At 45.7% G+C, this 288,358-nt stretch overlaps 1 protein-coding gene across 2 annotated transcripts; it reads left to right on the top strand.

Moving 5' to 3' along the window:
- Positions 1 to 5,413: 5,413 nt before the first annotated feature.
- On the top strand, positions 5,414 to 147,195 carry SETD9 (SET domain containing 9). Of its 2 annotated transcripts, none has more exons than XM_069222329.1 (6): positions 5,414 to 5,568; positions 74,359 to 74,714; positions 98,879 to 99,002; positions 115,641 to 115,756; positions 131,043 to 131,148; positions 146,397 to 147,195. In XM_069222329.1, the coding sequence occupies exons 1-6, from the start codon at positions 5,465 to 5,467 to the stop codon at positions 146,482 to 146,484; spliced, it is 894 nt and encodes a 297-aa protein (XP_069078430.1). In that variant the 5' UTR covers positions 5,414 to 5,464; the 3' UTR covers positions 146,485 to 147,195. The 2 variants fall into 2 exon arrangements, with proteins under 2 accessions (XP_069078430.1, XP_069078438.1); XM_069222337.1 differs by lacking the exon at positions 5,414 to 5,568 and adding an exon at positions 5,589 to 5,744 and having other exon boundaries at positions 146,397 to 146,558.
- Positions 147,196 to 288,358: the final 141,163 nt, after the last annotated feature.

Below are 288,358 nucleotides of genomic sequence, written 5' to 3' on the forward strand. Positions count from 1 at the left end.
CACTACCCACCCTTCTGTGGATGAAGATCCGAGTCAACGAGGGTAGATGAAGATCAGCTGTGGAGCCCAGGAGCTTCAGGGAGGTCCTTGGATTTGTGCAGATAATGTCCCACGCCGGTCGCAGATGGTCAGTGGTCAGGAGGACCACTAACAAGCCTTAGCAAATGCAAATCTGGACAGAAGAGGATTTGCAGCGAAGAAGAGGACCAGCAAGGTCCATGGGACTCGACTCTTGAGGGGGGAGTCCAGGCTGACTCTCAGCCATCAGGAGAGCCAGCAGATGCAGTCCCAGCAGCAAACCACTGGCAGCAGGCACAATAAGTTGCAGTGAGGCCCAGTCAGCCCACCTGGAGAGGAGTTCAACGCCGTTGGCGCAGCAGTGGAGACTGTCCTTGTAAGGATAAAATGCTGGAGGCCAGGGCTACTTGGAGCCTGAAGATCCCTTGCAGCAGGAATAAACAAGCCTTGGTTGCTGCATGAGTCGCGATGCACAGGGGTACTGTCCTGCAAGGAGAAACAAGGGCTCATCAGCTCCCAAGATGGACAGAGGCAGAGAGGACCAAGAGGACCACTCCGGACCCCCACCTGTGTTGAAGGATCCATGCAGTTCCTGTGGAGAGCAGATCTCAGCAGCCGGACGTCGTTGCATTAGGTGCCTGCCGATGCAGGGGAGTGACTCCTTTACTCCAAGGGAGATTCCTTCTTACTTCTTTTGTGCAGCTGAAGTCTTGCCGAGCCCAGAGGATGCACAGCTGTGGAAATGTTGCAATTACTGGAAGGAGCCGAAGAAACAATGTTGCAAGGGGAGGTCATCTCGGGAGTTGCAGGCTAGTTTGGTTCCTGTGAAGTCCAGCTGCAGTTCCGGTGGCCAGGAGCAGAAGAGGTAGATGCAGAAGAGTTCTGGTGGAGTCTTGCATGCGAATCTGGGGACTCACCCGCAAGGGAGTCCCTAAATAGCTCTTACAGGGGGCTTGGTCACTCTGCAGGGTAACCACCTATCAGAGAGGGTCACTGACATCACTCACCTGTCCTGACCAACCAGGTGCTCTCAGGGGCCTCTGCACATCTTGTTTTCAAGATGGCAGGATCAAGTGGCCACCTGGAGGAGCTCTGGGCACCAGCCCTAGGGTGGTGATAGACAGGGGAGTGGTCACTCCCCTTTCCTTTGTGTGCTTTCCTTCCAAAGCAGAGACCAGGGGTCCCTGGACTGGAGCAAACTAGATTATGAAAGGAGGGCACCAAATGTTCCCTTCAAAGCAAGCCGGTGGCGTGGGGAGGCTACTCATCCCCAGTCTTATAACACCTATTTCCAAGGGAGAGGGTGTTGCATTCCCTGTCCCACAGGAAATCCTTTGTTCTGCCTTCCCCTGCTTGAGCTGGTCAAGCAGCAGGAGGGCAGAAACCTGTCTGAGGGGCTGGAGCAGCATGAGCTGCCCACAAACCCTGAAAGACTGGTAGGAGCAATACTGGGGGGTCATTTAAGGAGCACCCAGAGTGCATGTAATCATGCCACCAATACTGGCATTAGTATTGGGGTATGATTCTGACATGTTTGATACCAAACATGCCTTGGTTCCGAGTTACCACCATGTAGCTGGACCACAGCTAGTGTGACCTGTGCCCAGTACATGGGTAAAATGGCTTTCCCACACTTACGAAGTCCAGTGCATTGGAACTAGAGTTCGTAGGGGCACTTCTGCTCATGCAGGGGTGCCCTCACACAAAGGAACCTGCACCCTGCCCTCTGGGCTAGGCGGGCCTACCATACAGGTGACTTGCAGTGACCAGCAGTGAAAGAGTGCATGCACCTTTTCACGCATACTGCAATGGCAGGCCTGCAGACACAATTTGCATGGTCTTCCATGGGTGGCATAATACATGCTGCAGCCCCTGGGGACCCCCGGTGTACAAATGCCCTGGGTACCCAAGTACCATATATTAGGGACTTACAGGGGTAAACCAGTGTGCCAATTGTTGGGTGTAAAGGGTACCAAAGCAACCAAATTTAGAGGAGATAGCACAATCACTGGGGTTCTGGTGAGCAGAGTCCAGTGAAAACAGTCTAAACACACTGATAAACAGGCAGAAAGTGGGGGTAACCATGCCAAAAAGGGTGACTTCCCTACAGCTCTACTGAACTCCTCTGTGCTGAGAGAGCCGGTAAGACATGAATAGGGCCAGTTGGGTCCCCGGGGATTCACTGCCAAGGCTGCTCTTGCAAAATAGACACTTTTGACTAAAACCCTGAAGTCAAAGGGGAACTCTTGCATATGGCCAAGTGTGTATTCCCAGGATGTGGCCACTAGACAATGGGGAATAACCTCAAATTTGTTACACAAAAGAGGGTGGGACAGGGATCTGCCTGACAACTACTAGCGCCTCAACCTCAAAGGAGATTTTTTTTTTGTTTCTGAATGTTGTATACCTTTGCGTGGGTTAAGTTAGAAATAAAATACTTCTCTTTGTGATGTAAAAGCAAGTATTTAACTGGACATTTACTGAATGTATTGTTTGCACTTTGGGGCGTATACACAGACCTGTACCTACATTTCCCCTGGTGGGAGCCTTGACTGTTCAACCACAGCTACCACTGCGAGTCAAGTGCAAAAGGGTTACTTGGCCCAGTTGTTCAGGATCCATTGTAGGTTGGGCCCTGTGACATTAGGAGGCCGCAACACCCAGTCTTAGGCCAAGTAGATCCTCCCTGCCCCATGGCTCTCTGCAAAGGGTTCTCACACAATGTTTATTTTAAGTATATTTAGGTGACGTGGTACAGCCAAGATTAGAAAAGTCTTCCACAAACTCAACACTAACATACTTAGGTTGGCACAGGTTAGTCCAACACTGAGGGCAGATTTTGTTTTGTAACCCTCACCCCAGGAATGTTTTTCCCTAGAAAAAAAGCATACACCACATATCGGATTGATGCTTTTCCACTGCATTATAACTCATTAAGAAATGATCTTATAACACTTCTATTTTTTTTACTTTGCCATTCTGCTTCCCAAGTGCAGTGGAACAGGTAACTGCAGATTTAAGCTTCCTAAGACTTTATTAATGAGGAAGGGTTTTTGTATTCTGCTTGAAAGTGAGGTTTCTGAATAGGTACCTGTTTACTCTCCCTCTTTGTGTGCAAAGTTAAATGGTTTCAGGGTTGAACAGAATGACTCTAATAATATTTATAATACCAAATCCTTAGCCTCATGTAGATAAGCCTTGAAGATAAGGAGTTATCCAATTAGGAATATGCACTCTCTAACAAGTCACATGGTAATATGTTTATGTCTGACCTACCATGCCTAAGATACCCCTCAAATGAGTTTTTGTTAATCTAATTTGCCACTGCATTGTTATCAATTAAGTCACTCTAGTGCTGTATTAGAAATCTATCTATAGCCTGTGTGTTAGTTGTCTCATTTCAGGTGTTTTGCAGCGATTTTAAGGCCTTTTTGAGAGTATATATGTCATTGCTCTAAAAGGGGTAATTATTGATATTTATCGCTTTACATGGATTTAATTGCTTGGTGGTACTCGCAAGAAAGTGTAAAAATGTCACCCATACAATAACATCATAAAACTGTCACACAAGCAATCTCAAAACGTGGCAGCTATGTTAGATGTGTAGTATTACAGTTCCATGGCTAAAATATACTAACTGCTCCACATTCAGTTCTGTTGTCTGCCCACCTGGTTATGGCTTGCACTACCTGTATTGAGCCTATTAATAAAGCTCCCACTATTTTCATGAAAGATGCATTTCATCAATAGATCGTAAAACATTTTCCTTGGGGCAGTAGGTGGTTACTGGACAGTGGGGCACCCATTTACAAGTAATGAATGTAATTATCTGCCTATAAACAAGAAGCACTTCTATACAAAGGAACCGAAAAAATATGCAGAAAGGTGTAATTTCAGTTTTTTGTGAACCTACACGTTTTATATTCTATGTCATGCAGTATAGGAAATTAAGGGGATCCAGACAGATCCTAGATCTGGCGGCTGGGATCTGCTGACCCCAGTGAAATATGCTGAATTTGTCACGTTGTAGTTTGCCAAAACTGGGACACATTCAGTAGCGCCTGGAGGCTTTCTTATTTTTCCTTCAGGCTGGGCCCAAAACAAAGGCCTGATTTAAGGAGCCATCAGAACTTCATTTTTCAGAGTATCATCCTGGATGGAAGCTATTTGGGGCCCTAGATTCCATGCAGTGGTGGAAAAAACGGAGCACAGCTTGTTATCCCTTCACAAGTACTTAAGAGAAACTATGATTTGGAGGCAGATTTTAGACTTTGTTCAACCCCTGGAGATTAGAGATACATGTGCTGTATAAGAATGCCAGAAGTGTCTGCCTGCATGGTTAATTATACATATAACGATCTGATCAGTACTAATTAACATTTTACTTTTTTTAAGTGCTACTAGTCCTCCAGTATGATTTACATATACACAAACAAACATTATACTAAGACAATACATCAGACAAGTGTGTAACTCAATATACAGGAAAGGTTACATAAGACAATGACGGTTAAAAGGTGTAGGGGTTGCATACCATTGTTACTGGTCGGCATTATATGTAAAAAGTACATGGTCGGGAAAAACAAAGTCAGGATTTAAAACGCAACATAGTGGTTCAAATGGACTGCATGAATTATTACCACCCACAGAAACCTTTTTTAGCAACCATAAAATAATGCCAAATGTTGGAAAAAATTATTCTAAATTATGCCGTGCAGATTGCCTGCAATGCCTTCATATCAGTCCATATGCCACTGCACTACATTAGAAGGCTTACACTTATGAACTGCAAGTAACAAAAGGATCTGTCTCATAAGCAGTAACCCACACACCTTTCTACGTAAAATACAAATCTGTGATCTGCAGGTAACGCACTGTGCTTTGTGGCAGACACGTTAACACTTAATGTGTCTTGAGAGTTAAAACTGTGACTAGACAAAACAAAGATCTTTCCAGTAAGTGCATTAACCACCAGAGTTATCTTGCCATTATTATTATCCCATGAAAAGCGCTGGGCACACAAAGATCGCAGGTGTAGCACTTCCTAGGATATTTATAAAGGGGGTGGGAAGTTCTTGAAACTCATTAAGTAAGCCGGAAAAAATGTACAGGCACTTTTCTGTTGTTGTTACCAATTTCTTTGCGGTAGGCTTTTTAAAAAACAAGATCGTGTGGACTGTCAGTGGTGTGACGCCACTCCTTTCCTGCCACACCCTAAGCCCCAATGTATGGGTTCCAGGACTAATTTACTTCCAATTCTTGCACAGATGTCAAGGCATTCATGTCTACTATCCGAGTTACTGCTCAAAGCTCTTCCCTTTTTCGCCTTTCTCCGTCCTATTTATAATTTCCCGTCCCCTCCTCTTTCGCAGCTCCTCCTCTTTCCCCTCCCATCCTTCTTCTGATTCCACCTCCCCCAGTTCCTTCTGCGCTATGTCTGACAAGCATGGTGCTTCTTCGCTCCTTTTTCCGGGACCTGCTTCGGAAGTGGAAGTCGTACAGACACCGCTTCGTGCCCTGGATCGCGTTCAATGTGTCTAAGAACCGCAGGTGAGGAGGACTGTGACGTAAGGGGCGTGCGTCTCTTTTAATGCCTTTGTCACGCGCTACGTCTGTACCGGAAAGGAGTGAAGCCAATGGCGCAAAGTACACCGGGAAAGACTCTGGTGACTTGGGAGCGCGAAGAAAATGGGAACCTTCTCCGCACGTACTAGAGGACCAAACAAGTACGAGCGAACAGCTTAGGTTGCTGCATCCCAGTGTCGAATTGTGAACTAAAAACATTCACCCTTGTATACTTTGTTACGTTAACAATATAATACGTTTGTAGGGTGGCATGTGGCTCCATGTCACCGGGGCACCTCTCTTCCATTCCTAACGTTTGCTTGTGCATTTTACAAGTTGTCGTTTTGGTTCATTTTAATCAAGACTTTAAGGGGGATGAAAAATGTGTGTTTGTGGAGCGTTCTAAAAGGGTGGCTTAAGTGATTAAAGATGTAGTTTAAATAAACTACATTTCTGTGATTCCCGCAATGTGCCACCCTCCAACCCCCTTGAGCTTTCTGTTATTGCATCCAGATATATAACACAGCAACTGACATAACACTTGAAACCTGCAGAGAGGCCTACGATCGGATAACCGTGTATTGCAAACATAATATTGATCTATTAAAAGGCACTGGGAGAAACTTTCAATGCTGTTCCCCTCAACTATAGCCTTCACAAATGTGCCCATTATAAACACCTGGAGGTCATTCAGTTCAAAGATTGCACTATACAATAGTAACATGTTACACATAAATAATACAAAAAACACATCCTGGAAACAGCTAACACTCCCCGGGAATGCAAGATTAAGCAAAACGTGAAATGTAAACCAGAATTCAATCGCTGACATGGACAACCTTAATGTTATTCACATGGATAACCTTAATGTTTTCCACATTCATTGTTCAAAAATCAGTGTTTTTGCCCTTAAAGTTAAGTACATGAATGTAGGGCGCCATTTCTATATATATACTTTTGATTACTTCCGAGCCTGAGACCTGGAGGCACCCGGCCCACAAAAAGCCCTGATTTTAATTAAGCTAATTGGATCAACAGATGATATGTGAAATCAAACTCCGGGAATAAAAAATGGTGCCTAGTAAGTAATGTGAAATCATAAGGTCGCCCTACATCTGTGTTGTTATGCAAACTAATGGGTGCCCTGTGCAGGTGGTGATGAGGAGCCCCCGAGACTCCCACATCTTGCCACTACCCATTGACTTGAGACTGAATGCTTCCCCGCCGCCCGAACTGCAGGGACTGCAGACGCCTTCCTGTCGCCGTAAAGCTACACGTGTGGTGGCACTGATAATCTGCTTGCAGCTGTCGCAAAACTGTATAGAATAGCAGTTTGGTTTTAGATGTCTTAATACTTTTTAAATTGTGATGGTGAGCTTTAATTGCATCAGGTTAAATAATTTCTATAAAAAAAAAATCTTTTTTGGTAATGAGTTTAATTTCATCTAAATGAAACAAGCAATGACAAAGCAAGTAAGGCTGACTTGTTTTAGTGCTGAAAAGCTTTTGTGCTAGTTGAACATGGCAAACATTTTAAATGTGGAAAGTGGGAGATTTTGAAAAAAAACAGGGGAATGTATTTCCCCCTTGACTTGTATCGAAGCAAAAGCAACATCATTTTCGGCTTAAAAAATCATTAGTCTCCTGCCCAAATCAGGTCTTTTGGCATGTACGGAGCATGGTCATTTGTTTTCTGTATAATTTTGAAAAACTGAGATGGTATGTAGAAAGAGGCATAATGGCTATATCCTATGAAAGGTTTGGTGTCAGTGGAGTTTGAAAGTCTGAAATGCATAGACCTGTCTTGTCAACAGTTAGGTGAATTTGAATTTGTTGGTGGTAAAGTTGTTTGCAGTATTTTGTCAACTGTATATTTTACGGTTCAAAGTTGGCCCTATATTTCACTGCATCATGTGTTTTCCATTGCTGCCAGTCATATTTCAGTAAAGACCATTTTGTAGCGCAAAATAGAAGTTGTTAGGCCAGATGTATCAAAGGGAAAATGTGTTCATACATATGGCCCGTAGTTTTTACCGGTGATGGATTCAAAAGTAGCAGACACCATTTGTATGATACAGCCAATATCACCAGCAAATTCCATTATTGCCAATACAAATCTGTAATGTGATCTAGCCCATACCGCGTTTAGCAGGAGTCTTACATTTGTTTGGTGAATAGTCACTGTGCATTTGTAACATGTGTAATATTAGTGGTAGCAACAGTTTTGTGAATGAGCGTTTCTTTACTGTTTGTAAGTGCGTGGTTTTTTTGGGGGGGTCTCACACCAGTTGGAAGAAGCCCAAAGGCATTCTGAGGGAGACCAGGTACCTAAAAATTAGACACATTAACGAAGATGTTCCGCAACCCTCGTACTAGATGGACCTCATGGAAGCAAACCAAAGTAGACCTTAAAGTATCCTAATATCATACTTTAGTATCCTGGACCAAAACTTTCCTTAATGAGGATTGGGTAGAAAATGTAGTTCGAAGTAAAATATACTTCGTTATCACTGTCTGGTTAACATATTAAAGAATGTTAACTTCTAACAATGTTTATTTAAAAAAAAGTAAACATTAATTGTCTCCAAGTATCACAAAAATCGGAAAATATGCAATAAAAGCAACATGGACAGAAACTTAAGTCAAGGGAGTGAACTGTTAATATGAACGCCTGTAAGCGGTCAAATTATACCATGTGGATTTTGGCATGAGTCCGAAAACATAGTACTTTGTAAATGTAAAAGTGGGAATTGGACTTGATTGTTAAAGTTACCTTTACAGAGGTATAATTTGAGCTCATTTCCACCTGCTATTGTCAGTTGAATGCAGAACGTAGGGGTCTCTCCGTGAAATCAGATAGCCTGAGATTGGAGTCATGATGGAGAGTAATGGTACACATTGATGAAAAAAACGTCTGTAGAGTTGGTATCTCTCAAGTATGACTTTTGCCTAGTTTACATTTCAAACTTAAGAAGGATGCATACAAAGTGTCCCATGCTCCTCCTCTACATAGCCTAACACTGAGTTTAAGAGGAGGTAGATTTCAGCTAAATTAAGTATCTGTAGTAGAACACTAGATCATATATTCTCCATGTACTTGTACAATTTCCCCCACTGTACTTGTTTCTAGATTGGGACAGACAGGCAGCACAGCAGCAGTAGGCAGATAAGTCATAGGAAATAAGCTTCAGCAAGTCTGGTAGGTAATTGTAGTCCAGAAAAGACACTGAGTGAAGGGAAGCACAACTATTTTCTGTGTTTTGGCCAACGAGGCTGCAAAGTATCACCTTAAGCCAGCATGCTACTACAAGGATTATGGACCCAACTTGGCATTTTACAAGGAAAAACTCTCACTGTATTGTTTCAAAATTATGACACAAAGGCAGCACTTGTAATTCTTCCCCGAGTTGCCTTCTGGCCTCTTTTACTCCACTGTGATGCGATTCATTAGGGGAGACCAGAGATACACATCACGTTGTATTTCAATTCGAAGATGGAAGGGGTATTTGATTTCTAGCAAAAGTTCCATGCCCCTCGTTTCCCCCTCCAATCGGTCTTCAAAAGTGTGGTTTGTTTATGTATCAAAGGGTTTTCCCCTTTCAACACAAGCCTGATAGTGGCAGTGGCACAAATACAGCCAGGCCTTACCAAGTTAAGGATGTCTCTTACCATTCTCATGCCCCCACCTGATTCTTGATAAAAGTCCTGAATGGCTGCTAAATTCTTTCTAATCTAAGCATTTTGTCAGCTAACATCACAGTCACCTTTTACATAGAATAAATGTGTCCAATCTTTGGCCAATATAAACATAGTTTAGGGAGGGGCATTGGGCTAACTGCATTCTGGCAGCTAACAGAAAATGTGTCCCTATTTTCCCCATGTGAATGCGTGGAATGTACCCTGTCTTCCCCAGATGGTCCAGTAATTACAACTAGTTCTTGCAGTATATCTGTACCCATTATATCCTTTATGAGATGTATTAAGGACTCCTCTTAAGGCGAGATCTTAGAACTGGACTATCAGGTGTGAAGTAATTACTCATCCATCACAAACTTAGTTGAAGCATTTATTGGGGCGCATGTTAATAACCTCACAGTTCCAGCAACTCCATTCCTAACTGACAAGTTTTTCAGTATAATTTCCAGGATTACATAATCCTTGACTTCCAGGTCTTCTAAACTTGCTATAGTTAGGTTCCAACCTAAACGGACAGTAACTAGTCACCACACCACCTCTCCTTTTACAAAACAAGTTATTCAGTGTTAATCAAGATCTAAACATCGAATACAAAGCTATATACAAAGTGAACTACTGCTTTAAGTGAAAACAGTTAGTCCATTTATAAATAAAAAAAAACACATTTTAGAAAGGCAATTAATGTAACTTTCTGAAATGGAGGCAAACAATGCAAGACTATATACCAAAAGTTTAGAAGGTACCTTTCCTTTCCTCGCAGTGAGCTATGGGGTAGACGCATAGAGGTATGGTCATGAGACAGTTATCCATATTTTATGGCCCATTCCGAGTAGCCCATATTAGTCCTTTGTAATGTAGCTCAACAATCTACATGCCACCACTGCCGCCCTTCAACAAAAACAGCATTCTGACGCACTACTAGCACTCTTACAGGGTGCCAGTACTTGGACAGTCTCTTTTTAGGTTGAGCATAGCAGCGCACAAGCACTGTTTTTCCAACCTGCTGTAGTCTATTTGTGGCTTTTAGCCACGCCCATGTCACGCCCATCACTTTCACTGTTCATGGGCCTGCCTTTCAAAAATCCCTCAATGTCGTTGGTAAATGCTTTACAGTTGTCCCTCCTTGGAGAGATTTTGTTACCGCCTTGCAGACCGCCCCGTTACATGACTTAATATACGACCGGCCATAAAGTTGACTTTGTGTGCACTCCTTTTTAGGTTGAGCGCGCTCCATGGCAGCCATGGTTTGTGCTGTGCTGTGTAAGATGATTTGTAGATGGCCGATGGGAAGAGAAAAGAGCCTTTTGCCACAATTGTTTGTTTCGCCTCATTCTCGCGCTTAGTAAAGGGATTCACACAAGTTGCCTGGAGAGTAAAAGGCAGTTCACTGAAGCCTTTGTTATTTAAGGCACACGAAAATTATTAACCCAACCTGAAAATCGAAGGCAGCTTCCTGCTGTAGCTTTGGATCAACATAGCGCCTTCAGTTCCCTGCTCTATTTGATTGTATGTATCAGACTTCTTTGCTTGTAATTGTTCAATGCCAACTGTGCTTTCCTCCGTCAACCGTTGGTTGCGAGAGTTCTCTCGAGAGAAAGTTGAGCTTTGTATTGATGCTCGTATATCACAGAGTGAGGGGGCATGTCACTCTCCCCTTGGCAGGTAGGGGAATACCAGAGAACAACACAAGTGTAATTGGCTCCGGTCCCTCCTAGTGTGTCATCAGAAATTACTTCAATTGTACCCCGCCTGACCAATCTGCAAGGACATATTTTAAGCCAGACTGGCTTAAATCACTGCTTTAAGGGTTTATGGGAGAACCAAGCTTAAACTGTCTGCTCAGTACTCGCCACTGCTTCTTAAACTGATGAGTGCTTACAGTTCCGTTAAAGACAATCTCGCCGCTCCCAGTAACGTTAATTAAATTTCTTTGGGGAAAAGGGGGCATTACCGACACTGACACTTGTGTGTGGAAAAGGCCACTTTATTGATAAACAGGTACACTTACAATTTAAAAACCTGGCCTTTGCCTTACAAAACTATATGCCTCACTATACAGCCAGTCACTTAACAAAAACTCACCACCCTTCTCACCCCTCCCTCTGCTCTTTAAACTTAGCCTTGCCATCTAGTACTCCTTAAACTGTTTACTCCCAGTTAAATGTGTTACCTAACATTAACAGCCTTCTGATGCAACATAACAAATTAACTTGCAACTAGCATAACTTGTAAGGCAACCTTTTACTTCCTGTCGTGTCCTGGCCTGCTGTTGTCCACCTCCCTTTTGTTCTCGATGTGTACTGCCAAGTTCACTATCCGTACCTAGTTGTATACCATGTGAACTCACCCTGCCTCTGCCTGCACCTGCTCCAAGCGACAACCTTACGTCACCTCTGTGCACCCATAACCCAACGAAACCGGCCTCAACAAAGACCCTTCTTCCTACTGCCCCATGACAAGCCACTTCTTTTTAGGGTGGGAGGGAGGGGGAAAATTCAGTAGCTACCTGCCAACCACCGTGTCACCTGCCTCAAAATTGTGCCACGCACCTAAAATGGCTCCCTAATGTACCGGGTTGTTCATAGCCCCAAAATAGCCCAGCCAACCCAATGCAGTCTTGGACTGCACCACCGTCCCCAATCTTCCCGGGGGGAAGACCTCCCTCCAGTCCCCCCCCCCCTCCCCCACCCCCCCCAAAACCCCATTCTGTTCTGTTTGCTTGAAAGAAAGACCAGCACACTCTTCAACCTTTAAAGCCCCTCAACAGAAGAACAAGATGAGCCTAAATGGCATGCTACTGCTAAAATGCGAGTTTCTCTACATTGAGTCAAGATTAACAATTTTTTTGTATTTATCTTGCTTATAGGGTGGGAAGATAAAAACAGTTCTGGTTGCCTTATTATCTCGGACTTTTAAAACTGCATATAACAGCACGGCCAATATTTCACACCATTAGGTGCTCATCTTAATGGAAGTCTAAAGATGAGAATTGTAATGTTTCCTCTCATCCGGCAGTTGAACGAGCATACATGGTAGTCGCATGAAAGATTGAAAAACACTCATGCATAGATGCTTCAAAGCCTGATGTCCATTTTCCCTTTTAACAAAAGTAAAAAAAGAAGAAACTATTTTTTTAAATATTGATTGCAGTTTGCTGCCATGGAGCTCCTATGCAAATATTAAAAGCAAATAAAACTGTAAGCCTAAATCCTGATTAGGGAGCTACAACAATACTGTATGTAACAACATTACGTATACTGCATGGCATGGAGGGGCTTTTTTAAACAGAAAATTTCCACTTAGGTGCTACTTAGTACCACATCACGTAGGTACAAGGAATGTTCTGGTTTCCCCTGTTTTAGCTTAGCATGGATTCTTGTTATGCAAAAAAGCACTGTGTGTCGCAGTAAAAATATATTTTGGAGAATTGCAAACCAATTAAAAAAAAATGTAATACCCCTGAAATAACACTTCAGCACAGATTAGCACAGTCTCCAAACATTTCGGTGCCTGACTGCAGTTAATGAAGTCAGGTGTCTGATCAACCAACGATCTGTCTCAAAAAGTGTTGAAAACTATTTGATAAATCCACCATTTAAGATGTGCAAAACTCTAGAGAAATACAAGCGAAGGAGCTAACATGACTTTTTTTTAACACCATGCCTGTTGGGAATATTTCTGGAACAAGCATTTTATCTCTTTGTTATTTAAAAATCTCCAGAAATTATATTACTGTTATTGTTTTACCTCTCTGATGCAGTCAGAAAGCTCACTTTTGAATAAATACGTTATTGATATATTTTGCCTCCAAACTGTGAGAGACGTGGCACCAGCCATCTGTGTCAATGCCATCGCAGAATGGGGAATGTGCAGTGAGTCATCGTCTGGAAGAAGAGAGCGGTCAATAAAATGCGTTCCATGAAATCAGCGTTATAGAAACTTCAAATGTGTCCTAAGTTTCTCTCATTAGCTTGTGTGCGTGGAGTCTTAGACTGCCAGGGCACACAGGATCGTGTTTGTAACTCTGTGAACGAAATTCGCAGAGCATTCAATATTTCATCGTTATCACAAGTTCTGCTTTCAGGGTGATGATAGGTGAGGAAGCATTGTGTGGAGAGAGACCCAGGCAGTCAAACATGTATTTGGAATAGTTTCACTATCCAAGAATTCCTAACATTGTAAACCAGTTTTACTAGGTAGGTTTCTGAGGTAAATGTTGAAAATCTTCCAAATGGAGATTAGTAAATGTTAGGAAATCCAGCTGTCAAGCTTGAGCATGGAATGCTTTCAGCATGCGACAGGCACGTTGTTTCTTTGTTTACCTGGTAGGGCATTGCTGATAATCATGAATGGCACACAATCTGATGTCCCACTGGAGAGATGAGAGGTGATCTGATTTTTAGGGTGAGCGTAAACGATTTGACCTGTTGTAAGTAGCGTGGGCTTTTAACCACGCCCACCTCACTCCCATCACTTTCACAGGTTCGTGGGCTTGCCTTTCAAAAATCCACTTATTCATTGGTAATTGCTCTACGTTTGTCCCGCCTTGGGGCGCTTTTGTTACCGCCTAGCAGACTGACCCTGCTACATGGATAATTGCACAATTGCTGATATACTTCAGCGTAGGTGAACTATTTTTTTCTTTTGTCTTCCACTTTGTGCTCCATGGCAGCCATGGCCCTCACAGTGCTCAGAACGCAAACAGCGCCAACAGCACAAGCTCCATCAGCAGTATTGGAGCACTAGTCACATTGTTCACACTGTTACCTAATCAGAGTCATTTCTTTTGTCTCTCCCCTTCACACTCCATAGCATTCCCAAAAACACATAATTGATAAAGGCTTTACTGAAAAACACAGAAATTCCCAACGGCTCTCCCAGCACAACAGGAGAGCCGATACTACAATATTCACTCTACTTGGCAAAAGGCGCCCCATAATGCTTTGCAAGCATTTTTTTTCAAAACATTTTTGCCCATAACTCAGCCTGTGGTGGTCCTAGGACGATGGGACCACCAGCAAAACGTTCAGCATGACGACTCTTTCTGTTTAGGTCACTACACTAGGTTATTGGTGACCCCAAAATAATAACCCCTCCCAGCATTCAGTCACTTTTTAAGCTCTCTTATGTCTGGAACTTTTATTTTACAGCTTGAAGTAGTTTGTGTTTTAAGGGCCTTGTTTGTAATATCATTGCAGGCCTGTTACCCTGAAAATGTGTAATACACTACGCTCTTTATGTGTTAAATATATGGTATAATTGCAATACTTTTAGTTATTTTCTTTTCATGTGGTTATGTTTCTTACAAATGCTATTTTCATTGTGGTGTTCTCTATGGGCTGTTCTGAACACTAAAGTCTAATGCCAAACTTAGTTCTGATAAAGATTTTTATTGGGTTTATATGCTAATTGTATATGTTTTATTAATCTTGCGTTATTGCAATTATGACCATGACTCAGGCCATCTTAACATCCTTATTACACTATGACTGTTTGAACACTTTTGATATGTTTGGGTGACCCTTCTAGTTTATTTCTCTCGTTATTCCTCTGTGGCTGTCTTGTTTTGGGAATTGTGTTAGCCAGTAACTCTGATGGTGGGGTGGTGAAAGTGGTATCCTTTTGGAATTAACATGGCAGATTTAAATTGTGATGCTAATGGCAACATTTTCATTTTTGGCTGTAGATGAAGGAATAAGGTAAATGGAAGTGCTTTAGTTATATGCAGGGCCACTGAAATTATGTGGCAGGAAAAGACCAAATTATGAGGCAGGGTTGACCAATTTATGAGGCAAAAAAGTCCAATTATGAATTTACAATGCCAACAGCTCTAACTCAATTAAATGCGAGACCGATTGCATTGCAAATGCTTGTTTTAAAGAATAGGTTGATTTTAGCAAGTTCTCCAGCTGCAATCTGTGACACTCTGACGTTGTAGGACTAATTTTTTTTAACATATTTGACTGGGTTTTACAAAACTGATTCCGTATACACTGTGCATCCAGTTGAATCATCTCCAAACGCCACTGTAATATTTGTAAAACAGTTGTGCAGAAGAAACCTCCCCCTCAACAGCATCAAGTTCCATCCCCACCCCCCCAAGAGTTGCAATTAAAATATAATTTCTATGTTCTGTGGCCTGCCTAGTGTCTCTAGATCAGCATGGAGATTAGTCTAGTTTAATGTATTCTTATGCCTCAAGGGTGGGTAGGGATCGGGAGTAAGCAGGGGGCCCAGGAGAGTGATTCAGACATTTGTCTACGCAGAGGCGTCCCCGTGAGTTGCTACTAATGGGTTGGTGTCTTGATCCTTAAGGCCATCCACTAAAGCCTCCCAGGCTCAAGCCATATCTATGGTGCCAATCCCTCGTCCTGCTTCTCTCATTAATATTTTCATCCCACCCACTTCTCCAGCTCTCTATGCCATGTGAGTAATTGGGGGCCTCTAGGGGACTTCCAGTTCCTCGTGATTTCACCCGTAGCCAATATAAAAGCCAAGTCTTGGAATCTACTAGTGCCATTACTTTAAGGGGTGTGGGGGAACCACATCAGGAGACAATGGCCCGTGGTGCAGGGGATCTCTTTTTCTAGGATTGTCAATAGTGTCTCTGTGATCCCTTCCCAGTATTTCCGCAGTTGCGAGCAAGACCAGAGCATATGGATAAGGTCTGCCCCATCACCCCACATCTCAGGCAGGCTACATCAACCACCTGGAAATATTTGTGTATGCGTGCTGGTGTGAAGTAAGTCCTATGAAGGATGTAAAAGTTTATTAGTTTAAAACTAGCATTTCTTGATATCTTAGGGATTCTGCCCATTATGTCATGCCAATCTTTCTCACTGATCGGGACCCACAGATCTTCCCATTTACCTCTTAGTTGCATCAACATATGATGTATGTGTTTCCCCGTGGCTCTATACAGACACAATGGCTTTACAAGTACCCAAAGATAGAACCATGTAATGAGAGCTATTATGCATTTGGGGTTCAGTGGTGCCAGACTGCCAGTGTTTCCAGAGTGCTGTTGTCCCTGCAGAAGGTCAAATTCCACACGGAAGTCCTCAAAGGGGAATAATTCAGCTGACCTGTAGAGGTCTCCTACAGTGGTCGCCCCGCGGCCGCCATTCCTCCAAGCACCTCTAATCCCATCCATGTGGGAGTTCCACCAACATATTAAGAGGCAAATCCAGAGGGTATGGGATGTTGGTGTGTGCTTACCAAGGGCATCAACCCCAGCACTTTGAGGTCATGTGGAACTCTGCGGTCAGGGTCCGTCTTGTTCTTAATAACACACATGTGATGTCTGGGAGCCTTGGCACGAAGGGGCCTATAGTTTTGTCTGGGTTACATTTGTCCACCAGCCAGATCACAAACCACTGGAACCGTGCCTTTGGGTAATATGCCTCATAATCAGGCGCTCTCAGGCCCCCTTCCACCATCGGATGCTCAAATGTGGAGAGGGCAACCCTCCTGCGGGTTGATCCCCAGATAAAAGCAGTGATCAGCGAGTCAAGGTCCCCAAACACTGCTCTGGGGATCCAAATAGGGAGCATCCCAAAGAAATGCAGAAGGTGAGGCAAAGCAATAATTTTCAGTAAGGCTATTCTGCCCATTACCGACAGCGGTAGAGTTGTCTTGAAGTCCATACATGCTCTAAGAGACCTGACTGGTGATCCCACGTTCCCCTCTAATATGGTGGACCGGGTGTGATCGTTTTTCACTCCCAGGTAAGACGGGCACCTGGGTTCTCACTGCAGTGAGTGCAACCCCCTCCGGGGGGCGGCCACTTACAGCTGTCCGGAATAGTCTAGATTTCTGCCAGTTTACCCAAAGGCCCGATGGAGGGCCAAAGTGTTCAAACATGGCTTTGGCTCATCCAGATCTCCCTGTGTGTCCCAGAGAAAGACCAGCAAGTCATCCGCATACTGCACTATCCTCGGGCAATGCCTGCCAATGTGCAGCCTTTAGAAATGTGATCCTGCTCTCTCATATTAGCTGCCAGGGTTTCCATAGCCAGGGCAAAGAGCAGGGATGACAAGGGGCAGCCCTGTCATGCTCTCTGTCCCACATTGTAGCTACTTGAGATGGTTCTGCCTGTTCGAACGTGAGCAGTCGGGTCCATATAATGCAGCCTGGTCCATGTCAAGAAGTGGTGTCCCAGCTGCACGTGGGACATCACCTCATACAAATAATCACATTCTAGGCTCTCAAAGGCCTTTTCGATGGTGAAAATCGCTGCTGCTGTTGCATCATAATCATCCGCCTCCAATATGGACAGCAAACCCCTAATGTTAAGTGCAGTATTGCGCCAAGGGATAAAACCCACCTGGTCGGGATAGAAGAGCTTTGTCATAAAGGGAAGGAGTCTGGTCGCCAATATTTTACTTAAGATCTTGTAGTAGACATTTTACATTAAAAGCGGTCTATAAGTACTGCAGTCATGGCCCAGCTTCCTGGACTTTAATAGCAGGGCAATCACCGGCTCTCTGTTGGTGTTCGGCAGGCAACCTGATTCCCTAGCTGCATTATATACTGCATCGAACTTGGGAGCCAGCACATCCGAGTAGATGGTATAAAATTCAGCTGGAAACCCATACGTCCCTGTGTCTTGCCGCGTGCCAGAGACTTGATATCTACCTTTATCTCATGCCAGGTGATGTCCCCACTAATTCCCTTGGCCTCCTCCGCTGTAAGGCGAGGCAATGGCAACTGGGTCAGGTAAGCTGTGACCTCTATCCCATCATGCCGTGTGGTGCTCATGTATAGCTCCGAGTAATATTAGTGGAAACAATTGTTTATTCCCACCTGACTAAACACCTAGCCCTCCTCCACCGTTTCTAATTTCAATATGGGCGAACCTCGTTATGCAGGGTTAACCAAACAGGCTAATAATGAGCCAGTTCGTTGTCGCTCTGTATAATCCTGATAATCAAAGCAGCACAACCTCTCTTGACTGAAACTTCCTCCCTCTTATCTAGGAGGATCTAATGCAAGTCTAGGTGTTCAGGTCGCTTCACTTCTAGTTTGCAGAGATCTTTCTCTGCCTCCGATGTCTCCCGCAGTAAGGTGCCCCCAACCCCTATAGATGTCGCCTTGGATTGCCCCCTGACCACTGCTTTAAAAGGGCCCCATTCCATCTAAAGGGAGGAGGCCAACCCATTGTGGTCAGCAGAATATTGTACTTTTTTCGTTTGTATGTCCTCCTGGAATGCCTGATTTTCTAGTGATTCTGGCCTTAACCACCATGTAGGGAAACGGGCACGAGGGCACTCCAAGTTCAGGTTTAGGAGAGCTGCGTTGTGGTCAGAAATTGTGCGCCCAGGTACTTCGCATTGGAGACTAGACTGTGTACGTCAGGGGTGCAAAGAAATTTATGACGCTGTACCTGCAGCTTGTGGAGCCCAGTAAAAAAAGGAGTAGTCATGTGTTTGTGTATGAGTTTGCCTCCAAGAGTCTATCAATCCCAACCTCGACTGTCACTCTGAAAAGGCATGAGCCACCCTGAATGTTAGGGAGTCTGGTAGTGGGGGGGAGGGGTTGGTGTATTGCTGTATGGGTCTGCCAAGCTGTTAAAGGCCCTTTCTATTATCGTCAGCTGTGTTAGGTACAGAGCCAAAGGGCATGAAATGCTTGCCGAAAAAGGCCCCTGGTTTGAGTTAGCTGCATATATTTTACTTATAGTTATCTCTTGTCCCTTCAGTCTGTTAGCCGCTACCACATAACAGCCTTCCGGATCCACTAGGTGTCTAGTTGGTTGGAGTGGTACTCCATCCCTAACCCATATCAGGACTTCCCTGGCAAAGACTGGATAGGTAGTGTGGAATAACTGGCCTCTCTAGCTTCGTTGGAGGGCCTGCCCCTCTTTGGCTGTCAGATGGATTTCCTGCAAGAGTGACACCTGTACACCCCGTCTGTGTAAATATGACAATACTTTATACCTCATAGCCATTGTACGCATTCCCCGAATGATCCATGAAAGGAAGTTGTAAGTCATAGGGGTTGTCATTAGTGATGTTCAGTATTAGGGATTTCCTCTCCACTCCCCCACCCCTGCTCGCTGAGGAGGCCTGCATGTCAGAGAATCCAAATGTTGCGACTCTTATTACTCCAACAGAAAAACCTATAACTCAACCCAACTCCCATTCCCCAGACAAGCATGGCTAAACCCCATATCCAAACAGTCAACATAACTCACTAAAGCAGGAGTTCCCACAAATTATATAATGAGGGCTGAATTCAGGCATACACTTGCCGCACCCAGGCCTCCCATCCAGCATCCTTAAAGAGTGTAAGGTCCCAACACCCAGGGGGGCAAACAAATGTTCAACTCTCTCATATCCCCAGAACAGCAAAGATCATTAGATCTGCCAACCAAGTCAGTGCAAATTAGAGTTACCAATGTGTTTAGACCATTTAGATGATGTCATTCGATGTACCTGGCGTGACGTGCGGCATCTGCAAACTGGAGCCACCGGATTCACTGGAGGCGCATTAAAATTCAGAGACCTCCAAAACTCTGTCAGCCACCACAGACAGGGACCCCAAGCCAAAACCTGCTCAGGGAAGCCACTGCCTGCACCACCCTCCGCCTTTCCAGCTGAGCTTCATCTTGGGTTGGGACAACAGAGATACGGGGTCCACTCCTGGGACCTCTGTTAACCCCGCGGTGTTGTTGGAGGTGGGGCCCGGCACTGACCATGGATGGTGGTCGAGACAGACCCACACTTCTAGTGGCGATTGGAACAATCTGGTGCCTTCAGGAGTAACCACCCTAAGCCTCGCCGGGTATAACATGGACTATGGAAGGCCCAGTTATCTGAGCTTCTTCTTAGCCTCTTGGACTGCAGCATGACGTTGCTGTACCTCATAAGAGAAGTCTGGTAAGATCTGCACTTTACTGTTATTACAACGATGTCCCCTTCGGCGTACCTGGCCCAGGATAAAGCCTTGATCCTTATAAAACATCAGTTTTGCCACCACGGGGTGCTGCAGTGCCCCTGTGACAGGCTCCAGCATTGGTACCCCATGGTCTCTCTCCAGGGCAAAGAATGGAGACTGTCCCTCCTTTGGTAATTCTGTGCGGCTCAATTTCTCTAAGTAGTCCAACATACTGTTCTCTTCGGTCCATTCCGGTAGCCTCACTACCAGGATATTGTTCTGGTGAGACCGATTTTCCGCATCTTCTGCACTGAGCTCAAGTGTGCGTACTTTGGATTTCATGGTAGCGAGCCTTTGATTCATCATGGTCACAGCCAAAGGTATTTGAGCAAGTTCTCTTTCTGTCATGGCGACTCTCTCTGCAAGGCGGCAATGGTCATATCTAAGTAGGCCCAAGTCCGCCCCCAGTGAGTCTATCTTGATTTCCAACACCTCATGGGAGGTTGTGATGGCCTGCAGTATGTCCTGAAGCATGGGGCTCCCCAGCTGCCCGGGGTGAGGGTCGAAGGGGTGTCATGGCCGATCAGGGAGGCTGCAGGGTCATCCGCCACTTGGTCTGCTGCCTCTCGCTCTCACTTTTTCCCTGCTTTGCCTATGGCGTGTGATATCTCAAAAATTGTAGCCGGGACAGGGATCAGAATAGGCAATATAGTTTAGTGTTCTCCCCAGGTTAAGTACTCAAAGGGGGCTGTCTCTTGTCAACTCAAACTCCAGTTCGCAGTGCAAGGTGTTTACAGAGGCTGTTTGGCAAGCTGTGAAATGGTGCAGGCGGCGTCAGGAGATCGATGGGCTTCCTTCTCTTGTGCTAGTCCCAATAAAAAGATATCAATATTCCTGACCTGTTATTTGCCACCTCTCATGGAGCTCTTCAGTGTCCCAGGCTAGGTCTCACCTGACTGCTGTGTTGCCTTGTCAGCAGGGCCTTTCTTGTCCGGACCCTAGGAGGCCCATGCTCCTCTCCCGGGCTAAGTCTGGGCCGCGTCAGCTGAGATGACACCAGTCCATCGGCCCCTTGTAGCCAGCTAAGTTACTTTTTGTCATTGATTACAGTCTGATCTCGGACCGGCAACCCTCTGCCAGGCAGCCCAGATCCAGGAACATCCCCCTTTCACCTCTTGCGAGTGGCAAAAGCCAGACGGGCCTCTGGGTTCCAGAGGCAACTCTCAGAGCCCCACCTATGCGTTTTCTTCGGATTTCGTCCGCTCAGAGTCCTCCGTCTGTCGTGCTCGTTCAGCAGTGCTCTGGGGCAGCGACAAGGACAGTCTCTGAATGCAGTTAGTAGGCCCGCCAGTTGCCACCGCTGGCTTTGCCAATTTGAATCCCCTGGGCGCTCCACTGCACCACAATCTTAAATCGCTGCACTGCTACACTATGTTGACCCAGTGATTACCACTTCCCCTGCTCCCTTTTGCTTTTTAGCAGTCTCATTGTGTGCCCATTTCCTCAGCGGGCAATGCATTACTCCATGGTGCCCCCCTGGTTAGGGCTGGTCAGTCAGGATGGAACTTGATGGAGCCCAGGTTTGCAGAGTGCCCGTTCCCTGCTGCCTACTCAATCGGTGGCAGGCCACTCCACATCCTCGAGGTTGTAGCACTCATGACCTAAACTTCTCTCGTCATTTCTACCTTTTAACCTCCATTCTGGCATCATGAAAAGAAACGGCACATGATTTGAAAGCAAAAAAACAAGTTGGAAACTGGTCAAAAGAATCTTTCTTAACTCATTATTTCATAAGGAGCTCGACCTAACCAGAGTTATTCGGGAGGCCAATAACAATTCCTGTATAGCCTCCTCAACATTTCTCTTCATTCTTACTACTCTCTGAACACAACCAAGACTAGATTGAAGTGTTCAATCATACCATTACTCTGGGATTGATACAAAGGTATCCTAAGGTGCTTTACAGCCCTCTTTTCTAAAAGTCCATGTATGACTGTGGATGTGAATTCTACACCCTTATCAGTGAGTACACAAACAAAGAACTCTTCCTTAATGAAGACTTCACCTAGGCAGTCAATCACAGCAGAGGTTGAAGGCTCATGTAGGAACCTGACTTCACCCATCGAGTAGGATGTTCAACCAACACTATCATGTAATGACAACAAGCTGATAAAATGCAAAGTTGTCTCAAGAAATCCAGCCTGATTTATTTTCCCAGAGTCATAGATGGCCCAGATACAGGAGTTTCTGATAGGAAATAAGTTATTTGCTTATCTGACATAAAACAATGAGGACATTCGTTGAAAAAAATCTGTGGACCCCTCTTCATGTCTTAGAAAAACAAATGTGGGTCTTGTTAGACTGCTAGAAAGTCTGTAGAAAACGTTAGGGAGTGTAGGAAAGTGGATTATTTGGGATGGGTATGTGTCCACCTCAAGGAATAAGGCTGCCAACTGCTAAAAGTAACACAAATCACAAATGAAAAAAAAAAAAAACCTATGCTCAATCCCTGATAACATGACACAATACAGAGAAACATTTTATGGGTAAAATAAGACTAAAACAAAAAAAATCCAATAAGGGGAACTGGAGATATGAATTTTTAAAGATCAAATTAAACTAGATCCAAAAATCACAAAGCATCATTAATAGTCTATGAAAACAATAGACCAGGACCTAAGTGCCATATGTGGCCGACCATGATGGATGCCTGGTTGAATACAAGAAGTGGATTTGTCCTGATGAATGTCTGGAAGTCAATAGTTTAAAAACGTTTCTAAGTCCCAGTGCAGAAAGTAACATTTTCACTTTGGTCCCTTAGCAGGCTGCCTCTGAGACTGTAGCCATCTCTGTAGAATCGAAGGCCGCAAACCTGAAGCAGTTTGGTCCCGCTGGAGCTTTGGAGACTTCTTGCTAATCTATTATTTTAAGTCCCAGTAGGAAATGGGGGATGCTGGGAACCTTGAGTAGGATAAAGCTGAAATTGAGCCTGAAGCAATGTAACTGGCACTCTGGTACCTTTTCCAGCAGATCCCTCTCAAGAGCTAGAGCTCAGGAATACTTTTTTTCAAAGATTCCTAACACTGGTGGCTACAAAACCACAGGAGTACATATTTAAGGCCCTCAGAACCCCAGGAGGAGGGCACTAAAAGATTCTCAAGGTAGCAGGAGGAGGCTAACAACCAATCCAGTCCATTTGTCCCTGGTCAGCTGGACATTTCCAGGAAAAGGCCTCTTACATCTTGTGTCCCTGTAGCCACACTGTAGGTCAGTCAGCTGACCATTGAAGTCCACTTCATTGCCCAGGGTCTAAGAAAGAGCAGGTCCAGTGCTTCTCTCAGGTCACAAACAGCAGATCCAGTCCTCTTCCGATCTTTCGCAGGTCCAGTAAGTGTTTTAAGGATGTCATCATTGGATACCATTTTTGTTTGTTACCAGCTAGTGCATGGAGTAACTCTTGAGCACTCCCTAACCAATAGGGTAAAAGTTCCCAAAGGCAACCCTACCCAGTTTTTCAGCAGTTACTGTTTGCCCTACTGAACGTAATCCCACAGTGTCCTTCACTCAAAATCCAAGATTGGAAAACCTTTCTCCCCTTGCACAGAGCCTGTGTGCCCACCCATAGGTGTGGCCAGTGTAATTCCCTTCCTATGTGGTCACCCAAAACAGGTGTAGGGTGTAGCTTTCCTCTACTACGTTGGGTGCAGCCGGACAGATTTTGAGGACAAGGGCTGGGGTTGTCCAATAGTCACCTAACTTTTACATGTGACATGGCAGTCCCCTTTCAAGCTAATTACATTCTTGGACCCACCCCAACTGGTCTTACATACAGGGAAAGAAAAACATCTCCCCTCACCAAAGCCAAAGACATTGGTGGTCATTACAACCCTGACGGACGGTGATAAAGCGGTGGTAAGACCACAAACAGGCCAGCGGTAAAGAATTTGCTATTACAACCGTGGCGGAAACCGCCAACAAAGACAGCCACTTTAACACACCGACCGCCACGGCGGTACAAACAAACAGCGCGGCGGTCACTGCCAACAGACAGGCGGAGGACAATGTACCGCCCACACTATTATGACAGGCCAATCCGCCACCTTTTCCGGGGCGGATTCACGGCGGATGAAAACACGGCGGGAACAGGAATCCCGAAGTAAAAACGCTCACCTCTACACACCCCACGAAGAACGAGGACGCCATGGATCCGGAACTCCAAATTCTACCTGCAGTAGTCTTCCTGCTCCTCTACCAGGAGCACGAACGCCGGCGGCGAAGACCACGGTGAGTACTGCACCTACGACACAAGGGAGGGGGGAGGGAAAAAACAGGGGCATACACACGCAACACCCCCACCCTCACCCACTACAACACACACACTAATGCATATCAATACATCACAGTTACGCCCCCTATACCCCCCGGAAGAATGCAAAGACAATAGAAAATGAGTGTAACCATTGTAATATATTAAAAGCAAGTAGGCAGAAATATATGTATATATATATATATATATATATATATATATATATATATATATATATATATATATACACCATGTACAAAATATATACCAAGCATAGTAGTCCAGGTAGTGCTCTAATAAAGTCCGTGGAACACTGGGACCACACGGTATGGGCGAGGCCCACACAAGATCCCCGACCATGACGGAGAGAACCCTGCAGGGGCATCAGAGAGCAACTAAACAGGCACCTCAGGGGGAGGGAAAGGGGGGGCACCTCAGCTGCTTGAGTGCACGACGCCAAATCCACGAGGGGGCCACATGCCCACTGTTCCATCCTGGGGAGTGCAAAGCCACAGTCTCTCAAGTCTCTACAGTGGGTGGGTTGCCCACTGTTCCATCCTGGGGAGTGCAAAGCCACAGTCTCACAAGTCTCTACAGTGAGTGGTTTGCCCACTGTTCAATCCTGGGGAGTGCAAAGCCACAATCTCACAAGTCTCTACAGTGGGTGGGTTGCCCACTGCTTTATCCTGGGGAGTGCAAAGCCACAGTCGCTCAAGTGGATGACAGTCTCCACTGGTTCTGGAGGGGGCATGGTGCCCAGAGTGCTTTATCCTGCTAAGGACAGAGGTAGTGGATGGATCTCTCCACTGGTTCTGGAGGGCGACTGGTGCCCAGAGTGCTTCATCCTGCTAAGGACAGAGGTAGTGTATGGATCTCTCCACTGGTTCTGGAGGGGGCATGGTGCCCAGAGTGCTTCATCCTGCTAAGGACAGAGGTAGTGGATGACAGTCTCCACTGGTTCTGGAGGGGGCTTTGTGCCCAGAGTGCATCATTCACCCCGTGACGGACTCAGTTGTGTCAGTGCCCTTGCCGCTCATGGGCCAGCGTTGCCCTGTTCAGCGGTGTTTGAGATGGCGTTGCCCTGTTCAGCGGTGCTTGAGATGGCAGTGCCCTGTTCAGTGGTGCTTGAGACGGCGGTGCCCTGTTTGGCGGTGCTTGAGGCAGCGGTGCCCTGTTCAGCGGTGCCTGAGACGGCGGTGCCCTGTTCAGCGGTGCCTGAGACGGCGGTGCCCTGTTCAGCGGTGCCTGAGACGGCGGTGCCCTGTTCAGCGGTGCCTGAGACGGCGGTGCCCTGTTCAGCGGTGCCTGAGACTGTCAAATGCACATATTTGCAGATACTTACAAATGCATTTACAAAGGAGTTTTTGACACGGAGAGCCGGAGTGAAAAATCAATGACCAAAGGTCTGTTTATTTTTGCTGCAGCAAAGAGGACAGGTTTACCACTGGCATCCCAGGCCCGAAGTAAAGTGTGCTAGCATAAAGCGTTTAACAGTGATATTTATACTCATACATCAAAGGATACATAAAATGTGTAAATAATGATATACGTCATACAGATATTTTAAGGAGTTAATCAGTTTCCACACACCGGTTCCGTTCCCAGCTTTGTCCTTGCCTCCCCTCTGCAGCTGCCTGACTCCCCACATTCTTGAGACCCTTCAAAGGATTACGTGGTTCAAAGGTGTAGATATCAGCCTTTCCCTCCCCAAAATACCACAGCCGAGGTCAGTTAGTTATTTTGAACACACAATTATAATGAGTACAGTGCCCCAGAGAGGGAAAGAAACCAGCTGCAAGCCTATGGCGTGGAACCAGGCTTATTTTACTTAAACAAATATACATAAGATAACATATGTGATAGACAGTGCGTTCAGAGACAACAAAAGCTCAAACTTACACGTGTAAAAGAAACGAAGCAATTCAAAATGGATTCTAACAATCGACCCTTTTTGAGTTTTTTTTTCTTCTGAACATAATCAACGTTTGAATAGTTCTAAATTTCCTCATATATGTTGAATTTTACTCCTACTTCCTTGAAATTTGCATTCATGGGGACATAAACAACCGATGGGTATGAGCAACCAGTATCTGTAGTGAAGATAGTGGGGTCAATAGACATTAGGGAATTTATCTCTTCTCTCTGCATCATAGCTCGATTGGTTTCTAGTATTTTCACTGGCGGAAGTTTACACAATTTTAAACAGGAACAGAGAGCAGGTAAGCACTGTACTAACAAACAACTTAATACAATAGCTATTATTATAAAAAGTATGTCTTTAAACAACCAGCCCCACCCCCCAAACCAAGACCATAACCATGATAAACTCAAATCGCCTCCTTCATATTGGCCCCCCTTTTCAAATACCTGTACTGCTTCTTTTATTTTCCCAATATCCAATTCTATCTCTGATGACTTGTTGACAAAATAACAGCACTTTTGCTGGTACTGATGTTGGATTAAAACACATACTCCTCCTTGTTGTACTGTAATCAAGTCTAGGGCAAGCCGATTTTGTATCGCCAATTGGGCTGCAGAGTTTATCTCTATCTGTACACTTCCTATGGCCTCCCTGGTGGCATTAAATGCAATGGCTAATTCAGCTGACATATTCATCATTGCCAGTTGTAAATCGAAAATTCCAAATCCTGGAATAAGAACATGTAGCACTTGAAATACCCAGTTCTTTCGCTCCTCCAGTATGGGTGTCCCTCGTTTGTACCTATGTGCAAAACTCCCCATGTTAAGGGGCTGGGAAGATGATATATTTGATATCACAGTAATGTTGGGTGCCAAATATGCCAGTGAACATATCCCTTCCCAGTTTAGAGGTAGTACTTTATATGCAGTTCTTCCACATACGAAGTACATGCCTCCCTGGATTTGTGAATTTATAATGCTGTATTTTATTCGGGGCAATCCTACACCCTCTGGGGTGTCATGCTCAGAATTATTGCAATACTTGTAATCCTCCCAGATTGTATTTAGCAATGATACATTTGCCCAGGGTGCAACATATGAACATCTAGCCGTCCATAGGGGGCCAAGGAAAACCCGGGATAATATTACAGGTGAATTTTTCCCATTTCTATCTTGTTCTCTGGAGGGATCATATAACAATCCTTCTGGATCTACCAGAATCTCATTTTCTCCCACAGTCAGGTTCCAATAATTTACAGTGTAATTTTGATGAGTCCCATTAATTAACGCTGTCCAATTTCTGTCTATTTTCTCCTCTCCTTCAAGATCCCAATTCCCTGTTTTTATATCAAATAACAAAGTGTAAACACACTGTTCAGGAGGGATCTTTCCCATGTATTTTGCCTCTGGGTTTTGCCCATAAAAATAGGTACCAAAACATATGGGAAACATTTTAAGTGTGGCATTCTCTCCAGGCATCGGGGAGAGCTTGTATTCTGCCTGGGTATTAGGGAGCACCGCACACCTAGGGTACCATTGATATTCTTGTTGGTCACATCTCCAAGTGGTATTTGGTACAAGACACACTTCCCCTCTTTCATATTCGCTTGGTGATACTGGTACTTCATAAAGGCCTATAGGATCCTCAGGGTGTCTAGACAAGTGCCGGCAAATCCAGCAGTCAGTGAGACTTAATGTCTCCGCTAATTTTCCATGAACCTTTATCAATGGATGTAAGGTAGGATTTTGCAACAATGATGCAACACCACTGGACATTATACATATTAACATAAGGGTCACTAGGTACTTCATTGTTGTTTTGTAGAAATAGTTATAAGGCCACTCTTCCCTATTCTCTAGAGGGATATTTGTCCTGCCAAATGGATATATTTTCATAATTTTATTGTGCTCTCCTCCTTGGTCCTACAACCTTTCTATGATACCGTTTTACTCGTCTCAACCGCCTATGTGTGTTCAAAAATATACCCACACAATTACCAAATATGTAAATGCAAAATATTGATATCACTATACTAATAATCATATGCGTATAGATACAGATAAGTAAATTTTCCTTCAATGTTCACACCCACTAGGGTTCAGCACCGCCGTGCTTTCCACTCTAGCAGTTAGGCTGCACTGGTTGGTCCATGAGCAAGTTTTTCAAATACAGGACAATAGATGTTGGCTTGATCCTAGGTCCCTTATCTTCTCCTTTTCGAGTTTTAACTCCTGGTGAGTCTCAACTCCCAGTGAGTAAGTCGCGATACTTCAAAGTTCGTCTTCAGTATAGTTTGTCAGTTTCGTTCAGTGTCTCAGCAACAATGAGGGCGGAGGCCAGCAATTTTCAACCAGATCAGTGATGTGCTTGGGTATTAAACAGAAAAGGGCACCTTTTTTTTTACCGCTGGGACTACAAACCGCACCAACCCTAATGGCTGGCCGCTTCCGTAGAACTGGTACTTGGTTTTTCTCGCCAGTCACAGAACTGTTAACTCCATTTACCCACTGCTTTTAACACAGATAATAGCGTTGCACAAGCTGCATCCCACTATGCTTGTGTTCTCGTTGAGACAATTGTTCTAACCAATGTTCTGGTGTCGTTGCACAGGCTAGTCACCCGTGTTCCTGTTCATGCTGAAAATTTAGTCATCACAGTCATTTACAACCTCGTCGCCCAAAGTGTGCGTAACAACAGTGAGGATAGCTCGTTTTAATGCTGGTACATCAATGGCATCGGAAATGCCGGTGGCGGTGAAAGCGGGGAACTGTATTTCATGAAGGCAGGCGTGCCGTATTCTGCTGAGCAAAGGATTCCTTGGCCATTCAGAAGAGACCTCAGTTTGCAATTCCAAGCTAGGAGCTATCAGGGTGATGTAAATGTAGCTTTTCGTAGGGGTCACCACCTTACGCACCTTCAAAATTCTGTTCATTTGGATGGGCGAGGACGCAGGTTGTATCGATGAGTTTGTTGATCTTCAAACAGTAACTCTTCGTCACTGGGCTGCTGTGTCACCTCAGGAGCAGAAGTAGCACTTGAAACCTGTGGGGGTGTTTCCTGTCTCCCTACTTCTCTGTAATCAGGAGACAATGGTAATTCTGCTGTTAGAGTACTTTGTAGTGGAATTGGTGCACGCTTACAGTGGCTAGCATGTATCCAGTTTTTCCTTCCTTCCACTTTCACCGCTGTCTGTGTTGCAAGCAGTACATGGGCTGGCCCCCGCCACCTGGGCTGAAGACTGTTGGTTCTTTGAAAATTCTTTGTCATAAGCCAATCCCCTGGCTTAAAAGGGTGACCAGGGCCTTCAAGAGGAGTCGTAGGCTGGCCTTGACCTGTTGGTGGATCAAACGCAAATCTTTAGTCAATTGTTTACAGTAATCTACAAACAAATAATATTGCACTTCAGAAAGCTTCTTTGGTCGTGGTACCCCCCAGATATTGGCTGGCCTCCCCATGACAACTTCATAGGGGGATAATCTTGACTTGCTACTGGCAGTCATCCTGATGGACATTAATGCTAGGGGCAAAGCATCTGGCCATTTTAAGTTGGTCTCAGCACAAATCTTAGCTATTTTGCTCTTCAAGGTGTAATTATACCTTTCTACAAGGCCCGCTGATTGTGGGTGATTTGCAGCATGAAATCGATGTTTGATGTTAAGGGCGGTACAGACCCTCTCCATTATCTCATTAGCAAAATGACTGCCATTGTCACTCCAGACTAATCGTGGCATTGCGTATCTAGGAAAATATTCTTTTAGTAATATTTTAGCGGTAGAGAGGGCACCATTGTCTTTTAATGGGTAGGCCTCTATCCATTTTGAAAACATGCATACTACCACTAACACGTTTTTCAGTTTGTTACACGGTTCCATGTGGATAAAATCCATCTGTATTGCTTCAAAGGGGAGATCAGGAGGGGCAAAGTGGCCAGGGGGCGTAGGGGTCCCTTTTCCTGCATTGTGCACTGCACACACCATACAACTTTTAACCAGATTATTAGCAGCTTTGGATATCAAAGGATTACTCCAAACATGGTCCAAAGTTGTCTTGATGCCTTGGGCACTGATGTGTGCAGGACTGTGGGCCATAGTAACCATAGCGTGTACATAACAATTAGGTAACATCCATCTTCTTCTGTCTGTGTCATCTGTGTAACAACCCTCACTGTCTAGTCTACCGTTCTTCTCCCACTGTTCCCTTTCCTCTGCTGTTGCTTCTGCTTGAATATCTCTCACACACTGCATGGTATTTTCTAATACTTCGTTCTGGGGCTCTCCCTTGATGCTACTCTCAACATATGCATTGTCAAATGGTGCTCGTGCTGTTGCTTTCGCTGTAGCATCTGCAAAAGCATTTCCTCGTCCTATATCATCAGTAATTTTTTTGTGGGCACTACACTTAATGATTGCGACCTGACGGGGCAGGCTGAGAGCATTCAAAAGTGTCACAATCAAGTTGCCATGCTGAATGGTAGTGCCATGTGACGTGATAAAGCCTCTATTCGCCCAGAGTCGCCCAAAATTATGAGCTACTCCAAACGCATATTGGCTATCAGTGTAGATGTTAACACTAAGATGTTCACTTATTTCACAAGCTCTGGTGAGGGCAATTAATTCTGCAGCCTGTGCCGAATTTTGCGGGATTCTATGAGATTCAACCACTGTTTTGACTGTGGTGACGGCATAGGCTGCAGTGGTCGTACCATCTGGTAACTTGAAGCAAGACCCATCTACAAACAGCTCTCCCTGTGGGTCAGATAGGGGAGTGTCTGTTAAGTCTACCCGTCCCTTGGTTTCTTCCTCAGTGGCAAAAATGCAATTATGATCAAATTCCACATTGTCCTGAGGGAGGGGTAGTAACGTAGCTGGGTTCAAGACATTGCACCGCTTCAAAGTAATATTTGGACTGAACAATGTTAATTCGTAACCCGTTAGACGAGCACTGGTGAGGTGCTGCGTCTGTGTCTTGTTTAACAAAATATCAACGGCATGAGGAACCATCACAGTGAGCGGATTGCCACCAACAAACCCTTCACTTTGTTTCACCGCAGCTGCTGCAGAAGCCACTCCTCTAAGACAAGTAGGCAAAGCTTGCGCCACAGTGTCCAAGGTGGAAGAGAAGTATGCACAAGGGCGTTGTCTCCCACCTTGATCCTGTGTCAAAACAGACAATGTACAGCCATGCTTTTCATGCACAAATAAAACAAATGGTTTGCTGTAATCCGGATTACCCAATACAGGAGCAGAGCACATCGCCTTTTTTAAATCTTGAAAAGCCTCCTCACATTTGTCAGTCCAAGGTACAGGAGAGGGCACATCTGAAAGTGTCAGAGCAGTCAATGGTTTTGCTATAAGTGAAAAATTTGGAATCCACTGTCTGCAAAAGGATGTAAATCCCAAAAATGCTCGGACTTCAGAAGGGGTGCGTGGTGCAGTCATTGTATGAACCAGTTTAATTCTGTCTGGATGTAATCTCCTTCCCTCCTTAGAGAGGAGGTGTCCTAGATAGGTGACCTCCTCTCTACAATACTGCAATTTTGGAAGGGACACCTTATGGCCCAGAGGCGCTAAATGATGTAATAATGCAACAGTATCAGTCTTACATTGTGTCATGGAATCTGAGGCAATTAAAATATCATCAATGTACTGCAACAATGCAGAGCCTGAAGGTGGATTGAATTGGTCTAATTGACGTTTAAGACATTGACTATATATGCTCGGGGACTCAACAAACCCCTGAGGAATTCTTGTCATCGCGAATGATCTACCAAAAATCGCGAAGCTAAACAAATATTGAGATTCTTCGGCAATTGGAATGCTGAAGAAAGCATTCTTCAAATCGATTACGGTGAAAAAACACGCAGAGGGTGGAATCATGGTAAAAAGACTATTCATGTCTGGGACCACGGGAAACTGGGGAATTACTATTTTATTTATTTCTCGGAGATCAATAACTAATCGATATACTGTGTTATCAGTAACTGATTGCTCACCATCTAATCTATTTGCATCATTTTGTTTCTTTACAACAGGAAGGATTGGACTGTTACATGGGCTGCTCACTATTTCCTTTATGACACCTGCATGCACAAGATCAGATATGACTGCCTTGAGCCCTTTTTCGCTTGATTTAGGTAATTTGTATTGAGGAACACGAGGTAACCGGGCACCTGGTTTGATTTTTATTACAATAGGGTCGATATCCATAATGCCTACATCATTCTTGCCTTTGGCCCATAAGCGAGGGTCTATTTCCTTTAGCTCTGGGGGTAAGTCGTATTCCTGTGAGAACATGCACCGAGTAGGGGAAACACTATCCATAGTTACATAGACACCATCCATTGAACAGTGAATAACTGCATTTAATTTCTTTAACAAATCTAATGCAAACAAGTTTTCATTGCAACCTGATGTTAAAGAGAGTGGCGTGTGTACTGTAAATGGGCCTACAGTTACTCTCATAGGTGTTGAGATGGGGCTCACCACGGGGATCCCAGAAATCCCAATTGATGTGGTATGAAGCCCAGACAGGGGAGCCCCGGGGACTGCAGAATGTGCAATAGATGTTCTGGTGGACCCAGTATCTAGAAGAAACTTATGGCCCTCTCCTTCGATTTTTACATCAATGTAGGGACCATTCTGATCTACAGGAATACTTACTCGCCCCTGGCCCTGTCTGTGGCTGTCCTAATAATTGTAGGATTCAGAAAAGAAATCATCAGCATAATATTGTCGTTCAAATGCATTGTCAAAAATATTAGTGTTACGCGGGACCTGATTCTCATTCTGCGAATTCTGATCAGTTCTACCTCTTCCTCGTCCTCGTGCATTACCTGCTGCGTTCCCTCTATGAAGTGACATACTTTGTCTTCCTTCCAGTAATGGGCAAGTATCGCGCCAATGTCCATCCTGCTTACAGTAGGCACATTGATTGATATTTAATCGGTGGTCTTGGGGTGGTGCAGATGCACCTCGGCCTCGACCCCTTCCCCGTCCCCTTGGTGGGCAACCCCTTTGCTGAGGGGTTGTATCCCGCTGGGGGTATGCCTGCTGTAATAATACCTTTTTCTTCAATTCTTTTACTGACTTCTCATTCTTTTCTAATTCTTCCTTGTACCTGCTCTCATAATATTGTGCCATCTGTAAAATCTCTGCCTGTCCCTTCGTCATCCACGAACTCTCTGTTGCTTTTAATTTTTGTGATATTTCAGGTAGAAGGCCATTAACAAAGCGTTCTACAAATAGTGTGACACCTGTTACGGTGGCGAGGTCTTGACCGCTAAAATCTATGAAAGCTTGTTCAATTCTAGTAAAATAATCTGGGACATCTTCACCTATTTTCTGTTTATAAGTGGCAAGTTTTCCCCAATCCACAGTCTGAAGAGGTATAACAGTTTCTAACTTAGTCAATATCCGGTTAGGTAAATTTAAAATATCCTGATGCGGCAGGGTTCCTGGTGCCCTTTGTGCTTCCCGTGCTTCTAAACCCCCCCATGTATTTCCCAAAGTAGGTGCATCATCTACTCTTCTAATTTTATGCCAAACTTCAGGACCCAATAAAACACCAAAAAAATAGTCAATGTCTTTGAGTGTCATGGTTGTGGTGGAAATGGCAGTTCTAAGGTCCCGATAGAATCCAGCTGGATTCTTTCGAGGGTCTGGCAAGTCTTTCTTTATAGCCATTACCTCCTCCCTTTTCCATGGTATATGGACAAATTGGGCCACCGGCACGGGAGCTGGTCGTCCGGCGGCAGCTGCTGCTGCAACTGCAGCTGCAGTGGGCATATCAGGGTGCACTTCCCTCATTGGGTACCCCTTGTCATATATATTGAGAACATCTTCCCTGGCTATGACACAAATGCGTACTCCCTCATTTATGCTGTTACTATCAAGAATACAAGCCACACTGTCCCGCCATAATTGGTATAATTCTTGTTCATGAGGGAGAGGGGTAGAATCTGTAATACAAGACTTCCAATCCCTCTCCAATTTTTCAATCATATACTGTAGTGCTAATTGCTGTCCAAAATGTGACATCTGTTGTATTGTGTCCATAATATCGGTGTGGGTGTAAATAGTATGTGACATCCAGTTCTCTGACTGATTCTTGATAACCCGTTTTTCCCCATCCCCAATAGTGGAGCGGGTACTAGGGGGCGAAATCAACTTAATAGGTGTGCTCCATATGGGTGAAAGTGAGTGTGTGGCTGTGCACTGTCGGCGTTGTCCATTTGGGGTATTAGGGGCAGGGGACATTATTTGTAACCTTGCAGTGCTGGCTGGTAGTGGTGGGGCAGGTGGCGGAGGGATTAGGACTTGGGCTATTGGGGTAGCTTGGGCTAGAGGCTGTGGTGGTTGTGGCACATGCTGCTGTAGTGGTGCACCTGGATTTCCCAAATTGTGCCCTTGCCCTTGCTGCTGTTGCTGTGCCCCCATGATAGGTTGGGCTACTGCAGGGGGTGTGTAAGGTGGAGGTGCAGTAGGGCTATTATCTAATAGCTGTAGCATTACCTCATCTTTCTCTAATGCATGTTTGGTTTCTGTTGGCTTTGATACATAACTTCCCTCCACCTGGGCCCTATGGACTCTATCTTCAGATTCAATCCCTTTCTGGGTTTGGGACTGGTGATAAAGGGCGGCCTTCTGCATGATGGTTCTCCTGTTTTCCCTCTCTATCAGTTTATCTGATTTAATTTTTCTTTTATTGGCCTCCATTTCCCATTTTCTGTATACCTCAAACATATGTTGTCTAGCCTTTTTATGAAACAAACATTCCTGTAGGTAGGTTAGTTTCTTTAAATCAAAAGACCCATCCTCTGGCCACTGGAGGTCAGGACAATGTCTAGTATACCTGCGCCATATACTATTATACAAATTATTCTCTAAACCATAATCCTTTAACATGTCCCACCCTGGTGTTCCCTCTTTTGGGATCGGTTGCTTTTTATCTAAACGTGGCACATGATTTCGGCGAAAACAAAGACATAACCCTTGCCAACATTTCTTATTTCCCATATCTAACCTTTTAAATTTTCAAAAGACAACACACACCAAATTTCAAAATGCAACATGCACCAAAGAAACCCTTTTTCAAATGTGCACCAAAGAAAACCTTTTTCAAATGTGTACCAAAGAAGAAAAAAAAAAAACATTTTTCAAATATTTACCAACTTACAAATTGCTCCAGGCCTGGGCAAATTACTCAAACAAGAAAAACACGTGTAATACAAATTGTCAAACGGTACCTTGTACAAATGCAAATTTACCAAGAACTAATCATTCCCAAAAGTGATAAGTTATCCAAAAACAATTATTCTCTCAAATGCAAGTTAAAGCAGACAAGTAGCCAGCGAGGAACAGTCTTACCTGACTATCTGCTTTTTCCTGGATTTCTCTCCGGCCGCCCGTGTCAGACTAATCAGTCAAGATAAAAACCGATGTTTTCAGGGACTTCGCTGGGACATCATGAGAAAGCGGGGAGAGGCCTGCCCGGTGGATAAGATGCAGCTGCTTTTGAAACTAAGTCTTTGTGCAGGGGCCCCTGGAATCTACACCTCCGGAACGGCGTCCCCCCACTGGCAGCACGTCTCTTGACAGAGCTACTGAAGATATCCACTGGAAGGACCCTGTTCGGGCGCCAAATTGTCAAATGCACATATTTGCAGATACTTACAAATGCATTTACAAAGGAGTTTTTGACACGGAGAGCCGGAGTGAAAAATCAATGACCAAAGGTCTGTTTATTTTTGCTGCAGCAAAGAGGACAGGTTTACCACTGGCATCCCAGGCCCGAAGTAAAGTGTGCTAGCATAAAGCGTTTAACAGTGATATTTATACTCATACATCAAAGGATACATAAAATGTGTAAATAATGATATACGTCATACAGATATTTTAAGGAGTTAATCAGTTTCCACACACCGGTTCCATTCCCAGCTTTGTCCTTGCCTCCCCTCTGCAGCTGCCTGACTCCCCACATTCTTGAGACCCTTCAAAGGATTACGTGGTTCAAAGGTGTAGATATCAGCCTTTCCCTCCCCAAAATACCACAGCCGAGGTCAGTTAGTTATTTTGAACACACAATTATAATGAGTACAGTGCCCCAGAGAGGGAAAGAAACCAGCTGCAAGCCTATGGCGTGGAACCAGGCTTATTTTACTTAAACAAATATACATAAGATAACATATGTGATAGACAGTGCGTTCAGAGACAACAAAAGCTCAAACTTACACGTGTAAAAGAAACGAAGCAATTCAAAATGGATTCTAACAAGACGGCGGTGCCCTGTTCAGCGTTGCTTGAGACGGCGGTGCCCTGTTCAGCGTTGCTTGAGACGGCGGTGCCCTGTTCAGCGTTGCTTGAGACGGCGGTGCCCTGTTCAGCGTTGCTTGAGACGGCGGTGCCCTGTTCAGCGGTGCTTGAGACGGCGTTGCCCTGTTCAGCGGTGCTTGAGGCGGCGGTCTCCATTGCAGGGACTCAGCTGCTGGCGGTCCTTCATGGCCCAGCGGGGCTTGTGCTGGCAGTGGCCTCCTGGGCAAGTGGGCTGGTGCTTGCGGGCCCCTCCTGGGCAGCTGGGCTTGTGCTGGCGGTCCTGTCCTGGGCAGCTGGGCTTGTGCTGGCGGTCCTGTCCTGGGCAGTTGAGCTTGTGCTTGCGGTCCTGTCCTGGGCAGCTGGGCTTGTGCTGGCGGTCCTGTCCTGGCCAGCTGGGCTTGTGCTGGTGGTCCTGTCCTGGGCAGCTGGGCTGGTGCTGGCGGTCCTGTCCTGGGCAGCTGGGCTGGTGCTGGCGGTCCTGTCCTGGGCAGCTGGGCTGGTGCTGGCGGTCCTGGTCTGGGCAGCTGGGCTGGTGCTGGAGGTGGCCTCCTGGGCAGCAGGGATGATGGCGGTCTTCTCCGCCAGGCTGCTCTTCCCAGACTTGCCGGGTTTCTTGTGGCCCTTCCCCACCTTGGAAGGTGTCACAGCTGACTCCACACTCCTACCGGGACCCCTGGGAGGGGCTTTGGTGGCTGGAGTCTTCCCCCTCTCCCGCCGGGCACTGGCCAACTTCTGATGCTTCACAGGTGGGGGACTGTCTGTGCTGTGGCTCCGTGCCACACTGGCTGCCCTGGTGGCCGGTGCACTCCAGATTCCGGTGACTACAGGCACCACTGGTCCCGGAGATGTTGTGACGGAGGTGCTAGTTCGGGACCTAGGAGACGGACTGGGTGGGGGAGGTGTGGGAAAGAGGTCAAGGTTGGACAGGAAAAGTTTTTAGGAGACACTGGGACGGGTAGCTGGAGGGGGTTTGGGAGTAGAGGAAGAGGTGGTGGTTGAAGGATGTGTTCGTTTGCTGCCTTTGGGTGAAGGTGCATGCGCTGGAGGCTGTCGTGAGGTGAATGGCTGTTGGGTGGGTGTGTGCCTGCGTTTGTGTATCTTGGGAGGGGGTGTCACAGACACTGGGAGAAGACACAGGGGACGTGTGAATGGTAGTGGGAGTGGTGACTGCACTTGAGTGAGGTGTGGTGGTGGGTGTGCTGGAGAGGGACGTAGTGGCTGTAGAGGTAGTGCATGCAGGTGTGAGTGTAGACGAGACTGGGAGGGACGAGGGAGACGAGGAGGAGGGGGACACAGTGGAGGCAGTGGATGTTGGTGTGTCTGCATGTGTGTGATGCTTGCGTGAGTGCCTGTGGGATGTGTGGTGCTTATGTTTGCCTGAGCTTCCCTTGTGTGTTGACGTGTGTGCATGCTGGTCTGTAGGTGTGCTTGGGATAGGCTGAGGTACAGGGGATTGGGTCGGGGTGGAGCAAGTTGGAGGGGGGAGGCTAGACACAGGGACAATGGCTGCCATCAGTGCTGAAGCCAGAGTCTGAAAAGCTCGCTGAAGGGCCGCCTGACCAGAATGAATGCCCTCCAGGAATGCATTTGTTTGTTGCAACTGCCTTTCTACACCCTGGATGGCATTCAAAATGGTAGACTGCCCAACAGTGAGGGACCTGAGGGCAGCAGGGGTGACCGGGGCAGGGCCTGAGGTGCCTGGGGCGAAGGTGATGCCCACCCTCCCGGGTGAGCAGGCACGGGGCAAAGGCTGAGGGGCTGCTGGGAGGGCGGTGCTGGAAGGGGGGGTGGCGGCTGTACCTGTAGATGGGGGTGGCACAGATGTTGCCGCCACCACAAGGGAGCTCCCATCAGAGGACGAGTCCGTGTCACTGGTGTCAGCTCCTGTCCCCGCTGTGGAGCTCCCCTCGCCCTCCGTCCCACTGGTGAACTCCGAGTCCGTAGTGTGGCCCTCCATGGCCATGTGGGATGCATCCCCCTGGTGCTCCGGTACCACTGCTCCTCCGCCTGATGATGCTAATGCACACGATAACAGGGAGACCACAAAAAGGGGGAGGGGGACGACAGAAGAAAAACATGTTGAGTGCATGCATTACCGCTACCGGTGGCGGACACGACAGACAGAGAAGCCCCCTGCACTACGCCGCGCTCTTGGGCTCCACTGTTCAATTCCTGGGAAATGGCCTACAAGGCTATGTCCGATATCGGCACACATGGATGACACAGGGGCATGACTAGGTGTACTTGGCACGCTACAGAGGTGCGGTAGGGTGCCACATGGCCTGCCTTACGGAGGGACCTTGCCTACGAAACTCACCCTAGCCTATGGAAACCCACAGCCCACCTCCCCACCCAGACCACTCCACTGCACGCAAAGTCAGCAGAATGAGAGTGCACTCACCCCCTTGTGGCTGCTGGGATGCCCTCAAGCGCCCATCCAACTCCGGGTAGGCCACCGCCAGGATCCTGAACATCAGGGGGGTCATGGTGCGACGGGCCATCCCCAGCTGAGCCTCTGCCATCTTCTTGCTCCAGCGGCGAATGTCCTCCCATCTTTTCCGGCAGTGGGTGCTCCGTCTATGGTAGACCCCCAGGATCCGGACGTCCTTGGCGATGGCACGCCAAATATGTTTTTTCTGGTGGGCGCTGATCTATATGAAATGTACAGGGTGAAGAGTAAGTAATTACCAACTGCACAGTCAAAGTGATTGGCCCCCATCCCTACCCATGCCATGTGGCACATGCATTCACCGTCGTTTCATGCACGCCGCACTCTCCCCCCTTCCTTCTTACATCCAGCCCTCTCCACACAGGCCTAGCCCATACAACATGCTCCCTGTGTACTTAACTGTTTGTCTGGAGGACCGTAGAGTAGCGTGTACTGGGGGAGGACCCCATCCATGAGTTTCTCCAACTCCTCCGATGTGAAGGCAGAGGCCCTTTCCCCAGACACTCGAGCCATTGTCTCTTCCAGAACGAGGTTACAGCAGCACTTGCAGTGTAGGTCCTCTCCTGTCGAAGATCAGGTATCGAGTGATTGAACAGATAGAAAATGGCGGTCACATCCGCGGTGGTGCGTACCGTCACCACCGGCGTACATCGTCATTGGCTCCTGGGACCCATAGGGTCCAATGTTAACCAATGCAGCATTGCGCCGCGGTCTTCGACCGCCTACCGCGACGGGGTACAACGCCAGCACAGTTACCTCACATCTCATTGTCCCACTTTAGAGGTCAGACAGCCGCCATTTCAGGGGCCCACATGGCTTAATTTTTAACTGCGTCACACATACTTAGACCTAGACTCAACACACATACAGGCCACCGTTGGTGTATGAATGGTGTTCTGGGTAAACTGTGGGTACGTACCTCTGAGTTGTTTGACTCTGTGCTCGCTGTTGTTCTTCATAGGCACCGTCCGCTGGGACATGTGAGGAGATGGCGGCATCCTCCGGTGTACCGACCGTTGGTGGACCTGTCGACAATGGAGGAGCGACATGTGATTATCACATACAGGCTTGACCGTGCCACAATCCAGGAACTGGGTACCCAGTTGTAGCCAGACCTGATGTCAGCAATCCGCCATCCCACAGGAATCCCCCCTCAAGTGCAGGTGCTGTCAGTGCTCCATTTCCTTGCAGTGGGTCTTTTCAAACAACAGTGGCCATACCATCAGGGATGGTCCAGCTTATGTTTTCCAACGTATTGTCCAGAGTGTTGTCTGCCCTTCTGAAACACATGCGGAGCTACATTGTTTTCCCTCAGGTGGAGGATTTGCCTACAGTGAAAGGTGATTTCTATGCCCTGGGACACATCCCCAACATCATAGGTGCCATTGATGGGACCCATGTGGCTTTGGTACCCCCCCCACAGGAGTGAACAGGTGTACAGAAACCGGAAGAGTTATCATTCAATGAATGTACAGAAGGTATGTTTGGCAGACCAGTACATCTCCCATGTGAATGCCATGTTCCCTGGCTCAGTGCATGACGCCTATATCCTGCGGAATAGCAGCATCCTTTATGTGATTGGTCAACTCCAGAGGCACCGTGTGTGGCTATTAGGTGAGCACCTGGAAGCAAGACAGTGGGAATGGTTGTCTGGGGATATCCCTACAGGTTAGTGCGTGTCTAACAGTTGTCCCTCGCCATTTGCAGGTGACTATGGTTACCCCAACCTGTTATGGCTACTGACCCCAGTGAGGAATCCCAGGACAAGGGCAGAGGAACGCTACAATGAGGCCCATGGGCGAACTAGGAGAGTGATCGAGCGGACCTTCGGCCTCCTGAAGGCCAGGTTCCAGTGCCTCCATATGACAGGTGGATCCCTATTCTACTCACCAAAGAAGGTGTGCCAAATCATCGTGGCCTGCTGTATGCTTCACAACTTGGCTTTGCGACAACAGGTGCCTTTTCTGCCGGAGGATGGTCCAGATGGTGGCGTTGTGGCAGCTGTGGAGACTGTGGACAGTGAAGACGAGGAAGCAGAGGAAGAAGACATGAACAGCAGGGACTCAGTGATCCAGCAATATTTCCATTGAGACACAGGTAAGAGTACAGACCTGACTACTACATGTACTTTAACACTACTACCTCTCTACTGTCTGTTGTTTTCACCCAGTGTATGGTCACTGAGTTGTCACTTTCCCTTACGATTTCACAGATGTGGGTCCCACTGTGTGACATCTGCTTAGATTCCTCATGGACTAGAGCTGTGTGACATTACAATTGAAAGAGCATTTTGTCACTGTAATTGCTAATACACTATTTCGAAATCACAGACAGACTCCAGATTGTTTTGTGCTTTAGGTGTGTTTATTTAAGTGCTCAATATTGGAGGGGGTAGTAAAATGGTGAGGGGTGATGGCGGAGGAATGTCCATGGCAGAGTCCAGTCTATTAGTCTCACAGGTGCATTGCCCATATGGGCATAGGAAGTGGAGCTGGGGCAGTTTAAGTATGGACAGGGTGACAAAGTGGGACAGTAGGATGACAATCAGGGTGGTCTCATTTCTTGGCGGAGGTCTTCGGTTCGTGCTCTGTCTTGTTCCTGGATCTCAGCGACCGTTTGCGGGGTGGTTCTCCCTCTGGGGTGCTGGTGTGGTGGTCCTGTGGCGGGGCGTCCTGTCCACTAGCGCCGGCGGAGGTGGTGGGCAGTTCATTGTCCATGCTAGTGTCAGGGGCCCCTTGTAGTGCCACAGTGTCCCTCCTGGTGTTCACAAGTTCCTAGAGCACCCCTACAATGGTGCCCAGGGTGGAGCTGATGGTTCTGAGTTCCTCCCTGAAGCCCATATACTGTTCCTCCTGCAGGCGCTGGGTCTCCTGAAACTTGGCCAGTACCATTGCCATCGTCTCCTGGGAGTGGTGGTAGGCTCCCATGATGGAGGAGAGGGCCTCGTGGAGAATGGGTTCCCTTGGCCTGACTGCCCCCTGTCGCACAGCAGCCCTCCCAGTTCCCCTGTGTTCCTGGGCCTCCGTCCCCTGGACCGTGTGCCCACTGCCATTGCCCCCAGGTCCCTGTTGTTGTTGGGGTGGTGGGCTAGCCTGGGTTCCCTGTAGTGGTGGACACACAGCTGATTGATGTGTCCTGGGGACGGAGGTATGGGCCTGCTGGGTGGGTGCTGTGCTGGTGTTTCCAGAGGGGGGAAGGTCTGTAGTGGCCTGTGACTGTGTGAGGGGAACCGACTGACCCGAGGTCTCCGATGGGCCGGGCTGGTCATCTAGATCCAGTTGGACAGAGCTGCTGTCATCACTGTGGGCCTCTTCTGTTGGTGGTGTGGACATGTGTGGACCCTCCTGTCCGGTGACGTTGGGTAGGGGTCCTGCAGGGGTATAAAAGTATGGTTATTACATCTGTGGGTGTCATGGTGTGCAATGGGTGGGTGACCGTGTACCCCCGTGCTTGCATTCCTGTGTGGGACCTTGTGTGATGATGGTTTAGGGGGTTGTATGGGTATGTGCAGTGGGCATGCTTTAGTGATGGGTGTCCATGCTTTTTTGTTGCATGCAGGGCTTGGTGTTGGGATGGGTGGTTTTTGATGTTGGGACATATGTGAGGAGTTGGAGTGATGGGGGTGAGGGTGGGGGTATGTGCTGGCATGCAGGTAGGGTGGGGGATGTAATAGTTAAGATTTGTCTTACCAGAGTCCATTCCTCCACCTACTCCTGCGAGGCCCTCAGGATGCAGAATCGCCAAGACCTGCTCCTCCCATGTTGTTAGTTGTGGGGGAGGAGGTGAGGGTCCGCCGCCAGTCCGCTGAACCGCCAGGTGGTGTCTTGAGACCACGGAACACACCTTCCCCTGTAGGTCGCTCCACCTCTTCCTGATGTCATCCCGATTTCTTGGGTGCTGTCCCACTGCGTTGACCCTGTCCACTATTCTGCACCATAGCTCCATCTTCCTTGCAATTGAGGTGTGCTGCACCTGTGATCCGAATAGCTGTGGCTCTACCCGGACAATTTCCTCCACCATGACCCTGAGCTCCTTCTCCGAGAACCTGGGGTGTCTTTGCCGTGCCATTGGGTGGTGTAGGTGATGTGTGGGGTGGAGTATGTGGTGATAAGTGTGCTGATATTTAGTGGGGTGTTGTGTGAGGTGCGTGGAAGTTCTGTGGGTGATGGTGTTGTGTGCCTGTGGATGCTGTTGTTCTTGCTGGTGGTGTCTCCCTCTGGCCTTCTTTCGGAATTTTTGGTAGTAGGGGTTTGTGGGTGATGTGGGTGTGTGTTTTATATTGTAATGGGTGTGTGGGAGTGGTGTGTGTATGTGTATCAGGTGTGTGTATTTCGAATTGTCCAATGTGATTGTGTTTTGTAAATGTGTGTGTATTTTGAGCGCGGCGGTGTGTACCGCCAATGGAATACCGTGGTTGAAAGACCGCCGCGTGGATTCGTGTGTTGTGATAGTGTGGGCGTATTTCTGTTGGTGTGACGGTGGAGGTTTTGTTTTCACCAGTTTACCACTGACCTTTGGTGTGGCGGACTTGTGTGGGTGTCTAGATTTTGGCGGATTCCGAACTGTGGGTCATAATAGCTGTGGTGGTGTTCGGCGGCGGTGTGTTGGCGGTCTTCTGCACGGCGGTAAGCGGCGTTTACCGCCAATGTTGTAATGAGGGCCATTGTCTCTGCTCTGGGAAAGTTTTCATACCTCTTTCACACCTAATTCAGGCCAAGTTTAAGCTTTGCAGTTGCTGGAAAGTTAATGCAAAGTAGCCTCCAGCAGCCCCAAAGAGGATACTTGTAACGTTCTAAAAGTTACCTTTCCCATATATTTAATAGAAAGTAAATTTTAACATTAGATTGGATTTTTATTAAATGAAAAGTACGTCTTGAAGTGGATTCTGTAGCAGGTGCAGGTCAAAGGTTTTAGATTAAAGCATATAATATATACTTTGACGTTTTTTTATGTACCAGTCACAGCCTGGCCAGTGACAACATGGTTTTGGCCTAGTCCCTGAGGGAACATGTCATTTCTAATGTCACACATGTTCCCTCTTAAATGTTATGCTCCCTACCTTGTGGCATAAGTGGGTGACTTATATAATATTTAAAATCCTTTTTTAGGGTTCAAGCTGCTGCTGCCAAGTTAGCCAGCGTAGTTTTGAAGTCTTGCTTTCAGTGCCACTTTATTGTACAGTGCAATAAGTGCTGCAGTCCGCCAGTAGTATGTAACTTTCCATGACACTGATGTATTTCTGCACCATGTATTATGGCCTTTTTAGAATGTTAAATGAGACAATAAGGTTTTAAACCAATTTTATCATATTGTAGGGGGTCATAGCACTTACACTGGGCACTGGATAGCAGTGTCCGAGTGTTGGAGGTCATGATTACCAGCAATTAAGTCCCAAAGAACATGAAAAACTGAAGCTGACTACCCAAAAAGGAGTCACTATGCAACAGGGAAGCTAGAAGAGACTGTAACATACCTGCTTAGAACCAGGACCTTCCAGTAATCTAGTAATATGATAATGGTATGTGGGAGTGTACTTCAATGTGGTCTGTGATGTATAGAAGGGAGTCATAGAAGGTGCTGCAGTGGGGTGTGGAGTGAGCAGCTTATATAAAGAGCCAGAGGTTTATCCTAACTGGTCTCATCAATTCAAGTGCAAGTCAAGTCTGGCCTGTCCTTATAGATTATGAGCGAGCAGGGAGATAGAGGACTCCTTTCTTCTGACTTTTAAAGAGAATTGCTTTAGCGATCCTATGAGACCAACCCTCTTATATAAAGTGCAGTGGGTGAGGTTGAATCTCCCTCAATATTTATCTAGTTAATGCTAAGGTAAAGGTCTGTGTTACATACAGCAGACAAGGGATGAAGTTCATCTTGATGCTGTTAATCTGACTGATCCAACCAGGGCAGAACCAGGATACTCCATCAGTGTAGATCATTAGAAAGCTTATCCAGCTCGGCATACACACTGCTGGTGTGGAATTTGTCTCAATTTGATAGTGTAAGGACCTCTCTGTCAATGCAAAGTTTTTGTTTTGCAAGTATTGCCTTGGGTTCTGAATTAGATCTGCTACACCCATCCCAGCTGACTTATTATAGTTAATTTGAAAACAAGACACTCTTGAGAAGGCTTCCAATTCCTCCTTAAGGACTTAGCGTGGTCCTTTCGGAAACCAAAGATGTTATCTGCAAAGAGAAAAAGTTTAATTGTTTTCCCTTTAATGCTCTTACCGTGTATATATTGTTTTTTATCGTTAAGATGAGGGCTCCATTGAAGGGCAAAAAATGAGAGGCGTAGCGTGGCATCCCTGCCTCGTTCTCCTTGTAAGCTGGATGCATAAGACTGTTCAACAATTTTTTATTCGGGCTGGAGGGTGCATATTATTTCCCATGATAAGTGAGGGCATGACTGTGCAATGGGAGTTTTAAATAAAAGGGTGAGTCTCCAGTACTCTTGTTGAAGGTCTTCTCTGCGTCAAGCAAGAGTAAAAAAAGAAGAACCATGAGGGTCTTGTTTTTGGTGGCCAAGTCGATAAACAGCCACCCTTGTGTTGTCATATGTATGTTGCTCCCGAACAATCCCTGATTGAAAAGGAGATATCGCTTCAGCCAGATCAGATTTAACCTTGTAAAAAAGAATCATTGTGAATATCTTTGCCACAGCATTGTCCCAACAGTGCAGTTTTCAGGTTTCCCCTGCACAGCGCTTGCGATGTGCTTGTGTTATTAAAATAAATCTTTAAAGGGAGTAAGAACCCACCGCTACTTTGCCCCTTACTTACCTGAACTTCCCATTGGTTCATTCAAACGTCACTCCAACGTTGCTTGAATTTACTTGCTGTTTATTGGTTAGCAAGTTACTTCCTGCTCTTCTGCTCTTCTCTTCTGCTTTCTGTTCTGCTGTCGCATGGAGCGAACCCGAGGTAAACCTTCCGGTTTTTGGTGATTGGTTACTTGCTAGTGTTTGTATGTGCAAAGATGAATGGAATGCAAGTCAATTTGCTTTGAAATGTGTGTAAACATGTCTGCCATCTTTCAATGGAGTATTGAGTGCAGATGTAAAGCATGCAGCGAGTATGCTCATTTTGTTGTGTTTTTCATTACTTTATAATTACATTTCTGTTGAATAACAGTTGTAAATACTGAAAATATTTGTCTGTTGGTTTCTTAAATTACCTGTGACTCATTTTTAAAGAAAAGTCATGCATAATTGGGCAACATTTTATTTCGATTGTTATTCTCCCAGTGACTTATTAACAGGCAGTCACAAGTGTAGTTATCTTGCAGGCACTAGAGTCATGATTTGAATGGTGCAGCAGGTGCAGTGGCACCAGGGCCAAACGTTGGCAGAACTCCTTTAACACCAGGTATTGCTATATTTTACTACTAAACAGGCAGTCACAAGTGCAGTTACCTTGCATGCATTAGGGTCATGATTTGAATGGTGCAGCAAGTGCAATGGCATCAGGGCCACAGGGTGTCAGAAGCCATCGAGACACAGATTATTGCTGAATTTTACTACTAAACACGCAGTCACAAGCGCAGACAATAGATTCATGATTTTGGTGGTACAGCAGGTGCACTGAGACTGGGGCCAAAAGCTCTAGACACCAAATATTGCTATATTTTACTACTAAACAGTCACAAGTGCAGTTACCTTGTAGTCAGTAGGCTCATGATTTGAATGGTGCAGGAGGTGCAGTGGCACTAGAGCCAAAAGTTATCAAAACTCTAAGAACCAAATATTGTAATATTTTACTACTAACCAGGCATTCAGAAGTGCAGTTATCTTGCAGGCACTATGGTGTTGATTTGAATGGTGCAGTGGTTAAATGATATTTGTGTTTTGACCACTGATCCACGTTGCACTTAGCCTAGCAGCACACCGTCACATTAGTGCCCACCAACTTAATTTTGCCTATTGACTTTATTTTAGCATTAGCCACCTCCACGTTAACAGCTGCAAGTATTTTTCCATGCTCACGTTCATGTTTTCATTCTGAGTGTTTGCGTGTTCTTTCTCATCAAGGGCATAGGCTGATAAGAATGTACTAGACTGATGTTTATGGTACAGCAGGGAACGGTTTTGTTTTGAGAGATGGCACCATGGGATCTTGGCCAATTCCCGACAAGTTCTTTTCAAAACTATCCTGAAGTAGCCAGCATTTTTTTAATAATACACTTATGGAGTGGGAGAAGGTTTGTAGAATTCTCCTCTCTTGTTTGTTTAAAGTATATAAGAGGCTGAGACCAGATGGACCGAGGAGTGACTCAGATCTCAGACATGCTCAGGACGCTGAGGTGTGTCATCTTTTCCGTGAGGATAATTGACCTCTCTCTCTCTCCATGATCGATTCTGGGATCTGGCGGGCTGATGCTGAAAAGGAGGGAGATGACACAGATTACCCATGCCTTATGGTGATGCATTTTTAAATCATTATTTGCTTTGCATTGTAATATAGATACATATATTTGCTATGTATATTGCAGTGGATGATCATTTGTACATGTTTTCATTTCATTGCTGTGACCCTTTTTAAATGTGTGCTTTCAGCATGCTAATCTCCTCTACGAACCTTGCAGAGTGAATTCATAAATGTTTCCTTTAGACTAAGAAGCGCATTCCAGAGATTTTTGTCAGTGCATGAGTGTTTCATCTCGGTCATTAGTGAAGCAAAACAAGCGGGTGCAGTGGCACTGAGCCCAAAAGCTCTAGTAACCCCATTAAACTCAAATTATTACTACATATTACTTCAAAACAGTCAGTCATAAGTGCAGTCATCCTGCCGGCATTAAGGTCATGATTTGAATGGTGCAGCAGGTGCAGTGGCACCGGGGCCAAAAGCTATCATAACTTCTCTAATCACTAAATATTGCTATATTTTACTACTAAACAGGCAGTCACAATTGTGTTTACCTTGCAGTTAAAAGAGGCATGATTTGAACGGCGCAGCAGGTGCAGTAGCACTTTACTAACTACACATTGCTAAACTCTAATACTGTGCCATATTAAATAAGGTACAAATTACGAGTTTGGAACCCTGGGACATTAATTCGACATATATCACAACATAAACAACTATTAAGGGTTTATCAACTTTAAAACAAACACTATTATAACCTCTTTCTAATATTTATAATCCAGTTACTAAAATAGAATGCATAATCCAATTACTAAAATAGAATGCAAAAAAAAAAAACAAAGGTAAAACCTATTGGCTTTGCCAGTGATTGTTGTATACATTTACGCATTTGCAGGGCATTCAATTTAAATAATGAAATGCTGTCTTTCTTGCCTCCCTTCGCTTAATACCTCTGGCCAGTGTACAGCATTTTTTGAGTTTCCCTAATTAGGAGTTGCTTCAGTTCCCCTTGCACCTTGGACAGTGACAGGAAGGTACTGGTTCGGCAGTATATCTTTATGTTGGTGTTCTAGGTCTAGGATTTGGCTTCTGGTTTCTGCTTGTTCTCCTTTATGAGTCTCTGGAATTCGAACGTATGTGAAATCAGCTTGCCACCTAAACCATCTATGCAGCCGTCACTGTTCTCCTGTTTCATTGTTTGGAATGAAATAGTGTCAGCTATTTTGATCCTAAAAGTGATAACCCTGAATGCGATCTCATTCATATTATATACTCTCCATGTGGAAAGCCTGGGAATCAGAAGCCCAAGGCGCAGTGACTTAGGTGGGTAGTTTGATAAAGTGCAAGTTTCAGTCTCTCTGTTTAATGCTAATTGAAAAGCCTGCCTGTTTGCCAGAAGAAAAAAAAATCTATTATTGAATGAGTTTTATATGCTCCTTTGGGAACCATGCATGATCTCTCTCATTTGTGTACTGTAGACACAAATCTCAAAGAACCCAAGAGATTTTAAAAGTGTCTGTGGTGTGCTATGAATGCTCTATCTTAGAATGGATCCTATCAGCAGCATTCAAATCCCCTCCCGTTATCCGCATCTCAGGTGTGAAGGTGGTTTGCAGGGGAATGGGGACAAGCTGTTGTTGCTAATCTCTCCTTATTTTTTCATGAAAAAGTGGGAAATATTTTTTTTAGTTTTGATGGAAGAATAACCAGCACACAAAGAGCGTTGCCTTTTTGATTCCACCGCTGACCTCACTAGATCTCAGCTTCTTTCCGTTGAACAAATATCATTTGAGGACACAGGACAGACCATTTTAAAACTTAAATCAGGCTCCCCTAATGATGTATGCCTTCCATACCTTTTTTTAAATCAGACTGCATCCTCGTTTAATATCTTGATCAATTTATTATTCAATTTGTCACTTAACCATGCAAAATTTCCAAAGGATTGGAAAAAAGTATTTGTCCGACCTCCGCTGAAAAAGACTAATGCCGAGCCTTCAATTCTGAGTAAATATAGACCCATTTGACTACTTCCTGCCTTGTGGAAAATGTTGGAAACTCGGTTAAATATTCAGATTAACAGTCAGATATATAGAAAAGAACATCTTTCTTCACATATCTCAGTTTGGCTTCTGTGTAGGGTTTAGTACCAAGTCAGCACTTCTTGAGGTGACAGAATACATCAAGAATAACCTAGACTTAGCCAGAAATTACAGCCGCATGTGACATGGTGTCCCACAATATCCTATTGCAGAGACTGAAGAAAGCGGGCATCATGGAAAAAGCTTGGCGGTGAATAAAATCTTTTCTCACAAACAGACAACAAGCAGTGTTTCTACTAACAAATACCTCTTGTTTTAGAGAAATAAGATGTGGGGTCCCACAAGGATCGTCTCTCAGTCCCACCCCGTGTAATGTATATTTGGCTCCACTGGTCTTAGAAGCTATGCCTTGTGGCTTTAATATTGTATCTTATGCAGAGGACACTCATTTGATGCTAGCATTCCAAGAGCTGCATGACACTACAGTTGCAAACTTTCAGGGATGACTTTTGGCTGTTAAAAATTGGATGTGTAGTAGTTATCTGCCACTGAACTCAGGCAGATCCAAGATTTTAGCTTTTGGAAATATATCCCCCATTGAACATACAGAGATTATGGCCAGTAAAGTTAGGGGCCTGCCGACTCCAACACCAGTAGCCAGGAATCTTCGGGTGCAACTGGACACTAAACTATCTTTTCAATCACAGGTACACTCACCTGCAGCAGTCTGTTTTGCCCTACTAATATCTTTAAGAAAGACATTAAAATTGCTTCCAATCTTCACGTGGAAAGATTTAGTACATGCCCTAATACAATCTAGGCTGGATTATGGAAATGTACTATATCCGGCGGCACCAAGAAAACTGATAAATAGGCTGCAAAGAGTGCAGAATGCAGCAGCAAGACTGGTTTAAAATATCCCCAAATAGCAATCTGTGTGACAAGGCATGGCGGTAATACAGTTGCTACCAGTCAAGCAAAGAATTAAGGGCCAGATGTAGTAAGCTGTTTGCATGGTGCAAACTGCGAAAATCGCAGTTTGCGCCATGTAAACAGCCTTCTGCGATGCACATTCACAATTTGCGAGTCGGTACTGACTCGCAAATTGTGAATGCGACTCGCAAATAGGAAGGGGTGTTCCTTTCCTATTTGCGACTCGCATCGTAATGCAGAATTGCTTTGTGACCAAGAATGCGGTCGCAAAGCAATTCGCAGTTACCACCAGTGTCACACTGGTGGTAACTCATTCGCAAAAGGGAAGGGGTCCCCATGGGACCCCTTCCCCTTTGTGAATGTTGCCCAAAAGGTTTCTTCAGAGCAGGCAGTGGTCCAATGGACCACTGCCTACTCTGAAAAAACGAAACCAAATGGTTTCGTTATTTTTTTTATTTTGCAACTCGTTTTCCTTTAAGGAAAACGGGCTGGAAAAAAAAAAAAAACTGCTTTATTTAAAAAGCAGTCACAGACATGGAGGTCTGCTGACTTCAGCAGGCCACCATCCCTGTGAGTGCAGGGACTCGCTATGGGGTTGCAAAATGCGACCCACCTCATTAATATTTATGAGGTGGGTCTTTGCGACCCCATAGCGAGTCGCAGACGGTGTCCGGGAGCACCGTTCTGCATCCGCATTTGCGATTTGGAAATTGCGAGTCACACAGACTCGCAATTTCCGAATCGCAAATGCGGAAGTTGCTACATCTGGCCCTAACTTTAAGGCTTTAATGATTACCCATAGGGCCTCACACAAAAGGGCCCCACTGTATATCCAGAAGAGAATAAAAAAATACATAACTCATAATAGACTTAGCTCAGCAAGTCAAAATCTCCTGTGTGTCCCTAGGATATATAAAGCAAGAGCAGGTGGGAGGTCATTTGCATTTCAGGCTGCTGCTCACTGGATCTTCCTCCCTGACCATATCTGAGGTAACGCTTCTAAATCTGTCTTTAAGTCAAATCTAAAAACTTGTTTGTTTAGAAAAGGTTAGAGAATTGTTTTCAGAAGAGTGCATATGTCATTGTCTTTTTGATATTTGTCTGCATTAGCACCGGGATGCTTCCTTTGGAAGCAGCTGACTGCGCTTTACAGAGTATTTTCATTCATTCATAGAAAGTGGTTTTCTCTTTATTGGGTCCATACGATGAAAAGATAGTAAGCTCTCTGTTTTGCAAACTGCCCCTGTTGCTCATCACTGTACCCAACTGATTCCGAAGGAGAACATCTGATCGAAATGTCAGGTCTTTCATTCACAATATTGCAGATCCCTTTGCTTTGTCTGGTGCATGGGAATGATATTGATGATGAAACTGCCATTACAAGGTCCTGGGAGGGAGGGAGGAGGGGGCATGGCTGAGGAGGAACGCTGCCTACAGGAAAGGAGGCACAATGAGTAGGTGAGGTCAAGGGGAGCAGAGAGGGCATGAATGGAGAACAGCAAGGCTGGCCAAGGTAAGCCCAGCTGTGGCCATCTGTGCCCAGCACCAAAAAACTTGGTCTTCCCCTGACACACCAGTACTCCGCTGCACTCGTAACTCGTAGATGCCCTCAAACCAGCTGCCGCATAGTGCTCTGCTGCTACCCTACACAAGATGGTGGGATCCTGCACCATCTCACCCACAGCTCCAGCTAAGAACACACCTTCAGCACCCAACACCTCATCCACTCGAACACCTTCCAATAAACACTCACCTGCTCCCCTCACGCTGACTTCTTGCATGTTCCTTAAAACCTGCTCGCTCAGCAAACATGCCACGGACATATGGGACCAGTAGGACGCCACCGCCCAGGACCTCTGTTCTTCACAAAAATGTGGCTGTCTGCAGCATCAACATCAGACTTCGCTGAGGCCATCCCCACTGGATATAAGATAGTCAGGCAAGACCACCAACACAGACGCAGAGGAGGAATTGCCATTGTCTTCAAAGACATCTTCGGCTGCATCGTCTCCACAGAATCTGGAAATGACTAAATAGAGCACCTCAACTTTAAATTACAAATCACGGACAATTTCACCATGGATGGAACCCTGGTCTGATGACCCCCAGGATCCCTAGCCAACTTCACCAGTAACATCACAGACTTCATCACCCCATAAGTCATCAACTCCCTCCCCTACATCCTAGTAGGAGACCCAGGGGTGTGGGATTACTATAGCCCGACGCCCAGGACATAGTGTTTTGGTCAAGGGCAACAAGTTTTCCTGTTTATTTTGTCTTTCAGTACAAACCCTCTGGTTGCCAGTTTACAGTACATTGTGGATCAGGGAAGGACATTGCCTGTGTCCATATGTTACAGCAGTCCAGATTTGTAATTGTGGTTCATTAATGCAAAGCCTTTATTATTAGGTTGTGCACTCAGCTCGGCCTGCACTACTGACATTGGTTCCAGTATAAAAAAGTGTACACCTGTGTGCAAAGTATAACAATATGAAGCTATGTATAATCTTCCCAGAATGTTCTCTGTTCAGATACAGATATTCAGAGAAGCTTGAATTCAAGACTGATGATTTGTTGTTTGCTTTCAAAGTAAAATGTTCTAAAAAGATGCAACTGGAAAAACATTTTTTGCTTAACTACTGTGAAATTTTAGGTACTATTTCTATGAAGCATCGTTTAGTAAAATGTGTTGATTTTTGCTTGTATTTTCAATAAATATTCATAATGGAAAAGCACCGTAACCAGTTTCAATAAGAGTATGTGAAGAATGAAAATAAAGAAGCACTAGCAAAGCCAGTAGGTTGACATTGGTGGTCAGCCTTTTGTTTTGTCAATGCGTGTCTTGTTTTGACATGGTGTTTGTAAAACGTTATTGTTGTGAGAGCTGCCAGGCCCTAACAATCATATCAAACATTGGCAAAAAGCTAAAATATATTTTAGTCTCAAAAAGCACACATTTCCACAGTTGGTCCTGGTACTGAACAAAATTACTTGGTGTGCTGATATGCTTCATGTGAAAGAGTACAATGCTTTCACTCCCACCAACACAGAGATAGATTTAAAAACAAAAAATCTTAGTTAACGTCAGAGCTAACTAGGGGCCCTTTCTTAAAGAAAATCACAAAAGTGCACCCATAGTATATGTCCTTCCATTAGTGCAGATCTGCACCTTTCATGAATTCACAAGTATTTACAGAAGTGTGCAAGAAAACTGTACTTCTAGAAAATATTTATTAACTGCATTTTAGCACAAGCAAATATAGATGTGTAGATTAACTCACACAAAAATCTGTTTAGCACTTACAAATCCACTTTACTTTCAACCACTTTTGTCCCCCCAAGAGGCTTTGCTTATACCCTTGCCAGTAGTAAATTTCCAACCTTTCCCATTATGGGAAAGGATTAGAAAAGAGCTGGTGAAAACCCTTAAAACATTCAGGTTTTGCTTGCACTGGCTCAAAAGGGCATTCTAACCCTGAAAATATTGCTTTCCACTACCTCCAGCCCCAGTATGTAGATTTGCTGAAAGGTGGCAAAATAAGGGAATTGCTAGTATTCAAACCTTACTATACTATGAGCCCTTTCATAATCAGAGAGGCTATTATCACAGCTCTTATCTAATGAAATTGCTGCCATAATTTGTTACCACACTACATGGCACCATAGACACAAGTGGATATTTTTTTTTACAGGACAACTACATTTATAAAGCAATCTATTTGATGGACAAGTAGATATTTTGTTAAATTCCACATCCCTGGAGACCTCAATTTCCATTTAGAAAACCAGATCGACCCCCAACTCAGCCGTACTCCTGGTCAGCCTCGGAAACATCGGGCTAACCCAACACATCTCACATCTCACCCATGTAGCTGGACACATCCTGGACCACGTCTTCACATCATTCAACTACATCACAATCAAATTACTCATGCACGTCACCTTGACCGACCATGCTGTAGTTTCATACTCAATATCCATCACCTGAGAAGAGCCACCACGACGGGTCCAGCATGCAGTGTAACTTAGCTGAGGTGTACTGGGCTTCTGCCCTCCTCAAAAAGCAAAAAGAGCACACAGGCTACCTAGAATGCAACCTTAACAGCTTTAACAAACATATCACTCCCTGTGTCAATGCCCTGCCCCCCCACAAATGACATTACATAGCAAAAATAAGAACACAGACCAGCTGGCTCATTGAAGATCTCAGGATGGCTAAACAGCACCACAAATAACTAGAGCAGAGGTGGAGAAAAAGCCATGGGGAAATACAAAAAGGTGTGTTGGAATCTGCAATGAGATTGTACCAGAGACAAATCCAGGAAACCAAGAGGAAGGCTCTAGCTTCACTCATCAACACAATCTCCAACAGCAGAGAAGAAATCGTCACTATTGTCAATGATTTCACAACACCTTCAGCAGATGCTAGCAACATCAGTCCAACTCAAGAACTGTGATGATCCCTCTGACATTTTCTGCAGCAAGATGACAACCATATACAGCAACTTTTCCCCATAACTGGACCCCTTGAACCTTGCCGGAAGTCTCCCTGAGACAAACTAAGACAACAAAATAACCACCTGGGACACCATCAGAACAGAGGAAACCACAGCATTCATGAAGAACATACATTCTGATATTCTGTCGGACCCTTGCCCCATCATGTAAGAATCAACCCCTCTTAGCAGTGCTCCTCACCCGCATCCTCAAAATCTTCATCAACCCAGCCACCTTTCTGGAATCCCGAAAACATGCAGCCTTCAAGGCCGTCCTGACCAAACTCGCTAACAACCAGTCGATATCCCTCCTTCTATGCCCAGCCAAGGTCCTAGAGAAAGCCAGTAACATGTGCCTCTCCGATCAACAACCAGCTTCTTGGTGCCACACAGTCAGTCTTCAGACCAAACCACAGCACTGAGACCATCCTCATTGCAGCAACAGATGGCCTTTGGATCAACCTCGACAGAGGTGAAACTGCAGCGCTCATCCTTCTAGACTTCTCTGCAGCCTTCAACACCGTCTCAAATCTCATACTTATCAGATGACTCCATGACACTAGCATTAAAGGACACACCTTCCATTACAGGGGTGTGGAATTTATTAAAATATCTACTTGTTCAGGGGACAGGTTGCTTCTCAAATCTGCTTGTCCTGTAAAAAGATCTACTTGTCCCTTTGGTGCCATGTAGTGTGGCGACAAATTATGGCAGCAATCTTATTATGAAGAGCTCTGATAACAGTCTCTCTGATTATGCCAGGGCTTGAATACTTGCAGTTTCAATCCCTACTGTAGCAATTTCCTTATTTTGCCACCTTTCTGCAGATCTGCATACTGGGGCTGGAGGAAGCAGTAAGCAATAGTTCCAGGGCTGGAATGCCTTTGAGTCTGCAAACCTACTAACCTGCATGTTTTAAAGATTTTCACCAGCTTCTCTCTAATATTTTCCCATAATAAGAAAGGTTGGACATTTACTCCTGACAATGGCAGAATTAGAACTTCTTCCAGGGTTGGGAAGAAAGTGGCTGGAGGGAAAATGAACTTGCAAATGCTCAATAGATTTTCACATGAGCAAATCTACACATGCGTATTTACCCATGCAAAAATACAGTTCCCAAATATTTTATAGGGGTACGACATATACCATGGGTGCACTTTTGTGACTTTCTTTAAGAATTTGGGGCCACATGTAGGTAGGTTCAGATTTACGACTCGCAATTTGCGAGTCGCAAATCCGAATGTAGGATGGTGTTCCTGACACCATCTGTGATTCGCAAGGGCTTCGCAAATGCCCACCTAATGAATAATCATGAGGTGGGTCGCAATTTGCAGCCCCCTTGCGAATAGCGGTCCTCACAGGGATGGTGGCCTGCTGGAGACAGCAGACCACCATGTCTGTGACTGCTTTTCAATAAAGCAGATTCTTTTTTTTTTTTAAATGCAGCCCGTTTTCCTTAACCACTTCGCTGCCAGGCCTTTTCCCCCTCCTGTGCCAGGCCTTTTTTTGCCTATTTGGGGCAGTTCGCGCTTAGGCCCTCATAACTTTTTGTCCACATAAGCTAACCAAGCCAAATTTGCGTCCTTTTTTTCCAACATCCTAGCGATTCTAAAGGTACCCAGACTTTGTGGGTTCCCCTGAAGGAGGCCAAGAAATTGGCCAAAATACAGTGAAAATTTCGTTTTTTTCAAAAAAATTGGAAAAAGGGGCTGCAGAAGAAGGCTTGTGCTTTTTCCCCTGAAAATGGCATCAACAAAGGGTTTGCGGTGCTAAACTCAGCAGCTTCCCAGCTTTCAGGAACAGGCAGACTTGAATCCGAAAACCCAATTTTTCAACACAATTTTGGCATTTTACTGGGGCATACCCCATTTGTGCAATTTTTTGTGCTTTCAGCCTCCTTCCAGTCAGTGACCGGAATGGTCATGAAACCAATGCTGGATCCCAGAAACCTAAACATTTCTGAAAAGTAGACAAAATTCTGAATTCAACAAGGGGTCATTTGTGTAGATCCTACAAGGGTTTCCTACAGAAAATAACAGCTGAAAAAGAAAAATATTGAAATTGAGGTGAAAAAAACATCAATTTTTCTCTACTTTTTACTCTGTAACTTTTCCCTGCAATGTCAGATTATCGAAAGCAATATACCGTTACGTCTGCTGGACTCCTCTGGTTGCGGGGATATATAGGGTTTGTAGGTTCATCAAGAACCCGAGGAACCCAGAGCCAATAAATGAGCTGCACCCTGCAGTGCGTTTTCATTCTATACCGGGTATACAGTAATTCATTTGCTGAAATATAAGGAGTAAAAAATAGCTATCAAGAAAACCTTTGCATTTCCAAAAAGGGCACAAGATAAGGTGTTGAGGAGCAGTGGTTATTTGCACATCTCTGAATTCCGGGGTGACCATAGTAGCACGTGAATTACATGGAATTTCTCAAATAGATGTCTTTTTTACACACACCCCTATATTTGGAAGGAATAAATGTAGAGAAAGACAAGGGGCAATAACACTTGTTTTGCTATTCTATGTTCCCCCAAGTCTCCCGATAAAAATGATACCTCCCTTGTTTGGGTAGGCCTAGCGCCCGCGACAGGATATGCCCCAAAACACAACGTGGACACATCACAGAAAACAGAGCTGTTTTTAGCAAAGTGACTACCTGTAGATTTTGGCCTCTAGCTCAGCCAGCACCTAGGGAAACCTACCAAACCTGTGCATTTCTGAAAACTAGAGACCTAGGGGAATCCAAGGAGGGGTGACTTGTGTGGCTCGGACCAGGTTCTGTTACCCAGAATCCTTTGCAAACCTCAAAATTTGGCTAAAAAAAAAACACATGTTCCTCACATTTCTGTGGCAGAAAGTTCTGGAATCTGAGAGGAGCGACAAATTTCCTTCCACCCAGCGTTCCCCCACGTCTCCCGATAAAAATGATACCTCACTTGTGTGGGTAGGCCTACCGCCCGCGACAGGATATGCCCCAAAACACAACGTGGACATATCACAGAAAACAGAGCTGTTTTTAGCAAAGTGACTACCTGTAGATTTTGGCCTCTAGCTCAGCCGCCACCTAAGGAAACCTACCAAACCTGTGCATTTCTGAAAACTAGAGACCTAGGGGGATCCAAGGAGGGGTGACTTGCGGGGCTCGGACCAGGTTCTGTTACCCAGAATCCTTTGCAAACCTCAAAATTTGGCTAAAAAAACACATGTTCCTCACATTTCTGTGGCAGAAAGTTCTGGAATCTGAGAGGAGCCACAAATTTCCTTCCACCCAGCGTTCCCCCACGTCTCCCGATAAAAATGATACCTCACTTGTGTGGGTAGGCCTAGCGCCCGCGACAGGATATGCCCCAAAACACAACGTGGACATATCACAGAAAACAGAGCTGTTTTTAGCAAAGTGACTACCTGTAGATTTTGGCCTCTAGCTCAGCCGCCACCTAGGGAAACCTACCAAACCTGTGCATTTCTGAAAACTAGAGACCTAGGGGGATCCAAGGAGGGGTGACTTGCGGGGCTCGGACCAGGTTCTGTTACCCAGAATCCTTTGCAAACCTCAAAATTTGGCTAAAAAAACACATGTTCCTCACATTTCTGTGGCAGAAAGTTCTGGAATCTGAGAGGAGCCACAAATTTCCTTCCACCCAGCGTTCCCCCACGTCTCCCGATAAAAATGATACCTCACTTGTGTGGGTAGGCCTAGCGCCCGCGACAGGATATGCCCCAAAACACAACGTGGACATATCACAGAAAACAGAGCTGTTTTTAGCAAAGTGACTACCTGTAGATTTTGGCCTCTAGCTCAGCCGCCACCTAGGGAAACCTACCAAACCTGTGCATTTCTGAAAACTAGAGACCTAGGGGGATCCAAGGAGGGGTGACTTGCGGGGCTCGGACCAGGTTCTGTTACCCAGAATCCTTTGCAAACCTCAAAATTTGGCTAAAAAAACACATGTCCCTCACATTTCTGTGGCAGAAAGTTCTGGAATCTGAGAGGAGCTACAAATTTCCTTCCACCCAGCGTTCCCCCAAGTCTCCCGATAAAAATGATACCTCACTTGCATGGGTAGGCCTAGCGCCGGTGACAGGAAACACCCCAAAGCGCAACGTGGACACATCCTAAATTTTGGAAAAAAACAGAGGTGTTTTTTGCGAAGTGCCTACCTGTAGATTTTGGCCTCTAGCTCAGCCGCCACCTAGGGAAACCTACCAAACCTGTGCATTTCTGAAAACTAGAGACCTAGGGGAATCCAAGGAGGGGTGACTTGCGGGGCTCGGACCAGGTTCTGTTACCCAGAATCCTTTGCAAACCTCAAAATTTGGCTAAAATAACACATGTTCCTCACATTTCTGTGGCAGAAAGTTCTGGAATCTGAGAGGAGCTACAAATTTCCTTCCACCCAGCGTTCCCCCACGTCTCCCGATAAAAATGATACCTCACTTGTGTGGGTAGGCCTACCGCCCGCGACAGGATATGCCCCAAAACACAACGTGGACATATCACAGAAAACAGAGCTGTTTTTAGCAAAGTGACTACCTGTAGATTTTGGCCTCTAGCTCAGCCGCCACCTAGGGAAACCTACCAAACCTGTGCATTTCTGAAAACTAGAGACCTAGGGGGATCCAAGGAGGGGTGACTTGCGGGGCTCGGACCAGGTTCTGTTACCCAGAATCCTTTGCAAACCTCAAAATTTGGCTAAAAAAACACATGTTCCTCACATTTCTGTGGCAGAAAGTTCTGGAATCTGAGAGGAGCCACAAATTTCCTTCCACCCAGCGTTCCCCCACGTCTCCCGATAAAAATGATACCTCACTTGTGTGGGTAGGCCTAGCGCCCGCGACAGGATATGCCCCAAAACACAACGTGGACATATCACGGAAAACAGAGCTGTTTTTAGCAAAGTGACTACCTGTAGATTTTGGCCTCTAGCTCAGCCGCCACCTAGGGAAACCTACCAAACCTGTGCATTTCTGAAAACTAGAGACCTAGGGGGATCCAAGGAGGGGTGACTTGCGGGGCTCGGACCAGGTTCTGTTACCCAGAATCCTTTGCAAACCTCAAAATTTGGCTAAAAAAACACATGTCCCTCACATTTCTGTGGCAGAAAGTTCTGGAATCTGAGAGGAGCTACAAATTTCCTTCCACCCAGCGTTCCCCCAAGTCTCCCGATAAAAATGATACCTCACTTGCATGGGTAGGCCTAGCGCCGGTGACAGGAAACACCCCAAAGCGCAACGTGGACACATCCTAAATTTTGGAAAAAAACAGAGGTGTTTTTTGCGAAGTGCCTACCTGTAGATTTTGGCCTCTAGCTCAGCCGCCACCTAGGGAAACATACCAAACCTGTGCATTTCTGAAAACTAGAGACCTAGGGGAATCCAAGGAGGGGTGACTTGCGGGGCTCGGACCAGGTTCTGTTACCCAGAATCCTTTGCAAACCTCAAAATTTGGCTAAAATAACACATGTTCCTCACATTTCTGTGGCAGAAAGTTCTGGAATCTGAGAGGAGCTACAAATTTCCTTCCACCCAGCGTTCCCCCACGTCTCCCGATAAAAATGATACCTCACTTGTGTGGGTAGGCCTACCGCCCGCGACAGGATATGCCCCAAAACACAACGTGGACATATCACAGAAAACAGAGCTGTTTTTAGCAAAGTGACTACCTGTAGATTTTGGCCTCTAGCTCAGCCGCCACCTAAGGAAACCTACCAAACCTGTGCATTTCTGAAAACTAGAGACCTAGGGGGATCCAAGGAGGGGTGACTTGCGGGGCTCGGACCAGGTTCTGTTACCCAGAATCCTTTGCAAACCTCAAAATTTGGCTAAAAAAACACATGTTCCTCACATTTCTGTGGCAGAAAGTTCTGGAATCTGAGAGGAGCCACAAATTTCCTTCCACCCAGCGTTCCCCCACGTCTCCCGATAAAAATGATACCTCACTTGTGTGGGTAGGCCTAGCGCCCGCGACAGGATATGCCCCAAAACACAACGTGGACATATCACAGAAAACAGAGCTGTTTTTAGCAAAGTGACTACCTGTAGATTTTGGCCTCTAGCTCAGCCGCCACCTAGGGAAACCTACCAAACATGTGCATTTCTGAAAACTAGAGACCTAGGGGGATCCAAGGAGGGGTGACTTGCGGGGCTCGGACCAGGTTCTGTTACCCAGAATCCTTTGCAAACCTCAAAATTTGGCTAAAAAAACACATGTTCCTCACATTTCTGTGGCAGAAAGTTCTGGAATCTGAGAGGAGCCACAAATTTCCTTCCACCCAGCGTTCCCCCACGTCTCCCGATAAAAATGATACCTCACTTGTGTGGGTAGGCCTAGCGCCCGCGACAGGATATGCCCCAAAACACAACGTGGACATATCACAGAAAACAGAGCTGTTTTTAGCAAAGTGACTACCTGTAGATTTTGGCCTCTAGCTCAGCCGCCACCTAGGGAAACCTACCAAACCTGTGCATTTCTGAAAACTAGAGACCTAGGGGGATCCAAGGAGGGGTGACTTGCGGGGCTCGGACCAGGTTCTGTTACCCAGAATCCTTTGCAAACCTCAAAATTTGGCTAAAAAAACACATGTTCCTCACATTTCTGTGGCAGAAAGTTCTGGAATCTGAGAGGAGCTACAAATTTCCTTCCACCCAGCGTTCCCCCACGTCTCCCGATAAAAATGATACCTCACTTGTGTGGGTAGGCCTACCGCCCGCGACAGGATATGCCCCAAAACACAACGTGGACATATCACAGAAAACAGAGCTGTTTTTAGCAAAGTGACTACCTGTAGATTTTGGCCTCTAGCTCAGCCGCCACCTAAGGAAACCTACCAAACCTGTGCATTTCTGAAAACTAGAGACCTAGGGGAATCCAAGGAGGGGTGACTTGCGGGGCTCGGACCAGGTTCTGTTACCCAGAATCCTTTGCAAACCTCAAAATTTGGCTAAAATAACACATGTTCCTCACATTTCTGTGGCAGAAAGTTCTGGAATCTGAGAGGAGCTACAAATTTCCTTCCACCCAGCGTTCCCCCACGTCTCCCGATAAAAATGATACCTCACTTGTGTGGGTAGGCCTACCGCCCGCGACAGGATATGCCCCAAAACACAACGTGGACATATCACAGAAAACAGAGCTATTTTTAGCAAAGTGACTACCTGTAGATTTTGGCCTCTAGCTCAGCCGCCACCTAGGGAAACCTACCAAACCTGTGCATTTCTGAAAACTAGAGACCTAGGGGGATCCAAGGAGGGGTGACTTGCGGGGCTCGGACCAGGTTCTGTTACCCAGAATCCTTTGCAAACCTCAAAATTTGGCTAAAAAAACACATGTCCCTCACATTTCTGTGGCAGAAAGTTCTGGAATCTGAGAGGAGCTACAAATTTCCTTCCACCCAGCGTTCCCCCAAGTCTCCCGATAAAAATGATACCTCACTTGCGTGGGTAGGCCTAGCGCCGGCGACAGGAAACACCCCAAAGCGCAACGTGGACACATCCTAAATTTTGGAAAAAAACAGAGCTGTTTTTAGCAAAGTGACTACCTGTAGATTTTGGCCTCTAGCTCAGCCGCCACCTAGGGAAACCTACCAAACCTGTGCATTTCTGAAAACTAGAGACCATGGGGAATCCAAGGAGGGGTGACTTGCGGGGCTCGGACCAGGTTCTGTTACCCAGAATCCTTTGCAAACCTCAAAATTTGGCTAAAATAACACATGTCCCTCACATTTCTGTGGCAGAAAGTTCTGGAATCTGAGAGGAGCTACAAATTTCCTTCCACCCAGCGTTCCCCCAAGTCTCCCGATAAAAATGATACCTCACTTGCGTGGGTAGGCCTAGCGCCTGCGACAGGAAACACCCCAAAGCGCAACGTGGACACATCCACAATTTTGGGAGAAAACAGTGCCTACCTGCGGATTTTGGCCTGTAGCTCACCCGGCGCCTAGGGAAACCTACCAAACCAGTGCATTTCTGAAAACTAGAGACCTAGGGGAATCCAAGGAGGGGTGACTTGCGGGGCTCGGACCAGGTTCTGTTACCCAGAATCCTTTGCAAACCTCAAAATTTGGCTAAAAAAACACATGTTCCTCACATTTCTGTGGCAGAAAGTTCTGGAATCTGATAGGAGCCACAAATTTCCTTCCACCCAGCGTTCCCCCAAGTCTCCCGATAAAAATGATACCTCACTTGTGTGGGTGGCCCAGGTGCCTGCAAAATAATAAGGCCCAAAACCTGAAGGGATAGAAGGGATAGCACAGCAAGTTTATAAGGGCATATTCTTTTATACATCTTTAGACGGACTCTGCTTTGGGGACCCACATAAGTGAGGTGTCATTTTACTTGGGAGACTGAGGGGAAAACTGGGGAGTAGGAATTTTGTGCTGGAGCGGTGATCCTACTAAGAAAAATCAGGAAAATATGCTTTTTTATGCAAATTGTGAGGTTTACAGAGGAGTCTGGGTAAGAAAATGTTGGGGGAGCCACACAAGCCACACCTCCCTAGACTCCTTGGGGTGCCTAGTTTTAAAAAGTTTCTGGGTTTTGTAGGTTTCCCTACATGACGGCCGCACCCAGGACCAAAAACATAGGTGGGCCCTCCCCCCCAAACACAGGTATTTTTGGAATATATCACTTTGATGTGTGCACATACGTCCGTGATGTGCCAAACACTAAAATTGTGAAAAGAAACACACTTAGGTTATGTGAAGAAGACCCCTCACCCACCAACCAAGTTGGTGGCATGCTTCATCATCGGGGTCCCACCTGAGGCACCTAGCGTGTCTCAAGTGTGCTGCGACGCCTGATTACAGCGGAGCAGGTTTTGTCATTTGTACCACACATACTGGTTGGATTTGGCACGAGGGTGAGTGATGGTTCAGTAGATCAAATTTTATTAACAAGAGATTTCACAAAAGTGAAATGCACTGGTAATAACTGAAAGGCCAAAAAACTGAACCAATGACTCACAGCTCGTGAGCTGTAAAGCCACGACAAGGCACCAACCGCTTTACAGTCCATTCACACACCTTTCATACATGACATGCACTAGACCATTCACGCCGCCAGCCACGGGCCCAGCACATTACAAGACTCGCATCCACAGACAGCGCCAGTCAAGGGCCCATCACTTTCATACGCCCACATGCCTGATACAGCAATCACACCAGCTGATGAGTGTGTGGACTGGCGTTTGGCCGGCACTGCCAGCCAAGCGCCACCCCACCCACACCACCAGCCAAGCGCCACCCCACACACACCGCCAGCCCAGCGCCACCCCACACACACCGCCAGCCCAGCGCCACCCCACACACACCGCCAGCCAAGCGCCACCCCACACACACCGCCAGCCAAGCGCCACCCCACACACACCGCCAGCCAAGCGCCACCACACCCACGCCGCCAGCCAAGCGCCACTTTACACATGCCATCCCCTTTTTTTTGTTTTTAAACAACAAAGAAACCACTAATCATAAATTAGTACAAAACTACAAACACAAAAGCTCTAACTGAATACATGACTAATGCCAACCGTGAAACCGAACATATAAAAATATAAAACACCAGTTTACGCTCACGGAATTTCCCAATAATTCTTCTGTGTGTGGTAGCTCCTGAAACAGCCACCCACACACAGCCCAGGCTTTGAAGGACAATCAGGGCAGTACATCCTAGTCTCCTTCCTGATACCTCTTCGAGCACAGACTCTACATCTCTTAGCAGGAAAGTTTTTTTTGGCCGTGGGAGGAATGTGCTCAGCAAAGTGACGATCTTTCAATCTAGCCACATCCTCCACCACTGCTTCTCTAGGAACTCTTGCCTGTTCCAGCACAACAAGGCTAGCTATGATAGACTCCTGAAATTTCACAAATGTCATCCTTGACTCTGGAGAACTATCCTTAAACACAACAAAAGCATTAAAAGTTGCCAAGTGGAACAAGTGAAGCGCTAATTTCTTATACCACACATAAGACTTACGAGCAGCAGTGTAAGGTTCTAACCTCTGATCTACTCTATCAACACCACCCATGTGCTTATTATAGTCTAAGATGCACACAGGTTTGCGCACTTCGGCAACCTGACCCCAAACAGCCACAGGTGAAGTACTCTCATCATGGATGGTGCTTAGCATGTATACATCCCTCTTGTCTACAAATTTCAGAGCTAGCAGCTCATCATTCCGCAAGGCACTGCACTGTCCCTTCTCAAGTTTTTTACAGACAAGCTCTTTTGGATAGCCTTTCTGATTAGAGCGGATTGTGCCACAAGCAACAGTGTCCACTCTGAACAACTCCTTGAACAACCGAACTCCAGTGTAGAAGTTATCTACATATAAATGGTGACCTTTGTTAAACAGTCGTCTACCAAGTTCCCACACAATTTTCTCACTAACTCCAAAAGTGGGAGGACAACCAGGGGGGTCAATATTGGAATCCCTACCAGTGTAGACCCGGAAATTATAAACATATCCTGTACTACTTTCTGACAGCATATACAATTTAATTCCATACCGTGCCCTCTTGCTAGGAATGTACTGCCTAAAAACCAAACGACCCTTGAACAGGACCAAAGACTCATCTACAGATATTTCTTTCCCTGGAACATAGATCTCTGAAAACCGATCTACCAAATGATCAAGGACAGGTCTAATCTTAAAAAGACGGTCAGAATCAGGATGATCTCGTGGCAAGGCTAAAGCATTATCTACAAAATGCAACATCCGAAGAAGAAGCTCATACCGGTTACGACTCATGATGGCAGGAAATATAGCAGTTGCCATCAAGGGACTAGTAGACCAATATGAAGACAGCGACGGCTTCCTTATCAGCCCCATCAAAAAAGTTAAACCCAAGAACTTTTTCAACTCTTCCAGATTTGTGGGAATCCACCGGCTAGCTCTAGAGTGTGGCCTAAGTCTGGCAGCGTTGTCCCTCAAAAACTGCTCTGCATACAAATTAGTCTGCTCAACAATCTCTTCCAAAAATATATCGTCCATAAACAACTCAAAAAAGTTGACGGGCAAAAAGTTTTCCGTATTAACTCGACACCCTGGAAAACCAGTAAACGCAGGCAACTGTGGCTGCTCCATGTTTGGTGCAACCCATGCGTCAGGTCTTCCAATGGGAAGCCTTTCAGCCGCTGGCTCCTGCACCATTGGCACATCACTGTCCTCCTCTAAAACAGGCCCTTCATCAGCACTGAGAGTGGCTTCATCATCAGATGATTCATCTCTGACAGAAAATTCACTTCCAGAATCCTGCACTTCCTCCTCTGCCTCAGATGCAGAGTCAGTCTCATATTCATGGTCAGAAGATGACTCAAAAAGCACACTAACAACCTGCTGAGCGGTCATCCTACGGCTGGCCATGATCCTTCCTACTAAAATTAACTGGACAAATACACCACCAACAACCAGCACTGTGTAAGATAAGTAACAAAGTATAGGTTTATCACTAAGAATTATAAACTCAAAAACTATACTGCTCACTTGCCTGAAAAAGCTTGACTCACCAGCAACTACTCTGCACAGCCACAGCAATCACCAACGATATCCCACTAAAAAGAGAAAAAAAAAAGCAAATTAGACATAAGACAACACAATAATCATTGTGCATAACTCTAAGGACAATTTCACACACAATCCTGCATTCAGTACACCACCTACAAACATGTCATTCATGCATTGCAACAATACTCACTTGGAGTAAATTTATTTACTTACCTAAAACATGCAACTACGCAAACCGCAGGACAACTACTGCCAAAACTGCAACAAGCCACAGCAAAGTCAGCAAAAGCTTAGAACTAAAACAAAAAGGAGAAAAACTGTTATTATCATAAAAGTAAATACTTCGCCAGTTGACAAACACTCCGCCACTAACCATTTTTTCATTTTCCCGTGTCTAGTCTTCTCTGCTTGGGGGAAGATGGGCCTTAAAAAAAAATAGGCCAATCTACCCCCAAGGGGAGGGGGCAGAAATCACCCAGATTACATTGCACCCTTTGGGGGGGGGGCGACCCTTGCCCAAGGTGCCACACCCCCAGACAAAGCACACACACACATACATAGTATCCCTGGCGCTATGGGGATTCTGCCCCCCTTGGGGACAGAAAGGCCTAAAAAATAGGCATATCTGCCCCCTAGGGGGGCAGAACTGCCCAAAAATACATGTGGGACCCTGGGGGCGACCCTTGCCCAAGGGGCCACCCCCCAACACAAAAAATAAAAATCAACAATAAAATCCCTGGTGTCTAGTGGCTTTCTGCCCCCCTTGGGGACAGATCGGCCTAAAAATAGGGCCAATCTGCCCCCAAGGGGGGCAGAAACGACAATAAATACATTGCGCCCCTGGGGGGAGCGACCCTTGCCCAAGGGGCCACCCCCCAACACAAAGCACACATACATACATACTATTTCTGGCGCTATTGGGATTCTGCCCCCCTTGGGGGCAGAAAGGCCTAAAAAAAATAGGCCTCTCTGCCCCCAAGGGGGGCAGAACTGCCCAAAAATACATGAGGGCCCCTGGGGGCGACCCTTGCCCAAGGGGCCGCCCCCCAACACAAAAAATACACATCAACAATAAAATCCCTGGTGTCTAGTGGCTTTCTGCCCCCCTTGGGGGCAGATCGGCCTAAAAATAGGGCCAATCTGCCCCCAAGGGGGGCAGAAACGACAATAAATACATTGCGCCCCTGGGGGGAGCGACCCTTGCCCAAGGGGCCACCCCCCAACACAAAGCACACATACATACATACTATTTCTGGCGCTATTGGGATTCTGCCCCCCTTGGGGGCAGAAAGGCCTAAAAAAAATAGGCCTCTCTGCCCCCAAGGGGGGCAGAACTGCCCAAAAATACATGAGGGCCCCTGGGGGCGACCCTTGCCCAAGGGGCCGCCCCCCAACACAAAAAATACACATCAACAATAAAATCCCTGGTGTCTAGTGGCTTTCTGCCCCCCTTGGGGGCAGATCGGCCTAAAAATAGGGCTAATCTGCCCCCAAGGGGGGCAGAAACGACAATAAATACATTGCGCCCCTGGGGGGAGCGACCCTTGCCCAAGGGGCCACCCCCCAACACAAAGCACACATACATACATACTATTTCTGGCGCTATTGGGATTCTGCCCCCCTTGGGGGCAGAAAGGCCTAAAAAAAATAGGCCTCTCTGCCCCCAAGGGGGGCAGAACTGCCCAAAAATACATGAGGGCCCCTGGGGGCGACCCTTGCCCAAGGGGCCGCCCCCCAACACAAAAAATACACATCAACAATAAAATCCCTGGTGTCTAGTGGCTTTCTGCCCCCCTTGGGGGCAGATCGGCCTAAAAATAGGGCCAATCTGCCCCCAGGGGGGGCAGAAACGACGTAAAATACATTTGCCCCCAAAGGGGAGCGACCCTTGCCAAAGGGGCCGCCCCCCAACACAAAAAATACAAATCAACAATAAAATCCCTGGTGTCTAGTGGCTTTCTGCCCCCCTTGGGGGCAGATCGGCCTAAAAATAGGGCCAATCTGCCCCCAGGGGGGGCAGAAACGACGTAAATTACATGTGCCCCCAAAGGGGAGCGACCCTTGCCCAAGGGGCCGCCCCCCAACACAAAAAATACACAGCAACAATAAAATCCCTGGTGTCTAGTGGCTTTCTGCCCCCCTTGGGGGCAGATCGGCCTAAAAATAGGGCCAATCTGCCCCCAGGGGGGGCAGAAACGACGTAAAAAGCATGTGCCCCCAAAGGGGAGCGACCCTTGCCCAAGGGGTCGCTCCCCTACACTAATATTCACTCACACACACACACATACAGAAATCCCTGGTGTCTAGTGGGCATTCCTGCTGCCCGATCGCATCGCGATCGGGCAGCAGGAATGCTCAAAGAGACATCGAGGGAAAGGAAAACCCTTTCCTTTCCCTCGATGCCTCTCTGAGAGCACCCCCACCCCGCACGAAGGTGAAATACTCACCTTCTCCCTTGACGCGCTGGAAGCAAATGGCTTCCAGCGCGTCATTCCCCGTTTCCATGAAATCAGCGCGCGATCGCGCGCTGACGTCATGGGGGGGGGCGGGGGGGGGTGGGCGTGAAAGGGGAAGGGATTCCCCTTTCAGCCCTGGCCTGGGGGTGTTGGGGGGCGGCCCTCGGGGGAAGCGCTAGCGCTTCCCCCGACTGCCAGTCCCTGGACGTAATGGTTACGTCCATGGCGCCACACGGGCGCTGCCATGGACGTAACCATTACGTCCGTGGCGGGGAAGGGGTTAAAGGAAAACGAGATGCATTACAAAAACGAAAAATGAAACGTTTTCGTTTCATTTTTTCAGAGCAGGCAGTGGTCCCAAGGACCACTGCCTGCTCTGAAAAAATGTTTACAGTGACATTCACAATGGGGAAGGGGTCCCATGGGGACCCTTTCCCTTTTGCGAAAGAGTTAGCACCCATTTGAAATGGGTGCAAACTGCGAATGGTTTGCGTCCGCGTTTGCGGTCACAAAACAATCCTACATTGCACTGCTAGTCACAATTAGGAAGGGAACACCCCTTCCTAATTGCGACAACCCGTTTTGCGATTCGGTAACCAGGTTACCGAATCACAAAACTGGGTTTTTGCATCGCAATGTGCTTTTTGCACGTCGCAAACAGCGAAAGTCGCTGTTTGCGACATGCAAAAAGCAACCTACATGTGGGTCTTGGTCCCTAATTAGGTCTGGTGTTAACAAAGACATTTTGTTTGTATTAAACTTCTATTTCTTTCTCTTTCGGCTGGCTTTACTGTGAGTGATCGCATTCTGCTCTTCCACAAGGAGCATATTGGCACACAAAGTAGTTTTGTTCAGTGTCAGGAACTACAGTGGCAATCAGTGACGTAACGAAACTGGAGGGTGCCCCTTTGCAAAGAACATGGAGGAGCCCCCCCTCCAGACTCACTCAGGGCAGGTGCTGTGCTGAAGGGGCCCCCTGGAGGGCGGCTGCGGGCCTTTGTTATGCCACTGGTGGCAACGTGTGCTTTTAGAATTCAAAAACATTTTGGGGGGTTTTTGCCAATGTTTGTTACAATGTTGAGGGCCTGGTAGCTCCCACAACAATGTACAATGCAAAATATTACAAAAGCCATGTCAAAATAAGACACGCATTGATGAAACTAAAAGACTTATAAAAATATGTCTGATCAGTTGGCTTTGTCAGTGTTTGTTTATTTTCATGCTTCCCATATTCGTGTTGAAAATGGTTACACTGATTTTTCCATTAGAAATATTTTTGGGAAATACTAGCATGCATCAACACATTTTACTAAATGACACTTCATTTGCATCTAATCAGAGAGCATTCTGGGAGCATTATACTTAGCCTCGTAGCCTAAACTTTTCAGACATGTGTATACACATTTTTTTTTTTTGGTGCTGGAACCAACGTCAGTAGTGAAGTGTTACCTTAAAACATTTATTTACAGCACTCACCCTAATAATAAAGGCTTTCAAATAATGAACCATAAATACAAGTTCGAACAGCATTATCTTTTGGAAACACATTACCTCAACTGCAGAGAGTTCCACTCTCTGTAAACAAGCAGCCAAAGGGTTTGTGCTGCAGAGGGTTGGGCCTACTTGTCCCAAGGACAAAGTAAACATAAAAAATGGATGCCCTTGACCCCAAACAAGATGGACAAAAACCCAGCACCAGGAACTTGCTCACTACTTGCATAACCGGAGTGGCCACCTTGGATGAAGTCTAACTGCCTCAAGCTGAACACGGACAAGCATGAAGTGGTGAGCTTCATTAAGGATGGCTTGCAGTTCTAATCCACCTGGTCCCTGACAGGTATTAGATCTGCTCCCACGCCTAAAGCACAAGCAAGAAACCTTCAATCATTATTGACCGCAAATTGGACACGTCCGCTCAAGTCAGCAAGTCAGTGTAGTTGCATCATCCTGTTTCAGCATCCAGAAGATGTTGAAGATCTTAAGTGGCTAGTGACCTACACCAGGAAAACGGTCACCAAAGCCCTCATCAGTAGACTGACTACGGGAATACCCTATACGCAGGAATAAATAACCAGCCAACAAAAAGACTCCAAATCGTCCAGAATGCAGCAGCCTGAGTAGTATTCAATCTCCCATGCTGGGGCCACATCACACCTCACCTAAGGGAACTCCACTGGCTCCTGATACCGAAGCGCACACACTTCAAGCCTCTCTCTACAGGTACACAGCACTTCACAACACAGTCCCTGCCTATTTGAAGAACAGCTGTGTACAATTCCACCATACCCTCAGGCACCCCTTCTGTGCTGGACTCCCACTTGCACACACCCCATGCATACACAAAAGCAGATCAGAAGGTTGTGCCTTCTCATACATTGCTCGTAAAGCCTGGAATGACCTCCCACAATGCATTACAGAGACCTTGTATTCCCGTCTTGAATTCTGCAAGAAGCTGAAGACCTGACTCTTTAAGTAAGCCTCATGAGGCTAGCCACACACACCTGCAGCTCCAGGATACCCTCACATGGATAGTGTGTTATAAAAAAACAGGTAACATAACACGTCGGGCATATCCTGTTGTGTCAAGTGTCTCTTGCAGCAGAGGAATATCATATTGCTTGTCATGTAGCCACTTTAATGTTGTTTGTCCCCTAATATGAGTTTTCAAGTCTTGGACATGTAGCATGACTACTCGTAAGTCCGTCGTAAATTCTATGTGCGCTTATTACCAGGTTACCGAAACCTATCTCTTACGGTGCAACTTCACAAAGTAGTGTAATTCCCCAAAATTTATGATGCATCTGATTACGCTTGACAGGACATGCCGGTGGATCTCCTTTGTTCTCCATACCACACAACTCCCACCCTTCACCCCCCGTCCTCTCACCATGTACTGTGCGAAACAATAGAACAAAAAGTAACCAGTTGGTTAACATTAGAATATTCAACAATATGAGTATTTGAGACCTGGCGTTCATGCCGATAATGGCATTCAAGAATACCCCTAGGATAGTGGGGCACCATCCATTGCCACTTGGCAGATGGAACCTGGCTGGGGGAATCCCCGATGCCTTTCACATTGGAAAAGGCTGATTTTACTTTACCCGCTTCTAAGTGGAGGGAAAGTATGGTGGTCAGGAAATCAGTCTTCTTCTGATGCTGCTGTGCACGTGTCTCTATGGATGATTGCTTTGATCTTGTTATTTTCATATTTCTCTGGTAGCTGTTGGCAAGCCTCGGATTCACAAGATGCTACCTTCTGTGGCCCACGTACTGCGTGCTTCTTCGGCTCATATGTGAAGAACAACCCCCATTTGTATGGGATTGATTTTTGCCCCAGTGTTGATGCTAAAGGTTTTGCTCCTCTCCCAGGATATGTCTTTGAAAAGAGATATTGAGTCCCCTTTAGAGGAGATTATAGCTGTTGCCTGTGATCCAGTCATGATTCAGACTTTCAGTTTAGTGAAGTGCACTCTTGTCAGGAAGTCGTGTGGCAGCTTTTGGTAGATCTCATAAATGTCAAAGAAACGAAGTGTACAGTGGAGTATACATTCCGCAGGTACTACTTGTGAGAGAATATAATGGAAAAGCTCCTTGATATGCTGTTCGAGATTGAGGTTCTGGGTTGCTTCTCCTAATCCTGATGGCATTCCTCCAAGAGTGGATTTCTGGGTCCTTGGGGTGCTTGGCTTCTAGTGCTCTCAATTGTTGTGGAAGATCTGTTTGCTTGCGAGCTTGTTACTCACTGAAGGTCTCAACCTCGTCCATCCATGACTCTTTTTGCAGATAACAGTCGAGGTTAATGATCGATTTCAGTAAATCTTGATGATGTGAACAGAGTTTTGTCTTCAATTCCCAGATGAGGAGTTGTATGTCCTATCTAGTAGCTGGTGACTGTGTCGCTAAACAGTACAGGTTGAAATTGGTGCCCTGTTTTTCCTGCAGGAGTCAAGGGACCCCTCTGTCATGCTTGTATCCTGTCTTTAATAGATGGTATTTTTGTCTACTTATGCTTGCTAGTCACCATGGTGTGGTTGCAGTCGGGGATTTCCACTTCATCAGAGCCCTCTGATTGGAAGTGGTACTTTATTTTCTTGCGGTGGTCAATGTATGTGGGCAGACCTTACGGAGCCCATACTACAAGCGAATAGCTTGTAGTCTGAGAGGGTAGGATGGCAGCACCTGTTTTTTTTTTATCATCTTCACTGCCCCAAATCCATCAAGGGGTTTTCCCGCTAGGATACTCTAGGTTTTATTTTTTTGTCTTTTTCCCTTTTTTTAATGTGTTTTTTTGTTGTTGTTTTACTTCAACTGAGGTTGTAGTGGGATTGAAGAATCAGTAGCAAAACGCACAAGGCAGTGCCCAGCTCAGGTGTATTCACTAGGGGTCAGTGTCTTCTTGCTTTTAGGCTAAGAAGGATAAATAGAGCCGAAGGTTGCAGCACAATGCCCTTGCTGCTAGAAGTCTTCAGTCAGGATATTAGTCGATCAAGTCTACTGGGTGAGGCTTGGCCCCCACCAAACCAGTCTGTCAACCTTCTCTGTATATTTTTTCTGCTCTAACTTCAGGGGATCGGCAGGCACAACCATCATGAATCAAGAGCAATCTCCTGATACCACCAGACTCTATTCTACTGTGAATGGGCAGGGCCCACAGGTGATCACCGCTTTTTGGTCCCACCACCCTGGGAATAAGATGGGGAGCTCACCTATATTGGGCTGTTTGTGAGCCCTTTTTGTGCCTCCATGGCGGCTGGCATAATCAGCAAGGACACATCTTCTGGGTCCACACCCTGATCACGCCCCCCAAATTTAAAATTCTTGAGGAACAAAGGTAAACGTGGAGTGCTGCCAGACGTGTAAGGATCTAAACTTATGAACTGGAACTAATTGGGGAGAAATGAGTGGAGCCGGCCTAGCACACTGTCATTCTGTATCATCTGAGTGGTAAGGATCTTTACATCCTTTACTTCCTACGGGTCAGTGGTACAGAAGGGCACCCTGACGTCTGGGAGCAAAAGGAAACTTGTTATCCTTAATGTCAAGGATGCAGATGGCAAATGCTCTACTTACTTTTTTGCTATTTCTGAGCTGCACAGAGGTCTGAAGTCACAAAGGAAATACTGCAGGAGGTGTTGCAAATGCACTCTGAAAGGCTTTACCAAGATAGGAGGGATGTTGTCCTCTAGGTCAAATGGTGGGCTTCTTGATAGTGTGAACTTGTCTACAGTCCTCAGTAGAGTGAGAAGAATCCCTTTGTTAGTTTTTACACAGAGTTTTGTGAGTACTCCTACACAAATATAATTTCTGTTGTGTTTATATTATTAATTGTTGGTCTGTGAGTCTTTATGTCTAGACTTCGGGTGGTGCAAGTAATGGGTATATCTTATAGTAATGTTAATTATTCTCTCCTTTATTTGCAGAACAATGCGGTATGTGTCAGAAGCTTCCAAAGACAAGATCATTTCTGATGCAGACGTCTTGGCTACACTGTTAAAAATCTTTCAGTCGTTGTTCATATATGACTTTAATAAACAAAGAGACTTGCTTTCCTTTCTATCAAAGGATGTTAAATTGAAATATGAAGAATTGTTAGCTCTTCCTAACATAACTTCATCCAGACATCAAATGGAACCCAGGCTCCATCCACAAGAAATATTATTTGAGGCTCTAGGATTTAGTATTAAGGAATGCCCGAGTACTCTCATCTCTGCAGGAACTGGAGTCTTTGTTTCAAAAGGAGTTGTACCAAAAGGAGCTGTTGTTTCTATGTATCCGGGTACTGTAAAACTGCTTTATTTATTAATAATATTTTAGCGAAGTAGCACTGCAAAGTTATTAAACTGTCTCTGCTAATTCACCCAGCACAACCCATCACTGCTGACCAATGTTGTAACGCAAAATGATGGGGCCTTCCTATAAAACCTAATGAGCGGCCCCAGAGTCTTGCATATTTCACAGATATTCATTAACCTTTACCTGATTGTAGACCTCCTAAAATGATCCGGCCCACTTTGCCGCAGCAGCTGCAGGAGTTTGTGTTACACCCCTGGTGATGATATTTATATATCTATGTATGTATATGGTATTTCTATAATGGAAACCTATTCAAAAGACAGCGGAACATTGTATCTGGTCAAGGACATAAAATCAATGAGTAAAAGGAGATGGAGCTGGGTTGAGGATGGTTAGTGCGTTATGAAGTACTGTTTTTAAAGAGGTGAGTCCTCAAAACTTTCCTCAATTCCTATGTAGTCTATAGTAGAGTTCCCAAATCTAATTGTATTTAGTATGTGAAGCTAAAGCTTGGTCATCATCTTCATCATTATCATACCTTACCCCTACAGACACTCTTCCATTTATCGTAATCCTCTGTCCAATCTCCTGCCTCTTTTTACCCCAAAACTAAATAGTGGATACTAACTATTGGATGAAGTAATTTAGGAAGGCCAAAGAGCTACGTGGTAATGTTCGTCAAATTTCCCTAACATGAGGAGTCCTGGCTAGAGGAGCATGACCATATTGTGGAGAGATGAAGTATGAAGGTAAGCCAAACTGAACGGTATTGCCCTTAAGTTGGGAGATAAACAGGAACTGTCCAAATGTTGTGCCTGAATGACTGGAATGCTATTTGTAAGTAGTTGATAAAAGTGGACATTGATGCTTTCATCTCTGAAGTTTTAAACTTAAAGAGGAATACGGTAGGAAATAGGGATATTTGACAACATGTTAGATAGCCAATTATGGATTGGTAAATGTACTGCTGGTGTGGGAGGGGGTAAGAGGAAATCGCAAGAACGTCTGATTTACTCTCCTTTAAATTATAGTTGGGGGTGTTTAGAATTACAAGAGCAACTCAAATGTCCATGTGAACATGGGAATCAAGCATAAACTTGGAACAGGCTTTCACATGGAACTCATGTTAGACAAAAAAATAAATATGGCAGAAATTACCTGTCTTAAATTAATCTAAGTCACAGCCTTGAAAATAGGAGAGAAGATACCTGTCAAGATTCAATCAGTTTCAAAACAAATATAGAGAAACCAGTATGGCATAGTTAAGTTAAATCCATCCGGGTTAAACGTTTGTTTTAAACTTGAACAGTAACACAATGCATAAGCAAAATTATGCAGTGAAGTGAACGGTGAAGGAGTTTTGTGAGAAGCCCCAAGTGAAAGACCATAACCAAAGGAGAAAGTGGTGACGAAATACGCAAGAGTCAATGGTACACTGGTATTAGCAAAACAGCCTCATTTGCACATAACATGAGACAGTGCTTCGCAGTTCCCACAGTGTTAGGTTTAAAGTACAAGGCCCGTCTATATAGACAGCGTTATGACCCTACACTAGATGAGTGTGTCTCTTCAGGGCTGAGGATTACCGTGGGGGGCACGGGGGGTTATCTAATTAATGGAGCCTAGGTTCAGGAGGTTGCTGTAGGTGGCCGCAAGAATCAGACCTATGGCCTAGGGCCACTGAAGACGGTAAGCATTAACGCAATGGTTCCAATACTTATCACCAATGTGCAGAGTAAAGAAAAGCATACACACAGGACTGACCCCTTGAGTGCAGATAATCCAGTGCTGCTGGAGGTCCCAGTAGGGGAGCTGGAAACGCTGCGGCTCGAGTGGCAAACTTGGCATACTTCCAATCGGAGAGTCACCAGTATTGAAGATCATCTTGGAGCAACCTCCTGCACCCAGGCTCCATTAATAGAATACCTACTTAGTTTGATCTGGCAAACAGCCTGGCACTTCATATGTAGGCAAAATGGCAGTGGTCTCCAAGATGAGCTCTGAAGTATGGGGATGCAAATCATCTCATCGTAATGAATTAGGACCTACCGGTTAGGAGTAATGACAGCTGAGAAAAGACCGTGCCCCAATGCCCTGGCATCAGAAATTAGTGTCTGGTTGTATTATATGTCTACAGTCACCAATGGAGCAAAACGCCTGGCTTCACCATGATGCATGCTTCAGAGAACACTGTCTGCAACCTGGAGAGTGACTGTTTCGGTGCTGTAACCTGTTCTAAAGCTGGACTGGCAGTGGTGCAGAAAATAGTTGGATATGATTTGTTCTTTCTGATGTAGCTAAATATACTCCGACCAGTTTCTCCAAGAATGAGGAGTCCGTAATTAGATAGCAGTTAGCTAGTTGTAGAGATTCCATGTCTACCACCAGAAATTCAGTTTTAACACATAACATCAGCCTGTTTGACCTAACAAAGAAGCAAATAAATTTTGTTTCTGGCTCAGTGAGTCATGACTTGAGATTAGGGTGACCACCTGGCACAGAGGCAAATTCTGGACAGGACCATAAAAAATTCAGGACAAAGGGTCAAAATTCAGGACAAAAATTCAGGACAAAGGGTCAAAATTCAGGACAAAAATTCAAGAACAAGCTTTGGTTTTACAGACACACGCAAGAAAGGCCATGCCTCACTATGTTGTCAGTGCATTTATTTACTCTTTTTTAACATAGCACTATTTATTCACTGTGGACCTTTTGTGATTGCCTCCTGGTATGCTACATTCAGGTGTCACATTACGTCCTTGTTCAGTAGTAAATTAATGCCCTTCACGGCAAGGCCATTACCCCTACCCAAATCTACCCGATCTTTCCTGAAGAGAAAGTAACAGCAACATTTTGATTATGTTTCTTAACATTTCAAAACCCCTGGCAAACAATTAGGGAAACATTAAGATAATTAACCTTATAATAGTTTAAACAAATTGAACAAAAACATCTGGCTTACCCCAACCGCCCATGGACTTTCAACCTAATTTTTTTTAAAGAGGCAGGGCAGATGGTGTGGGTGACAGTCTCACACCTAATGACAGGATGTGATGTACCCATAACTTGTCTGTAGTCTCACTGCACTAGAGTGTATGTTTGGGACTCTACATTTATCTCAGAAATGGGAGCCCGGACTACCAATCAAAGATAATAAAAGAGTAGGATGAAATCGAGATCAAATGGGAGATCCACGGCAAGTAGTTCAAAGGGTTGTTGCTAACAACTGGATAAATAAAGAAGAGAAGAACAAGGTGGGACAATTCCTAAAATCAGACAAGATGGGTCCACCAAGACTATTTGAAGGTATTGGGTACCTGGGGAGTTGTCTGCACACAGGAGCGAAACAGAAGAGGCACTGTCAAGTGGTTGAACAATCAACACCCATCCACCTTGGCAAACTCTTCTGGTGCAATGGTTCGCTGTTAGTGCTTGTGAAGGGTGAGCAGGGGCCAGACCCCTTGCAAGGTTGTGCAAGGCAATTGCCCGCTTAGTCCATGTCTTTATATGGTTTTGAAATTGAGCAAAAGCCAAACTAGAGATCTGGGTTATCCCTAAGTGTCAAGTACACATAGAATCTTCAAAATATTTGGGATGTAAATTGCACAAACAAAATTTACAAATTTTAAAATGTAATTAGTGTTTCTTTAACATATGGCACTGTTTTCACCTTCATACACAATTAGATCTCAGATTGAACTGGGAACCAGTTACCTTTTGATACCTAGTGATTAATATCTACCATTCTTACACTGATTTCCAGGATGAAAATCTTGGCAGAGCGGACGGTCCCTCCAAGCCCAGTTTGCTTTTTGGTCTTCTCTTCTGCTTTCTGTAGAGGCCATGTGGCACTAGCGAAGATGGTGTGTTAGCCCAATGATAGTATTATTTTGCAAACCTTCCCCTGCTCGTCCTTCATTCTTTCTTCAGACAGGCTACACATCTGATTTGGTCGCTGCGGCGCCATCGGGAGCTCTTTCCACTCTAAAGCTAACTGTGACTGCAGGTGGATTAGATCTTCTGGACTTAGAATGCTTTTATTCAGCTACAGATGTCCAATGGGTGGCTCACTGGCTTTCTGCCCATCTCCCTGCATGAGATGGGGTTTACCAGTAAAGACTTTTAAGAAAGGCTTAATGCACTGCTCATCGTTTCCTACTGACCATTCTATGGATCACCATCCGGGGTTATCATGCATGGCTTTCTCTTGCCTTGCCAGAACCTGTAAACTCACTGACACAAAGAAACCCTATGCTCCTGCACTACCTTTGCTAAGCCTTCCCACTCGCACAGGATGGCTGTGCTCAGAGCAACTCCATCAGTGGCATGTTGCAGGTGTCTTAAAATTGGGGACTTTGTTTCTGAACAGTGAGCTACTAAATTTCCAAACCCTTGTGGCAGACTACCATCTTCACCCCAGTCAACTCCTTTCTTACAACCACCTTAAATAATCATTAAATGCCCTAGAAGCTCTGTACCATAGGAAATGGTGGCAAACTGATGGAATGGGTGTACAGACCTATCCTGCAACATGGAAACCACTCCAGGTCTTCTTGTCATACTACCTGGGTGATTGATGTAGCCAAACCTCTGCAAGATATGGACTAAAATACTGGACTTTCCCCACAAAGTATCCCACAGCTGTCACTTTAAGTAAATTCATAGTGCTTCCTTGTGAATGCATTCTGCCCGTTGTTTTCCATTGGCCTTGTGGTTTGTAACTCACAATTTGTTGCTTTCAATTTGCTGGCTTTATTTGTTTTAGGCTATGCAGCTTGAATTCGTCCCTTCCCTTGCCAAAACCTTATTTACAGTATCCTGCTGAGTGCTCCCTTTCTGTAAACAGGCCTGTAAATCTTGTTCTTATCTTATCATATTTGCTGTGCATTCAAAGAACATAGTCAAATGTCAGGCTCTGTCTTCGGTGGGAACTTAGTGTTTACTTTCCTTTCTCTGACTTCAAAGTGAGAGGATTTATGCAACATTCTTGCTGGATACTGGGGTTACAAATACCTTTACATGATTAAAACAAATCATTGCATTAGGTGATGCAATTTCCACACATCATCATCTGTGCACAATATAGTTTGATTTGAAAAACTGTATATCTGTGCAAATGTAATGGTCACTTCAATCAAAAATGTGTTGTCTGTAATGGCAGTGTGTTACCACACCATGCATGCTCCACTCCACTCTGCTCTGCACCACTCCACACCACTGCACTCTACTCTGTATCACTCCACTTTACGCCACTCCATGCCACTGCACTCTTCTCCATTCGGAACCACTCCACATTATGACACTGCTCTCTATGCTACTTCACACTATGCCTCTCTACTCTACTCTGTACTACTCTACTCTAAGCCACTGCACTTTACGCCTCTCTACACCACTGCGCTCTGCTCGTCTGCATGCCATACCACTCCAGTCTAGGCAACACCAATCTAATCCGCACAACTCCACTCTCTGCCACTCTGCAACGCTGCACTGTACGCCAGTGCACTCTAAGCTAATACACTCTATGCTAATGCACTTTACTCTGTAACACTCAACTCTATGCCCCTGCACTCTACATCAATACACTGTACATCATTCTAATCTACTCTGCACCTCTGCACTTTATGCCACGGCACTCTACACTACTTTACTCTATGCCATCACACTCTATGCCACTTTATGCAACTCCACTCTAACCTGCACTTCTCCAGTCTAAGCCACCTCACTCTACTGTGAAATAATCTACTTTATGCCACTGCACTCTACTCTGCACCTCTCCACTCTATGCAACTGCACTCTACTCTGAAACAATCTATTCTACGCCACTGTACTCTATACCACTCTGACCACTGCACTCTAGTTCAATGCACTCTACACCACTGCAAGCTGACACTCTGCAACACTGCTCTGGCCGCCACTATACTCTACACCACTCTGCTCTGTACTACTGCATTTTGCACCAATATACTCTAAACAACTGCATTGTACGCCACTGCCCTCTACTCTGTACCACTGTGCTCTACGCCACTGCTCTGTGCCACTCTACTCCACATAACATCACTGCACTGACACTTTACTCTGCAGTGTTGCAGTCTCCACCACCGTACTATACACCAATGTACTATGTACTACTGCATTCTATGCCACTGCAATCTATGCCACTCTACTCTGCATCACTCCACTCTACAGCACTTTGCCCTACACCACTGCACTCCCTGCAACGTGAGTCTACTCTGCAATCTATGCCACTGCACCACTCTACACTACTACTCTCTCTGCCACTCTATTGTATGCCACTCTACTCCACTGCACTCTATGCCATTCTACTCTGTCCCATGCTACTCCATGCCACTGCACTCTAAACCACTGCACTCTACGCTAACGCACTCTAAACAACTGCACTGTACCCCACTGCACTGTACTTTGCACCACTGGGCTCTACGCCACTGCTCCTATGCCACTCTACTCCACCCCACACCACTATGCCACTAGCTTTAAGCCATGCTGAACAGCAGCTACTCTGGTAACATGGTTAATGGCTAAAACACATTAGCAAAGCCAATAACTCTTTCGTAGATGAGACCTACTGCTTTGCCAATGTTTGTTAGTACTATGAGGTACCGAAGTACCTGAAAGAACTGTAAAAAATACAATTACATCATAATAAAGGCTGCTACAAAATGCGCAAATACATTTCGGTTAAATTTTTTAAAAAGTGCTTCGCAAATACAGATTTGAATAATATACAGTTTATACCTAGTGCTAAAAAAATGTATAACACTACATTAAAACCACAAACTCCACAGCTCACCTTGGAACACCATTACAATACCTCTCTGAAAGAAATATCTTTGCCACCAGAAAGCTTCAAGTGACTCCTTTTAGTAAAGTCAATGCAGGTTTTCAAGCCCTCTTGTATTTGCAGATTTACCAGTTGCCCACATTTGCATGTCTTTAGGGAAAGAGACCCCCTGGCAAGAAGGCCTTTTCTTATCTGTCTGCCCCTCCCTCCCTCAGAGCACAGGAGACCGCCTGCCTTCCAGTCCAGCTGGGGAGACTGATCTGCCCGTAATTTCGCCCTGCCTCCGTTGCCCTTTAGGTGAAAGGCTAAAATTACGGACAAATGCCGTCCATTAAAGCTTTCATCACGGACAACGGACAGCAGGGCGAAATTACGGACAGTCCGTGAAATTTACGGACGGGTGGTCACCCTACTTGAGATGCCTTGTCCAGATTATCAGGTGTTTGGTAGGCGCCAGTCATCCGCTTCCCTCCTTGATGACTGCATTTTAGAGTAGTCCACTCACCATAAAATGACTACAAAGATGATGGCCGACTTAAGAAATCACTTACCTTTACTTCTCTTTTAAAAAAAAAAGTATCATCCTGCACATGGATGTGTGCGTTTTTTTTCTTGCAAGAGCTCTTATTCAGTGCCTTTGGAGTGACCGCGATATCAGATTTTTGCACAGCGGTTACCAGACAACTTCATTCTGTTGGTTTCTGTTTCAAAAAACTTGCATTCTAAAAGGCCAGTTCACAATAAGGCAGTACATTTGCACGCATAGATTCACTTCGAGTTCCGCTCCAGATCTACTGTTTTTCTGAACCCGCTAACACTTCCAGGTTTCCACACGAAAGCTGCGCCAAGCACATGTTTATAAATGGATCTCTGGAAAGTCCAGCGAATTTTCCAATCAGTTCCCGCTGTAGCGAGTTCACCATTTCAGTGGGAAAAATATTTGTACATGTGGAGAAACAATTTCCTTAATTCTTCCTCCATACAAAGGAGTCTTTCATCCCGCTTCATCATGCCTTGGAAAGGTTAGCATTGTTCTGGAGTAAAAATCTGACACTTTCCAGGCTGTACAGGGAATGATGGGAGTTTGAATGCCCACAAAGGTGTTTGCGGACATTCTCATGCTAACCACGCCTAAGAGCGCCGATCATCTCATTCCTTGACTATGATTTACGGGAGCCGAGAACTCCTCAGCTTTACCCTTGGGGACATTTTTAAAACGAATATTTTTCTTTTGGCAATGTCGCATCTTCAGTGAGAATAAGTTATTTGGTCGCAGGGTTCTTATTAGAGAAGGGCAGGCTTACTGACTTGTTTCTCAGCAGCTTTGTTGCTTTAATTGTAATATGTTGTCCTGTTATCTTTCAGCAAAGCACTGCAACGGTAGCACCTCTAGAATTATGAAGTGCACAGTCCCAGGGGAAGAATCTTCTGAATATAGCGCAGCATCTGTTCCAACCCCATGCTGTTCTTATATTCTCGAGTTGCAGCTGCACGTTGTATTATCTGACTCTTTTGGTTAACTCTTTAGGTTAACTTTATCTTCTGACCATTATAAGCAGATTCCAGTTCATCTTACTTCATTTTGAACTTGACAGGGGGGAAGATCTCTTCTAAGATTGTGTTCTGACTTTCCTTTCATGAGCTGCTTGTCAGTTGGCTCCCAAATCTCCAACTTTCACCCAAACATTTTCTAGCTTGCGCATGGGAAATCCATCCGGTGGTGAATCAGCTTTCCTGGCATGTAATCTATGGTCTTTTTCAACTGTGTTGAGCTTTATTACATGTGATTGAAAATGAATGCCGGAGTCCTTGCCACAAGGCTCCAGGAGCTCCATTGCACCCATAAAGCAAACATCAGAAAAAAGACAAACCTCTGTGTCAACTTACTAGACCGAAGAATGTGCACACCATGGGAGAATCTAGCATCTTATTTGAATGACTGAGGGACCAGGGTAATAGCCAAACCGGCGGACCTGCAGTGAGAAGCACATTACTATTCAAATATCTTTAAAAAAAAAAAACAGAAAAAGGCTCAGGCCTTTTAACAAAATAGCCAAATTCTGCAACAGTGGAGGAAATCACAAGCTTTCATCTCCTTTAACACACTTGGCAACACACCAACCCCGCTGTGGCGCTTTTGAAGCTCATCTATGGCTCTCATACAAGACAGGCAATGCTTCTGTATGCTATACTTGTCTTCCAACCGCACTCATGAGCGCCGACCCGCCTGTGTACGAGGTAACAGCACTGCAAGGCCGCACAGATGGCAGCTGTGTGCTGTACTGAGGACAGCGAGAAAATAACATAACTCTTGCAAAAGGTCCTATTTATTTTTAACATGGAGATGGACATATTGCATTAAACATTGTTCTTTGGTCCGATTTGCAAAAACTTAAACGCTTTGGGATGTCCTCCTAGCATCTAGCACAAGAAAAAAGTGAAAAGGTGACGTATCTCATTTGAGCCAATGCTGTATGCTCAGCTGCCTGAGTTGCCTGTTTTGCCACGAAAACTCTAACTGAATGATTTATTTCTGAACTGGCTGTGGAGTAAAGTTTATGTCTTCTTGGTAGATAGGTTATGAGCTGCCTTCGATCTTCCGGCATGCGTTTCTAGAGCTCCAAGTTACCAGACTCGGCATCATCTATCTGTAATTGCCCTGCAGATCTCCAAAAGTTCCAGTTTACTGGGCCAGACCCCTCACTAGACTGCCTCTATAAGACTGGAAAACGAAAAGAACAAGCATTTGCAATGCAACGGGTCTTGTATTTCTCAGAGTTAGAGCTATTAGCAGTTGTAAACTCCCAACCAGACTTTTCTTGCCTCATTAAATGGAAAAAAAGAGCGTGATCGCGCTGCTACAGTTCACTCGTAGTGAAACCTATCAGCAAAAGTGCAATTATCTACGTAACCTGCAAAAGTGCAATTAACTATGCAACAGAGTTGATGTCATGCAAAGCGCTCGACTTCTGCCAAGCGAGATCGTGCTGCAAAAAAAGAGAAAAAGTAGTCCACAAACCGGATGGAAAACAGCGAGCCTTGTATGTTTTCAGTACTTGGTCGCTGCCCTTGAGGAGGGCTAGCCACCGGAAAAGGCATGACGTATGCATGCCTTCCACTAATGAAAGCAAGTAGACTTTAAAAGGCAAGCCCACAAACCAATGAAAGACACTGACGTGACATGGACGGGCTCCAAGCTCTTTTCTAACTACCACAGCGTCTCGCAAGCGCATGCTAGCGCAGGCTCGACCCTAAAAAGGGCAAGCTTTCTTACTCTACACTGAAGAGTGTAGAATAAAATCGATCTTCTCTTATTCAATTAAAAAAGAGAGTGCAAATGTTCAAATATGAACCATGGACCTAAGATCATAATTCTGATAGCCTACTGAACAATTGATCAAACCCTCCAGCCAATAATTAGTAACTTCCCCTCTGATTACTTGATATCAGCCACTCTTCTCCCACCTCGCTGCTGCTACTTCTCAACCCAAAGTGCTGCTGTGACTCATGTAAGCCATATTGGAATTGTTCCACCCCATTTTATTTACACTGAATGCTTTCACACGTTTCCCCAGTTCTCTTCACCGCAATTACAGTATGGTAATTCATTTTCCAAAGAAGATGAAAGCATCAGAAGGACAATATCCCACTAAACTACATACTAAATAGCATTCCGTGTTTGCATCGTAAGGCTCCCGGAAATGCTGACCATATTCATTCATGCTGTTTCTCAAAACAGGTGTATGTGCAGTTCTTCTCATGGGGTCAGCAAAAACAAGCATTGGTCGAAGGAACTCCAGATCTGTTAAGGTCTTTTCCAGTGACTGTTTGTGAACATTGGCCTAGACACTCTACAAGTACTTTTCCAGAGTCATTTCGGAAAAAATGCAGAAATGTAGAATGTAGAAATCGAGAACATTCATCATGCTAAATACATTCGCTTTTTAAATATTCTGCAAACTGACTTGTTTGCTTCTATGCCCAGTTTCAAGAATTAACATTATGGATTTTTCCAATAGGTAGTGTGGCGCAACTGCTGTGGAAACCTCCTATGTACGCTTCCTACCCTCAGAGGGATGGCTCAGTTCTGTTACTGGATCCTTCGGATAACCTCACAGTTCTTTTGGCCTGTTGTCTTTTGTTCTCCTTCCGCTTCAGTCATTAAGACATTTTCCAGATTCGTTTTGTTTTGTATGTTGAAGACTGAAGTTGAGAGACAGTTTGATACGTATTTCTTGGTGTCACCCTGCAAAGCCACTTCACACTTCCTGAAGTCTGCACCTTAATCAGGCTTTGATTGCTAAAGCTCCATTTAATACAAAAGCTTTCAGTTACAGTTTTAATGTTTAGGTCTGGGTTTTGATAGCACAACTGTCTAAGAGACCTGTTTCTAACAGTATGCATAGAGGTGGGTTTTGGGTCTGCTTTTTTTTTAAAACTGTCATTCTTTAACAAACTACTCTGAGCCATTGGCTTGAGACTTTGGTAATCATGTCTTGGTTCAACCCAGTTGAATATTCAACTCTTACCCAACACTGCTGGTATTTTAGCAGTATTATTTCACCCCTCTCCAGTACTGGCATTCAACTCCATGAGGGACTAGTTTAACAATACAGCCCTCTCGGTCTGCTCCCGCTGTGTCCCTCCTCTTTGTGTGTCTTGATCAAATGTGCTAACACTGCATGCCTTACCTCATTAAATCAAGACCTGTTAGCTTTGCCGATGGTGGTTCTTTTCCAGCTTCCTTTTTGCCAGTGTTTGCATCTTCCTGCATGAATGTCCACTGGTTTTGAGGTCCTTTCATTGAGTTCAGTAAAAGCAAATGATAAATTAAAAAATATATTATGTTACGTTAAGTGTATTTGTAAAACTCACTATCACTCACAAGGGTGTCCTGGCACATATTGTCTGTAAAAAAAAGTTTCTCTGTAAATCTTGTAAACTAGTACATTCAAAGGTAATTAATAATTTTTTTTAAAAAAAGCAACATTGTAAATAATATAGAACAATAACTCAACTATTTTAAAATGCATTGCGAACAGTGTTGCACTACGCTTTTTTTAGGTCGAGTGTGCAAGCGCTCTGACGTGTTGTAATGTATCTGTGGGCTTTTAACCACGCCCACCACACGCCCATCACTATCATTCCTTCATAGGTTTGTGTAAGGAAATGCCTCCTTGGCATGGTTACCCCCTGACTTTTTGCCTTTGCTGATGCCAAGTTATGATTTGGAAGTGTGCTGAGGCCTGCCAACCAGGCACCAGTGTTCTTTCCCTAAACTTTACTTTTGTTTCCACAATTGGCACACCTTGGCATCCAGGTAAGTCCCTTGTAACTGGTACCTCTGGTACCAAGGGCCCTGATGCCAGGTAAGGTCTCTAAGGGCTGCAGCATATCTTATGCCACCCTGGGGACGCCTCACTCAGCACAGACACACTGCTTGCCAGCTTGTGTGTGCTAGTGGGGATAAAAAGACTAAGTCGACATGGCACTCCCCTCAGGGTGCCATGCCAACCTCACACTGCCTACAGGTATAGGTAAGTCACCCCTCTAGCAGGCCTTACAGCCCTAAGGCAGGGTGCACTATACCATAGGTGAGGGCATAAGTGCATGAGCACTATGCCCCTACAGTGTCTAAGCAAAACCTTAGACATTGTAAGTGCTGGGTAGCCATAAGAGTATATGGTCTGGGAGTCTATCATGCACGAACTCCACAGCACCATCATGGCTACACTGAAAACTGTGAAGTTTGGTATCAAGCTTCTCAGCACAATAAATGCACACTGATGCCAGTGTACATTTTATTGTAACATACACCCCAGAGGGCACCATAGAGGTACCCCCTGAAACCTTAACCGACTACCAGTGTGGGCTGACTAGTTTTGGCAGCCTGCCACACACCAGACATGTTGCTGGCCACATGGGGAGAGTGCCTTTGTCACTCTGTGGCTAGTAACAAAGCCTGTACTGGGTGGAGGTGCTTCTCACCTCCCCCTGCAGGCACTGTAACACCTGGCGGTGAGCCTCAAAGGCTCACCCCCTTTGTTACAGCACCCCAAGGCACTCCAGCTAGTGGAGTTGCCCGCCCCCTCCGGCCCCGGCCCCACTTTTGGCGGCAAGGCCGGAGGAGATAATGAGAAAAACAAGGAGGAGTCACTGGCCAGTCAGGACAGCCCCTAAGGTGTCCTGAGCTGAGGTGACTCTGACTGTTAGAAATCCTCCATCTTGCAGATGGAGGATTCCCCCAATAGGATTAGGGATGTGCCCCCCTCCCCTCAGGGAGGAGGCACAAAGAGGGTGTACCCAACCTCAGGGCTAGTAGCCATTGGCTACTAACCCCCCAGACCTAAACACACCCCTAAATTGAGTATTTAGGGGCTCCCAGAACCCAGCAAGATGGATTCCTGCAACCTAAGAAGAAGAAGGACTGCTGAGCTGAAAACCTGCAGAGAAGACGGAGACACCAACTGCTTTGGCCCCAGCTCTACCGGCCTGTCTCCCCACTTCTAAAGACACTGCTCCAGCGACGCGTTCCACAGAGTCCAGTGACCTCTGAAGCCTCAGAGGACTACCCTGCATCTAGAAGGACCAAGAACTCCAGAGGACAGCGGCTCTGTTCCACAAAGACTCCAACTTTGCAACAAAGAAGCAACTTTGAAACAACACACGTTTCCCGCCGGAAGCATGAGACTTTGCACTCTGCACCCGACGCCCCCGGCTCGACTTGTGGAGAACAAACACCACAGGGAGGACTCTCCGGCGACTACGAGACCGTGAGTAGCCAGAGTTGACCCCTCTGGGCCCCCACAGCGATGCTTGCAGAGGGAATCCTGAGGCTCCCCCTGACCGCGACTGCCTGCTTCAAAGACCCGACGCCTGGTAAAGACACTGCACCCGCAGCCCCCAGGACCTGAAGGATCCGACCCCCAGGTGTCCCTCTCCCTTGCCCAGGTGGTGGTTACCCCGAGGAGCCCCACCCCTTGCCTGCCTGCATCGCTGAAGAGACCCCTTGGTCTCCCATTGAAACCTATTGTGAACCCGAAGCCTGTTTGCACACTGCACCCGGCCGTCCCCGTGCCGCTGAGGGTGTACTTTTTGTGCTGACTTGTGTCCCCCCCAGTGCCCTACAAAACCCCCCTGGTCTGCCCTCCGAAGACGCGGGTACTTACCTGCTGGCAGACTGGAACCGGGGCACCCCCTTCTCCATTGAAGCCTATACGTTTTGGGCACCACTTTGACCTCTGCACCTGACCGGCCCTGAGCTGCTGGTGTGGTAACTTTGGGGTTGCTCTGAACCCCCAACGGTGGGCTACCTTGGACCCAACTTTGAACCCCGTAGGTGGTTTACTTACCTGCAAAAACTAACAAACACTTACCTCCCCCAGGAACGGTTGAAAATTGCACTGTCTAGTTTTAAAATAGCTATATGTAATTTGTGTGAAAACTGTATATGCTATTTTGCTAATTCAAAGTTCCTAAGTGAAATACCTTTCATTTAAAGTATTACTTGTAAATCTTGAACCTGTGGTTCTTAACATAAACTAAGAAAATAAATTTTTCTATACAAAAACCTATTGGCCTGGAATTGTCTCTGAGTGTGTGTTCCTCATTTATTGCCTGTGTGTGTACAACAAATGCTTAACACTACCCTCTGATAAGCCTACTGCTCAACCACACTACCACAAAATAGAGCATTAGAATTATCTCTTTTTGCCACTATCTTACCTATAAGGGGAACCCTTGGACTCTGTGCATACTATTCCTTACTTTGAAATAGTGCATACAGAGCCAACTTCCTACAGTTTGCCTTTGAAAAATCCTTTGTTATCATTGATAAATGCTTTACGTTTGTCCCTCCTTAGGGCAGTTTTGTTACCGCCTTGGCCATTGATCCTTTTACTTGGATAATTGCACATTTGCCGATATGTTTGACTGCGAGTGAACGTATTTTTCCTTCTGTGTTTCTCCTTCGCCCTCACGCTCATTGCGCCTGTGACGCTCTGAATTGGCTTGCTTATGTCAACTGTTTTTATTTTTCTTTTCAATTTATGTGGCAAGAAAAGCCCAGTTAGGAATTTAGAACACTAATAGCTCTAACTCGAGCAAACACGAGACCCATTGCATTGCAAATGCTTGTTTATAAACTGTATATAATACTAACATATGTAAAGGAACGATTTTGGGGGCTCATTTATTTCAGGAAATTGCAGGCAGCAGCAGGGATTGATGAGAGCCATTTTCTTGTATGTATTCAGCCTCAATCATAGGAAAGTGGATGATTCTAAAGCTGTCTTCTCCTACAGCATGTCTCCCACTACAGGCACATCCTGTAAGGTTGATGAACAGTAGTATTTTATTAGTACTTTGATCTTCACACTTCAGAGGCAGCCGTTAGGGAAAGTAGGCAGCGCAATGTGGGTTGAAGCTGTAATGAATTTGGTCTCAGATGATAGGTATGACTCTCCGAGGTCGATGTCAACTGGCCAGAAGCCAATCAAAATGTACTGTTTTGATAGTGTACAGCTGTATTGTTCGGAGTTGTTTTGGAAGTTTCACTCTAGCTCTGCGGGGAGATGCTGCTTGCTTAGTTAAAGGTTCTAACCAGTATACCCCAGCGTTGTGCTCCGCCCACTCTCCATACATCTCACTGACAATGTAATTCGGATTGCAGTGCCCCTGAAGAAGCCTTTTTATTTGAAACATTATTGCTTTCTAACATAACTTATCACTCTGCCATTCTGCTGTGTATTATGGCTACTCTTGGTTAAAGTACCCTAAACCCTATCCGATCCATTGAAGCAAGAATGTGGATTGGGACCTGTCGTGCTGAGATCTAGGAAGACTGGTGTGGTATGCCTTAAAGCTAAACATCAAACATAGGGATAATATATTCCATAAGACCTGCCACCCCCTCAGGAAACTTGTAGAAAAGGAAGCCTGAAGCATTAGGTCTGGCACACTCCTATTTATTGTAAGCATCCCTACTAAAACTGCAGCTAGACATAGAGTAAGAAAACATTAGCACTAAGGAGAGAATAGAAAGAGGGCATCGACAAAAGACCTGCTGTGGCTGGCAACCTTGGAGGAGACACCGAAAATTATGAATTGCCTGCCTACAAAGAATGCTAAAGAGAACAAGCATTTACAATGCAATGGGTCTCACAGTTGCTCGAGTTAGAGCTATTAGCGTTGTACATTCCTAACTGGACTTTTCTTGCCACATAAATTGAAAATGAAAAGTACAACAGTTGACGGAAGTGAGCCCATTCAAAGAGTCAGGGCCGGAGAGTGAGCACAAGAGTTATTACCTCCCTGCGTGAATGTCTAGAAAGGATCGTGGCTGAGATGATTTTTACCTATTGATATCTTTCTCACATAGATCATCTCGTCTCAAGCATCGAGCTCTATTCCCAGAAGTGCCTTCAAAACACTGGAAAGGGCCCACTGGTCAAGTTGGTCTAAACCCATGCAGCACAAGCCTTCTGAATGCTATTTTGCAATAACACAGTATGGCTCTGTGAAAGATTTGTCTGCCAGTCAGCCATGCTTTTTATATGTATATGTTTTTCAAATTTGCATATGATTAAGGCAAAGTCTTTACTAATGGGACAAGCACCCAAACGAAATGCAAGGAGCTGTTAGCTCAGCTAGTGTTATTGACAGTGATTCCAGTATAAATAAGCACTGGCAAAGCCAATAGGTTTCGTCTATACAAGCTATTGGATTGGCAATGTGTTTGTGCCATGTTTGATGCCTCTGTGGCTGCTGTTCAGCATGGCTAAAAGTTAGTGGCATGGAGTGTCAAAGTGGAGTGGGGGAGTTGTGGTATAGAGTGGACTTGTTGAAGTAGAGTGGAGTAGGGTGAGTAGAATGTCATAGAGGTGAGCGGAGTAGAGTTCAGTGGCAGAGAATGTCGTTCAGTACAATGCCCTGGAGTGGAGTCGGGTGGGATATGGTGGAGTGGATTGTACTAGAATGGTGTATTGGGTTGGAGTACAGTGGGGTGGACTGGATGGGTTGGATTGGAGTGGGGTGGACTGCAATTGGGGTGAGATGGATTGGACTGGGTAGACTGGAGTGGGGTAGATTAGATTGGATTGGGGTGGGTTGACTTAATTCGAGTGATAAGACTGGTGTGGGATGGACTGGATTGGAATGAGGTATTCAGAGTGGGGTGGATTAGATTGTGCTGGAGTGCGTGGGGTAGAATAGAGTGGGGTGGAGTGGATTGGAGTGGGGTAGATTGGTTTTGTTGGATTGGAGTGGGCTGGATTGGACTAGAGTGGAGTAGATTGGAGTGGAGTAGGGTGGATGGCAGTGGACTGGAATGGGGTAGGGTAGGGTGGACTGTAGTGGATTGGATTGGGGTGGGGTGGTGTAGATTGTTTCGGATTGGAGTGGACAGATTTGAGTGGGGCAGATTATTTCGAATTGGAGCGGGACAGATTGGAGGAGGCAGATTGTTCTGGATTATAGTGGGACAGATTGCTTTGAATTGGAGTTAAGCAGATTTGAGTGGGGCAGATTGTTTTAGATTGGAGTGGGGTAGATTGTTTTGAGTTGGCTTGTGGTAGATTGGAGTGGGGCAGATTGTTTGGACTGGAGTGAGGCAGATTGGAGTGGGGCACATTGTTTTGGAATGGAGTGGGACAGATTGGAGTGGGGCAGATTGGTTTGGATTGGAGTGGGGCAGATTGGTTTGGATTGGAGTGGGGCAGATTGGTTTGGATTGGGAGGGGCATATTGTTTTGGACTGGAGTGAGGCAGATTGTTTGGGATTGGAGTGGATCACATTGTTTCTGATTGGTGTGGGGAAGATTTGAGTGCAGCAGGTTGTTTTGAATTGGAGTGGGGCAGATTGTCTCGGATTGGAGTGGTGCAGATTGTTTTGATTTGGAGTGGGGCAGATTCGTTTGGATAGGAGTGTAGCAAATTGTTTTGGATTGGAGTGGGGCATATTGGAGAGGAGCAGTCTGTTTTGGATTGGAGTGAGGCAGATTGGAGTGGAACATATTGTTTTGGATTGGAGTGGAGCAGATTTATTTGGAGTGGACTAGGCAGATTGCAGTGGGGCAGATTATTTTGAATTGGTGTGGAACAGATTGGAGTGGGACAGATTGTTTTGGATCAGAGTGGGGGAGACTGGTGTGGGGCAGATTGGAATGGAACAGATTGTTTTCGACTGGAGTGGGGCAGGTTGGAGTGGGACAGATTGTTTTGGATTAGAGTGGGGAGACTGGTGTGGGGCAGATGGGAATGGGACAGATTGTTTTGGACTGGAGTGGGGCAGGTTGTTTTTGATTGGAGTTGGGCAATTTGGAATGGGACAGATTGTTTTGCACTGGAGTGGGGCAAATTGCAATGGGGCAAATTGTATCGGATTGAAGTGGGGCTGATAATTTTGGATTGGGGCAGATTGTTTTGGATTAGAGTGAGGCAAATGTTTTTAGCTTGTAATGGGGCAGATTGTTTTAGATTTGAGGGGGACAGATTGTTTGGACTGGAGTGAGGCAGATTGGAGTGGGGCACTTTGTTTTGGAATGGAGTGGGGCAGATTGGTTTAGATTGGAGTGGGGCAGATTTGAGTGGGTCAGATTGGAGTGGGTCAGATTGTTTTGGATTGGAGTGGGTCAGATTGTTTTGGATTGGAGTGGTGCAGATTGTTTTGGATTGGAGTGGGGCATATTGTTTTGGACTGGAGTGAGGCAGATTGCAGTGGGGCAGATTGTTTGGGATTGGAGTGGAGCACATTGTTTTGGATTGGTGTGGGAAAGATTTGAGTGCGGCAGGTTGTTTTGAATTGGAGTGGAGCTGATTGGAGTGGGGCAGATTGTCTCGAATTGGAGTGGTGCAGATTGTTTTGGAGTGGGCCAAATTGTTTTGGATTGGTTTAGTTTGAATAGGAGTGTAGCAGATTGTTTTGGATTGGAGTGGGGCAGATTGCTTTGGTTTGGAGTGGGGCAGATTGGAGAGGAGCACACTGTTTTGGATTGGAGTGGGGCAGATTGCTTTGGATTGGAGTGTGGCAGATTGGAGAGGAGCACACTGTTTTGATTGGAGTGAGGCAGATTGGAGTGGAACATATTGTTTTGGATTGGGGTGGAGCAGATTTGTTTGAAGTGGACTAGGCAGATTGGAGTGGGGCTGATTATTTTGAATTGGAGTGGGACAGATTGTTTTGGATTAGAGTGGGGGAGATTGGTGTGGGGCAGATTGGAATGGGACAGATTGTTTTGGACTGGAGTTGAGCAGGTTGGAGTGGGGCAGGTTGTTTTTGATTGGAGTTGGGCAGATTGGAATGGGACAGATTGTTTTGCACTGGAGTGGGGCAGATTGGAGTGGGGCAAATTGTTTTGGATTGGAGTGGGGCTGATAATTTTGGATTGGGGCAGATTGTTTTGGATTGGAGTGGTGTGAACTGGAGTGGCAGAGATTGTTTTGGATTGGAGTTGGGGCAGATTGTTTTGGATTGGAGTGAGGCAAATGGTTTTAAATTGTAAATGGGCAGATTGTTTTAGATTGTAGGGGGGGCAGATTGTTTTAGATTGTAGGGGGGGCAGATTGTTTTAGATTGGAGTCGGTCAGATTGTTTTGGATTGGAGTGGGGCAGATTTGAGCGGGGCAGATTGTTTTGGATTGGAGTGGGGCAGATTGTTTTGGACTGGAGAGTGGGAGATTGTTTTGGTTTGTTGTGGGGGCAGATTTGAGTGTGGCAGATTGTTTTCAATTGGAGTGGAGCTGATTGGAGTGGGGCAGATTATTTTAGATTGTATTAGTTTGGATAGGGGGTAGCAGATTGTTTTGGATTGGAGTGGGGCAGATTGCTTTGGATTGGAGTGGGGCATATTGGAGAGAAGCAGACTGTTTTGGATTGGAGTGAGGCATATTGGAGTGGGACATATTGTTTTGGATTGCAGTGGAGCAGATTTGTTTGGTGTGAACTAGGCAGATTGGATTGGGGAGATTATTTTGAATTGGCGTGGAACAGAATGGAGTGCGACAGATTGCTTTGGATTAGAGTGGGCGAGATTCAAATAGACAGTTTGTTTTGGACTGGAGTGAGACAGGTTGTTTTTTAATGGAGTGGGGAAAATTGGAATGGGGCAATTGTTTTGGGTTGGAGTGGGGCTGATAATTTTGAATGGGGCAGATTGTTTTGAATTGGAGTTGGGGTAGATTGTTTTGGATTGGAGTGAGGCAGATTGTTTGGGGTTGGTGTGGAGCAGATTGTTTGGGGTTGGAGTGGGGCTGATTGTTTTGGACTGGAGTGAAGCAGATTGTTTTTTATTGGAGTCGGTCAGATTGTTTTGGATTGGAGTGGGGCAGATTGGAGTGGGATGTGTTGGGAGGATTGGAATGTGGGAGTGGGGTGGATTGGAGTGGATAGTGGTGAGTGCTTTGGTTCGGGGTGGTGTTGGAAAGTGGGGAGTTGGTAAGGGCAGGTAGGTACCGACACTTAGCAGTAGGCCAGAAACCCCCACTAGGTCCAGTCACTGTCTCAGTAGATTAATCCTTGCACAACCCTTGGTAGCTTGTCCCATGGGCAGCTAGGCTTAACTTAGGAGAGAGATGTGTAAAGCATTTAATATAAACAAATCAGTATATAAGTAAAACACAACACACAATAAAAATCTGACACCAATTTAAAAACATAGGAAATACGTTTATCTTTAAAATTGACACCAAAATGACAAAAATCCAATGTTGGAACCAGAGATATGATTTTTTTAAAGTTTAAAGATTAAAAGTAAAACTAGCGCTTAGAAGCAAATAGCGCTCAAAGTGTAAAAAAAAAAAAAAAAAAAAGGTCAAACTGGATATGGACAAAGTCCAGAGTTCAGGCCATCCACGATGTAACACTTTTACACTTACTTTCAAAAGTGTTTCTTGATTCAGGAAAGTGGTCCACAGCACCAGCTAAGGGTTCAGAAGCTGTGGTTTGCCTCTTGGGGTCTGAGACTACAAATCCCAAAATGCATCCCTCCAGTTTATGGAGCTTTTTACAACAGTTGCTCCAAATGCCTCCGAACGTCTGGATCTTCTTGTAGAGGTCCAAGGTTCCAGAAGCTCTGAGTTGCTTCTTGGGAGTTGGGACTACAATTCCCAGAATTCACCTGGTCAGAATCCTCAATTGGCCACTGGACGCTAGTCAGCTGGGCTCTTCTTGCTGGACTTAATGTAAGGGACTCTGGTCAGCTCCTTTGTACCTGTAGCTTACAGGGAGTCCACTCCTGGAGTTGCAGAAGCATGGCAAAATCCTTTTCTTGGTGAAGCCCAAAGTGTGCAGCTGGTGCAGTCCTTGTGAGTGCAGTTCTTCAGGTACAGGCCAGAGATCCAAGAGGGCAGTCTTTCTTCTCCAGTATCTTCTTCCAGCAGAGATCTGAATTGTGGGCCAGCTCTGCCATATCTATCCTTGCTCCTAGGTAGGGAAGCAGGGGGGTGCTCCTGTTCAGTGGGGTACAGGTCACCACCTGCTGGGGTGACCACTTCCTGTTAAGTGTAGCAAAAATCAATCTAAGACATAACATTCTCTAAAAATCCAAGATGGCAAAAATTCATTCTTGGAGGTTAGATCTGGCTGAGTCCACCCACTGGCATAGCCAAGCCTCCCTTGACACACCTCTTCCAGCACCTCTCCTATTCTAATCAGTGGGGCTCCCATCTGTCTGGGGGAGCAGGAAGTGGGGGAGGTCCAGTTTCTGTCTCAAGCGGCTTTCCTTCCTTTGAAGACCAGTTTGGCTACTCTTCCCCCATCCTGCTGTGCCATCTGTTGCAGCAGTTCTCTACCCACCAGATGCTTCCTTTGTCTGTGCCCAGAATACTTCACACCTCATTAAGGTAGCTTGGCTCAGGCTAAAACTCTTTCTCTGTGCTAGTTATAATAAATTCAACCTTGGCAAGTTGTTGGATTTATTATAACATTTAATTTGATACCAAATTCAATATATTTAGCTCCTCTCTTTCAGAAATAAGAATTTGTTATTTTAAAATAAAGTCTCCCAGTGTTAGCCTGTGAAGCCCATTGACCATAATTGGAAAAAACACATTTGGCTGTTTTCCCTCACCAGGTCTTAAAAAACATCTTTTATAAAAGTCCATGCTTATATGTACACTGCACCCAACCTTCGGGGGACCTAGGGCAGATGTTAGGGATGACGTATTTGCAAAGATAAGGTCATTTGAGACTTTGGAAGTACTTTTCATTCCAAAGTCGAATTTGGGGTTAATTTTAACTTAAAAGCAGCCAGCAAGGCAGGCCTTCCTTTACAGTGATACTGAACACCACAGCAGTGCACCTATGTGTACACTAACTATTATGGGGTCCCTAAACCTACATGCCCTACCATGTACTAGGGACTTATAGACAGGTAGTCAGAGGCAATTATATTTAGGCCTTATTTGCATATACCATTTTAAACAGAGCACCTGCACTGGGACTGGCTAGCAGTGCCTGGGGCACAGTCAGAGTCAGAAAACACCAGTATCAGCTAAAAATGGGGGCAAAAAGTGAGCAGGCTTCTGCAATCAGCCCAGTTTTCTCACAGGTGGATTAAATTGATCTTGGATCAATGGTATTGAGTGGGGTGGATCTGATTGGGTGGGGTGAGGTAGTGTGGATTGGAGTGGTGCGGGCTGGATTGGAGTGGGGTTGATTAGGATGTACTGCATGATTGTGTGTTGAAGAATCATTTTGAAAATTACACTTAAGAAACAGTGTTGCTTTGTAATATTCAGAACAAGATAATAGTCATCTTTTGAGAACAGCCCCCACAAGCAAAAACAAAACTTGAATGCAAAGTGAAAAAAGAAAACTTGGAAAAATAAAACAAGAGAGTTAACTAAAGAAATAAATCTTTGCAATTTTGTTTGTCCCGCTGGGCATGTTTTTACCAGTCACGCCTTCTGTTTGCAGGGCCCTGGAAGTTAAAAAGAAGTACCTTGATCACATTGGAATCAGCGGATAGGCACTGATTAAGTGGAATCAATTGGTGCTTGGTTCCTGCTTCATAGACAGGAATGTAAATTATGCTAGGCCTGCAGTGACCAATTATGAGGCTGTAAAGAATAGAGCAAGGCAAGCAACCAAATGGTAAACAACGGACGGGCTCCAAGCCCTTTTTAGTTAATAACAGAGTGCACAGCTGTGTAAATATTTCCTCTATGCTCCCTGATTATGTGCAAATGCATGGATGTGCATGAAAGTAAAATTGGTAACTGTTTACTTCTAAATAAAATATAATTTCAAAGAATTTGCAACATGAAAATAAAGAACTTTCAGGAATTCACAAGGGTTTACAGAAGTAGGCCTGGAAGCTGTACTCCAAGCAAACGCTTGTGAATTTAATTTTGCATGAGCAGTTATACACACTTGCTCATGCGAAAATCTGCTGTGTGATTGCAAAATCATTTTTCCTGTACCCCCTTTTAAGCAAAGTAAAAAAAAAAAGAAGAAAAAAGTCTTACTCCTGCCCTTGTCAGGAAAAAATTTCAAACCTTTTCCAAAGTAGCACAAGATTGGAGAGGGGTTGTTGAATATGCCCTTAAACATGTTAGTATGTGCGCGCGCAAAGATTCACAGATCTCTGGATCTACTGCTTCCCACCTACTTCTAGCCCCTGTAGGTAGGTTTTCAAAAAGGTGGCAAAATGAGAGCCTAACTAGAATCCAACCACTGATATATTCTGAGAGGCTATTAACAGAGCTTTGATATAACGAGAAGGCTCCTATCATTTGTTACCAAAAGGCACAAGTAGATATTTTTACAGGACAAGTAGATATGTGGATCACCTATCCCTTGGGCAAATTGATATTTTATAAAATTGTACACCTCTGATAGTCTTGTGGTAGATAGATTGGGGCATTAATCTTTGCAGGCAGTGTCTGACAAATATGAGTATCCCATTAGCCAGCCTTGGGATTACCACACTGAAGACTCAACTTCACGAATGATGGGATAAAGTGATCAAACTGTTTTTGGAAGCTACTGCTGGAATTGACACCCTTTACTGGAGCTAAAAAAAATTACAATGCCCAGTCTTGCAGCACCAGTCTCCCATAAAATCTTGTAAGTTATCTGAGCATTCCCCTGCCTGTGCCTCACGAGAACCACAGCAGTAGTAGGCTAGCAGTATCTGAGTGCTTTGCAGGCAGATTGTTTAAGGAATTAGGAGATGTCAAGACATTAAACAGTCACATCTTTCCACACCCATTTTAATGTACATCATTCCTATATATATTGTCAGGTCTGTTTTAAAAGGGAATGGGTTTTCCACAGTAATTAGGACTACTTATGTTCATTGACTTATGAAATGGTAATGTATATTTACCCTTGTTTTCTCCTTTCTCAGGTGCCATATATCAAGGGTATGAGCCAGTCTTTTTCCAGTCAATTGGAAATCCATTTATATTTAGGTGCATTGATGGCATCCTTATTGATGGGAATGACAAAGGGATCTCGAAATGTATTTACAGGTAACGTTTTCTGTTGTTAAAAGTTAGTAAAATACAGACACTTACTTAGCAAAGTGTATAAGTATGCTAAAAAAAAGATATTAAAAATGCAGCAGAAAGGGCATGAATTAGAGCATATCAACATGGCAGTGACTAGGAGACTCCTGGCCACAGATTAATGACCAGTATAATCTTGTAAAATCATTTTATGGAGGGAGCCCTGATCTGGTTCCTGAGTGCCTGAGACGATGAGTGTGATAGTGGTTTCCTTGATAGGAAAGAATAACATGTGAGAGATATGGAAGAGTGACAATCTGGAGAATGGAAACCTTTGCGTGTACCGAGGAAACAGTGGGGAGTCCACTTAGAAATCAAGGCTTTGATTGTTGGTGTCATAGTAAAATCTGGATGGCCGACGAATCCCTGGCACTTGGGACGAATGGAGAGGCTGTGTCTTGCAGTGTGATACATGCAGTGAAGAAAAGGAGCCACAGCCGGGGACTTACAGAAGCCAGTGAGCGCATGGGCTGAGTAGCGTATCTGACAGGGTGAAAGGGCATCCAAGCATGGGAGACCAGGCCCATGGCAGTGGGCTTCCTGAAAAGACTGGAGCCTTGAGTGAGTGCAGCCCAGGTGGTTGGTCATGAGCAGGTGGCCTGCCTCCTTTTAGAACTGTAAAGAGAGTGACACAAGAAGTCTGGGGACGAGTGAAGGGCCTGAAAGACTGGTGACACTAGCCTCGAGGAGGATTCTGAAACTATTTGGACCCTGGACGAGGCAAGGAGCACATAAAGATACCCATTAAAATTTTGCCTCAAAGAGACAAAGTTGGGGTGAGACGAAGCACCCAAGTGGTAATTACGCTTTTTAAGGAGCTCTAACCTTACAGTGGATGGCCAACTCCAAATCACAGTCATCTATACAACAGGAGCAAGAGTCAGCGCTGCAAGTCCACTGATTTCACCCTACCAAGAGGCGATGTCAATAAAATGACTCAGATAGGTGCTGCACTAGAATGGGGCTCACAGAAAAAGATAGATGAAAATTAGCCTCCATGCAGTGACCAAACTACAGTCTCTGTCACTACTGTGGCAAAATAGGAGGCTGTGGTTGGGCTTTCTAAGGTCAGCAGTTTTACACATTGTGGAGTTTCCCAAGCGTTGTAAGGACTAAACCTTGAACTGTTTGTGGAAGACTTGATTGTTAATAGTCTGAAACAGAGAGGCCTCTCACCACTGTTCTCAGTTGAAAGAATACACAGTAGTCTGGATCCACCCCTAAACCCTGGATGACCCCAAGGGCTATCATTGCACCCATTTGTAATTAGACAGATAGGTATGCTGTCCACCAGGTGAATAGTGAGGGTGCACTGCTGGAAGTGGAAGGCTTCAAGATATTGATGTTCCTGAACTTCATTCTGGCTGTTCAGTGGCACCACCACATATTGGAGGCAATGAAATGAGAATGTCAAAAGAGAGAGCTCAAGTATGTTATGCTCTTCCCTGCAAGACTGAGTGCTATATCAGAGGGTAGGTCGCTGCACTTCCTGCTTCAGGATGTGGGGCGGGAATAAAGGTTAGACAAAAGTGTGGGTAATAAAGGGAAACATAAAAAAATGGTCCAGAATGGTGAGGGAAGGACTTCCACAGCTGTGCTGGGCAGCCATCACTATCAAAGGGCCTCTGCAGCAAGTGCACGAATGACAGCAGTCAGGGTGATGGATTAGAAGGACATGGGCTCTTTGAATGCTCAACCTGCAGGAAATAACATGAAGACTGAAGCCAGAGAGACCGCCAAATGCTGCTGAAGAGGAGTTGACCTTGGACTATGGGTAGAGATAGAACCTTGCTGAGGCTGTATAAGTAATGTGGTCGAGAGGAACATTCTGTCATGCAACTGTCACTTAAGAAGCCTCTTGAACGGTGTTGTTGAGAATAAAGGTAGCTCTCCACATTTTATGGCTTTCCTACCTTGTATACGGAGTAAGGCCCTCATTACAACCTCTGCAGTTTTTCCTAAAGACCGCCGAGTCTGCGGGCACCAGAATACCGCCATTGCTGGCGGTATGTCTGGCTCCCCATTTCGCCTTTACCGCTGGGCCAGCGGACGGTAACAGTGTTGCAGTCCGCTGGCCCAGCGTAAAAGTAACGTCAACATTGCTGCCGGCTGGTAATAGGGCCGGCGGCAATGCTGATGTGCAGCGGGTGAATAGCACCCATCGTGCATTTCACTGCCTGAAATTCCTCCCCGAGTCCCCTTACCACCAGCCTTTCCATGGCGATGTCTACCGCCATGGAAAGGCTGGTGGTAAGGGGAGTTGAAATCCCCAGGGCAGCGCTGCCTTGGCGGATTACGACCATTGGGACTGCCATGGCAGTGTACCGCTGGTCCCGGCGGTGTTACCGCAGCAGAACCGCCGCAGTCAAAATAAGGTGACTAGTACCGCCAGCCTGTTGGCAGTACTAACACCACTGTAGCCCTGGCCATCGCCAACCACCAGGGTTATGATGAGGGCCTCTATCTTATAGACAGCAGATGCTGGCCAGGATGGAATATGCTTCACCCGGTGCTCCTCCTGAGAGGAGTGGTGCCATACAGGAAGTAGCATTAGCCTAAAGTAGTGAAGTGGTTCTTGGGGTGACAGACTACTCGCACATTGGGAGCAGGCGATTGCAGGGCCATCACTTGTATGTTGCAGTGTGGCTGAGATTCTGAAACATTAAAGGGTGGTGAGGAGGTTATTTATAGGAGTCATGAGAACATTAAGGGGTGGTGGAGAGGTTATCTGTAGGAGCCTTGGGAAAGAGTATGGCAATTTATAAGAACATTTGAGATACATTGAGGGATTTACAATTGTAGGTAGGAAGTATTCTCACTTCCAAAAATTTTTAAAATATAATACTTAGGAGGAACAGAGGAACTGAAAGCAAAGATATAAAACAATGTGAAAGCTCATTATATAGTGTTTACTTGTTGGCTGTATTGTGTAGGAAGTAAAGTGGGAAAATTCTTGGCATGGATCACAAAGAGAGAAGAGTCTAAATGAGTCACAGGAATCATCGGGTAGAGAAGTAACCAACTGTGCGTTATAGCACAAGCATTTGCAGTGCTGTTTGAAGCAGTGAGCACCACTAGATTGGAGTATAAGCAAGATAATTAGAGGGGGGGTTCATAGGGGTCATACTGACAAAACTATATCCTAGCAGGTGGTGCTAGGCTGGAGGAAGCCAAGGAGGTTGAAGATGTCTCCCAGTTGAAAAGTGGCACATATAAGTATTTAGGAAAGTTTGTAAGGGCATGCATGTACTGATCCTACACTTTTTCTGGGTGGCCAGGAGGGAGGAAATAGTACTATGGGATCTCCGTGGCAACTATTGTAATGATGTCCAAAGAAGGGCCAATCTCACTTAATTCACAATGAAAGATCATGGCTTTATTGTTGTTGAATTGCTTTTATGATGTAGTGGCTAACCTAATAGACTCGGCTTTATGCCCAACACAACAGTGAGAGTAAATCTGGGGTGCTCGTATATCTGTTTTGAGATGGCCGAGAATAACGTGGAACCAGCTAAAATAGTTTCATAGACACAGCAAAGGATTGTGACTCGATTGAATCCCCATTCCTCTTAATGGTGCTGGAATGGATGGGGTTTGGCCCCAGTTTCTGTAGATGGGTGAGATTATGCAGACTGGCGTTTTGGTTGCTGAGAGGTATGAGGCAGGGAGGACCATTGTCACCAGTTTTGTTTGCTGTGTCCATCGAACCACTGGCATGCTAGATATGAGGGCACAAGGCTTCATGTTGTGAATTATATACTCTTGAACTATATACTCTTTTATCTAGTGGATCTAAAAATGCCCCTAGACAGGTTAATCGATATTATAAAGTTAATTGGTTTCAGAGTAAATTGGTCAATGTCCATAATCTACTCACTTACGCATTGGCAGTGACAGGTGGATTATTGCACCCCACTCCAAGTAACAAATAGCGGATTTAAAAACTTGGAAATCTCTGTGACCAGTGCTGAGTCACTTTGTAAAAGAAAACTCAATAGCTGCCCTACAGGGTTTAAAACTGATGTGAGACGTTGGAGAAAGCAACGTCTCTTGCAAATGTTGCAGGTGGCACTTTTAAAAATCATTGCTTTGCCCAGATCCCTGTATATATTGCAGAACAGGCCCTTTTGGGACCCCAGGATATTTTTGTTAAGGTAGACACACAAGTTTGTACCCTACTGTAGGAGAGGAGCATTGCCAGGATCTCATTTGGAAAGATATGCAGAAAGATATATGATCGAGAGATTGCATTGCCTGATGTGTGAAAGTATTGTGGGGCCTCCCAGCTTCCCCCATTAACATGCCACCGAAGTCTGGGACCTCCTCGACAGCACCACCCCGGACGTCGCATTCCTCACTGAGACCTGGACCAACAACAAATATGACACCATAAGTTGACGCCACTGAAGGTGAATGAATTCAATGCTAAAAAGTGCTCTGGACTAAAAGCTAAAAGTATAAAACTAGATAAAAAATCACATTTAAAAACGTGTTAAAAATCAATGGCTAAAAAAACATGCAAAGAGATATAATGCCGACCATGACAAGCACAGCAGGCCAAAGTAATGTATAATAAGCTAATCATCAAATCTTTCAAACAGTAGTCATAATCTTGAAGAACATCTTCGAAGCCATTGAAGGGAAAGGACCTCAGGAAAGAGGCTACATCATCAGATGTTAGATCGATGACAGGCTAGGCAGACGGATCCACAGAGCAGTAGTGCATAGTAGTCTCTTGTGGAGGTCCACCTGCTGGAATGGCACTCTCCACAGTGCCAAAAAGAGCCAGATCGTTCACCAAGGGCGGCTCATAAGTGGCCTCACGAATCAGCCTTAGTCTCAAGGGGCATGACCTAGAATGAACACTCATCAGGGACATCAGCAGTGCTTGGTCCACAGCAAGACACACTGTATGCAAATGTTCGTAGAGGCACCATATGCAGCAAGAGACTGGATGAACGCACCATAGGAGTGGTTGGAATGACAATGACCAATCACGCTCCAATTCTTCCAGCAACGGAGCATTAAAGACCAGAACCATGCGTTCATGGCACAGGTTAGCTGGTGGCAGTGGCTCCATTGCTTCGCATAGCTGGAAAGACACAACCACTGCGAATCAGAAGTATTAGCAGCAGTATATCGCCTATTAATGCCAAAATTACAGGAAAGCCGCCACACTTGAAAAGAGTGAATGAATGAATGGCCGATGGAATGACTCCGAAGGCAGTCTGGAAAATGGACACAAATCCAGACCCAACAGCTTCAGGTAGTGGACAATCCCAGTAGTGCTTGAAGCATTGAAAATTCATTCTGGATACCTGCTCTCCAAAGTGCTTGGGGAAGTTGGTAATTAGTAGGGATTGTATCTCGGCTGAGGATCTCACAATCTGGGGAGCATACGTCTCTCTAGCTGATGTCAACGCGACTTGTTTTTGCGCCTTTAGTCCGCTCAACTTGTCATACTTTACATTAGCAGTATCAATGTGAGGCCACTTTTCTGATACTTTTATCTCTCGTGTGTGTGTGTGGGGGGGAATAATACTTGTCCACAACACGTAACGACCTGAGAGACTGAAATTGCGTAGGTAATTCATGGTCGCATACCGCAACAGCTTTGGTCGCTCAGCACCACATGATTTCCATTCAAAAGTACATGAAATGCTGGTTGAATCAAAGGGACGGGAGTAACCTTCAGAAAACAGGCCAAGTTTTCAACCCCCCGCATTGTAAAGACCGTGACACCTGCTTGCAGATCATTAAATGACTAACAGTAGTCTTGCATTCACTTCCGCTGAGAAAGACCTTTGTTTCGCTGTTCAGACATTTGCATTCAAAGGGCAACTCACACTCTTTTTCAATATAGCTATCACCTAGTCACTCATACCTGCCCCACGGCAAGATGTTTCAGGCATTTCGAAAAATGAAAAGTGGAAATGGGCAGATAAATAATGCCATGTAGGAACCATACTATTGAAGGACTCTCTGCAACTGGGAAAGGCAACTTTTCTAACTTCTCTATGTGAAGCATGGTGAAACTCGCTTCTCTTTTAGCCATTGTCTGTTGTTCCTTGGATAAATTAAAAGCAGTGTACAATTCACTACCGTTAATGTGCTTCCATGGAACTCTGAAATTTTTCAAAGTCTGTAACGTCCAACATAACTGCATGATGGACCGCAGCTGACTTTGCCCATGATATAAAAGGGACATTTCTGTCTGAATGATATCTATCACAAATGATACTATGGGGGTAATTCTGACCCTGGCGGTCATGGACCACCAGGGCCAACGACCGCGGAAGCACCGCCGGTTTTCCCCTGGCCATAGGAATCCTCCATGGCGGCGCTGCAAGCAGCGCCGCCATGGGGATTCTGACCCCCTTCCCGCCATCCTGTTCCTGGCGGTTCTTACCCATAAACTCTAGATACCTCTACAATCCCTAGGATGTTGGAAAAAAGGCGCATATTTTGCGTGGGTAGCTTATGGTGACAAAAAGTTACAAGGGTCTCAACGCAAACTGCCCCAAATAACCAAAAATAGGCCTGCCACCTGAGGGGGAAAAGGCCTGGCAGCGAAGGGGTTAAAACAAGATAGGATTCACTACACCTTGATTAAGCTGAGTGAGAAGAAGCATGTTGCGTCCCTCACACAGTTGCAGTCAGGTCTGGATAAATAGGTCTAAAATCTATAAATACTACACAGGGTGTGCTGCACCATTACGCAACTGAGGTTTGAAAATATAGTTTATGCCATATGCATGAGAGGATGTGGACAAGAGGGTATATGAGTTGTGGAAGTGGGTAATAAAACAGTTGAACACACGGAGAGACGGTAGTTCGGAAATGAGCACAAGGACAGTAATCTTCAAGCTATGGGATGGGCCTCTCTGGCGGGGCCATAATTGATCCGGGGGAGGGGGCGGCACCAGGCTGTGCCCCAGAAGTGCTAGTGAACGGCTCTGTACTGGGCAATTAGTAATGTCTTTTATCACTCTTGTCCTCGCTGGGAGTCGGTATCAATGTGTATTTCCAATAAAAGGTCACACTGTGGATACTTTTCGGGCAAATTTACTGCCAGTAGAATGTATTGTATTGTATTGTATTGTAATCGTATTTATATAGCGCTTACTACCCCTGACGAGGTGTCGAAACGCTTTTCGATGAGCAGCACGCTACTCCGGTACCCAACAAGAATTAGTGATGGATTAGTATCGTTTAATAATGGGTACAGTTTTAGTATTATTATGAGTTAATTTGAGCCGCGGATATGAGAGTTTGTTAGTTAGATTGACTGGAGTAATGGAGGGGTGGAGGAGGAAAGAAATCCAGAAGTGTTAATTGGGAGTATATCCTTCATTTACTCAACCCAAAGGCTTGGGATGAATAAAGGGGGGCGGAGGGGGAAGAGTATGTGGAAGGGTTAGGGAGAGCATAGTAGCAGGGTGAGATGAATGCAGGAGAATTTAGTAGGGTTGTGTGGGAGGTCAACGAGGTAGAGTGAGGTTTGGTGAGTTAGATGTGGAGGTGGAGGGAAGAGTTTAGGCAGAGATATTTAGGAGATGAAAGTGGTAGAAGGGATTTGGGATGAGTCAGAGTGAGAATGGAGGATAGTTTGATAAGAGTGATGAGTAGATAAGTGTGATAAGATGAGAGCAGAAATTCATAGATATCTAGTATTACAACCCAAAACCAGGAGCCATGCAATGATCCACGAACATGCCAAGCACAGAAACAACATGTACACATATATATATATATATATATATATATATATATATATATATATATATATATACACACACACAAATATATATTTTTCGGTCATATATCACACTTTTACATGTGTGCACTGTATGCACGCTCCGGGGTACCCACACGAGGGCGGGAACACTCAATGTTTATGACTATTGATGAGGATTCCCTGGAAGAGAACGTCACTAAGAACACCAAAGTGAAAAATATCCGCTCTTGGTGTTTTTACCCATCTATAATCTTATGCTATGTATGGGCTTCAAAAAGCAGCTGAGTTTGTTGCAGGATAGGTGGAAATGACGAATGCTCTCAGTAGAGAACTAGATGAAAATAGTGACCATGAGGGGTTCGGAGAGCGATTTGGGGGGGGTTCTGTGGATTATTCTGTGTTCACTGCTTGACGAAAGCATCATAAGTAAAGAATCGTGAACTCCATGTTAGCCGCACATAAACTGTACGTCCTGCCAAATACTTCTGCTCCCGAAGGAGGGTGTCAGAGCTTCCATCAGCAATGTATGGACTATACGTGATGACTAACTGGACAGATGATGCTACGTACTTGTACTTCGATGCTATGCTCTACCACGAAACTGTGATCTCACTAGTATGCACTATGAAAGTTTTGTTACTTGCGCTGGTTTCTGGAAAACTGCAAAATAAATATATTTAAAAAAATGCCTGGCCCTCAAATCATCTGCCCTGGGTTACAAAAAGTACACAAGGCTAAATGAGTAATGGGAGAGCTATACATGATATGGCCTCGCCTTTTGAAAAGTAAAAGCCTGGTATCCTGCCACACACCCCTACCACCCTCTGTGCCTTCCGCCCCCTCCTCCCTTGATGCAGCCTTTCAACAGCAGTACTCCCGCACTAACACGTGGCATCATGAGCTTCGCACCGTCCTAGAATTGATGGGTGGGAGCCACATACTTGCACCACTCCTGCATGGTGACATCAGTTTCTTTCCTCTTTCCCTTTCCGTACACTCCGACATAAAGGCACAGAATAACTGTTAGCGATAGTGTGCCGATTTTTAACGTGACCCCTTTTTAGATCTTAGGAGGTAGGAAGACACTGAGCAATCTTGTACAGAGTGTCTACCGGGAAGAGCGCTAATGAAGGTCAATAACTTGTTCTTCTGACGGGTCCTCCCAACTGCAGATGCCTCACCGCTATACCAGATATCGAAGCAGCAAACTCCGCCCCCCGCCCCACCCTGCTGCCACCACCCATCTCCCCGACCACCGAGATGGAGGGTGTGGAGCATAGACTCAAACCAAAAAGTCTTGCAGGACGAAGCAAGTGAAATGACCTTCTGGTCAGACCTGGCTGGCGAGGACGTGGTGCTTTGTGAATGTATGTATGGATATCCACCATGCAGCCTGGCCGCTATCAAGAACAGGCACCCCTCTCACCAATGCCATTGTAGCAGCCTTGGCTCTGGTGGATGGACTCATGGGACCATTGGTTCTTGGTCCATGCACAGCAGAGTTTAATGCATAGGATTGTCCACCCTGACTGGGTCCTTTCTGGCACAGCCTAGCCCTTCTTTGCACCGGACAAGCTGATGTCCTGAGTATCTAACTAATTATCTTTTCACTGCTCAATGTAAAAGCTCAACTGTTTCTTTCAATCAAGGCAATGGAACCTCTCTTCCTCTTTCGAGGGATGAAGCGGAACAAGGAATGCAGGCACAGTGATTGACTGGCCAACGTGGAAGTGCTTCACAATCTTAGGGAGAAAAGCTACCTGGATCCTCATCATCAGGTTGTCCAGGAAGAAGTTAGAGTAGGGCAGTTGAACCAACAACACTTACAGTTAATTCACTGAGTACTGACATGATAACAAAGAAGGAGGTTTTGAACACCAAGAGCTGTAAGGTGCAACTATGCATAGGCTGAAAGGTTGCACACAAGGAATCTCAAAACCAGGTTAAGGTCCCATCAGACATCACAGATGGTTTGGAATCATAAGTGTTCAAATTTAATGCAACTGGTGATCTAAATAAGAATGGTTGGGTTTGTAAACACAGTAAGGACAAAGGCTGTGCCGGCTGCAAGACCTTGATAGGCTGAGGAGAGAACAAACATAAGAACAATGCAAAGCTTGGCCTGTTTGGAGTTAATGTCTCAGGCACCACATCGAAAAACAAATTTGTCCCAGTACCCAATGTAGTTGGTCTTTGTGGATGGGCCTCTAACATCAAAGATGATCTCCACCCACACATATGGCAATATAAACACATTCAATTTCCATGCATGGAGATTTGGATAGACGCCCTTGCCCCGTTGTTGAGACAGGAGGTTCTCCTGTAGAGCAAGCGCGATTGGGGGTATATGCTCAAAATCAGAAGCTCTGGATACCACACTCTCCTGGCCCAGTCGAAGGAAAACAAGAGGACTTGGGCCCAGTCTTACCTGATCTTTTTCAGCACTCGAAGCAGGGGAGGTATTTGTCATAAGACATTTAGGAGTCCCTCGCTCAAGTCCCACCAGACTGCATTTCTTAACGAGAGCCATGGAGGAAACTCCAGAACACACAATTGCCGACACTACATGCTTTCAAAGGTGGCAAATATATCTAGCCAAAGTATCCCACAGGATGTGAACAATCCGTGCACCACATGGGAATGGAGATGCCACTAGTGGATTACCAAACGACATCTGCGCACTTCATCAGCTAGGACATTCTGGAACCCTGGAACTTGTGTATATTACTTACCTTCTTACTGAGGGTACTCACTGAGATACTTGTGGCATATTGTCATAAAAATAAAGTGCCTTTATTTTTTAGTAATTCTGAGTATTGTGTTTTCTTATGATATTGTGCATATGATATAAGTGGTATAGTAGGAGCTTTGCATGTCTCCTAGTTCAGCCTAAGCTGCTTTGTCATAGCTACCTTCTATCAGCCTAAGCTGCTAGAAACACCTCTATTCTACTAATAAGGGATAACTGGACCTGGCACAGGGTTTAAGTACCACAGGGTACCCACTATAAGCCAGGCCAGCCTCCTACACCTGGTAATTGATGAATACTTTTGCCTGGTGATGGAGGCCCTGGCTAAAACACTGGCATTAAAGGTCGACAGATTACTGCAGCACTGTATACTGGGCATACACCCAATGCCACGAAAGAGTAAAATCCCATATAGGTTCAAATCACTGGTGCTATTATTGGCCAAGCACAGGATTATGATACATTGTACCTAACTCAGTGGCCCACTGATACAGTTATGATACAGAGATCTCAAGGAGTGGCTGTTGGCAGAGGAAATAAGAATTAAAATGGTCCAAACAGATGAGAAGGTTCACAAGGAGATTCATGATTGGCATTCAATGACAGACACATTTGTGGAGGATGATGTGCTGCCTCCAGACCTATCCGTGAGTGTGACATCATCCTGGAGGTCTGTAACTGCATTCGCTGTATGTACTGTTGCTATATGTATAATCAATAGTGAAATTGTAATAAATGGAATACATCACTAGTATATTATCTCTCTTTCGTACCATGATCCCTCTGACAAAAGGCTTTTATGGATTGTAATGCTTCATGTCATTGTTTAAAAAAAAAAAAAAAAAAAAATCCAATAAAAAAACATTGGTGGTCATTACAACCCTGGTGGATGGTGTTAAAGCGGCGGTAAGACCGCCAACAGGCCGGAGGTAAAAAAATTGGAATTACGACCGTGGCGGAAACCGCCAACAAAGACAGCCACTTTAACACACCGACCGCCACGGCGGTACAGAAAAACAGCTTGGCGGTCACCGCCAACAGACAGGCGGAAGACAATGTACCACCCACAGTATCACAACCTACCAATCCGCCACCTTTTCCGGGGTGGATTCCCCACGGACAAAAACACAGCAGAAACAGGACTTCGAAGGGAAAACGCTCACCACTACATACCCCACGAGGAATCCGGACGCCATGGAACCCAAGCTGCACATCCTGCCAGCCCTCATCTTTTTGCTCCTCTACCAGGAGCACGAACGCCGGTGGCGAAGACAACGGTGAGTACTGCACCTACAACACAGGGGAGGGGGGAGGGAAAAACAGGGACACACGCAACACCCCCACCCACTACAACACACACACAAATACATATTTATACATTATAGTTACACCCCCCAAACCCACCCGGAAGAATGCAAAGACAAAAGGAAATAAGTGTAACCATTGTAACATTAAAATCAAGTAAGCAAAAATATATATATACACCATAAACAAAATATACACCAAGCTTAGTAGTCCAGGCAGTGCTCCAATGAAGTCTGTGGAACACTGGGCCCACACGGTATGGGCGGGCCCCACACAAGATCCCCGACCATGATGGAGAGAACACTGCAGGGGCATCAGAGAGCAATGTTGGCAATAGTTTAATGCATTTTCGAAAGAGATAACTGTAATGGTTTACTTTTTAAATATGTTAATAACTCCCAATTCTATAGAACAGTGAGAAAATGTTTGTCGTTCTAGGAAGCCCAATGATTTGCTTTTGTTTGTTTGTTTGTTTTTTGTTGTGTTTTCTTTACGAAAATAAGTAAATAGCCACCTCTGGTGCTTGTGATTTTGTAAGGAGAGTATGTCTTATATGTTATTATGTCTAGCATGACAGAACGTCTGTCTCTGCTGGTTTGTTGTTTACAATATACGTAGGGCTTTAGGTTAGCTTCCTTCAGTCTTTGGCTTGTTTGGTTCAGCCATTGGTTTGAGGGAGTATCAATGCTGTTTGTAACATGATTTCGCATCCTCTGCATTGGTTCTATTGTTATGCCTAAGGGACTATTTTACATCTAAAAGGTACGTACTTTCAGTCATCATGCATTATCACTTTTATTTCTTAATCTCATATGTACTTAATATACAAGAAACAATCTTTTTGTGTTATTTTTCTATCTGCAAAATACATTGGTTCAATTTACTGCAAACAGATGAATTGGTAGGGTAGGCAAAGGGAATGTTCCTCTGCAAATTCTGTGCTTCTGGCATTTTTGGAATAGTCAGTTGGTCTGGCTTATAAATGATAAATTCAAGCCGAATGTGTTGGAGTTGCCAATTCTTGTTTTATATAAGGGCTGTTAGCATAGACATGGTGCTGAAAGACTCCATACAGTCTTCTCTTTGCCATTTCATATATGCTGTCAATCAAACAATCAGTGGATTTGTAGTACATGACTAGTCACCCGCTAGGGTCTCAAGACACTGGGAGGCAGCAAGGGAACAGTCGTCGATGATCAGCTGAGGGTCAGTCAAAGAGCCAGGTTTTTAGGTCTTTTATGAATTGGGATAAAGTGGGAGATCTTCTGCGGTGGATGGGGATGGAGTTCCATGTCTTGGTGGCGTGGTGTGAGAAGGATCTTCCTCCGGCTGTGGCCTTCCAGATGCGTGGGATGGCGGCAAGGTCGGCGGAGCAGAGCTGCCTGGTAGGCGTGTAGAAGTGGAGTCTGCAGTTGAGGTATTCTAGTCCGGTGTTGTGAAGGGCTTTGAAGGCGTGCATGAGAAGCGTGAATGTTATTTTCTTGCCTATTGGGAGCCAGTGTAGGTCTCTCAGTAGGGCGGAGGTGTGTCTGTGTCTGGGGGTGTTCTTGATGAGACGGGCGGAGGCGTTCTGGATGTGCTGCAGTCTTTTCCGTACCTTGGCGGTGGTTCCGGCATAGAGTGTGTTGCCGTAGTCTAGACGGCTGCTGACGAGGGCCTGGGTGACTGTTCTTCTGGATTCGGTTGGGATACATTTGAAGAGCTTCCAGAGCATACGCATGGTGTGGAAGCAGGCAGAGGAGACTGCGCTGACTTGACGGTTCGTTGAGAGTCCTGAGTCCAGAATGAAGCCTAGGTTGAAGGCGTGGTCGGTAGGGGCCAGAGTGCTTCCGAGGGCAGTGAGCCACCACGTGTCGTCCCAGGCGGAGGGGTTGTTGCCAATGACGAGAACTTCTGTTTTGTCGGGATTTAGCTTGAGTCAGCTATCCTACACCCAGGCGGTGACTGCCTTCAATCTATTGCGGAGGTTGGCTTTGGCTATATGCGGGTTGTTGGTGAGGGAGATGATTAGCTGTGTGTCATCGGCGTATGAGACGATGTTGAGCATGTGGTGTCTGGCGATGGTTGCCATGGGGCTATGTAGAAGTTGAAGAGAGTGGGGTTCAGAGAAGAGCTTTGCAGGACGCCGCAGTTGATCTTGGTGTCCTCTTGAGTAGAAGGAGGCAGTCTGACTTTTTGGATCCTGTCGGTGAGGAAGGAGGTGATCCATTCTAGTGCCCTGTCGTGGATGCCCGCGTCACGGAGATGAGCCCGTAGAGTGTGGTGGAAGATGGTGTCGAAGGCAGTGGACAGGTCGAGGAGGATGAGAGCCGCGGTCTCACCCCTTGTCTAGAAGGATGCAAATGTCATCTGTGGCGGCAAGGAAGGCGGTCTCGGTGCTGTGGTTGCTTCGGAAGCCTGACTTCGCTGGAAACTGGAGCAGAGAGATGGGCCGGAAGTTCTTGAGGTCCTCTGGGTCTGCGGTCGGTTTCTTCAGTAAGGGGTTGATTTCGGCGTGTTTCCAGATTTCTGGGCAGGTGGCCGTTTCAAAGGAGCGGTTGATGATGTGCTGGAGTTTGGGAGTGATGGTGCTGCCTGCTTTGTTGAAGATGTGATGGGGGCAGGGGTCAGAGGGTGAGCCGGAGTGTATGGTGTTCATGATGTTGAGGGTTTCTTCATTGGAGATGTTGGATCAACAGAGTAGGTGGTGGGGGTTTGGAGGAGCTTCGGTGGTGGTTATGACAGTGGCGGTACCTATATGGTACCCTTTTATCTATACAATCTTCTCTTTGCCATTTCACATATGCTGTCCTATGTGTTACCCTGCTACTGAACTATTAATGTGAAATATTGAGTCAGGCTGAGCTATAATCTTGTACCAAGTGAAAAACAAGCACCAGTTTTTTTTTTTACAATACCTTGATTACTTGTTCAACCACAAGGCCCATGGCCACTGTACAAGTAGTTAAGAATCTCATCTTGGAAGGGGTAATCTGTAGAAAATGCAGAGCCTATGTCAAGGGCAGCAATAATTCTGAAGCATATTATTGTAATTTTTTGGGAAGTGCATGTAACAAAAATGATCTTGAATGATTTCAGGTAATTTAAGCTTTGAGACATTGTTGCTGACCTGCGGAAGCCATGGTTCTCAGTCTTGGAGTCTCTGTTTTCCAAAGTAGTCCCAACCCAGGCAATAACAGCAGCAGCGGTGATTACCGCTGCTGGCGTACATAACCCCGTGCAATCTAAAAGGGTCTGGGGACTTCAGCAGCTGAGACTTACTTGAAATGACTTTAAATTGTTAACAGGGCCTGACAATTTTCCTTTGGAGGGTGTGGTTCATTCTAATAGTTTTATTAAAAATCATGTTTCTTTGAACCAATTCTAATGATTGTTTTCCTAACTTTTTTTAATGGTGCACTCGTCCCAATTTCTTTTTTTTTAATTGCTCTTTATTGGAAATTTTACACACTGAGGAAGAAAACATTTAGGATCCGTTACATGTCAAGGATAGGGCAATGTAATTGTTTGTACAGTTTGGAATGATTGTTTTCTTGACTTATGCTTAACTCTAACAGGATGCCCTCTTCCAGTCTCACTCAAAATGTTGGACCAGTGCTTAATTTGTAAATAAAAACCTGCCGGTGCCCAAAGCCCTCCTCTGAAACACACGGCTGCTGCAATTAAATGTGCGAATACGGAATACCAAGGCAGCGTAATCCTAAAGCCATCTTACAGCCACTCCCTGCCCCTTCAGCTCACTTTTCCAGCTTTCTGCTTTCTTCTATTGTGACATTTTTTCGTTTTTCTCTTCCTCCGTCTTTTCCATATGTGTCTTTTGCTGGCAGTAAATGCTTGAGGCAGAAAAATAAATGCTGGCCCTCAAAAATAAGTGCCGGTTCCCCCCCACCCCCCACCGGCAACCACCAGCTCAAATTAGGCAGTATGTTGGGCTGGTTTGCAGTGGTTTGCCCTCCACACATTTGTTGTGGTCCATTAAAATGCAGCACTCAATATTAGTTCTGCCTACATTTCCTGGAGGAATAGACCCTCAAGCCTACCACATTAGGTGAGCTTGCTATTTAACATTTGTGAGCAGCATGACTTAAAAAAAAAATATAGAATTTTAGGGGTAGTACTCAAATGATTTTATGTGAGGGCCTCTGTGTAACAATCCCCTCCTCTATTTCATGGTGTCCTTGGGTCTCCCCTGCTACCTAGCAGTCATCAAGTGACTCTTACTGGACCAGCAGACATGAACAGTGCACGGTTTAGAAGCTATGCCATTTACTACGTTGTGCATCAGTCTTTCAACCAAATGGTAGGTATGCACTTTAAATTCTATCAGAGTTTTGCTTAGTGCTGCATTGTCATTAGCGTAGCCTCGCAGTTCTTTGGGGTTCAGGTATCTTCATGTCCAGCTCTTGAATATTTTGTCACAGACCAGACACACTTTTCTTTTTTAGTGGAATAAGTTTCCACCAAATAACATCAGTGTAACTCATTGAAGAGCTAAGCTTTAAAACCTGTTTGAATACACAATGGGCGTGATTCACAAAGGTAAACTTAGATGTTTGGTCAAAACGTAGACCAAACGTCTAAGTTTACGACTTTGGGAATTCACAAAGGGCATTTACGAGTGGTATCTTTACTTCCGTACTTAGGGCAGATATCCGCCCGGATGCTTACCTAAAGATACTACTCATAAATGCCCTTTGTGAATTCGCAAAGTCATTAATTTAGACGTTTGGTCTAAGATTACAACACACATTCAAGTTTACCTTTGTGAATGGGACCCCAAATATTTATATTGTTTCATAATTTCTTTCAGATCATGCAGTAGAAGAGACCAGATCGGTCCTTTTAAACTAAGTGATGTCTCTTGGCTTACGTCATTTCATCAGAATCCTCTAGCTGTGGGGCAATATGTCAACAACTGTTCGAATGGTAAGTTGCTTACATTTGTTCCAGAGAAATATTTCCATAGATCCGATGATTAGCATAATTTAATACAAATAAATTGCAACTCTCAATGTAAAAATGAATTAAAATATTAGCCCAAATGCCTGTTTCGTAAACCGTTTTCTTTTGTAAAATATTTATTATGTTTCCTCCATCAGTGGCTAACGATGATATATCATTTTAAATATAAATATAATATATTTACAGCTATTGTTCATGGGTTGAGGAAGATACAGGCAAAAATTTCAGTTTCACTTTAAATGCAAACTTTTTGTTTGAGTGCAATGTGTATGCTTAATCTGTTTGTAATTTTTGTACCCGACCTTCTGTTGCTTTGCTTTCTGATTCCCTGTTGTCACACGTACACAGCAATCTTATGATACACTTACAACCAAGAAAGCGATCCACTCCTATTTGCGATTTTGGAGGTATTATAAAAGATTCATCCTCTCCTTTTAAGAAAAGATGGCTCACTAATTGACTTGCTTCAAAATAAAAAAACTCATTATCAAGTTAAATGGGGCCCGTAGGGAGCTGGGTGCTGGTTGCAATACCCCCAAACCCCATTCACACTTTTTGCCTGTTTTATAGTGCACTGGGTTCCTGCTAACCAGGGCCCTAGTGCCAGTGTTCCTTTCCTAAAGCGAGACACTTAGGCCCTCATTACAACCCTGGCGGACGGGGGAAAAAAATGGAATTATGACCATGGATACCGCCATGGTCATCCGCCACTTCTCCACTCCGACCACCAGGGCGGTGACGACCGCTGGGATGGAGACTTCGGTCTCCAGCCCGGCGGCTGTCACCAGACCGCCGGCGGTATCACGACCCTGCATACCGCCATGGATTTCGGGTGGTTTGGAACCGCCATGAAATCCATGGCGGTAGGCACTATCAGTGCCAGGGAATTCTTTCCCTGGCACTGATAGGGGTCTCCCCCACCCCCACTGAGTCCTTCCCCCACCCCCTTCACCCCCCTGCTACCCCCCAAAGGTGGCAGGACCCCCCTCCCCACCCCTACCCCCAACATTGAAACACACATGCATACAGACACAACCATTACACATACCCGCACACATACCAACAAACATACCAACAGACACACACACAGTCATACACACACACATACATACAGACATACACGCACACATACTCAGAGACATACAAACAGACAGACACGCACACATTTTCAAACCAACAACACCCCCGCATGCATACACGCACTCACACACCCCCTCTACATACTCACATGCACACCCCCATGCACGCACACAATACATAACGCCCCCCATCCCCCTCCCATAACGGACGATCAACTTACCTTGCCCGTTGATCCTCCGGGAGGGGACGGGATCCAAGGGGGCTGCTCCACCGCCAGCTCCCTGTCACCAGAACACCGCCACACCGAATCATGGGATGTGATTCGGTGGGCGGTGTTTCTGATGAAGGGCGGTGGAGGTGGAGCAACCTCCACTTCCCCGCCGACTGCCAGTATGGCTGCTGGCGGCTCTCTGTCCGAACAAGGACGGAGGGCTGCCAGCAGTCATAATACGCCGCACGGAAAACCGCCTTCACTGGCTGTCTTCAGCACGGCGGTTCCTCGGCGGTCTTCGAAAAAGACTGCAGAGGTCGTAATGAAGGCCCTGGTCACTTGATCCTCAAGTGACTAGGCCCCCCAGCCTCCTGTAAGTCCCTAGTAAATGGTACCCCTGGTACCTAGGGCATGGGTACTGAAGAGGGTCCCTCAGAGCTGCAGCACAGTTTGTGCCACTCTGAGTGACCCAGCACCAACCTTATGCAGACTGCCATGGTAGGCTGTGTGAAAAGGAGCTCCCAAAATTGAAAATACAACATGGCACACACTTGTGTGCCATGTCCCCTAAAACACTGCTTGTAATATCTGTAAGTCACACCTACAGCAGGCCTTCAGCCCTAAGGTAGGGTGCATGATATGACAAGTGAGGACATATATGCATGAGCAAATATGCCCCTATTATGTCTTTTATTGATTCTTAGATATAGTCAGTGTACAGGGAAGCCATTTTAATACATGATCTGGACACTGGTCACTACAAGGTCCCCAGCTACATGATGGCTTCTCTGAACCTAGGGATCTCGTATTAATAAACCCCCACTCATTTCAGTGATGGATTTATTAATATGTGCACCCAAAGAGCAACTTAGAGATGCCCCCTGAAAAACCTACCAACTGCTGGGGGAGCTCACTGAACGGTTCTGGTCAGTCTGCCACCAACAGACGAGAATCTGACCTCCCAGGTGGGAGAGCCTCTGCTCTTGAGAGATGAAACGCAAAAGCCTGTCCAGGCTGGGGTGTTACCCACCCTTCTCCACAGGATGACCTGTATTCCAATGCAGAACTGGCCTAACTCTGGTTAGGGTGATGCCCACTCCCCTCAGGAAGTGGTAACCTAGGGGGTATAATGACCCCAAGGTTAAGTAGCCCATTGGCTACTACCATTCACTCCCCTTAATGCCCCCTAAATTGAGTATTTAGGGGACCAACTGATACCAGATCTTTAGATCTTCACCGGACACAAAAGAAGGAGTGGACAAAAAGATTGCTGGACCCGAGAATGGAGCAGCATGACTGACTTTGCACCAACCCTGCTTGCCTATCTCCTGCACCTGACCCTCGAGAAGCAACTAACCTGTCCTGCCACTGCAGCCTCCAGGAAACTGGGAGAGCTTCAAGTGTTTTGCCAGGAACTCGCTTGGAGTAGAGGAGCTTCTCCCCTGCATCCGCAGGCACCCAAGAAAGCCCTGAGAGGGCGGGGACCATCGTAAACCAGACGCCGGACATCACCACTGCACCCGAGCCGCCTAGCCTGTGTTGAAGTTGGCCAACATTGTCAGTGTGGTCCCCAGGCCCCCCAGAAGAGAAGCCCACCCTGTGCTAGCCACTGTGGACTTCACCACTGCATCTACAGACTGTTTCTGCAGGCCCCAATGCACCTGCGAGTGCCCAGGAGGCAAAACCTGATGCCTTAGTCTGACCCAAAAGAAGAGAGCCAAGGGTGTCCCCACACCTCCCCACCTGGTGAGACCCGAGCCCACTTGTTGGCTGGGTCAGACTGGATCCCCAGTTCACGCCTGCAGAGTGTTTCTGCGGGCCCTCTGTACTTGCGAGGAACTCCAGTGCTGGCCCAGCACCAGAAGACACCCCTGCACCCGTGCCCTACATCCCGAGGAGGAATGGACTGACGGTGTCCCCACGGACCCAAAGATCCCAAGGGTCATGCCCCCCTGTGGGTTTCCCTGGACTGTCCTTCCAGTCCATCCCTTCAGTGACTTTGGAACTGGACCGATCCCCATAAACTTGAATGGGACACGCAACGCTGTAACACACCTCTGCACCCAGATGCACCAGAGCTTCCTGAGGTGACCTCTTGGTGTGACCTTGGGCCTTGCTCCAAAACCCCCCTTAAGTCCAGGAGATGGTACTGTAAGTTGTTGTACTCTACCTGGATTGCCACCTTTGTTTTCCTCCATAGGTTTGCATTGCAGCTTCTTGAAAATGCACTGTGTTGACTTTTGAAAACTATAAAACGTAACTCAAAAAGTACTCGCTTGATTCCAATGATCTTGATACCTACATTTATACAAAAGTATGTGTTAAAATATAAATTGGTGTCGGATTTCTTGTGTTGCTTACTGTACGAGTGTGTGCCTTACATGCGTAGACCTACCATCTGATGTGCCTAACTGCTTGACCACACTACCCAAAGAGAGCTTTTGGGTTGTCGTTTGTGCCTATGTGATACCTCTGGGGATGCCTTGGACTCTTTGAACAGTGTACCTCATTTTGGTCCACTATATAAAGAGCCATCTTCCTACAGGGACCAGAAGCAGAAGGAGTTACCAATATCTCAAATAACCTATCTGTGAATATACAGATCTATAAAGTCCCAATTTTGATATCCCTTTCATTCTACAAACAGATGCATTGGACGAGGGACTTGGGAGCTATTCTGTCTGAATCCTATGAGTGAGTAGCCTATCCTATTCTGTACATGAGTAGAAAGTTACTATCTAGAGAGAAACAATATGCCGCCTAAGAAAAAGAAAGACTCACAGTAAAATGGGCTTTAGAAACTCATAGATTTCACACTTTAGAATTGTATTTTAGTTTGATTACAGATCCTGATCAATTGATGTAGTTAGCAAAACATAAAGATACCAACCCTCGAGCACTGAGATGGTTTCTCTCACTTCACCCTCACACATTTATGCTATAACTTAGCAAGTGAAAAATTAAAATTAATGTGGACTTTCTGTCTAGTGTGAATACTATGGCCATATGTGCTATGTGCTCTGGTCAGCTTAGTAGTAACAGAGAATTTGTAACTAATGTGTTGCACCTTCTTATATAAGGGAACCTTTCTTTACTACTGAAACACGAGTGTTGGTCCATGTAGTCAACTTCTTCTGATCTTATAGAAATTAGTATAAAAGTACAAAAAGGTATTGGGAAAAAGCAGCTGCAAACTAACATAATAATGCCTCAGTTTGCAGTAGCATCAGCACAGTGGTCTAAAAACATTCAGGATCTCAACTTTGATAATACAGATCATGCCCAAGTGGGCTAATCCTTGAAGTTATTGTCAACAGTGAGATTAAACTGTCTTCACAGTTATTTTCAGCATTAGTTTATCTAGGACCGGGCGGTGAGGTCATGTAAGTTCTGACATGAGATAAACAGTGCCTCTCACCAAATCCGCCTAGATCTTCAGCTACATCTGTTGCAGCCTGGCTGCACCTAAATTAATCACTGTGACCTGCACTCAGCTCTGGGGGGAGTGATGCTGCCTTTTCCCACCAAAGGACTTCTACCTCCTACGATTGCAACTCCTTAGGGGTTCAACCTAGCCTGGCTGTGTAGTGAATATTTAGGAACAGCACAAAGGAAGTATGGTTGTTTCCTCAATACCAAATTACACAACAAAGATAAAGACCCTCATTGTGCACAAGGTGACTGTTTGGTTAGTGGCATGAGTGGGCCCTGTGACAAATTCTGCTAACTTCTATATGGTGCTGCAGAGGATAGAGTTGTCATCTTGTACCAAGAAAGAGTTTTGAATGAATGCAGAACTTTATATATGAATGGTTCAAAATTGCATGCTTATGTATAAATGTAAAAATCTGAATATTGGTTTGAGGTCCCGACTATATAAAAAGTCTATTGTATTTCCAGCTGTCCATATGATCACAAATTGTATTTTCTAGTACTAATTGCATGCTCAAAACTCCCAGATCCAGCTTGTTCTCTTTGATGAGTATGGGGACAGAACGGCCATTGCCGATTGGTTTGGAGAATAGCAAGAGTTTTTTGGTGGATGTAGGAGAGGTGGCTTTGCCTCAGTGTCTCAAATCAGTGGTTCTGCTAGTGAGCTAGGATGATCATGTTCTCCTCTCTTAAGTTGGGCTGAGCAGCCTACAGTACCCCCGATTGTAGGGAAGGTGAGGAATCAGCATATTTTTGACAGTCAGCTAATTTTATGGATCAAATCTGTTTATTATTATTTCCAATTATAAACATCACATATGCAGTGCATCAAAATAGTACAGTTGCCGTGGTATAAGGCATGCTCCATGTATAGTGACAATAAACATTAACAAAACGTTAACTTTGTTTCCCTGCTACTGGCACGTCATACAGCCATTACTCCATCCCATGCCTTGTTCCCATGTGATCTTGGTCCTCCGTTTAAATCTCTACTGCTCACTCACTCCCTTTCGCTCAATTCAACTCCAGCACCCTCAAGTAGGCCGGACATGTCAATTCTGTGAATTCCGTGGATAGTATTTGTAAGAATGGTTGCCAAAGTTCCTTAAAGTTGCCACTGCGCTGCTGTGAAGCCAAAGTGAGCTTTTCCATAGCAAGAATGAACCACAGCTTATGGAGCCATGATGTTACTGTCGGGATCTTGTCAGTCCCCCATACGGCCAACAGCAGCTGCAGTGCCGCATTCAAGGCCAAGGCCATCTGCCGTCCCTTCAGTGATCTCAGGGGGAAAGTGAGTGGGTTAGGCAGGCCCAGCAAAGTATACGCAGGAAATCTGGGGATCTGAATATCAAACGCCACGTCAATAGTGTCTATAATATTCTCCCAGTACCTATGAAGCTTAGGGCAATGCCATAGTAAATGCACAAGCGACCCTCCGCCCCCGCACCTCCTCCAACAAAGGCTAGACTTAGTGGGATCCCAAGCAGGAATCCTTGCTGGAGTGTAGTACCAATAGGAGGCCACCTTATAGGCTGTCTCTGTGCCTGCTGCATTATAAGCTGTGTGGTGAGTCCTGTAAAAGATGCCCTCCCATTCCTCATCAGAAAGCTCCCTCTCGAGTTCCCTCTCCCACCTCAGCTGACCCTTAGTCTTAGGCGAACGGGCTTCCCCCCTTAGGAGACCGTAAAGCTCCGAAATCACCCGCTTATCATCCTTTTTCACTAATATCCATTTTTCAAACGGTGTTAACAGCCTATTTATTAATGCTCTATTGGCTGGCAACATGGCCCAATGTCGTATTTGGTAATACATCATCCTGTCTGCATCCATTAAGCCATATGTCTCCCTCATCTGTTCAAAGGAGATCACCCCCTGCTCTTCGAAAAGGTATCCTACCCTTTTGCAGCCCCCTTCATACCAACGGCGTAGTGCCTCCCGTTGCAGGCCCGGGCCAAAATCAGGGTTCGCACCTAAGGGAGTCATTGGGGACGGGAATGTCGTCAAGCCCAATCTGTTAGCTACCACATCCCACACCCTCATCGACACTTCCGTGACCGGGGACGCATACAACCCCCGCGCTCTGTGACGGCGCCGGAGCCAGGGCTCCTTCCATATATGGGAACCCGCCACCGCTTGGTCCATGAAACACCAATGTTTCTCGGAAGACGGGCGACTCCATTCTAATAAAAAACGCAATTGTGCTGCCTGAAAGTATCGTAGAAGGCAGGGGACTGCCAATCCTCCCTCCTGCTTAGGGCTATACAACACCCAACGTGGTAACCGCGTCACCTTTCCCTCCCAAATAAATTTTAGAACCGCTGTTTGGAGGGTTGCTATCGTCCGTGGCGGGGGCGCCACCGGAAATGTCTGGAACACATACAGAACGCGTGGTAGGATGGTCATCTTCACCGCCGCCACCCTACCCAGCCAAGACAGTTTAAGTCTCCCCTAGGTCTCTAGGTCGCGCTGCACCTCCCGAGTCAGTTTCGTGTAATTCAACGTCGCCGTATGAGCAAGTGGACCCTAAATCCATCCCCAAGTACGGGAGTTTTGAGGAAGACAATATGAAGTGAAATCGGGCCTTCAGATCTCTGTCATGCTCGGCACTAATAAACCTGCTCATGGCCTGCGACTTTAACATATTCATCCGGAATCCCGAGACCCGTCCAAATTCATCTAATATCTCCATTAGTGCAGGCAGTGAGGTCGCGGGTTCCGCCAGGGTAAGAATCACATCATCTGCGTACAATGAAATGATATGCTCATCTCCCCAAAACTTCACTCCCATGATCTGAGGGTTATCACGAAGCCGCTGCGCCATGGGCTCCATATAGAGCGCAAACAAAAGAGGCGACAGCGGACACCCCTGCCGGGTCCCTCTTTGAATTGAGAAAGGCCCTAGGCGCCTGATAGATACAACGGATCCATGCCATGAAACCCCGGCCCAGTCCAAATCGCTCAAGCACCCTGAACAGGTATGGTCAGTGGACCCTATCGAACGCCTTTTCGCCATCAATAGAGAGAAAGAGCGCCTCCCTGCGTGAGCGATCAGTTTTATCCAATAGATGAAGCAGTCGCTTGGTGTTATCGCTACACTGCCTATGCAGTATAAATCCTGCTTGGTCGGGATCCACAAGGCCCGGCGTGTAATAATTGAGACGGTGTGCCAGTATGCCAGTGAACAATTTGGCATCGATATTCAAGAGGGAAATCGGCCTGTAGGAGGCGCACTCCTCAGGATCCTTCCCCGGCTTCGGAATAACCACAATAGTGGCATCCAGCATGCTGGCCGTGAGGGCCCCCGTCTGTCTAAAGGAATTGAAGAGTCGCACTAATATCAGTACAAGTTCCACACAGAAGGTCTTGTAAATAAGTGCGGAAAAACCGTCAGGGCCAGGTGACTTCCCGACCTGCAAATGTGCAATTGCTGATATGACCTCTTCCGCCCTTATGGGTTGATCTAATGAAGTCGCCTCTCTCTCGGTCAAAGAAGTAGTTGCTATACCCTCTAGGAAGGCCTCCGGAGATGCATTACCGGGATCCTCAGCCCCATATAGTCCCCGATAGAATTCCGCAAACGCCTCCGCAATTTGGTTGCTCGTGCGCGCTTCCGCTCCCGAGGGAGAGCGAACCATTTTTATCATTGACGCCGTGCGCTGCGCTAGCAACCGATGTGCCAGTAGCTTCCCACATCTATTGCTTCCTGTATAATACTTATGCGTAAGGTGCACTACCACGTACTCTGCCCTGTCCCAATCCAACCTCCTCAACTGCTTCCTTACTTTCTCAAGCTCTCGCCAGACTCTCGGTGCACCGGTATACTTATGTGAACACTCCAAAATCTCACTCTCTGTTCTAAATCCTCTCTAAGCAGTCTCCTTGCTTTATTATCCCTAGCGGACAGCGACATCACCTCACCCCTCAATACAGCCTTCAATGCCTCCCACAGTGTCGCCAAGCAAGTGGTCCCATCATCATTAAGGCTAAGGTAGTCTATTATTGCACTATGAATCGCCTCTACTGTTGCACCGTTCTGAAGCATTGAGTCCCTGAATCGCCACCCCAACACTCTCACGTGCTCCATACTCATGCCAACCTCAACCGTAACCGGACCGTGATCCGACAGGGCTTGAGGCTCAATCACTGACTCCCTAACCCGGGGAAGAAACTCCTGCGAGGCCAAGAAAAGGTCAAGCCTAGCGTATGTCTTGGTCGCTGCCGAGTAAAAGGAATAGTCCCTTAATGTGGGGTGCTCCCTCCTCCACAGATCCTCCAGGCCACACTCACTCAGCCATTGACGACCCGCCACTGTCATTGACCCCGTCTGCCCATACCGGTGACCTGAGCAATCCAAATCACCATCCGTCACCATGTTAAAATCGCCCCCCACCAGAATGGCACCATTAGGAGATTGTAGCAGCGGGGTCAAAACCTGTTTTAGGAAGACTTCCTGCTGGGAATTAGGTGCATATAGAGAAGCAATTGTGAAGGAAAAACCCCACAGTCTCAATCTCATGGCTAGAAACCTACCTTGCACCTCATGCAGTTTTGTCACCACTGCCTAGGGAACCACTTAGAGCGCATGCGATAAATATCTTTTGGGACGAGATGTGTCTCCTGCAGCAGACATATATGACTCCCCGACCTCTCTAAGGTGGACAGGATGGCTAGCCTCTTCGTAGGATTATTAAGACCACGGTCATTCAAGCTTGTACATTTAATAATCATACCCTAAAATGAGAGCAGTATTCAAGAAGGAAGGGACCTCACAGGAAGAGCACCCTCCCGGGCCAGATGATGAACCACCTCAAACACCAAGGCCTGAGAATATCTCCACACAGAAGCCAGCGTCGCAGGGAAACACATCAACATTCAAACAATGCGCACAACAGGTGCGCACAACCAAAAAGTCCTTGCACATCCATCTTAACAAGGGAAAATGTCCACAGGGCCATAGATCCGTCCATGTTTGGTAAACCAGGTCCAGTGCCCCCGCCGCCCGACCCTCCTCAGCGGCCGACAAGCCGTTAGCTTCAAGGCCATCCGCAGTTCGGGTATCTCTTACCCCCCCTCCTCTAGGCTGAAGTTCCGGCGGCCACGCTGTTCAGAACAGATTCCCGCTCCGCCTTCAGCTCCGAGGCCGTTGGGCGCTGCAGTTTCCTTCTTTTCTCCTTCCGCTGCCAACGTGGGGGGCCCACAACAGGCAAGGTCAACCTCTTGCTCGGGTCCTGGCAGTTCTCCTCCAAGCCCAAGATCCGAATTGCTTCCGAAACGGATCTCACCTGCCGGAGCTGTTCCTCCCAACGGAAGACCAGGCGGAACGGGTGGCCCCAGGAGTAAGACACATCGTGCGCCCGCAAGTGCTCCGTGATAGGTCTAAATTCTCTCCGCCTCTGCAAGGTCCGCACAGAGAGGTCGTGGAATAATTGGAGCTCATGTCCCCTAAATAGTACCTGCTGAAGATTGCGAGCCCGCTGTAGGATCTTTTCTTTAAGCACAAAATTGTGGAGACAGGCTAGGATATCCGGGGGCGGTCTCAGGGGCCACCAGCGCGACCCACACGATGAACTCTGTCCAGGACTATCTCCTGAGTGTCATTCGGGCCCAGCAGAGAGCGAAACAGGCCCACCACATAATCTCCAATGTCCTCCTTTTCCGCCCCCACCGGGGCCCCTCTGATGCGGATATTTTGTCTCCTCAAACGATTTTCCAAATCCTCAACCACTATCTGAAGGAGGTCCTGCTGCTCTCGGAGGCGGGCGACCTCCTGCTGCAGGCCCGCCACCTCTTCACCTCGAGGAATCTCGCCATCTTCCAGCTGCGCCACTCGATCTCCTAGGGAGGTAACCTCTCCTCGCAGCTCCTTCACCTCCTGGGATATGTCCCTACGAAGCTCCTGGATGTCGCTCCGAAGCGAATCAAACAGGGAGGTCAAAAAGCCCTTCGTGACTGGGGAGCCCTCCTCCGACTCCATCTCCGTTCGACCCTCCAGGGGTCTCGTCGCCAATGGATCCTCAGCCATACCACACGATGCCAGACGGGCCCCTGTCAACATTTCTCTGACTGAGCGTTCCCGCTTGGATTTGGACGCCCCCATGGCTCGCTGGCACAGACTCGGTTCGCCGGGTCACCCCCCCCGAGTTTCTCCAAATGCTCCGTCCGGGACTAGATCACCAGGTGTCGCCGTGTCAAAGATTGCTCCTGGCCTTCGCACTTTGTAGGCACCTCCTACGAATCTTCGCCTTATATAGCCTCACGCAGGGGCCCGCACTTACTTGTACTCCTTGCTGGTGAGTATGGCGACCCGGGGCAAAACGATGGCCTCTCCTATCTTTGCCCGCGCCTCCAGGCCCCTCCGCAGTCCTGGAGAGACCCTCTGGGGAGGAGGGGGCTCCCCTCCAGCCCCCGACCAGGTCCCACAAACGGGGTGCCTTCCGCGCTGGGGCGCCTACTAATCCTGGGGTCTAGGCCTCTGTAGTCCCGCCGCTCGCGAGGCCCAGCGCAAACCTTCTGGGGCTCCGGCCCCTCCGATACAGGGCCCAGGCAGCCGCCAGTGAGAGGCCCAGGCCGCTGCCCAAGCCGCTCCGCAGCCCCGAACCCGTTTCGGGGCCGGCCGCTCCTCACTCCCCAGGAGCAGCATCTCGCGCCGCTCAGCCCCCGTCGGATGGCCACCAGCACACATCAGCGCCCGGCGCTTCGGGGGGGCCTCAGGACTTTCCCCTGCCAGGCAGTCGTCGATGTTCCGGGCCAGGGCGGCGGAGCTCGGACAGGCACGTCCTAGCGCGCCGCCATCTTGGCCACGCCCCCAGTCAGCTAATTTTATTACCCCAGGTCAATGCCATAGGGGAGCCTCTCCTCTGCTAAAGATGGAATGTGTCACCATGTACAGAAAGGGAAGATTCTTAATTGGAAAACTGCATAATACATAACCGAGAAGCTAGCCAAAAGAACAAGACGCATTGCTGTGACATGACCAGTGGTCAGGTAAAGAGGTATGTTTCCTTTGCCCCTAGTGTCCATGACCTCTGTATGTCAGTCTGTTTTGATAAATTTATGGAGGTTATTACATGTTCGTTTGGAGGGGTTGAGCACAAGGTGTGTTGAAAAGGGTAGTTTGTATTACACAAGTGCAGCAGGAAGGTTATTATTATTATGTGGCTGTATCTGATAGAAGTATTTTAGTTTGAGTGTGTACTTGTTGATAAAGTTGACAGTAGCGGAATAACAAGATTTTAGTTTCTGTATTTGTGGGGCCTAACTGACATCAAATGATTTTATCACGAATTACTCTTAATTGTATTGACTTATTATTAATCAGTAAAGCCAACTTGACTGCTCACTGCTTTTGATGAAGGATAAGCTGGTACTCCAACCCTCCTTCATCTCTCAGTGGTTCTTGATACCAGCAAACAAAGTATGTAATCTTGGACCAATTATTAACCAACTGTTGTGTGAAGGTAACGGCCTTTAAATGGTTTTGCTCATGTCTAGCCAACAGGTTTTACCTGGTAAAACTGGCCTCTTCCCTACCTGTCTCAGTCAGTTTCAACTGCAGACGTATAGCAGGGATCAGCTGCTTCCCCTAACATTACTAAATGATACTGATAACACCCAGATTAATGTCTCCAATGATCCTCATAATCGTCTAAAAGTAGTGGATCATCTTGAGCACCCATAATAGAGATGGCAGATCTAGCCTTTTTCAACTCTTCTAACATCCAGACCTATTTTTTGGTTCAGGCCATCCACAGTGTTTCCCATGTGTCTGGATGCCTTTGTGGGCCCTCCAACAAATCTGTTGAAATGCCTGCAATCTGGGTGTTCTTGATGGTAGCTTATCAATGCTTCCTCAAGTGAAAATAGTCTTAAAAACACATTCTACAAACCAGGTGTCCAATAACCAGTCTTTCCTCTACTACGTCTTCATAAAAAAAACTGTTCTTGCCCTTGCACTGGCGCTATTTAGACTATACTATTACTTTACTCTTTATTCAGACAACCCTGCAAGGCCCATCAGAAGCCCTTCAGAGGATCAGAACTATGACTCACATTTTGTAGTTAGACTGAAGGGCACTTTCCACATCATTTCTCTTATGATGCTACCTCGTTGTTTTCCTTTGAAACTAAGGACTTAGTTCAAGTGATTCTGCTTTGTGCACAAGGGCGTTTATGGCGAAGCGTCATCCTAACTTACCAAACTGCTACTACCTTACTGACCAACCTGACGACTGAGGACATCCACCCAAAATTACATCACTTTGCACATCATGATACAAATACTTAGGTGAAATGGCATTCCATTCTTTTTTTGATAAACTGGTTTTACTGAGTTTTCCATTAAAAAGATTCAAAGAAGTCATTCTATTCTTAGGACTCCTCCTTTCGCAGCATGTTTTCCTCACCCCCTCTCTTTGGACGATAGCTTCCTCAAGTTCTGGGAATCACTGAAAGCTCAACCCTTCAGACAGCCTCTCCGCTGCTTCTCTACTAACATTGAGACTTCCTCTTTCTTACGTTATTTGACTTGTGTCTCTGCAGATTGCCTGCTACCCATGTTTTGTAAAAACATCCTTCAAAATGCTTTGAAATGACCTATGGTCTTCACAATGCTTACAAAACTATAAATTACAAAATAAAATAAATATTCTAAATAACTGTGTGACTTTTTCTGAAGGTACAGTTCATTAACTTTAATTCTTTGAAGGATTAATTCAAGTAATATTACTAAAGTGTATGTACAGTTGTATTCATCTTAACAGGACTGAGGGTCTGGCTGTTATTTTTCCCCAGTCCCTCCTGCTGTGTGCATGCATAGGCACCATTTTAATGAGAATATGCAATATGATTGCAGTTTATCTGTTGCCTCTCAGGTAGCATCTTCCTGTGGATAAGTGTCCATTTCCCTGCCTCCATCATATTATCAGAGGCTTTTGACAAGAGTTGAGTCTCAACTTCTACATTGAGCAATTTGGTTCTTTACTCACAGATAAACAATTCATGATTCATCAGTATGCCGATGAAAAAAAGTGTTGATTTTTGAAACTGCAAAGTATTTATGTGTGTAAACCTAATTACTTGATTATGAAGTTCTTGGGTTTAAAGCATATATAAAATAAATGCTATTTTTCTATAATTGTCTCAGATGTTTTTTTTTTTGTGTTTGTCTCATTTATTGCCTCTGTGAGTACAACAAATGCTTAGCACTACCCTCTGATAAGCCTTACTGCTCGCCCATACTACCACAAAATAGTCCTACCTACTTTTGTCTCTGCAATACCTGTTAGGGATCCATTGGACTCTCCTCACAGTGTACTTCATTTTAACACTCTATATAGTAGAGAGCCATCTCTCTCTATAGAAATCTGCTTGAAAGTCTCCTCTGCTTTAGACATCCAATTCATTCAAACACAGCCTGCACATCATCCAAACCTGGTTTCTAGCACCTATCTGAAGATCAGTCCGCCAGTACATCATTTCTGTTATTTGCTACGTATAACAAACCAGAACCAGTACAATCCTCAATGACATGAACCTTTACTGCATCAAACCTCACCTTTCACTGAAGGCCAGGTCACTTGGATTCACCTTTGATTCCAACCTCACCCTCGAGCAGCTGCATCCTACATGCAGCTGCACGTCTCAGCGTGAGAAAATATAATCACATCATAACAATCAGGCTGGAATTCTATTGACTTCCCTTGCCGATCCACACCATCTTCAGAACCAGCTGCATCATTTACAAAGCCATAACAACCAACACCCCCACTTAACTTGCAGGCAGGCTCACAATCTTTGGAGCGTTTCGGCAAACCCACGGCCAGGAAACCATCAGACTGCAGATCAAGTGTGTAAGGAACAAAAACAATGCAGCAGGCCCTTTCCATCTATTCACCTAGGATGTGAAACAATTCTCATATCCATCAGATCAGCCCCAATGCTGCTCTGATTTAGGCAAGAGTTGAAGACTCCCCTTTTTAAAGTACACTACATCACAATCCAATAATTGTTCACAGCCCAACTACCTCTCATCACTTGTTGACTTTATGCTTGTCTTTGACTCTGTACTTTGGCTAGGATTTTGCAATAGAAATACCACTTACCTATATATATATATATATATATATATATATATATATATATATATATATATATATACACATACACACACATACAATCTGCTCACATATTTATTTATGGAGATTACAAGTGTTGTACCCTTGAACTACAGATTTATTTCAAATCGATTCATGGCTTTGGAAAAGTCTTTTCAACTTCTGTATTGTGCCTGTTTCCTGTAAAAAATATGAACACTGTTTTTTCATTGATTTCACTTGTGAATGACAGGGTTGCCTGTAAACGATGTCATGCAGGATGATTTGTGTTGAGAGCACTTGGTAGTAATGGGTTTCTGAGAGATTGCCAAAACGCGATGGTGTTTTTTAGGGTACTGAAAAAGGGTGAGCTTAACATTTGAGGAAAAGCAATACAAATATTTGTTATGATGTTTCTATTTTTGTTTTTTCCTAGACCGAGAAGCCAATGTCTGCTATCAGGAGTTCGATGTGCCTAAAGATTTTCCGATTGAATTAAGACAATATATTCCAAACATCAAGTACAGTCACGACGAAGCTGGGTTTGTTTATTTACTCTCTTCAGCACTGTTTGCTTTCAGTTCAGTGCTTCATATACTGTCTTTTGGGGGTGTCACGTTACTCAGTTTAAATTACCAGTTCTAGGTGACTGGTTCAGTTTTTCTCTGGCATGTGTTATTTGAATCAATCAAGCAGAAAATGTGAAAAGTCAGGAAAAGTTAACACCCTGTTATATTGTAGTGCATGTGTCTAAAACTTCAAACAACCGTAAGGTGCATTAGAGGTCTGCTGGAAAGACATAAATTGAAAACAGAGTCACTTTATAGGGCCTCATTGCCAGTGCCACGGACTTTAGTATTTACTCATACCACTGGATGATGATGTCTGGATTCCCTTCTCATTGTGAGTTCTGTTGCTGAGAATAATAGTTAACTACAGAAACAGGTGTTGGGCACACACATTTCTACAACCTTTTTCTTATTCTGGACTTTTTTCTACATTCTCATTCCACCAAGTCTTTCCTGGCAAAATGTGATTGGACTGAATTCCATACGCCTGGGTTTCCCACTAAACTTTTAATCCTGATTGGATGTAACAAATTGTTGTGGAGGAGAACAGATATATAAAGGTGCCCCATGTGTTTTTTCATCCTTTATGCTGGTCATGTGAAGGTTTCCTGATTTTTAAGAAGTCTGGCTTTTTAGTTGAAGACATGCTTGATAACTGATGATTGAGTGTATGTGCTTGTGTGGTTGTATGGATGGGCAAATCACTAAATGTGGGCAGTTGTGAATGGATGCATGGATAGATAAGTGAGTAAGTGAGCAGCAGCGGAAATGGAGAATAATCTCTTGCCACCAACATGACTGTGCCAGTCATGCAAATTACTCATCATCTTTCATGATTATCCACCTAAGCACTTACCACTTTCTTCTATTGACCCAGCCAGCTGCCATTGACCCATTCAACCTTCAAACCATTGTGCAGTCAAACTCCGGTCCATCCATACTCACCAATTCATCCTTCAGTGCGCTCACTCATCCGTCTTCCCTTTTACAACTTTCAATATTTTATTTTAAAGCCTTGTTTTGGTTTTAATTTGACAGCAATTTGAAAGGTCTGAACAACACTGTGACCATTAAAATCCCTTGGATTAAAAAGATAATTGGAAGGGCTTCTGCAAAGAAAAGTTGTTTTAAAAAAAAAAGAGAACTGTACATAAAAGTCAAGGGTGGCCCCTACGCTATGGTGGAGGAGCGTCGCTCCACTGCTGAAAGCAGAAAAAAAGGGATAATAAAAGTATTTTATTATCCCTTTATTTTTCCGCTTTCGTAAGGCTGGCGGGGCCAGCCTCCTCCACGTAAACAAGTAGAGGAGGAGTAAAAGTGCACTTCTAAGTGTGCCTGTCCGTTTGCCGGCCAAACTGACATGCACACTTAGAAACTCTCCACTCAGCTGAATTTTTCAGCCAGGTGGAGACCAAGCACAGTGCCCCACTCCCTCCCTGAGCGGCATTTCTGCCCACTCAGGCCAATTAGGGCACTTCCTTCATGGCGTGTAACAGCATGAGAGAAGTGTTGGGATTGGTTGGGGAGGGAAGAAGACGAGAGACAGCAGGAGCGGCTAATCACAGAGGGGCAGGTATGTTTATTATTATTTTTTTACTTCTCCCCCACCCCGCCTGCTTCGCATGCTTCCCCACTTTCCCCCCATCCACTTCCTGGCAGCAGACACAACTGATAAAAGGCTGAGGCTGACCAACCTTTAACATCCATTTTAAATAAAAATGAATAACCGTGTTACTTTTATGGGCATTCGTATAATCTCTTCAGTCTAGTACACTTCAAAAGATAGTATATCTATGACCGGAGGTTGGCATTTACTCAAATTTGGAAAAGTTAAGCACAGTGCAGCAAGTACTAACCCATGTAAAGTGTGGTGTGAAGTCGAAATATGGATGTGAATTTTTGGCCTGTGGTGATGTGGTTGGTGCAGGAGCTTAGAAATTATATTTATCCTGTCTGCTGCCATGTGTTCACTTGTAAAGTTGTAGGTATTCTGCATGTTCCATGCAAAATCTATCATTGATAATGGTATCATTTATGGCTGCAGTAAATATGTTTAATGACTTTTAACTTTGTTCATTTTAGGGTTACCCTGTGAATAAGGTTATAGTTAACAGAATTTTTGAAAGACAAATAGTATTCTTCCACATCTGCGAAGCCCACAGACTACACCTTCTTGAACAAATCCTTAATCAGTTCTGCTTCTTGGCCGTACTCAACACTTCAGGGATGTCCCCAAATATAGGCTTTTGCCAAACTATGTAACGTCCTAGATTTTAGGCCTCACGTGAGACAGCTCATGCTTACGAGATCTTAAAAAGGACTTAGAACACGCCCAATACATACTATTGGTTGACTTCATCGTTACTGTCATTTCCTTCCTTCTCATTTGTCAGTGAGTGCCAGTTACACTTTCTCTTTCTGTGGTTGTCTCTTTGATGGCGCATGGATCAAGTACTGAATAATATCTTTATCGGTGTCCTTCACTGCTCAGATTGAGGTATTTTTTCTTCCCTCTCACTCTGTTGCTCGTTGCCACTGTCCCTTCTGCCCCATTGCTTATTGCCCCCTCTATCCCCTTTGCTTGTTGCTCCGGCCCCCCTCACCCCATTTCTTGGTTCATGTCCCTTCTTCCCCATTTCAAGTTGTGCAACGCTTAAACGTTTATTATTTCCCTGATCCTTTTAATGGCACGGTAACAGCTTGAACTGCACTCTGATGCCCAATGAGTTCTCAACACTTCCCAAGACCCTTTAGTTACTTTTATGACCTTATGTTGCATTGAGGGCATCATAAGCCTGGGAAAAACACACTGAGTAGTTAAGGCTGACAGACCTAATAGGCCCAGTATTTGTAGTGATACGCTGATGCATTTGATCGTATGCTAATATTTGTAATCATATGTTAATAAGCTTATTTGGTTTGTGCAGACATTAAGGGCCTTATTTGGTGGTCCCACAGCAGAGTTGTCAAACTCACGGGGAAGACACCACCACCATGGCGGTGACACTCCCCTCTCCCCCCCCAAATATATTACAATGTTCCCAACAGGCTGACCGGTGGGAACATTGCAATACGCGTACCTACCCGTCAGTCCGGTGGGAACAGTGCTACAGTAGAGGAGTCTGCTCCCTTAGGTGATCCGAGTCCTCAACAGTAACACAGAGGGGGTCGACCAGCACCCACAGACAGTGCACATTCCAACGGTGCTGGGCAGAGGGGGGCCCTGCACTGCCCATGCCATGCCATGGGCATGGGCAGTGCAGGGCCCCCGTGGCCCCAGCACTGGCTTTCTGCCATCCTTTCCATGGCGGGGTCTGCCTGCCAAAGTCATAATTTGATGGTTGGACCGCCTGAAGTGCGGCAGTCTGACTGTGAGGCTGGACCACCAGCCTTGTAGTGAGGCCGATAATCTCAAAAACATTTGTGCCAAAACATATGTAGTGATATCATAACCTTGTTCTTCATAACTCTAATAAAATAACGGCAAAACCAAGTAGCTCTTTTATCTATTTCTGTCAGTTTTTTAATGCCATGTTGCACAGCAGCATGGTTGAAAGAAAAATAAAAGCTAAGACACGTCCAGCATTGTCTGAGTCATAGCACTTTTTAAAATTTACTTTCAAAAAGGCTACAAAGCAGTCACGCTGCTGTGCAACATGGCTAAAAACACGGTCAAAACTAATAAATCTTGCATATGCCAGTGCTTGTCTTATATGCTGCTTTAAGGTCTGCAGGCTTATTTGAATTCTGGGCACCCCAGCACCTGAAAACCGTTGATCTTTGATAAAGGTCTTTAGAATGGTGGTAGGTTTTTTTCTTATAAGCAGGTGACCAAGAAATTGAAGTTTTGATTGCCAAAGTATTTTAATCTTAAAGAAGGTACAAATTACTAGCTATCCTATTTAGCCAATTTTATTTAGGACACAGAGGCAAGGATTTCACACTTTACTTCATTCTTTACTCAATCTCAGCATCAAAAGTATCATAACATTACAATAAATCAAGGGCTATGCATGTCCTGTGATTGCGAGAAACACAAAACACCACCAGTCCACCAATCATTGCAAAGCTATTCCAGATATTACAGCCCTCAAGAAAAAACACTTCCTCTGATTCACAAAGCTTACATGCACTTTTAAAGTAATTTTTCTACTTTTTGGTATTCTGAAACTTCGATTGTAAGACACTATTTTTTTTTTTTTTTTTTTAAGTAAGTCCAGAAGTGCATCTGACCAACCAACAGCTGGCACTATGACACCTTCCCTTAGAAAATAGTGAAGGTAGGGACTTAAAATAAAACCCCATAGGAAATAATGTTAAGTTGGTGGGGGCCGGCAAGAGTCTGAAGGCAACAGTAGCCGGACAGTCTTGACTCGGCGTAGGGAGGCGTGGAGGCGTAGAGGGCGGGGCTTGCGAACAGCCCGAGGGAGCAGCGGCCGAACGTGGAGCTGAACGCAGAGGAGCTAGATGACTGTGGTCTCTTCCTCACGAAATTGGATGTGGCGCCGGATGTGGAGCTTCAGAGTCGGTGGGGGGAGGGAGAGGGCCTAGCGGTGCTCACGAGATGCCCCACCCAGACGTGGAGGCCCCCACCCCCTGACGGAGCGCAGGGGTCAGAGACCCCAGGAGACCCAGGAGTGTGGCAATCAGAGAGCTGGAGTGTGGCGCGTGTTGTATCATTAAGTGCGAGTTCCGATCGCAGCAGAGCGAGGCCTAGAAAACGTGTTGAAACCACGTGCCACATGATTCCTACCGATTCTCCCCTTAAAGCCTTCCAAAGCCCCCACAAAAACTGGCATATACCGATAAGGCCTACTTGTTACCGTGCTAACTGTACTACTATGAGACTGTCTTGAGGCACATGAAAGACTAAGACTGAGGCTAAGACTAAGAAGGAGCGCCGAAGGGCTAGGTGTTGAATACTGGACCGCCTTGATTAGACTCTACCCTACAGTTCCCAGCATCTTATTAGATATGCAGTAGAATTAAATTGCAATAAAGCCCGAATCATAAAAGCCACTGTTTAAGGCTAAACTTTTGCCAATTTACAGGAATAATTCACAAGACCAAACAGCAAAAAAGCCACTGGACTCTCTGAAGCCATAAGGGGGCCCTTGAAGCACTCCATGGAACTGCACCATTGAACTGCAAAATTGCATGGTACTGCAACCAGTAAATTGCAACTGAACAGAGTTTTCCTTGAGTGTTCTTGTGCCCCCGGCCCGCGGAGATAAAACGAAATAAAGTGTGTGAAGGGGCAGAGGGTGAGGCAGCGCTCAGTTGTGCTGAGGCAAGTTTCTAGCGGCAAGCTAAACTGAATCAAGCAGACTAGCAATTTTTATGCTATATAATTCTATATTGTGAGGGCTATGCAACCACTCAAGAAACCAAGAGCACAATATCTAAACAAATATTTGACGTATCACCGAAAGACAATCTGCACTAATAGCTCTCCTTCCACCACCCCACTCTGAACACTACTCAGGACACCAGCCAGTTCATTGAACAAACAACTTGAGCGAATCCGGTGCTAAGCTGGCCTATGTCTCCCCTGGAGGGGGCCAGACACAGGAGTGGGCTCTGGAACCAGGGCCAGGAGAGGCAATAACAAATTTACCAACACTAAACTCTCTTAGAATTTTTAATCTTCCAGGGCCGGTACCTAAGCCACAAAAAGTACAAAAAAATACAGAAAAATTGGAAAGAATATAGAGTTTCAAAATATTTGGGGGTTGTTGGAAACCAGCATATAGGATCTTTTCTTTATGGGCAGCTCATGGCAAGTTGAGGAGACAACCCGAAACAGCTCAACAGACTCAATCCAGGTATATGGGACTGAGACCATCCAACCACTCAAACATGATCAAAATGGGAGCGGTGGAAGATGACAAAGGAGGGTGCCCTACTTGCCTGTAAGCCCCGTAATCAAAGTAAACTTTATGAGGATTACTGCAATCGCCACAGAACCCATAAAACCGAAGTGTCACAACGGAGATGACTACGAACCGGACGGCGAGGCAGGTCAGTCGCCGGCAGATGGGCCCAAAGCCCTAAAGGATCACAAGGCAGGCCTTAAGCGAAAGGATACAAACACTAGGACAACAGATATACATAATTATTTTACAAGAGCGAGGAGTGGGGCAGGAGAAGGAGAATCCATCAGTCCTATGGATAACCAAGTTACACAGACTTCCGCTGTTCTTCCCACTCCGATATTGGAGCTTGATCCATTACACAAACTGGACAAGCACAAGATCCTGCTAGCTGTGCTACAAGTTTCAGCCTGGATGCTTCAATAATTGGAGAATTGCTAGAACTGGCAGATACTGCATTGGCAGAAAGCATTGACCACGGACCAGCTCCGATGGTAGTAACATCCAGCCAGCCGAAAAGGGGGCAGGCTGTATCACCAAGCAACAATAAACCGCAAACAGTGGTAGAGAATCATCAGCTGGCACAATCACAAATAGGGGAGGCCCATGCACATGAAATCGCTGGCAATAGCCAGACCTATTCTACCCACCTACAATGTACAAAAGAAGTTCCCCAGGCGCTATTCATTGCAACAGCTCAAAATGCCTGGACATTGCAGGAAAATAGTGTGGAAATGCCAGGCCCGAAAATGAGATTGGGGGATGTATGTGGAGATCTTGGGAGAGGGAAACTCGCCCAATGAGGAACCGGGAGAAGTGGGCAGATCAGACTACATTATAAACACCATTAATGCCTCTCTCCTAGCAGCAGTTAAAACACTTACTTGGCAGTCACACAAGATGGAGATCCATCTAGAACTAACCCACATGCTGGTTCAAAGTGTACTCACGCTAGTCAATAAATTGAACTCATTAACTGGAAAGCTTGACAAGTGGGGTAATAGATGGAAAGATGACAACGCGGTGGAAGGGACCCGCAAAAATGAAATAATAGATGAATTATCGACTCTGCCAGACCAGCTAACTAGCCTAATCCAACAATGTAAGCAGCCAATGAAACTAACAAAAAAAAGAACAGCGGGACGCCAGTAGGAAAGCAGCAAGACACAGCGCCTACCAAATTAACCTGCAAAGGGGGGTCTACTGCACCCATAAAAGGTGAGGAAGGAAGCAGGGAAATGGAATCAAACAACAGGCAATCAATTGTGTCACACCCAATACTGTTGACCCCTGTAGACACTAATGCTTTAAAAAATAGCATAAAAAGGCAAATTCTGGAAGTAATCTCCAAAACACTATGTGAGTTTGATCTTAGTATCAATCAACAATTACAACTAACAAGGCGTCAGAAGAAGTTGGAAAAAACACTCAAAAGCCACAAAAAAAACAATAGACTGATTTGAACTGGGAAAGTCACACAGGATTCAGGGAATATGCCAGTGCAGATCGAGACCTATCCACTTTTCCATCAGAGATGGCTATCTACTTTGGTACCTGAAGCCCGCTCTCACGTACACATCGCCCCAGTAACTGGGAAAGACGCGGGTGGAAAAGGGAAACATAATTCTCAAGTGATCAAAAATGTGGAAGGCAGTCATATTACTTGGTTGACAGAATCTGCGATAGGTCTAGGGCAGCACCCTGTAGTCGAGGAGGAGATGACCCTACAGGAGGGGCAATCTTAAACAATGTAGATATTATGTGCCTTCAGGAAACCTGGACGATGGAGCCACAAACCATTCTGGGCTACATAATAACTCAGTTCCCTTCCCAAAAGAAAAACTTGTTTGGAAGACATATGGGTGGTCTCGCAATGTACATTAAATTAGACTTAGCTGTTAAACTGGTGCCTCGGGAAATATCGACTAGTGAAGTCCATACGATAACCATATATAGCTGAGCCCTCACCAAGAATACAATACCGAATTCAGTCATAAATTTCTACATATATCCCAGTCGGGAAAGTAAACAGACAAAAGGTTTAATCAATTTTGTCTCTATTAAGGGAATTTTTCTATGAGTATCCGGATCATGAACATCTAATCGCAGGAGACTTTAATATTCAACACCTAGGCCAGGAGGTGGGGCTCCCTGGAGAGTCCATAAGATCAGCCCTAGAAACCTTTTTCAAAGAACACAAATTTAGATTGTCCAATTGCAGCAACACACTTGTGGGCATACTCAAAAACATTTCTACACTAGGCTATGTTTTCTTAAGCCCAGCATTACTGTGTAGATGCCTAAGTCATAAAGTGACCGAAAGATCTGAGAGGGATAACAATCCCGTTGTAATAGACATAGACCTTGAAGTGGTGAGACATTAGTCCTATAAGGTCACCAGACAGCAATTATCAACTAACCTATGCCCATTGACAAAGAGGATCAAATGGAGCGTGACCAGCAAGGGAAAATACGACCTCTGGAAGCAGGCCAATGGCCCATCAAACTTTGAAAGCGAGACAAGCAAGATCAGTGACCAGTGGGCAAATGCGATAAAGAATTTACACACTTCTTTATGCTGTCCAGCGCAGCAAGGGTTCGCAGGAAGCAAAAGGCAAAAAGCAGATATGCTTACGGCAACTAGGGAATATACACATAACAAAAAAAAATGCAGGCGAGCAGAAATGCGATGCAGAAGGAACAAAACCCCGGAAGCAGAAGCTCTTAGGAGGAAGGCGAGGAAAAAGCACAAGATAATAACATGGAAATTAAAGCAAAAGAAGATCGAAGAATGCTGGGTCCATTTATGCGCATTACTGCCTACGAGCAAAATCAGAGAATTTTGGGACTACATCAACTCATTGCTACACACATCTGCAAATAAGGTCAGTGCGATATCTACCAACGCTTGGGAAAGCCATGTTGGCAACCTCTCTGTGGGACCAGAATCCACTGAAGGCAAGGGTACTACGGGGTGGCAGCACAATCTAGACGGCCTAGAAAATACGGCGTTAATGGTCACACTCAAATCAGCTAAAATGGTGCTCTGCAGCATCAGGCGGGATGGAGCTCCCGGGCCAAATGGCCTTCCAGGGAGCATATTTACAGGTGCTCAAGACTATTGGGCTGAACCTCTGACCACTCTTTTCAATGACTACCTACATTATTCTGCTGTCCCGGAGGCCTGCAAAGGCTCAATACTGCACCCAATCTTTAAAAAAGGAGACTCTACTCTCCCATAAAACTATAGGTTAATAGCACTACTGGATGTGGATGGCAAGTCCTATGCAAGGGTTCTGCTCCAAGAGCTTGAAAAATAGATCACTGAAAATAACATCATACCAATATATCAAACCAGCATTAGACCTAGCTCCTCCACCCTAAATAATGTTCTTGCTCTGTTATACCTAGGTCAGAAAGCACTGAAATCACCTGCACAGCCGCCTTTTGCTTGTTTCATTGATTATAGTGCGGCCTTTGATGGTGTTGTGTGCTATACCCTCTGGAAGAAGCTAGCGATGTGGGGGATGCCAAGGAAATTGTTAGCTTCTATAATCACACTTTATTCTGACACCTGGGTGAGACTCAAGATCACAAATACACGTTACCAAGAAAATACTCACCAACAAAGGACTAAAACAGGGATGCGTTATCGCCCCCACTCTCTTTAATCTGTACACGGCTGACCTTGGCTCGGAATTGCTCAGAGGAAATACTCTCCCCCCGAAACAGGGTAAGACAGTGCACCCCATAATTCAATATGCAGATGATCTGGTCCTGCTTGCTCAGACCTGATAGGGTTGAAAAGGGGTCTGTGCATATTACATAGCTACAACGAAAAAAAGCATTAAGGACAAACGTGGCAAAAACCAAGGTCTTGGTCTTTGGATGTAAGACCAAAAAACATCAAAAAGAATGGAAACTCAGTCCGCTAAAATAGAAACGGAAGAAAAATATCATTACCTTGTTTGGCTATCGAACACGGGGAAAATATCATATTAGGTAGCGGCACTGAGAACTAAGGCAGCGAGAACTACTTATTCTTTAGCAAAACTCCACCTCCGTCTGCAATCACCAACATCAGGGGCAATCAGGAGAGTAACTAAAGCGAAACTACTACCTGCTATCACCTATGGACACCTTGCTTATCCCGGTTGGTTGATTACACCACTGGGGAAGTGCCAAATGAGAGCCTATAAAAGGATATTCCAGATGCCCAAATCTACCAGACATGCAGGGATACGTCTACAATTCAACATAATAAGAATAGATATAAATTGCAAAATGGATATAATCAAGCTTTTCCACTGTGTCTGCAGGGCAATATTGACAGCTTGAGAGGGTCCCTGAAAGCAATCTTTGAAGATGATTCTAGCAGCTGGTCCATCTATCTCAGGCAAGCCAAGGAATTTTTCAATTTATCTCATCGTTCTCATCAGAACCCCTCATATTGATGGCCCTGCTGAAAAAGACTTTGAAAGACCATGGTGTGCGAGCTTCAAGAGAAAAAGAGATTGCCATAATCAGGTATGTTAGTGGAGCAGAGACTTTAGTCAAGTCTCATATAACTACTAATGCCCAATTGTACGTGAAAGCAACACTGGGAGCCCGTATGTTTCGGAGTACCTTGCACATGTGTCTCTTAACACTCCTCGTCTGGGACTTTAGATGCAATTGGAAGTCAACACGAGGATACTCACAAGAATGCACCCTATGTAATTACCATACTGAATCCATAATACATTCAATATGTTACTGCCCGTACTTGGCCTCAGAGAGACGTCAATTACTAAAACCTCTTCCTGAAACATGGCTTGAGAACATGCAAAGAAGCCGTAAAATATATATTCACTGCAGAGATCCCTATGAAACTGGCTTGTCTTGGGAAATTCTTCACTATTATGAGAAAGGCTTGCCGTTTGCTCGGGCCAGCAACGTGCTGGAATCAAAAGGGGAGATGTGGCCCCTAAAGAAACGTTATTGTCAAAATGGCTCATTCACTAATGCCAATTTCACTCATACCTATCCTGTCTTTGACCAAGATCATGGTGATGCACAATAGACAGGGAACTTCCACTTGAACTCCTGGTCTCTACTACTCTGTTCCACAGTTTTCAAACGTTATACTCTGTTTAAATACGATGTTAGACTGCCCAGATAAATTTCAGTGGCGCTTGCACTCTCATTGCTGTTTTAATAGCTCTTTTTTAGCATTTGCACTAACATGTTTAAGTTTTAGATTTTTTAAAGACATGTGAAACCAGACTCTCGGGACAGGCCCTATTAGCTCTTGCACTCTCATTGCTGTGATTTTAGCACTTTATGGCATTCACACTCTAAAACTCAGAATTTTATAATACCTTGATATCAGATTGCTAGAATTTTATAATAAGTTGATATCAGATTGCTTGCTCTTGAACTGTTGTTGCTGTGATTATAGCAGTTCATGGCATTCACACTCTAATTGTAAAACTGAGAATGTTATAATAACTTGATATCAGATTGCTAGAATTTTATAATAACTTAATATCAGACTGCTAGGACAGGCTCAATTGGCCTACTCATTTTTATTGTTGTGATCACATTGTTGTATTATAACATAGGATAAGAGATATCCCTTTTTGCATTTTCACTGTATTTTAAGCTAAGATTATAGAATTTGATAATATCACAGGCAACGTCAGACTTTAAGGATAGCCTCTACTGGTGTTTTGCACTTTCAATGCTAAGATTATAGCATTTCAAAACATCTGCACTTTCATTGTAGGCTATAGAAATGTGATACCAATTGATTTGATACCAGACCTTAGGATTGTCTTCATCGACATTTGCACTTTCTTTGCTGGGTTGACACTATTTTATTACTATATATGACAAGATGTATTTTATTGTATTTTATGCATGTTTTTTGTATTTTGTCTATTTTGTCTATTTTAATTACATTTGATTATTTAAAATAGATAAACATATACATAAATTAATAATAAAAATTATTAAAAATATATAAAAATAGTATATATATATTTAATTATAAAATGTTTAACCTATTTTCAATTAAAAAATAATGTAACAATTTTAATACTATACATCACTTTTAATTATTATTAATGCACATTAACATTTTTCTTTATTTTGATTTTTTTAAATTTGAATTACAGAAAAATAAATTTAATTTAGTATAGTTCCACTAATTAAAGTTTTAATTCAAAATTAATTTAAAAGTTCTGTGGCATTTCTTCTTAATTTGTTTTACATTTATAGTACATATAAATAATTAATTTACATGAATATTCTTTACCATACGAAGATTGTAACTTTGGGGTTGAGATTTCCGCATGGCAAAGTACATGGGGAAAAAATTAACACAAAAATAAATACTAAAAGTGATGTATAGATTAAATTAAAATGAATGTAATTTTTTAAAAATTATATTTGTTACAGTATTTTTAAATTCAAATTCCATCCCAGACGTCAGCGAGAACTTCTATGCCACTCTAAGCTGTAAAGTTTGACCATGGACTCCGACCAGGCTCTCCTGATGATAACTGAAGCCTTGTCCAGGAGCCCAGGGATCTCCAAGCATCTCTGAGCATCGTCTGTGCTATCAGTCGTAATGAGAGTTCTAGGATCATTTGATGTGAGTTGCTGTGTGCATCCTTTAACATTTGTGGACCCTGTAGATGGATTAGAGCAACCAAAGAAAGTTTCAAAAGAACTGGAAACTAGACTTGCAACCTCCATATCAGTGCCACAAGACCATACTTGCCTTCTGTAGTCCCACCTGTGCCTTTAGCATCATAAGCTCTAAGAAAAGAGGAAATGCATATCCAAGAAACAAAGTCCTGAAGGAAGGCATCCCTCATAAGTGAAAACTAATGTTTTAACTGAAGTTTTGCAACCGAAGCAGGTTTCTGCTGAGCCACTCTTACCCTTTAGTGAGGCATTTACTAACACCCTAATAGGTAAATTGGCCAAGCTCTATTCTGGGCCACCCATGTCCGTCACCATCGCCCTGCACCTGACGATCCTGCCTTCCTAACTCAACATACCACTGCAGACAGCTTAGCACTCGACCAGCAGGGTCAATCCAAATACTTTTTCTACCAAGCAGAGTGCTTGCTCTGCACATCCCTTAAGCAGCCACATAGGCTTCGGTACACACATTCACAAAGCACTAGTGTCTCGGCAGTCAGGTCCTTTAAGAGGAGCATTTTGCCTGCTCGTCCTACTGGACTGTTTGTCCTGAGCCAATTCACAGTCCCACCATCTTGGGAGGTACTACTTTAGACTCTATTCATAAGGTGAGAAATCTGCTGTTAGAAGTATGCATCAGAAGATCTTTTTGGTTAATACTTTATATAACCACAGATTCTTCACCGAAACACCCACCTCCCCATCTGTGAACTGGACTTATTTCCATCTAAAATGTTCAAATCTTGAGATCTGCACTCTGGTCCTACCAATCTGACGTGGGCTCTGTGTCTGAGTGAGCTAACTGAAGACAAAGCAACTGACGTCAGAGTATGTAGGTGGCACCTACATGTGATGAAGCACATCATATCTGGAGTGGAACAACATGACACCCTCTACCGGTGCAGAGGTACTGCTGAAAGGTTTCTGGATCCGTTGTGACACCTCAGGAGTATTCACATTGTTGGGAATCTGTGATTATACACAGTGTCCACCAGAAAGATTGTTGCCTTCAGTAAGTAACTTGTTCTTCTTGTGCGTATCTGCTTTCAAGTGATAATTCTTGGGAGGCATTAGTCTGAAGGTAGTTTTGTTGCAAATTACAGCTGAAGCTCGTTTACAGCATACTACTCTCACGTGCCAATGCAGTGGTAAGGCCATGGACACAAGGTTCCTCAGCTCGCACAGGTTGTAAACTCAGCCATTTATTCTTTAGGTGAGATGGGGTGTGGATTCACCAGCCCAAACATGGACAGGTGCAGATTATCCACAAATTCGCAGCTATGGTATAGAAGGCAGTTTCCACAACATTATGAGCACTGTCTGGGAGTGGTGCAGACTCCTCATAATGCAGGGTCCTTTGGAAATGTTATCTGATGGAAGAGGTGTGAAGTAAGCAGATAAACAGTTTGACGTCATATGATGTCAACTATAAGATTTCCCTACTGATGTCTCAGAAACGGACCCTTGCTAAATTGGTTTTCCGTGGAGTGCTCTGTTGCTTACTAGAAAAGCAGCACGTCTCCTTCTCATCGGAGTATTGTCAATTATCTACTGCTTAATTTCCATCCTTCAGACAAAGATAAGAATACATTTGTGATGCTTTGTTCTAAAGATTGATAACATAAGATAGAAACAGCTCTCTACTGTGTGACAGCTACATTCTTTGCAGGTGTATGAAGAAGGAGCCCCAAGTGCAGAGGCATCAACATGACTAGGCCTCCTCTTTGCCAGTATTATTCATTATCTTTCTTGAACCATTCCACTAAACGCGCCCTACCTTTTGTCTCTTCTCTTAACAACAGTTGGACTAACGATGATAGCCTATGGATGAATTATCTCATAATCTGATTGGCAGATATGTTTTATCAAAAGAGTATACGATTTTTTAAAAACGAGGTTTACTATCAGATCATAAAATTAACTTAAACCGAAATAGATTCTGGAACCCAGTAGCGTACAACAGTGCTAATCAGGACAAATAAATCGGTTAATTTGGAGAACAGTGTAGGGAAACCCCGACAGTATGCAAGTTAAATTTATTGAGAATGTTTTGTTAACTCGACAACGTGAATCATAGGCCGTTCGCCAAGATGTAATAGTTGTTTTGCAGTGTACAAAGCAATGCCTTAGTTATCTAACTACGTGCTAAAGTGGGGACTTCGCTGTATATTTTTATGCAGGTAATAAAATGTAAGTGGAAACACTGCATGATGCATTCTATGCCAAATGTCAAGAGTGAATGAGCCCCCTCCTCAGTAAAACGCCAGGGTGTTTGGCACTGTCAAAGGGCAGTGAGGGTCAAGAAACTTGTCATACTTTGACAGGATATGAAAAGCCATGTTTTAAGGGTGACACAAAACATTAAACGGATGTCCAAAAGCCGCAGGTTTATAGGCAGCATGTCCCAGTGTTCAGCTAATACATACGAGAAAGCATGCTGTCCCATTTGGGCTTTTGGTATTCGAGGGTCCCGCACAAGTCGAGCGGAAGTGAATATAAGTGTATGATTCGGAAGATAAGAAAACAATTTAGATTGCAGGCCCTGTAGTCATTTTGGTAGAAAGGTTTTTATACTGCACAGAAGAAAAAAAACTCTTAAAAATGCTGTTTTGGTTTCAGTACTTAAAATGTTATGCTTTGATTTTTGTTTTGCAGGCCGTTAAGATGTGTAGTCCTCATTGCTCTGACAGACATCGAAGAAGAAGAAGAACTTTTTTCCAATTATTACACAATTGTTCACTAAGAGGAACGCGAAGGTTGAAGATGAACTGTTTTTGAGTCTATTATAATTTAAATAAATAGCTGCAGTATTATTCACTCATACGTGTAATGAATTGCAGCCACATGGAATGAGGAGATAGTTTAATAATACATTACTATGGATTGTACGGACAGTCGTCATTGCAGAACTCCTCACTGTGAAAGTTATTGTTGCTTGTAGCATGCAATGTGCTGGGATGGAACGAATGTATTTATTTAAAGGTGGTCCCTTACTGCTATTATGAAAGGTTGCATGTTGCAACCTGAGGCTTTTTTAGGTCTCTGTTGAAGCTGTTTTTTCCACGACTGCTATTGCTTGGTGGAGTTCTCAGAATTCCCCCTCCAGGTGAGTGTTCTTGGGATACTGAAGCAATCCCTGCAGTATGCTGTTACTGGGCAGCATACTGCAAGGGTATTGTAGTGTACTCCCAGAGACTAACTATGCAGCATTACTCCCATTGGGTACTTGGCCCTCATATGGTAGTGAAGTCAGATTTCTCAAAGATTGTGTTTGACTGATGAACAAGATAAATACTTTTATCCTCTGTCTTGTAAATCGCAATTTTTTGTCAAAACCGTGATTATAGGATGGAAAAGAAAATCGCAACTAAGGTACCAGGAGAGGTAATTGATGCCAGGGGAGTGCCCTGTGCACTCAGATGTATGAAAAATGTGAATAAAAACAAAAAACAAATTTGCCACAGTAACTGCCATTTTGTATTTCGAAACAGATAAAAAATGAGATTTTTTTACTTATGAAAATGAATAAATAAAATCATCAAGGCTATGCTTGGGTGGAAACCATGGTAAGATACCCAGTTGATGGTCGATGTGCTTGACCACAGGCCACACATTAAATCCAATTACAGGGAGAGTCACCCTTCACTCCCAAAAGGGACAGGGTAGTTTGCAACTATAATAACGAAGATTATTTCCCCTTTTGTTCTAATGTCTTGTGCCACCTTCCACTTTTTATAACTGTGGAACTTTAAACCACCACAGCAGTACTGGTTGAAAAACGCAGTTTGACCTAAACAGTGTATGGTGGAAATAATCTTTGCTCTTATACTTGACCCTGCAGCCACAGACCCCAGCTGTGCACACTCCTGTCCAGTGGGAGTAGTAATTCAGTACATCAACAAAAAAATGAAAAATCTTTGGAAAAACGCAGTTAAAAGTTAGTTATGGTTCAGTGAATAAAAACTCGAAAACATCCTGAAATTCGTTGTTATAGCATGCGGTTCCCACTGTGCTCAGTCCACCACTTTGCAAATGGTAAATCAAAACAATGGTGTGTGCCAAGAGCAAAACATGGCAGGTGTGAGTTACGCTGTGCATTGTGGGTTGCATACCATAACTGGCGAACTTCCAGGCTTTTCCTATGTATGTGTGTGTAAAATATATAATTATATATATATATGGAAAATTTGAACAAAAATAGAAACGAGGTCCTAACTATAACTACCTAGTGGTGGCCGCCACTAGGTAATATATATTCATATACACATATATAGATATATATTTCCTACTGGCAGTTAGTAGTTATAGTTAGGACCATGTTTCCATAGAAAAAGCATTTTTTGACTTGCCTATATCTTTGGTTCTGTTTGATGAATCTTCACAAAATTTTCAAAAAAAAGTGTTCCTGAGAATCTAGTGGTACATGGGAAGTCTTGGGGTGATACATCAAGCGGGGCCGAGAAAAAGGGGAGGAGGGTCCAAAAAGTTGCATTTCCCATGTTAATTCCCATAGGGATTTTGAACATGACTACAGCCTGAACTGCTGAACGGAATTGCACAAATTTGGCCGAAAAGTGGCTTTTGATCCACAAAGAAGCCTTTTTCCTGTTTGGTGTAAATCCGTTAAGTAGTTTTTGAGATATTAAAATAAAAATCTAGAAATCTAGAGGTGCGAAGGATTCACGAATAATAACAAGTTTGTGCAGAGAAATGCACAGTTCTTATTGCTGCCAACATTTCAACCAAAAAAGTGTCGGCAGCCATCTTGGACTTTGGCTTCAGCCGAATCCCACAAAAAGACACCCTGACCCCAAAGCTCTGGTGTGGAGTCCACCCTTCCCCCAAACAGGAAAAAATGTGGAAAAATCACTTTTGTTTCTACTGTGAATTTGCGATGAATTTGTGAATAAGCTGCAAATAGAAAAAAAACAAGTGCTCTCTCTCCTGCGCTTGTTAAATCTGAAACCCCTGGGTGGGCCAGGTTCCAGGGGCATTGCCATTTTTAAAGGGAGGGGCCGTCCGCCGCCACCCCCCCCCCTCCCCTTTCTGCAGTTCAACCCTGGGGAAAGCCTAGCCCCGGGGAGCACCACTTACCCAGAGCTAAAATCTCATTAAATGCGGGGAGGACGCGTGGCAGCCTCGGGTACCACCACCTCCCCATGGCACATCTCTCCCTGTAATGCGGAGGGGACACCCTCCCCCCAGCAGCCTAGGGACTGCCACCTTCCTGGGGCTAAAAGATTGTGTGCGTGGAGGCCGCCCCTAGCCCTGAGGACCACCACCTCCCAGGGACACATCGCAAACTAATGCGGGGGTCACATGGACCCCCCTCCTCAGCCTTGGGGACCTCAAGTTCCCCGGTGCACACATTTGAAAACAGGTAGGGGGTTTGTAGCGGACCCCTAGGCCTCGGGACCACCACCTCCCATGGGCTATTGACGTTAGAGGGGGGCTCGCAGCCCCCTTGAGGAGCCAATAATGGCCTTGGGGACTGCCACCCCTCAGGGCCCTGCTCCTGCTATGTCCTGTAGTGCCCACCCCTGGGACATAGCTGTTTGCTGTGACTTGGCGGAAGCTTTGACAGCTCCCAGCAAGTCACAGCAAATTACGAGCAGAGATGAGATGCAGGCAGGGAACCAAAGGAAATATTGCTCTCATGGGGAGGCGTCTCCTGCAGTCACCAATATTGTGACTGGGTGCTCTGGGGGGCACCCAAGTCACATGGCTGGGCCCCGGGTGATGGGGTCCCCGTTGCGGAGATCGGCCATGAGGAGGGGGCCATGCAGCTCCCCCCCCCCAATTTTTTTTTTACATAATTAGGCCGGGCTCTGGGGTTTGGGGTCCCTGGGGCCAAGGTCAGCCTGGGAAGAGAGGCAACGTGCCCCCCCCCCCCAAAAAGTAAACCTGGTCTCTAATCATGGGGACCCCAGAGCTTAGATTAGCCTCGGGAGGGGGCTGTGTGGTCCTCCTCCCCAAAAAAACAAATACTTTTAGACTGGGCCCCAGGGGATGGGGTCCCTAGGGCCAAGCTTGGGCTGGGATGGAGGCACGCAGCCCCTCCCCACCCGAACAAATTAAATATTTATGCTTGGCCCCTGGGGATGGGTCACCAGGGCCGAGAACGGGGGCATGCAAACCTGCGGCCAATTATCGCTGTGCATTGCCAAAGGCTGTGTGCAGCGTGGGGTTGGATGGTTAGGGGTGTTGGCCGCAGGGACTGGTCAAAGGCCTTGCGCTGCACGGGGTTGGTTGGTTTTAGGGGTTCCGCTGTGCATGGCTGAAGGCCATGAGTAGCGTGTGGTTGGGTGGGTATAGGAGTTTGCAGCAGGGCCTGAAGCCAGTCGCTGCTGCGCAGGCCTAAGGCCATGCACGATTGTGGTTGGATTAACGTATAGTAATGAAAATTACTTAACAATTAAAAAAACGTAGAAATTCACTGAAAAAACCCAAAGATTACAGGGACGTTATAGTTGAGAAATAGAATGTAAAAAAACATAGAAATCAATAAAAAAAACAAAGGTTACAGGGACATTATCACTTTTTAAATGTACAAAACCATAGAAGTTCACTGTTATAGTTTGAGTTATTTCAAGTAATTATAACTCATGCCCTAAGGTAACTATAACTCACGCCCTTGCCATGCACTGCTAATTACACCACAAATTAGAGCACTCATGACATCCTAGATAACATCAGTGATAAGGTTACTGTAACATTTGCAGTAAAACTATTGAGAAAATTGTGCATGGTAGGGGTATGAGTTATAGGTACCTTAGAACACGGTTATAGTTACTTGAAATAACTAACTATAACAGGTGAATTTCTATGGTTTTGTATGTTTAAAAAGTGAACCTAGCTATAACATCCCTGTAACATTTTTGTAATTGAAGAAATATGTATATTCACTGAAAAAAAAGAAAGGTTACAGAGAAGTTATAGTTCGGTTCACGTTTTACCCACACAAAACCAAACAAATTCAGCAGTAATAGTTATACTTATGTTAAGAAACTATAACTCGTGGCCTAAAGTTACTTAACAGCACAAGTTATAGTTTCTTTAGATAAGTATAACTGCTGAGTTTCATTATTTTTGTGTGGGTAAAACGTGAATCTAAGTATAACCTCCCTGTAATCTTTTTTTTATTTTTTTTTTTAGGGAATTTCTATTTTTTTTAACGTAAGATAATATATTATTACCATACATTAATACAGCCAGCTCTGGGCACGGCCTTTGTCGGTTGTGTGGTGGGTGTTTACTATGTGAGTGGGTGCATGGCATGTTTTTTTTCCATTGGCCTACAGATCCGCGGATCCTTAGCGATATTAAACTGGGGGTCAGGCTGAATGTTGTGGTAAATCCAAGGATCCATGGGTTGGCTAAAAAAAAATGCTCAGAGACCCCTCTATGTTTGCTGTGGTGTCAGGATACCTATATATTAACCCTTTAAAAAAAAAAAAAAAAAAATCTCTCAGTGGCCCATCGGAGAAACAAAATGACAGCTGCAACTTTTCTTTCAGGTTGCCACCAGCCAATCAGGGCCTTGCTCTTGGGTTCGGATCCACGAATGATACGCATCCCTAGATATGTTTTTTCTTTTAATAACTCCAGAACTGCTGAACAGATTTACACCAAATTACAGCAAGCATTTGCAATGCAATGGGTCTCACTTTTGCTTGAGTTAGAGCTATTGGCATTGTAAATTCATAACTGGACTTTTCTTGACAAATAAATTGGTCAACGCTGCCTCATAATTTGGTCTTTTCCTGCCACATTATTCCAGTGGCCTGTATATAACTAAAGCACTTCCATTTACCTTCTTCCTCTAACTGCAGCTAAAAATGAAAATGTTGCATTTAGCATCCTAATTTAAATCTGTCAAGCTAATTCCAATAGTATACCACTTTCACCACCCCACGATCAGAGTTGCTGGCAGGTTAACATAATTCCCAAAACAAGACAACCACGGAGGAGTACCAAGAGAAATACACTAGAAGGATCACCCAAACATATCAAGAATGTTCAAACAGTCATAGTGTAATAAGGATGATAGGTTGGCCGGAATCATGGTTATAATTGCATTTAGAAGGGATTCATAAAAACATATGCAATTATCATATAAAAGTAATGAAAACCTTTGTCAGAAATAAACGTTTGGCATTAGACTGTAATTCTCAGAACAGCCCCTAGAGAACACCACAATGAAAATAACATTTGTAAGAAACATGGTCATGTTGCCATATAGTTAGCCCCTAGAGGGCATAACCACAGGAAAAGAAAATGACTGAAAGTATTTCAGTGTAACCATATAGTTAGTCCCTAGAGGCGTAGTGTATTACACATTTTCATGGCTAGCAGGCCTACTGCAATGATTTTACAAACAAGACCCTTAAAACACAAACTACTCTCAGCTGTAAAACAAAAGTTCCACTAGAGGAGGTCACGATAAATATATCATTTGAAAGAAACATGTTCATGTAACCATATAATTAGCCCCTAGAGGGCATAACCACATGAAACTAGAATGCCACAAACTAATGTAGTGCAGTCATATATTTAGCTCCCAAAGGGGGTAGTACCTTACGTATTTTCAGGCCCAGCAGGCCTAGTGCAGTATTAAGGCCCTTAGAGCACAAACTAGTCCAAGCTGTAAAACAAAAGTTCCAGCCATAAGACAGCTCAAAAAGGAACTGAATAGTGAGAGGGGTTATTATATTGGGGTCCCCACTAACTAGTGTGAGGGCCCAGGGATCAACTAAACAGAACGAGTGAATCATTCTGAACGCTTTGTCTTAGGCCCACCACAGTTTGAGTTATGGGCAAAATTTTTTTGAAAAAGAATGCTTACAAAGCATTATGAGGTGACTTTTCCCGAGTGCAGTGCCGGGAGAGCCGGTTTAAAGATTTCTGTGTTTTTTAGTAAAACATTTATCAATTATAAGTGTATTTTTTAAAGCTATGGAGCGTGAAGAGGAGAGCCAAAATAAATTAGTCTGATTAGGTAACAGTGTGAACAATGTGACCAGCGCTCCAATACCGCCGATGGAGTTTTTGCTGTTGGTGCTTTAAGCACTGTGAGGGCCATGGCTGCCATGGAGCTCGAAGGGGAGAGACGAAAGAAAAGAATAGTTCACTCACGCTAAAGTATTTCCCCAATTGTGCAATTATCCGTGTAACAGGGTCAGTCTGCAAAGCGATAACAAAACCGCCCCAAGGCGGAACAAACATAAAGCAATTACCAATGACAACAAGGGATTTTTGAAAGGCAAGCCCACGAACGAGTGAAAGTGATGGGCATGAGGTGGCCGTTGCTAAAAGCCCCCAATACTTACAACAGGTCAAAGCGCTTGCATGCTCCACCTAAAAAGGGGCTCTTTTCCACACATCACCTAAAGTGAGTGGCAAACTACTTTAGAAAATTTAGTGAAGATTCATCAAAGGGCACCAAAGTTATTAGCAAAATCAAAAATGCTTTGTCTATGGGAAAAGTTGTCCTAACCTTAACTACCACCTGGCTATCGCCAGTAGGTAATATAAATATATATTACCTAGTGGTGGTCACCACTATGTAGTTATAGTTAGGACCTACTTACTTTAGAAAAAATATTTTTTGACTTGCCTATATCATTTGCGCCGGTTGATGAATCTTCATGAAATTTCCCCAAAAGCTTTTACGGGCATACCAGCTGCTGTCTGAAAAGTTTTGGGGTGATCCATCGAGCAGGGGCCGAGAAAAAGGGGGGGTCCCAATACGCTTTTACCCCATTCATTTTTCCATAGGGATTTTTAACAGGGGTAGTGCCGAAACCAGTAGATGGAATTGCACCATATTTAGCAGAAAGGTAACTTTTTGTCCAGAAAGAGACCTTTTTGTGATTTAGTGTAATTCCATTCAGTAGTTTTAGAGAAATTAACACAAATCCAATTTGTATAAACAGGGACTCGAAGGATTCATGACCCCTCCCGATCTCGTGCTGGGATCTTATTGGTTGAAGAAACCCTCTGCCGACCCGATGGACCTCAAGAACTACAGACCCATCTCTCTGCTCCCCTTCCCAGCCAAAGTCATTGAGAACGCCACCAATGCCCAACTCTCCAAGCACATTGAAATACAGCATTCTGGACCGTTCCCAATCTGGCTTAAGGAGCAACCATAGCACTGAAACAACCCTCCTCGCCACCACAGATGACATCTGAACCCTCATTGACAAGGGCAAAACTGCAGCCCTCATCCTCCGGGACTTCACGGCTACCTTCGACACCATCTCCCACCACACCCTCTACGCAAGACTCCACGAAACCAGCATCTGCGAAAGAGCCCTACAATGGATCTTTCCCTTCCTCACCGGCAGAACATAGAAAGTCAAACTACCACCATTCCACTCAGAACCCACAGAGATCAGCTGCGGAGTGCCTCGGTTCCTCCCTGAGCCACGCCCTCTTCAACATCTAGATGGCCCCGCATGCAGCCGTTGTCAGAAGCCATGGCTTCAACATCGTCTACTACACAGATGACGGCCAGCTGATTCTCTCCCTCACCGATGATCCAGCACCCGCCAAGAGCAACTTCCACAATGGGATGGAGGCAGTCGCCTCCGGGATGAAGGAAAGCTGCCTCAAGCTCAACTCTGACAGCACCAAAGTCCTCATCCTAGGCTCCACCCCCTACACCTGGGATGACTCCTGGGGGCCTGCAGCGCTCAGAAGTTCCCCCAAACCATCAAACCACTCATGGAACCTTAGCTTCATCCTGGACTCCTCACTGTCCGTGAACTGCTAAATCAACACGTCTCATCCTCTTGCTTCCACACACTCTGCCTGCTTTGTAAGATCTTCAAGTGTATCCCTAATGGATCCAGAAAGACGGTCTCCCATGCTCTGATCACCAGCAGACTCGACTACAGAAACTCACTCTACACCAGCACCACACAAAAAATCCCAAAGAAACTGCAGAACATCCCCGATGCAACCACATCACCGGACACCTGAAAGACCTCCACTGGCTCCCAATCGACAAGATAATCACTTTTAAGCTCCTCACGCAGCCTACAAAGCTCTCCATTATGCAGGATCCGCATACCTCAACCATTGCCTCTCCTTCTACCAGACATTTCCGTTTCACCCAACAGGCCCTGGTTACTATCCCACAAACCAGCATACCTCGGCTGGAGGAAGATCATTCTCTTACCTTGCTGTAAAGTCCTGGAACTCCCTGATCCTGCATCTCAGGCAATCACCATCTCTGCCTCAATTCAGGAAGGACCTCAGTATCTGGCTCTTCGACTGAAGCGCAGATGGTCTCACCCCCCTCCCACAGCGCCTTGAGACCCTTACGGGTGAGTAGTCGCGCTATATAAGAAACCTGATTGATTGGCAGCCAACACTTCAAAAAGGAAGTGTTGGCAGCCATGTTGGGACTTAGTTTCAGCTGAGTCCCAAGAAAATGTATAAAACGTGTAAAAAAAATAAAAGAAAAAAAGAAAAGACAAAAAAACATAAGGGGCCAGGGTAGATCACCCTGACCCCTTTGCTCTGGTGCAGTGGTCCCAGCGGGATCTGGCAAAATTTAAAAAACAAAAAAAACGAAGCGTTGGCTCCCGTGCTTCATTGTTCTTAAGCCCCTGGCTGGGCCAAGTCCCGGGGTCATTGTTAATTTTAATGCTGGGGGCAGCCCAGCCCCCCACAGCCCTGAGGACCGCCTCCTTCCTGGGGCTATTATTTAATTCAGTGCGGGGGGACACAGCCCCCTCGCAGCCCGGGGACCACCACCTCCCTTGGATTTAAATTTAGTTTATTGCAGGTGGTGCATGGCCCCCTGCAGCCCCAGGGACCACCACTTTCCCTGGGCACTAATTATAAACAGTGTGGGGGGGGTGGCCAGCCCCCGCAACCCTTGGGACCACCACCTCCCTGGGGCAGTAATTATAAACACTGCAGGGGGCCATGGACCCCCTCCCCAATCCCCACAGGCCCGGGGACCACCACCCCTTTAAGACTAGCAAGATGTGTGGTTTGAATGTTCTAGTTATGCTTTGATGCAAAGCAGAACTGAGACTCTTCTGACGTACCGGTAAAGCTCTTGAACTGTCACTCGTTAGGTTGATGGTTCAAAGCCTAGTATCTCAAGGTAGTGGGTCCATTTATTTACTAGTATTTAAACTGTTAAACTTTCCTAGTAATGGAACATTCATGTCTCTTTCCTCTCGAAGTGTGTTGGCTGAATGTCATAGTTTTGTCTGGACAAAGCACAATAAGGAGTCACCTATGGCCTAATGGTTAAGGTCTTAGACCCTCACACTAACAGTTGAGGGTTCTAGTCCAGGTATGTCTGAGGTCAGTTCCTTGCTTTGATTTCTTTTCAACTTCAAATGTTTAAGGTTCATACAGGGAGTGCAGAATTATTAGGCAAGTTGTATTTTTGAGGATTAATTTTATTATTGAACAACAACCATGTTCTCAATGAACCCAAAAAACTCATTAATATAAAAGCTGAATATTTTTGGGAGTAGTTTTTAGTTTGTTTTTAGTTTTAGCTATGTTAGGGGGATATCTGTGTGTGCAGGTGACTATTACTGTGCATAATTATTAGGCAACTTAACAAAAAAAAATATATACCCATTTCAATTATTTATTATTACCAGTGAAACCAATATAACATCTCAACATTCACAAATATACATTTCTGACATTCAAAAACAAAACAAAAACAAATCAGTGACCAATATAGCCACCTTTCTTTGCAAGGACACTCAAAAGCCTGCCATCCATGGATTCTGTCAGTGTTTTGATCTGTTCACCATCAACATTGCGTGCAGCAGCAACCACAGCCTCCCAGACACTGTTCAGAGAGGTGTACTGTTTTCCCTCCTTGTAAATCTCACATTTGATGATGGACCACAGGTTCTCAATGGGGTTCAGATCAGGTGAACAAGGAGGCCATGTCATTAGATTTCCTTCTTTTATACCCTTTCTTGCCAGCCACGCTGTGGAGTACTTGGACGCGTGTGATGGAGCATTGTCCTGCATGAAAATCATGTTTTTCTTGAAGGATGCAGACTTCTTCCTGTACCACTGCTTGAAGAAGGTGTCTTCCAGGAACTGGCAGTAGGACTGGGAGTTGAGCTTGACTCCATCCTCAACCCGAAAAGGCCCCACAAGCTCATCTTTGATGATACCAGCCCAAACCAGTACTCCACCTCCACCTTGCTGGCGTCTGAGTCAGACTGGAGCTCTCTGCCCTTTACCAATCCAGCCATGGGCCCATCCATCTGGCCCATCAAGACTCACTCTCATTTCATCAGTCCATAAAATCTTAGAAAAATCAGTCTTGAGATATTTCTTGGCCCAGTCTTGACGTTTCAGCTTGTGTGTCTTGTTCAGTGGTGGTCGTCTTTCAGCCTTTCTTACCTTGGCCATGTCTCTGAGTATTGCACACCTTGTGCTTTTGGGCACTCCAGTGATGTTGCAGCTCTGAAATATGGCCAAACTGGTGGCAAGTGGCATCGTGGCAGCTGCACGCTTGACTTTTCTCAGTTCATGGGCAGTTATTTTGTGCCTTGGTTTTTCCACACGCTTCTTGCGACCCTGTTGACTATTTTGAATGAAACGCTTGATTGTTCGATGATCACGCTTCAGAAGCTTTGCAATTTTAAGAGTGCTGCATCCCTCTGCAAGATATCTCACTATTTTTGACTTTTCTGAGCCTGTCAAGTCCTTCTTTTGACCCATTTTGCCAAAGGAAAGGAAGTTGCCTAATAATTATGCACACCTGATATAGGGTGTTGATGTCATTAGACCACACCCCTTCTCATTACAGAGATGCACATCACCTAATATGCTTAATTGGTAGTAGGCTTTCGAGCCTATACAGCTTGGAGTAAGACAACATGCATAAAGAGGATGATGTGGTCAAAATACTCATTTGCCTAATAATTCTGCACTCCCTGTACAGAAAGGTGAGCTCACTCGTTTTTATTGACAAATCCATTTTTCTTTTCAATTTGTCCTAAAATATTTAATTCTATATATATCATTCATCAAAGCCTAAAAACCTGTCTCCCTCTGTCTCTCTGAAGTTCTCTCTGTCATACTCTTCCTCTTAATGTCTCTCTCTTTTCCATCCACAATGAGATGGAAGAGAGAGAGAGAGAGAGAGAGAGAGAGAGAGAGAGATAGTCATTGCAATGGTCTCTCCATGCAATGACTTCAGAGAACAAGGACTCATCTATGACATAATGGTTAAGGTCACAGACCCACTGAAAGTTGAGGGCTCTAGTCTAGATGCGTCTGTGGTGCTTTTCCTATTTTAATTCATTTCAATCTTGAAAAATGTAATGAACATAATGAAAGATGATCTCACTCTTTTTAATTGACAAATACATTTTTGTTTTCAAATTAAAAAATATGTAATTCTAAATATATCATTCACCAAAACCTAAAAAAACACTGTCTCTTCCTTTTACTCTCTTTCTCGCAATTTCTCTTTTTCAGTCTCTTTTACCCACTCATACACCCACTCACACCCTTAGGCACCCACTCACACCTACTCAGAAACTTACACACCCACTCAGATCCGTGTGCACCCACTCACAGCCCCACTCAGACCCTCATGCACCTACTCACAGACCCACTCAGACATTCACACACCACTCACAGACCCATTCAGACTCTCACACACCCACTCAGACCTACTGAAACCCTCATGCACCCACTCACAGACCCACATAGATACTGACACCGCCACTAAGACCCTGATGCACCTATTCTCACAGCCACTTTCAGCCCCAGAGATACTCTTTGTTTTTACTGTGAATATATATATATATATATATATATATATATATATATATATATATATATATATATATAGATTTTACCTTGGTGCCTAGAAGAGACACATTTTCTTAAAGCTTATATACACTCATAGTTTTTTTTAAGTCTACTTTTTTATAGTACAACCTACTTCACATACCTGTAAAATCTCTTTGCTATGTCCATCTTGTATTTTAACACCTGTTAACATCTGTTTTCCACTGCAAATATGAAATCAGAAATATGGCAATCCTCCTCCACTTTAAATAGGCTGGCACTCACACTACTGTAGTTAGCAAATCATAGACTTACTTTAATCTTTTGTTTGTTATACCCCTTGAAAATGGTCACTACTTTAACCCTTTCCTTGTTTCCTGTGAAGAAGCCCAATTTGGTAGTTTTTTTTTTTTTTTTTGCAGATCCATGGATGAACTGTGGGCTCAGCAAGGCCCTCCTGTGCAGTCTGCTGTGGATCTGCAAATGCAAACAAAAGCCCTTAAAAGCATTCAACAATGTGCTGTCAGTGCTTTTCATTTAAATGTTATTTTGTAAAAGACAAATGTCAGTTACAAGACATACACTCCCTATGGAACAATTTTTGTACACCAGACTGCCTTTCAGTTTCACACTGGAGACTCTTTTGTTTCCTTCCCATCTCCACACTCTTTGACCTCTGTTTCCATAGTAACCATGTTTACAGTAGTCTGCCTACCAGTAGGTCAGAAGTTCACAAAACTTTCCTTTAACATCATACTAGCTTCACATTACTTGTAGCAGGTGTGGTTGACTGTTTGCAATTCCAAGCATATCCCAAAAAACATACATATTTAAAAAAAAAAAAAATTCAAAGTCAACAGTAAGAGTTAGTTACTTGTTTTTTTAAAGTCACTACCTGCTTTTAGTTCCTGGCACATCCCTACCATCCAATCAAATACACTCTTTTATATTTTACTTGCTGTTCTCTGTTTTAACTGCCTTTCATCTTCACAACTACCTCATTTTGCTGCAGCCTTTTCCTGTTTGCTACTCCTGCTTTTCTCCAACATGGTCAGAGTCTGGATTGGGGCCATGGCTTTGTGTTTTCGGCCAGAAAGAATTATGCTAGAAAGAGTGGCATTGACAGGGAATTAGGTTTATCTAATGTAGACATGACTTTGGTTGGCCAGAAAGGGTTAAAGTGGCATCAATTGCTGCCTTTGGTTGGAAGCATTGAGGATTGCCAACATCTAGACCTCATGATTCTTCTCTGTGGGGGCAGAAACATAGGCTCATTTACTGGGGTAGGATTGGCAATCCTAATAAAGGATCGCTTTAATAAATTACGATAACTTTTCCTACATACTGCCTTGGTGTTCTCCAACCTTAACCAAAGACAAAAGTAGCAGTGGTCAACCAAATTTTGTCCACAGATAGACAGATCCAGGAAACATGTCAATAAACCTGTTTCTGCATTTCTCCGAGACCACAACATGGGCTCTACATAACGTAACTTACACTTCGATATGGAAAGGCAGAGTTCATCTCACAGACGGAGGCAACAGGTTCTTCCTCAACAACTTAAAAGACTACATCCTGTTCTATATGTAATTATCATTACTCATTATAAGCACAAAGGCTCTTTTCAGAGCCAACCCTTTACCCAAACACTGGTTCTTTGTGTTAGCAAATCCTTTTTTTAAATTTCTCACTCGGATCCGGGCATCCATGGCCAAATAAGGGGTCTGCCAGCTATGATACAGGTGGATCTGCGACGGATTAACTGATCTGTTTTTGCTGCATGTGTGTGTGTGTGTGTGTGTGTGTAAGTGACGGTGTGGGTCTGTGAGTGGGTGTGGTAGTGGTTTTGTGTCTCTGTGAGTGTGTAAGTGAGTGGGTTTGTGTGTGAATGGGTGTGTGAGTTTCCATGTAGGTGTGTAAGTGGTTGTGGTATGGGTTTTCTCGGTCTGAGTGGGTATGGTAGTGGTTTTCTGGGTCTGTGAGTGGGTGTTTGTGAGTGAACATGTTAGTGGGTGTGTGAATGAGTGGGTGTGTGAATGGCTGTGTGGGCCTGTCATTGGGTGTGGCAATGGTTTTGTGTGAATAGGTATGTGAGTGGCTGTGTGGTTCTGTCAGTGGCTGTGGTAGTGGTTTTGTGGGTGTGTCAGTGGGTCTGTGAGTGGTTTGTTTTGTTTTTGGGTTGGGATCTGGATCTATGGATCTGTCACGGATTCATACAGGGAGTCTTGCTGAGTGCCACAGAGGATCCGTGGGCCCTCGTGAACCCCCCCCAAAACATTTTTGGGCAATTTCTTGCCCAGGAGGGGTCCCTTACAGACGCCTCCATCAGTCCTATGGGGTCAGGATACTTCTATCCTGGCCCCTTATATTCTATTTCATCATTATTCCCCTCCCGACCAATGGGACATAGTGCCAGATCACAAAATGGCGGCTGTGTAGTGCCCAGCCTAGCACAGCATTGCTGTTGGTGCATGGATCTGCATCTCAAGATCTTTCTGGACCAAGATATAGATTTGTGACAAATTTGGTGTAAATCCATCCAACAGTTCAGCCTGTAGTCGTGTCTAAAATCCCTATGTGAATTTGCACGGGGAAAACGCATATTGGGACCCCCCTTTTTTCTGGGCCTCTGCTTGACGAATCACCCTGAAACTTTCCAGACAGCAGCTGAATTAACTGGTACACTAGTTTTGAAATTTCTTGAAGATTTGTCAGACGGCACCAAAGTTATTAGCAAAACAAAAAATGCTTTCCATGTGGAAACCAGATCATAACTATAGCTACAAAATCTTTATTTATAGGCAAGTACGGGGCTAGCAGCTTGTGGGGCCCCATAAAGGACCCCAAATGTTATTGCAGTGTTTACCCACTACGTTCTTTTTTTTTTTAACAAACTATATCTAATCAAAATAATATTTTCCTGATTTTTTGCAGTCTGAGTTTTGAAAGTCTAGCAATATGAAATGTGATATTGCAGGTGTTCCCCATGAACCAGGACACTGGATTCCTGGCCTCCAATGAAAATTTGTCCTTTTGAATAATGCAGTCCAGACCTAGCTCTAAGGAAGCTGGTGTACGACTTGAGTCGGGAGTATAATACAACGTAATTGTTACATTTACATTCACAATTTGAATGTTCAGCCACAATTGATTTATATCAACTAATACTTTATGAGTACCACAAACATGTAAAAATATGCACACTAAAATTATCAACTAATAAAGAGCATGTAAAGCACAAAAATAATGAGGGTTGCCACAACCAATAGACCTCAGCAGTAAATAGTTGAGCTATTGGCTTTGCCAGTACTTGCTTGTATTAGAATTTGCTAATTCCAAAATTGCCATGAATGTCTTACAATATTTACACGCATGCAGGCGCATAATGACCATCTTGAAATGGGTTTTCTATTACCGAAAAGCCATTTCAAGATGGCCACATGTGCATACGTTGCAACACACAGGCAGCCATTTTGGCATTTGTTCTCTTCCAACATGGCTGACAGCCATTTTAGAATGGGAAATTAAAAGAAAAAAAACACTGACTTTACTAATACATTAAAAAATGGTCACCTCAAATGCAAATTCATCCATGGTGACTATCTTTGAATGTATTGTACATTTGATTTTGGTAACGCATTAACTAAAATACCTTGAAATATGCATGCACACTGGGAGGTGCCTATCATTGAATGGTTAAAACATTCAAAATGGGTGCTTGCAGAAATGGGGCAGGCAGTCCTGAAAGAGCATGTGAGCGGGGGAGGCATGTAGCCTTAGGGGGGTTAATAATGAACAGAAGCTGGCAGAAGAGCGGAACAGTGGTAAGAAAATAGCCACTTAAATGCACTGCAGTGCAAGGTCTGATGTCAGCAGTAGATGATTCATTAACCACTCAAACCACAGTGAGGCTGTATTGCTTTTGGGAAGAAACCCCCCCAAATATGGTGACAAAAGCCATCAGATCAGGAGCAAGGAAGTAAGATATTCCATTGAGCCATCCATTCATGCGCAAAAGGAAATGTAAAGCCCACACCATGTATACCCCAAGCCAAGACCTAAAGATGACACAAGGAATACATATACAACAAATAGCAGCAAAACTCTTCACAATATATGCTGCTTGTGATGGGTAACTTTTGGTAAGTATAAAAGAACTTTACGGATCGCAAGCATCCTGCCAAGCCTCTTTAACCCCTTGACTGCTGAGACCTTTTCACCCTAGTGCTGACCCCTTTTTTGGTTATTTGGGGTAGTTTGCGTTTAGGCCTACATAACTTTGTTTCCACTTATGGTATCCATGCCAAATATGTGCCCTGCTTTTCCAAAAGACCTGACAAAAGTCAAAATATAGCTGAATATGTTTTTGGGGGGGAAAATGAGGAAAAAAGCACTCCTCAAAAGAGTGCCTGTTTTTTTTTAATGGCATCAAACAAAAGGTTTGCTATCTCTATACTACCATCTTCCCAGCTTTCAGGATCAAGCAGAGCTGAATAAAAGAAAACAATATTTTTATCACAGTTTCAGCATTTTTCTAAGAGGTGATCCCAGAAAGCTATAGATTTGTAGACAAAAGTCTGAATTCAGCAATGGGTCGTTTTTGTAGACCCTCAATCTGTTCCCAAAGAAGCACAGGGCCAGATGTAGCAATTTCCGAATTTGCGATTCGGATGCAGAACGGTGTCTCAAACACCGTCTGCGAATCGCTATGCTACCTACATCTGGCCCTAACTGTTGAAATAAAAAATATTGAAAATGGTACTCTTTGGGTGGCCTCAGTTCCTTTTATACATGAACAACATTATATATATTAAATCAAACACAGGAGAAGGTTTTGTACAGCGCTCATCCTGAAGTTATGTATTTCGAGGTCTTCATATATGAGATAATAAAGAAAAAGGAGGGAAAGTAAAATAAAGCAATTGCCTAGGATCATGCTATTTGCTAAGTGGGGAAGCCGAGATTAATACCAAGTTTTCTATGTTCATACTGCACAATTCAGTCAGTAGATGTGTGTGCTTTGCTTTCTCTACATCCATCTTACTGCCAATCCCAACCCCACTTGACCAACATTAATGTGGCCCTCAGTTACATCACAGACCATACTTTTTGGCCCCTGGGAAATGAGAGTACCTATGTTTTAGTCCCTAGGGGGCTTTAGGTGTAGGGGTGGGGAGAAGCCTAATGTCATGATGGGTGTGACCCCCATTCTAATAATCTAAACCTCCTGGTGCCTAGTAGCCTTTCTATCCCCCAGGGACAAGTTTTGGGTAAACACCTCCAATCCAGAGTGGCAGAAGAAATGATGCACCTGTTCTGGGGTGGGAGCACAGTGCAATGCCTGGGTAAGTCAACCCTCCGTCTTTTTAGTTTTTGAGCCTATCTTTTTCCGTGGTGTCTAGCAGCCTTTTTTGTCTCCTAGGGACATGTTTTGGGTAAACACCATCAATCCTTCCGCAGGGGGGCAAAAATACTGATGCACATGTTCTGTGACTCCCCCTCACACTTTTTTTTAGGTGGTGGCCTATTTTTCCTCTAACCTCTAGTGGCATTTCTGTCCCCTGGGTGGGTCACATTGGAGGTAAAGACCTATCTGCCACCCCCGAGGTGCAGAAAGACTTTTGCTAATTTGTAAAGGGACTAGACCCAATGCCTGGCCGAGCTCATCCCACTCTTTTTTAAAATAATTAATTAACTCCCTCGTGTAGTGGGCTTTCTGCACCCCATGGGAGGCATATTGGAAGTAAAGACCTCTTACCTGCCCCACCCCCATGGGGTGGCAGAAAGCCTGTTGTGCCTGGGAGGACGGAGAGCACTGGTCAATTGCCATGGCAGTCTCCCCTAACCCCTTTTTTTGGCACATCTATTTCCCTGGTGTCTAGTGGGCTTTCAGCCTCCCTTGGGACAGATTGAGGTGGTACAGCCCCAAATTTGACCCCAGTGCACAGAAAGAGAGCTTTAGCTTTTTTGGGTTAGGGGCTCAGCCTGATGTGTGGCAGGGCTGCCCCAGCCATTAATGTTTGCTAAAAAAAAAAAAATCTTTCCTGGGGGTCTAGTGGGCTTTCTGCTCGTCTGGGGGCAGATTGTGGGGGTAAAAACCCTAAATTCGCCCACAGGGGGACATACGGACTGGTTTTGCATTTTATGGGGTGGGGCTAGGTCTGATGTGTGGAAGGGCTGTATCCTACCCTCCCACTTATCATTTAAAAAGATATTCCTGGGATATAGTGAGCTTTCTGTTTTCACCTCCAGTGGGAGGGGCAGATTGGAGCCAGGGCAACTCCACCCTCTAAAAGTATCGCTGGAGCCTAGTAGATGGATCCCTGCTTGGGGATCACCCTTGTGCGATGATCCCTAAGCAGGGATCCAACAGGGAACAATACCACTGGAAAGGAGAGATTCTCCCCTTTCCAATGATACCTCTCTTGTCTAAATTGGTCCGCAGAGGGCTGAGATATGTCCCTGAGCACCGATTCAGTGAAAGTGAAATGAGCTAATTTCACTTTCAATGTAATGATATCCGATCATCAATACAAAGAACAAAAAACAGAAACGCTGTGGTGTGAGCTCCAGAAGATCCTTGACAACCCTCACCTACATTGGCCAATAGCTGATAGACCCACGGGGGAGGGAGTGCGAGTGTCATCTGTAGGCAGTTAAAAAAAAAAAAAGACTCTAACGTAGTGAAGCTGTATGCTGTATTCCCGAGCTGGAGACAAAGGGCCACATGTTCAAAGATCTGGTTTTGCGACTCGCAAACTGCGAGTCTTAGTGACTCGCAGTTTGCGACTTGCAAAACCAGATGTACAACAGTGTACTTAACACTGTTTGCGATTCTCAATGGGGTCCCAAATGACCTACCTCATGAATATTCATGAGGTAGGTCGCAATTTGCGACCCCATTGGGAATGGCTGCCCTCACAGGGATGGTGGCCTGCTGTAGACAGCAGACCACCATATCTGTGACTGCTTTTAAATAAAGTAGTTTTTTTTTTTTTTTAAATGCAGCCAGTTTTCCTTAAAGGAAAACGAGATGCGTTTCAAAATCAAAAATTAAAAGTTGTATTTTTATTTATTCAGAGCAGGCAGTGGTCCGTGGGACCACTGCCTGCTCTGAAAAAATATTTTTGCTGCCATTCACAAAGGGGAAGGAGTCCCATGGCAACCCCTTCCCGTTTGTGAATGGGTTACTGGTGCTAACTGTGATTGTTTCGCGACTGCATTCGCAGCCACAAAACAATCATACATACCATTTGGATTCAGTATTAGGAAGGGAAGCCCTTGTCACGCCCCTTCCTAATACCAAATCGCAAAACCCAAACTGCGATTCGGTAACAAGTTACCAAATCGCAGTTTGGCCTTTGTGCATCCCAAAAAGCATTTTTCAAGTCGCAAATGGGCTGATTCTGCGAATTGGCCCCTTTGCGACTTGAAAAATGCTTTGTACATCTGGCCCAAAGTGCTTTGAATTTCCCATGCCATCATCAACTTCTTAGCAGGCCTTCAAGGACGCTATGCTGCCACTCTTTTGGACAATTCCAGGTGTCTCTGGGGCACTTACAGTGATAGAAATGAGGAGGCAGACAACTTACTACATACTCACTCTACTGACACTGGTCTGTATTTGGCCATCCAGATTGCCATTTAACTTACTATCTCGCATGAAAGAAAATTGGCTCCTCCATTAGCGCTCCAGACTGAAGAAAGAGTCTCTTTTGAGGTGGTGGTTGTTCCGCACAGTGGGCAACTGCATCTGCAGCACCTTTGCGGCTGTGCCACATCTAATTTACTTAGACAAATGGTGATGCCTGGCACTTCCACTATGGAGCTCTTAATGTGCTGCAGCTTGTTCGAAATTGTGTTGCTCTCTACCAGTGAATCTCCCCAGTGCCAAGAGCCACTGCCTGCTTTTGGGGACTCCATATTTTTGATACAGTAATCCGATTGCCTTCCCTTGTGCCACGCCTGACAGGGAATCGAAATGCACTGATGCTTTTGGCAAGGGGGTTTTCTTCTCTGCCAGCTTGGCTTTGAGGTTGCCCAGCCCAGTTTGCTTGTAAGGGTGTTATACTTGCATTCTTTGGGACATGGTGAGCAAAATCCTGCCTGTCTTTCTTGCAGAGTTCTATAAAGCCATTGCCCAAGAAGTCCACAATGGACAATATGCAGCCAAATACATTTTATGGGCCACGGTGGACACCACAAACGGTTCTGCTACACTTTTTCTGGGGATGTGCAGACGTCCTATATGGACATGCTGTTTGTTGGATCCATAATGTTTGAGGACAAGGCTGACTCACCATAACGGTGGTTCAAAGACAGCCTTGCATTGGTCCACTCTTTAGGAAACTTGCTATCTCCAGCCCTCCACTTTCACTAAGAATAAAAGTTCAGAGGCTTCACCCTGGGCTTTGCTTACCACCAGAGGTGGCCCTCCCAACCCAGCCCTTTCATGGCTCACCTGTAATGACCACTACAAAGCCAGTTTGATACCCTCTCTACTGATCATCAGCAGTAGTCAGGAGCAGAATACGTTTTTGTCTAAAAAGTTTGCATGCAATTACTTCAGACCAATTAGTTCTGCAGATGTCTTTGAGATGGAGAGGGACAAGGGGTGTTATGCAGGTTCTTCTTGTTCCTTGGAGGACAGTGGTTCAGACCTATCATTTATTCCTGGATATCCTTTGGTAAGAGCAAATCAAGGTGCTAACCTTGGCCCAGGTTCTGTCTGCCCTGGAACCGAGGGATTGGATAGTGTCCTTGGACCTGTAGGACATGTAATTTCTATGTGTGTCCTGCAGTCCCACAGGTGTTTTCTCCTCTTTTTTGTGGAGCCGGATACTTCCAGTTGACTTTCCTGCCGTTCAGCCTCATGTTGGCCTCCAGTATTTATGAAGGTGATGGTGGTAATCAGAAACCATCTTTACAGGTTGGTGATACATGTATTCCTGTGCATCGACAACTGATTGCTGAAAGTGCGCTCACTGAATTCAGTTGTGAACCGCCTGGGATGACTGATTCCCTACTGCACTGCCCTCCCTGGAATTCTATGTCAACAAGCCAAAATCCTATCTTTTCAGAGGGTTCCCTTTATAGGAGCGGTACGAGGCAGTCCACTTTGGAATTTTTTGTCAATGAGCGGAAGCACCATCTTGACAGAGGATTCCATATTATCGGGGTAGCTCTGGACATGGTGGACTTCTAGGCCTTTCCACCTTAGAAGCAAATCCAGGTTCAAGCTTTTTCCTGTGTTACAGCCTACTCAGTTCTGAGGCTTTTTGGTCTCCCAGCCTTGTACATCTTGCTGGCACCTTATCAAGTTTGGCTCAAAAAATGGCTCTTTCGTGGAACTTCTGCCTTCCAAGAACTCATCACTGGGGATGCCTTTTAAATAGCATCTGCCTTTCTGATGAGGTAGCCCAGGACCTTTGGTGGTGGTTGAAAGGTACCAGCATGATTTGGAAAACCTTTGTCCTTACCCCAGCCACTGCTGAGAAGGGTGATGGTTGCATCATCTTTGGACTGGGGAGGATCACCTATATGAGTCTGAAATCAGATGCCTCTGGTTCCCAGTGGAGTAGAAGCATTATATCAATCTGCTGGATTTATGTGCCACTCAGCTGGCCCATAGCCTTCCTCCTGTTCATCAAGGACAAGCCTCTCCAGGTTCTGACAGACAACACTGCAGCCATGTGGTACCCCAACAAACAGAGCTGTGAAGGGTTTCGTGTGATGTGCTAAAAAGTACTGATAATATGGAGGTGACTGGACCTTCAAGGGATTTCCCTGACATGGGCTCCTTAATTGCCAGGGTGAATGAGCTCAGCAGGTTTCATGTAGCCAACCACTCAGGGCACCTCTACTGAGAGGTAGTTCAAGGCATCTTTGTTTCATAAGGTAACATTATTTCTGAAGGATACTCTTATCTATCCACTGATTTCTCACAGTCCATCCAACCCCCCTATTTTGTGGAGCATACTTCAAGGTGTTAATAAGGTTCCATGTTAGATTCTGCACACTCGTAGAAATTTAAATCACTGATGCTCTGCATCTAAGGCTGCACAATGCTAGAGGCCATGGCTTGGCCGTCCTGCAACATGGCCGCCACTTCATGAGGCTCTGCAGGGTAGGAGCCTAAATCTCTCCTCCATCCTGTTTGGTCCGGCTGCCTGGAGTTGCCTGATGTGGTTCCCCTGGTCCGGGGGCTGCCGGGTGCTGCGGGGGAAGACAGTGGTGGTGCCTTGTCGGTGGGGGCTGACGGCTGCCTCGCCGAGTGCGAGGGCGGTGCCGAGTCTGAGTGCGGGAGTGAGCCCGGCTGCGGCACTCCCGTGGATGGTGGTGCTGGGTTGGGCTCCTCCCCTTGATGACTGGTGGCTCTGCGGCTGTTCTTTTGCGCAGCATGAGCCTTCAGGTACGGGTGTCCCGCAGGGCCTGATAGGCAGTACTGATGGGAATCCCGCCCGGCGAATGTGGGTGCGGGTGAGATGGTGGCCTAGACAGGTGGTCGGAGCTCGACGGCGGCTCTGCTGCGCGGCCCACGACTGGATGCATGCTGCGTGGGGGGGGGCGTGACAGTGCCACATAGACGCAGGGAGCGGTAGGCGGCGGCCCCCAGTGCCCCAGGGACGAGGATTGGTAGCTCTGTGGTCGGCACCTTGGGACGTTGGCGCTTTTGTCATCGGTTCCCTGAAGGGGCCGCATAGGTGGCGCTGATCGGGCCACAGGCCCTGTGGATTTGTGAATCGGACTGTGGGAGATGCTGTAGGGGCCCGGAGATGGCGCCTATTGCTGGAGTAGACGGGGGCTGCCAGCCAGGGCCCATTTTCAGTTGGAGGAGCGCGCTGGCTGTGGTTGCCATCTGCTGGTGCATGTGAGTACTTCCCTGTGGGCACACTGGGCTGTTGGTGGATCCCCCTCTTCTCCCTTTGGTCCAGGTGGCTGGCCGAGTCGGAGGGTTGTTCGAAGTACATCTAATAGCCGTGGTGTGCCCTGACTGCAATGGGGAAGGCGGATCAGAAGCAGCCCAAACTTATGTTTGAGGGCAAAAAGAAATGCAGCCAGGCAGGCAAGTCATCTGAAGACTTGCCCCAGGAGGAGGATGTGCAACCACCCTCCGTGAAGGCTATGTTTATGGACCTTAAGCATAGTCTGGCTAGGATAGATGTCAAGTTAGATCATTTGACTGAGCAAATGGATCGCCTGAAGGAGAGAGTGGACAGTCATGACAGCTGTCTCGAACATGTGGAGTCTCGCACCTCGGATTTGGAGGAGGGCCGCCGTGGCGAAGGAGAGAAGCTATTGCAGATGGAACACGTGCTAGAACTAATCCGCAATAAGAACGAGGATCTTGAAGTCCGCTCCCACCGCAACAATATCCACATTTTGGGTATCCCGGAGACGACGGCCATGTGACGGATGGAGGATTGCGTGGAAACTATGTTAACTACGCTCTTCCCTGGTGAGCTCTCTCAGGTACTGGTGGTGGAGTGGGTTCACAGGTCACTTGGACGCCAGGGCACCGAATCATAGTGTGCTTACTGAATTATCGGGACAGGGACACAATACTTCAGCTGGCCAGGGAGCGTCGTCCAGTGATATATAATAACAACAAGCTCAGCATCTTCCCAGACTACACCCCTGGGGTGCAGGCGGCCCGCAGGGCATTTCTCCTGGTCAAGCGCACTTTGAGTCAAACGGATGCCAAGTACTCTTGTCTACCCTGCCAAATTGCATGTACTACATAAGGGCAAATTACACTTTTTTACAGACCCAAAACAGGCAACCAAATATGCTAAGGCTATTCTCAAAGAGGTGCCTCCTGCTTGCACACAGGTGGATCGGGCAAGTGGTGATGCCCCCGTAGACAGCGACAATGATTAAAATTGTTCCGCTGTTGGAGGCCGCAGGAGATCCTGTATTGCAGTCTGGAATCAGTCGAGTTTTGACTTGGGCCTACTCTGGTGCGGCCGGTCTTGTAGTATGAATGGCATGATGATGCTCCTGCCCACCCACCCCAACTGAGGGGGTTAACGAATGGCTTCGCCGACATCCCGCTGGATGAGTCCAACCAAGTTGTTTGTTGCTGTGCTATGGGTTATGAGTTTGGGCGTGGGTGGGTTTGCTGGGCTGGCTCAATTGGAGGGCCAGCGTGGGTGGGGACCTGTAATGTTTATTGGGTTTGTTGGTTTTGTCTCTATTCCCCACCCTTTCCTCCCCTCCCTCTGGCAGCTGATGCTTCATGTGTGGCAGCTGGGGGCACTAAGTGATTTGATAGACTACTGGCAATGCGTGTACAAATGTGACTGCTGTGCAATGTCTTACTTGGAATGTCAGGGGGCTGAGTGATGGGCGCAAGATGAGATTGCTGTCGGCTTATATGCAGCGCCATGCAAATGATATCTGTATGCTGCAGGAGACTCACTTGGTTGAGGGAACGAGATCAAGGGTGAAGGCTGGCTGGATTGGTGAGAGCCATATGGCGGTGTACTCGAGCTATGCGCGGGGAGTGGCGATATTGATCAGGAAGGGACTGCAGTGGTGTACAAGCAAGGTGCTCGCAGACCCGTGGGTCGCTATGTCATGCTGCAAGGTCTATTGCAAGATAGGCCGTTTCGTCTGGTGTCAATATATGGCTCCAATGTTGACGATCCCGAATTCTTCGGGAAGTTTGGCGACTGATTGGCTCATTGGGCTCCAGTTCTTTACTATGGGGTTGTGATTTCAATGTGGTATTAGTCCCAGAGGCAGACCGTGAGAGCCGGGCCAGACCGCAGCACGCGGCGGCTGCGAGGGCGTTGTCTCATATCATGGCTGAGGGTGCTCTGGTGGACCTGTGGAAGGCAAAAAATGGCGGGGATACGGAGGGTACATGTGTTAATTACACACATGGCAGCTGGTCCAGAATCAACAGGTGGTTTGGCACTACAGATGTGGAGCTTTGGATGAAGTCAATTGAGCATAAGCCTCACACCTTGTAGGATCATTCGCCGGTCCTGCTGGAGCTGCATTTGCCTGGGGGCTCCGGCCGTGAATTTTTGTGGCGGTTGCCCTGTAGAGCGCTGAGAGACCAGGCCTTCAGGGAAGAGATCTGTACCGCTATTGTGGACTACTCTGCTTTCAATCAGGGTTCTGTATCCTCGGCGGGCACTTTAAGGGAGGCCTTCAAGGTTGTAATCCATGGGATTTGTCTCGCTAAACAACATGGGGTATTAAAGGCGCTCAGGTGGGAGTTGGCGGGCTTGGAGGCGCAGCTTGCTGGCTTGGAGCAGCGATTGGCTTCTGGCTGGTCTGACGGCCTCCTGGCTGAACCCGGGGAGGCACTGACTCGGTATGAGGAGGCGGCGCTTTGCGAGGTCTGCTTTCTGGGTAAAGAGGCTAAGGCGAGGAGATATGGTGAGGGCGAGAGGGCTGGAAGGATGCTGGCTGCTATGCCCTGCAAGCCGTGGGCTGGGAACTATATAGTGGAAATGACTGACTTGGCAGGGGTACTCGGACTGGTACGGAGGAGCTTAAGCGTGTCTTAACCGACTTTTACTCGGACCTGTATGTTGAGCAGCGGGGAATGAGCACTACAACCACTGCTGATTACTTTGAGGATATCACCCTGCTTTGCCTTGAGAACTCGCACAGATAATATCTAGATGCCCCCTTCTCGGTAGATGATGTGGTTCAGTCTATACCCAGTTTACCAGGCAACAAGGCTCCATGATTGGACGGCTTGACGCCGGCCTTCTATAAGGAATATGCAGATATCCTGAGGCCCACCTCCTTGAGGTTTATGCTGAGGCGCTTGAAAAAGGTGCTCTTCCGGCCTCGTTGCTGGAAGCTCTCATTGTGACAATTTTGAAGCCCGGAAAGGACCCATGTAGTTGCGATTCCTATCGGCCACTTTCGCTAATACATATAGACAATAAGATTCTGGTGAAAATCATTGCGGTCTGTTTACAGCCCCTGCTTCCTTCTTTGGTGCTGCCGGACCAGTCTGGCTTTGTGCCGGGACTTTCGACGTTGTATAATCTCCACAGCTTCTTTGTGATCTCCTATATGATCGTCCCTGAGGATCGCGCGGCGGGGGTCTTTCTAGATGCCACGAAGTTGTTAAATTCTATTGCTTGGCTGTACATGTTTGACTTGCTGGCTAGAGTGGCGCTGAATCCTAGGTTCATCCAATTGATCTGCCTGTTGCACTCAAAGCCAACTGCCAGATTGAGTATAAATGGGATGATGTCAGACCCCTTTCTGATTGCCAGGGGCACTCGCTAAGGATGCCCCCTCTCGCTGCTGCTTTTTGCGGTGGCGGTGGAACTCCTTGCGGCGTGCCTGAGACAGCACCATAATCATTGGGGGCTAGCGTTCCGGCAGCATCCCATACTAGTTTCTATGTATGCGGACGATGTTGCATTGTATGTCCGCGACCCGCAGTTGCACCTCAACATATTGTTGGATGAAATTGTTCAATTCGGCCGGATCTCCAGGATCACAATTAACCTTGTCAAAGGTGGTGGTGATGCCCTTGTCTGATGCTATTCTGCAATGCCGCTCTGGATACCCCCTCTCTTTGGGGGACGGGCCGGTGCAGTATTTGGGCATTTGGTTGAGCCGGAAGTTGGAGGAGCTGTGGTCAGCCAATTACGGCAAGGCCATTGCGTGGCTGGAAGGTGGCGACTTGGCACTCGCTGCCGCTCTCGCTGACCGGACGCTTTGCGATAGTGAAGACAGTGATTCTGACTAAGTTCTTGGATCTCTTCGTTAATTTACCTCTTGTCCTCACATCTAGCTTCCTGGAAAGACAAATCCTCGCTTATGGCTCTTGCATGGGCGGGCAGGCAGCCCAGAATTTCATGGGAAACTCTGACTCTTCCGTTCAAGCAGGGAAGCCTTGCGGCTCTGGATCTTAAACTTTATTACCATTGCGCGCAGGCCCACTTTGTGCACTTTTGGTTACACTCCATACGTTATTTGCTGCATCTGGCTCCTGAACACTACTCGGTGTGGCCTGATGGGCTAGCTGGGGTGGTTGGCGGACCGCACAGGCCCCGTCGGCATGGTGTGGACAATGTGTCGTGCTCGGCGCGGGCCTGGGCGAGGCTGCTTGAGGCGCACCGGGGTGCACGAGACATTTGTGCCCTCGATGCTGGCGCGGGATGTAGTAGGCCTTCCTCCGTCGGAGGATGGCCAACTGAATGAACGCCTCCGTTAGTTAAATATGACTACTTTGGGGTCTTGGTTTCCGGAGGGGACATTCGTATCTTTGGAGAGCACACTAGGAGCCTTCTGCGACACCGCGCTCTACCAATTCTTCTTCTTTAGGATCAGGGCCATGCTGGGAGCGCGGTACTCATGCTTTCCTGCGATGCCTCCAGTGTGTCGAGCGATGGAAATAGTATACATGGCACCGTCCCCGCGTAGACTCATCACAAATCTATATGTTTGTATACAGTATATGGAGCCTTCTGTTGAGTCTAAAGCCAGGGTTCACTGGGAGGCGGATCTGGGTGCGTTCATTCCGGATAAGATGTGACGATACTGCTGCGTGCAGATGCGGGAGCTCTCCCCCAATTACAGATTGCGCTTTATTCATTTCAACTTTTTACACCGCCTGTACTATATGCTGAGCAGATTAAAGAAAATGGGCCTCAGGGCGGACGCTAGATGCGAACATTGTTCTGCCCCTGAAGCGGACTTTCTGCATCTGGTGTGGGACTGTGGGGCGCCACAGGGTTCCTGTTCTGAGCTGCTGTATGCGCTTGAAGAGATGACTGAGCTTGTGCTACCGCGCACCCCTGAGGTTGCCCTCTTGGCATACGCTGAGGAGGTCCCTTCTGCGTACAGAAGGTCAGTGGGACTGCTGCTGCTGCTGGCTAAGCGTAGGGTGGCGCTGTGCTGGGGGAGGAAACGGATTTCCTGATGTGATGAATGGCTGAAGGATGCCGTGTACTGCCAGGAACAACTAGCGATTTACTGGTTACTGATGCCTGAGGGTTCCCGCCCGCAGGATATATGAGCTCCCCTGAGATCCTTTCTCAAGACCTGAACACAAGGAGGTGAATAGTTATTTTCGCATTCCCCTGGTTATGGAGTTGTAGCCGATCTCCCCTCCGAGGTAACAAGATATCGCTCCCCTTCCATGGAAGATAGGATAGCTGCACTGGCCCCTCCCCCTTGCTCCCCTTTTTTCTTTTCTCCCTTTCTCCCTCTCCCCTTCCCACCCCCTCCCGTGTTTTGTTTCCAATGTTCAATTGCGACTTGTAAGGAGGGCACTCATATAGTGAGTCACCCTATTTTGCTGATTGCTTTGAAGCTTGATCGTTTGTTGTTATTAATATGAGGCCGATTACCAGACTATGCTTACTGCATTGTATGTACGTGTGGAGCTTTACTCTGGTGGTGTTTGTTAACAAACGCAATAAAATAAAAACAAATTTAAAAAAAGGTTGCATAGTGCTTTATTGTAAACTAACTTTACTGCAAAGGGATGATGCCTATTTATGGCCCTCTACTTCAGATGCCAAAGGAGTCTGCTGCAGAGTCTGATGGTGCCATCTATTGGCATGCAGGAGCAATTGCTGGAAAAAGTTCCAGATCCTTTCTGGAACATGGAAGAAATTCAAAAGGCAACAAATCTGCCAGATTATCCATCAGAGAAAGAGTTACTGAAGGTGAGTAACTTGTTTGTGTTGTCCGTCTCTAGCATCCAAATCTCCACATACACTGTTCTGTCTACCTCTGCTGTGTAACTGGTGGACAAGTTAATTTTCAAGAGATCTTTGTGTCAGTGCAAGATTCAATTGTTTGGGAGAATCTCACCCATTTCTGTTTCCTATACTGTAGCCGTCTCCTATGGCAACAGGAGCTGATACTGGCCCCTGTCTTAGTCTAATACACACAGCCTGAGCTGATCTTGCTGTGGAATCTGGGCTCAAAAGCCCACACAATCAGACCAGCAACAAGGACAGGATACTACTCCAAGATGTTAGGATTGCAAATAGATTTTATTGTGGTAGGCCTTGCTGGCCATGGCATCTTTTCTTTACCACTAAAAAAAGTAACATTACTTGACCCCTCAGCTCTTCATTGTCATCTGGACATTCAAGAGGCCTGAACACCACTGTAGGAGAAAATTACATCAGAACCAGAAATAGGACCTGTGTCTTAGGGCTAGATTAAGAACTTGTCTGTATGCCAAGGCGATGGACTGCCCCTGCCAGGCAGGGTGACCTGATCCAGGAGAAGACTTGTGCAAGGCCCAGCTGAGTGAATCACCTATGCTAGGACAGGCTAATGGACTGAACTGCCAGGAAACCTGAGTTCTCCACACCCTAGCTAGTAGCAATATCATTATCTGGGCCAAGGAGCTGCTCCATCACCTTCCCCATCGGAAAGGTTACCATGCTTCATTCCTGACTTGTCATTTTTCTCTAGGGTATTTCTATTCTCCTTTTTTCAGTCCCAGAAGAACAAGGAGGAATTAGATCTTAACAACCCTGTCTGGCAAAGATTACCCAGATGCAAGAAGCATTTGAAATAATTTTTTTTAGCCTCAACAGGACTTACGATTTCAGCAATTGAAGCCATGGTGAAACTTAACCCTAACTGGACCAGTACTCAGTTAGAACTTTTGCCACTAGTGGCTGTACTGGGTGACAATCTTGAAACCAGTACATTATCGGATACAGGCCTCTACAGTTATGGAACCCAAGTGAATAGAGTGGGAGCCACCCCTTTATTTTCACCAGTCTCATAAGAAATTGGGTTACTGGTTTAGTGGGGTGGGTGGAAGCATACTCAAGCAACAACTACGTTCCTTCAAATCACAAGCTAAACCCAAATGAACCTGTGCTTGACCCTTTGGTAGCTTGGCACAAAAGCAGTCATGCTTAACTTAGAGGAAATGTGTTAAGTCTTCATGCAGCACTTCAAACAGTAATGAAGAAAACACAAACAAGAACAACCCCACATCAATTTAGATAAATAGAGTAGAATTTAAAAAATAATTTAAGACCAAAATGACACAAATCCAATGAGTACAACCAGATATGCAATTGTAAAGATTTATTTGAAAATAGTGCCAAAAAGCAGGAAGTGCCACTCGTGGGCCGATCACGATGGAGCGTGGGCTGTATACAAGGATCATGTCAGTCCTGCTGAAAGAATTGCCTCCATAGTCCAGCGCAAAGAGTTCCGTTCGCAGTGGAAGGGGCCTTGAGGAACAGGGAGAGCATCGCGGATGACCATCGAAGTAGAGCGAGGTGCAGGCCGGGCATCGCAGACTGTCGTCGCTGTAGTGTGAAGATCCTGTTGGTCATCATGAACTGTTGTGGCTGGAGCTTCGCTTCTGTGGTCCCTGCAAGTTGTTGATGCTGTAGCATGAAATGCGGCTCTCGTGCTGCTAGGCTTCATTGACAGGTACTGTAGCTTGAAAAATCGGGTTCACCAGAAATTTGTGTTGGTGGGCGACGCAGGTGGCAAGAAGTAAGATCTTGGCAGGAACTGGCCTAGTCGTGTTCACGAGCAGCCCAAAAACTTCAGGGGAGCTCATCTGAGGCCACACTAAGGGTCCAGGACCTGAGGGACAGCACTTGGGGCTCAGAGAGGTCCAGCTTCAGGTCAAGGCAGCAGGTCAGGTAGGCAGTTGCAGGGAGCTTCTGGAGCTTGTTATGCCCCAGTAACTCAAAACAGATGGTCAGCTGACTGACCCTTGCAATCACTTCAGCCTGGGATTAAGGGTGCAGGTCCAGTCTTCCTTTTCAGCAAGCAGGACAGCAGGCAGCAGAGTAGCATGGCAGCAGTGTGGCTGTCCTTCTGGCAGCAAAGCCACACACCAGTCCTTTTTCTGTAGCATCCACAGGTCTAGGAGTGTACTGAAGAGTTGGGGTTTGAGGTTCAGTATTTATACCTGGTGCCCACTTTGAACTAGGGGAAGCTTCTAGAGGTTTCCACCCCCGGAGGTGCTTTGAATTTCCTGCCTCCCGGTCTGGGCCTCGATTGTCTAGGGTCACAATAGTTTAGAGTCACTTTGTGAGTGTGCCCAGGCAGGGCTTTTGTGATGTGCAAGTGTGGTAGGTCACAGCTCCTCCTCCTTGTTATTTCAGAGTGGCCCATTATACAAAGACCTAGCTTCTCTTTATCTCACTGTCTGGGAGCAATACACAAAAAACAACTGCCATCTATATCTAGTCATGTGACCCAGGATAGAGGTAGCAGACACCTAATCGTTGGAACAAGAAAACGCCAGCTTTCTAAAAGTTGTCCTATAGAAGAGATGGGCTTTGCAGTAGTGAAAAACAAATTTATGAGGTTTTCACTACCAGGATATGTAAAACTTAAAAGTACATGTCCAGTTTTCAAATACACCACACCGTACCTCCTGGGCCAGCGGTTCCCAACCTGTGGTCTCGGGACCCCTGAGGGCCTGCAAAACCTCCTCAGGGGGTCTGTGAATGCCTAGAAAATTAAATAATATTAACAGATTGATAAAGTGGATATAAATAAAGTGGATAAATGTACAATTGAACATTTTAAAATGTACTGTAAATTACAAAGAATGTGAAATTGGAGGCTAAAAATTCAATTAGTATCTGCAGATTGATTCGTGGGAGCAGTGCAGGTGCATTAAACGGAATATAGTATGGCCGATGTGTAGCTTCAATTACATTTAGAAAAGCTCTGTCCTTCCTATTGAAATTAAAATTTGTATTTTTTATTTTATTTGTTTGCAAATTATATAAAATGTGTTATCATTTGTGTATGTATTTGTATAATGCTTGTTTCTGTAATTTTTGTGTACAAATTTGCAGTTGACTCAGTGGGGGCTCCCCCGATTCCAATAATGATTCAGTGGGGGTCCCCGGGTCCAGTAGTGATAAAGTGGGGTCCACACGAGTCAAAAGGTTAAGAACCACTGCTCTGGGCTGTTCAGGGCCCACTCTAGGGGTGATTTGTATGTATTAAAAAGGAAGGTTTGGGCCTGACAAAAGGTTGGTTTTGCCGGGCCGAAATAGCAGTTTAAAACTGCACACAGACTGCAATGGCAAGCCTCAGACATGTTTGTAGGGCTACTTAAGTGGGTGGCACAATAAGTGCTGCAGGCCCGCCAGGGCCGAACTGGCCATAGCGGCCATCAGGGGTTTCTCTGGGAGGCTGGACAGGTGGAGTCTGGTTTTGTTACTGATGGCTGGTTTTGCAATGGTGCAGCAATATCAGCCCTCAGTATCAAAATCAGAAATCCAGCATAATCCATTCACTCTCGCTTCCAGCCTCTGTGCGGGGGCTGATCTGACAAAATTGCCAAGTCTGCTTTGGATTCCCAGTTTGGCCCTGAGGCCCACCAGTAGCATTTAATTTACAGGTCCTGGGTCCCTGTAGTACCATTTTACAATGGAATTACAAGTAAATCAAATGTGCTAATGAAGTGTAAGCTAATATTACCCTGTTTAGAGGAGAGAACAGAAGCACTTTAGCAATGATTGGTAGGTGTAGAGTTTTCAGAGTTCTAAGGCCAACAAAAACAAGACCAGCAAAAATAGGAAGGAAGGCAAAAAGTTTCAGGGCAAAACACTCTAAGGCTAACAGATCTAGCATGTTTCCCACAGCTGAAAGTGGGGAGAACTACCCAACCTCTTGGGAGTTCTCATCACTAAGATGGAGAAATCTTGAGAGACCGTCGTCATTGGCATGAACTTACAAGTAAATTAAATGTGCCAATTGGGTGTAAGCTAATTTTACCATGTTTAGAGGAGACAGCACAAGCACTTTAGCACTGGTTAGTAGTGGTAAAGTGCATAGAGTCCTAAGGCCAACAAAAATGAGATAAGCAAAAATAGATGGGGTGAAGGAAAATAGTTTGAGGGAAGACCACCCACAGCTGACAGGTCTAACAAGTCTCATTAAAGCATAGGAACCAATTGGGCCCTTGAGTGGTCCCAGGACTCAAGTTGTCTGGATACTGTCTCTAAACTGACAGCAGTGACTGTGATCAGGTTGCCAGATGCATTTGTGAAGACTTTTGTTGGGTGGTGAGTTTTTGAGCCATACATTTTTTGGGGACTCAAAACTATTAGACAGTTTTATAGGTTTACTTTTTTCTTATTTTACTCCTCTGGGACAAGAGTTACCCAAGCACCGGAGTTCAATGCAGAGTCCTTGCGAGCTGTGTCTTTTTCAGGGGAGACACAAATGATTTTGAAGGTCCCCGAGGATGCCAGCATGCCTAGGACATTATTGAATTGACCAACGGGTCCAAGACTAACCCTTAGCACTAGGGGGATTTTATATTGTCTGGGGCCCTATCTTGGTTACAGAACGTGCTCACAGCTTCTGTTCTTGTGTATGCTTTAGTATTAACGCAGGCTTTTTCATTTTCTAGAGAAAAGCTTTGACGGTAAATGATATAATTAGGCGTTAATTTCGTTGACATACTGAATCTGCGTTTGCAACGCATCCACCTCCTGGAGTAATTCTCTGCAGTTTCTCCCAGACTACAGACTGTCCCACTGGAAGAAGGTTGGTTCGGGGAATGAGAACACAAAGTAGTAATGCTGTCCGTTCAAGTGGATGTGGTTCTAGTCTAGACAGAGACGCTTGGTTTCTGCAGGAAACAGGGTTTGGGGGAAGGAGAAGCGCACAGGGACAGAGGGTGCGGAGGGAAGGGAGACAGCAGCTCAGACTACTTCTAGATCCTGTTAAGTGTTTCTTTAGTTATATAGGGATCATTTCTTCCAAACCCCTTGCCTGACGGGCGGGTCTACTTTCTGACCCAACTTGTCCTGCAAGCCTTTACACTCCCCTCTCTCTGTTATCGGGGATTAAGTATATTTCTGGAGGGAAGGAAGGTGACTTTCTGCACTGCGTGACTTGTTCATAAATGTGCCCCCTAATTAGTATAGAAAGTAATAATGAGCTCAGCATTGGTGGCAACAAAGAAACATCCTTAGCGGCTAAATAAACCTTTCCCATATTTAAATAAAACCACATCTCCCCCAATAGAAGGTCAGACTGCATAAAATGAAGCACCTGCATTTGCTGATTCTCAGCAGAACAATCCCCACACCTACCCCATACACCTAGGCAGTTGCTCTTACTGAGGCTCAACAGAACAAATCCTACACCTAGCCACTTGACAGAACAGCCTGCCCAGGGTGAAAACCTATGGCTGATAACAACTCTTCTAAATCTTCCTGAGGAAAGTTGCACCCTCCAAATATCAACCTTTCATGAGCCAAGCACGAAGTATTTTGAGGTTTGAATGAAATGTACCCTCCCACATTCTTTCAGGACTAAGAAGCCCTTTCTCGTTTAAAGGCTCCAAGATGGAGGAGAAAATTACTTACCTTTAGTGACAAAGTTCTAGTTATACATAGGGCCTCATTTACAACAAAATGGCACATTGATCACGATGCACCAGTTTGCTTGCGTCACACCCTAATGACACCATGGTATCTCTGTATTTAGAATACAGCGCACCAAGGCGCTTGTTAACACAGCTGTGTCAGTTTCTGATGCAGTTGCAGCACTTTGCTGGACTAGCGGCAAAAATGTTGACGCTAGTCCAGCAATGCTAAGGGGGCCTCACTGAAAACAGCACAGCATCACTTTACCGCCTGCCCCGAACAGGCATTAAAAAATGACGCTAGACTGATGCAGTGAAATCATTCAGATTTCACTGCGCCATTCCTGCGGGCCTCCTAGTGGGGGAACGCCTCCCTTGCATACACACATACATATACCTGACACAGGTCTAACATGGCGTAAGGTTTTACAAACTGACACAGTGGTCCCATTGCATTCGTTTGTAAACATGGTGCAGGTTTTGGGACTGATTTGCGCCACCACAGTGTAAAACAAATAATGCTATGGCAGTGCAAGGGTCTTGAAAATAAGTCCCATAATCTTCCTGCAGAATCATCACCTTACGGATATCCCCCCAAGGTGTGAGACAGGTACAGAAACGTTTTTTTCCAGCAGCAGCTCTTTAATGCCGTCAGATGGTGCCATGTTGCTTCAGATGGGACTCCATAGAACAGGCATGACAACAATAGCAACCTTTGTGCTGATATCAGTTCCTAAATCCTTTTCAGTGTCCCATTGTGGCATGTTGAAAGGAACTGATATAATCAACAACAGTGACATTATATACGTCACTGAATTAGTAAGGGTGAAGGGAGGTCAGTGGGGAATCTACAGGAAGTTTATGGGGCATATTTACTAACATGTTATGCACTGCACCACAGCAAGTGAAGTTGCTGCGCTGCATTGTGTGAAATGGAGAGAGCAGAACAGCGCCATATTTTCAAAGATATGGCACAGTTGTGGTCTCTTAGTGCTGGGTAATATTCCAGTTCCATAGAGCTATACGAGAATACAGTTGCTATTGCACTTGTACCCAGAAGTTTTTGCACTTGTGGCTTCCTAGTGCACCCTAGAGTCAGGCACCCTAGAGTCAGGGCACAAGTGTGTTTGTGTTGTGGTCAGAAGAGGTTTTGTGCAGGAAGGATTTCTTGCTGCACAAAAACTATAAGTTGAGGTGTATTGTTCTTTGTATGTGTGCTGCTATGCCATCATTGGACAGACTCACCATATTGGTGCAAACCCTTATTTACAAGTATTTGCAAATATAGACTTGTGCCAAAATACATGGGTGGATGCCCAAGAATGTCGATACTCCCCCATATAACGCCTACCTGATGACAGGTAAAGCAAGGAAGCGCAATGCTGTGTTGCATCTTTTTTTCTATAAAGCCACACAAGTCAAGCTTTGCCTGGTTTTATAAATCGCAAACTAGATTTTGCGTCAGGCTGCACAAAAAAATTGATGGAACCATGATTCAAAACCTTAGTAAATCTGGACTTTTGTATCCACCAGAAATTTTATTTTTCAAGGTAAATTACTTTTTCTTCATATAGATGTCTCCTCCTGCAGATTCCTCACCTTAAGAACAAATCCCAAATCAATAGCCTCAATGAGGTGGGAATGAATACTGCTAATTAACCAAGAAAGTCAGGTGTCACAGCCCAAACAAAATATATGTTACTGTGTGCTTGGATTGTGAATCACTAATACTTAGCAATTGAATGTAGGGATAGCCATGTGATCATCAGGCAGATGTCAGCTGCCAGAACGCCTCTGGTGAGATCCATTAAATAGCCATGGCCATAGTGGTTTGGGCATGAATGCCCTCTGGAATGTCTTTTAGAGCAAGGGGTTAGCATATTTTCATGAAATGATGAGTTTGTTTGGCACCTTGGTCTTTTGGTTTCAGTAGAGGCCACAAAATGCTTGCCATCCTGTCGGGTGCCGTCAACGTAGCAGAAGAGTGCATGTCTTGGGTTCGGTCTATGCCATCTGTTCTTAACATTTTGACTGCTGTCGACCCCCAGCGAGTCATAACAAAAAGCCAAGTAACCGCCTAAATCATTACTGGAATCTGTGGACACCTACTCAGGCATTACTGGAAGCCAGGGACCTCGGTATGAGCAATTTCAATTATTTGAGTCTCAAAACAATATACACACATACTGAAACAGGTATACATACAACAAATTTACTAATGAATAAATATTAGATTTAATTGACAAATAAATATAGAAAAATCGAACTTTTAACTTTAATGGAAAGGTCAAAGATTATCTAAATTTGGTCTTTAATTCTAAAAAATGAAGCACTATGCTAGACTCTAGCATATCCCTCTTTTTTGCTCCTAAAGTGCACTCTCTTTTTGTTGATGCTTCAATTGAGGCCACTCATTAGCTATGGGATATTCTTTTAGCTGTATTTGGGCTGCTCCCACAAATACAGCTAAGGCTACCAAAGTAATTTTTAGCCTCTAGTTCTAAATTCACATTTACAGAATATTTTCAAATTTTCTACTTGACATTTTGATTCTTTATATACGTATACTTTATTATTCTGCTAATATTGTTTAATTTTCTAGACAGCTGCAAACGCCGATTAGGAGGCATCACGGACTCCCAGGGGTACCCAAATCACAGGTTAAGAACCACTGGCCTATAAAATTGCTCCTCCTTGTTGGTGGGAGAAATTGGAGGAAAGAACGATGGGAGGATGATAGGTTGACCTTATGGGAGGTGGCAAAACCTTGCACAAGAAAGCTGGTAAAGTGCAGAGGACCAACATGTCAGGAAGAAAACTGAAAAGAGAACATACTGAAAGGACCTGAGGTTCTCAAAGTCTATGATCTGATGTTAATGCTAACAAACATACTGGGGGTCATTAGGAGTTTGGCCATGTCAGTGGTGGCAGTCGAACCGCCAACCTGCTGGCAGAGAAGACTGACAAATTTTGACCATGGCGGTACTACCAACAGAATACAGCCAAACAACCGCCGGCACCGCCACAGCGGTCATGCTGCCACGGTCAATGGTAACCCCCTGCAGGCTGGCGGAGACCATGTTTCTGCCAGACAGATTACAAGGTTGCACACCACCAAGGTTTCCGCTGGCGGAAACCAACTGTATAAAAGGAGACACTCACCTTCAGGAAGCCATACTCATCCGTAACCGCCATGGAACCAGAACTACACGTCCTCCTGCTGCTCTCCTCGCCAAATGACTCCGGAACCAGCAATGACAACAGCAACTGTGAATACACACACTTACCTGTCACTGTTGTAAATTGTCACACAACATAACAATCAGGAACAGGTGGCGAGGGTGACACTCACACATAACCCCACACCGACACGCACACTCGCACACAGACCCATGCACACCCATACATACATTGTACACACCCTACAACCCTCATACATGTTTAAAACACACACCAACCCCCAGATACACAGCACAGGCACAGTCACACACAACAATACACAACACCACCAAACGACACAACTACACCACAATCGCTACATCATCAAAACATTGTCAAGGACGCACAATAGACAATACCCCTTGACAAATCATACATACAACACCCAGTACCACCACCAGGGAATGAACACACACAACCACACATCCAAAAAAAGGTAGCACACAACATACCTCTCAAACACGCTAGACAACGTACCTGACATCCCATTCTCCACACAAACTCACGCACATAGTCCAAGCCCACTAAGGCACACAACACTGTAACTAACACGTCAACACAAACACCACACAATACTAGCACTACAACATGTCCACAAAATACACGTCCATCACACAACACACCCATCACTGGTGGACAAATGCAATGCACACCACCACACATGGTGCCCAAACATAATAGATACCACAACCACCACAGACAAACAAATGCACACACAACAATTTTTTCCGGGAAGTGCGGCCGTTGGGTAGGTTTACCACCCAGGACTTTGGGACGTCAACTAGACGGCGATAGTTCACGGTATGCATTATCCCATAGAGCATCATCCCCAGATAAGGATGGCACCCATCTATCTAGTTTGCTAGGTGCATAATTACTTAGTAAGTTGATGAAACTTCTTACATACCCATATTACATTTTTGACATGTAACGTAGAATAAGAGACTTCTTTTTTTGGTCCTGATGAAACGCCATTAGATCCGTAGGGACTGGTTGGGTGTGAAACATGTTGACCCAGAGTAGTGATTGAGGGGAGTTCCCTCTGTCCCCCTCCCTTTTTCTCCTCGTTGAGTGCTGGAACATCACTTCCATTCCACTCTCGATTACCTTTTTTTAATCTTGACGAGACCCCGTCTACCCAATAAAGTTCAGGTTTCTTGAGGGTCCCAAGCTAATGTAATCCCCTTTTTCTTTCTACCACCTATCAGGACGTAGGTTTAGATTAATTCCCACGTCTAGTTACTAACGGCACGCATCATTGATAAAGATCTCCGGCAAAGAGGCCCCTTGAGGGGCCCGTCAGATATTGCAGTGCCATTCTGACGAGGAGCACGCCCTATGATGAAGCATGAGATCCAATGGATATGTGAGAGCTCTTGCTTCTAATTTGCAGTGTGCCTAGTGGAGTTCCATTCATTTTTTGGAACAGTGTTCCTAATTGATTTGGATGACTTTTGGGAGACTGTACACTCAACCAGTTATTCTCCCTGTCCCTCCTTCTGGTTAAATACACACAAACAATGTCAGCCAATACCAAAACTACCCTCAGGTAAGAAATGCAGGACAAAGGTATGAGGTAGAAACCAACAACAGGTTGGTCCTTAATATATATTAAAATATTATAAAAATATATATATCCAAGACCAGAGGCCAGTCCAACAATAGTGTGAGTAACATGCACTAAAAGCACATGTTTGTGCCCCCAACTTGACTCCTGACTGTCTTGTAACCTCCACAGGTAGGGGAACCAAGGGGGCAGGCAGGCACCCCAGGGATTGGGGGGAACAGGAGGGAAGGGTTTGGGCTTAGGCTTGGGAGGGGGACCTTTGAGTTTAGGTTTGGGAGGGGGGTTAGGTTGAGGCTTTGGAGAGGCATGGGTACTTTTGGGAGAGGTTTACTTCTTGGCAGGGGGAGGGGCATGGGTACTAGCAGAGAGGTACGGAGGTCTGGGATTTGGCAGGGCCAGACTTGGGGAGGGACACAGATGTTTTGGGTATCACAGGGTGGGAGAGAACTAGGGAAAAGGGACAACTCCAAGATGAAAGCTTTCTTTAACATACAGGTATGGTCATGGCAAAAGGGCTTGGGTGTAGAGGGAGAGGAACTGGTTGTAAGAGGTGCAGTTGTGGATGTCTTGGATGCATGTGTGTGCAAAGTATGCTTGTGGGGAGTGGGTGTCTGTTGGGTGGGTAGGTGTGGGCATTTGTGTGTCTTGGAAGGAAGGGGTGGAGGTGCTGGGAGATGCTGTGGTGGATGGGTGACTGTTGGGGTGGTGACTGCAGGTATGGTGGATGTGCTGCATGTAGTTGTGTGTGTGGTTGTGGTGTCTGCAGATGTGACTGCGGTGGATGTCTGAGGGTCTGCTCTCGTGATGTCTGTGAGTAAGATAGGCGCAGTGACTGGATCTGTGGATGTTGGTGTGGTGTCTGGTGTTGTGTCTGTGATGCTCGGGGTGGTGGGGGTATCAGAGCAGGTAGTGACTTTTGAAGTGTCTGCAGGTGGATGTTGCTTGTGTGCATGCTGGTGGTGTGTCCTGTGGTGCTTGTGTTTACCTGAGCCACCCTTCGATGTTGAGGTAGATGCATGCTTGTCTGTCTGTGTGCTTTGGCTGGGTCGGGTAGAGGGATTTGGAATTGGGAAGAGGAAGGTGGAGGGGGGACGGGAGACACAGGGTGACTGGCTCTGTCAGTGTGGAGGCCAGAGCCTGAAAGGATCTCTGTAGGCCAGCCAGTGCACTGTGAATGCCCTTCAGGAATGCATTACTCTGTTGCACTTAAGTTGCAAGTCACTGAATGGCATTCACGATGGTCGACTGACCCGTAGAGACTGACCTCAGTAGGTCAATATCCTACTCACTGAGGGCAGCAGGACTGGCAGGGGCAAAGGTGCCTGCGGCAAAGGAGACACTCACCCTCTTAGGTGCGCATGCATGGGCAACTGGGTGGGGATCTACAGGGAGGGCGGTGGTAGAAAGGGGGTGGCGGACAGAGATGGTGCTGGGGTGGTCCCAGATGGGTCCGCCACCGCCAGGGAATGGCCACCGGAGGAGGATTCTGAGGATGAAGATGTCAATCCTGTCTCCCCGTGGCACTCCCCTCGCCCTCTGGGCCACTGGGTCCCTCGCTGTCAGTGATCTCAGCACTCCAGGTCCTGTAGCCAGCAGCATCCCAACTCGCCTGTGCCCCGTCTTCTTCACCTACCGACGCAGATGCACACACAGAGAGAGGGAGGTGGATAGAGGGAGAGAGAGGGTATTTGCATCCTTCACATACACACATTAGAACATATACAACTTAAAGTATACATCTCCTGACAGGAAAGTTGCAATTTAAAACACTCAGATCCCACATTGTGTCCAAATATGATAAATCAAACTTCCCAATTGGTCAATTGGCCACCGAAATCATAAGCCAAGTATCTGAACACCACTATACCATTCCATCAAATCACCTGTAACTCAAAGACAGCATGGTCATCATGGCCTAGCCAAAGCACATATTTCATCACATTACAGCACATCACTGTCCTTCAAGTTATAAGTCAGAATTAATGCAGTTTACAGATAATTCCATAGCATGCCTACTTAGACTACTCACCAGCCTAGTCCATAACCAAAAGTCATGCAAGGAATGTAATTTCTCATAACATACAACATAACATACCTAGCCTTCAATTCACATGCCTAGCTAATCCTTGTGCACATACCTGACACAATGGCTACATACACTGATGTATACACAACATGTGGCAGTCCCTTACAGTGTCCATCACAAGTAGATAGTCTATGTCTCGAGAACAGCAATGTCAATACGTGTACCAAATCTGACCGGATTCCCTGCAGTCACTATTCACAGACATTGCCAAATACACCATGACTCCATGTACTAGAACTGCTGGCTGCCTAGCACCCATATTACATCCACAGACAACCGCAGAAATCATAGTTACAACAGCCAACCATGGAGATTCCACCAAATCTTATGCAGGCTCATACCATTTCACCTGACATGCTGAATCTGAGCCACAACATGTGTACACATACTTCACTTACAGCTCACCTGACGTGCTACCCACGAGAAAAGCACTGACACAACACTTACTGCACTGAAAAGCTATGCACATATGATTGACACATGCACCTACACAACTACTATGTAACTGACTACATATCCCACTACAACAACCTGTCCAAATAGGGAACATCAGCTAAAGAAAGTGTAGCAATGATTAGCCCACTATGCAGTATCAGCCACCAAGTATCTTTGAGACATGATGTAGGCAGGTAATAAGTAGCACACTTATAGATATGGCATTGGCATGTTTGGCATGAACAAAGCACTTGCCTAGCCACTTACCTCATCTACAACAAAGAACTTGAGATACAATTAATATGCCCACATGCAATTGTAATGGCAAGAAATGTAAAGGGGTAAAACACAACATGAGTCCCCCATTGTTGGATGGCCATCCATTACAAACTCCACATACCCCATTGTATGATGTTGACTTGACTATGGGGACACCTCCTCAAATCACACATGGACAGTACTACATTGACCATACCATTTGCCTGAATGGGATGCCTGCTTAATATGAAGCATACAACTGTTTCTGGACACTGGAAAACTTGATCCTGTAACTTATAGTTTAAGGCCAATTTTGCACATAGAGCTGATCAATTGTAATCACAGTGGTATAACACCTCAGAGGTACATGAAACAGCAATAGGATTATTGGACCTGGTAACACTAGATGGAAAGGATGATACTGCACCATAGTAACATACATAGGGCTGGGTAGAGTAACACATTTGGCTCAGTCACATGTGCAGCTCCACATGCAGTCATCCAGTTGCTGGACACAGATGATCAACATGTTACCATGCCCAACCCAAAGGCAAGATCAAAATGTTATAAAATGGCAACTGGACTATTGTGTATTTCCATTAGTCAACATACCTATAGCACCTACTACATTGTCACTGCTGCTATACTGAGACAGCATACATCAAACTAGCAGAGTAAAGTACATGGATTCAGTCAGTACTTACCTCCTTGTGGCGGCTGTGCTGCCCTCCAACGCCCATCCACCTCAGGGTAGGCCACCGCCAAAATGCGGGCCATTAGGGGGGTCAGGGTACGACGGGCACCCCCCCCCCCGTTGGGAGGACATCTCCAGCTGGGCCTCAGCGTTCTTCCAGGCCCAGCGTCTCAGGTCCTCCCACTGCTTTCTACAATGGGGGCTCTGCCGGCTGTGGAGCCCAAGGGTCTGCACTTGCTTGGCGAAGGCACACCAAATCACCTTCATCTGATGTGCGTTGACCTGGATGGATGACACAGACAAAAGGAGAAAGTCATGTCCACATGCACCATACCAATAGGAGTGGACAGTACACATCAGTCACATCATGTTGGCATACATAATCGTCCTTTCAGCTCACATGCTTCCACAACATACCATCTGCACGCATCAAGACCTTGACAAGTTCACATCAACGGTACACCATATGACACAACACCGATCACACATTGCTATGACATTGGACTCACCTGCTCCTCGGGTGCTCCATATAGCTGTTCATACAGGGGTAGGACCTCCTTCACTAGCTTGTCTATCTCTTCAGGGGTGAAGGCTGGGGCCCCATCACCTGCCAGACATGGCATGGTAGCTTCCAGAGGTAGTACACAGCAGCTCAGGTAGTGGAGGTCTTGCTGGCCGCAGTGTCAGGAGTCAAGTGAGAAAAACGTCAGAAGATGGCAGTCACGGCCATCACATACATGACCGTCATGGCTGGCGGACATCGCCATTGGCCCTATGCCACCAAAGGCAACAATGTCTTCCAATGGTAAGTTATACTGCAGTTGTGTCTGCCTACCGCCGTGACGACTTCTACCAGCAGACTTCCACCTGTCCAGTACAGTCGGTCAGATGCCTGCAATTTTTAGCACGTCATGTATAGTTGTTTCCAAATCTGCGTCATATACTTTACCCCTTTTAGTGGTGCACATCTGAACGTACTGCCCTCCAGTTTGGGAGACATATTGTGCATATGTTCAAGATAAGCCATGCTGTGTTATTGTGCATATGTGCAAGATAAGTTGTGTTGTGTAAGGACATGTGGTGATAGCTCAGTACAGCTACTCAGATGTTACTATTTGTCAGAATGTAACAAATAAATCCTGATATATGTGCAATATATATATATAAGTGCTATGTCTTTCCCACATAGACAGTTACAGTAGTTACAAAAGTTTGATCTGATGTACTATTTGGCTATGTGCAACAAGGAGTGTCTAATAGGATACATTACTATCTGCGGTACTGTATATGTCACATGTAGTAGCCGTCCTCAACAGCTGTTAGGTGCAAGTAGTGTAAATAGCTGTAATGGATGCATGCATTCTGCGTTTTTCATACAGTGTTTACTTTTTTAACCTAGTTATCCTGCCATGAGGAGAGTAAGACAACCACCAGTGTACCAACAACTGGTAGACCTGCACACCATGGAGGAAAGGCATGTCATACAGACATATTGTCTGATTCGTCATACTGTCATGGATCTATGTGATTAGTTGAAGCCAGATCTGCTGCTTGCTGTTCGCAATCCCTTTAGCATACCTCCCATTGTTCGAGTTTTGTCAGTGCTACACTTCTTGGCCGCAGGGTCCTTCCAGAATATAGCGGCTCTTACAGGCGGGATGTGTCAGCCCATGTTCAGTCTGGTTTTGAAGGATGTACTGTGTGCATTTTTTAAAACACCTGGACAGCTACATCAGGTTTCCCCACAGAGCGAATTTGGCTTATGTGAAGGCAGAATTTCATGAGCTCGGACACATTCCACATGTGGTAGGAGCCACTGATGGCACCCATGTAGCCTTGGTCCCTCCCAGTGCAAATGAACAGGTGTATAGTAACAGGAAGAACTACTACTCAATCAACGTTCAGGTGGTGTGTTTGGCAGACCAGTACATCTCACAAGTCACAGCCAAGTATCCCGGATCTGTGCATGATTCGTTCATCATGAGAAACAGCAATGTCCTGCTGCTAATGTCACAAATCTACAGAGAGGGCCTGCCTGGTTAGCAAGTTACCATGGAACTATGTATTTGCACTTTATGTTCCTGCCATCACATTATAGCATATCAGACATACATGTTTATGTTGTTTTCACATCATGTTAACAGGTGACTCTGGCTAGCCAAACCTGCCTTGGCTGTTGATACCTGTGAGGGGATCCACGCCAGGGAAAGTCCGCTACAGTGAGGCCCACGGAAGGACATAGCGTGTAGTTGAGTGGACATTTGGCCTCCTAAGGGCAAGATTTAGGTGCCTGGACTTACCTGGAGGTGCCCTCCTCTACTCGCCCCACAAGGTACGGCAGATAATAGTTGTCTGCTGCATGCTCCACAATCTAGCCCTGAGACATCAGATACCATTGATAGTAGATGAGGGGAGGCAGCTGAAGCTGTGGATGGTAATGCTGAAGTGCCAAGTGATGAAGAGCCAAAGGAAGACGTAGCATGTAACTCTAGGGCCGATCTCATCAATCAGTACTTCAACTGACACACAGGTATGTGAAATAGACCTATTGTACAGCTGTACTTGTGCATCCAGATGTTTATTATTGACATCAGACCTCCTTACTCGCTTCTTCTGTGGGAGTGTAATCGGCTCCAATGCCTATTTGTGAGTTTTAAATGCAGACTGAAAGTTTGTGTTGTGTACAGGAAAGATCCTTCTGTATTCACATATCTTGTGGTAGCAGATACTAAGTTACACTTCTGGTAATGAATGGCCCTCTTTCCCTTTCACTGACAGATATGCCTGGGACCTGTTTGGCTCTGTAACCTTGGCTTGAGGAATAATGTGTCAAAAGCAGCTGGGAATTGCTGACAGGCATGAGAGGTGTACATGACAGATACCTGGTGATATAGGTTTAGTGTAAGGTTAATGGTGTAACCGACATAAGACTGGGGTGGTAAATGGTTTTTCCTCTTCTTTCATCTGTAGGGTGGGGGGGATGTCAAATGATGTATCATGTGTCTGGAGGAGTGTCTGATCATAGCCTCTCACTTCACTATAGTTTCAGTAAATTGTGATCACCATTGTACATAACTTTCATATTGTTCTGACTTTGCTGTCCAAGGTGCATGTCACTGTAGACTGAAATAGGAGAGTGACTTACTTGCAGGTATGGAACCAATGTTTGTGTATGCTTTCACTACTGCGTTCTTCTGTTCTGATCTTTGTATGTTCAAAGGGATATGTGAATTATGAACTATGGTATGGACATGTGAAGAGCCTATACCAGGTCATACAGAGGAGCTATCAGTTAGGCTCTGCTATGTAGTTATATTACCATGAACCTGACTTCTGTAACCTGTGTCTAAGCATTTTATGACAGCATTGCATACATCTTGATGATACTCTGTCATGCTGTATGTGTTGATTGCAATATTGACTATACATTTGTATTGACCTAGATTTCTATCTGTTTAACATATGTCCTGTGACATTTCTGTTGTTAAGAGTCTCCTGCTGAAGGTGTCTCCATTTGATATCCATTACATTGTCTGTTCAAAACTAGGAGGGATTACCACAAACAAATAGGCATGCATCACTATTGTGAAAGGATCATAAAGGACACATACATGGTACCTCTGGTTAAGTGTGTTTTATTATGCATATAAAGAGTAAAGCGTAAACATAATACTGACAAATATGTACATAACAGTGATGGGTGAAGTCATGGTGGATGATTTCCTCACGGTAGCTGCTACACCAGTTGGTAACACAAGTCCAGTGTTCTTGTACCATGGGAAAATGGACTCAGGTTTCAGAACAGTCAACAGGGTGTATCTGTGGGACACAAGGGGGACTAATCAGGTTCACTTCCTGCAGTGAGTTTGGTATTAGCATCTGTTCCTGTTGGATATCTGGGTGGATGTCCACATTTGTGGGGGTGTTCTTCAGCTACAGCGGGAGGGGTGTCTGAGGCATGAGGTTTCCCTGGCAGGGTCTCCATTCCACTAGCAGCCACTGATGTTGAAGGGGCAGAAGTTACATTGCTAGTGGAAGGTGCCTGGTGTTGTGTGGAGAAACTTAACAGGGTGGTATTGATGTCCGTCAGCACCCCTGCAATGGTAGCCATGTGGGCATTTTGTGCCTACCACTGCTGCATGACTTCCTGGTGGTGGTCCCTCTGCAGCCTTTGATTTTCCCCCAACATTGTGATGATTTGGCCCATCCTGTCTTGAGAACTTTGGTATGCTTCCAAGACTTGGGAGATGGTTTCCTGGCCAGTGGTATCCCTTTGTGGCCCCATCCTCCAGCTCACAGCATCCCTCCCTTGCACCCTATCCCCATGTGCTTGTGCCCCTGGCACAGTGTGCCCATTCACAGTGGTTGCAGGTCCATCATTGTCTGGGGTCACAACAGGAGACTCAGATATGTACTGGGGGCATAGGATGGAAAACACTGCCCTTGGGACCCAAATATGGGGGGGCAAATGGTTGCCTGTGATGTCGATGCAACAGGGTTGGTAGGAGTTGCTGTGGGCAGGGTGAGGCTGAGAGTCGTCGACTGACCAGGTGTCATGGGGGGGCAGGTTGTTCATCAGTGTCCAGACATCCAAAGCTGGTGTCCTCACTGGGGCTCTCATCCTGAGGGGGGCTGACAGATTCACGTATCCTATACCATGGTGGGAATGGCAAGGTTACCTGTGGAGTGAGTGAGACACAGAGTAGAATTAATAATGTGTTTACTTGCATTTGTATGAGATGCAGACAGTGGCCTAACATGATTTCATGCAATGACATTGCCAGCTGCTTCACAACATACCTTCATTTCACATACAACTCTGTGAATAGATTTCCATGCTCCATGTTTTGAGTTGTTATACTAGGATGGTATATATTACACTGGAGATGGGATTTGTTAATTTCAATTTCAACATTACTGTTCAGCTCTGTTACCTGGTGAATAGTCAGGATTGCTAGATGTCATACATCCGAGCTGCACAATGGACAAAGGTGCCCTATTGGGAACACAGTATGTAGGTATGCAAGGGGATTTGTCCTGTATGTAGATGTTGTGCATGTGCTTCAATTCAGCCTTCTTCCTTTCCAAACCAGGGCAGTCTATTCTTGGTTTTGGAAATTTTATCTGTGGCCAGTAAGAATGGTCACTCAGCTGAAGCTGTGTTTTGCTATTGTGAGTGTGCCATTCCATTGCTTTCATTGTCATGTACTGGCCCTCACTGGAACAATCTAGATGGTATAGATTGTAATTGAGTTGTACATGCATTACATGTGATGTGTTGTCCACATTCCTGGTTTTCACAATGATGGGTTAGTGCATTCTGGGAGTCATAGTTATATAATTGGCTTGTAGTTCACGTGCCATTTTCAAGGGTTGTGAGGGCAGATGGGCTCAGTGGAGAGGTGGCATGCCAGAGAGGGATATTAGGTGATTTGGTGAGAAGTGTAGTGGCTTAAACAGTGAAATTGGGTGGGATTGGGTGGTGTGGGAGCCTGCAGGACAAGACAATTATGTGACATTAAAGTTGTGTGTACTTACCAGACTCCAGTTCTCCCTGTATGCCTGAGAGGCACTTTGGGTGCAGTATGTCCGACACCATCTCCTCCCATGATGTAAAGGTAGGGGGAGGAGGCGGGGGCCCACCGCCAGTCTTCTGTACGGCTATCTGGTGTGTGAATGGCATGGAACACACCTTCCTCCATAGGTTGTTCCACCTCTTCCTGATGTCCTCCCTTGTGCGAGGATGACTGTCTACAGAATTGACCCTGTTGAATATCCTTTCCACAACTCAATTTTCCTGGCAATAGATGTTTGTTGGACCTGTACACCAAATAGGTTTGGCTCAACCCTGACAATTTCAACCACCAAGATCCACAACTCGTCATCTGTGAATGTGGGTGTTTTTGTGCGGACATGGTTGTGGGTGTGTAGACGGTGTGTTGGGGGTGTTATGAGAGTAAGGGTGCAGTGTTGGGTAATTGGTGTGGTGTGGGTGCTGCACTGTGAGTTGGAGAAGGCCATAGCAGCTTGTGTGTGCTAGTGATGTGTGTATTTTGATAGTTGTGCTGATGTGGGGTTTGTGCTGAGTGATATGTGTATGTGTGTCTATAGTGTACAAGTACAAAATCTTCTCTTTTACGCTTCTTGGGGTATGTATATGGCGTTCTGGATTCAAAGGATTGTGTAGGGGTGTGTTATATAGTACTGTGAGGTGTGGATGTGTGTTAGGTGTGGGGTATTCAAACTATCCAATGTGGTGATGTGTTCTGACAGAAGTGAGTTGTGACCGCCACATTTTGGACTGCCAATGGTTTTCTACCATGGAAGAACTGCTGTGGTGATTTGTGGATTGTAATTTGGTGGGTGGAATTGTGTCGGGCCGGCGGTGCTGGTGGTGGAATTACCTCTTTTCCGTCCTCCAGTGTTCTAGCGGTTTGGGGAATTTGGCGGATTTTGGCGTACTTCACATTGTGACTCTTAATACAGCAGTCAGATTACTGGCAACATGGAGGTCTGTTGGCAGTCGCCACCGCGGCAGTCTTCCCAAAAGACCACCAAAGTCGTAATGAGGCCCACTGTCTTAAAATTGGGAAGTAAAACAGGACAACTGTGCATCAGCACAAAAGGGGACGCCATTAAGAAAATCAACACAAGTTTCAGATCCCATTGAGGAAGGAAGACAGAGTGGGACAAAACAAGTAACGCAAACCTTTCAGAAATCATGTCACTAAAGGTGACCTAAACAATGGTGGCTGATCAAGGAGGCCCGTGAAAGTGGACAGGGCATCCAGATAACTCTACTGCAGCCACTGTCAATCCCTGCATGCAAAAAACAAATGTTGGACATCAGAAATGCATTATTTAAAGGGACCAAACCTTCTCACTCACACCACTGCATAAATGTATTTCAGAGACCCAAATAAATAGATTTTGTAGTGGGTTTTCTGGCAGCCCAGATGATGCCTACCACTTTATAAAGGAGGCAGTAGGACTTTAGCTGGTACTGTTTAATCTCAATGGGTGCAGCTGCATGTTGAGGGATTGGGATGGAAGAAGTGACTGTCAACCTATTTGGGGGCCTATGGAGTTGGCATGGGCTATTGATCCTCAACTGTGGGAGTTCAGGTAGTTTGCCCCACCAGCATCCAGGGGACAGTTTTACTTAGGCTGCTCAAACTTCACCAAGTACAGCCTTTTCTGCACAAGCCAGTGATACTGGGTGCTATCTCACATAGGTGCTTCACCACTCTACTTGATCTGGTCCATCCCAGGTGTTGTCCCTAGGCTCCCCCATCTTTAGGGACACTCAGTGGGAGTGTGAATCAGACACAGATGCAGTTTTCATAACCCACAGATAAAAAACGTGATGGGTCTTCATCTTACCCTTTTTTTCTGGATGAGTGACTGAGTTATCTCTCATCATTTCTGCAGCTGTCATGCTCTCAGAGTGGCTCTGTCCCACACTTGAGAGAGTCTCAAAACATTGGCAAGTTCTTAATAGAGTTTGTTGGAGCCAGGCATGGGCGCCGTTCAGCAGTGTGTCCACCCATTCTCTGATTCAGCAGTCGCAGCATTAGGCCCTGTGAAGTGAGGTTTAGGATCAGACCACAGCAGTTCTGATGATGTGGCTCTGCTGTAGCAGATGCAGCCCATGGGACAGATGACTGGCAGTCCTGAAAGGTTGCGGTCCTTACAACCCCAAAGGTCCTCAGCAATCAGCAGTTGCAGCTGAAGTCTGGGCCTGCATTATTCAACAGATGCGGCAACAACTGGCCTTTTGTAATCATGCAATTGGAGGCTCAACTGGGTCTTCAGCAACACTGCAATTGTGGTGTTGTGATTCCCACAGGAACCAGAGTGAGAGTCTGGGTGTCTGCACGCATCAGGTCCTTCTAATTCGGTTGTGCAGACTTCTTCCTCTCACTGACTATCACCAGCAAATAAGAGAAACTAAGAAAAAAGCAGTAGTGGACCGGATCAAAGGAAGCTCAAGCAGCTGCCAAAAGATTGTCTCAATCGCTAAGGATTTCACCTCATCCTCAGCCATTGTCAACAACATTACTGCTTCCCAGGAACTCTACAATAACCCATCCATCTTCTTCCACAGCACAATTGCAAACATCTACAGCAACTTTGCACACCAACCCCAGAGAACTCGTAGATAACCTGCCCACCACTGACCACGATGGCCACCTGACCAAATGGACACCCCTCATCTGAAATGACACAGCAGCAATCATATGGACCATCCAGTCAGGGGGTCTGAACATGCACATAAAAGCAGAAATTTACACAGGTGGGCCAATAGTCCTTAACCAGAGTGACTCAGATATAAAGGTCTGGTTACATTATTATTCTCTTAACCACAGTATGTTGTCACCAATGCTTTATATGCTATACTCATGACAGGGACAACAGTCCACTGCCAGTACTGAGGGGCATATTTATACTCTGTTTGCACCAAATTAGTGTCATTTTTTTTTACTCTAATTCGGTGCAAAACTAACTCCATATTTATACTTTGGTGCTAGACCCCTCTAGCACCAAATTTATGGAGTTAAAGTAATTTTTTGAAAGTGGAGTCCTACTTTGCCTTAATGAGATTCAAGGTAGGCGTTCCCGTGCAAAAAATGACTCTATGGCCTTAACACCATATTTAGGGGCATATTTATACTCTGCGGCGTATTTATACTCTGTTTGCACCGAATTAGTGTCATTTTTTTTAACTCTAATTCGGTGCAAAACTAACTCCATATTTATACTTTGGTGCTAGACCCATCTAGCACCAAGGCCCTTATTTAAACTTTTTTTGCACTGCATTAACGTCATTTTATGACACAAAAGTGGCGCAAACTTACAAAATATTGGCCCTTATTTATACTTTTTGCTGCAAAACTGCACTAACTCAGTTTTGCACCAAAAAGTTGAGCACCGGCTTGCACCATTTCTGTGCACCAGCCGGGCACCATACTTATGGAATGGTGCAAGCCGGTGCAAAGAGTAGGCTAGAGTTTAAAAAAATGACTTTAGTCGGGTGGGGCTGGCAGTATAGAAGAAGAGGGTTTAGCACCAAAAAATGGCTTTAGGCAGGTTAGAGTAAAAATAAATGACTCTAACCAGATTAGCGTCATTTTGTGGTGCTAAACCTACCATGCCACATGACTCCTGCCTTAGGAAAGGCAGGAGTCACGCCCACCACCCCAGTGGCCAGCACAGAGGACAGGGGTCCCCTGGGCATGGCCATTGCACCCGGTGCCATATATGGGGGCCCATTTCAGGGCCCCCTATGGCACTTTCAAAAATAAAATGCACTTACCTGTACTTACTTGGGATGGGGTCCCCCATCCTCGCAGTCCCTCTAGTGTGGGTGGGGGTGCCCCTAGGGCCTAGGGAGGGCACCTCTGGGCTTATTCCATGGTGTTCCACCATGGAAATAGGGCCACAGGTCCTCTAAGACCTGCCCTGACCCAGGTCTTAAAAAATGGGGCAAAGCAAGCTTTGCCCCATTTTTTGACCCTTCCTCCCTCCTTTGCACCATTTTTACATGGGAGTATAAATATGGTGTTAAGGCCATAGAGTCATTTTTTTGCACGGGAACGCCTACCTTGCATCTCATTAAGGCAAGGTAGGTTTCCACTTCCAAAAAATGACTTTAACTCCATAAATTTGGTGCTAGACGGGTCTAGCACCAAAGTATAAATATGGAGTTAGTTTTGCACTGAATTAGAGTAAAAAAAAAATGACGCTAATTCATTGCAAACAGAGTATAAATACGCCCCTTAGCGTCAAAAAATTATGCTAATCTGCTCAGAATAATTTATTTTGACTCAAAACTGCCTAATGTAATTTTTTTTTTAAGCTAGCCTACCCTTTGCACCGGCTTGCACCATTCCATAAATATGGTGCCCAGCTGGTGCTAAAAAATGGTGCAAGCCGGTGCAAAACTTTTTGGGGCAAAACTGCCTTAGTGCAGTTTTGCACCAAAAAGTATAAATAAGGCCCTGAGTATTTTCCTAGAGCACTCCTCTGGGACACAGGACTGGTTCAGTATAGGCCTAGACCTCTGCTCACACATTTAAATTTGCATGCCACCATGGCTCAAAAAAAGTCAGCTGGGCACTTAGAGGAATACATCTATATAGAATGTAGGGGACCGTTCCATTCCAACAATGACCATTGTGATGTGAGAGCAGGTTCACCCAGTTTGGCAGAGGAAGAGGTGGCCAAATTCCAAGTGCTTATAGATCGGCATACCAGATCATCCTTGCCCAATCTGTTACGATCAGGATTAGCTGTGCCCAATACCCCTGTCCTTTCTGCAAGACACTCATTAGAAGTAGAATGAGTGGAAACACAAACAACAAGCCTGGGAATCTTGTGAATTTGAAGGTGTCCTTCAGGAAACCATTAAGAGTGAAATGTATGTAAAACATTGGGCACACTTTTTGTTCTGGGCTAAGGTGAATAGATTCACTGATGGACACCTAATCTAGAGAAGATCATCCCTTCACTTTGATGCGTAACTCCCACTTGTGGTCCTCCAGTGAGAGACAACTTAGAGTGTCCACTTTCACTTTAAAGGAAGTACCAAAAGAGTTACTACTTGGAAAATTCCCCTTTGCCGCACAACCTTCCACAGGCTTATGGCCTCCAGCACAGACAGCAGTGTACCTAATGGACAGGGTCTGGTTCTACTGGTGGTGATTGCGACCCTTAGATCCACCTATTAAAGGAGTTGTACTTTTGTTGAGATGTCTGGGCCAGATGAGAGTTCAAAAATAGCCCTGGAATTTTCTGTATTGCTTCTTGAACTGCTTGGCAGGAGAGGCCAGATTCACCAAATGAGCTGAAGCACTTTTATTATTGAGTAGTACGCCTTCTCTGCAAAAAGCTGCTCGCCACCAAACAGCATGCCCAACAGAGTGGCATAGACATCTCCTGAATAGGAGGCTAGCATAACTAGCCTTTGCAGTCACTTCTGGAAGTCCTGAATGCAGGTGAAGATGCAGGGCTCCACAGCAGGGCTGGCCACTGAAGGTTCAAGGCAGGTTCCAGGCAGCAAAGCAGTCCTTACAGGTACAGCAGCAGTCTGGCAGAGTGTACAGCAGGTTTCAGCAGCAGGCAGTCCTCTGAGATTCCTTCCGCAGGTCCAGCAGTGAATTGAAGACAGAACCTGAGGGCCCTATTTTTATACCCTGGTGCCCTGTTCCCAGAAGTTGAGAGACGTTTCCAAAAGGGTTCTTTGACACTCCAGGAGTTTCCTGCTTTCCCTGTCCTGGCCCCTGGTTAGCTGCACTGACAATACAGGGTCCTTAAGCCTATTGTGTGGTGGCAGATCTCAGCCTATTCAGGCTCGGCCCCCTCCCACCCTGCCCTTGGAAAGGCAATTAATGCCCTTCTAATCCCACTATTGTGGAGTGAGTTCACAAAGTCTCAACTGTCAGTTACACCCACTCATGTGACCTAAGGCAGGCTGCACACACAGAGGGCTAACCGCAGGAAAATGCCAACTTTTCTAAATGTGGCATTTTTAAACTTGTAATGATAAATCTGCCTTTACCATTTCAGAGGGTTTATCATTACAAGTTAATGGATACCAAACATGATATATCTATCACCTCTGGTTTAGAAATTACAACGTATTAGAGATAATATGGACCTACCTTAGGGGGTGACCTATATTTAATAAAATGGAAGTTTAGGGCTTGGCAAGGAGTTTTAAATGGCAAGGTGACATGGCAGTGGGCCACTGCCTTCAGGCTGCAATGCTACTTAAGTGGGTGGCACAATAAATGCTGCAGGCCCACTAGTAGCATTTAATTTACGGGCCCTGGGTGTATGGTATACGACTCTAGATTGGACTTCCATGTAAAGTAAATATGCCTTTCAGGTGTGTACCAATGAAAACATGTTTAGGGGACTGAGCACAAGCACTTTAGCACTGGTTAGCAGTAGTAAACTGCACAGAGTCTTAAGGCCAACATGCAAAAAATCCAGAAAAGATGGAGGCAGGCAGGCAAAATGTTTGGGTGAAGACCACCATAACACTGATAGACCTAACAGAAGGTAAGAAGAAACAGAAGGGGGGAGAGAAAAGACAGACTGGATCTCCAGTAACTCATGAGACCAGCTGGGGTGGTTATAATTTAAGGGACTGTGATAAATCAAACAGCAAGAACGGTATTAATATTTTGATATCTGCTTTTTACATTCTTTTCAGGACTCTGATTGTAAATGAGCAGAGAGAGGGATTGGACCAAGTTCTGAATAAAAGAAGAATATAGCAAGCAGAAATGTGAAATGGGATGAGAAACTGAGGTCATTATAAAGAGAGAAGAGAAAGGTTCAGACTCTAAAACTCAATTTAAAATGAAGAAAGTATCAAGACTTTCTAAGAAACATAACAAATCAGCTACGGATACTTCTGCCGAATAGGACTTGGGTGAGAGTGCTTTTGGACAGCACAGCAAGAGTAACAATACTGCATATGACTCTGCAGAGGTGTCTGGTGACAAGTCAAACTGATGATTGCATTCAGATGGAGGCTCCAGATAAACATGTAAATCCTCCTGATAGGGGTTGTAATTTAATTTATAATTTAGATATAAAAACTGAGGCACAATTTAAGCAGTCTTCTGGCCACATCCTAAGATTATGATACTAGAAGAAGATGACTGGCTCGTCTTCATTTTCTTTAGGGAAGCACTCCGAGGAGAGGAGGTAATATGAGTAGACTTTTCCTCCATAGTACTTGAAGACATCAGGAAAATTTACACCAGCGAGTAGGCTGTTAAACAAACTCCAGCTTTAAACAGAAACCAAGGTGGGATAAACGTTCTATTCCACATGTCATTCCCTTACATAGTGAGCCGCAAGCATAGGCTAAATATTCCTTGAAGTCAGAAGCAAAGTGCAATATAAAAGCAATGTTAAATCAATCGCTATTTTAGGGCATCATAGCTCCTTTTCTTTCACCAAAAAATGCTTCCCCTTTTCCCGTCTCAAAACCAGCTTGACCCTCTAGAATACTTTTACATTACAGAAATCTAACCATATTTACACAAACATATGCAGGTCAAAATGCCCATAGCACGGGTGTAATGACAAACCTTGTATAGAAGAAAATATAAAACATCCCTTGACATTTCCAATGGGTTCTTCAGTCAGCACAAAGCACCTGAATTGAGTATCTAACTGCCTTCAGTTTTAATTGAGTGCACAACTGCCTATGGGGCATAAGTACAGCCCTGGCCTATTTTCAGCATGCACAATGGAGGCCTTACAACCAGATCCCCAGGCACTATCATACCATGATGACATCAATCTATCAGATGGACTTTAGATGCACACCTAACTAGGGTGGACCAGATAACGGCAATTTTAACATCACACATTTACAAGATTAATGATTAAAAGTCTAAAATTGCCTACCTAACAGGTGACCTTTTTTTGGATATGAATTATCCGATGAGGGCAAGGGACGGGCACCTGAGTTCCTTCAGAAATGTGCTCCTTGGAGCCTCCCAACAAAGTGAAAAAGTTGCAATCCCTGTTGCGGTTTCTTAACTTTGGAAAACTTACATGGCACACCATGCTGAGTGAGCTAATGTTGTATGATTTAATTTCTCCCACGTTTTCTGCAAAACAGTGGATGAGCAAATACACATATATTTTGTGTGCTACAGGCAGATATGCTAGAGACAAAATATATATATACTAGGACCCAGATTAACTAGATTCCCACGCAGCGCAGCTTCCAAAAAATCTGTGGTGTGCTGCATGAGAAAGAGAGAGCAAGAGAATGACATATTTACAGAAATATGGCACTCTCTACCCCTCTCCCTAGCGCCGGCGCAGAAATCTGCTGCAGTGAACCAGGCACACACTTTTGTGCCATCGTGCAAGGGTGAGTGCATAGATTTTGCACTGGAAGGGTATCCTTCCAGTACAAAACACTATGGGGGTCATTCCGACCTTGGCGGGCGGCTACCGCCGCCCGCCAGGCGGAAACCACCATGCGGCCGCCAATGCGGCCGCACTCACGCGGCCCCCATTCCGACATTCCCGCTGGGCCGGCGAGCGCAAACCAAGTTTGCGCCCGCCGGCCCAGCGGGAATGAGGCCGCAACACAGGAGCCGGCTCCGAATGGAGCCAGCGATGTTGCGGCCGTGCGACGGGTGCAGTTGCACCCGTCGCGCTTTTCACTGTCTGCTATGCAGACAGTGAAAAGCTGGGCGGGGCCCTGTTAGGGGGCCCCTGCACTGCCCATTCCAGTGGCATGGGCAGTGCAAGGGCCCCCAGGACACCCCTTACCGCCAGCCTCTTCCTGGCGGTGAAAACCGGTAAGGGGGTCATAATCCCCAGGGCAGCGCAGGCTTTACCTCCGCGGTCAGAATGGGGAAGAAAGCACCGCCAGCCTGTTGGCGGTGCTTTCAGTCATTATGGCCCTGGCGATCTCTGACCGCCAGGGTCAGAATGACCCCCTATGTGTAGACGCATTTCAAAACTTATCCTATGTTGTATGTGTGCTACACAATACAGCACGCATAAAAACTCGGAAAAGAAAGGAGAACTCAAAACATTTCTCCTTTTAACCCTGCTTTCTCATGGCGTTAACTTTTGGCGTAAAACCCTGTCTACTGTTGTTTGTAAACCAGGGGCCTCATTTACAAGGAACTTGCGCCGCCTTGAGGAATTTGTTTTTGATGCATCGGTAGTGGATTTAAAGCTCCACATTGGCCCATATTTACAAACTAACTGAAGCATTGGGCCTGCCTCACATTACACTTGTGTTGGAACCGCCTGCGCTACACAGCATATAATGTATGCAGGATAGGTGTTGCCATGTAAAAACCCACTTAGAACTGATGCAAGGAAATTTACAAGTCTTTCGCTGTGTCACTATAAGCCTGGGATGCGTCAGAATTCCTGGGTAGCAGGATCCAGTGAGGTGTTGAGTGGGGTGGAAAGTTTGAGGCCAATCTTGGATGCTTCTAGGTTGAAAATGTGTTGGGGGTCATGGGTCACATGGGGCCCCTGAATGGATGGATTTCATGATGGTGATGGTGTCCTGAATGGTGAGGTGGTTCCAGGTGATTATCCATGGGATGGTCATGTGTGTAGAGGTATGGCCATTATAAACGTCTTCAGGCTTGAGTTGGGGGTTGAAGTTTCTGTAGAATTTGGCAATTTGGTCCTGGAAGAAATCTGTGAGGCTGGCACGTAGGTCCTGAGAGAGAGAGATGTTGCTTGTCACTGTTGCAGGGTTGGTGAATTTCATGAAGAGCTCCTTACTGTTGTTGGGGGTTAGCTTTGATATGCGATTCCAGTTGTTTTTTTTTGTCTCACCTAGGTGGCGGTGGTCTAGGTTGAGTGCTGATTTATAGGCAGTTCTGTCTGCTGGGTCTATGCTGTGCACCACCTTCTCTCGAGGTGCTTGAAGTGAACCTTGGCTGTCCTGGCTTGTTTGGTGGATCTTCTGTCTTTCTTGTTCTTGTTGGGGGTGATGATTGTCAGTGCAGTCAGTGATCCAGGTGTTGAAGCTTTTGATGTCCTTGTTCACGTTGTTGTGGCTCCTGGATGGGTTGAGGGCGAGGTGTTGGTTCATTCGGTCTCTTAGGCCTTGTTCCAGCTGCGGCAGGTTATGTTTGGTTTTGTTGGGGTGGAAAGAACATGGAGGTTGTAATGATGAACTGGACAACTGAGTGGTAGGTACGTCTGAGTTAATCAGTTATGTCCTCATTCTCTCCAGGATGCCTGTAAATGAGATGGTACGTGGTGGTCTGAGCTGCAGGGAGAGGAGATCCATGCAGTTGAGTGTTACTTGTTTTCCTATGGTGCAGGCCCAGTATGACCTAAGGATGACAGTGAGCCCTCCTCCCTTCTTATATACATGGTCCTTACGATGGATGATGTAGCGTACTGGGAGAAGGAAGTCTAGGATGTGAGGGTAAACCAAGTTTCAGTAATGGGTATCAAGCGTGTGATAGGTGCTGAAATCTGCAATGTGTGTTGCATGGAGTACCAACGAGCAAGTGTTAATCAGAATGTGTTTTGTAGTTTGTGGCTATGTGGTAGTTAATGGGATGTGTGCAAGGTTGGGTCTATGTTTTGTTCAAATGTAATGTGATTCTTGGATCATCTAAGTCTGGAAGTAATTGTGGAGAGTGCAGAATGGCATCCAGCCCTGTGATATTACACCTGTAAATAAAACCCTATGGGGACCAACCTGTACCTTGCCATGAGTTGCAGGAGTTACAATGGCTTCAATTGCTCACATAAGGTATCTTTGTTCACACCTTCACAGCAGCAAGACAGACTAAAACCCAGTGAGAAATAGAGAAATTCAGGAAGATTGAAGATGATGGAGACTTTGAAACAGATCCTCTGCTAAGAATTATTGTCATCTATTTCTCGAATATTGTCAGAAATGTTCACCATAACAAGCGTTCTCTTTATTCTAGCCTACTCTTGTTATTTCAAGTTGGTCTCCTGTTAAGAAACACATAACAAACAGTTAACCAGTTAAGTTATCTCATGCAGATTTGTAGAGTGCGCTGTAACCTGGGAGGGTGTCCTGGCGCTGAGCAGGTTGGAGTCTAGCCAAACCTAGTGCCTAGTGGGAATAGTCGAAAAGCCTGGTCTTCAGCTTCCTGTGGAATTAAAGAAGTGAGGAAAAGGCTCTTATGCAGCAGGTCACTCCATGCTTTAGGAGCGATGTAGGAGAAAGCTCGACTACGGGATCTGAATTCTTTATCCCTGGGATGTGTGCTATATGGAGACCAGACTAGCAGAGATGTTTGGAATGTTTGTGAATACAGATGCGAGACAGGCAGGAACTCTGGGTCTTTCCAGTCAGGAAGGAGCATATCGATCAGATCACTTTTTCCCCCTTAAGGAACTCCTTACAGATTTTTTCCCAAATTTATTCCAGAATTACCTGCAAAGAAGCTTGCACAAGTTAATTCCAAGTTAACACTCTAAATCACTTTACCTTTCTGGAGCCTTATCTTAATGATTTTCAAAAAAGTTCAAATATTTCCTCAGGTCTCTATGTTTTCGTTTTTAGTTAAGTTTTAGTCCAATTGCCTCTGGATAATTTTTTGCCCTTAGTGAGTTTGCAACAATTGGACAGGAAACACTTTTCTTAATTATGTAACATGATTTTTCTTTAAACAAACTTTTGATTTTTCACTTTAAAGTTAGACCTTTGATAAAGCTGCACAATTCTGAAATGTCAAAATGTCTTTTAAGTTCTGATCTTAGTCTTTTTCCCAAATGAGCTATTGTTTTTTATTTTGCTTATTTTAGCCTTTTCAGCTTTATTTTATGCAGGTCTTTTCTTCCACAGGTTAATCAGGATTGGATTTTGCATCTGAGATGCCATAGGAGGTGGCTGATGGGGCGGGCAGTCCCTTTGCCTGAAAGCCTGAAAAGGAGACAGAAACAGGAAGTAAGCAAAGTCCCACCCGCCCAGTGTGCTAAAAGCTAGGTTCCATTGGTCATTTCCTATCAATATCAAACTCCATGAAGGCCAGTATCCCAAAGAGAGGTGTGCCGTAATGACTGGCAAGGATTTTCGCAACAAAGGATAATGAATATTACCTGTAAATAACCGGGCATTATCCGTGCATCCCTCCGTCCTTTTCCCAGCCATCACTAATGAGTACCAAACCCATAACTGACCTTCAAATATATAAGAAACAATAAGAGGTTGTTAGATCTGCAAAAACATTTATTATTGCAAGCCTAGATTAAGAAGAACAGACAGAATCAAAACCCCTTCCCCAAAATCATGACTTTCTGGTTTCTATTGATCAATTCTGTAATGTTTTGCAAATGTAAAAGATGATGCTCATGTAGCCACTCCACATATTTTATTCAAAATAACTCCCTGATATTCAGGCCTGAAGGTAGCCACCCTGAGTAGATCTTCCCTTTATTGACTCTGGAACAGGAATGTCAGAAAAGGAGTAAGCCATGGATATAATGGAGCAAATCCATCTACTAACAGTCAGATTCAGTGCTCTGACTCCGTGGTTAGAGCTAGCCAAATACATAGAAAGAGCCCTTTAATACCCAATAGATACAGACTTTCAGCTTCAGAAGCTGGGAGCAAAAAGAAAGTATAAATGAAAATGCCCTGCTCTAGATCTAGCCTAGATAGAATTTTGGGTTAAAAAAGCAGGATTAGGTCATATAATTATCCTATGCCCCAGAATAGAGAGAAAAGGAGATTTGCATAGGATAATGCCTAATTCCCCAACTCTTCTAGTAGACATCACGGCGGTTAGGAAAGAGACTTCCATAGTTAGGTATTTTAGGTCTACTGAATTTAAGGCTTCAAAGGCCACCCCTTCCAGAACTCTTGGGAAGATATGAAACAGGAACTGAAGGGCTGCTTACTGTTCTAGCAATAGCAAAACCTTTTAGAGGTTTGCAAGTAGCTGGTCATTTTTACCAAAGCCTCCTCGTGGTACTCCAAAGGCTTTAATGGTAGCCCATTAAGATCTTAAAGTAGATTCTTCCAAATTCTTACTGAACACATACAACAGGAATTAAAGTACTGAAAAGACTAAGAAAAGTAGAAAGAGAATAATGGCTTGATTCACAAAGGTAAACTTACACTTCTGTTTAACTTCAAAATGTATCCATTGGTTTGACAATTGAGAGGATAGGGGTTCAAAACAAGGCGAGTCTGGGGCATTTTACTCAGGTACTACAGGGTTCTAGATGTCTGGCTGACTTAAGCCTTACTTTAAGCACAGGGGGGGGTGTTTCAACAGTGGTGTGACTTGCTGGGCCAGATTTGCAAAGGTAAACCTACACTTTTGTGTAAGTTTACAATGTTTTGCTATTCACAAACACATTTTAAGAGTAGTATGTTTAAAACTGCAGAGTTTCCACACTTGTGGCGGAGACTCCGCACATACAAATATAGGCCTGCCATATCTTTTATTGTGTGACTATCTGCTATGAGTGTGGAGACGACGCAACTCCAACAATGTGTCAAAAAACAGAGGTGAGTCCAATTATTAAACCTCTATGTCAATTCCTACGCCTGAGTTTTGCTGGAAACATGCATAAATCAAACCCCTGATGAAGAAGCCTTCTGCAGATCCCTACAAACTTGGCAACTACAGACCCACCTGCCTGATCCCTTTCCTAGGAAAAGTAATAAAAAAAGCCATCAACCAGCAACTCACCATCTTCCTGGAACACATTCACTTCCTGGATGAATCCCATTCCAGATTCTGCAGCAACCACAGCACTGAGACAGCCCTGATTGCTGGTACAGGCAACATCCAATCCCTCCTCGACAAAGGCAAGACAGCTGCCCTTATCCTCCTCAATCTCTTTGCAGCCTTTGACTTTGTCTTCCACCACACATTCATTGCCAGACTTCACAACATAGCCATCCAAGGAGCTGTCCTCAGACAGTTTGGCTCCTGTCTCACCAACAGAACACAACAAGTCCACCTTCGACCCATCACCTTCTAACCCAAACCAATCAACTGCGGAGTCCCTCAAGGCTCATCATTCAGTCCCATCCTCTTCAATACCTACATGTCTGTCTCCCCTTGCCAACATAGTCAGATCCCACAGACTCAACATTATATCAGACGCCGACAACATGCAACTCATTCTCTCCCTCACTGAAAACTCCATGGCTGCCAGAGCCAACCTCCACCAATGCATGACCAGCATCGCCAACTGGATGAGAAATAACTGCCTCACGTTTAACACAGACAAGACAGAAGACTTGATCTTTAGCAATGACAACTCACCCTGGGACATTTCCTGGTGGCCCACAGATCTGGGTCTGTTAGAAATGGGGTCTTTAGTTGGCAGCCAGGTTACCCCATGTCCAAGCAAGACCCTCACTCTAGTCAGGGCAAAGGAGAAACGCACCTGGTTAAACCCCACTCACCCCCTTTGTAGCTTGGCACGAGCAGGTAGGCTTAACTCAGAAGCAATGTGTAAAGTATTTGTACCAACACACACAGTAGTACAGTGAAAACACTACAAAATGGACACCACACCAGTTTAGAAAAAGAGGCAATATTTATTTAAACCAAACAAGACCAAAACAACAAAAATCCAACATGCACAAGTCAAGATATGAAATTTCAAAAGAATAAGAGTCTTACTCCATAGAAAACGATGGAAACGTTGATTTTGCACAAAGTAACTAGTTAGCATAAAAAATAAAACCGTGCAGGTGAGTGTGCGGCGGAAAAGGCAGCGATGCGTCAATTCCTTCCTTGCAAGGGAGGTCGTGCATCGTTTCTTCTCCGGTCGTGTCAGCGATACGTTGTTTTTTTCCCTTGCAAGTAAGCGATGCGTCGATTCCCCGGTGGGGCACCTCGGATCTGCGCAGAGTCAGGTTGTCTTTGACGCCCAGGGACGATGCGTGGAAAGTCCTGTTGCACGGTGTTAGAAAACTGCTCTGCGCTGGATTTTCGTTGTTATCAGCAGCCACAAGCGGATGTTGTGCATCGTTTCTCCAGCAGTGATGCGTTGATCTCCCAGCCACGATGCAGGTGGAGCGTCGATTTTAGCCGTGAGATTGGTGGCGTGTTGATTATCAACCGTGTTGCAGATGGTGCGTTGAAAATTTCCCCGCACGGCGGTCTGTGCGTGGATTTTCAGCTGTTGTCTGCCACCTTCAACTTTCAAGTGCCCAGGCATTGGATAGGACAACACTTGGCAGGGCAGGAGTCTCAGAAGAGAGTCAAGATGTTAGCAGAGGAAGTCTTTGATGGCCCTGAGACTTCAAAACAGGATGCAAGCTCAGTTCTAGCCCTTGGAGATTCTTAACAAGCAGGAATATACCACAAAGTCCAGTCTTTGTCCCCTTTCACAGGCAGAAGTAGCAACTGCAGGAAAGCCCAACAAAGCACAGTCACAGGCAGGTGCAGCACTTCTCCTCAGCTCTTCAGCTCTTCTCTTTGGCAGAGGATCCTCTTGGTTCCAGAAGTGTTCTTGAAGAAATCTAGAGTATGAGGTTTTGGGTCCACTACTTATACCCTTTTCTGTCTTTGAAGTAGGCAAACTAAAAAGGAAAGTCTCTGTTGTTCACATGATCCTGCCTTGCCCAGGCCAGGCCCGACACACACCAGGGGGTTCGAGACTGCATTGTGAGAGGGCAGGCACAGCCCATTCAGGTGTAAGTGACCACTGCTCCCTCCACTCTAGCACAGATGGCTCATCAGGATATGCAGGCTACACCCCAGCTCCTTTTGTCTCACTGTTCAGGGGGATCCACAAACAGCCCAACTGTCAAGCTGACCCAGACAGGGAATCCATAAACAGGCAGTCACAGAATGGTTTAAGCAAGAAAATGCCTACTTTCTAAATGTGTATTTTCAAACTAACAATCTAAAAAACAACTTCACTAAAAGATGTAGTTTTGAAATTGTGAGTTCAGAAACCCCAAACTCCAAATTTCTATCTGCTCTCAAAGGGAATCTTCACTTTAATAATATTTAAAGGCAGCCCCCATGTTAACCTACGAGAGAGATAGGACTTGCAACAGTGAAGACTAAATTTAGCAGTATTTCACTGTTAGGACATGTAACACACATCAATACATGTCCCACCTTTAACATACACTGCACCCTGCCCATGGGGCTACCTCGGGCCTGCCTTAGGGGTGCCTTACATGTATGAAAAGGGAAGGTTTAGGCCTAGCAAGTAGGTACACTTGCCAAGTCGAATTGGCAATGCAGAACTGCACACACATACACTGCAGTGGCAGGTCTGAGGTAGGTTCACAGGGCTACTTATGTGGGTGGCACAACCAGTGCTGCAGGCCTACTAAAAGCATTTGATTTACAGGCCATGGGCACCTCTAGTGCACTTTACTAGGGACTTACTAGTAAATCAAATATGCCAATCAGGGATAAACCAATCGCCAATACAGTTTACACCGAGAGCATATGCACTTTAGCACTGGTTAGCAGTGGTAAAGTGCCCAGAGTCCTAAAGCCAACAAAAACTGGTCAAGAAAAAATAGGGGGAAGGAGTCAAAAAGTTTAGGGATGACCCTGCAAAAAGGCCATTTCCAACAGGGTCCCACTTCAACCCCAGCTGAGCACACCAGGAATCTCGGTATCACCCTGGACAGCAAACTCACTATGAGGTCCCAAGTCTTGCAGTGTCATCCTTCTGCTTCTTCATCCTGCGCATGTTACATAAACTTTTCACATGGCTTCCCCAGAACACGAGACGTGCCATCACCCAAACCCTCATCACCAGTCGCCTGGACTATGGAAACACACACTATGTGGGAATCCAGGCAACCTAGTTCAAAGACTATTGACCATCCAGAACGAGGCAGCAAGACTCATCCCTCTTCACACCCACATCACCCACTCCACTGGCTCCCGGTTCAGAAGAGATGCTAGTTCAAGCTCCTCATCCATGCATTCAGTGCTCTGCACAACTCTGGACGTGCCTACATCAACCACCGCCTGATATTCCACAAACCCTCCCGACATCTCTGCTCTGCCGCCTCGCAGAGGCTCATACTCCTGCATACAACGCAGCAGAGAAGGAGGAAGCTCCTGTTCCTACCTTGCAGCAAAAGGCTGGAATGGCCTCCCCCCACTCCTCAGGATTTCCCTTATTCAGCATAAGTTCAGTGGGACTCTGACAACTTGGATCTTCGACTGAGACCTTGTCATCCCTATCTCCTTGCTCAGCATCTTACCAACAAGCCATCGATAACTCAAAAGAAAAGACCAAACCTTCAAATCCTTCAAAGACAGCTCCATAGACAACCTAATGCTTGAATTCCTCTCTTACTCTGTCAACTGCATTTCTAACTCCACCACCTTTCTAAACTACTTCAACACTTTTTTGGAAATCTGTTTGAACATCCACAAGCAAATTAGAGCACACAAGTGCATACCACAGTACTCTAAAGACTTTATTAACAATAAATAATCAATCCACAGACTGGAAAGAGAATGGGGAAAACACATAACTCTTGATGACTCTGTTATACTGAAGTCCCTCCGTGCAACATGCAGGCAGGTCATCAGAGCAAAGTACCTTACCAACACTATCAACAAAACCATTAACCAAAGTAAAATGCTTTTCAATACAATCTAACACTGTGTCAGCCTCTGCTGGGCTGACCTATTCCCTACTCCACAGAAAAGTGCAATGCCATCAACCTCTTGTTTAGTGCAAAAATATATAAGCTGCAATAGCACATCAACAACACAAAGCCTGCTTCATCTCTTATGCTTACCCCTTCCTGTAGAATCCTATAGTAGTCATCCTTCAAGATCCTGTCTCTTGCAGGTCACGCTGACATATTTAACTTCCTCAGAGCCACATTTTATGAAGATGATACCATACTCCTCACCTTTATTAAAGTGCTCTCTGGTGATGCTATGTCACCCTTACTTCATGTGCCAATGCCTTCCTCACCCACAGTATCCTTCTAGAAGATGTCCTAGACAGACCAGATTTTCATACTCCTGGAGAAACCTGCTCTAGATGCTGATGAACTTGTCACTTACCGGTCAATCACTCTTCCAACATTACTTGGCATGATTGTTGAAAAGTTCCACTCCAAGATCATATTAATGATAAGCAGCTCATGCACTACTACCAGACTAGATTCAGATCACAATGCAGCACAGAGACCACTCCCTTACACATCATAGGCAATGCCCTCTTGATCACAGATGAATATGACCCATACCTCCTGATATTACCGAAATTCTCACCTGCCTTTGACACAGTCGACCATCCTACCCTTATGCACACCATAGAGTCTGGAATGGTATTTATTGGCAATGTCCTTCAGGATTTTCCTTCTACCTTCCCAACCAATAACAGTTTGTTCACATGGGCACCTACAGGTGTCAAAAGATCCCTATGAGCTGTGGAGTCCCCTTGGGTTCCATAGTGTCCCCTGTTATCTTCAATCTCTACATGAAGCTGCTTGATGCTCTAATCAGATAACAGTGTCAAGATTTACCAATATGCCGATGATACATAACTCTTCTCCAGAACTGGCTGCACATCATCAAAAGTGGATGTCTATCGCTTGCCTAAAGTTCACCGCAATGCCATGATCTTAGATGGCATCAAGCCTCACCTTTCATGGAATGCCAAGTCACTAGGATTCATCCTGCACACCTACCTCACCCTAAAGGAACACATTACCAGAAAAATAAAGACAGTGCAACCCTTTCTTCCAGAAAGCAACTTCATGAATGCTGTTCGAACCATCTTACTCTCGAATCCTGATGGTGGTAACGCCCTGCTCCATGTCTGCCACAGCACACACTGGCACCCCTCAAGGTCATCCTACAAGCCATGGAAGGATGGCTCATCTAGTGCCTGAGGAAATATAACATCACCCCCATCCTGATGAAACTTCATTTCCCCCACCCCCAAGATTCTCGTTCACATCATCTTCAAAACCAGATGTAGCATTTACAATTCACTCTGCCAGCACTCCCTCTTATGTTGTAGACAAGCTGTCTTTGGTGGTTCTAGGCAGAGCCACAGCCAGGGTTCCATCCGGTTGCAGCCTAAGAAGTTTGATAAAGAGAAACAAGGCAAAAGGCCTTTTCCATCTCTGCACCCATGATGTGGAACATCATTCTCATATTTATCAGGATCGTCCCAATGCTGCTCTAATTTAGGAAAAAGATGAAAATTTACCTCTTTAAAAGAACAGTATCTTACCATTGTAGGAAAATGCCTCTTTTTGCACGATCATTCCCATTGTTTTGGACTGATAATGCTTGTTTTTGACTCCATGCACTGGGACTCTGTTAACTAGCCCCAGTGCCTACGCTCTACTCCCTAAAATGTGTTGAAATTGGCTATACTCATAATTGGAAATTACCTACAAGTCCTAGTATATGGTATAAAGTGCACACATTAGTGGATAGCAGCATATATTGTGCCACTACTAAAGCAGCAATGCAAACATGTCTGCAGGCCTGCCACCAGAACCTGGTTGCACATGTTTAAACCACAAATGTGACCTGTTGTAATTACCTCTTTTGAATATTAAGGTGTCACCCCTAAGTTAGCCACAAGTGCCCATAAGGCAGAGTGAACAGTATTTAAAAGAAGAGCAAGTATATGTTTAATTTTAAACATGTCTTTACAGTAGAAAGACCTAAAAACTATTTTCACTGTAGCAGGGTTAGCTCTTTCATTAGAAAGTAGTTGGTGTTAATATTAACATTAAATAATTTTATGTCTGCCCAGGAATCAGATAAAACAATTTATTGGACTTTTTAAAATAAATATTACAAATACAATTCATTGGTAAAGTCGGCTGTGTAACAAATATTTTGCAAAAGGTTCTGTTAAAAAGCCACGATTTGCTAACTGAAGCTTCAAAGAGCCTATTTACGTTATTTTTCAACCATACCCAGGAGCTGAATAGCTCCTTGATGATGCGTGAATTAGTTTATAGAGCAGAGATAAAGGGCTTGGGTGTGGGGAGCGGTCATGTTTCTCTGAAATGATATAAGAAACCTCTACAGTTTAGCTCAAATATAGTCCTAAGCCACTCTGTAAGCCATGAGTAAGAAACCCTTCAATCAATATGAACTCTCAAGTAAAAACTTCCATGCAAAGATTTATTATGCAAGTTCCATATAATTAAAATGTTGTGTAGTTCCATTGTACTGTACTTATTCAGATTCAGGGGTAGATTTATCACTCTTTAATGCAACGCAATGCAACAATCCACCTTGCTGCAGTGCGTGAAAGGGCAGGAGTGCGTCGTATTTACCATTATATGGTGCATTCCTGTCCTTTACTAGCGTTAGCACACTTTTGGCTGCCTAGTGCCTGTGCAGGTACCCTTGCTTCATCGTGCAAGGGTGCCTGTGTTGTAGGCAGGATTAATTTTGTGCAGGAAGGAAAACCTTCCTGTTAGACCTGACAGCCTTAGAGTGGTCATCTCCCAACTTTATGCCTGCCTCCCTCCACTTTTCTGACACTATTTTTGTTGATTTCAGGACTCTGCTCACTTTACCATGGCTAACCAGTGGTGACATTGACTTATCCCCAATTGGCATATTTGATTTACTTATAAGCCCCTAGTGAAGTGCCCTACATGTTCCCAGGGCCTGTAAATTTTCACTGCTACTCCGACTTGGCATTTAAAAGTACTTGCCAAGCCTTAAACTCCCCTTTTTCTACATATAAATAACTCTTAAGATAGGCCCTAGATAACCCATAGGACAGGGTGCTAGGTAGGTAAAAGCCAAGACATGCACATATGTGTTTTTTGTATGTACTGATAGTGAAAAACTCCGAAATTCGTTTCCCACTACTGTGAGGCTTGCTCCTTTCATAGACTAGCATTAGGACTGCCCTCATATACTTTTTGGATGGTAGATTCTAATCTGAAAGGGGTAACCAGTTCATATTTAGTATGGCCAGAATGGTAATGGAAAATACTGCGTATTGGTGAGGTTCGATATTATACTACTATTTTAGACATGCCACTTTTAGAAAGTGAGCACTTTTCTCCACTTAAAACCATCTGTGCCTTACAGCCTGTCTCCAATCAAAATGTGGTCTGTGTTGGTTGACAGCTCCCTCCCAGCATTGTCACTGAGAAATTGCCACGCAGCCGACTGGAATGACCTAGCCCCGACTGGAAATTCAACGCTGATCCTGCCTTGCAACAGAAAATTCGACACATTGCCTACCCGATCGACGCAGCGCCCGCGCCTTCTTCCAGCGCATTAAGGATTTTCAATGCATCGTCCCTAGGTGTCCTAATATCCCGTCATCGCAGTGGGGAACCAAGACTGCGCACCGAAAAACAACGCAAACCCCTTGCAGTGGGGAAAGAAACAACTCATCATCTGTGCTGCATCGAGAAATTCAACGCAGCACCTTATTTTTCCATGCATCCCCAACTCAGCAGTCTCCGTGCATCTTTATTTTTGATGATAGGATAATTTGGATTGTGTGTGACTTACCCTGACTAGAATTGTGGTCCCCACTTCGACAAGGGTGTATACCTCTGCCACCTAGAGACCCCATTTCTAACATCTCCTGCACAAAAAACAATGCTGAGAGGCATTTTTCTTCTGCAGCACACATAGAAGGAGGAGAAAAACAAGGGGAAATAAAGATATTACTCCTTGTTACCCCTCACAGCATTTTGGTGCATTCACAGGTCTAGCACTATGGTAACTGAGGAATGCGCCAATATTCATAGGTGGATGCATGGGAACCATTGGCGGCCAGCAGTTTTAGGAGGGAGGGGGGCGGGCTGGAAGCGCACTCACACTTTCACACACACGCATGCACGCACATCCATTAACAATACTCAACATTCAAACATATGCGCCCGCACCAAACATTCATTAAAAAAGATCACACACACTTACCTTCAGCCTTGGAGGTCCCAGGAGGGTTGGGACTGCTGCCTTCCCTCACTGGGAAGGCAGCAGTCCCAGCCTCATCACAGAGTGGGATGGGGTCAGTGAGACTGCTGACCCCACCCCACTCTGTGACAAAGTGTCACTGATTGACAGGGCTTAAACTTGAAGTGCCAAGGTCAAATTCAATGGGTGACGCTTTCCTCATCACCCGGGGGAGGGCCTCGAGGCACCTTTGCTGAGTCGAGGAGGTCATGCCCATAGGGGCTGTGACCTCTTCAGCACAGCAAAGTTCAGCTCAGGCAGATCTGCGCAAATCGTGCATGTCTGCTGCTGGCTGCCTGACCTGAACATGAAGAGTGTCTATCAGGCGGACCTTTGCTCAGCCTGACTGACACTCTTCATGAGGGGAAAAAGGTGGGGGGTTGTGGCCCCTCTGCCCTAAAGGACGGGTCGCGCCTGGTGGGAACACCCATGTTCCACCCATCGAATGCCTTTGTGCCGTAGAGTAACACAAGATGGCAATTTACACTGCCTTGTGTTACACTCCAGATTTATCAAGCCATGCAGGTCCACGCAAGGTGGCTATGCGTGGCTTGATAAATCTCACTTAGGTTTTGGGTCGCCCTTCTGCTATCCTGAAAGGGACAAAGGTGACACAACACCATGATAAATCTGGCCCTCACTTTTTGCATTGTAACTCGCAATACATTCCAGACAACATGCCCTTCATCAGGAAAATATTAATGTTAAATCTGAAATGTAAACATTTTATTTTTCTTCAGGAAGCAAAATTGTTGACTAAACAGGTTAAAATTCAATCTCCTGAATGGAATAAGCTGATCCACCACCTTCATGCATTAATGAAAAAGTGAAATAAGTCGTTCACGGGGAACAAAAAGCTTTAAAAAAATAACTTGTTTGCATATACACGGCACAGTCAGTGAGGAAAGTGTCTCATTGTTGCAAGTTATACCATGGTGAAATCCTGATAGTTCACAATAAAAAGCTGTGATTACAAAACAACCAAAAAGAACACACCCATTATGTGCCAAGATAAACCATACCTCAAAAAATATACGTGTAAAAAGTACTTCTATGCTATCTAAAAGTAACCAGTCGTATGTCCTCGTGCCTAATATACAAATTACACAATTTATAGTAACACAGCTATAGAGCTGTAAACATGTATATGTTCCACCCAGATAAGCAATCATATGCAAAGTCAAATTGAGTGTTAGTACACAATGTGTGATCCACACAAAGTGAATGGAGATTAGCAAAGGAAATGGCGTTCTCCCTCCATACACTGCCACGACCATAAGTGAATCGAATTTTCCAGTGTATCGTCCATCTTTAAGGTGAAAATTGTCCAAAGAACTGCAGCGGCCATGATTAAATAGTGAAATTATGTGATTTTCAGGTGCGTAATCAAAAAAGTGGGGGAACCTGGTACAAACTAAAGCTAAACAATACCATGCTGTTTTGGTTTTAGGTAAAGAGGGACACTGTGAGATTGATTGAAATAGGGCAGGCAGGGACTGCTGCCAAAGTGGGTAGGATTATCTCTAGTAACTTTTTTCCTACTGGCCAGAGAACAACCAGGATGCACCCCCACCCACAGGCTAGTGCCAGGCATAAATGTGGCACCCTCCTGAAATCTCTCCTGGATTTGTGGAAGACAGAATAATAATTACATCTGTAGTTGGGACCTGTGAGGAGACCCCTAATGGATGGACCTGCTCCTTTCTCTCCAGGACTGAGAAGTGGACTCCATGGGTTATTTGGCTGACCTCATGTTAAACTACAGGAATACAGAAGCTGTAAAAAGCTAATTTTCCTGAAAGAGCCCAGCTGACCAGTTTCAACTGGACCTGCCCTGTTGGTTGCTTCTAGTATGTCCTGATCTCCAAGTGTTATTCCTGGTGTCCTGAAACCCTGAGCTAGTATCAAAGCTTACTCCTCCTGCCTAACCCCAAATCTTTGCAAATTCTGAACTTTTCCTGCTCCAAGCTTTTCCCGCCTTCATTGACGGCTTCACTGTACCTCGGCCTTTGGCAAACCATTGTCGATGGCCCTGTCTTGGGATCCAGTCTGCGGTCTTGCCCAACCGAGGACTCAACCTGCTCAGAAAACATTTAAGTCTGAATGTAACTTTTAACCAGAACCTGATCCCTGTATGTGACCCACGCTCCATCTCATTCGGCCTCAAGCCTTCCCATTGTTCCCTTCTAGTGCAACTGATTGCCCACATTTGCCGCTTTGTTACCAAACCTTCTCTTCGTTTCTTGGATTTTTGACTTTTCGGTGTCAATTTGTTCACTGAAATATTCTCTATTTTTATGTTGTGTTTTCAACTGTATGTGTTTTGGTACTTCTAAATACTTAACATGTTTTCTTAAGTTAAACCTGTCTGCTCTGTGCCATAGCTACTACGGGTTGAGCTCAGAGGTGAATTAAAGAAACCTTTACTGGACCTAACAAGAATAATGTCAATATTACTTGTGGTGGACTACCACCTGGACTAATAATCCACTTCCTCAGAACAATGCACTAACAGTCCACAAACCAACAACCTTTGTTAGCATTTGTTTACTTTAGAATAGTGTTTGACACTGTACAGTTCTCCACTGCCTTTTGGCTAGTTTTGCACTATAGAAATACAACATACATACATACACACAAACCCAATAAATGGAATCCTCAATGAGTGGTTCGGGTGTGAATTGTTGATGGAGAAACCCATGAATGTCAAAAAGTTGGCAGTCATGTGGAGGTGGTCCACAAATGACTGATGCAAGCCCACCTTCAGCAGCCAGGCACTGAGGTATGGGAAACATGTACCTCTGGCCTTCAAAGATGGGCAGTGACGACCCTTTACTTTAGTGACTAGCTGAGGTGCTGAGATGAAGCTGAAAGACAACAGGACAAATGGAAAATGTTCTTGGGCAACCTTGAACCTCAGGTAACACCTGTTTGAATACAGCACATGCATATGAAAATACATGCCCTGCAAATCCAAGGATATCATCCAGTCTCCTGGGTCCAGAGCAGATGGAATTTAAACCAATGTAAGCACCTTCAATGTGTCTTTCCACAAGAAGTCCTTCCACAAGAATGCATTAAATGTATGAAGGTACAAGATAGGCCTAAGTCCCCTGTCATATATTGGGACGTGCCAGGCAACACTTTGACGGCACCCTTGGAAATTAAAAGATTTACTGACTGTATTACGATTGTCAAATGCTTCTCCAAAATTCATTCTTGTGTGGGAAGAAGATGGGAAGGGATAAAACGCAGGTAGGGCGTAGATCTTTTAAATGATCTGTGAGATCCATTTGTCTGACAAAATGGACCTTCAGTAATGAACGAAAGAACAAATAACTTACCTTCAGTAACTCCTTTTCTGGTAGATACTGTCTAACTGCAGATTCCTCACTTTGGGAATATCCCCAGGTGAGACTGGATTCAAAAACATTTGTAGCAAATCCCTCACATATCAGTAGGCAGCAGCGTGTGGCTACATAACAGATTTGTCCAAGAAATGGCATCAGGCCTCTCTATATGTGCCACCTCCCCATACTGATGTCAGGTCCTTTAAGAACTCTGTGCCACAGAATTCAAGATGTGACAGTGTGCCAATGTATTAGTGGACTGTATGAGTCCATTCCACATACACACCATGAGCCAGAGCAATAGTAACAGCCTTTGCTCTGCTGGAATGGGCCTGTAAAACGTCTAAAGGATGCTTTTTGGCCAGCCCACAGCAGACTTTGATGCATAGTACAATCCATTTTTCTTTCTTAGTTCCAAATAATCTGTTGTCAAGTTGCTCATCCTGTCAGTATTCCCATGAATGATCAATGTAATAGCTAAGGACTCCTTTTGGGTCAAGAAAGTGAAGCCATTCTTCCACTTCTGACGAATGAGGCGGTACATAAAAAGCCGTCAAGGTGATGGATTGCTCTGTATGAAAGGGCATGACTACCTTGGGCAGGAATGCTTCTTTTGTTTGGTGAACCAGTTTTTCTGGGAAGAACGAAGTGTATGAAGGTACCACAGACAATGCTTGCAGTTCACTCACATGCCTGTCCCATCTTACGACGATAAGGAAACCAGTCTTGATGGTTAACAGACAAAGAGGGCAACTGTGCATTGGCTCAAAAGGAGTGCACATGAAATAGGTGAGAAGCAAATTATTATCCGAATGCAGATTCAAAAATAGTGTTGGTGAGCATGTGGGTTACACCTTTCAAAAACTGCATCACAACAGGAGATTTGAAGAGGGAAGTTTTATCTGGTAAACATAGAAAGGCCAAAAGAGCCTGTAGGAAACTGGGCTTCTTTGCAGATGCCCCCCACTGCTTGTTGCCCTCTTTTAGATACTGATGTTTGACTCTGCCAGTGCACTGAGGGCTTCTAATCAGATCTCAGTGCCAGTATTCCTTCCTTAAAATAAAGTATGTCTGATTGTTTTAACATTGTGGAGGACTTAAGCAACCCAGTAAGTCCCTAGTAAATGACACTCCTGGTACCTAGGGCATGGGTACTAAAGAGGGCCCCTCAGGGCTGCAGCATAACTTATGCCACTCTAAGGGACCCACACACAAATTGCACACAGCCTGCCATCGCAGACTGCGTGTTAGGGTGAAAGCACTGAGTGAAAACACTACATGGCTGACACATTGCATGCCATGCAAAAGTCACTGCATGCGTTATATGTAAGTCACCTCTGCAGCAGACCTGAGGAGCCCTAAGACAGGGTGCATTATAATACATGTGAGGACATCTCTGCATGAGCAGATATGCCCATTGATGTCTAGTTCTATTCCTAGACATTGCAAGTGACCAGGAAGCCATCTTAAAGCATGTACTGGATAGTTGTCTGCATGAGTGACCCAGCTACATGATGGCTGCATGAAGATAGTGGTGTTTGGTATCAAACAACTCGTCTTGAGAAATCCATACTGATGCCAGTAGTGGAATTATTATGAGATGCACCCAGCGGGCACCTTAGAGGTGCCCCCTGAAACCTACTAGTCCTCTAATGGGCTGGCTGACTGGTTTTGATCAGCCTGCCACCACAGACGCGTTTCTGACCCCATGGAGGTGAGAGCCTCTGCTCTCCTAGGTCAGTAACAATGCCTGCTCTGGCAGGTGTTGTCATCACCTCCGCCAACAGGGTGGCTAGTAAATCTGCATAGCATGGCCAGGCACTTCAAATTCCATTTCCCCTTTGACATGAGGCCCCAGCTTCCCCCATACCTGGCAGAGGTGATCCCCTGCTCTGGCACCAGGACAGGAGGGGAAATTGGCTATACGGGAGGTGTGCTGCCCTGCCAGGCTGGACACACCTCTAGGGTGACCAGCCCGAAGTGAAAGAAAATGAGTTGCTTTCCTGTAACCGTGGTTCTCCAGTATTGGTATCTTTCATAGATTCATGTGCTTGAATCATCCTCGTCGTCGAAGTGGAAGTCCCAAGATATCTGTAATAAAGCAATAGGTGAACTACCAAATAATGGCAATGGACAGTCACTGCCATAGCCAATCTATGTCCTTTTTAAAAAAAAGGCAATTTTGAACTATAACCAATCAGGCGACAGCACCCTATAGAACACTCCCAGCAGAAGCTAATTCCCTCAGATTTTCTAGTATGAGTGTGAAATAATTATCCATATGTTTGAGGGGAGCCTCTAAGGGGAGGAGGACGGGTTGCATGTGAATCTAAGAAAGATACCAATACTGGAGAACCACAGTTACAGGAAGTAACTAATTTTCTTCTTCAGAATCAGAATAACAAGCAATACTAAAAGAATTATTATTATTATTATTATTATGTCCTTGTGGCATACATTTAGAGGATGGTGGGGAAAAAATCAAAGAGGCTTACCTTAATAAAACAGATGTCATAGCACTACCTGTCCAACTGCTGCATCAGTCTTATGCATTTCAATCAGACAATAATGCTTCATAAATGTGTGTCTGCTGGACCACGTTGCTGCACTACAGACATGCTGGATAGGTACTCCAGCAAAAAGAGCTGTAGATGTGAAAACAGCCTTGGTAGAATGGGCTTTAACTTAGTCTTGTAGTGGCTTCTTAGCTTGCGAGTGGCAAAATTGCATAGTTAGTCCAATCCATCTGGCGATGGTCTTTTTGGATACAGGAAACCCTTTTCTGACACCACCATATGCTATAAACAGTTGGTCTGCTTTTCAAATCTGATGGGTCCTATGTAAATACAATTTTAGGCATCTTTTGACATCTAGAGAATGCAGTTTTTTTTTCTGCAACTGTTCGTGGATTTGGAAAAAATGTTTGGAGGTCCACTGGTTTGTTCAGATGGAAGTCAGATGGAACCTTCGGGATAAACTTAGGATTCGCTCGAAGTATAACACTGTTTATTGTGAATTGAAGAAAAGGATATTTGATGGTAAAGGCTTGAATGTCACTTACCCTTTTGACAGGTGTGAGAGCCAGGATGAGTGTCTGCTTTTTGAATGGGCTCAAATGGTGGTTTCATAAGCTGTCCCTATACTACATTAAGGTACCACAATGGTGGAGGCTTTTGCACCGGAGGGAAAACTCTAAAGAGGCCTTTGAGGAACTGTTTTACAATGTGACTAGACCATAAAGAAGATGCATCCTTGGAACATCTGAATCTCCAATTGCCGCCAGATGCACCCATATAGACGAATGAGACTCTCTGTATTTTTCCAGATGGAGCAGATATAGGAGTATTTGCTCCGGTGGTGATGTGGTAGGGTGAATGTTAGAATTTACACACCATAGGCAGAAATGTTTCCATTTAAACTTATAGGTTTTGTTGGTTGCATACGCTCTTGCTTTGGTATTTTTCAGCATTCTGAGATAATGCCTAACGTGGAGAATACTTTGCATTCTGGAGCCAGGCTGATAAGTGTAACAATGTCGGGTCCAGATGCCTGACCTGCCCTGATACATGGTCAGCAACGCTGGTGTTGGCTTGAGCTGGACATGTGGTTGTTCTGATAGGAGATGGAGCTGTGTGAACCAGAATTGTCTGGGCCACCAGGGGTCTATGAGGAGAAGCTATCTCTTCAATTTGCTAAGCACCTTGGGGATCAATGAGATCGGGGGGAAGTATAGGCATAAATTCCTGACCATCTCACTGCAAACACATTCCCCCACAATCCTTTTTGGGGATGCCAGCTTGCATAGAATAGGTATTTTGTGCTCTCCTTCGTGGCAAACAGATCTATGTTTGGCCTGCCCCACCTGTGGGAGAGTCCATCGAGGACATGTTGGTTTACCTCCCACTCGTGATACAGAATGCGCGTTCTGCTTAGGGAGTCTGCCAGGAGGTTGGACACTCCCGGAACATGTTCTACTTTGAGAGAGATTTGATGTTGTAGGGCCCAATTCCAAACACGCTGCACTTGATGAGATAGCACTAGTGACTGCGTTTCTCCTTATTTGTTGCGGTAGAACATCCTGGTGGTATTGTCTGTGCGTATGAGGACTGCTGATCATTCTATAATGGGTAGAAAAGTTTTGAGCGCCAGTTCGATAGCTTTTAGCTCTGGTTGATTGATGTGAAGTTTCATTTCTGCTGGAGTCCACTTGCCGCTGATTTGAAAATCTTGGCACCCCAACCCTTCTGTTGTTTTGATAAAGTTGGGAATTTGTTGCAGATACAAGAAATCCATGAACAGATTTGTTTGTTGTGTCCACCAAAACAAGGCTGTTTTCATTACTGTTGTTATCTGAATGTGGTCCTCGAAAGAACTGCTTGCCTGAAGCCATTGCTTGTCCAGTTCTTCCTGAAGTGGACAAATCTGTAGTCAGCAAATAAAAAGGGGAATGCAGGATGAAATCATTCCCATGAATGACTTGTAGGGCCTTACTGAAATGCACTCTTTTGTGGAGAGCTTTCTTGGGAGGAAAATGCCTTGTTTTGTATTGTATCCAGGACAGCCCCCAAGAATGTCAACCTTGTTGTAGGCTGGAAATGCGATTTCTGATAATTGATCATGAGGCCGGGTTGTTTTAATAACGAGAGGCAGATGGATTTGTCCGTAGCTGCCTGCTGGTGTTTTTAAGCTTTTATGAGCCAATCAACCGAGTATGGAAAGACCTGGATTCCTTGTTGTCTGAGATAATGTTGCACTGGGGCCATCATCTTGGTAAATATTCTGGGAGCTGACTTTAGACCAAATGGTAGAACCTTGAATTGTAGGTGGACACCAGCTACCTGGAAATGGAGAAATGAGCGATGTTTTGGATGTCTTGGTAAATGGAAATATATGTCTTGGAGGTCCAGCAACGTCAAATGATCTCCGTTGTTTAGGGGATGTAATATGTCTTAAGTGTTACCATTCAAAAAGATTGTTTCTTTAGAAACTTGTTCAATGCTATCAGATCTAGAATGGGACGCAACGTCCTGAGGGTTTCTTTACTAGAAAAAAACAAGAATACAACCCTAGTCCTTTCTGTAGCGGGGGAACGATTTCTATTGCCCCCTTTTTTTAGCATGCCGGATATCACCTTGACGAGTTGCGGTAAATGTGGGCAGGGGAGAGGTCCTGATGGCGGGGTGGTTGGAGGTTTGTAGAGGAAATCCAGGGTGTGTCCTCTGGAAATCACATCTTGAACCCACTTGTCTAATGTTATTGTGGACCATTGACAGAAATGGTTTGCAATGCAACCTTAAATTCAGGTTGTGGGAGAGGAGAGGGTAGTCGGTACCATTATAGGCCATTGCTTTCTAGTGGTATCCCTACAGAGGGCAGACTGTTTCCCTTTTGTGGAGTGTTTATATGCTGCCGCTGGTGGTAGGCTATACTGCTGCTGCTGTGCATACTGTGGGCGGTAAGGTGCCTGGCCTGATTGAAATTGTTGCTGTAGGGTTGATAGCCACCTCTAAAGGAATAAGCTCCTCTCCCTCTACCTCTTTAAAAGGGCTGCTTCCTGTATTGCAATGTACCAAGAGACCTTGCAGTATCTGTGTCAGCCTTAATGGATTGTAAGGCTTCATCTACATGTTTTCCAAACACCGACTCCCCGTTGAACGGCATGTGCAGTACTTTACTCTGCATTTCTGGTCAGAAGGAAGTGGATTTCAATGTTCCCTGTTTGCAAAGAACTACCGCACCTGTGATGACGCAGAGAAAAAGGTTCCTACATATATTCATATATCATGTAACCAAAATCGTATAATGTAGTGTGATTTTAGAAAAGGAAATAATGTACGGGGGAAATTGTGCCCTCGGGGTAGTTCTCCAATATTATAAACGTGCTTTATTAATGATGAAGAATTGAAAATGTAGTAATCCATCATAATTGCAAATGTGTGCCATGATTTCTTATTGAAACTGTTTGTGCTTAGCTTAAATTTAGTAGAGGCTTTGGCCTAGTTGCCTGGTCTCAAATTCTAACTGCGTGGCTTTTCCTTGAACTAATGTAACATATATTCTTGCTTGAAGTTGTATTTTTCCAGTAGAAGATGACTAATACACTTATCTCCAAGGTTTCGTACTAGGCCGGTTTCATCCCCTCTGATCCAAGGTCAGTCTGCAGGTGCGGACAATGAGGGTACAGATATCAAAATAATTGGCAAACCTTGTTACAACTTGTGTTCCAAGGCTCCAAGGACAATGTATGCATAAAAGAGTCCTAGTAGAAAGACATTTTTCATTGGTCAATTTGAAGCTACCCTATGAACCCTCCAATGGAAAACCCTGCAGAATTTGGAATGTTTCTTACTTAAACCCACTGGACAAAGAGAAGTCAGCCATTTTCCTTGATGCCATCTTTGAAGCCAAACGCCAGCCGCCATCTTAGACGACATCTTGATGCCCTTTTCTCTATTATTGAGAAAGAGACTTTGAGAATTCTCACCCTAGAGACTTTAACTCTAATTTGCCCCGTCTTGCCCATGCAGTAACTTTGTCCCATTCTCCTTGCTGCTGCAAGGAAACTTGTCTTTAACTTTGCCCCTTTAAAACCCTGCCCCATGTTGATCGAACCGGTACCTGAAGGACGAAGACTTTCTTGAATGCTGAATGTAATTGGTAAATATGAAAGGATAATTGTATTATGCATTGTGTTTCTCCCTTTAGGTACCAACTGCTATTTTGATAGGGCCCAAGCTAGGAGTTTTCCAAATTTGTGTTGACTAAATTCGTTTTGCATGAAGCCCCACATGCCAATGCTAATTAGAGGCTAGTCGAGGTATGAACTTGATGCCCCATGTTGAATTGAAATCTTGTCATGCTGACCGATGTATGAAATTAGTCAAATTCAGTTGCTTATATTAGTGATTTGTATTGCCATAACTGAATGCACTATCATTCAGATATTTCGTAGATTGCGTTTCTTCCGGCGCTATGGACAGCTAGTAATGTTCGTATACATATATCATTTGGTTTTGAGACTTATATACATTGTGCTAGCTTTGTTAATATAGAGAAATAAATTCACTAACTTTTAATAAACCGGTGTGGTTATTCATGACTGAAAGGTCATGGTGCGTCGAAATATCAACTGTTATTGATTCCTAATGTGTTATTTTGATCTACTAATTGAGTATTGGCTATCGCGCACAACAGTTATTGATTATTGATTCAAGTGACCCGACTATTCAAGCATGAGGAGAGCCCAACTTGGCTAAAAGGTTCACCGACCTCCAACGTGTTCAGGTACAGGTAACTTATAAGGGCTGGACGCGTTATCAGTAGATGGTAGCAGAGATTGATGGGTTCGCCCTTTGGGACCCCATACGAGCAATAGATGGAGCTAAGTTAAAATTTCTTTGATAAAACAAATTGGAGAGATGATGATGCCCTAAGTCTCCAATGACTTTCCCGGGATCTCGGAGCTTGCGAATGGAGGACATGAAGGTGTGAGAATGTTTTGGCGTTTCTAGTGACGGTATGAGTGAAGTTAGGGTTTTGCGCTTGCATAGCTTATTGCCGCAGATGAATTGAGAAGTTTGTGAGGGTTTTAGGGGGGTTAAGAACTCCAGTTGAAGCTTTAGAGGAGTGTGACTCCAAAGTGTGAGAGTAGGGAAGTCGTCGAACTTCACATGTGTGTAGCGCTTTGTGCAGAAAAAATTAATAAAATTGCCCACGTGGGTGTTGATGTTGAGACGGGCCCTGCGAGGTCAAGAGACTCCGGAGTATGTTGAAAAAGTGTATGAGACACTTGATTGATGTTGTAATCTGTTCGGTTTAGTAGGTTGGTTGGGCGTGGTCAACAAGTCGGTATGAATATTGAGGCATGAAAGACAATTTTCGACTTTGAGATTTGACGAATTCTAAAGCGCGCTAGAATAGTTCATTGATCAGTTGAGAGTAAAGTTTGCGGGTCAAATTTTACTTGCGAAAGTGGGAGACCGAGAAAGATGGAATAACTGCTGAGGCTAGTGAAAAATCCCTAAGGTTTCTGAAGGAGTGTGTTACCCTTCCTGTAGTAAACCGACAGATTTGTTTTCTTTTTTTTGGTTAGTGCTCGCAATATATTGCAGAAATTAGTTTCGAGTGAAGCTGAATGAAAGAGGACAAGCCGCGGGACTTTGTCAGCCGCAGCGTGTGAGTGTGACGTCACTAGGAGCCGCGCTGGGATAGGTTGGTTGGTGAGAAGGGTCGCGCACGGATTGGACGCAGTCCGTGAAAGCGCAGTTGGTGGGGAAAGGCAAGCGAAGAGTATTCTGGGAATTAAAGTCACTTATCGATTACTTATTTGAGAAAAATAAAAGACAGAAAGATTAAATTTTTCAAAGCATTTAAGAGTGCCATGAGGGGAGATGTTTATATTAAAGCAAATGTAGGAGAAGAAACACCACCTGAGGGTACACCAGCTTACATCGTGATTGAAGAAAAGGGAGTAGCACCATGTCTTTGGCTAAAGCAATGGTGCAAATTAACAGAGAAGCATGGAAGTGTAGCGTTCCCTATCCATGGGTCGTTTAACCTAAGGGTTTTGGAGAATTTAAGATTCGCGCTATACGACATGAAAGTACCTCCAAGGCCAGCACAGTTTGAGGCACTAGCAATTTGGGAGCTGATAGCTAGAAACCAACAACAAAAGAAATTTGAGACAAGAATAAGAAAAGTAGAAAAGACACTAGCGGATGCTAGATGGGATAGCACACAAAAGGTTTGGAGATCAGACGTACTGCAGGGAATTAAATTGTTCCCAGCAATTACTGATGAGGCAGAGACGGAAGGAAGGAAAGCTACCTATAAAACAAACAGGAGTCAGTCCAGAGATAGAGAAAATAACAGAAACTCAAAAAGGTCAGACGAGTCAGACGATGAGGAGTTCATTATACAATTGCTGAATGATCGCCCGCCACCATATGTGGAAAGCGAAAAAGGATCAACTGCCCCTCCAGTACCAACACAGGGTAATGTAACACCGAATTTGAGAATATCACAAAGACAGAACAGTCCCGATATGCCTTTTTCACCACAAATACCACAAGTCCAGAGAATATATCCTGACGTGCCTAAATTGAAACCTGTTGATACAGCCGCAGGTTCAAAGACACTGCTGTGAGGAGCATAACTTGGGAACAACTTCTGGCTTAGTGGCTCAGGGAAGACAGGGTCATCAAAGACCGACATTGATTCAAGCCGAATCAACACAATTTATGATGTCTCAAGAACAGGTACAAGAAGTGCCGAGGTACACTCTAGTAACAGAAGGCCAATCAGGTATGCCAGCAATGATGAACCATAATGTGGGGATTAACATGCCACAGAATTCAGGGAACAGACAGAATCCAGATGCAATATCTCTGCCTATTACTGTGGGTCCGCCAGTACCGTTATATATACAGGCAAACCCAAACGTATGCGATCAAGGGGTAATGACACAAAGTGAGACAGGGAGAAGATGCATAGAAATTACTCCAGAAACAACTCCGATAGCAACACTGCCAAATGGATCTGGGTCGTTGTCGGAATTTAGTCCAATTCCAATTTGTGCTTTGTCGACAGTGGTAAGGTCAAATCCACCACTATTAATACCGTTAACTTCAAAGACTGAAACGTTACCGCAAACATCAGTAGCAGTGTATGTAAGTGCTACATTGATGGGACTGAACGCGCAACAGCTAACACAATGGTTCAACAGTCTGAACTCCCCACAGAGTACATCCAGCGGGAAGGGAGAAGAATACCTGAATAGGATAAGATTGGGCATGGAAGCAGATGAACTAGTAGAGGGAACAATGGGTCTGAACAGGTTAGAGTCATACACGGAAGAAGAGCTGAGATACATGTGCCCCAGGATTACAAGAGAAGTGAGCAACATACATAAGAAGTTACAAGAAATTGCAGACAGAAACGAGATCGATATAAGTAAGACCAAACACTTGAGCAGAAGCTACAGGTTAGACTTCGAGACAAAAGATTTTGAACACATGAGATCGGCAGGGATGAAAACGCACCTTAAAGAGATACTGCAGAGCGCACAGGTCTGGAGATGTCTAGATAAATGGGAAAGTAGATGGGTTAAGAAAAAGGACAAAAAGAAAGAAAGTACCCCAGATCGGAATGAAAAGGTACAACAGAATGACGATCTGATAACCATGTTGCCAATGAAAGAGACAGCAGTGGGAAAACTTGTACATGTACCATGGCACAGGTGCGATATTCAATCCTTTACGGATGATTTCCCCAAATTGAGGGAGAAACCGATTGAATGGTATCAACAGACAGATAGGTTTGTAAAACTCGCAAAATGTCTCTGGGAAGACCTGAATACTTTATTTGAAATAGTGGTTCCGGCAGATTTATGGGAAGACTGTAAAAGAGCTGTAGGTTGGCCGACGAGTGAACCAGAGAGAGATAGGGACACAGGTGCACCATCGCCTACGGTTATGAGTTTATACCATAAGGTGATCTAGCACTTGAAAACCAAGGTTGCGGCGAAAAATGTGGATTGGCAGAGGATCGACAGAACAGCACAAGAGACTAAAGAATCGATACATGCGTACTATGAGAGATTGTTGAAAGCGTTTAAAAATTGCAGTGGCACGGAGACGATTGAGGCAAAGGACATGCTCCATTTCGTGTTCAGATTTGTGGAAGGGTTGAGACCCGAGGTCAGTCAGATGATTAAGATGCATTTGATTTGTTGGCAGTCAAAATCGATCGATGAAGGTTGAACTATGCAAAATACTGCAGTGATGAGATTGAGACAAAACAGAAAAGGTTGAAGGAAAAGGTGATGGCGATGCAGCTTAGAGCAGCTCTGACAGGTTTGCAAGGTTTGCAAGGTTTTCAACAACAGATGCCGCAGCAGCAACAGCAGGGAAATGCTATGTTTCAACCACAGATGAGAGGCAGAGGTCAAGGAGGTTTTGTGAATAATGGTCCTGACATAAATACTGTTATGATTCCAAATGGTATACAGGCAATGAAGAAGGTGATGCCATGTCACACGTGCGGAATCGTCGGGCATTGGAAAGGGGTGTGCCCAATGATGGTGCAGGAAGGTGTAGGTCAGCAAAACAATGATGTCAATGCATTTCAGAATATGAGAGGACCGAAATTGAGGGGTCCAAACCCAAATTTTCTGAATAATATGAATCAGATGCAGGGTTTACAACCCATACGACCGCAACAGGTGCAAATGCCCCGTGCGCAAATGGCGCAGTTGCAGCCAATGCAACAGCAGTTTCCTATGGTACCTAATCAGCAAATGCAAATACCCTTAGCACCAATGAATCAGCAACAGGTAATGCTTCCTCAGCAGGTCACGGGTCAAGTGATGAACCAAAATGACACAGTACACCAATTCCCTTTACACAGTGAGGATGGAATAAACGATGTATGGGAGAGTGAAAGTTCAGATGAAGAGGGAAATTGTATGCTTGCAGCATCTTTGGAAGTTGATCAAAAGGGTCCGTATGTGGAAGGAAGAGTTATGGGTCATCGAGTTACATTCTTGGTTGACACGGGAGCTACCCGCTCTACTGTTAGGAGCATCGAAGTACCAAATTTGCCACTGTCAGGGAGAACAGTTCAAGTAGTGGGAGTAGCAAATAGGTACCTGACAAACCCAATCACTGACCCAGTGCAAGTCAGAATTGGTAACTATCAAGGGTCACATAAATTTGTGGTGTGTGACTCAAGCCCGATATCACTGTTTGGGAGAGACCTATTGTGCAAATTGGGATGTTCGATTATGTGTTCAAATGATGGAATTAAAATCCAGACAAACCATGACAAACAGGGGAAGAAGAAGACAGTGTAGGAGGGGTCGAAGTGGAAACTGTCGATGAAGAGTATCCCCTGATTGCTCTTTACCCAATGCTCACTGAAGCAGATATTCCTGCTGAGTTACAGGAAACAGTCGGAAAGGAAGTGTGGGATATGACAGGGAAAGAAGTAGGATTGGTCAAAGGAGTAGAACCAGTGAAAGTGACTGTGAAACCCAATGTAACTTTTCCTCAGACCCCACAATACCATATGACGCAAGACACCCTCATGAAAGTCGCCCAACTCATTGATGAGTTCGTAAAACAGGGAGTACTAAAAGAAGTGTTAAGCAGTCCATGTAATTCACCAATTATGGGACTGATAAAACCGAGTGGAAAGGTCCAGATTGTTCAGGATTTGAGGAAGATAAATGACATAATAGTCAAATGCTGTACCGTAGTACCAAATCCAGCTGTGATAATGTTTCAAGTTCCCTGTGATGCTGAGTGGTTCTCAGTTATCGATTTGTCACAAGCATTCTTTTCTGTGCCTCTTCATGAGGACAGCCAATTTATTTTCTGTTTCAAATTCCTAGACAGGGTCTACAGTTGGTGTCGAATTCCTCAAGGGTTTTCAGAGTCACCATCAATTTTCAATCAGATTCTAAAGAAATATTTGGAATCGTTGGAGTTACCATTTGAATCAATCTTGGTGCAATACATTGACGATCTGCTAATTGCATCCAAGACAGAAAGTGACTGTACAGCTGATACCATTGCCCTACTGAATCATTTGGGAAGGAATGGACACAAAGTGTCCCCTTCAAAATTACAATTCTGCCAGAAGAAAGTGAAATATTTGGGTCACCAAATAGTGAAAGGGTCACGAAGAATTATGAAAGAAAGGATAACAAGTGTACTTCAGATGAGTCCACCGAAGACGAGAAGAGAAGTTAGAAAGTTTTTGGAGATGGTGAGCTATTGTCGCCAATGGATTCCCAATTTCTCAACTCTAGCAAAACCTTTACTGAAACTGACCCAGAAAGATGCGCTGGATGAAATAGAGTTGAAAGGAGACGAGATGGATGCTTTTATTGAATTAAAGGAATGCATGTGCAGGGCACCAGCTTTAGGTATGCCTGACTACACAAAGCCTTTCACATTGTTTTGTCATGAACGTGATGCATGTTCCTTGTCTGTCTTGACTCAAGCCCATGGTGGCGTTAACAGACCAGTAGCATATTTTTCAGCTACTTTGGATCCGGTCGCAGCAGCACTGACAGGGTGCTTGCGTGCCGTAGCAGCAGTTGGTATCAGCCTAACCCAGAGTGAAGGAATAGTGATGGGACATCCTTTAACAGTCATGGTCCCTCACTCAGTCGAGATACTTCTGACCCGTTCCCGAACACAGCACATGACTGGTGCTAGGCTCACAAGGTACGAGACAATAATTTTGGGTTCACCGAATGTGCAGCTGAAAAGGTGCACTACGTTGAATCCAGCAACCTTGTTTCCCAGTGAAAATGTCAAAATTGAGAACGCTGAAGACGTCGAGCATGACTGTCTTCAGGTGACTGAATTTTGTACAAAACCAAGACCTGATATCAAAGACACCCGGTTGGAAGAAAATGATCAAGTCCTTTTTGTCGATGGTTCATGTTTAAGAAATGCACTGGGAATATTGAAAGCAGGATATGCTGTATGTACGATAACAGGTGTTCTGGAAGCATCTTGGCTTCAAGGAGTTTATTCCGCACAAGTAGCGGAATTGGTAGCACTTACCAGAGCTTGCCAACTTTCCGCATTAATGAAAGTCACCATTTATACTGATAGTCAGTACGGATTTGGAATAGTGCATGACTTTGGACAGTTGTGGTCACAGAGAGGCTTCATGACTTTTTCAGGATCACCAGTAAAAAATGGTGAAAGAATAAGATAGTTGTTACATGCCATTCAGTTGCCAGGAGAAGATGCGGTGGTAAAATGCAGTGCACATTCAAAATCACAGGACTATGTTTCTTTGGGAAACGGGTATGCAGATCAAGTCGCAAGGTTTTGCGCATTGAACTGTATATTGCTCAGGGACGAATGGAACTTGATAAATGAACCAGAACTTGAACCAAGCGAAGCCTTTGCTCTAAAGGTTGTAGATACAATAGATGAATTGAAGTCTTTACAGAATGATGTTAGTGAAGATGAGAAACTCTCATGGAGTAAATTGCAATGCGTAAAGAAACCAGATGATTTGTGGGTCTCAAGTGAAGGGAAATTGGTTCTGCCTAACAGCCTGTTGACACAATTGGCCAGATTCTACCATGGACAGGCTCATCTTGGAAGGGACGCCATGGTCAGACTACTCAAAATTGATTGGTTTAACCCCAAATTCCACCAGGTTGCTGAAGCAGTTTGCCATTGTTGCGTCATTTGTCAACAAATGAACGCGGGGAAAGGAACAGTAGTAAATTTGAGCCACATTGGGAGAGCTGGAGGTCCATTCAGCAGGATGCAAATGGATTTTATTGAAATGCCTGTGCATGGAGGCTTGAAGTATGTGTTGGTGATTGTGTGTATTTTTAGTCACTGGATTGAAGCATACCCCACACGTAGAAATGACAGTCTCACAGTTACCAAACTACTTTTGAGGGAACTAATACCACGTTTCGGATTCCCGATCTCCTTAGAATCAGACAGGGGAAGTCACTTCAATAACAAAGTAATAAAATTGCTTTGAGCAGCGCTGAACATTGAGCAAAAGTTGCATTGTAGCTACCGCCCTGAAGCCTCAGGTCTAGTGGAGCAAATGAACGGCACATTGAAGTCAAGGATGGCGAAAATATGTGCGTCAACGAACTTGAAATGGCCTGATGCATTGCCCTTGGTGTTAATGTCTATGAGAAACACCCCTGATAGGAAAACTGGACTGTCCTCGCACGAGATCCTCATGGGCATCTCGTGCCATGAGACTTCCAGCAGTTCCTGCAAATGCTCTTTTGAATATTACAGATGATATGGTGTTGGACTACTGCAAAGGCCTAGCTGATGTGGTGCGCTCTTTTTCTCACCAGGTGGAGGCAACCACCTTGCCACCGATCCAAGGTCCAGGACATGCCCTGAAAGCAGGCGACTGGGTCGTGATAAAGAAGCACATGAGGAAGTCGTGTCTGGAACCTCGTTGGAAAGGGCCTTTCCAAGTGATTCTGACGACTACTACCACTGTAAAGTGTGCGGGAGTTCCCAACTGGATTCACGCCAGTCACACGAAAAGGGTGACGTGCCCCACAGAAGAGGAAGTTGAAGCACTGAAATCACCAGTGACTGACAAGAAAGTACCAGGCACCGAGACAAAGCAACGAGAACCTGGAGGTGAACAAGCAGAATTAGAGGAGGGAGAAATACTCTCTGAGGAAGAAACAGCCGATCCATTTGAGGAGAACGGAGGAGAGACATCAGAAAGTGACGGAGACCCTGAGGGTGACAAAGAGCCTGCAACAAGTGAAGAAGCAGGAGAGCCTGATTAGAGGAGGGCTTTCCCAGAAGCAGGCAATACAGGAAAGGAAAAGGAAAATCTGATCGACCTCCTGGAGGAAGAAAAAGAGGAGGGACAAAGTGAAATCGCTCAACCCCTTCCGGAGCCGGTTGCAGGTCCCTCAGGTGAAAACAGTGCGAAACGGAGGCAAAGTATATCACCAGTGAAACTAAGGAATAAAGAAATACCAAGTGAGAATGAAGAGCCAAAGTTGAAAGAGAAAAGAAAAGAAGTGTCTGTTGCAATAGCAACACCCAGTGAAGAGAAAGACCTGACCAAGGAAGAAAGCACCCGTGAGAGAGAATCAAAGGGAGATGCAAAATTGAAAAGAAAAAGAATACCGAGCAGAAGGTATTCTGGTCCGGAGTGGGCATACATAGCCGCTAACGTTTGGTCAGACGAGTTCTTATCTCTCAGTCTCGAGAACGAAGAGGCAGAACTTCACTTTGGCACTTGAGAAGTAAAACTCCATGAACTTTGCTGAATGAAAACATTGATAACCTGATTGACTTTTAAACCGGCTAAGACATTGCTAAACTTGATTGACTCTGAAACTGATTTTAAGACAAAGCTGCTAACCAATAAGAGATTAAGCTGCTAAAGAAAACCGTGTGAATATTGGACTCGTTCAGCTTTGTATATATCTGCAAATCCGATTTGATAATGTGTCTTCAACTTTCTGATTCTATATAGATCATGACAGGCTACACTACACAGGGGCATAAAATGAAGTGTTGTAAGTACATGTGTATAGGTCTAATAACTGCATGCGTACTAATCATTGTAGCAATAGTTCTTGGAATGCATGGAAAGGGTGAGAGAGGGACGGATGATGCTTTTACTTCTAGACCTGCTACTACTACTGAACTAACAGCTTTAAAGAAACTCGAACAAGATGAAAGGCATCTGCATGATAAAAAGGAACTTTCGTCTAATGTTTTCTATCGCTTGCTGAGTGAGTATGTTGAGACCATGGAGGCGAAAGATTGTTATGTGTGCACACAAATACCTACCTCAGTAGTGGAAGGGGTGACATATCATAGTATGCCTCTTACGTACGGAATTACATGTAGTATAATAATGTCCAGATTTTATGGTCAGCAGTACATTCATTATTTTTACTCTAATTATGATGTTACATTTGCATATGTCCCCATAATCGAGTACCTGAGTAAAGTACCCAGAGATTATTATATAAAATTGATGAGAGGCTTCTTTGAGCCGTTGTCACCTTTTCACACAGCTCACGCACATAGAGAGAACCTTACATGCTTGCTTTCACAGCTGGAGATAAACTTTTTAGACCGCACTGACGATAGGAGGAAAGAAGGAAGAATTAGAAAGGGAATTACACAAAAGGACATCTGTAGATTACTATGCTTTTGCCGCGATAAAAACACAAGGGAAAATAGCTTTAGATACATTACACGTAGGGAGATTCTGTATACATAGACATAAATCATATTATGACACAGTTTTTGTGGGAACTAGTGAATGTAAACACACGTTTTTGTTTCAACCTAAATGGACGTTCATGCTGAATGGACAAGACCCAGTTATTCCAGGGATATACTATATTTGTGGACTTAACGCCTATTATCGTCTTCCTAAAGGATGGTATGGGAGATGTTATTTGGGAATAGTGTTCCCAAAGATTTATCAACTAGATGACTTAAAGAAATTTCCAAAGCTGTCTGAATCACATCATGTTCAGAAGAGAGAGATAGCTTCTGGTGTGGTAGGAGATATATTTGGAGCTTTGATTCCTTCAGTGGGAGTCATATTGAATTCAATCAAAATACGAAAGTTGTCTACTATTGTGGATAACATGCTGACAAAATTCTCAGGAGCTATAATCCTGAAGGATGCTGAACTCGCTGCAGAAAGAGCTATGACTCTTCAAAATCTGCTTGCCTTAAACATTCTTTTAGCAAAGGATGGCGGCGTTTGCAAAATGCTTGGTACACGTCACTGTTGTACATATATACCGGACAGCAGTGGGCGAATTAGAAACATGCTTACAAACTTAACTAACGAAAGTACAGATTTAAAGGAATTGAAAGAACCAGGAGTATGGGAGAAGGTTGGAAAGGGATTTGCTTCGGTGGGAAATTGGCTCAGCAACGTTTGGAACGGATTGTTACTGAAAATAGTAAAAGGGATATTAATAATAATCATTTGTTTATTAGGCACTTGGGGAATATGAAAAGCTATTAAAATATTGAAAACAAGGAACAAAAGGAGAAGAGAAGAGAAAGAACAAACCAAAATGGTAGAAATATACAGAGAAAAATCAAAAGGAATTAAAAGAAAGAGGGAATTGACTGAAGTACCAAATTACTAAACAGAATTTTAATGGAATAAAATTTGTGGGAAGATTTGATGTGATGACATAATTAGTCATCAGAGGAGGGATTGATGACACAGAGAAAAAGGGTCCTACATATATTCATATATCATGTACCCAAAATCGTATAATGTAGTGTGATTTTAGAAAAGGAAATAATGTACGGGGGAAATTGTGCCCTCGGGGTAGTTCGCCAATATTATAAACGTGCTTTATTAATCATGAAGAATTGAAAATGTAGTAATCCGTCATAATTGCAAATGTGTGCCATGATTTCTTATAGAAACTGTTTGTGCTTAGCTTAAATTTATTAGAGGCTTTGGCCTAGTTGCCTGGTCTCAAATTCTAACTGCGTGGCTTTTCCTTGAACTAATGTAACATATATTCTTGCTTGAAGTTGTATTTTTCCAGTAGAAGATGACTAATACACTTATCTCCAAGGTTTCGTACTAGGCCGGTTTCATCCCCTCTGATCCAAGGTCAGTCTGCAGGTGCGGACAATGAGGGTACAGATATCAAAATATTTGGCAAACCTTGTTACAACTTGTGTTCCAGGGCTACAAGGACAATGTATGCATAAAAGAGTCCTAGTAGAAAGACATTTTTCATTGGTCAATTTGAAGCTACCCTATGAACCCTCCAATGGAAGACCCTGCAGAATTTGGAATGTTTCTTACTTAAACCCACTGGACAAAGAGAAGTCAGCCATTTTGCTTGATGCCATCTTTGAAGCCAAACTCCAGACGCCATCTTAGACGACATCTTGATGCCCTTTTCTCTATTATTGAGAAAGAGACTTTGAGAATTCTCACCCTAGAGACTTTAACTCTAATTTGCCCCGTCTTTCCCATGCAGTAACTTTGTCCCATTCTCCTTGTGCTGCAAGGAAACTTGTCCTTAACTTTGCCCCTTTAAAACACTGCCCCATGTTGATCGAACCGGTACCTGAAGGACAAAGACTTTCTTGAATGCTGAATGTAATTGGTAAATATGAAAGGATAATTGTATTATGCATTGTGTTTCTCCCTTTAGGTACCAACTGCTATTTTGATAGGGCCCAAGCTAGGAGTTTTCCAAATTTGTGTTGACTAAATTCGTTTTGCATGAAGCCCCACATGCCAATGCTAATTAGAGGCTAGTCGAGGTATGAACTTGATGCCCCATGTTGAATTGAAATCTTGTCATGCTGACCGATGTATGAAATTAGTCAAATTCAGTTGCTTATATGAGTGATTTGTATTGCCATAACTGAGTGCACTATCATTCAGATATTTCGTAGATTGCGTTTCTTCCGCCGCTATGGACAGATAGTAATGTTCGTATACATATATCATTTGGTTTTGAGAATTATATACATTGTGCTAGCTTTGTTAATATAGAGAAATAAATTCACTAACTTTTAATAAACCGGTGTGGTTATTCATGACTGAAAGGTCATGGTGTGTCGAAATATCAACTGTTATTGATTCCTAATGTGTTATTTTGATCTACTAATTGAGTATTGGCTATCGCGCACAACAGTTATTGATTATTGATTCAAGTGACCCGACTATTCAAGGATGAGGAGAGCCCAACTTGGCTAAAAGGTTCACCGACCTCCAACGTGTCCAGGTACAGGTAATTTATAAGGGCTGGACGCGTTATCACCTGCAAGCTGTCTGATTCGAGTTGTGGATACATCAATGGCACAATCAATTATTTCTGCCGATATTTGTTCCCCCTTTGGAAAAATTTCCTAGCTTCCAGTTTGGAGCCGTCTGGCAGGAAGTCTATTTATGTGGACAAATCCAAATACAATTGGTGATTGTAATGGCCCAATATGGCCAGGAAATTTGTGCCCTTACCTTTGTGGCTGCCATAGTGGAAAATCTTTTCCCTATATTATGAAGCATAATCCCATCTTTGTTGGGAGGAGAGGAAATTGGTGTGGAGTTTTTTTTTTTTAGCGACGTTGCGCCACTTGTGACACCACAGATTCTGATGTAGGTTGTCTGATCAGACAAGTTGGAGAATCTTCAGGAGCTTTATATTTTTTTCTCCAATTGTTGTATTTGTGCAGACACTGTAGTTCAGGTTTTCATTGCCTTAAGCACTTCTTGCCACTTTAAGTCTATAATCGGGATATCACTCACCAATTTTTTTGCTGGTTCTTTAAAATCATAAAGAAAACAGTCTGTTTCTTTAGAGAACAGTGGGAGTTCAAAACATTTGGATGCTCTCTCCATTAAATTGTGAAACCCACCTATGTCTTCTGGCAGGGAATCTACTGGTGTCTCCACAGGTGGAGATGGATTGGGGATAAGATCATCTTCTCACTCGTTTGGTTCTGAGGCTGTAGACTGAGGATCTTCATCTGGGGATTGGGCTAAGGCAGGTGTTACTTCTGGTACAGGGATGGCAGGCATGTCAATACCTCTCAATGAGATAGGCGTAGGGGTTTGCAGCAATTGTACAGGTCTAGAAGCTTGTGGCATAAGTGTTGCAGGAGTTGATGGAGGAAACCCACGATAATAATCCTGTAGAATAATTTGCAAGTTTGTTACAAGTGACATGGGCATCTGAATAGATGGCTCCTGTTCTTGTCCAGAGAATTGGTGATGGTAAGGCTCTGTGTGTTCTCCTGCAGAGTAGTATTCATCCTGATCATCATCTTCATCCTCCCCAAAGTGCTGGCATTTTACTTTTTGCTGGGAAGGACTACTGGCTACTCCAAAGGGTCCCTTGTCCTCATAGTCATCATCCTCATCCAAGAGGTGCCCAGGTGGGTAGGGTAGTACCTTACTTGGAGAGATATGTACCCATAAACTTTTTGATGTAGATGATCTTTCTCTTAGTGGGATCAAAGAAAATGGAGGGAAAATGTTTGCTGATGATTTTAATTGTTTAATTGTGGATTTTTTCTTAGTCGACAGTAAAGGCGTTGTCGACAGCATCATTGACGGTATCAACGTCAACTGTATTATCAATGGTGCCGTTGTCGAAGTGGGTGTTGATGGCATAATGGATGATGAAGTCATCTTCGTCCACGGGGTTGGTAGCATTGATGGAACCGTCGTCAACGAGGCTGGCATTGCTGACTGTACCGATGAACTTGTGGACAGCATTGCCATCGTCAACGGTAGCTGTGATTGCACTGATGAGTGTTGCCTTGTTGACGGAATTTCTGTCATGGATGGAGAATCTAGCATTGACAATGTCTTTTGTGAATAGTGCTTGAAGACTCTTGCTGTGGTGATCGTCATCGATGATAGCGAGGACAAAGAAATTATCATGGGACCCTTGCTGTGGTGAAGGTTGATGTAGCTGTTGTCACTGCGGATGTGGTCGTCCACGAGCGTGTCGACGGTAGAGACTGGGAAGTACTTTTTGGAAGTGCTTCTTTCAGGTAAGGTGTGTTAGATTCAGAACAAACCTTTTCTGAGGCAATTTTATGCCTTTTAGAAGACAAAGGAAGATCCTTATGCCTCTTGTCGTGCCCAGCAGAGGCGAGTTTTGATTCTTTAATAACCTCTGTTGGTTATTCTGATGAGGTGTCTTCCTTAGACTTAGGCCTTTTGAGGGAGTGTGAGGCCTAGGAAGAGTCATCCCTATCCTCAGATAAGGGGTACTCCTGTGTTTTTAGTTTTTGTAGCCATAATAAAAGTCTGCCTTACATGTCTTTTAGAGTCTTGTGAGAGAGGGTGAGAAGGATCTTACAGTCTCTCACCTTGTGCTCTGGATGGAGGCAATATATACATTCCTTATGTGGGTCGTCGGAATGAAGCCTTTTCTTTCCACAGGTGTCACAGGCTCTGAAAAGTTATTTTTTGATTGGTTGGGACGTATTGTCCAGTCAAAATCTGTAGGCAGTCGAATCTGAGAAGATATCTTGCCGAGAGAAAATATAGATTTGAGCAGAACTCACAGGAGACTCCATTCACACGACGTGTGGTAGAAAATATGAGGAAGTCAGCCTCTGCTGGAAGTGTTCTAGAGGGTGCTGTCGCCTGATTTGTTATAGTTCAAGTTTGTTTGTTTTTAAAAAAAGGACATAGGTAGGCTAAGGCAGTGACTGTCCATTATGAGCTATAGTGGTTCACCTATTGCTTTATTAAGGATACAGTGGGACTCCAACTTCAACGATGGGGATGATTCAAGCATGTGAATCTATGGAAGATCCAGTACCGGAGAAAAAAATATAAGAATTCACCATCTTTTGTGTGGTGAAATTAGAAATTCTGGACAGGGTGATGCACACTCCCCTCAGGAAGTGGTCATCCAGTGGGTGAAGTGACCCCCAGGGTAAGTAGCCCATTGGTTACTACCCTTCACTCCCCTTAATGCCCCTAAATGAGGTAAATAGGCGACCCCATATGAGGATTTCAGATTGGCTGGACTAAAGAAGAAGAAGGACCCAAAGAGCCCCATAAAACATGAACTGATGAGCAGCAACTAACTTGGCCCTAACCCTGCCAGCCTGTCTTCTGTCCTTGACAATTGCACCAAAGACGATTCATCCTTCAGTTTTTCTGCCTCCAAAAGCCTTGGAGGACTGCCAGCACTTTAAAAAGTTACAAGAATCTCCCGTGGAGTAGTGGAGCTGCTTCCCCGCACCCTGCAGTCACCAAAGAAGACTCACAAGGACCCAGGACCACCAAAACCTAACACCGGCAGCACCACTGCACTTGTACCCCCTAGACTGAGCTGAAGTGAGCCACCTGCGCCAGCGTGGTCCCCAAGCCAAAATAGTTCCTCGGCCCACTCGAGTTCACCAAGTGCCTGAATGTAGTATATGTTTTCCCCTATAGGATAACATTTCCGCCCCAGTAATTGCTCTGTGTGAACTTTTGAAACCTATAAAAAATTCATATCTCGAAAAGTACTTACCGAATCTGATGATCTTGGTATCTAAATTCATATAAAAATCTGTGTTATTTTCATACATTGGTGTTGGATTTCTTTATTGGGTGTGTGTCTCACTTGCTGACTCTGTGTGCAATAAATGCTTAACGCTATCCTCTGATAAACCTAACTGCTCGCCCACACTACCACAAAAGAGAGCTTTTATTACCCTAAAAGCTCTCTTTTTAACCTCTGTCCTCCAATAAGGGTTGCCCTGGACTAGCTGCATAGTGTCCCCTTATATTGGTACTGTACATAGATAGTCAGCTTCCTACATTGGTAGCACAGCAGTGGGATATAAAAGGCTTTGCATTTGCTGCACCACTCTGTCAATAAGTGTTTTCAATAAGGAATCCACAATTGATGTAAGTTGCCAAAAATATTTTTTGATTTTCGATTTTTGAATTTGTCCCCCCCAAATTTCTAATCTGAACTATTGCGTTCAAAATGTAAAAAGGTTACTAGATAGGCCATAAAACTGTTCATAATTGTTTGTAAGTTCTTAAAAGGTCCCAACTAATCTAAAACATGTCAGCCACAGAGGATAGAGTTGAGGAGCTCAACCTCATGCCTTACCTGCATCTTAGTTTGAAGCAGTTAAAGGACCTCTTCAAGGCTTGCAAGATTGTACCTGGGCCTTGACCAACAAAAGCTCAACCCCAGGAGTTGCTTGCTGAGTTCGATAAGGCTCAGGCACTGCAAGAAAACACTGACCATCCTGAGGATGACCCAGTCAGCAAAGATGAGACTGTAAACAGTACTTATGGGGAAGAGGGAATGGAGAGCAGTAGAAACCTCTACCCTAAAGCTATACCTCGGGGTCAGACAGGCTCCTCCAGGCCCAGAGAAAGTCTAAAGAATTCAAAACTAGAACTGGAGAAACTATCCAAAAGAGTAGCCCTTGAGGCCAAAATCTTGGTTATAAAGAAAGACAGGGCTAAAATGGGCCTAGGACCCATCTCTGGTGGCAGCAAAATTTTAAATTGGGAAAAAGATGAAGCTTTTGACCCTAAAATCCCCAAAGAGATTGTCCCCAAATATGTTGAGAGTGATAACATAACCAGGTGGTTTTCTGACTTTGATAGGGCATGCAAAATTAGAAGGTTACACCAGAAACCCTGGGGCTCTTTACTCTGGTAGCTGCTCTCAGACAAGAGCAGGGATGGACTCCTGACACTTAGGGGCATATTTACAAGAAAGTGCCAAATTTGGCAGCGCCACGCCACTTCAGAAATGCAGGGATGCACTGTATGTACAAAAATACAGCACACCCCTGTGCTTCCCCTAATTATAGCACTAAATTTAGCTGCCTAGTGCCAATGCAGGCACCCTTGCACGATAGTTGCATTGCAGGGAATGATTCTTTATGTGCAGGAAGGTATCCCTTCATGCACATTAACAGATTTGTTACTCCTATGTATACTGCAGAATGCAGCACACATAGAAGTAGAAAATCATCATTATTTAATGATTGTTTATGTGTAGGAAGGGACACCTTCATGCACATAGACAATCATTAATGGCCCTTTACTCTTTCTTTGTGTGCTGCATACAGGGGGAACATATACTGCATTCAGGCACTTAAAAACGACTCACAGGACTTTTCTTCTGGGGTTAAGGTAAGTATGGGACAAGGTCAAAAGCAGCACCAACAGGTCACTTTGGGAGGCACGCACTGGGGTGATCAGGTGCAGAGGTGCGTTTCAGCCTTGGGTGCCCTAATGTTATCCTATGGGAAAGAAACAAGACACTGTATACGGGTACTTGGCAACAACTTACAGGACTATTCTTCTGGACTTGAGGTGAGTATGGGGCAATGTCCAAGGCCACAGCAACAGGTCACCTGGGGCGTTCAGGTGTAGAGGTGTGTCACTTCAAGCAGGGACTGGGGGGTCTGTCTGGGTGAACCCGCATGGGGGCTCGACCCTTGAGATCCTCAGGCGTGCGGGGACACTGTTGGGCCACTTCTTGGGCCGTGGGGCTCAGATGCAGTGGTCTCTTCTGGTGTCGGTTCAGGTGCAGGGGACACTCATGCTTGGAGGGGGCCTGCAAAAAGAGGCTGCAGGCGATGTTGTGAAGTCCACTGTGGGCAAACTCATGGTGGGTTTTGACTCTGGAGGGCCTGGGGACCACGTTGGCACCATTGCCGCACTTCACTCAAGCTCAGGGCAGAAGTACAGTGGTGCTGTCCGGTGTTCGGTTTTGGTGGTCCGGAGTCTTTGTGAGTCTTCTTTGGTTACTGCAGGATGCAGGGAAGCAGCTACACTACTACACAGGAGAACCTGGTTACTTCTGGAAGTGCTGGCAGTCCTCCCAGGCTTTTGGAGGCAGAACAGCTCTAGAACAAGTCGTCTTTGGTGCAATCGTCAAGGACAGCAGACAGGCGGTGGGGTTGGAGTCAAGCTTGTTGCTGCTCCTCAGTTCTTGCTTTTTGTAGCTCTTCTTCTTTGTTGGTCCAGCGTATCTGAAGTCCTGGTATAAGGGAGTTCCCCTAATTACTCAATTTAGGGGCATTATGGGGAGTGAAGGATAGTAGCCAATGGGCTACTTACCCCTGGATTCACTACACCCCCTATATGACCACCTCCTTTGGGAACTGGGCATCACCCGGTTCCAGAATTCCTATTTCCACCACATACATATGGTGGAATTCTTAATTTCATGTTCACTTGAGGCTGATCACCCTAGAGGTGGGTCCAGCCTGGCAGTGCAACACTCCTCCTGCATAGCAAATTGTCCTACCTGTGCTGGTGCCAAATGGACCTCACAGCAGGGGGTTTCCTCTCTCGGGTCTGGGGGAAGCAGGGGTCGCATATTAAAGGTGGTAGGGACTTTGAAGTCCCTGGCCTGGTATGCAGATTTACAAGCTATCCTGTTGGCGGAGGTGATAACACCTTCTGCCAGAGCACGCATTGTTTCTGACCTCAGAGAGCCGAGGCTCTCACCTCCAGGTCAGAAACTCGTCTGTGGTGGCAGGCTGTTCAAACTCCACCAGCACATTAGAGGACTAGCAGGTTTCAGGGGGCACCTCTAAGGTGCCCTTTAGACGCATGTCATAATAAATCCAACACCGGCATCAGTATGGGTTTAATGAGACAATGTGTTTGACACTAAACACCACTATTTTCCATGCTGCCATCATGTAGCTGGGCCACTCATGCTGACCAGTGCCCAGTACATGCTTTAAGATGGCTGCCTGGTCACTTGCAATGTCTAGGAATAGAACTAGACATCATGCAGATATGTCCTCATATGTATTTTAATGCACCCTGTCTTAGGGCTCTTAAGGCCTGCTTTAGGGGTGACTTACCTATAATGCATGCAGTGACTTTGGCATGGCACAGTGTGTGTGTTCCATGTTGTGTTTTCACTCAGGGTTTGCACCCTGACATAAAATCTGTGATGCAGGCTATGTGCAGTTTGTGTGTGGGTCCTTTTAGGGTGGCATAAATTATGCTGCAGCCCTTAGGGACCCTTTTTGGTACTCATGCCCTAGATACCAGGGGTATACTTTATTATGGACTTACAGGGGTGCCAAAATCCTGCGCCAACTGTAAAACAATCAGACATACTTTGTTCTAAGGAAAGAGCACTGGCACTGAGGTCTGATTAGCAGGCTTCAGAGCACTGTCAGTCAAAAATCAGCATCTAGTAGTTCTAACAGTTAGCAAAAAGTGGGGGTGTGGCTTCTGAAAAAAAGCCCAGTTTCTAATACAACCTCCCCCCACCAACACGCCCAGGAGACTCAGTGCACATTTGGGAGAGTTTTCCTAGTGTGTCAGTCAAGGAAGAGTAAGGAAACTGCTACGCTATTGCAGGGCCTACTCTGTGTCACATCCTTCTGTGAAAGTTACTGCATCTGGGCAGCTGACCTACCTCAACATTAATAGAACTAATTTTAAACAGAACTAGATCTATTTCCTTTTTCCTCCTTTCCTTGGAGCTAGAGGTATCTACCTCTGCTAACCCTATCTTAGCCAGGGCAACGCCCAGCTTACCCAGAGAGGTTATCCATAACTTGAGAAACCCCACCATGACCAGCAGCGTCAGGGGGCCTAACTTGCTATTTGACATTGGATCAGACCACCATGGCAAGGACACTGCAACCATAAAGACTAACACCCATCAGAGGCTGCCAGTACCCAGACCCACACCTTTAGCTCTCCACTGAAAGGTGGATGGGCTAGGGAACAGGTTTCTTTGGGTCCAGGCGGTCCTCCTTTTGTTTTGAGTTGGGGGGTTACTTCATCATGTAGCAAACACCCTTCCTCCAATCCCTATTCTGTCAGCTGAGGGGCCACAACCTCCTGCTGAACAGTTGCCTGACAAGTCAGGATTGTTTGTGGGACAGGTAAGGCCTTACCAGTGCCAACTTTGGAGTTTTTCCTCAATGGAGCAGAATCTCCTTAGCTGCCTGGAACATTTCCTAAAAGTTTCCCACACTTTTTTTTCTGCCTTTCTTCTGGGGCATACTTTTACTAACTGTAGGTTCAGCACCTCCAGAATCCTTGGAAGAGTACTGACACTGGACCAGTATCTCTTTTGGGCTCAGACCAATATCTGGGAGCTCATTTCCAAGGAGACAATCAAAGTGGGTGGGGTCTGGACTGACTACCACTCCCTGCCCGCTAAGGGACTCAGCGATCTCTAAGGGTACTAAGGGTACAGGCTTACCAATAATCTTACCCTGGACAATCCTTACTCTTCTAGTCTCTTGTGGTAAATACTGGTCTGAGGACACCAACATGCCATGCACAATGGTGTGACTAGCACACGTACCTCTCAGAGCAGTGATTAGGATTCCATTTACCTGAATGTGATAGAAGTATCTGCTTCCCTCTGGAATCACCAACTCACCTCCTGACCCTTTTTCCCAGTTAAAAGTTAAAAAGATGCCCTCATCCGAAAGAGTACTCCTCCAAGGCTACACTGACAACCTCAGTGCCTATCTTTTTCTTGGGACAAGCTGAGTCCCCCTCTGTAGTGCCCATCATACTGACAGTCAAAGCAGGGCCTACCCTCTAGGACTTTTTTGAGCTCAGGGTCCCAAATACTCAATGTACCACTAGAGGTGGGGTGGCATTCATGATTCACTTTTTTAGGGGCCTGGGTCCCTAAAGGAACTTCTTTGGAGTGCTTACCACCTCCTTCTCTTCCATTCTGTGGGCCTAACACCCCCCTTCTTGGGATCTCTCCCTGTTGCCTTTTGTGAATCCTAGTTCTAACCCATACATCAGCCTTCTTAGCCTGCTCTCTGGGACTAGTAAGCTGTGTATCTCCTAGATGCTGATGTAACTTTTCTGGTGTACAGTTTCAGAAAATGTGCTCCTTCATAATCAAATTTTAGAGCCCTTCACAGTCCTGCACCATGCTACCTTTTAACCAGCCACCTAGGGACATATTTATAATGTTTGACGCAAAACTGCGCCAACGCAGTTTTGCGTCAAAAGTATTACTGTCGACTAACGCCATTTCTGTGCGCTGTGCGGGCGTCAAATTTATACGTTGACGCACGGCGGCGCAAACCACATGTGTAAGTAATTTTTTCTTTCCGCACACTGCAGCGTCACGTCGTAAAGGAAAACTACGTTAACGCAGCGTAAATTACTGTGAGCCGATTTACGACACCACAAACCGGATATGCAGTGTTTTTTGACGCAATAGCGTCAAAATTCCCCGCAAACAGCCATTTCAGCAGAGGAGAGCCAAAATGGATTCCAGATGCCTGTACAGACCCCAGGAAAATGACAACAGACCAGGAACCAGACAGGAGGACCCACACAAGAACCAGGACAGGGAGAAGAGGAAAAGAAAGTGTTGCTTCAGTGCAGAAGAGCAGGAAATTCTGGTAAAAGAGGTGACGGAACACCAGCACCAACTGTTTGTCACCTCAAAGTTGCCAATCAGTAGGAGAGAGGCAATATGGCAACAAATTGTTGACAAGATTAACAGTGTAGCAGAAGTACGCAGAACAGTCATTGAGTGCAAGAAACGCTGGCATGACTGCAAGCGCAGGACCAAGGAAAAGATGGCCAGGAACAGGAAGGCAGCACTGCAGACTGGAGGTGGGAGTCCAGCACACCAGGAGCCCCTGGACCACATGGAGAAGATGGTCACAGCCGTCATTCCTGAGGAGATCGTCACAGGGATTCAAGGACAGGACAGTGCAGAATACCAGGAGACAACACAGATGCAGGGTAAGTCCCACGGGAAACTAAAATGCACTAATGTTAACTCCTACCGGGGAGGGGGGGTTTACCTACTACACAATGCATGTAAGTCATCATATACATGGAGTGGCATGGGTAAAGGGGTACGGCACAGGGGCATGGCCCGTACAGAGAAAAGCTGGGGCACACCATAACACAACACCAACATCATTTCCATTGGGGTATACTGCCATGCCAAAGATGTTGCAAAGGTAAAGCCACGCCAGGAGGGAAGGGCACAACGTCAAACTGACATCCCGTCACATGTCAGCCACTATTCCCCCTACACTAACTAGGGCCCAGTTAACAACCTCTAGCCATACCGACAACTGGAATGTAACATTGACAACAGTTGCCACTACCACCTCCGCTGTGTGTGCTGGTCAAGTAGCCAATGGCAGTAACGTCCCCATGGATCATACACACCTAAATTAGAGGGTTTAGGATGACAACGTTAACAATCCCCTGAAACAAGACAAATGTTCCAGTCCTGACAAATGTGAATGCCCATAGTTGCTGCAAATATCAGCCGATGTCATCAACATTAGGAGGTACACAGCACTAATGTCATACCCAAGCTGCATATGTCAGGGTCCATCCTGTGCCTGGGTCACAATGCAACATCCCAAATGTCATACTGCTCAGGCAACAGCATTGAGGGGGAGGACACATGTAACTGGTCACTGACATACACCTGTCAGAGGAGGAAATAGGACACTGCTACGACAATCAGGGCAATCCAGTGTACCACACATTCCCCAACATCAGCTGTACACATTACCAATGCTGACATCCATATTGTGCCATAACAATGCTATGCACAGTATACACTACATTCCAACTACATATAAGTGGATGTGAAAGATCAGAGACTGGGGCAGGTCCAGATTGTTAAGTGTGCTGCTAGTGCCATCAGAGCACCCACAGCCAGTGGAAGGTCTCACCATGAGAATGGAAGTAGGGGGAGGGTTGAGTAGGACAAGAAGGTGCCAATTCACTATTTGGCCAAAACCAACACCTAGAGGATGTGATGCTGACAAGTCTACTAACTGACCACAATACATGTGACATGCAGGTGGGGCATAGGCCTGGGAGAATGCCCATCTGAAAGTCTGGATCAATGTCACATCACAAATGCCACAACACAGACACACTAATTGTACCCTATTTCATTGCAGAGGACGATGGATCTCCTGCGGATATGCCTGTCCAGGACTACCCTGATGACATGGATGACAAGCTGACAAACATCAGTCAGCAGACCCTCCAAGATGTCCTTGGAACCCTCCAGACCCCACATTCAGTCACAAGGAGGAGCACAGAACAAGCAGCCATCGCAGAGGACCCACCCACAACCCCAATTGTACAACCAGCCAGCTCCAATACAGCTGAGGACTCAGACGACACTGGCACCAGCTTTGAGAGAACTGTAGTGGGAGTACAGTGGGAGCTGGCCAAGGTGGTGCGGGTGGGGATGCAAAAAATGGCAGCCAGCCTTGAGGGGATGCATTTGTGCATGATGTCATCTGCAGATCAGGCAGCAGCCATGCAAGCGCTAACATCCATCCTGCAAGGACTACAACAAACTGTAAAGGAATTCACCACTGCAGTAAGGGAGTTGCCACAACACTGTCGCGTAGGCTCTCATTATCCTAATGAGACTACTCGATTTTTGGGCGGCAAGATCGTTCGCAGTGTGGGGGACTAAGTCTGACCCACGTGAAGGACCCTTGTCACCCCAAATCCGGGTTATGCTCCGGCTAACTAGCAGTGCCTTATCTCTCCCGAAGGGAAGAGACAATTGGGCAGCCGAGCGCATGACATCTTAGTACTTCCCAGGGAAGTTGTGGTCACTCAAGTCACAACCGGTGCTCTCATACACAGTATGGTCTCATATAAAAATGACAAAGGCAGTTTAAGTTTTAAAGATTGGTTTAATAAAACGACTGCATTTTGTATAGTAAGGCGTGAGCTGTAATAACCAGAACGAAACAACACAGTAAGATTAAAATAGTAACGATGAGAGTGAAGCACAAGAATAAGGCTATCATAGTGCAACTATATTAAGTTCTCTCTACGTTAGAATATGAGCACGGTATGTGAAGCTCTAAGCCTTCCTTTCAGGTTCCCCTGGGAGGACATCAACCCTCATACCTGAGCAAAGGCCTGTAAGCTGCATCAGCATCTGCAACAGGGCAGTCAGCATCTAGTTGTAGGTTCCTGGTCGGAATCTCCCTCTGACCTGTACTAGGACTAGAAAGTGATTTTATAACTAACACGCAGATGTTCTAAGAAAATGTCCCTACGTAAGGATGTGCATCGTCTACGAACACTAGAGACTAAACTTCTACCACGTGTACTGGCAATGTACCAGACTGTAGCCTTGACTGAAGCACAGGGTGAGCAAGAATGCAGTGTTTGAGAACACAGTGCTGAACTAAGCTAAACAGTGTGATAGAAAGAATAAAACAAGACCGTAAAACTGTTTATTGTAAAACAACAGTGCAAGGCGGAATAAAATGTATCTAGGGCAAAGTGCACAGAGGCCTAATATGTTAACCTAACGTGCATAAAGTTATATTAAAAATGGCTACACTACACCCTCCCCTTGTTGGTAGAAAGTGGTTTATGCTGAAGCTGAAAATGCCCTAATGCCAAAATATAAGTAAAACCCTATCCAATTTCAACAGGTTAAGAGGACACACAAGCATGGAATTTCTCAATTTAAAAAATGAGCATGCGGCCAAATGCCGAATTTAAAGGATAATGTCAATTTAGAATAAGTTCAATTCAAGCAGTGGTCACGGAAAGGCAGATGACAAAACCGGAAAATCCACGCCAAAGACTAGCAAGGAGCAAGTGTGTTCCAAAGCCTCAGTAGCAACCAAGGCGGCATCCCGTGCAGTGCCTATAAACGAGTTAACATCAACTTCCTCCAGGAAGGGTATCTCGTATTGAGCTTTTCTAAGCAAACGCAGCCACAGCGCGCATGTCTGGTAATGAGCCCTCATCGAGAACATCAACAGATCAGCATCGACCACTGGGGGGAGTTGCTGTGAGAGACAGACGTCCAATGCATGTTCAAAAGAGCACCAACGGCACCGAAACACGGGCTGCACACAATCCAAAACCGGTCTGAATGACAGAGACCAGTCACACCCCAAATGTTCCAGGAGTGTTACTCTAAACTACTGTATCATGCGTTCACGACACAGCTGTGCTGATGGGAGCACCCACATTCATCCTTGTTCCGGCGGGACAGCCATTGTGTAAAAACAACAGCAACAGTAAAATGCCGGCTAACAAAGCCAAAGTTATTGGAAATCCCCCAAAAATACTTCCGAAAATTGAATGAATAGCCAAAGGTATTAAACCGAATATGTAAGAAAAGGTATGAACGAAACCAACACCAACAGCTTTAAAAAAAATTGCTAATCCAGCCGTGCTGGACGCATTAAATATACGTCCCACGAGTTCACCAAAGTGGCTCAGAAAGTTGGTATTTAACAGGGACTGTATTTCCGCTAATGACCTTGCCACTTGAAGTGCGTAGGTCTCGCGTGCAGATGTAAGGGCCACATGCTTCTGAAACAACAAAGCCTTCAGTCTGCTTAACTTGTCAACATTCACCTTGGAAGTAGCAATGTGAGGCCAAATATCTGCTACCTCCCTAATTTTAGTGGGGGGAAACAACACGTTCCCGCAGCAAGTAACAACCTTAGTGACCGAAACAACATAAACTATTACGGCCTGCATAACACAACAGTCTTCACTATTGAGGAGGACGTAGCTGCCGTTTGAAAGCACCGGGAACGTGCGTTTAATCAAGGGGACTGGAACTCCCTTCAGATAGCAAGCCTAATTCGCAACCGAGGCATTACACCCCCATGCAAGGACAGCTGCTTACAAATCATCGAATGGCTGACTGAAGTCTCACATTCACTGCCGCTAAGACAGACCTCTTTCATGCCATTGAGGCATTTGTACAACAAGGGAAGCTCCCACACCTCATGAATGTAACTATCTCCCAGCTTCTCATATCTGCCTACCGGAACATGTTTCAAACAAGAAGTGAATTGTAATGTAGAAATAGGCAGATTAATAACCCTGTGAATCAACCACTCTGCAGAAGGAATCTCGGCCACGATAAAAGGCAATGTTTCTAACTTTTTAATGTGAAGCATGACATAAGTCGCCTCCTTTTTAGCCATTAGTTGTTGTTGTCGTGTCAGATTAAAGGAAAAAAATATTTCCCTGGCACTGATGTGCTGCCACGGAACGCGACCCGCCTTCAATGTCTGAAGCGTCCAACCCAACTGCATAATGGACTGACTCTGTCCATGATATAAAGAAGACATATCAGATCGTATAATGTCTATAGCAGAAGAAACAATGTTGTTAATTGTATAAATTCGGTCGGACAAGGTGTGACTTCCATTATCCACAACAGCTAATGCTTTTTTCAGATTTTCCTGATCTATCTGCCGTAACTGGTTACGGGTGGGGGTGTTGCATGTGTGTGTCCCTGTTCCCCCCCTTCCCCTGTGTCATAGGTGCAACACACACACTAATGCATATCAATACATCACAGTTACACCCCCCAAACCCCCCGGAAGAATGCAAAGACAATAAAAAATGAGTGTAACCATTGGAATATATTAAAAGCAAGTAGGCAGAAATATATATATACACCATGTACATAATATATACCAAGCATAGTAGTCCAGGTAGTGTTCTAAGAAAGTCCGTGGAACACTGGGACCACACGGTATGGGCGAGGCCCACACAAGATCCCCAACCATGACGGAGAGAACACTGCAGGGGCATCAGAGAGCAACTAAACAGGCACCTCAGGGGGAGGGAAAGGGGGGGCACCTCAGCCGCTTGAGTTCACGACGCCAAATCTACGAGGGGGCCACATGCCCACTGTTCCATCCTGGGGAGTGCAAAGCCACAGTCTCACAAGTCTTTACAGTGGGTGGTCTGGCCACTGTTCAATCCTGGGGAGTGCAAAGCCACAGTCTCTCAAGTCTCTACAGTGGGTGGTTTGCCCACTCTTCAATCCTGGGGAGTGCAAAGCCACAGTCTCTCAAGTCTCTACAGTGGGTGGGTTGCCCACTCTTCAATCCTGGGGAGTGCAAAGCCACAGTCTCTCAAGTCTCTACAGTGGGTGGGTTGCCCACTGTCCAATCCTGGCGAGTGCAAAGCCACAGTCTCTCAAGTCTCTACAGTGGGTGGCTTGCCCACTGTAGAATCCTGGAGAGAGCAAAGCCACAGTCTCTCAAGTCTCTACAGTGGGTGGTTTGCCCACTATACAATCCTGGCGAGTGCAAAGCTACAGTCTCTCAAGTCTCTACAGTGGGTGGCTTGCCCACTGTACAATCCTAGGGATTGCAAAGCCACAGTCTCACAAGTGGATGCCTTTCTCCACTGGTTCTGGAGGGGGCTTTGTGCCCAGCGTGCTTCATACTGCCAAGGACAGAGGGAGTGGATGCCTTTCTCCACTGGTTCTGGAGGGGGCATGGTGCCCAGAGTGCTTCATCCTGCTAAGGACAGAGGTAGTGGATGTATCTCTCCACTGGTTCTGGAGGGGGCATGGTGCCCAGAGTGCATCATTCACCCTGTGACGGACTCAGTTGCGTCAGTGCCCTTGCCGCTCATGTGCCAGCGGTGCTTGAGATGGCGGTGCCCCGTTCAGTGGTGCTTGAGATGGCGGTGCCCTGTGCAGCAGTGCTTGAGATGGCGGTGCCCTGTTCAGCGGTGCTTGAGATGGCGGTGTCCTGTGCTGAGGTGCTTGAGGTGGCGGTCTCCCTTGCAGGGTCTCAGCTGCTGGCGGTCCTTCATGGCCCAACGGGGCTTTTGCTGGCGGTCCTTCATGGCCCAAAGGGGCTTTTGCTGGCGGTCCTTCATGGCCCAACGGGGCTTTTGCTGGCGGTCCTTCATGGCCCAGTGGGGCTTTTGCTGGTGTTGGCCTCCTGGGCAGGTGGGCTGGTGCTGGCGCTGGCCTCCTAGGCAGCTGGGTTGGTGCTGGCGGGGGCCTCCTGGGCAGCTGTGGCCTCCTGGGCAGCTGGGCTGGTGCTGGCGGTGGTCTCCAGGGCAGCGGGGATGATGCCGGTCTTCTCCGCTGTGCTGCTCTTCCCAGACTTGCTGGGTTTCTTGTGGCCCTTCCCCACCTTGGAAGGTGTCACAGCTGATTTCACACTCCCACCTGTACCCCTGGGAGCGGCTTTGGTGGCTGGAGTCTTCCCCATGGTATTGGGGGTGGTGACTGCACGTGAGCGTTGTGTTGGTGTGGGTGTGCTGGAGAGGGACGTTGTGGCTGTAGATGTAGTGCATGCAGGTGTGAGTGTAGACGAGACTGGGAGGGAGGAGAGAGACGAGGAGGAGGGGGACACAGTGGAGGCAGTGGATGTTGCTGTGTCTGCATGTGTGTGATGCTTGCGTGAATGCCTGTGGGATGTGTGGTGCTTATGTTTGCCTGAGCTACCCTTGGGTGTTGACGTGTGTGCCTGTAGGTCTGTAGTTGTGCTTGGCATAGGCTGAGGTACAGGGGATTGGGTCGGGTGGAGGAAGTTGGAGGGGAGAGGCTAGAGATGGGGACAATGGCTGCCATCAGTGCTGAGGCCAGAGTCTGAAAAGCTCGGTGAAGGGCCGTCTGACCAGAATGAATGCCCTCCAGGAATGCATTTGTTTGTTGCAACTGCCTCTCTACACCCTGGATGGCATTCAAAATGGTAGACTGCCCAACAGTGAGGGACCTGAGGAGGTCAATGGCCTCCTCACTGAGGGCAGCAGGGGTGACTGGGACAGAGCCTGAGGTGCCTGGGGCGAAGGTGATGCCCACCCTCCTGGGTGAGCGGGCACGGGGTAAAGGCTGAGGGGCTGCTGGGAGGGCTTGCTGGTAGGGGGGGTGGCGGCTGTACCTGTAGATACGGGGGGCACAGATGTTGCCGCCACCAGAAGGGAGCTCCCATCAGAGGACGAGTCTGTGTCGCTGGTCTCAGCTCCTGTCCCAGCCATGGAGCTCCCCTCGCCCTCCGTCCCACTGGTGAATTCAGACTCCGTAGTGTCACCCTCCAGGGCCATGTGGGATGCAGCTCCTTCATGCTCCGGTGCCACTGCTCCTCTGCCTGATGATGCTAATGCACACAAGAACAGGGAGACCACAAAAAGGGGGGGGGAGACAGAAGAGAGACATGTTGAGTGCATGCATTACCGCTACCGTTGGCGGACACGACAGACACAGAAGCCCCCTGCACTACAACGCACTCTTGGGCTCCACAGTTTAATTCCTGGGCAATGGCCTACAAGGCTATGGACGACATCTGCATACATAGATGGCACAGGGCCATGACTAGGTGTATTTGGCACTCTAAAGAGGTGGGCTGGGGTGCCACATGGCCTGCCTTACAGAGGGGCCTTGCCTACGGAACTCGCCCTGGCTTAGGGAAACCCACAGCCCACCTCCCCCACCCAGACTCCTCCACTGCACGCAAAGTCAGCAGAATGAGAGTGTACTCACCCCCTTGTGTCTGCTGTGATGCCCTCAAGCGCCCATCCAACTCTGGGCAGGCCACCGCCAGGATCCGGAACATCAGGGGGGTCATGGTGAGACGGGCACCCCTCCCATGTTGGGAGGCCATCCCCAGCTGAGCCTCTGCGGTCTTCTTGCTCCAGCGGCGAATGTCCTCCCATCTTTTACGGCAGTGGGTGCTCCGTCTGTGGTAGACCCCCAGGGTCCGGACGTCCTTGGCAATGGCATGCCAAATATCTTTTATCTGGTGGGCGCTGACCTACATGAAATGTACAGGGGAAAAAGAGAAGTTATTACCAACTGCACCGTCAAAGTGATTGGCCCCCATCCCTACCCTTGCCATGTGGCACATACTGTCTTTCATGCACGCAGCACTCTCCCCCTTCCTTCTTACATCCAGCCATCTCCACACAGGCATAGCCCATACAACATGCTCCCTGTGTACATACCTGTTTGTTTGGAGGACCGTAGAGTAGGGTGTACTGGGGAGGACCCCATCCACGAGCTTCTCCAACTCCTCCGATGTGAAGGCAGGGGCCCTTTCACCAGACACTCGAGCCATTGTCTCTTCCAGACCGAGGTCACAGCAGCACTTGCAGTGTAGGTCCTCTCCTGTCGAAGATCAGGTATCGAGTGATTGAACAGATAGAAAATGGCAGTCACGTCCGCGGCGGTGCGTACCGTCACCGCCGGCGTACATCATCATTGGCTCCTGGGACCCATAGGGTCCAATGTTAACCAATGCAGCATTGCGCTGCGGTCTTCGACCGCCTACTGCGACGGTGTACAATGCCAGCGCAGTTACCTCACATCCCATTGTCCCACTTTAGAGGTCAGGCAGCCGCCATTTCAAGGGCCCACATGGCTTCATTTCCAACTGCGTCACACATACCTAGACTCAACACACATACAGGCCACCTTTTGTGTATGATTGGTGTTCTGGGTAAACTGTGGGTACGTACCTCTGAGTTGTTTGACTCTGTGCTCGCTGTTGTCCTTCATAGGCACCGTCCGCTGGGACATGTGAGGAAATGGCGGCATCCTCCGGTGTACCGACCGTTGGTGGACCTGTCGACAATGGAGGAGCGATATGTCATAATCACATACAGGCTTGACCGTGCCACAATCCAGAAACTGTGTAGCCAGACCTGATGTCAGCAATCCGCCATCCCACAGGAATCCCCCTTCAAGTGCAGGTGCTGTCAGTGCTCCATTTCCTTGCAAGTGGGTCATTTCAAACAACAGTGGCCATAGCATCAGGGATGTCCCAGCCTATGTTTTCGAAACTTATTGTCCAGAGTGTTGTCTGCCCTTCTGAAACACATGTGGAGCTACATCGTTTTACCTCAGTTGGAGGATTTGCCTACAGTGAAAGGTGATTTCTATGCCCTGGGACATATCCCCAACATCATAGGTGCCATTGATGGGACCCATGTGGCTTTGGTCCCCCCCCCCACAGGAGTGAACAGGTGTACAGAAACCTGAAGAGTTATAATTCTATGAATGTACAGATGGTATGTTTGGCCGACCAGTACATCTCCTATGTGAATGCCAAGTTCTCTGGCTCAGTGCATGACGCCTACATCCTGCGGAATAGCAGCATCCCTTATGTGATGGGGCAACTCCAGAGGCACCGTTTGTGGCTATTAGGTGAGCACCTGGAGGCAAGTCAGTGGGAATGGTTGTCTGGGGCTACCCTACAGGTTAGTGAGTATCTAACAGTTGTCCCTCGCCATTTGCAGGTGACTCTGGTTACCCCAACCTGTCATGGCTACTGACCCCAGTGAGGAATCCCAGGACAAGGGCAGAGGAACAATACAATGAGGCCCGTGGGCGAACTAGGAGGGTGATCGAGCGGACCTTCGGCCTCCTGAAGGCCAGGCTCCGGTGCCCCCATATGACAGGTGGATCCCTATTCTACTCACCAAAGAAGGTGTGCCAGATCATCGTGGCCTGCTGTATGCTTCATAACTTGGCATTGCGACAATAAGTGCCTTTTCTGCAGGAGGATGGTCCAGATGGCGGTGTTGTTGCAGCTGTGGAGCCTGTGGATAGTGAAGACGAGGAAGCAGAGAAAGAAGATATGAACAACAGGGACTCAGTGATCCAGCAATATTTCCAGTGAGACACAGGTAAGAGTACAGACCTGCCTACTACATGTACTTAAACACTACTACCTCTCTACTGTGTGTCGTTTTCACCCAGTGTATGGTCACTGAGTTGTCACTTTCCCTTACGATTTCACAGATGTGGGTCCCACTGTGTGACATCTGCTTAGATTCCTCATGGACTTGAGCTGTGTGACATAGGTATGTTGACATTACATTTGAAAGAGAATTTTGTCACTGTAATTGCTGATACACTATTTCGAAATCACAGACAGACTCCAGATTGTTTTGTGTTTTAAGTGTGTTTATTTAAGTGCTCAATATTGGAGGGGGTAGTGAAATGGTGAGGGGTGATGGCGGAGAAATGTCCATGTCAGAGTCCAATCTATTAGTCTCACAGGTGCATTGCCCAAATGGGCATAGGAAGTGGAGCTGGGGCAGTTTAAGGATGGACAGGGTGACAAAGTGGGACAGTAGGATGGCAATCAGGGTGGTCTAATTTCTTGGCGGGGGTCTTGGCATCATGCTCTGTCTTTGTCCTGGATCTCAGGGACCGTTTGCGGGGTGGTTCTCCCTCTGCAGGGGGTGGGGTGTTGGTGTGGTGGTCCTGTGGCGGGGCGTCCTGTCCACTAGCGCCGGCGGAGGTGGTGGGCAGTTCATCGTCCATGCTAGTGTCAGGGGCCCCTTGTAGTGCCACAGTGTCCCTCCTGGTGTTGAGTACTTCCTTCAGCACCCCTACTATGGTGCCCTGGGTGGAGCTGATGGTTCCTAGTTCCTCCCTGAAGCCCATATACTGTTCCTCCTGCAGGCGCTGGGTCTCCTGAAACTTGGCCAGTACCGTTGCCATCGTCTCCTGGGAGTGGTGTACGCTCCCATGATGGAGGAGAGGGCCTCGTGGAGAGTGGGTTTCCTTGGCCTGTCCGCCCCCTGTCGCACAGCAGCCCTCCCAGTTCCCCTGTGTTCCTGGGCCTCTGTCCCCTGTCCCCTGGACCGTGTACCCACTACCACTGCCCCCAGGTCCCTGTTGTTGTTGGGGTGGTGGGTTATCCTGGGTTCCCTGTAGTGGTGGACACACTGCTGATTGACGTGTCCTGGGGATGGAGGTATGGGCCCGCTGGGTGGGTGCTGTGCTGGTGTTTCCAGAGGGGGGAAGGTCTGTGATGGCCTGTGTCAGTGTGAGGGGAACTGACTGTCCCGAGGTCCCCGATGGGCCGGGATGGTCATTTAGATCCAGTTGGACAGAGCTGCTGTCATCACTGTGGGCCTCTTCTGTTGGTGGTGTGGACATGTGTGGACCCTCCTGTCCGGTGACGTTGGGTAGGGGTCCTGCAGGGGTATAATAGGATGGTTATTACATCTGTATGTGCCATGGTGTGCAATGGGTGGGTGACCGTGTAGCCCAGTGCTTGCATTACTGTGTGGGAGCTTGTGTTATGGTGGTTTAGGGGGTTGTATGGGTATGTGCAGTAGGCATGCTTTAGTGATGTGTGTCCATGCTTTGTTGTTACATGCAGGGCTTGGTGTTGGGATGGGTGGTTTGTGATGCTGGGACATATGTGAGGAGCTGGGGTGCTGGGGGTGAGGGTGGGAGTATGTGATGACACCCGTTGGTATCTATTGGCCACAATAACCACCTGCCTGGACGTGTCAGTGAAGTGTTAAATGTACCATTCTGGACCCATTCACTAAGATCACTAAAAGTTGCATTTGTGTACTTTTGCCAGTTATTAAATTTTGCAGGGACGGGTATACTGGGCATGTTTAATTCTCTGATTGTAGCTAAACATAAGCAGCTGGTCTGCTGTACTGATTCATTCAAAAAAATCTTTTGAACAGGAATGAGACATGTTCTAAACAGTGTTTCTCTACCTTTAGTTTGCCAATTCTTTGTTCCCCAAACACTTTTCAAATCAACATTTTCTGATCAATATTCATAACCTTCAATTGACAACCAGGAAACAAAGGAATTTGAATATATAAATCGGTCAATAACATTTATTTATCCTTAGTCGGAGTTAACTTAAAGTAATATGACTCAGCATTCTTTTGATGGTGCCCAGAAAAATATGTAAATTTATCAAAATAAGTTTTGGAACTCCCTGGCGGGGGAGTCGGGCAATGTTCCCATTGCGTATAGTCAAATATCGTTTTGGGAATACTTGCTTTATGTATAAAATGGTGCTCATAATAACTATAGCAAAACATGTCACCATAATTGTCTCTAAACTGGTAAACATCTTCATTTTCATAGACAGTGTAATATTGCAATTCTGTCATCATTGAGTCAACTGTTTTCACATCCCAATCATCAGATACAATGCCTGGTATTGCTATATCATTCATAGATAACTTTAGCACATACAGTATTTGAATTATCTCAGTGGGACCGTACATATCAAACATTACTTTATCCCACACAATCCCATCAGGAATTGGCACAGAAATGTTCACAAACGACAAGTCTCTCCGAACCCTATGTGATGAAAAATGTGGTTTCAACACCTCCTCCACCTGTTCAACCGCTGATCTCTCAGGAAGAAAATGACCATGTATCAACAGAAAAAAGGTAATGACAAACCCAATCCAAAGAAAAAACGCTGGCATAGTCAATTAAAATTAGATAGTTCCATGGAAAAACAAAATACGTATCTTTAAGCCAACGCATCAGCTTACGTGGACCGGACAGGTCAGTAGTCGAAGAGGCAAACGAGTCCGATAGACCATCGTTGTTGTCGGCAAAATAACCAGAGGCAGTTCGTGCAAAAGGCGTTGCCGTAGTCAATGGAGGAGCTGGTGTTTCTCGCGGCGATAAAGTGTAGACAGCACCATCCGTCACGTCAGTATTCATGGTGACTCGATCAAATGTTTCTAAATTGGTCATTGTTAATGGAACTACTGCAAGATCATCATCCACCCTCCCTAGGCAACAGTGTTGGTATAGACAACTTGAAGCGGAACTTCTTCTCCAGTAGTGAGAGGGATTCGGGAACTACTGGACGTTCCTCTTGGTCGGCTGTGTAGAATCAGCCACATGTTGTAACTTGACATTGTCAATAGGAACAAAGCGATTTTCTTTGGCACCTGGCAACGGTGGCAGAATAACAGTTCTTGTTCCGTGTATCCCCAACACAGGGACTAGTGCACGATAAGAAGGGGTAGTTATCTTCACGGAACTGCTGTAATTCCTGTAAAACAGTGACACGATCATTTAAGGTGTCTCCGCCGCCTCCACAGCAGGACCATCAAGATCCGGAACAAACATTTGTGTCCCGAACAGGCACTCGTATGAAGTACGACCCCCCAGGGACCTTCTAGGCAGGTTATTTAGTGCTCTCTGAACTCCATACAGATGGGCTAGCCAACTATGACCCGTACCTATGACTCTGGCTGTTAAGGATTGCTTTAAATCGTGGTTTAATCGCTCCACTACAGAATTTCCCTTGGGATAAAATGGAGACGAGTACTGCAGCAGGACCCCCAACTAAGCCATGGTGTCCCTGAATGCCCTTGAGGCAAAAGCAGGGCCCTGGTCCGAATGGAATGCCGCAACTGCATATGTACCGACAAAGACTTGCAAATCTTTAATAACAGTCCGAGCGGCAGCCGAGCGTTGTAGCCACACCCACACAAATCTGGAGCAGGAATCAACAGCGACTAGGATATATTTGTATGCACTATCTGGTGTTAATGGACCACAATGATCCAGGTACACACATTGTAATGGTGTGTTTGAGATTAAGAGGGGTGTCTGCGGCGGGCGCTTAGCTGTTGAAACTTTAATTTGTTGACAGATGTCACAACAAAGGACATACTGCTTGGCCTCTTTATAGAGACGAGGCCACCAATAGTGGGCCTGTAATAGTGAAATTGTAGCTGCCACACCTGCATGTGCAGATGCCACCCCCTCATGTGCTGCTTTAATCAATTGTGTTCTTACATCTTTATTGGGGATTTCGCATACGCCTACGCTAGGAATTTTAACTTCAGCGTTCAGCATACTTCCCATAAAATATTGATATTTATTTGGAAATCCTTTTGGATAAGGCATGCCATCAACCGTAGCTCTTATGGCAGCCATAATCTCCGTGTCTGGTTTGGTACTCGAACGAGTCACTGCAGCTACAGTGGCAAATGCCACTGCAGACTTTGCGGCTTCATCAGACAAAGTATTACCAGCAACGTGTATGCCAATGCGCTGGTGTCCAAGTTTATGCGCAACATGGACTTTGGGTAGCGTCTCTTTCAGGTCTGCTACCTTCCCCCACAGAAGTCTGTGTTTAATGGTGTTGCCTTTTGAATCTCTGAACCCATTCAAGCGCCAGTAATGTAAGTATTCGTTAAAAGACTGAACGCAATAATACGAATCAAAAACAATCAGTGTGTACTGCGTCGGATCCGTATGTGCCAGTGCCGTCAGTAGAGCTTTTAGCTCAGCCAATTGTGCAGTACAATCCCCTAAGGTCTGGGTATGAGTATGTTGGGGGAAGAATTTCTCCCCCTCCATATAGCCGCTCACAACTGCACATGCAGCAGAATATTGATGTTTTGTTTCTATCGCTGGTTGCGCAGAGCCATCGGTGTACATGACTACCTGATATTGGGGGAATAGGCAATGTGTCAGTGGGAACTGGATATTCAACTTCATATTGTAGAAATTCCTGAATTTGTAACTTTGGGTCAAAAATGTAGTCTACATGAGTGGCTGTCAAGGACGTGGCCCACTGTATCCATCTTGGGTGGAGCGCTTTTGCGTTCGGGACGCTAGCTTCTGTAACTGCCTCAAGGGCCAGAATAGGAGAAACGTCAATAATGCATTTTCCCTGGGCCAGAGGTCTTTCTTTAAGAACAGCCATCTGTACAGCAGTGAGAATTTTCTCTGTGGGTGCAAATCGTTGCTCGGCAGCGGAATACAAGTGTGACTTGTATGCTATGGGGACTGTCTTACCTTCATTAAATGTGACATAAGTAAACCCAATGGCCCCAGCTATCACCCTGATGACCAAATGTTTCTTATTGTCCCATGTGTGTAGATGTTTCGCCGCTAGCATATCTGCTTGTAACTCCCGAAGAGTATGTGTATTTTCAATTGTCCAGAATTTGCTAGAAAAATCAGGACGTATTAATTCATATAAAGGTTTTATGCGTGTAGCATAATCAGGAATGTATGTTCTGCCAAAATTTAGAAAGCCCAACAATGATTGGAGTTTCTTAATCGTATTTGGTGGTTGCAATTGTGCACACTTTTCTTAAAATTGTGGTGCTAGGCTCTTACCTTCACTCGACAGCTCATATCCCAGGAATATGACTCTGAGGAAGGCAATTTTTGATTTTTTTAAATTAAATTTGTAGCCGATTTCGGCAAACCCTACAACAATGCGGGCTACCCGTCTTAAATGTTGTAGCAACTCGTCATCCGTGATATATATATATATTATCCACATATGACAATGCTTCAGGGTCGAGCTCGTGCAAAATATCAGTCACACGAGCTGTAAACAGTCCTGGGCTGTTCTTATACCCCTGAGGCAAATTACAGAATTTTTTCTGGGAGCCTAGTGCGCTAAAGCTGGTTAAATCCCTGCTTTCAGGGGCTATATTCTGGCAGAAGAATCCATTCGAGATATCCAAAGTTGTTTCTTCTGCACAATGTTGCTCATTAGTGCAGTGCTATGTGAATTTTGTATAGCATATGTGCGTGTATGTCCATTCAAATGTCTGTAGTCTAAGACTATTCTATATGAATGGTCTGGTTTAGCGACAGGGAATAAGGGATTATTCATCGGTGAGACACAGGGTTCAATTACCCCCTGGTATTCTAATTGTGTAAGTATTTCTCTCACCGGTGTCCTTGCTTCATGTTTTATGGGATACTGCTGTTGTGGCTAAGGCTCACCTTTAATAGGAATTACATGATATGGAGAATCCCTATCCCACCCAACGTGATTTCTATATAACGTAGGGGTCTGTGCGAGAGCCCATTTCATAGAATAGGACTCAGCGAGTTCCCCCGGCACAAGGGGCGAGAAGGAAGGTTTAATAACCCCCTCCCCAGCTGGGCAGGTGCAGACAAAATCTGGCGGCCAATCCTGTTCAGCCAGAAAAATGTCATATATCTTAACCACACGATCCCAAAAGATTGTGTATATAGTGCGTTCAATGTCTCCTTCCAATTGTAAAGTCACTGTATACACCCTATCGGGTTCGGAGACACGCATGTCTGCTGTTTCTACTTGTATGAAGTCATCAGTTGCTTTCACCTCCAGATGCTCTAGAAGATTCCGGCAAACTATTCTGACCTCTGCCGCGCTGTCTAGCAGTGCTAGAGCCCATGTCTTGTTCTTCAAGAGAACCCTCTTCCTGAGTGGCATGTCTAACTGAGACTGCTGCCACCTTTTTCTTTTTAAACTGTTGTTTTTGTTGTACTTGTTTCTCTTCTTTCTTGACAGAAACCTCTGAAGAGCGTTGTGATTCCTGTCTCGGTTTCACATACTCGGGTCTCTGCTCTGACCGCCCACCTCTCTCATTTCTCTTTTCCGTTGAGTCTTGAAAGGAACGAGATTGGCGTGTATCAGTATATTGATATCTATCAGGCATTTTAATATTATCCCTATTTCTGAGATTATACCTATTCTGCGGGGTCGTCATACACAGAGATTCTCCCCTAACCTTTTTAGGTTGTTGTTTTTTCTCCCAGCGCTTCTTATTACCCTCAGGTTGCTGTTTCGTATTATCTTTATTAATTTTCCCCTGAATCTGAGGTTTTTGTGGTCTAGTCCCCAAGCTATCTCGACCAATACTGGAATATGTTTCCGCTATTATTTTGGGCAGTTCCCGCTACTGATCTCGTTGCGGAACGTCACGAAGACGCATGCGCACTGCAAACGCAACTGCTTCCCCTTTAAGATTGCTTAGGATTATCGAAGAAATCGTGGCAAAATTGCCTATCAGTTGCATTCCTAAATCTAAGGCCGAGGCAGCCCCGTATTCATCCTGAATTTGTTTAAGCACTTCCGGTAGGTTGGCTAATGTCGGTGTACTGTGTGCTGTGGTATAGAGCGCGGCAAATACCGTGCCCCATGTATTACAATGTTCCACTGTGAGAACCATCCCAAAGGGTAAACACATGGTTAATATCCTATATTTGTTCTGAGGTCCCGTATGGGGAAATACCGCCTCCAGCGTATTCATTTTTTGTGCCAGCCAAAACTGAGTCTCCTCTTGTTTTGCTGGGACTTTACCCATAATAGAGTGTACAGTCACTGGATTGATACCTGGTGTTACAGCATGTGGTTGTGCTGGAGCAACACGCGCTGGGTTTGTATTTAGTGTCTGCATTACAAATTGTACCATTAAGTCAGTATATAAGCGTCGAACCTCAACCACCGCCATATTCACAGCCGCAGGATGTGGTGTATAAGTGGCCAATAAAGGCCAGGTCGGACCTTCATTACTCAGTGGACCTAACCTTACTGGTAACATTGTATGGGGTAGGGCGCCATCAAGCCAATTATTATGGTCTTGATAAGATAGAGGTATCTCCAAATATGCATACGCCCTGTATTGTCCAGGCGCGTTCGCTACTGTATATGTATGGAATGTATGTGTGTTCCCATCAACTGCTGGAAATGCATCCCAAGAGTATAAAAGTTCTGTTCTATAGGCTGCGTGGGCGTCCACCACAAACATGACTGGACCACCCCGGACCATAAGGCCGTGTGCTAGCAAATGTGCTGGGAGCGGTTGTCTCATGTTAAGAGCAATTTGTATAACCTGGGGATTCGCCATCAGTAAAGCACCATGAATTTAGAGAAGGCACACCAAAAGTTTTTTTTTTTCCTTTTAAGGTTCAAGCTTGAACAACCATCCGCTGTAAATAGGGTTACCTATGCAACGGTGGTGGAAGTCCTCAGTACCACGGACCTCTCCGTATACGGAACTGAGGGATCATTATATTATATGAGACCGAGATATACCGGTGGACCCGAATATAGAGCCTGACCAATCGTTGGCGGCGCCATGTGGCGTAGCCTCTCATTATCCTAATGAGACTACTGTATTTTTGGGCGGCAAGATCGCTCGCAGTGTGGGGGACTAAGGGAGTCATTACGACCCTTGCGGTTGACGGAGAAGTGTCGTTTTTACCGCCAACAGGCTGGCGGTAAAAAAATTTGAATTATGACCATGGCGGTTACCGCCATGGTTATCCGCCACTTCTCCGATCAGACCACCATGGCGGAGACGACCGCTGGGCTGGAGACTTGGGTCTCCAGCCCGGCGGCCGTCACAAGACCGCCAGCGGTATCATGACCCGGCTTACCGCCATGGAGTTCATGGGGTTTGGAACCACCATGAAATCCATGGCGGTAAGCACTATCAGTGTCAGGAAATTCCTTCCCTGGCACTGATAGGGGTCTCCGCCACCCCTACCCCCACCCCCTCCCCCGAGTCTGTCCCCAACACCCCCCCACCTTTGGGGGGTGGCAGGACCCCCCTCCCCACCCCTACCCCTACCCCCAACATCACAACACAAACACACACCCAACACGCATGCAGACACCACCAACAGACATTCCCGCACACACACGAACAAACATGCCAACAGACACACACAGTCATACACGCACACCCTCATTCAGACATACACGGACACATCCATACAGACATACATACAGTCAGACGCGCACACATTTCCATTCACACTACACCCCGCATGCATACACGCACTCACACACCCTCTACATACTCACACGCACACTCCCATGCACCCACATATCACACAACAGCCCCCCACCCCCCTCCCCTAACGGACGATCAACTTACCTTGTTCGTTGATCTTCCGGGAGGGGACGGGATCCAGGGGGGCTGCTCAGCCACAACCACACTGTCAACAGAACACCGCCACACCGAATCACAGAATGTGATTCGGTGGGCGGTGTTCTGTTGACGTGGAGGTGGAGCAACCTCCACTTCCCCGCCGCCCGCCAGTATGGCTGCTGGTGGCTCTCCGTCCAGAAAAGGACAGAGGGCTGCCAGCAGTAATGATACGCCGAGCGGAAAACCGCCACCACTGGCGGTCTTCAGCACGACGGTCCCTCGGCGGTCTTGTGAAAAGACCGCCGAGGTCGAAATGACCCCCTAAGTCTGACCCATGGTGAAGGACCCTTGTCACCCCAAATCCTGGTTATGCTCCAGCTAACTAGCAGTGCCTTATCCCTCCCGAAGGGAAGAGACAATTGGGCAGCCGAGCGCATGACATCTTAGTACTTCCCAGGGAAGTCGTGGTCACTCAGGTCACAACCAATGCTCTCATACACAGTATGGTCTCATATAAAAATGACAAAGGCAGTTTAAGTTTTAAAGATTGGTTTAATAAAACGACTGCATTTTGTATAGTAAGGCGTGAGCTGCAATAACCAGAACGAAACAACACAGTAGGATTAAAATAGTAACGATGAGAGTGAAGCACAAGAATAAGGCTATCATAGTGCAACTATATTAAGTTCTCTCTAAGTTAGATTATGAGCACAGCATGTGAAGCTCTAAGCTGTCCTTTCAGGTTCCACCGGGAGGACATCAACCCTCATACCTGAGCAAAGGCCTGTAAGCTGCATCAGCATCTGCAACAGGGCAGACAGTATCTAGTTGTAGGTTCCTGGTCGGAATCTCCCTCTACCTGTACTAGGACTAGAAAGTGATTTTATAACTAACACGCAGATGTTCTAAGAAAATGTCCCTACGTAAGGATGTGTATCGTCTACGAACACTAGAGACTAAACTTCAACCACGTGTACCGGCAATGTACCAGACTGTAGCCTTGACTGAAGCACAGGGTGAGCAAGAATGCAGTGTTTGAGAACACAGTGCTGAACTAAGCTAAACAGTGTGATGGAAAGAATAAAACAAGACTGTAAAAAAGGTTATTGTAAAACAACAGTGCGAGGCTGAATAAAATGTATCTAGGGCAAAGTGCACAGAGGCCTAATATGTTAACCTAACGTGCATAAAGTTATATAAAAAATGGCTACACAACAACACCTAGCACCCCAAACCTTCCACTGCATGCATGAATGCAATCATGACCCCCTCAGGGCCGACCTGGCTGCCTATCATCGTGATGTGGCTGCTATTCTTAAGAACCAGCAGATCCTCCTTGCAGCAGTACTGCCCTTAAGACCCCCACAGGTAGCAGCTAGCAGGATGTCTGACTCCACGTCTACACACACTGAGGTGTGTGTTGCCCCTTCACAACCACCACCACCAAGGGCAGAGGAGGCAACATACACATCAGAAGATGAAGACCAGGAACAGATCACCTTCACACGTAAAAGTACCCGGAAGCACTAGTCCCTCCTACATGGCCACCTATTACCAAGGTCCTGCGCTTCGTAGCATGCCAGTCTTGCAACTACTGTACTCAAGCACTGTTCTGCAAACCACTGTCTATCTTGTCAGCCTGCCCTGTGATTGTCTCTCACTAACTCATTGGCAATCCTGTCCCTCTGCACTGTCTGACACTTCACCCCAGCATGTCCAATGAAATGTCCTTTTGCACTTGTGTAGGATCACAATGGAAGATGTCACTATAATGGACTCACAATCATGGACAATGTACATATAGCACTACAGCACTTTTCAATAAATAGCACTTACACAACCACTTTGTCTCTGTGTAATGTGACACATCAACCGTGCAGTAGACCACTGAAGTCTGCCTCCTGTCAAATAACATAGCTTGTTAATACAACTGTCCTGAAATAATGTAGGCTGATAACTATGCAAAATGGCCTGGATTCTACCATACTCTGCCCTTCCTGAGGGTATTATCTGAGGAAAAGAGAAACTATACACCATAATGCTGTGTTGGGCAGAATAATGCTTCCTCAAAGGATATCTAAACCATAAAATAGTGCCTTCAAAATGTTGCTTCAATGCAAAACTAAGACATGCAACATTGCCCACAAATATAAGCGAACAGTCACCAAACTGCATGAATGGAGGTATATGAGTTTACATCCAAATAAGTAATCATGCTGAACAGTGTAACAAATGATCTATGTGAGTTATGTACACTATACTACAAGAGAGCTTACTACCACTCACCTTATAAGGGTTTCCTTGGACATCAGACTGCAGGCAGACCTAACACAGTGTCCCCAATCATAAATCTGGAAGCACTGTATGTGACACTGAAAACATACATTATGAAAAAAACATGTTGGGATCCATAGTAATTGTGATTGGTGGTTGCAATGAATGGTCTAATCTTTGCAAGGCAGCTTTGGGGTAGCTGCCAATGTTACAGCTCAGTTGGGATTTGTTAGCAGCATAGAACACAAAATGTAATACAAAAGAAAAACTGTACACTCATGCCAAGGCCCTGATCTACAAGCATGTCACACATAGTGTAAAGGGTTTACTACATATTTATTAAACAGTAAAAACAGAAGTGAAAACTTGGGGAAAAGCCTTACCTACCCTAATCTACTCTACCTACTCATTACCCACAACTGTCCCTAACTAACCTAAGCTAAACTTACTTATCACATTTAACGAAACGTTCTAAACATCAGCCCCCCTAATACCCTTATGAGATTGGACACATGGAGGACAACAGATACTAACCTAAACACATACTATCCTATACTAAAAATATATATATATATATTTGTTAAACACACAAGAACCCCAACATTGCCCCCCACCCACCCACCCACACACTCAAAAAGAAACAGTAGAAATATTCGGTACCCAGACTCTACTTGAAGTATGTGCTGATACCACATTGCCCGCCGTTGAAACTCCCTGACCTGGATGGGTGTCATATTTGCAGCTGTGAAGACAAATAGAAAATCTAACATTAGGAACTGCATTGTGTGAAATGGCACAAGAAGTAAATCAGACAATACATCAATTGTACTTGTAACAGCTCATATCATCATACAGATCATTGATTGTCCCTGAGGAAGTACATGGCAAGCCAGCCTACAAAAGTTCTGTCACACATAGCACATCCAAACCCTACAAGATGGGTAACAACTGGCATAATTTTGGCATCTATGTTCTGCCAGTTGTCAGCTAACAATCATGCTGCACATCCTCCGCCAATGCCAGGGCTACAAATGTCACTGTACGGGATGGAAATCTAGGGCCACATGATCTGCAAGTTGTAAATGGACTTGCTAGTATAGTACTCATGTGCGAAACATGAGTGTGTATACTAGGTTCAGACAAAAGATTCACTGATTTACATGTCTGTGTACCAAACTTGTATCATCAGTCCTAGGTACACTATTCACAAACCCATGCCTGTGTTTGAGGGTGGGGGGGTGGACTAACAACTAATAATTTCAAACAACAAGGACACCCAGGAAGCTTAGGAAAGCTGGACATGTGTTTGGCTCAACACACACACCACAGGTAAGGAGTATCTCCAAATAGGAGACAGCAAACCCTTGACCAATCCCAGCGCCACACATGTTTGGAAATGCAGACCTTTGTCCACATCATTTACTACCAGTAAGCCATGACTTACAACAAACACAGAGATGCAAGAACACCCCTGGCTATGAGTTGCATGCACACCTAGACCATTGCACTCAAGTGCCACATACTTGTAGCACTACATGTGGAGCTACATGCTGCTAGGAAGTTCAACCTACAGTTTAATCAGTACATTAGTAAATTAGGAAGCAGAAGTCTGTGGGTAAGCATTTTGCAGCCCCATTCTGGGAGAATTTGGGTCTGACTGGCTGACTAAATCACAAATTAGGTCCAGTGCGACCCTTTCTGATTCAAGTGTTAAGCATTGGCCAACTCAAAGATGGTGATAAATGAAATTCCACTCATGGAACAAAACAAAAGATTGGCCAGCGCATCACAGCTTGCTATGTGTCCAGCACACAGGAGTCCATCACACATCACCAACAAACACAACACATAACAGACATATCAACACTTACTGGAGTTGTCTGGGTCCTCGAATCTAGCGACCTCGCCAACAGTGTAGGGTGCCGGTCCACCTGTAAGGCATGGAAGGGAGAAATGTGCTCAATTTCTGTGCACTGTACAACAATTCCAAAAACAAATACTATTGGGGTCATTACAACATTGGCGGTAAAAGCCGCTTACCGCCGTGAAGAAGACCGCCAACATACCGCCGCGGCACCGGAATTCCACCACGTCATTATGACCCACTGCTCGGAATCTGCCAAAATTCCGACACCCACACAAGCCCGCCACGCCAAAGGTCAGTGATAAACTGGCGATAACAAAACCTCCACCGTCACGCCAACAGAAATACCCACACACTATCACGACACACGAATCCACGCGGCTGTCTTTCAACCGCGGTATTCCATTGGCGGTACACAACGCCGCGCTCAAAATACACACACATTTACAAAACACAACCACATTGGACAATTCAAAATACACCTGATACACATACACACACCACTCCCACACACCCATTACAATATAAAACACACACCCACATCACCCACAAACCCCTATGCCAAAATTACTGAGAGAAGGCCAGAGAGAGACACTACAAACAACTACCAAGCATCCACAGGCACACAATACCATCACCCATATAACTTCCACGCACCTCACACAACACACCACTAAATATCACTCCACTTATCACTACACACACCACCCCACACATCACCCACACCACCCCATGGCATGGCAAAGACACCCCAGGTTCTCTGAGGAGGAGCTTAGGGTCATGGTTGAGGAAATCGTCCGGGTAGAGCCCCAGCTATTCAGATCACAGGTGCAGCACAACTCCATAGATAGGAAGATGGAGCTATGGCGCAGAATAGTGGACAGGGTTAACGCAATGGGACAGCACCCAAGAAATAGGGATGACATCAGGAAGAGGTGGAACGACCTATGGGGGAAGGTGCGTTCCGTGGTTTCAAGAACCACCTAGGGGTTCAGCGGACTGGCGGCGGACCCCCACCTCCTCCCCCACAACTAACAACATGGGAGGAGCAAGTCTTGGCGATTCTGCATCCTGAGGGACTCGCAGGAGTAGATGGAGGCATGGACTCTGGTAAGCCAAATCTTTACCATTACATCCCCCACCCTACTTGCATGCTATCACATACCCCTACCCTCACCCTCACCCCCATCACTCCAACTCCTCACAAATGTCCCAACATCACAAGCCACACATCCTAACACCAAGCCCTGCATGCAACAACAAAGCATGGACACCCATCACCAAAGCATGGCCACTGCACATACCCATACACCCCCCTAAACCACCATCACACAAGGACCCACACAGGAATGCACGCACTGGGGTACACGGTCACCCACCAATTGCACGCCATGGCACACACAGATGTTATAAACATCCTTTTATACCCATGCAGGACCCCTACCCAACGTCACCGGACAGGAGGGTCCACACATGTCCACATCACCAACAGAAGAGGCCCACAGTGATGACAGCAGCTCTGTCCAACTGGATCTAGATGACCAGCCCGGCCCATCGGGGACCTCTGGACAGTCGGTTCCCCTGACACAGTCACAGGCCACCACAGAGCTTCCCCCCTCTGGAAACACCAGCACAGCACCCACCCATCGGGCCCATACCTCTGTCCCCAGGACACGTCAATCATCAGTGTGTCCACCACTACAGGGAACCCAGGCTAACCCACCACCCCAACAACAACAGGGACCTGGGGGCAGTGGCAGTGGGCACACGGTCCAAGGGACGGAGGCCCAGGAAAACAGGGGAACTGGGAGGGCTGCTGTGTGACAGGGGGAGGACAGGCCAAGGGAACTCACTCTCCACGAGGCCCTCTCCAACATCATAGGAGCATACCACCATTCCCAGGAGACGATGGCAACGATACTGGCCAAGTTTCAGGAGACCCAGCGCCTGCAGGAGGAACAGTATTTGGACTTCAGGGAGGAACTCAGATCCATCAATTCCACCCTGGGCACCATCGTAGGGGTGCTGAAGGAAGTCCTCAACACCAGGAGGGACACTAGCACAACAAGGGGCCCCTGACACTAGCCTGGACAATGAACTGCCCACCACCTCTACTGGCGCCAGTGGACAGGAGGCACCGCCACAGGACCACCACACCAGCACGCCACCCCCTGCAGAGGGAGAACCACCCCGCAAACGGTCCCTGAGATCCAGGACAAAGACAGAGAACGATACCAAGACCCCTGCCAAGAAATGAGACCACCGTGAATGTCCTCCTTCTGTCCCACTTTGTCACCCTGTCCATCCTCAAACTGCCCCAGCTCCACTTCCTATGCCCATTTTGGCAATGCACCTGTGAAACTAATAGACTGGACTCTGCCATGGACATTCCTCCATCATCAGCCCTCACCATTTTACAACCCCCTCCAATCTTGAGCACATAAATAAACACCCTTAAAGCACAAAACAATCTGGAGTCTGTCTGTGATTTCGAAATAGTGTATTAGCAATTACAGTGACAAAATGCTCTTTCAAATGTAATGTCAACATACTTATGTCACACAGCTCTAGTCCATGAGGAAACAAAGCAGATGTCACACAGTGGGACCCACATCTGTGAAATCGTAAGGGAAAGTGAAAACTCAGTGACCATACACTGGGTGAAAACGACAGACAGTAGAGAGGTAGTAGTGTTAAAGTACATGTAGTAGGCAGGTTTGTATTCTTACCTGTGTCTCACTGGAAATATTGCAGGATAACCAAGTTCCTGTTGTCGATGTCCTCTTCTTCTGCTTCCTCGTCTTCACTGTCCACAGGCTCCACAGCTGCCACAACACCGCCATCTGGACCATCCTCCTGCAGAAAAGGCACCTGTCATCGCAAAGCTAAGTTGTGAAGCATACTGCAGGCCACGATGATCTGGCACACCTTCTTTGGTGAGTAGAATAAGGATCCACCTGTCATATGGAGGCACCTGAACCTGGCCTTCAGGAGGCCGAAGGTCGGCTCTATAATCCGCAGAGTTCGCCCATGGGCCTCATTGTAGTGTTCCTCTGCCCTTGTCCTGGGATTCCTCACTGGGGTCAGTAGCCATGACAGGTTGGGGTAACCAGAGTCACCTGAAAATGGCGAGGGCAACTGTTAGACACACACTAACCTGTAGGGATATCCCCAGCCCCAGACAACCATTCCCACTGACTTGCTTCCAGGTGCTCACCTAATAGCCACACACGGTGCCTCTGTAGTTGACCCATCACATAAGGGATGCTGCTATTCCGCAGGATGTAAGCATCATGCACTGAGCCAGGGAATTTGGCATTCACATGGGAGATGTACTGGTCTGCCAAACACACCATCTGCACATTCATGGAATGATAACTCTTCCGGTTTCTGTACACCTGTTCACTCCTGCGGGGGGGGGGTACCAAAGCAACATGTATCCCATCAATGGCACCTATGATGTTGGGGAAATGTCACAGGGCATAGAAGTCACCTTTCACTGTAGGCAAATTCTCCACCTGAGGGAAAACGATGTAGCTCCGCATGTGTTTCAGCAAGGCAGACAACACTCTGGACAACACGTTGGAAAACATAGGCTGGGACATCCCTGATGCTATGGCCACTGTTGTTTGAAATGACCCACTTGCAAGGAAATGAAGTACTGACAGCACCTGCACTAGAGGGGGGATTCCTGTGGGATGGTGGATAGCTGACATCAGGTCTGGCTCCAGCTTCGCACACAGTTCCAGGATTGTGGCCTGTAGGTGATGATCACATGTCTTTCCTCAATTGTCAACAGGTCCACCAACGGTCTGTACACCGGAGGATGCCGCCATCTCCTCACATGTCCCAGCGGACGGTGCCTATGAAGGACAACAGCGAGCACAGAGTCAACCAACTCAGAGGTACGTACCCACAGCTTACACAGAACACGAATTATATTCCGAAATTTGGCCTGTATGAGTGAGTGTTGAGGCAAGGGCTAGGTATGTGTGACTCAGTGAAAAATTAAGCCATGTGTGCCCCTGAAATGGAGGCTGCCTGACCTGTAAAGTGGGACAATGGGATGTGAGGTAACTGCGCTGGCGTTGTACACCGTTGCGGTAGGCAGTCGAAGACCGCGGCGCAATTCCGCATTGGTTAACATTGGACCCTATGGGTCCCAGGAGCCAATGATGATGTACGCCAGCGGTGACGGTACGCACCGCCTCGGACGTGCCATTTTCTATCTGTTCAATCACTCGATACCTGATCTTCGACAGGAGAGGACCTACACCGCAAGTGCTGCTGTAACCTCGGTCTGGAAGAGACAATGGCTTGTGCATCTGGGGAAAGGGCCCCTGCCTTCACATCGGAGGAGTTGGAGAAACTTGTGGATGGGGTCCTCCCCAGTACACGCTACTCTACGGTCCTCCAGACAAACAGGTAAGTACACTGGGAGCATGCTGTATGGGCTATGCCTGTGTGGAGTGGGGTGGATGAAAGATGGGAGGGGGAGATTGAGGCGTGCATGAAACGACGGTGAGCGCATGTGCCACATGGCAAGGGTAGGGAAGGGGGCCAATGACTGTGACGGTGCGGACGGTTATATTGTCTCCTTTTCCCCTGTACTATTCCTGTAGGTCAGTGCCCACCAGAAGAAGGATATTTGGCATGCCATCGCCAAGGAAGTCCGGACCCTGGGGGTCTACCACAGACGGAGCACCCACTGCTGGAAAAGATGGGAGGACATTCGCCGCTGGAGCAAGAAGACGGCGGAGGCCCAGCTGGGGATTGCCTCCCAACGTGGGAGGGGTGTCCGTCACACCATGACCCCCCTGATGTTCAGGATCCTGGCAGTGGCGTACCCAGAGTTGGATGGGGCAAGATGGCATCACAGCAGCCACAAGGGGGTGAGTACACTCTCATTCTGCTGATTTTACGCGCAGTGAAGGTGTCTGGGTGGGGGAGGTGAGCTGTGTGTTTCCCTAGGCCAGGGCGAGTGTGCTAGTTAGGTCTCCTTGTTCTGGCAGACCCTGTGGCACCCCACCCCACCTGTGTACAGTGCCAAGTACACCTAGTCAGGCTCCTGTGACATCCATGTGTGCAGATGTCGGCCATAGCCTTGTAGGCTATGTCCCAGGGATTGAACAGTGGACCCCAAGTGCGCGACGTAGTGCAGGGGGCTTCTGTGTCTGTCGTGTCCGCGAATGGTAGCGGTAATGCATGCACTCAACATGTCTTTCTTCTGTTGTTCCCCCCCTTTTTGTGGTCTCCCTGTTCTTGTGTGCATTAGCATCATCAGGCGGAGGAGCAGTGGCACCGGAGCAGGAGGGAGCTGCATCCCACATGGCCCTGGAGGGCGAGACTACTGACTCGGAATTCACCAGTGGGACGGAGGGCGAGGGGAGCTCCACAGCGGGGACAGGAGCTGACACCAGTGATACGGAGCTCCCATCAGCACTGCCCTCCCAGCAGCCCCTCAGCCTTTGCCCCGTGCCCGCTCACCCAGGAGGGTGGGCGTCACCTTCGCCCCAGGCACCTCAGGCCCTGCTCCAGTCACCCCTGCTGCCCTCGGTGAGGAGGCCATTGACCTCCTCAGGTCCCTCACTGTTGGGCAGTCTACCATTTTGAATGCCATCCAGGGTGTAAAAAGGCTGTTGCAACAAACAAATGCATTCCTGGAGTGCATTCATTCTGGTCAGGCGGCCCTTCAGCGAGCTTTTCAGGCTCTGGCCTCAGCACTGATGGCAGCTATTGTCCCTGTCTGTAGCCTCCCCCCTCCAACTTAATCCACCCAGACCCAATCCCCTCTACCTCAGCGTATCGCAAGCACACCTTCAGACCAGCACACACGTCAACACATAAGGGAAGCTCTGGCAAACATAAGCACCACACATCCCACAGGCACTCACGCAAGCATCACACACATGCAGACACACCAACATCCACTGCCTCCACTGTGTCCCCCTCCTCCTCGTCTCCCTCCCAGTCTCGTCTACACTCACACCTGCATGCACTACATCTACAGCCACTATGTCCATCACCAGCACACCCACCACCACACCCCGCTCACGTGCAGTCACCACCCCCACTACCATTCACACGTCCCCTGTGTCCTCTCCCAGTGTGTCTGTGACGCCACCTCCCAAGATACTCAAACGCAGCCACACACCCACCCAACAGCCATCCACCTCACGACAGCCTACAGCGCATGCACCTTCACCCAAAGTCACCAAACGAACACCTCCTACAACCACAACCTCTTCCTCCACTCCCAAACCCCCTCCAGCTACCCGTCCCAGTGTTCCCAAGAAACTTTTCCTGTCCACCCTTGACCTCTTTCCCTCACCTCACCTCCCCCACCCAGTCAGTCTCCTAGGACCCGACTCTCCAGGTCCCAACTTAACACCTCAGCCACAATATCTCTGGGACCAGTGGTGCCTGTAGTCACCGGAATCTGGAGTGCACCGGGCAGCAGGGCAGCCAGTGTGGTACGGAGCCACAGCACGGACAGTCCCCCACCTGTCAAGCATCAAAAGTTGGCCAGTGCCCGGCAGGAGAGGGGGAAGACTCCAGCCACCAAAGCCGCTCCCAGGGGTACAGGTGGGAGTGTGTCAGCTGCGACACCTTCCAAGGTGGGGAAGGGGCACAAGAAACTCAGCAAGTCTGGGAAGAGCAGCATGGCGGAGAAGACCGCCATCATCCCCGCTGCCCAGGAGGCCACTGCCATAAAGGACCGCCAGCACCAGCCTCGTTGGTCCACAAAGGACCGCCAGCACCAGCCCCGCTGGGCCATAAAGGACCACCAGCACCAGCCCCACTGGGCCATAAAGGACCGACAGCACCAGCTCCGCTGGGCCAGACAGGACCGCCAGCAGCTGAGTCACTGCCAAGGACCCCGCTGCCACAAGCACCGTTGAACAGGACACTGCCGCCACAAGCACCGCTGCCAAGGACACCGCCGCCACAAGCACCTCTGAACAGTACACTGCCGCCACAAGCACCGCTGGCCCATGAGCGCCAAGGGCACTGACGCTACTAAGTCAGTCACGAGCAGGAGCACTCTGGGCACAAGGCCCCCTCCAGAACCAGTGGAGAGATACATCCACTACCTCAGTCCTTGGCAGGATGAAGCACTCTGGGCACCAGGCCCCCTCCAGAACCAGTGGAGACTGTTATCCACTTGAGAGACTGTGGCTTTGCACTCCCCAGGATGAAACAGTGAGCAACCCACCCACTGTAGAGACTTGTGAGACTGTGGCTTTGCACTCGCCAGGATGGAACAGTGGGCAACCCACCCACTGTAGAGACTTGAGAGACTGTGGCTTTGCACTCCCCAGGATGGAACAGTGGGCAACCCACCCACTGTAGAGACTTGAGAGACTGTGGCTTTGCACTCCCCAGGATTGAACAGTGGGCAACCCACCCACTGTAGAGACTTGTGAGACTGTGGCTTTGCACTCCCCAGGATGGAACAGTGGGCAACCCACCCATTGTAGAAACTTGAGAGACTGTGGCTTTGCACTCCCCAGGATTGAACAGTGGGCATGTGGCCCCTTCGTGGATTTGGCGTCATGCACTCAACCGGCTGAGGTGTGCCCCCCCTTTCCCTTCCCCCTGAGGTGCCTGTTTTATTGCTATCTGATGCCCCTGCAGTGTTCTCTCCGTCATGTTCGGGGATTGAGTGTGGGCCTTGCCCATGCTGTGTGGGCCCAGTGTTCCACAGACTTCAATGGAGCACTACCTGGACTACTATTCTTGGTGTATAGATTTGTTTATGGTGTATATGTATTTTTTGCGTACTGGATTTTAATAAATTACAATGGTTACACTCATTTCCTTTTGTCTTTGAATTCTTCTGGGGGGCTTGGGGGTTTAACTGTAATGTATCATGCTGTATTAGTGTGTGTGTTGTAGTGGGTGAGGGTGTGGGTGTTGCGTGTGTGTGTCCCTGTTTTTTCCCTCCCCTGTGTCGTAGGTGCAGTACTCACTGTGGTCTTCGCCACTGGCGTTCGTGCTCCTGGAAGAGGAGCAAGAAGATAAGGGCTGGCAGGATCTGGAGCTCGGGTTCCATGGCGTCCTGATTCCTCGTGTGGTGTGTAGAGGTGAGCGTTTTCCCTTCGAAGTCCTGTTTCCGCTGTGTTTTTGTTCGAGGTGAATCCGCCCCGGAAAAGGTGGCGGATTGATAGGTTGTTATACTGTGGGCGGTACATTGTCCTCCGCCTGTCTGTTGGCGGTGACCGCCATGCTGTTTGTTTGTACCGCTATGGCGGTCAGAGTGTTAAAGTGGCTGTCTATGTTGGCAGTTTCCGCCACGTCGTGATTCCATTTTTTTTTCTGCCAGCCTGTTGGCGGTCTTACTGCCGCTTTAACACCGACCGCCAGGGTTGTAATGACCCCCTATTTGTAAGATTACATAAGTAAGTAAAGCCACTCAGATATGATGATACTGCATCCGATATAGCACGGCTACCATGTACATACCATGGGACTCCAGTGAGTGTTACACATATCTGCACACATGCAGTGGCCCTAACTATCATGTGGTGGCAAACATGCTCCTTCATTAGTGAGCAGACATAATAATGGAGTGTATTCGTCTCATCATGTGTATCCAAGAGAGACATCCAAAGCCACTTTCCGTGAGGACTGCATTACCAGTCAACCAGCCATTGTGACCATGACAAATTTATGACACACAGGTACTATGTATAGAGGGGCAGGGACAGTTGTTAGCCCTCATGTTGTTACAGTTTCTTCATTTGATGTGGCCCAGCTATGATGAGTTGCACCAACCATAGAGATATGAACCCACGTGCATACCTTTGGCCATCCATCCCTAAACGAAAGGTGAAACAACAAACTCCAAATAACAGTCTAATATGTTAGCTGAGCGCAGCTAGAACTTGTTCCCTATGGGTCCAAATCCAGATCTGACATGTATCCGAAATGAAGGAGGGGCACAATAATCCCTAAGATTTTTGGAATTTCCGTGATCGGTTTCCTTACACACTCACCAGACACACATGAGATATATGTTTGGGCCACATTGTTATCATCAATTGACGTGAAGCCTGCACTCATTTTCAGCCTCATGTAGTGTTTCAAAAGTCAATCTAGCTGTTGCGTCAACAAATGTTGGTAATGAATTGGAAATTTCTATACCTCACAGGCAAATGTGACCTATATCTATACATAATTGGCTCCTGATTTGTGTTGCTGTTTGACACAAAGGCGGCACTAACTTACATAATGCAAAAGTATTCAGTAAGTTTGCAGAGCTCTTGTCTCCTAACAGCTAGCTATTGTGGTCCTTAACAAAGTAGATATATGACCCTGTATGTTTCAGAAGCATTCCACACACTCAACAACATTGCCAGCATATATTGTAAAAATCATCTGATGTCACTACAGAGCATTTAATCGTGCACATTTACATGATTTGCACACACCAACAGGGCCACCAATCACAATCCCCAGGTGGTCCAGCAGATCTTGCTCCCTGGAGATAAGGTCAGCCCAGCGGTGCTTCAGCTGGTGGTCATTCCTTGGTGTCCGATAAATCCGTTGCAGGTGATGCAAGACCTTTGCCCACCGGAGCCTCCGTGCCTCAGTGTGATACCCCTGTATCACCTGCCCACCTGCCTCAATCATAAGGGGTAAGAAATGGCACACCAGCCATATAAAACCACCCAGCTCCTCCTCACCCATCTTGCCAAGACGAGGCCTACCCAACATCTTAGCAGCAAAAGATAAATAGGGGAAAAAGGGGAACAAAGGAGAATAGGGGGAAAGTAGATTAGGAACAACTTAAACTAAACAACTAACACAGCCCAACTATACCCAAACTAACACTACCCACAACAGACTACCAACAAAACAAAGACAATACTTTACAGCACAATTGTACACAAAAAACACCCAGACAGGATACAACAACAAGTTTTTATTCACAAAAAGACAATAAATAGACCACACAGGAGACAAAAGCACAATTTGACCAGACAAAACTCTCAACACAGCCACACAGTCAGGAAGTATCACAGATGGCAAAGTGAAAGTGAAAGTACACCCACTGTACATAATCTGTAAACAGGATATCCTATTACATCACTTCCTGCCTAAAATGGCGGGCGTTTTTATCGCTATGCGTAAAAAAAAATGACGCATACAGTCTGCGCGTCATTTTTTTCGACGCACAGGAGTAGAAATGAGCCTGCATCCATATGTTTGGAAATAGTTTTACACTTAACCAATTTTCTGGAAGATACAGCTCAGGGGCAATGTTTTTTTCGGGGCATTATGCGTCGTTTTCCGGGCATAAGTGTCATTTTTTTACGCATATGCGTCAGAATTTCAGGCATTAACTGGGTTTGGGTCATTTTACCATTTTAATGTTATATTACATTTGTGACAAAACTGAGATAGGCTGATTGCACCCACTTTGGTCATGACATCATACTACTGCAGACCATGATCCGCTACTTCATTTACAGGATTTTCACTCTTGACTGACGCACTAGATGGCCAAACGTGTGGCCTACATATCTGTATTGCACAAATTGGGCATGTTTGGCGTCAGGAGAGGATAGCAAGGTGACGCACATAAGTACAATACCTCAATGCCTATGGCTCAATGTGTATGCATTGGCTACTAATGTAGTTGTTGACCAACTGTGTGTGCATCATAAGATGCATCATTGCAAATATGCTTGTATGAATATGAAGTCAATGTGTCCAACCCTCAGATGCAAGTCAGTGTGGAAATGAGAGAGGACATGTGTTAGTCATACATGTAGCAACATCTGTTGTGTGCACTTCCTAGTTTTTGGGTAACGTAAACACCACAAATGACAAAGCATGCACCGGATAGATGGCAGACGCTTGTTCATGTCAATGGTTCAAAACTTGCCCATCACATGTCCTGGAAATTTGGATACTGCTTCCTAGGCACTTGTTGGTGAACCCACCGTGAGTCAGGCACATGCACAGTCTAAGTGGGTACCATGTTATTGACACGGAAAGCCAAAGGTGAACCACAAGTTTAATATCACGCCACAGTTGTGGTCATATAACTGAGCCACAACTCTCCTGTGGCAGTGGTGGACCAGCAGACGAAGCAGCACGTGGCCACATATTTCCAGTGATCAATTGCACAGAGGTGTCTGGTTCATGTGTGTGGTCCAATGTTGATCCTGTATATTTTTAGGGGTCTAAGTTGTCACAGTTACGTCCAGGTCTCATCATGAGTCAGTGGTGGCTATTCCTGTATCTACTGAGTATCCTTCGGAGATCAATGGAAGTAAATCCAATGAGGACATAAGAACCTACATGGACATGGTCCCACCCTGTCACTGCAGGCGTGTTATGAGACTGTCAACAGGGCAACCTTGGTGTGCTGAGTGAGATCATATCTCAGGAGTCATGTTCCAGCAGGTGTCATTACAACATTTGTACACAGGTTGGCCTGTAAGGTTCCCACTGCATCTGGGAACATCATAGCCTCTGTGTTGATTAATCTTGCAGCTATTCAGCACGCACAGCCCATCAATATGTTGTGAGCAATGTTATTCAGCGTGTGAACTGTCAGGGTCCTAACATATGTGGACTTTTCATGCACATTATCTGACGTTGCTGGTTCTGCTGAAGGCACAATACCCAATCCCTGCATACGGCCATGGTACACTGTCACACTTTGTCACTCATACATACATGAGACCCAGACAAGGGATAGGCCATGATTTGGGTATTTGGAGACAAGTTCCCAATTATTGTATGATAAATAAGCAGATTATGCTAAGTGACTTATTTGAGTATGCATTGATGAACCCCCTGACAAAATACCCCCGGAGGAATGTGAGGGTTGGGAAAGCAAGTATGATACATATGTAGCCAGAAGGAACCTTTAGGGTAACGCACAGACAGGTGCCAGTCAGGCTGACAGGATGCAGGGTCAATCAGGATCCAGCAATTTCACAAGGTACATACTCAGTGGTCTGACTAAGACTGGTCGGAGGAAGAACAAGACAGTTGACATGGAAAACTGTGTTTGTCCTGTGTTTTGGAAGGTGACATATAAACCCAAGGGCTGTGTTACACAGCTTATTTTTCTAGCAATGCATAACAGTGTAATCAACAAAATGGCAGCTTCTATGCTGTTCCAAGCACCTGCAAGGGCAGTGCATGTTCAAATGGGTGGTCTGCATGGAGGTGCTCAAGGTGTGTGCTACATCAGTTTCTCACAAGTCCTGTAGGTGAGATTTGAGTTCAAATGGCCAACAGTACCTTTCACATGGGAAGCAAACTACAGGTGAGAAAAGGGCTTAGAGACTACAAGAAAACCTTCCTGCACATAAACAACCATTCATAGCCTTTTGCTCTTTCTACGTGTGCTGCAGAAAAAGCAAAAACGAGGAGGAATAAAAGTATTCCTCCTTGTTGCGCCATTCTAACGCCACCCCTGGGGTGGAGTTAGTTTTTGGCGCTGCCACAGATTTACGCCTTCATGTAAATATGGGGCAGTGTCAAAATCAATAAGTGTTTAAGTGCACGCTCCTCTGACGCAGAAAACTGCATCGGAGGGGCCCATATTTACAAGGTGGCATTAAGCCACAAAAAGTGCCGCCTTGTAAATGTGACGCTCTGGTGGCGCTAGGGCCTTGTAGATTTGGCCCAGAGGGGCATATTTATGGAAAAGTGACACATTGTTCATGATGTGCCACTTTTTTAGCACCCCATTGCGTCCCTCTAATGACACCATGTGTGCACCATATTTACAATACGGCGCACCATGGCGGTCGTGTCCACATTACTGTCATAATTTATTGCGCTAAAGTGGAGCTTTGCTGGGTTAGTGCCATAAATTATGGAGCTAATGCAGCAAAGCACAGGGAGGCCCATTGTTTTCAATCGGAGCATCATCTTAATGCCTGCCCTAGGCAGGCGTTAATAATGACGCTAAAAATGGCGCAGGGAGATCTAGTAAATTTCACAGGCCCATTTTTCTGGGCCTCCCTACGTGGGAATGCCCCCCTTCCATACATTCTGCCTGGCTCAGGCATAATGTGGCGCAGGGGTTTACAAAGTAGCACAATGCTTGCATTGCGCCACTTTGTAAATATGGTGCGTGGAAAATGCCACCTGAATGCCACATTTGCATAAAAAAATTACGCAAATATGGCCCCAAGTGTCCATGTAGTCTGAGACACATAGGCCCTCATTACAACCTTGGCAGTCAGACGAGTCCGACCGCCAAGGGTTTCCCACCAGGCGGCCGCCCATGCTGCCGGAAACCCGCCGGCCGCATTTGGACATCCCCACTGGGACAGCGGGCAGAAACAGAGTTTCCGCCCGCCGGCCCAGCAGGGATGTGGGCCGTAACATTGCAGCCGGCTCCTGATGGAGCCGGCAGCAATGTGGCGGTGCGGCGGGTGCAGCAGCACCCATCGCGCTCTTCACTGTCTGCCAGGCAGACAGTAAAAATCACGACGGGGCTGTGTCTAAGTGCATGGGCAGTGCAGGTGCCCCCAGGGGCCCGACTCCCCTTCCCGTCAGCCTTTCCATGGCGGTCTCTACCGCCATGGACAGGCTGGTGGGAAGGGGAGTCATAATCCCCAGGGCACCGGGACAACGATGGTGGAAATCCGCCGGTTCCAGCGCTGTGACCGCGCCGCTACTGCTGCGGTCAAAATATGGCAATTTGTACTGCCAGCCTGTTGGCGGTACGATTGCCAATTCAATTCTTTGACCGCCAGGGTTGTAATGAGGGCCCTAGTCTCTTTTTTTCTTTTATACCTGAGATATATGCCGTTAATCCTTGTGATATATTCAGTTATTCACTAGGAGTTACACACCATGATTGCCCACTTATTCCTGGGATTTTATGATGTGTCCACGTATTCCCTGCCCCATTTTTCCTCAGAGGCCCCCTGTCTCAGAAGCTGTTATGTTGCTGGCATTTGTGTAGCACAGACATTTATTAACATGGATTTATAGTGCTGTCTTGAGGTGCTTCACATTAGATTCTGGGGCAAAATCATTGTTTCATTTTATGCCCTGCCAGTTTTAAACCTCATCAGCCTCCACTGGCCCACAGCCCCCACAGGTACTACTGCAGAGAGGACCATACTTAAGAAACGTTTGCACCATCTTTGTACCATTTTTAATGATGCGAAAGATGGGCAAACCCAGCACCATATTTATAAAGTTTTAGTAGAGCAGGTTAGCACCACTTTCCAGTATTTTGCGTCATTTTTCAGGAGTGCCACTTCACCTTGCTTTGTTTACCAAAAATGATATGCAAGGTAGGCATTCCTTTCTAACAAAATGACACAAGCGCCATATTTACAAGCCAACTAAAAAATGACGCACACCTAGAATCGTCCAGAAAAAATGGCGCTAACTCGGATTAGCATCAACATTTTAATGCCTGGTCTAACCAGACGTTAAAATGACGCACAGACACAAGTACATTATGAAAACAGACAGAAGGAACACTGGCAAACAACTGGACAACATGGATCTGTTACTGCTACAACTTGGCACCCAGAAATGATAACAGCGATGGCGCCAACTGCAATAAGCACCACTGCAGCATCCTCAACCACCACCACTGCAGCCACAAAGGCAGCACAGAAGGATGATGAGAATATTTTGCAAAGCACATTCATCCTTGGCCTGGGGGAAGAAGAGGTCATCAGACTCTACCGTCTCAAGCGGGAGTCCATTGTACAGCTGCTCCACCACATTGCTCCCAACATCTCGGCGCCATCTCGGCAAGAGTGGAAATTCCTATAACCATACCATCCATGACCAAGCTCTTTGCTGTGCTCCACATTCTGTCCTCTGGATCATTTCAGACCACAGCAGCACGAGTGGGTGGTATCTCACAGCCATCATTTTCTGCCTTCCTCCCTATGGTACTGGATGCCACCATCCGCCTCACTCCCCACCACATCCTGTTTCCCAATACCCAGCAACTGCAGCAGGAGAGAAAATAGGGATTCTACCTGTAGGAAAGTCACTCTTTTTTGGCATGGTTACTCCCACTTTTTGCCTGTTTATCAGTGTGCTTAAACTCTTTTCACTAGGATCCTTCTAACCAGGACCCCAGTGATTGTACTCTCTCCTAAAAATGTAGTTGGTTTGGTACCCTTTACACCCCAGAATTGGCATACTGGTGTACCCCAGTAAGTCCCTAGTATATAGTACTTAGGTACAGCAGGGGTCCCCCATGGCCTGCAGCATGTATTATGCCACCCATGGGAGTCCATGCAAAATGTGTCTGCAGGCCTGCCATTGCAGTCTGCGTGAAAAGGTGCAGGCACCCTTTCACTGCTGGTCAGTACACTAGGTCACTGTAAGTAACCCCTATGGTAGGCTGTTATAAACAGGGTGGGACTGTCTCCTATGTCAATATCATGGACACACAAGTGTGTGAGTCCAGGGATGAGGGAAAACAGAGAGGTACTGCTTTAGCAGCTTGTAGCTGGGCCATGGTCAGGGAGTCAGAGAGATTGACCCATCACCCATCACCTTCTTCGGCAGAGAAGAGGTCGGGGAGAGGTTCACTCTCCTCCTCCACACCCTCTTCTGTCACCAGAAGCATGTTGACTTCAGTCCTCCCAAAGTGAGGCTTCAGCCTATTCACATGGAGCACCCTTAGGGGGATTGAAGGTCCACTAAGTAAGGGGCCTCCTCTTTACACTCCTTTATCTCATATGGGCCAGTCCAGCAGTCCTGGCTCCATCACCTAGACTTTGTCTCCAGGCCAAAACTCCACCAGGGTGGTCTTCTGGTTATACCAGAGTTTCATGACCTCCTGACTGGCCTTGAGGTTGCTCTTGACCTTCTTGCAGAAGGGCTGATTGCAGAGAGCAAGCATGTAGCTGACATCATCCTGAGGAGTTGTGGCTTGAGAGCCTTCTCCCACCCCTCTTTCACAATGCTTGGGGGTCCCGTGACAGGGTACCAATAGAGAAGCTCAAAGGGACTGAACCCTAAACCCTTCTGGGGTACCTCTCTATAAGCAAAGAGAAGGTATGGCAAGAGGACGTCCCACTTACGCCTCATGACCTCGAGAGGGCATGTGATCATGCCCTTCAAGTTGTTGAATTTCTCCACAAGACCATTGGGTTGAGGATGATAGGGTGTGGTGAACTTGTAGGTCACCCCCAGGCATCCCACATTGACTTCATGTATGCAGACATGAGGTTTGTGCTTCTGTCAGACACAATGGCCCATATTTATACTTTTTAACGCAAAGCTGCGCCCACGCAGTTTTGCATCAAAAATATTAACCGCCGGCTAACGCCATTTTGGTGCGCCATGCGGGCGTCAGATTTATACTTTGATGCACGGCGGCGCAAACAACAGGTGGGAGTCATTATTTTTGACGCACACCGCGGCGTCAAGTCGTAAAGGAAAACGACATTAACGCGGCGGAAATGACTGTGGGTTGATTTACGACACCGCAAACCGGATATGCGCCGTTTTTTTTTTAACGCAATAGCGTCAAAAAACACAGCGAACACAGCCATTTCACCAGAGGAGAGCCAAAATGGATCCCAGATGCCACTACAGACCCCAGGAAGATAACAGCAGACCAGGAACCAGCCAGGAGGACCCACACAAGAACCAGGACACTTTTAAGAAGAAAAGAAAGTGTCGCTTCAGTTCAGAGGAGCAGGAAATTCTGGTTAAAGAGGTGACGGAACACCACCACCAACAGTTTGTTACATCAAAGTTGCCAATCAGTAGGAGAGAGGCGATATGGCAACAAATTGTCGACAAGATTAACAGTGTGGCTGAAGTATGCAGAACAATCATCGAGTGCAAGAAATGCTTGCATGACTGCAAACGGAGGACCAAAAAAAAGATGGCCAGGAACAGGAAGGTAGCACTGCAGACTGGAGGTGGGAGTCCAGCACACCAGGAGGCCCTGGACCACATGGAGGAGATGGTCGCAGCTGTCATCCCTGAGGAGATCGTCACAGGGATTCAAGGACAGGACAGCGCAGACTACCAGGAGACAACGCACATGCAGGGTAAGTCGCATGGGGAATTGAAATGCACTAATGTCAACTGCAACCGGGGGGGGAAATACCTAC

This window comes from Pleurodeles waltl, chromosome 1_1 (genome assembly GCF_031143425.1).
Source record: "Pleurodeles waltl isolate 20211129_DDA chromosome 1_1, aPleWal1.hap1.20221129, whole genome shotgun sequence".
In the NCBI taxonomy this organism is placed as follows: domain Eukaryota; kingdom Metazoa; phylum Chordata; class Amphibia; order Caudata; family Salamandridae; genus Pleurodeles; species Pleurodeles waltl.

Coding starts and splice junctions, on each gene's coding strand:
- SETD9 (XM_069222329.1), top strand. CDS start 5,465: ATGGTGCTTCTTCGCTCCTTTTTCCGGGACCTGCTTCGGAAGTGGAAG. Junction 74,715..98,878: donor TGTTGTTTCTATGTATCCGG/GTACTGTAAAAC, acceptor CTCCTTTCTCAG/GTGCCATATATCAAGGGTAT. Junction 115,757..131,042: donor TGTCAACAACTGTTCGAATG/GTAAGTTGCTTA, acceptor GTTTTTTCCTAG/ACCGAGAAGCCAATGTCTGC.